The sequence below is a fragment of the Pelophylax lessonae genome (assembly GCF_965119305.1).
Source record: "Pelophylax lessonae genome assembly, chromosome: 1".
Lineage (NCBI taxonomy): Eukaryota > Metazoa > Chordata > Amphibia > Anura > Ranidae > Pelophylax > Pelophylax lessonae.
In genome coordinates this window covers 445,702,628-445,990,985 of record NC_138768.1, presented here as the reverse complement: position 1 = coordinate 445,990,985, position 288,358 = coordinate 445,702,628, and the positions used below count along the sequence as shown (strand labels likewise).

General features: G+C 43.5%; 1 protein-coding gene across 1 annotated transcript; it reads left to right on the top strand.

The window, feature by feature from the left end:
• The first annotated feature begins 47,650 nt into the window (after positions 1-47,650).
• On the top strand, positions 47,651-250,344 carry PCGF3 (polycomb group ring finger 3). The gene is made up of 9 exons (XM_082243124.1): positions 47,651-47,764; positions 167,036-167,153; positions 220,295-220,391; positions 221,639-221,694; positions 231,054-231,164; positions 231,541-231,629; positions 232,637-232,774; positions 236,529-236,609; positions 249,529-250,344. The coding sequence occupies exons 2-9, from the start codon at positions 167,045-167,047 to the stop codon at positions 249,574-249,576; spliced, it is 729 nt and encodes a 242-aa protein (XP_082099250.1). The 5' UTR covers positions 47,651-47,764; positions 167,036-167,044; the 3' UTR covers positions 249,577-250,344.
• The last annotated feature ends 38,014 nt before the right edge of the window (positions 250,345-288,358 follow it).

The following is a 288,358-nucleotide window of genomic DNA, read 5'->3' as shown; positions in this document are numbered from 1 at the left end:
GTTCCTAACTCCTCCTACTCCGCTTCCTCATCCTCTACCGCCTCCTCATCCGGACAGCGTAACACCTTCACCACCAACTTCAGCACGGCCAGGGGTAAACGACAGCAGGCAGTTTTACAACTTGCCTGTTTGGGGGACAAACCACACACCGCGCAGGAGTTGTGGAGGAGCATGGAACAGCAGACAAATGAGTGGTTGCTGCCAGCGAGCCTCAAGCCCGGCCTGGTGGTGTGCGATAACGGGCGAAATCTCATAACAGCTCTGGGCCTAGCCGGTTTGACGCACATCCCTTGCCTGGCGCATGTGCTGAATTTGGTGATGCAGAGGTTCCTTAAAAACTACCCCGATATGTCAGAGCTGCTGCAGAAAGTGCGGGCCGTTTGTGCGCACTTTCGGCGTTCTCACCCTGCTGCTGCTCGCCTGGCAGCGCTGCAGCGTAACTTCGGCCTTCCCGCTCACCGCCTCATATGTGACGTGCCCACAAGGTGGAACTCCACCTTGTACATGCTGGAAAGACTGTGCGAGCAGCAGCAGGCCATAGTGGAGTTTCAGCTGCAGCACGCACGCGTGAGTCGCTCTGCGGAACAGCACCACTTCACCACCAATAACTGGGCCTCCATGCGAGACCTGTGTGCCTTGTTGCGCTGTTTTGAGTACTCCACCAACATGGCCAGTGGCAATGACGCCGTTCTCAGCTTAACTATCCCACTTCTATGCCTCCTTGAAAAAACAATTCGGGCGATGATGGAAGAGGATGTGGCACAGGATGAGGAGGAGGAGGAGGATGAAGAGGTAACATTTCCAAGGCTTTCAGGGCAGTCATTCGCAAGGGGCTCCGAGGGTGGGTTCCTGCACACACAAACGCCAGGGACACAATTGTCCAGCAGGGGCACAGTTCTGGAGGATGAGGAGGATGAGGAGGAGGAGGAGCTGGAGGAGGAGATGGAACCATGTTCACAGCAGGGTGGCACCCAGGCCAGCTCATGGCCATCACTGGTGCGTGGCTGGGGGGATACAGAGGACAGACGGACGATACACCTCCCACAGAGGACAGCCTTTCGTTGCCTCTGGGCAGCCTGGCACACATGAGCGATTACATGCTGCAGTGTCTCCACGACCGCCGAGTTGCCCACATTCTAACTTGTGCTGATTACTGGGTGGCCACGCTGCTGGATCCCCGTTACAAGGACAACGTACCGTCCTCAATTCACTCACTGGAGCGCGATCGCAAGATGCGCGAGTACAAGCGCACGCTGGTAGATGCCATGCTGCTGGCATTCCCATCTGACAGCGGGGCCGCAGTGGAAGCACAAGGCAGAGGAGGAGGAGGAGGAGGAGGTGGTCGCCAATGCAACCAGGGCACAGCCAGCACCTCAGAAGGCAGGGTTAGCATGGCCGAAATGTGGAAAAGCTTTGTCAGCACGCCACAACAAACAGCAGCACCAGCAGCTCAGATGGAACGTCTTAGCAGGAGGCAGCATTTTACCAACATGGTGGAGCAGTATGTGTGCACACGCCTACATGTAGTGAATGAGGGGTCTGCCCCCTTCAACTTCTGGGTCTCCAAATTGGGCACATGGCCTGAGCTTGCCCTTTACGCCTTGGAGGTGCTGGCGTGCCCTGCAGCCAGTGTATTATCTGAACGGGTATTTAGCACGGCTGGGGGCATTATAACAGACAAGCGCAGCCGCCTGTCCAGAGACAATGTGGACAAGCTCACGTTCATTAAAATGAACCAGGCATGGATCCCACGGGACTTTTCCGTACCTTGTGCAGAATAGCAATGGATACCGACCTTACCCACCCATTGTTCCATTTTTGCTCTTTCTCACTCTTTTGGGGTGTACCCTCATTTAAAATTTGTGAAAAGAAGCAGTGTTGGCTACCTCGTCCTCCTCCTCAGGGCCAGATTAACGTAGGGGCTATTGGAGCTGCAGCTCCAGGCCCCTACCTTTTATATAGGCCCCGGGTTGGCCATATTCACTGTTACCGCTCTTCTGTCACTTGTAAACACAGAAGTCTGGCTTCTATGCTCGCTTCCCCAGGCAGCACCCTCAGAACCTCCCCACACAGCGCGAAGGCCGGACAAGGAGGGACAGTTGCCGATGCATGGATGTGTTTATGGGCTTCAGAGACAGCATCCCATGTTGAATTAGGCATGCATGGCTGCACCCTTCCTCCTCTGGGTGCATGGCAAGGCACGGCCCTTAAGGCCCTTCAAAATCCTCAGCACCAAGCCCATGATGCTCTTAATCCGGCCCTGGTCCTCCTCCACCGCCGCTTCCACCTACACCGCCCATAGGTGTGCGCAGCCTATTGCATTAAGGTGTGCACCCCAAAGTTGAAATACACATGCATGTGTTTGCCAGCAGGGAGAGTAATGTATCGGGGCCATGTACCTGTAGGCAAAGAGAAATAGAGCAGAGCAGGTCCGAGGGAGATCTTTCCCATCTCCTCACTGGCAATGCTATGTGCCCTAGGTGATTAGGGTGTGCCCAGGCACACCCGGCACACCCTGTGCGCATGCCTATGTCACCGCCACATCCACCACCACCTCAACCTCCCTCCTACTCCATATGGGCCTCGTCCTTCAGAGATGAAGAAGAACATTGTTTTATTTTTCTGTTTTTTTTTGTTGTTTTAAGTTATTTACCTATCCACATTTGTTTGCAGAGCACTTGCCATGCTCTTAATTACGTTTTGCTGCCATTTGCAGCACTCTAGCCCTTTCCTTTGGTGTTTTAGAGCCCTTTTAGTGCCTTAAAGTTCGGGTCCCCATTGACTTCAATGGGGTTCCGTGTCCGGGAAAAGTTCGGTAAAAGTCCGGGACACGGACCCGGACTTTTTTTTTAAAGTTCGGCCGAACCCGTCGAACACGGACATCTAGGTGTCCGCTCAACCCTAATTGTAACACATAAATACATGGTAAAACACAGTTTTGGAATTGTATGCCATTGATCTACACAAGAATGTCCATAAGTTCAAAGTGAAAAAATATACAAAGTTTTCCAAATAACTTACAAAAAAGTATTGGCTACATAAGTGTTTACCCATATTGCTGTGAAACCCCAAAGTAAGCTCTGGTGCAATCAGCTGCTTTAAGAAGCCCCATGATTAGTTAAGCTGAGTCCACCCCTTTAATTAAAGTGTCACATCATTTCAGAATAAATAGACCAGCTTCTGGAAGGCCCAGGTACAGATATACAGAGCATTGGGGGGGTTGGAGAGAGTGATAAATATGTTGTGTAAATTTAAAGTTAAAGATATAAATTTAATTCTAGGTTGTAACACCGCCAAATGTGGAAAAGTCCAATTGGGTTGAACACAATTGGGGTGTTCATTGTGAAATCAGTGTACATATTATCTAAGTATCCATGCATTTGTTGGTATCCCATTGGAAAAGCTACCTTAATGCAAAATGTCAATGCAGTAAATAAGAACCATTTGTAGTTTGCACAGGCCTGAATGGACCTTTATGGTTTTTCTGTTTTCTCTTTTTCACTTTGTATACAAACCATTTAAGGCCCTTCCTGGGCATTTCACTACTATTCCTTCTGAATTATTGCATTGGATTTAATTTTCTTTAGACCAAAAGTAAAACTAAGTGAAAAAAACATGATTTTTGATTTACTATAAATCTTTGTCTTGGAGTTCATTAAGAGGCACATGGTCAGAAGCTTTTTTGAGGCAACTGGGATGTCCCAAAGCAGTCAGGCTAAAGGGTGGGCAAAACAGCAAACAAAATGCTAATAAGCCCACAAATAGGAGGTGATACCTGAGGACAATAAGCAGCTCAAAGAGCTGTCTAGGGAACTTTACATCCAAAGCTGGTATGGTATCGTAGGCCTAAATATTCACCCTCCAAAACATGGAAATGCGTGAACAGAAGACCAGGGGGCCAGAAGCTCAAAAGACACTCACTGATCTAGTGGAGTGTGCCATGACAGGAAATGGTGGAACTCTTCTTAGGGTGTCTTAAGGTGTCTACAGCCTGGATGGAGGAGCAAAGGAGACATCTTTTTTTTCAAATATTTGGAATCTGGAGAGAAGGTAGTGTTAGACACACTAGCAGATATAGATGAACTTGATTAACTGATTTTGGATGATCTCCAGGTAACACTTTTTAAGCAATTACAACTACAGTTTTTTCTTTTTTCTTTTGGGATAAAGGTTTTGGATAAATAAATAAAAGCTGACTATTGTGAGTGCCCCTATCAGTGTTAAATGGTTTGTTTCAACCCTCTAACAGCCACTTTGGCTGGACAGTTTGGTCTAGTAAATAAGGATAAAAAATAGTACACTTATTTGCTAGGTCATGAGGCGAAAATAAAGGGAAAAAAATGCTAAAAAATGAATGCAGCAAACACATCTGAGATTTGGTAAGATGCATTAAAATACATTTTATTTTTGCAATTATTACTGCTTTAACAAGGAAATGAGAAGCCATAGGTTTTTGAAACAAGAAAGCGAGAGCCAATATTTGGCCTTTGATGGTACTAGTCCAGTCCTGATTGCAGAAACCTAAGGATATGTCTCAATGTACACATACATGTCTTAACACAAAATCTGGAACAGCCCACAGGGTTTCTACCAGAAAACTGTTGATGTTACAGTACATCATCCACCTGGGCCAATTCAGTGCGATAAGAATCACTGGGATGCCCACCATTTTAATCCTGCGGCACAGGCAAGGAAGGAGCTTCAGGGGAAGAAAGTCATAGATCAGGTTGAACAGATCCCATGGAGTCACCACACCATCTACCACGTTAGCCTGACGATCTCTGCATCTGGAGAAAATTGTGTTGCTGAATAAGAAAGCCAGATGGTCCACATCCAGTGTTCTCTGATCCTGGCCTGTTTATTGACTATGTTTCTGCCTGCTTCCTGGACTGATTCTTTGCCTGTTTGCTGACCTTGTCTCTGTTTGCCCCCTGAACTGACCCATCTGCACATCCTACTGACTATGTTAATGCAAGACCTCATTCCCAGCCATCTCTTGTGGACCACTACATTCTTGGAAGCATATGAACTTTTTTGTTTTTCCTTTATTACTCCTCCTGTAATTCCTGTCCATTGAACGTGGCAATCCTGCGGCAGCCACGTACCACTAGGCAAGGTTTGCTTGGCTTATAGGAACAGGGACTGTTATAGCTGATGCTTCACTAAGCTATATTCTCTAACTCTCGTACAGAGGTGACCATTACAGTACATTGTTTTCTCTAAAGTGTTGATTGATTTTTGTGATATACAAAATACAATGTTTAGTACATATTCAGTCCAAAAATTTAAGAAGTCCCAAACATGTGGTATTGCAATACTTGGGAGGAGTAGCAAAATGTGTTTTGGGGGTGCATTTCTAAGTATGTCCATGCTGTGTGTGAGACATTACCCTTATTAATTTTACAACTTTGTATAAAAAAATAAATAATTTTCTTTTTCATTAAATGTTTTCCAAAAATGTGATTTCAAAAGACTCAGCATACCATTTAAAAAAAATACCATAAGATGTTTACCTTCCAAAATGTGGTCATTTGTGGGTGTTTAGATGCCTAATTTATGCCCACAGACAGCCTAAAGGTGTTCCTTCGAGTTTGGGTCACTCTATATGGTTAGGCTGTAAAAAAAAGTCTCCCACATGTGGTATCACCATACTCAGGAGGAGAGAAGCAGAATGTGTTATGAGGTGTAAGTAATCTAAGTTTTGAGGTGTAAGGTGTAATCTGGTGTAATCTGTTTTGAGGTGTAAGGTGTAATCTAAGCATGTCTTTTATGATGTGTGTTAAAAATATCTTCTTAATTGACAACTGTGTGTATATAAATACATTCTCATTTTCCTTCCTACATTTTCCAAAAACTTGTGGCAAAAAAAGACACTTTCAAAAGGCTCACTATTCCTTTCAGAAAACAACTTGGGGTGTCTGATTTTCAAAATGTGGTCATTATTTTCATTTTGTGAATGTTTCTCCTGTCCTGACACTTTAGGGACTCAAAAAAATATGATAGTTTGTCAGGAAATTAGCTACATAGTTAATGCTTCTTGAAAACTCAAAAACTCATTTTGAGCCTATCTGTGCATCTAGGCTGAGAAAAAGTCTCACACATGTGGTATCCCCATACTCAGGAAGCATAGCAGAATGTGTCTTGGGTTGAAATAGTAAGCATGTCTATGCTGTGTTGAGAAATAATTTGTTAAAGTTACAACTTTGTGGGAAAAAAAATTTATCTATTTTTTTTTCATTTCCCAAAAAACTTACCATGCCTCTTACGAAAATACCCTGGACTAACTATTTTCTAAAAATGGGTAATTTGGGGTTATTTGTACTTTCCTGACATTTTTGGGCCTCAAGAAATGTACAGAACACTTTTTGGCCTACATTTATGAAGAAAGATTATTTATTTGTAATATTTTAAAACAAAAAAAGTTTTTTTTTTTTTCTTTTAAATCTTCTGTGTTTTTTCCTCCCTACAGCAAAAAAAAAAAAAAAAAAAAAAACACAGTAGTGATTAAATACCACCAAACGAAAGCCCAATCTGTCTAAAAAAAAAAAAAAATGATACAAAATTTATTTGGGTACTGTGTTATATAACTGAGTACAAAACAACAAGCTCCCCCACCGATTAATCAGTTTACATGGCTGAGACAAACTTAACATTAGCAAAGGTGATTACAATGATTAGGTTTTATTTATTCACATAAAACCTTTATCCTACAAGGAAAACCACTGCTGTAACTGATTATAAAGTGTGAGCTAAAGTTTGATCTCAATTTGTTAGTGTATTTAAATCTGCTAGTCCATCTAATACCCCCCCCCCCCCCCGCAGACTGACAATGCTGCTGTCTGCTGTGCCCCTTGTGCTCATTCATTCAGTGTGTAGGCACTCTGTAGGGTTTGTGTTACTGGCCAAATGACCAGGTGAAAACAGAGGCTAAAAAGCCTAAAAAAGAAAGAAAGCTAATGCAGCCACCATATCTAATGATTGGTAAGCTGCAATATATTACATTTTTCATTTTAGGTTTAATACCGCTTTAGACTAACAGTCAGATGTAGCAGTGCCTTAAACACATCCTGCAGATATACAGCTATAAGACTGTAGACACAGGGGTGCTTAGGCACACTAACATAACGGGAGGCTCTCCACTATTTTTTGTGAGGAATTCCAGTCAAACATTTCATGACAAATGTATTTTCTCTATGGAACCTAGATGAAGCTGACATCAAGATACTTTTGGCGAGATCCCAGGGAACGCCGAGTAGCTCAGATTCTGCTCCTGACCAGGGTTTAAGCATCATTTCGCAACATTTGGGCTACTCACCATCTCCTGGAATCTCATTGGGCAGAATATGGCATCATACCCTGCAGTACACTCTGTGGAAAGGTAGTTATATTTATTTACTTTATTTATGCTACAGGGATTCTTTTTTTGTAGCTTTTTGGTATGAGGGAGGGGGAGCCCAGTTAACCAGTTGCTGACCGCCATATAGCACTTATACATACAGTATATATACGTTATTATGCATTTCTGCCTGTAGGGGGCGCGCCGCTGGCAGGCTGCTTCTGCTGTGATAATTCACAGTAGAAGCTGATCTACAGGTCCCAGGGACGCAATGTCCTCTGGGAACCTGGCAATCATTAGTAAAACACACAGAACTGAGATATGTCAACAAGGGCTATCTCAGTTCTGACTGGGGGAAGGGACTATCCTGTGTCTCTGCAAAGCATGGGCTAGAATCGAGATCTTCCCTTAGTAAAAGCATCACACTGTGTACATGAAAACACTGGCTAGGCTCATAGTTAACCCTTTGATCGCCCAAGATGTTTAACCCCTTCCCAGCCATTGTCATTTGTACAGTGACAGTACATATTTTTAGCACTGATCAATGTATTAGCATCACTGATTCCCGCAAAGTGTAAAAAGTGTCAGTTAGTGTCAGAATATCCACCGCAATATCGTAGTCCCACGTAGTCCTTCTGATCACCACCATTACTAGTATGAAAAAAATAAATAAATACAAATTCCATAAATATTCCCCATGGGGAAAAAAAGGATATCAATTTTATTTGGGTACAGCATCACACGACCGCGCAATTGTCTGTTAAAGTAATGCAGTGCCGAATCACAAAAAATGGCCTGGTCATTAAGGGGAAATATCTTACGGTCCAGAAGTGGTTAATGAAGAAATTAGATTTATTTAAAACATTTTATTGGATATGTTTTATAGCAGAAAGAAAAAAGTATTGTTTTTTTTTTCCAAATTGTCACTCTTTTTTTTTGTTTATAGTGCAAAAAAAAAAAATGCAAAGGTGATCAAATACCACCAAAAGAAAGCTCTATTTGTGCGGTAAAAAATTACCTAAATTTTATTTGGGTGCTGTGCAAATGTCAGTTAAAGCAACGCAGTGCCGTATCACAAAAAATGACCTGGTCATTAATGGGGGTAAACCTTCCAGGGGTCAAGTGGTTAAGCTCACACTTTTAAGACGGTGCAAATCTGACACCATTACTATGGAAATTAAATTAGCATAATCAGGACTGGAATAGATATTATTTAATTAATGGGAAGATTACATTTTGTTAAAATAAATACTATTCCTCAAATAATTTATATCTATTTTGATCATTTCAAATAACTGTCCCTGCCAGTGATCTATCAAAATTTCAAGTTTATATGTAAATACAAAGTTCTGAGAACACAGAGGACAATACTGGATGGATCATAGGCTACAGTAACAATACTGTTTGCCCCCTTTTAAACCCTACTACAAAGCAGCAAAATATGTCCACATGATACATTGGAATTCATCAAAATATTGATACGCTGAGATAAAATCAAACCTAGTACACTCTTTACTGTCTAAATACTTCCCCTTATATGCCCCAAATTCTAAGAACTACAACATAGGTTAGTATTAGGTATTCACATATTTAAGACATTTTGCTGTTCATTCAAAAGCCTCTTCTGTAGTGTTGAGCGAACACGGACTGTATTATTCGTGTTCGTACCGAATAATTGGATTTTTGTTACCCGAACACGAACACGGACACTTTACTGTATATTCGGGTAAAAATCCGTGTTCGGTCGTTTTATTTCTGGGTTTTGCCTGATTTGGCGCTCTTTTCATGGCGGGCTTTCAACAGCCAATCAACAATCGTTTAACTGGTGTGCCTTAAGCCATCCCAGCCATGCCTGCAAATGTCTCAGTAGCTGTGATTGGCCGTCTGAAGCATGTGACCAAGTCTTTATAAGTTCGAGGCAGCCGCAGCGGCGTCATTATGCTGCTTAGATCAGAGACAGAGCACACATCAACGTGCTGGCTGCTGATTAGGGAAAGATAGGCAGGAAAAAACCATTTGTGTCCGGATAGAATTGAGGGACAGGTCGGAGTGTTTAGGCAGGGCGAGTTGTAGGCATTTTAGGGATAGAGTCTGCTGAATTATAGGGTCAGTGTGTTCTACAAACTACAATCGATATTGCTGTGTGGGGTGGGGTCTGCACTTAGTTCTCCTGATCTACGATCTCTTCTCAATCCTGTTAGGGACAGAGTCTGCTGAATTTTAGGGAAAGTGTGTTCTACAAACTACAATCGATATTGCTGTGTGGTGTGGGATAGGAGATAGGCAGGTGTCAGTGATCCACATCCATTTTTCTGTGTGTGGGCTGCAGTGAACACAATCTTTTTGGGGTGCAGTGAACACAATCCTTTTGGAGTGCAGTGAACAAAATCTTTGTGGGGTGCAGTGAACAAAACCTTTGTGGGGGTACAGTGAACACAATCTTTGTGGGGTGCAGTGAAGACAATCCTTGTGGGGTGCAGTGAAGACAATCCTTGAGGGGTGCAGTGAACAAAATCTTTGGGGGTACAGTGAACACAATCTTTGTGGGGTGCAGAGAAGACAATCCTTGTGGGGTGCAGTGAACAAAATCTTTGGGGGGGTACAGTGAACACAATCTTTGTGGGGTGCAGTGAACAAAAACTTTGTGGGGTGCAGTGAACACAATCTTTGTGGGGTGCAGTGAAGACAATCCTTGTGGGGTGCAGTGAACACAATCCTTGTGGGGTGCAGTGAAGACAATCCTTGTGGGGTGCAGTGAAGAAAATCTTTGGGGGGTACAGTGAACACAATCTTTGTGGGGTGCAGTGAACAAAACCTTTGTGGGGTACAGTGAACACAATCTTTGTGGGGTGCAGTGAACAAAACCTTTGTGGGGTACAGTGAACACAATCTTTGTGTGGTGCAGTGAACAAAACCTTTGTGGGGTACAGTGAACACAATCTTTGTGGGGTGCAGTGAAGACAATCCTTTTGGAGTGCAGTGAACACAATCTTTGTGGGGTACAGTGAACACAATCTTTGTGGGGTGCAGTGAACAAAACCTTTGTGGGGTACAGTGAACACAATCTTTGTGGGGTGCAGTGAACACAATCTTTGTGGGGTGCAGTGAACAAAACCTTTGTGGGGTGCAGTGAACACAACCTTTGTGGGGTACAGTGAACACAATCTTTGTAGGGTGCAGTGAACAAAACCTTTGTGGGGTACAGTGAACACAATCTTTGTGGGGTACAGTGAACACAATCTTTGTGGGGTGCAGTGAACAAAACCTTTGTGGGGTACAGTGAACACAATCTTTGTGGGGTGCAGTGAACACAATCTTTGTGGGGTGCAGTGAACAAAACCTTTGTGGGGTGCAGTGAACACAACCTTTGTGGGGTACAGTGAACACAATCTTTGTGGGGTGCAGTGAACAAAACCTTTGTGGGGTACAGTGAACACAATCTTTGTGGGGTACAGTGAACACAATCTTTGTGGGGTGCAGTGAACAAAACCTTTGTGGGGTACAGTGAACACAATCTTTGTGTGGTGCAGTGAACAAAACCTTTGTGGGGTACAGTGAACACAATCTTTGTGGGGTGCAGTGAAGACAATCCTTTTGGAGTGCAGTGAACAAAATCTTTGTGGGGTACAGTGAACACAATCTTTGTGGGGTGCAGTGAACAAAATCTTTGTGGGGTGCAGTGAACACAATCTTTGTGGGGTGCAGTGAAGACAATCCTTTTGGAGTGCAGTGAAGACAATCCTTGTGGGGTGCAGTGAACAAAATCTTTGGGGGGTACAGTGAACACAATCTTTGTGGGGTGCAGTGAACAAAACCTTTGTGGGGTACAGTGAACACAATCTTTGTGGGGTGCAGTGAAGACAATCCTTTTGGAGTGCAGTGAACACAATCTTTGTGGGGTACAGTGAACACAATCTTTGTGGGGTGCAGTGAACAAAACCTTTGTGGGGTGCAGTGAACAAAACCTTTGTGGGGTACAGTGAACACAATCTTTGTGGGGTGCAGTGAACACAATCTTTGTGGGGTGCAGTGAACACAACCTTTGTGGGGTACAGTGAACACAATCTTTGTGGGGTGCAGTGAACAAAACCTTTGTGGGGTACAGTGAACACAATCTTTGTGGGGTACAGTGAACACAATCTTTGGGGGTGCAGTGAACAAAACCTTTGTGGGGTACAGTGAACACAATCTTTGTGGGGTGCAGTGAACAAAACCTTTGTGGGGTACAGTGAACACAATCTTTGTGGGGTGCAGTGAACAAAACCTTTGTGGGGTACAGTGAACACAATCTTTGTGGGGTACAGTGAACACAATCTTTGTGGGGTGCAGTGAACAAAACCTTTGTGGGGTACAGTGAACACAATCTTTGTGGGGTGCAGTGAACAAAACCTTTGTGGGGTACAGTGAACACAATCTTTGTGGGGTGCAGTGAACAAAACCTTTGTGGGGTACAGTGAACACAATCTTTGTGGGGTACAGTGAACACAATCTTTGTGGGGTACAGTGAACACAATCTTTGTGGGGTACAGTGAACACAATCTCATACTTCTAAAGCTTTGAGGGTGCTGCCTGTTCTATACTCCTCCTCCTCCTCTTCCTCATCCATCCTTTTAGGTGTACAAACAATAGTAATTGGGGCCTAGTGTGCTTCTGTATGTGTGAAAAACATACACTTTTTTTTGATCATATTTCCTATTCCGCTATTCAATAAAAACCTTTGGGGCTCAATTAAATTGCGGAATAGTCTGTGTCGGTACGTGTGAGATCCACCTTTCCAAGTTTTTGGGGTTCATCTCATACTTCTGAAGCTTTGAGGGTGCTGCCTGTTCTATACTCCTCCTCCTCCTCTTCCTCATCCATCCTTTTAGGTGTACAAACAATAGTAATTGGGGCCTAGTGTGCTTCTGTACGTGTGAAAAACATACACTTTTTTTTTATCATATTTCCTATTCTGCTATTCAATAAAAACCTTTGGGGCTCAATTAAATTGCGGAATAGTCTGTGTCGGTACGTGTGAGATCCACCTTTCCAAGTTTTTGGGGTTCATCTCATACTTCTGAAGCTTTGAGGGTGCTGCCTGTTCTATACTCCTCCTCCTCCTCATCCATCCTTTTAGGTGTACAAACAATAGTAATTGGGGCCTAGTGTGCTTCTGTACGTGTGAAAAACATACACTTTTTTTGATCATATTTCCTATTCCGTTATTCAATAAAAACCTTTGGGGCTCAATTAAATTGCGGAATAGTCTGCGTCGGTACGTGTGAGATCCACCTTTCCAAGTTTTTGGGGTTCATCTCATACTTCTGAAGCTTTGAGGGTGCTGCCTGTTCTATACTCCTCCTCCTCCTCTTCCTCATCCATCCTTTTAGGTGTACAAACAATAGTAATTGGGGCCTAGTGTGCTTCTGTACGTGTGAAAAACATACACTTTTTTTTGATCATATTTCCTATTCCGCTATTCAATAAAAACCTTTGGGGCTCAATTAAATTGCGGAATAGTCTGTGTCGGTACGTGTGAGATCCACCTTTCCAAGTTTTTGGGGTTCATCTCATACTTCTGAAGCTTTGAGGGTGCTGCCTGTTCTATACTCCTCCTCTTCCTCATCCATCCTTTTAGGTGTACAAACAATAGTAATTGGGGCCTAGTGTGCTTCTGTACGTGTGAAAAACATACACTTTTTTTTGATCATATTTCCTATTCCGCTATTCAATAAAAACCTTTGGGGCTCAATTAAATTGCGGAATAGTCTGTGTCGGTACGTGTGAGATCCACCTTTCCAAGTTTTTGGGGTTCATCTCATACTTCTGAAGCTTTGAGGGTGCTGCCTGTTCTATACTCCTCCTCCTCCTCATCCATCCTTTTAGGTGTACAAACAATAGTAATTGGGGCCTAGTGTGCTTCTGTACGTGTGAAAAACATACACTTTTTTTTGATCATATTTCCTATTCCGCTATTCAATAAAAACCTTTGGGGCTCAATTAAATTGCGGAATAGTCTGTGTCGGTACGTGTGAGATCCACCTTTCCAAGTTTTTGGGGTTCATCTCATACTTCTGAAGCTTTGAGGGTGCTGCCTGTTCTATACTCCTCCTCCTCCTCATCCATCCTTTTAGGTGTACAAACAATAGTAATTGGGGCCTAGTGTGCTTCTGTACGTGTGAAAAACATACACTTTTTTTTGATCATATTTCCTATTCCGTTATTCAATAAAAACCTTTGGGGCTCAATTAAATTGCGGAATAGTCTGTGTCGGTACGTGTGAAATCCACCTTTCCAAGTTTTTGGGGTTCATCTCATACTTCTGAAGCTTTGAGGGTGCTGCCTGTTCTATACTCCTCCTCCTCCTCTTCCTCATCCATCCTTTTAGGTGTACAAACAATAGTAATTGGGGCCTAGTGTGCTTCTGTACGTGTGAAAAACATACACTTTTTTTTGATCATATTTCCTATTCCGCTATTCAATAAAAACCTTTGGGGCTCAATTAAATTGCGGAATAGTCTGTGTCGGTACGTGTGAGATCCACCTTTCCAAGTTTTTGGGGTTCATCTCATACTTCTGAAGCTTTGAGGGTGCTGCCTGTTCTATACTCCTCCTCCTCCTCTTCCTCATCCATCCTTTTAGGTGTACAAACAATAGTAATTGGGGCCTAGTGTGCTTCTGTACGTGTGAAAAACATACACTTTTTTTTGATCATATTTCCTATTCCGCTATTCAATAAAAACCTTTGGGGCTCAATTAAATTGCGGAATAGTCTGTGTCGGTACGTGTGAGATCCACCTTTCCAAGTTTTTGGGGTTCATCTCATACTTCTGAAGCTTTGAGGGTGCTGCCTGTTCTATACTCCTCCTCCTCCTCCTCATCCATCCTTTTAGGTGTACAAACAATAGTAATTGGGGCCTAGTGTGCTTCTGTACGTGTGAAAAACATACACTTTTTTTTTGATCATATTTCCTATTCCGCTATTCAATAAAAACCTTTGTGGCTCAATTAAATTGCGGAATAGTCTGTGTCGGTACGTGTGAGATCCACCTTTCCAAGTTTTTGGGGTTCATCTCATACTTCTGAAGATTTGAGGGTGCTGCCTGTTCCATACTCCTCTTCCTCATCCTCCCTTTAGGGTAGGAAAAAATTTAATCGGGCCTAGTCTGTGTTTGTACGTGTGAGATACACAGTTTTTTATCCTATTCCGCTATTCAATACACACCCTTTTGGTGTAAAAAACATTAAATTGCCGCATAGTTTGCATATTTGACTGTGAGATACACCCGTGCGATACTGTTGTTCTTTTGTTCCGCTATTCAATAAAGACCTTTCTAGGGCAAGATCTTAAATTTCAGAAATATGAGGAGAGCGTCAAATAGGGGCCGTGGCCTGGGTCGTGGTGGTGCTGCTGCTAGAGCTCCTGTTGCAAGGAGAGGACGTGGTCGATCTGTGCCAGCTACACGCACAAGTGAAACACCTTCCTCAAGTGTGAGTAGGCGACAGAACCTGCATCAGTATTTGGTAGGGCATCATACGCCCCTAGAAGTGATGAGGCCAGAACAAGTGGAGGCGATAGTAGATTGGTTTGCTGCTGACAGTGCCTCCAGTTCCTTCACATTGTCTCCCACCCAGTCTACTGCAGAAAGGTCACAGTTGGCACCTGCAGCCGATGTCCAACCGTCTTTCACCTCACCCCCTTGCAAATCAGGCAAGCAGTCTGAGCCCCAAGCCATACAGCAGTCTCTTCTTCTTTTTGATGACTCTGTCAGCAGGGTTTCCCAGGGCCATCCACCTAGCCCTGCCCCAGAAGTGGAAGAGATTGAGTGCAGCGATGCCCAACCACTTATTTCTCAAGATGAGTACATGCAAGGATCATCGCAGCACGTCTCCGATGATGACGAAACGCAGGTGCCAACTGCTGCGGCGTTCAGCATTGTGGAGACCGACAAGGAGGGCAGGGGTGAAGACTGGGTGGAAGATGATGTGGAGGACGATGAGGTCCTCGACCCCACATGGAATGAACGTCATGCAGGTGACCTGAGTAGTTTGGAGGAAGAGGCGGTGGTCGCACAGAGCCACCAGCACAGCAGAAGAGGGAGCAGGGTGCAGAAGCGGAGCGGCCGTGCCCTAGACACTACGCCCGCTACTGCCCAACGCAGCAAGGGAACGAGCGCACCAAAGTCAGCTCAAAGGAGTTCTCTAGCGTGGAAGTTCTTTAGAAAATGTGCTGATGACAGGACACGAGTGGTTTGCACCCTGTGCAATCAGAGCTTGAAGCGAGGCATAAACCTTCTCAACCTGAGCACAACCTGCATGATCAGGCATCTAAGTGCAAAGCACGAGCTGCAGTGGAGTACACACCTTCAAAACCAAGAAACGTCTCTGGCTCATCCTGCTTCCTCTTCTGCTGCAGTCTCGGCCGCTCCAGCCACATCTGTAGTGATACCGGCACCTGCCACCCCGCAAACAGACGATCTGTCAGCAACACCACCACCTGGGTCACCAACAACCATCTCCACAATGTCCCGTGGAAGCGTTCAGCTTTCCATCTCCCAAACACTTGAGAGGAAGAGGAAGTACCCCCCTACCCACCCGCGATCCCTGGCCCTGAATGCCAGCATTTCAAAATTATTGGCCTTTGAAATGCTGTCATTCCGTCTGGTGGAGACGCACAGTTTTAAAAACCTTATGTCGGTGGCTGTCCCACAGTACGTCATGCCCAGCCGCCACTACTTTTCCAGGCAAGCCATCCCTTCCCTGCACAACCAAGTGGGGGAAAAAATCAGGTGTGCACTGCGCAACGCCATCTGTGCCAAGGTCCACCTAACTACCGATACGTGGACCAGTAAGCACGGTCAGGGGCGTTATATCTCCCTAACGGCACACTGGGTAAATGCAGTGGCGGATGGGCCTGAGGCGGATAGCAATTTGGCGCATGTCCTTCCACCACCGAGGATTGCAGGGCGCTTCAGTTTGCCTCCTGTTCCTAACTCCTCCTACTCCGCTTCCTCATCCTCTACCGCCTCCTCATCCGGACAGCGTAACACCTTCACCACCAACTTCAGCACGGCCAGGGGTAAACGACAGCAGGCAGTTTTACAACTTGCCTGTTTGGGGGACAAACCACACACCGCGCAGGAGTTGTGGAGGAGCATGGAACAGCAGACAAATGAGTGGTTGCTGCCAGCGAGCCTCAAGCCCGGCCTGGTGGTGTGCGATAACGGGAGAAATCTCATAGCAGCTCTGGGCCTAGCCGGTTTGACGCACATCCCTTGCCTGGCGCATGTGCTGAATTTGGTGGTGCAGAGGTTCCTTAAAAACTACCCCGATATGTCAGAGCTGCTGCAGAAAGTGCGGGCCGTTTGTGCGCACTTTCGGCGTTCTCACCCTGCTGCTGCTCGCCTGGCAGCGCTGCAGCGTAACTTCGGCCTTCCCGCTCACCGCCTCATATGTGACGTGCCCACAAGGTGGAACTCCACCTTGCACATGCTGGAAAGACTGTGCGAGCAGCAGCAGGCCATAGTGGAGTTTCAGCTGCAGCACGCACGCGTGAGTCGCTCTGCGGAACAGCACCACTTCACCACCAATAACTGGGCCTCCATGCGAGACCTGTGTGCCTTGTTGCGCTGTTTTGAGTACTCCACCAACATGGCCAGTGGCAATGACGCCGTTCTCAGCTTAACTATCCCACTTCTATGCCTCCTTGAAAAAACAATTCGGGCGCTGATGGAAGAGGATGTGGCACAGGATGAGGAGGAGGAGGAGGATGAAGAGGTAACATTTCCAAGGCTTTCAGGGCAGTCATTCGCAAGGGGCTCCGAGGGTGGGTTCCTGCACACACAAACGCCAGGGACACAATTGTCCAGCAGGGGCACAGTTCTGGAGGATGAGGAGGATGAGGAGGAGGAGGAGCTGGAGGAGGAGATGGAACCATGTTCACAGCAGGGTGGCACCCAGGCCAGCTCATGGCCATCACTGGTGCGTGGCTGGGGGGATACAGAGGACACGGACGATACACCTCCCACAGAGGACAGCCTTTCGTCGCCTCTGGGCAGCCTGGCACACATGAGCGATTACATGCTGCAGTGTCTCCACAACGACCGCCGAGTTGCCCACATTCTAACTTGTGCTGATTACTGGGTGGCCACGCTGCTGGATCCCCGTTACAAGGACAACGTACCGTCCTTAATTCACTCACTGGAGCGCGATCGCAAGATGCGCGAGTACAAGCGCACGCTGGTAGACGCGATGCTGCTGGCATTCCCATCTGACAGCGGGGCCACAGTGGAAGCACAAGGCAGAGGAGGAGGAGGAGGTCGCCAACTCAACCAGGGCACCGCCAGCACCTCAGAAGGCAGGGTTAGCATGGCCGAAATGTGGAAAAGCTTTGTCAGCACGCCACAACAAACAGCAGCACCAGCAGCTCAGATGGAACGTCTTAGCAGGAGGCAGCATTTTACCAACATGGTGGAGCAGTATGTGTGCACACGCCTACATGTAGTGAGGGGTCTGCCCCCTTCAACTTCTGGGTCTCCAAATTGGGCACATGGCCTGAGCTTGCCCTTTATGCCTTGGAGGTGCTGGCGTGCCCTGCAGCCAGTGTATTATCTGAACGGGTATTTAGCACGGCTGGGGGTGTTATAACAGACAAGCGCAGCCGCCTGTCCAGAGACAATGTGGACAAGCTCACGTTCATTAAAATGAACCAGGCATGGATCACACGGGACTTTTCCGTACCTTGTGAAGAATAGCAATGGATACCGACCTTACCCAGCCATTGTTCCATTTTTGCTCTTTCTCACTCTTTTGGGGTGTACCCTCATTTAAAATTTGTGAAAAGAAGCAGTGTTGGCTACCTCGTCCTCCTCCTCAGGGCCAGATTAACGTAGGGGCTATTGGAGCTGCAGCTCCATGCAGGCCCCTACCTTTTATATAGGCCCCGGGTTGGCCATATTCACTGTGACCGCTCTTCTGTCACTTGTAAACACAGAAGTCTGGCTTCTATGCTCGCTTCCCCAGGCAGCACCCTCAGAACCTCCCCACACAGCGCGAAGGCCGGACAAGGAGGGACAGTTGCCGATGCATGGATGTGTTTATGGGCTTCAGAGACAGCATCCCATGTTGAATTAGGCATGCATGGCTGCACCCTTCCTCCTCTGGGTGCATGCCAAGGCACGGCCCTTAAGGCCCTTCAAAATCCTCAGCACCAAGACCATGATGCTCTTAATCCGGCCCTGGTCCTCCTCCACCGCCACTTCCACCTACACCGCCCATAGGTGTGCGCAGCCTATTGCATTAGGGTGTGCACCCCAAAGTTGAAATACACATGCATGTGTTTGCCTACATGTACATGGCCCCGATACATTACTCTCCCTGCTGGCAAAGAGAAATAGAGCAGAGCAGGTGCGAGGGAGATCTTTCCCATCTCCTCACTGGCAAACAGAGCGATAATGCTATGTGCCCTAGGTGATTAGGGTGTGCCCAGGTACACCAGGCACACCCTGTGCGCACGCCTATGACACCGCCACATCCACCACCACCTCAACCTCCCTCCTACTCCATATGGGCCTCGTCCTTCAGAGATGAAGAACATTGTTTTATTTTTCTGTTTTTTTTTTGTTGTTTTAAGTTATTTCCCTATCCACATTTGTTTGCAGAGCACTTGCCATGCTCTTAACTACGTTTTGCTGCCATTTGCAGCACTCTAGCCCTTTCCATTGGTGTTTTAGAGCCATTTTAGTGCCTTAAAGTTCGGGTCCCCATTGACTTCAATGGGGTTCGGTGTCCGGGAAAAGTTCGGTAAAAGTCCGGGACACGGACCCGGACTTTTTTTTAAAGTTCGGCCGAACCCGTCGAACACGGACATCTAGGTATCCGCTCAACCCTACTCTTCTGCTCTAATGAGAGTCAGAACATACCCATCATTTTTCCACTGGTAACTTAGTGACCTTAACCACTTAAAGACCAGAAGGTTTTACCCCAGGCCATTTTTGCGATACGGCACTGTGTTACTTTAACTGACAATTGGGCGGTCATGCGACGCTGTATCCAAATAGTATCCAAGTTTTTATTTTTTGCGCTATAAACAAAAAAAAAGAGAAGGGTTGCCCTGTGGGACTTTGATTGAGGTGCACACATAAGTCATTTGAAATGTAAGGTATATGTTTATTAAAAATAGCACAAATGTAATTGTCACTATAACAAATGTATAAAAAATAACACAATTTCCAGAGATCAAACAATACATAGTATTCATGTTAGAAAGTAGTAAGTATATGTTGCATAATGAGTAAAGGCATCATCAGAACTCAAAGGAAGTAAATGTCATGGTAAAAATAATTGATACAATTGGCAAAAGCATTGTTGGAACTCAACGCGTTTCATGGGTCGTAGTATGCCCATTCATCAGGAGTTGATGCGTATATCTGAAAAACATTATTGTATGTAAAAGAATGGTAAAGTGGCAATATGCAAGGTAGTAGCAAGTGATGCATGGCAACTCCAGAGAGCCCACATGGAGAAAGGCCATACTTACATTGTCACTGGGGCATCTGTGCAGGGACGGCGCTGTCACATGGCGGCAATAAATGTGTCCGGTTCGGAAACCGAAGGGACGGAGCCAGAAAACTGTCCCATCGAGGAGCAGGTGAGGGGTAGGTGTGGGTCATGAGAAAAAGAGCGGCAATTCTGAAAAAAAAAAAAAAAAAACAATGTTTTTCTACTTTCTGCTATATAACATTCCCAATAGAAAAAAAAATTTAAAATAAATTGAATTTTTTCATCAATTTAGGCCAATATGTATTCTGCCACATATTTTTAGTAAAAAAAAAAATCCTAATAAGTGTATACTGATTGATTTGTGCAAATGTTATCGCGTCTACAAACTAGGGGATAGATTCATTTATATTTATTTATTTTTTTTACTAGTAATGAAGGCGATTAGCGATTTTTATCAGGACTGCGTCATTGTGGCAGGCAGATCGGACTCCTAACTGACACTTTTAAGGGGACCAGTGACACTAAAAATTGAGTTTACAAAACCGCTGCGCAAATACGGTGTGACATAATATTTCAACACCCACCAATTGAATCTATAGGGTCTCTGCTAATATATATATATACAGTATCTCACAAAAGTAAGTACACCCCTCAAATTTTTGTAAATATTTTATTATATCTTTTCATGTGACAACACTGAAGAAATTACACTTTGCTACAATGTGTAGTGAGTATACAGTTTGTATAACAGTGTAAATTTGCTGTCATCTCAAAATAACTCAACACATAGCTAATAATGTCTAAACTGCTGGCAACAAAAGTTAGTACACCCCTAAGTTAAAATGTCAAATTGGGCCCAAAGTGTCAATATTTTGTGTGGCCACCATTATTTTCCAGCACTGCCTTAACCTTCTTGGGCATGGAGTTCACCAGAGCTTAACAGGTTGCCACTGGAGTCCTCTTCCACTCCTCTATGACGACATCACGGAGCTGGTGGATGTTAGAGATCTTGCGTTCCTCCACCTTCCATTTGAGGATGCCCCACACATGCTCAATAGGGTTTAGGTCTGTAGACATTCTTTGCCAGTCCATCACCTTTACCCTCAGCTTCTTTAGCAAGGCAGTGGTCATCTTGGAGGTGTGTTTGGGGCCGTTATTATGTTGGAATACTGCCCTGCGGCCCATTCTCTGAAGGGAGGGGGATCATGCTGTGCTTCAGTATGTCACAGTACATGTTGGCATTTATGGTTCCCTCAATGAACTATAACTCCCCAGTGAGGGCAGCACTCATGCAGCCCCAGACTATGACACTCCCACCACCATGCTTGACTGTAGGCAAGACACACTTGTCTTTGTACTCCTCACCTGGTTGTTACCACACACGCTTGACACCATCTGAACCAAATAAATGTATCTTGGTCTCATCAGACCACAGGACATGGTTCCAGTAATCCATGTCCTTAGTCTGCTTGTCTACAGCAAACAGTTTGCAGGCTTTCTTGAGCATCATCTTTAGACGAGGCTTCCTTCTGGTGATGGCAGCCATGCAGACCAATTTGATGCAGTGTGCGGCGTATGGTCTGAGCACTGACAGACTGACCCCCCCACCCCTTCAACCTCTGCAGCAATGCTGGCAGCACTCATATGTCTATTTCCCAAATACAACCTCTGGATATGACCCTGAGCATGTGCACTCAACTACTTTGGTTGACCATGGCGAAGCCTGTTCTGAGTGGATCCTGTCCTGTTAAACCACTGTATGGTCCTTGCCACCATGCTGCAGCTCAGTTTCAAGGTCTTGGCAATATTATTATAACCTAGGCCATCTTTATGTAGAGCAACAATTCTTTTTTTCAGATCCTCAGAGAGTTCTTTGCCAAGAGGTGCCATGTTGAACTTCCAGTGACTAGTATGAGAGAGTGAAAAAAAACAAATTTAACACACCTGCTCCCCATTCACACCTGAGATCTTGTAACACTAATGAATCACATGGATAAAATGGGCAAATGGGAAAATGGCTAATTTGGCTCAATTTGGACATTTTCACTTAGGGGTGTACTCACTTTTGTTGCCAGTGGTTTACACATTAATTAATGGCTGTGTTATTTTAAGGGGACAGCATACTTACACCCTTATATAAGCTGTACACTCACTACTTTACATTGTAGCAAAGTGTAATTTCTTCAGTGTTGTCACATGAAAAGATATAATTAAATGTTTACAAAAATGTGAGGGGTGTACACACTTTTGTGAGATACTGTGTGTAGATATATAATGTTTGGGGGTTCTAAGAGTAATTTTCTAGCAAAAAGAAAAAAAGTAGATTTTTACATGTAGGAGAGAAGTGTCAGAATTGGCCCTAATGCGAATTGGTTAAATAGAGTCTGTATACATCTGCCTGTCTATAGGGATGCATGGACCTTCCCATCAGGGAAGAATGAAAAGCTGACAGGCAGACCTGATTGGACCCACTGTGATCAGATCCCCCCTTTACCATCAGAGCCCACATTTACCATCAGTGCAGTCTCATCACTGCAGTCTCATCAGTGCCCATCAGTGCAGCCTATCAGTGCCCATCAGTGCAGCTTTTCAGTGCCTATCAGTGCAGTCTCATTAGTGCCCATCGAGGCAGTCTCGCCAGTGCCCATTGGTGTAGCCTCATCAGTGTCCATCAGTGCAGCCTCATCAGTGCCCATTAGAGCAATTTCATCAGAGCAGTCTCGTAAGTGCAGTCTGATCCTTGCAATCTCATCAGAGCAGTCTTGGCAGTGAAATCTCATCAGAGTAGCCTGCACAGTGAGGTTTCATCAGTGCAATCTCATCAGAGCAGTCTCATCAGAGCAATCTCATCAGTGCAATCTCATCAGAGCAGTCTCGTCAGTGCAGCCTCATCAGAGCAATCTCATCTGAGCAGTCTCATCTGAGCAGTCCCATCAGTGCAGTCTCATCAGTGTAATCTCATCAGAGCAGTCTCGTCAGTGCAGTTTCATCAGTGCAATCTCATAAGAGCAATCTAAGATCATCAGAGCAGTCTCGTCAATGCAATTTTGTCAGAGCAATCTCATCAGAGCAGTCTCGTCAGTGCAGCCATATCAGAGCAGTCTCGTCAGTGTAGCCTCATCAGAACAGTATTATCAGTGCAATCTCCCTCAGTGCAGTATCTTCAGAGCAGCCCCATCAGAGCAGTCTCATCAGTGCAGCTTTATCAGAGCAGTCTAATTAGTGCAGTCTCATCAGAGCAGTCTCATCAGTGCAGTCTCATCAGAGCAGTCTTATCAGTGCAGTCTCATTAGTGCCATCTCATCAGAGCAGTCTTGTCAGTGCAGTCCCATCAGTGCCCATCAGTGCAGCCTCATTAGAGCAGTCTTATCAGTAAAATCTCATTAGAACAGTCCTGTCAGGGCAATCTCATCAGAGCAATCTCATCAATGCAGTCTCATCAGGGCAGTCTCATCAGAGCAGTCTTGTCAGTGCAGTCTCATCAGTGCAGTCTCATCAGAGCAGTCCCGTCAGTATGCAGTCTCATCAGTGCAATCTAATCAGAACAGTCTCTTCAGTGCAGTCTCATCAGTGCAATCTAATCAAAGTATTCTCGTCAGTGCAGTCTCATCTGTAAAATCTTATAAGAACAGTCACTGGCCTAGTAGTGAGAAGGACATACCTGGTCCTAGCCATGCCAGCCGAGCTCTGCTCATCATCCCCAGGCTCAGCAAGCAGTGCTGCCAGCTCCCACTCTATCGGCCGGGCTGCATCTCCATCTGCCCCTGCATCCGCCATGGCCCCACTACGCAGGCATGTGCCAATGTCCATGACACAGGCAAAATTTTGGGATTTTGTCCAGGACATGCTCAGACTGGGATGTTGGTCTGATTTTCAGGAATGTCCTGGGCAAATGGGTACTTCTGGCAACTATGCCAGTGAAGAAATGGAAAACAGGCATTATATGTGGGTGACATATGTTGCTGATGACCCCCACCCTTATCTAGGGATGGTTGTTGCAGCCTGACATAAATATCATCTTTATGCTGGGAAATGTTTTTAAACTGTGGTTTAAATGGGCTACCAAATTACAGTAAAACCTTGGATTGCGAGCATAATTCGTTCCGGAAACATGCTTGTAATCCAAAGCACTCTTATATCAAAGCGAATTTCCCCATAAGAAATAATGGAAACTCAGATGATTCGTTCCACAACCATTTATTCATAAATTCTTCAATTTATAGTCCATATAAAAAGATTATAGCATTGCGATAGGTTGTGTAACCATAAAATGTCCATCCAAAAATAGCCCCAAATAGCTTGGATTAGAAGCAAAATCCAGCAGGAGCTACAGGGTATCAAAGAGAAGAGAGGCACCTCTAAGTGTAGCAATATGGTTCCATTTAATGAAGGTTCAACATTTAGCAACTCACATGGTTGATGAATAAAACAGGCACATCTAAGTATGCAGGCATCCGGAGTAAAGCTGTCCACATAGACCATCTTCTGCACCGCCGGCTGCAAGTCTGTAATCCTGACCGGGAAGACCACCCTGCAGTAAAGCGATCTGAAAACGAGGGGCAGCATGGAAAGGATGAAGTAGATGACGGTGCGGAGGATGGTCCTATGTGGACAGCTTTACCCCGGATGCCTGCATCCTTAGATGTGCCTGTTCCAATCATCAACCATGTGAGTTGCTAAATGTTGAACCTTCATTAAATTTAGCCATATTGCTACACTTAGAGGCGCCTCTCTTCTCTTTTATACTCAGCTGTGACTTGAGGCTACTTGTATATCAAGACATCGCTTGTATATCAAGTCAAAATTTATTTGAAAATTTTGCTTGTCTTGCAAAGCGCTCTTAAACCAAGTTACTCTCAAACCAAGGTTTTACTGTATCATTAAAACACAGACACTCACCACTTGAATATATTTATATAACCTTGGTTTCCTAACCAGTCTTTTCAATGACATAGGGCAAACGAAGGTGATCTACACAAATAGAGACATTCTAATGCACAGTAAGATGACGTCTTGGCCATAAATTAAAAATGTATATATTCTCCCAAGAAGAGAAATCTTTAGATACATCCAAATAAGGAACTACACGTTTTAGGAAGTCCATCACTTTAACACCATAAGAAAAATAATTCCTACGTAATTCTTAAGGTAAGGAAACCACTTTCTTTGTATAAACTTTAATATGACATGATCACCAACCTAGCCACACTTCAAGAAATGAGCACATAGCAAGAAGAAAAAATATAGAAAATGATGAACAAGAAGTGGGCTCCTAATCATTTGGGGAAATGGCTCAAGTATCTGGTATTCTAATTATTAAAATGTTTTAAATTGTACACAACTGACCCCCAAGAAAATGAAACAAATATTTGGCTTGTTCAATGACTTACACTATATTACCAAACGTATTAGGACGCCTGAGTTTACACGCACATGAACTTTAATGACATCCCAGTCTTAGTCCGTAGGGTTCAGTATTGCATTAGCCCACCTTTTGCAGCTATAACAGCTTCACCTCTGCTGGGAAGGCTGTCCACAAGGTTTAAGAGTGTGTCTATGGGAATGTTTGACCATTCTTCCAGAAGTGCATTTGTGAGGTCAGGCACTGATGTTGGACGAGAAGGCCTGGCTCGCAGTTTCTGCTCTAATTCACCCCAAAGGTGTTCTATCGGGACTTTATGCAGGCCAGTCAAGTTTCTCCACCCCAAACTCGCTCATCCATGTCTTTATGGACCTTGCTTATGGACATTGTAGACAGCCTTCCCAGAGGAGTTGAAGCTGTTATAGCTGCAAAGGGTGGGCAAACTCAAGATTGAAACCTACAAACTAAGACTGGGATGTCATTAAAGTTAATGTGCCTGTAAAGGCAGGTTATCTCAATACTTTTGGTAATATAGTGTAGGTTTATAAAGATGTGGACTCTCTACCGATAATTTATATTGCTGGTGGTAGAACTGTGAAATATTGTGCTTTTAACCACATCAGCTCCGGAAGATTTTACCCCCTTCATAACCAGGTCATTTGTTTGCTATTTGGCACTGCGCTACTTTAACTGGCAATTCGTGGTCATGCAACACTGTACCCATATTGAATTTATATAATTATTTCACAAAAATAGAAATTTCTTTTGGTGGTATTCTTAAGCAGTTGCTGGAGAATCAGGTGAAAGCATCTTGGTTGCAGGGGTCTCTGGTGTTCACTGCATCATGGAGTCCTGCTGTCTCATTAGCCTGACAGACTTTTATATATAAGGTTTATTTACCTTAACTACCGAACAATAGAAAAACCAGCTTACCTAACGACAAGCTAACACCTATTAGCGAGGTGTTCTCAAATTCTACCTCAAGGTGGCACTCTGGTCTTTTTGACCAGGTTACTTGTTTACTGTAGCTATAGAGACAGTAGGCTGTTTAATCTGTCAACTGAATACAACAATGGTATCTAAGTTCTTATTGTATTCAACAGCATTTGTTTGACAAGTATCAAACACAAACTGATTTTGTGTGTCACATAACTTGTAATGTTATGTCTGATTAATATAAAAAAAAATCATATTGTTTATTAAACGCAACACACTCAGTCTATTCAGGAGTTTAGTGATGCCCTGGTCCAGATGTGGGAGGAAACACGCCAGGGCACCATGCGTTGTCTCATAAGGAGCATGCCCCTAACGTTGTCAGACATGCATACAAGCATGTGGGGACAATACAAACTAAAAAGTACAATTTTGAGTTGCTGCATTGAAATTTCAGCAAAATAGACTAGCCTGCTGCATAATTTTTTCACTTTGATTTTATTAAGTGGCTTACAGCTAATGAAAACCCAAAAATTCAGTGTCTCAGAATATTTGAATATTAAATAAGACCAATAAAAAAAATAAAATAAAAAAAATTAGTACAGAAATATTGGCTTACTGAAAAGTATTGGTAAACAGGCACAGGCTATATGCTGACACGTTTCGGCTATGGAGCCTTCATCAAGAATCTTAGCTATGGGACATGATTCAAGAATGAAAAGCATGTCTATGTACAGTATGGTATGCACTCAATAAAATGCTCAGAGCTCCTTTTGCATGAATTACTGCATCGATGCGGCGTGGCATGGAGGGCGATCAGTCTGTGGCACTGCTGAGGTGTTATGGAAGCCCAGTTTGCTTTGATAGTGGCCTTCAGCTCTTCTGCATTGTTGGGTCTGGTCTCTCATCTTCCTCTTGACAATACCCCACAGATTCTCTATTTAGGTCAGGCGAGTTTGCTGGCCAATCAAGCACAATGATACCATGGTCATAAACCAGGTATTAGTACTTTTGGCAGTGTGGGCAGGTGCCAAGGCCTGCTGGAAAATTAAATCAGCATCTCCATAAAGCTGGTCAGCAGAGGGAAGCATGAAGTAGAGGGCTGTGCTAGATTTGGACTTGATAAAACCCAGTGGACCAACACCAGCAGATTATATGTGTCACGTACCTGGTGGGCAGAGCCTGATTATGCAGAGGAAGGCCTCTCTTACACCTCTGACTCAGAGCCCCTGATAGAGTAAACAGGTGGCGCAAGAGTGCAGAGTTGCACGAGTGCCATTGGACGTGCGGGCTGCAGAACTGTTGGCTGAGTAGAGCACCAGAAGGAGGTAGATGTCCCAGTAGCAGATGGACCGATGCAGCAACTTGGTAGCTCCAAGGGGGACTGGAAGATAAGCAGAGTCAGACAAGCCGGGTCAAACACAGCGATCAGATCAGGTACAGATGGGGAGACAGGAGAATGGTCAAGGAACAGGCCGGAGTCTAGAGCAGGAATAGTCAGAGGCAAGCCGGGTCAGTATTTCAGGAGCAGATGCAGGTAACAGGAAACAGGACAATCACAGAATGCTGTAGACAAGAGAGCACTGATCCTAGGTACAGATCCAGCTTAAATAGCCCGTTTGGTGCCTTCATCTGTCACAAGATGCGCCGCGCACAATTGTGCGCGCATGCGCACATCCATTAGCATTCCGAAAGAGTATTTAAACTAGGAAGGGGGGGCAAAAGAGTGAAAATACAAGAGTCCAATTGCCCCCCGAAACAATGCCAGAACAGGTCAGAAGCACAGAGGTTAAGAAATGATAAGCTCAGAGTCCTGTCTACAAATGCTCGCAGTTTAGGTAAAAAAATCAAAGAACTTGGGTCAATAATGGCATCTGAGAATGTAGATTTAGTGGCTGTTACGGAGACATGGTTTAATGAAAGAAATGACTGGGACATAACCATACCAGGGTACTCTTTATACAGAAGAGACAGAGAAGGCAAGAAAGGAGGAGGAGTGGCCCTGTATGTGAAAGATAGCATTAAATCTAACCTAATACAAGTTGGTGAGGCCAACATAGAGTCAGTTTGGGTTACGTTGCAGTTTGCTAATCATGCAGTAACTCGTGTAGGTGTGATATATAGACCACCTGATCAAGTTAAAGAACTAGATGATCTACTAGTTGAAGAAATAGCTAAAATGACAATGAAAGGAGAAGTTATCATTATGGGAGATTTCAATCTTCCAGATATAAACTGGAAAACCAAAATAGCAAGTTCTACCAGGAGTACAGATATTCTAAATTCCCTACTGGGGTTGTCTCTGCAACAAGTGGTTGAGGAGCCTGTAGTGTATTAACACAGACCAGGCTGTACAGGTTGCTTCTTTATTCACTGCACATCAGCATGCAACTAAACTTCAGCCACACCCAGCTCCCAGACATATACATAATTGTAACATTTTGCAGACAGCAACTTAACCCGTTGCTTACCATACTACATTCCCTCCTCTCTTTGAATAAAACATAACATGCACAACGTATTAATAAGATTAACAAAATGCATGGATGAACAACTAAAAATTTAAACTATAAACTCCTGACTATACACATAGTCCTTAAGGTAGGCCGGTGGATTTGTTGCTCGTTTTTCTCTTGGCCATTCCGATGTGGATGGTTGTGGATTGAAGTCTGGATCACTGGCAGTATCATCACTACTCTTTGCCTGTTCGCCATCTTCCGATACTTGACCTTCTGACTCAATAAATTTCTTCACAAATGAGGAATTACGCACTTTTGTGTGTCCATCTAAATCCTCTAAAACCACTTGAGTACCTCTTTTCTCCTTTACAACATAAGGCTCAGGTTCAAAGGACGGAGCCAGTTTGTTAAACCGATCATTTTGAAGCAACACCTTATCACCCTGTTGAAGGCCACTAGGTTGACAATGGCGGCGGTGGTTTGCATACTGTTCAGCCCGGATCTTCCTTTCCTCATCAATATGCCGAAAAGGTTTCTGACTCGTAGGAGGACCCCCAATGTCTGGCAATTTTGTCCTGAATTTGCGACCACAAAGAAGTTCAGCAGGACTAACGCCAGTGACAGTATGCGGAGTTGTGCGATAAGCCAAAAGAAAACACCACAGTTCCTTTTTCCAGTCTCTTCTCTCTAAATGAGCAATCCGCAAAGCTTTCAGCAAGGTTCGATTCTGGCGTTCCACTTCCCCGTTAGCCTGTGGCCAGTATGGAGTTGTACGATGATGTTCAATAGCATTTGATTTCAGATAATCCTGAAATTCCTGAGAAGTAAATTGGGCACCATTATCACTCACAATCCGTTTAGGCAACCCATGAGATGCAAAAATGCTCTCCAACCCTTTAATTACAGTTGATGATGTAGCTTTAGTGAGAACTACCAGCTCTTGCCACCTTGAATAATAGTCCACAACAACTAAAAGATGGTGTCCAGATGGAATGTCGCACAGATCAATGGCTAAATCTTCCCATGGTCCCTCAGGTAGAACAGTGTGAGTTACTGGTTCTGGTTTAGGTTTGCTGCCCACCAACTGACATGCTCGACATGAAGAAACCAAACGTTCCACATCCTTGTCAATTCCTGGCCACCAGACTTTCTCACGTAATCTTTGTTTGGTGCATACAATGCCTTGATGGCCCTCATGGGCTAAATGTAATGTACGTTTCCGTAAGTCTTTAGGCATCACAATACGATTGCCACGTAGAACTATTTGTCCTGCAATACTCAGCTCTTGTTTGATTCTGTGATAGCTTGGGTCACAATCCACCCAAACCCCTTGTCTTACACATTTTCTCAACCGAGCAATTTCCGGATCCACAGATGACAATTTTTCAACCTCCCGCGGTGTCAATGCCCGAGGCATGGCATTAGTAGCCACAAAACGAATGTACTCTTCTGCCAGGTTATGAACAGGTGCAGAAGACTGAGGCAATCTGGAAAGTGCATCTGCCGCATTAGTCGGTCCAGGTCTGTACCGCACTGTAAAGCGATATGGTAACAATCTGAGAACCCATCTCTCAATTCTGGCGGATGGTTTTGAGCGTGGCGAATATATAATTTCCAGAGGCTTGTGGTCTGTGATGATTTCAAAATCAAGGCCATAGAGATAGGTGTGAAACCTTTCACATCCCCAAACAACAGCCAAAGCTTCTTTCTCGGTCTAAAAATAACGTCTCTCTACATCAGTGAGGGATCTGCTTGCATACTGAATAGGCCTGTAATCGCCTGTGCATTGTCTCTGAACCAAGATGGCGCCTAACCTCACAGGGCTAGCATCGACAATAACTTGGGTGTGTGCAGTAGGATTGAAATAAGCCAAAGTTGTGGCGCAAGTCAGCCGTCTCTTAAGTTCATCAAATGCACCTTGTTCCAAAAAGCCCCACTTCCAAGGGACTGCTTTGCGAGTCAACACTCTCAAGGGTTCACTGACAGTCGCCATATCTGGAATAAACTTGGCACAGTAATTCACTAGCCCAAGAAAACTGCCTACTTCTGCAGGGTTTTCAGGATTTCTGGCCTCAGACACAGCTTTAATTTTACAGTCCTCCGGACCAATACCCCTGTCAGACAGCACATGGCCCATAAAAGTCATTTTATTCATTTGAAATGTGCACTTCTTCTCATTTAATGTTAACCCTTTCTCCTTCAAGCGATTTAGCACTGCACGGAGACGTTCATCGTGCTCCTGTGTGTTTGTTCCCCACACAATTATATCATCAGAAATGTTATGCGTGCCTTCACAACCATGTAGCACTTGCTGAATCACATGTTGATAGGCCTCCGGTGCGGACGATACACCAAACATCAACCTCTTGTATCTAAAAAGACCTTTATGGCTTGCAAATGTAGTGATGACTCTAGATGCTGGGGTCAATTCAATCTGATGATAACCCCATTTCAAATCCAGTTTACTGAAGACACTTGCCCCATTCATTGCATGTAGAACATCTTCAATAGTGGGAATTGGATGTCTCTCTCTCTGCACAGCTTGGTTAGCACATCTCATGTCCACACAAATCCGAATATCTGTGCCCTTCGGTACAACAACTAACGGCGATACCCACGGAGTGGGCCCTTCCACAGGTTCAATAATGTCAAGGTCTAGCAGCTCTGCCAGTTTGTGCTCAACAGGTGATCTCAGGCTATAAGGAAGTCTGCGTACTGGCTGTGCAATAGGCTTTACATGTGGATCAATGTGAAGCTCCAACTGAAAATCCTTTAATTTTCCAAACCCAGAGAAGCAATCTTTAAATTCCTCTTTCAATGCAGAAATAGCAGGAGACACCATATTCACTCTTGCGCTGCCTACATCACGGCCAATCTGTAACACCCCTAGTGCCATTGCGGTTTGACGACCAAGCAGAGGCGACCCTGTGCCATCTACAACATAGAATTCGGTCTGCAATGGAGGACCAGTCTCATGTGTTTGAACAGAGGTATAAAATTTGCCTTTAAGTTGCAGTGGTGTACTGGAGCCATAAGTATAAATCTGTTTAGTGGTGTTACACAAGTTAAGGTGATTTTCTCTGCCATTAAGACTGTGCCAAGACGCCAAGTCCATAACATTGCATGTAGCTCCAGAGTCAATCAACACTGACACATCTGTATTTCCAATCTTAATGGTTAATGTCCCGGCTTGCAGAGAACACAGGGAGAATATAAATTCACAGTCAGGAGTACTCTCTTTATCCTCAGCTATAACATTTACTTGTGCAGATGGTCCTTTGGTTTTGTTATCTCTGGTTGTACTTCTACACACAGCTGCAAAATGACCTGTCTTTCCACAAGCATAGCACATTTTATTCTGTACCACAGTGCAGTCCTGACTTGTGTGTCCCTCCCTGCCACATTTACTGCAGGTGATATGTAAAGTCCTCTTTGGAAAACTCTCTTTCCTACTCCAGATATTCCTATTATTATAGGTAGGTTTGGAGACTGTATTGACAGATGCAGTGTTCTTGGTTTCAATATGCAGAGCCTGGAGCTCAGACAGTTCAATGGCTCTTGCAATCTCCTGCAGACTAGTAAGTGTGAGACTAGGTTCTCTCAATAATCTCCTCCTGAGGTGCACAGATGTGCATTTCTCTATGACCTGATCTCTGATTATCTCCCCAGTTACAGTCCCAAAATCACAAGACTTTGCCAGATATTTCAGCCTAGTCACATAACTGTCTGTGGTTTCTCCCAGTTCTTGCACAGCCTGTCTAAACTTATATCTTTCATAGGGAATATTTTTCTTTGGCTCAAAGTACTCACTCAGTCTATTCATGCCTGTCTCATAGTCTGAATCTTCCCCTGTTGCTCCCAGGGTTTCAAAAATGTCCTGAACTTGAGGTCCAGCTAGATGCAGCAGCATGGCTCTCTTCTGAGCAGGTGCAGTCACTCCTGTGGCTATAACATAGAGCTGAAATCCCTTCTTCCACTTGTCCCAGCGCTGTGAGAGACTAGTGTGGTCTCCAGACACATCAAACGGTCCGATAGCCGGTAAATCCAGGAAACTAGCCATCCTCAACGCCAAAATGTAGTGTATTAACACAGACCAGGCTGTACAGGTTGCTTCTTTATTCACTGCACATCAGCATGCAACTAAACTTCAGCCACACCCAGCTCCCAGACATATACATAATTGTAACATTTTGCAGACAGCAACTTAACCCGTTGCTTACCATACTACAGAGCCAACCCGGAGGGAGGCCATTTTGGATTTGGTATTCACAAATGGGGATTCGGTATATGATGTCATTGTAGGCGAAACCTTGGGATCTAGTGATCACCAGTCAGTGTGGTTTAATATAAGAACTGTGAAAGAGTCACACCACACAAAAACAAAAGTTTTAGATTTAAGAAAAACAGACTTTTCAAAAATGAAATTAGTCATAAATGAGTCCTTATCAGACTGGAACGGATTACATGGAGTCCAGGAGAAATGGGACAACTTAAAAGGTGCATTATTGAAGGCAACAGAAAACTGCATTAGACTTGTCAGTAAAAGCAAAAAAAGGAAGAGACCACTGTGGTACTCAGCAGAAGTGGCCCAAATCATTAAAAATAAAAAGCTAGCATTTTGTAATTATAAAAAAACCCAGAGCAATGAAGATAAGGAAATCTACAAGATTAGGCAGAAAGAGGCCAAGCAAGTTATAAGAACTTCTAAAGCGCAGGCAAAGGAAAAACTAGCTCAGTCTATGAAAAAGGGGGATAAGACATTCTTCAGATATATAAATGAAAAAAGGAAATTAAAACAAGGAATAACTAAATTAAAAACAAAGGACGGAAGGTATGTAGATGTAAGATCCTGGCACTCTCAGTGCCTTTCTATCACCTCACTTCCGGGTTGCGTTCCACCATTCAGGTAGGTGGAACGCATATAGGTGTGTATTCCTTTAACAGTGCTGAAGTCATCATCAGGCGCCGCACTGAGCGGCTATTTCAACTGACGGTCTGCACTCACACATGGTTCGTGCAACCGCTCCTGATACCTGCCTAACCTGATGCTGCCGAATCTTCCAGCTACATACCCTATACCTGGATTGACCGGAGCCTCGCTACCTTGTCCTACACTCCCTCACTACTGGCTATTGATAAGTACCCCACAGGGGACCCCCTCTTATCAACAACGCTTGCTACCTATACCTGCATTATAAGAACTATTGCTAGCTCTAGGATACATGCTCTCCAGTATCTACCATCTGCATTTCTAAACCTAGATTGCTAGCTCTTGTGCCTATTATATGTTACAACCTGCATTACTGAACTAAGCTTAGCAACTCCTGTACATCTTGCTTGCTACTATCTATCACCTGTCGATTGTACTAGATTGCTAGCTCTTGTGTCTACTGCTATCTGATACCCTGCAACTCTGTTTGTGCATACCTCTGAACACCGCATCGGTTACCAGCCTATCCGATTCCCACATCGGTTACCAGCCTATCCGATTCTCACATCGGTTACCAGCATATCCAATTCTCACATTGGTTACCAGCCTATCCGATTCTCACATCGGTTACCAGCCTATCCGATTCCCACATCGGTTACCAGCCTATCCGATTCTCACATCGGTTACCAGCCCTATCCGATTCTCACATCGGTTACCAGCCTAGCTGATTTTCACATCAGTTACCAGCCCTATCCAATTCTCACATCGGTTACCAGCTATATCCGATTCTCGCATCAGTTACCAATCTACCTCCACACACCTACAAAGAGACTAACATACCTGTGTAATTATTACTTCTACCTATCATCATCTACTATCACTCCTGTAACATCACTATCTGAGTGCTTATCATCATCTACTATCACTCCTCAGAGCCTATACCTTCAGTGTATCATTTCACTGCTACTTGCATAATTACTATCACTCCTGCAACATCATTATCTGAGTGTTTGTATATGTGCATACTGAATCAGGCTGAACCACTATGATGAGTCAAGAGAGTTGGATCAGGTGATTTAACAAGATCTCTACAAGACTACTGAGTGGAAATCTGCAGCTGCAAATCCAGTATCCTTGAGCTAAAACCCAGAGTGTTACAGTAGAAGAGAATAAAGGGCTAACTGACTGCCTTAATGAATACTTCTGTTCAGTTTTTACAAAAGAAAAAGAAGGAGAAGGACCTCCACTTGAAAGGATGACTAATGAATCGTTTGATGCATGTGTCTTTACAGAGGAAGACGTTCTAAGATTGCTGTCTAAAGTGAAGACAAATAAGTCACAGGGTCCTGATGAGATACACCCAAAATTATTAAAAGAGCTTAGTGGTGAGCTGGCAAAACCATTAACAGATTTATTTAACCAATCATTAGTAACAGGAGTCGTCCCGGAAGATTGGAAATTGGCAAATGACGTGCCCATTCACAAGAAAGGTAGTAGGGAGGAATCGAGCAACTATAGACCAGTGAGTCTGACATCAGTAGTAGGCAAATTAATGGAAACCCTATTAAAGGATAGGATTGTGGAACATCTTAAATCCCATGGATTGCAAGATGAAAAACAACATGGGTTTACTTCAGGGAGATCATGTCAAACAAATCTTATAGATTTTTTTGACTGGGTGACTAAAATAATAGACGGTGGAGGTGCAGTAGACATTGCATATCTAGATTTTAGTAAGGCTTTTGACACTGTCCCACATAGAAGACTTATCAATAAACTGCAGTCATTGAGCATGGACTCCCATATTGTTGAGTGGATTAGGCAGTGGCTGAGTGACAGACAACAGAGGGTTGTAGTCAATGGAGAACATTCAGAACAAGGTCATGTTACCAGTGGGGTACCTCAGGGATCTGTACTGGGACCAATTTTGTTTAATATCTTCATAAGTGATATTGCAAAAGGCCTCGATGGTAAGGTTTGTCTTTTTGCTGATGACACAAAGATATGTAACAGGGTTGATGTTCCTGGAGGGAAACGCCAAATGGAAAAGGATTTAGGAAAACTAGAAGAATGGTCAGAACTCTGGCAACTGAAATTTAATGTGGATAAGTGCAAGATAATGCAATTGGGGCGTAAAAACCCAAGGGCAGAATATAGAATATTTGACACAGTCCTGACCTCAGTATCTGAGGAAAGGGATTTAGGAGTAATTATTTCAGAAGACTTAAAGGTGGGAAGACAATGTAATAGAGCAGCACGAAATGCCAGCAGAATGCTTGGATGTATAGGGAGAGGTATAAGCAGTAGAAAGAGAGAAGTGCTTATGCCGCTGTACAGAACACTGGTGAGACTTCACTTGGAGTATTGTGCGCAGTACTGGAGGCCATATCTCCTGAAGGATATACTGTAGTATGGGGTTATTATTAGCCCATAAGAGGCTGACATTTTTTTAGTAAACATCTAGTATCCAACTATACATCCTGTGCAAACATAAGAAATCCGCAAATAATTATATATATATTTATTATAAATTGATAAACGCAGACTGTGAACTCTGTGAATTGCTTCCGTTCTCCATGCTAAAGATGTAAATAAGGGCGGGTGCAATAGGCGGATATGAATGAACTTTCCTGCATATAACCAAGCTGAAATGCAACGTACGTACCACTTCCGAAGACGTCACATCTCTGACGAAACGTGTCAATTTGGTACGCACGTTGCCTCGCTTTGAGCTACCAGCTGGACCGCACGCTGAATTCCCGCTTCCGGGTACGGCGCACACAGCGGAGGGAGCCAGCGTCCTGTCACACAAGCCGCGAGGCGAGACAGGAGCTCATTAGAGGTGGCACTTACCGGTTGACCATATCCTTGGTCTTGTTTTTGCTGTGTTACCCACGGTTTTTTTTACCATTTGGAGTGTTTGAAGTTTTTATGCTGCAGTGTTTTTTATGGGTTTTACGGACATTTTAATGGATGGTTTCTTATGAAGATTGCTGTGTTTTTTTGAGCATTAATAAAGGTCAAAAACCTTTTCACACTATGAGGAGCCTCTCTTTTCTTCTTCCATCCTGAGCGCATATCTACATCCATACGGAGCCCGTCCACCCATACAAAGGAGCAGCAGTACAAGCGCATTAGATTCTTATTGGCGTACGCCATAGGAATCCACACCTTCTGGTAAGTGTGATACCTTACCTTTGGCACAGAGCGGAGTAACGAAGGGTTACCGGAGCTCATCACGCACGATTCTAACTCCACCTAAGAGACTTTTCCTGCACATCTTGCACTTTTTGTCTTCACTTCACGGACTGTCACTATTATATACTGTATGCATTTAATATGTATTTATTTGAATAATTGATACGGTATTCAAGCACTTTATATTGTCACCATTGTTTACACGTTTGCACGTGCACTTTTGTTGCTATCTATTGGTTTTATTGAATTCATTGCATTGGCATAATATTCATTTTATACATCAGCGCATACGTTAGTTAAGCACTTTATATCAATATTGTTTACACGTTTGCACGTGCACTTTATTGAAATTTACAAGGTTTTTTTAATTTTTTTCACTTCAGGGTAGCGCAGTACTTTATTGTTTTTTTCACACTTGTAGATCACTATTTAATATAGTGTATTTGATACTTGCTGCTTCCCACCCTATAATACATTACCTAGGCGCGAGTATTTATCTGTTCATATACTGTAGATACTCTAGAGAGAGTTCAGAGAAGAGCTACTAAACTAGTACATGGATTGCAGGAAAAAACTTACCAGGAAAGGTTAAAGGACCTTAACATGTATAGCTTGGAAGAAAGAAGAGACAGAGGGGATATGATAGAAACTTTTAAATACATAAAGGGAATCAACTCGGTAAAGGAGGAGAGCATATTTAAAAGAAGAAAAACTACCACAAGAGGACACAGTTTTAAATTAGAGGGGCAAAGGTTTAAAAGTAATATGAGGAAGTATTACTTTACTGAGAGAGTAGTGGATGCATGGAATAACCTTCCTGCAGAAGTGGTAGCTGCAAATACAGTGAAGGAGTTTAAGCATGCATGGGATAGGCATAAGGCTATCCTTCATATAAGATAGGGCCAGGGACTATTCATAGGATTCAGATATATTGAGCAGACTAGATGGGCCAATGGTTCTTAACTGCCGACACATTCTATGTTTCTATGTTTCTATGTTTATTCCGGCGCATATTGGTTCGCCTGTGTGCATACAGATGTGCGCATACAGATGCATGCGCCAATGCACCTTTTTCTTGGGAGGTTCGAGGAACAGGGACTTGCCTGCGGGTATAAACTTGTCTTCTGGCAGAGCCTTTCTGACAACATGACTCCCCAAATCAGGGGTCTTCAAACTATGACCCTCCAGTTGTTTAGTAACTACAATTTCTATCATGCCTAGTCATGTCTGTGAATGTCAGAGTTTTGCAATGCCTCATGGGATGTGTAGTTCTGCAACAGCTGGAGGGCCGTAGTTTGAGGATCCCTGCCCTAAATCATCACTGATTGTGGAAACTTCACACTGGACCTCATGCAACTTGGATTCTGTGCCTCTCCACTCTTCCTCCAGACTCTGGGACCTTGATTTCCAAATGAAATGCATAATATTCCACAGTCCGTGATTTGGGGAGCCATGTCATCTGCTGGTGTTGGTCCACTGTATTTTATCAAGTCCAAATTCAGCGCAGCCCTCTAACAGGAAATTCTAGAGCACTTTATTCTTCCCTCTGCTGACCAGCTTTATTGAGATGCAGATTTCATTTTCTAGCTGGACTTGACACCTACCCAAACTGAAAAAATTTCCAAAACCTGGTTTAATGACCATGGCAATCATTTTGCTTGATTGGCCAGCAAACTCGCCTCACCTAAACCCCATAGAGAATCTGTGGGGTATTGTCAAGAGGAAGATGAGAGACCAGACCCAACAATGCAGACGAGCTGAAGGCCACTATCAAAGCAAACTGAGCTTCCATAACACCTCAGCAGTGCCACAGGCTGATCGCCTCAACGCCGCATTGATGCAGTAATTCATGCAAAAGGAGCCCCGCCGATTTTGAGTGCATACCATAATGTACATAGACATGCTTTTCAGTAAGAGAAAACAAACTGTTACCCCAGCTCTACTGCTAATGTGGAAGTCCATGAACTGTAATCTGGTGCTCTAGCCAGGGCATTCAGGTCCCATAGGTAAGATTCTTAAATCAGGTCCCATAGCTAAGATTCTTGATGAAGGCTCCATAGCCAAAATGCGTCAGCATATAGCCTGTGTACCAATGTAACAAATAAAGTACTTTTATTCAAGAGCATTTAAGTTGCCAGCCTTCCTGATTCAAGAATCATACTTTTCAGTAAGCCAATATTTCTGTACTAAAAATTATTTATTTTTTATTGGTCTTATGTAATATTCAGATTTTCTGAGATACTGAATTTATAATGGGACTGCGGCGGAAATCTGACACTAACTGACACTGGAGGGGAACTGGCTAACTGCCACTGACATCACTAGTGACATTAATACAGTGATCAGTGCTAATAATATACACTGTCACTGTACTAATGACACTGGCTGGGAAGGGGTTAAAATCTAGGGCAATCAATGGGTTAACTATGTGTAATATATGTGTGCTGCTTTTTCTAAGAGATCTCACACTTGCAGGGATGACAAACTGACAGTTTGTCCACTCTGTACAGAGCTCTGTGTTGTTTACCAACACAAGATCCCTGGTCTGTGATTGCACTTAGCCGAGTGAATCATTGGCCTGGACTTGCTGTTAGGCTCCCGCTGTGTGAAAGCATGCACATCTTTTATATTTTATTTAAAAAATGGGTTATGTATTGTGTTTTTTTGCATTTAAATTAAAAAAATGCAGTACATTTAATTTGTCCCCAATTACACTTGAGCATTTTTCAGCTCGTTTCCTTACACCTCATTATGCTCAACTTGCAGAATCCCATCCTTTTTATTTGTCCCTGTTCACACATGTATGCTCAGTCACCCTAAGCTCAAAAACATGGGCTATTTTTTAGCTTTTTTATGCAATTATGCCCATAGGCTTCAATGGGTGCTCTTCAAATAGAAACACGTGATTTTTTGCCTAAAAAAAACTCCTATCCTCCTCAATGACTGCTCTTCTCCTCTTGCCCAGCCCAGAAAACAAATATTTGAAGCTTGATATGCATGCAAAAACACTTGCACAAATCTCGAAAATGCTTAAAAAAAACAAAACACTGCACACCGCATTAGATTTGCACAGGAATCGCACCACATTCCTTGACAAATCATGTGCGGCGCAATATGAGCCCATTTGCTTTAAATGGCTCAAATAGCATTGTATCCGCATGAAAAAAGTGCTTACAGCTTTTTTTTGTTTGCACTGGAACCAGATCGCATGGTTCAGGCAAACGCACTGTGTTTTACAATCTGCTTTTGGGTTGTTGTTAACTTTTAATTGACACCCACAGCAGATCGCACAAACAAAGTGTGATTGCTATGCGGTGTGGGAAACGCACAGAAATTGCTGCGTTTCTCGCACCGCACCAGTGTGAATCAGAGCTAAAAATTCTACACTCTGTTTATGATTGATTGATGTGCGATTTGTTCAAGACAATGAACGAGAAATGAATCAAATAGCCATAATTTCCTTCTGATTGATTTTGACTGCATATAGATCATATTCTGTCAAAATGAGTTGATTGGCCAGGGTAGAAAATTGGGGATAGTTTTGCATCAGCAGCAATAACATAATTTGAGAATGCATTTTATTGCATTTCAATTAGTCGGATTATGAGGCTGCGTGGTGATAGCAGAGATATTATTGATAACTTATAATTGTATCTTCCAACAAACAATCAATATTCACTTCTCTGTGTGTGGCATATCTATCAAATGGGTTGTCGACTATATTTTTCCTATCAGGAGAGATTTATTGGAAAATAAATTGATAATTTATAGAAGAGTGTATGGCCACCATTATGATAAATTATCGATTGCATTTCTGGTTCTACAATGTAGTATCATAATCTGATGGCTCAAAATAAAATCACATTCATATAAAAAACATCTCTGTGCTGCCGATTGATGCTCAGTGATTGATTATCGTCTGCCTTGGCCAACTGACTTGATTTGATCAAATCTTATCCTAATGTAGTCAAAATCGGTGGGAAGGGAAGTCATGGCTCTTCACTTGTTTGAAGACTTGATCGATCATCGATCAGATAATCTTCAAACTATTAGGAAATTTCACTCTCTCTTTTTGTTTTGTTTACCGTTATCGCTGAAAGTGAAAGAAAATCCCAAATTTTGAGTTGTCAGGAATAGAGGGGAAATCTTCCAATTGGGAAACTAGTGCCAGTGACCCTGGTGACAACCAGGGATTCCCTCACTTTGCAGGGATTTCCTCTCACTTCCTGTTGGGCTATGGGACAGGAAGTGAAGAGAAATTAGAAACAGGTGGCAAAATAACCTGACAGGGGTTATAGCTCTCGCTCACTCTTTCTAAAAGGAAAAAGAAAGTTTTCCCTTTAGTTCTACTTTCAGCCGTTTGTTTCTTGTACTAGGTAAAGGGAGGAGAGCAGTTCTAGATGAGGAGAGGACCCCAATTGCTAAAACATGTATAGCGTTACTGCCAAAGGAACTGCTGGAAATATGATCAGGTTCTTTTTCCTAGTAATTGCACTGCAGCCAGGCACAGGGACACATTCAATTTTTGGCTCAATAAAAAGTTTTGCCACTTGCCGACCGCCTAACTGGGAAAATATGTCATTAATTTGCAGTTTCATACTGGGATTATGACTGCACCCCTCTTTCTAATAAAGGTGATTAGAGCAGCTGATTAGCAGCTGGGTCACTTTTATAAGTGGCGGGAGGCGTCAGAGCAGGGGAAAAAATTCCTTCCTGATCCCTGAGAGGCAATCAGATATTCCCTTGATCAACTTTACCTATAAAAGTTAGTACTCAGTTATATTATGTACACCCAGGAAAGAATCCAGGCCTTTTTTAAAGCAATCTACTTAGCTGGCCAGCCTACCTCTGGAGGGAGTCTATTCTACATTTTCACAGCTCTTACTGTGAAGAAACCTTTTCGTATTACAGATTAAATTTCCTCCAGACGTAAAGAGTGCTCCCTTGTCCTCTGTGATGACATTAAAGTGAATAACTCAACACCAAGTTCACTATATTGACCCCTTATGTATTTATACATGTTGATTATATCTCCCTTAATCTCCTCATCTCAAGAGAGAATAAATTGAGTTCCTCTAATCTTTCCTCATAGCTGAGCTCCTCTATGCCTCTTATATGTTTGGTTGCCCTTCTCTGAACTTTCTCCAGTTCCCGATATCCTTTTTGAGAACTGTTGCCCAAAACTGAACTGCATATTGCAGATGAGGTCTTACTAATGATTTGTACAGGGGCAAAATGATAGCTCTTTCTCTGGAGTCCATACCTCTCCTAATACAAAAAAGAACTTAGCATGCAATGCCAAGCTGCAGTTTCCAAAGCAAGTATTTAATATGCCTTGGATCCACCAAAACCCCGAGATCCTTCTCCGCCATTGACTCCCTCAGTTGCAGACCCCTAGTATGTATGATGCATGCATATTCTTAGCCCCCAAGTGCATAACTTTACATTTATGAACATTAAACCTAATTTGCCACATAGTCGCCCAATTAATCAGTGCATTGAGGTTGGCTTGTAAGTTGGAGACATCCTGTAAGGATGTTGTTCCACTGAATATCTTGGTTTCATCTCCAAAGATTGAAATGTTACTTTTAATCCCAGACCCTATATCATTTATAAAGATATTAAAAAGTAAGGGTCCCAACACTGAACCTTGGCGTTCTTTTTGGTGTTTTTATTTTTGGGGGGAATTGAGTGAGATTCTGCAAAAAAACAACTATGCACAAGATGAGAACAGTAAACCTTCTTTTGCAGAACTGAAGAAAAAGTCCTTGCAAAAGCAAACTGTGGACTTGGCTTTGTTGTAGAAGCAGTAAAAAGCACAAAAGCTTCTTCTTTAGAACAATTAGAGCAAAGTCCCTTCACAGAGAATTAGATAGATTGAGCTCTTCAGGACACCAGCTGATGCCCCCTTTACACACACAGCTGACTCAAGCACCAGATGGGTGGCAGCAGTCCAAAGTCTTTAAGATCTCTCTTACTGTCTGTACCTCTTAGCCACATCCATGTGACACCTTTTTCCCCCAATACCAGACTAGATCTTCAGATTAAAGCCCCTCAGTCAGCTCTCTGTAACTTCAGCATCCAAGTCCCTTTACTAGCCCAACTGAGGCCTCACAAACATGGTAGCAAGCCCTCCAGGCTGGACTTCCCTCCAAGACAAGACCTGTAAGCGCTGTATCTCAAAGTATTTATACAGCCTCCCAGCAGCCTTTAGGGCCACCCACCCTGGGATTGGTCAGGGCTGTGTAAACATTCATGCTGTTCATTTGCTTTGCTCCACACCTATGTTCTAGAGCAGGGTCAGCAAGCCGTCGATTGCAATTTACAGCGGTGAGCCGATAGGTGGCTTGTGACCACGGCTTTGCCTTCCCCCAGCCTCTGCCGCTCTCGTTCACTGCAAAGCGGAGAGCGGGAGGCAGTATGGTGCTGGATGGAGGGTGAGGGTGGGAGCTGTCTCAGTGATTGGTTTCTAGGTGATCCTAGCAACCAATCACCAGCTTGTTAGGAAATGTTAACTCTTGCAGCTTCTGCTCCTGCCTTCCACCCAGCACTACGCCGTCTCCTGATCTACGCTCTGCTATACACATGCTGGCAGGTAGGAACTGCTACCTACACAGTGCTGTGTGTATATAGGGGGGGAGTATAATATAAAAGGGGCAGAGGAAAAACTGTTGGAGGGGGGCAGAGGGCACTACAGGGGGGGAGGGCGACTGAGATGAGAAATGAACAGAGGACAATGCTTTGGGGAACAGAGAGGCAAAGGACACTGCTTTCAGGGGGAGGAGGGGCACAGGACACTTTGTGGGGGACAGAGAACACTGCTATGGGGGGAGGGGGTAGAGGACTTTACAGCGTTGGGGAGGGGGGAGGTGATGTGAAGTGGGGCAGTGGACACTGATTTTAGGGGGAACACACTACTGGGTGGGACAGATGTCACTAATGAGGGAGGGGGTGACGTAAAGAGGGCAAAGGACACTAAATTGGGGATTACAGGACAGTACTGTGGGCAGTGGGCAGGGGGGGGACAGGAGCATAGAACACTACAGTGGGGAGGGTAAGGGAAAAGGGGCAGAGGACATTGCATTGGGGGAGGGGGCACTATGTCTAGATCTTTTTATTGATGTAGACATCTACATCACCATGTTTCCTCCATGTTGTCTGAAAGGTGGCCTACCCCTTTTCTAGAGAGATCCGCAGTTGTCCAGAAAGCAGAGGAAACAATTAAACCTGCAGCAGCTGAAACACTAAACAGGCCAGAATAATTAACAAAGCTCTACTGATTACAGTGAGCAACACTAAACTTGCCTAAAAAACAAAACAGCAGCTCCACTGGATACAGTAAGACAAAACCAAATCTACCCAATCCTAGCAACAATCTAGGAGTGAATCACACGCTTAGCCTTGCATTTATGCCTGAGCGCATTCCTGGTGATTTCAAAGTGTTTTTTTCAGGCATTTTTGCAATGTCTCAAGCTTCTGGAGTTTATTTCCTGGGCTAGGCAAGGGTAGCAGAACAGTTCTATAGGAGGCCGTAGTAGACTGTAGGGCAAAAGAGCGTACAAGTGTGCCCAGGGACAATTCGAATAAATGGGATTCTGTGTAGTCGTATGTCGTAGTTGTATGTTGTCGTGAAATTAGCAGAAAAATTAGCAAATGTGAATGGGGGCTTACATTCTAAAATTGCTAAAAATAAAACAAACAAAAAAAACCTCATGTTTTTGTAGAGTAGGCTGTAGACTGTGGGGCAACTGAGCATACAAGTGTGACCAGGGACAATTAGAATGAATGGGATTCTGTGTATTCAGGCATCATTGTAAGGTGTATGGAGATTAGCAGAAAAATCTGCAAATGTGAATGGGGGCTTACATGCACTCCGATTGATGTCTATAAGACCAAAAACACTTAAACATGCTAAAAAAACAATAAATAAAAAAAAACTCATGTACTTTTTGTAGAGTAGGCCGTAAACTGTAGGGTGACTGAGCATACAAGTGTGACCAGGGACAACTAAAATGAATGGGATTCTGTGTATTCAGGCATCATTTTAAGGTGTAGGGAGATTAGCAGAAATATTTGCAAGTGTGAATGGGGGGTTACATGCACTTCCATTGACGTCTATGTTACCAAAAACACCTAATTACGCTAAAAAAAACCAAAAAAAAAAACATGTATTTTGGTAGCATAGGCTGTAGACTGTAGGGCGACTGAGCGCACAAGTGTGACCAGGGACAATTAGAATGAATGGGATTCTGTGTAGTCAGGCAATGTAAGGTGTAGGGAAAGTAAGCAGAACATTTTGCAAGTGTGAATAGGAGCTTACAAGCACTGCCATTTACGTCCATGGGATCAAAAACACTTAAATATGCTAAAAAAATAAACAAACAGAGATCATGTACTTTTTGTACTGTAGGCCGTAGACTGTAGAGCTTTTGAGCATAGAAGTGTAACCAGGGACAATTAGAATGAAAGTGATTCTTTGTAGTCAAGCATCATTGTAAGGTGTAATGTGGGCTTACATGCACTCCCATTGACGTCTATGTGACCAAAAACACCTAAATATGCTAAAAAAATAAATAAATAAAAAAAATAAAAAAAAAACAAAACCCATGTACTTTTTGTAGAGAAGGCTGCAGACTGTAGAACTACTGAGCATACAGGTGTGACCAGGGACAATTAGAATGAATGGGATTTTGTGTAGTCAGGCAACATAAGGTGTATGGAAATAAGCAGAAGCATTTGCCAAAAACACCTGAATAAGCTAAAAAAAATCAATAAATAAAAAAACCTCATGTACTTTTTGTAGAGTAGGCCGTAGATTGTAGGGCGACTGATCGTACAAATGTGACCAGGGATAATTAGAATGAATGGGATTTTGTGTAGTCAGGTAATGTAAGGTGTAGGGAAATAAGCAGAAAAATTTGCCAAAAACACCTGAATATGCTAAAACAAACAATAAATAATAAAAAACTTGTGTACTTTTTGTAGAGTAGGCCATAGACTGTAGGGCGACTGAGTGTACAAAAGTGACCAAGGACAATGAATGAATGGGATTTTGTGTAGTCAGGTAATGTAAGGTTTAGGGAAATAAGCAGAAAAATATGCCAAAAACACCTGAATATGCTAAAAAAAAAACAATAAATAAAAAAAACTCAGGTACTTTTTGTAGAGTAAGCCGTAAATTGTAGAGCGACTGAGCGTACAAGTGTGACCAGGGACAATTAGAATGAATGGGATTCTATGTAGTCAGGTAATGTAAGGTGTAGGGAAATAAGCAAAAACATTTGCCAAAAACACTGAATATGCAAAAAAAAAATAAATAAATAAAAAACCCCAAAAACTCATGTGCTCATTTGTAGAGTAGGCCGTAGACTGTAGGGTGACTGTGCGTCCAAGTGTGACCAGGGACAATTAGAATGAATGGAATTTTGTGTAGTCAGGCAACGTAAGGTGTAGGGAAATAAGCAGAAAAAATTGCCAAAAACACCTGAATATGCTAAAAAAAAAAAACAATAAATAAAGAAAACGTATGTACTTTTTGTAGAATAGGCCGTAAACTGTAGGACGACTGAGCGTACAAGTGTGACCAGGGACAATTACAATGAATTGGATTCTGTGTAGTCAGGTAATGTAAGGTGTAGGGAAATAGGCCAAAAAAATTGCCAAAAACACTTGAATATGCTAAAAAAAATAAAAATAAAAAACCCCCAAAAACTCATGTGCTTTTTGTAGAGTAGGCCGTAGACTGTAGGTGTAGGGCGACTGAGCGTACAAGTGTGACCAGGGACAATTAGAATGAATGGGATTCTGTGTAGTCAGGTAACGTAAGGTGTAGGGAAATAAGCAGAAAAATGTGCCAAAAACACTGAATATGCGAAAAAAAACAATAAAAAAAACCCCAAAAACTCATGTGCTTTTTGTAGAGTAGGCCGTAAATTGTAGGGCGCCTGAGCGTACAAGTGTGACCAGGGACAATTAGAATGAATGGGATTTTGTGTAGTCAGGCAACGTAAGCTGTAGAGAAAAAAGCAGAACAATTTACCAAAAACACCTGAATATGCTAAAAAAAATAAAAAATTGCCCATGTACCGTACTTTTTTTGAATGTAGCGCATTGAGTGACTGAGTGCACTTGTGTGACCAGGTACAATTAGAAAGGACGGGATTCTGTATGTTTGTCATAGCCAGGTGTGGGGTATAAAACTTGGGCATCTTCCGAACTCCTCCCCTGTGCCCCAAAAACTGTAGACTGGGTCATTGCTTGCCCGCGACTCGTTGAAGTACAAAAGAGCGCGAGTTGGAGTACAAAAGAGCGCGAGTTGGGGGTTGGAAATGAGTTCAGAAGACGCCCAAGCTCGTCTCTATTAGGGAAAAAAAAGGAAAAACACGCAAGTGTGAATTTTGGGTTGGGGGGGCTCAGTGTTGGCGATGAAGAAGTGAACTACAATACAGTGAACCTGCATTCACTTCAAACCTCCAATCACAGGCAAGAGTCATTTCTTTTTTTAAATCCCCCAGCACATGGTTGGCTGTTTGTGGTGACTTGTGAGCACTTCCCCCCTGTGTTCACCCAGCTGACAGTAGATAGGAGTTTTTATTCCCTATGTCCCATGTGTGTAGTCCCTCAGGGTCACTTGTAGCCTTTACCTCAGGAGGCTGCCTGCATTAGAGGAGAACAAGCCCAGCTTTTCCCCCCTCCCCGCTGTCCTCCCCCCTCCTGCGGGGCGCAGGCGCAGCTCTCACATTCGGCTCTGCTCGGCACGGCTCGGCTATTTCCGCCTCTTTGTTTTAAACTCCTGCCGGAATTTTTTTTTCCTCTTCATTTCCAATCTTGTTTTTTTAACTAAGGGGGGACCGTTCGGGAGCAGGAGTGAGCCCCGTGTGGCCCCCACACACATCCGTCCTTTTGCTAGGATTTGGCAGCTGCACAGCTCTGCACACAGCGAGGCTTCTCCCCTTGCCCTGTGTGTCTGTGCTCTGCCCGGTGGAGAAACCCCCCTCCAGCAAGCAAGCAAGCAGCGGCTTCATCTCCACAGACACCCGGCAACTACAGCGGCACCATTGCAGCAGGTCAGTGTGTGATTACATCTCCCCCCCCCCCCCCTGCAAAGTGAGGGGACCTGGGCTCCCATAGAGAGCAATAGTCAGGATTGTGACTCCCCTCCCCACCTTATCAGCCCTCCCTTTTTTTCTCATCTAGCACATCTCTTGTGTTTAAAGCCCCACACCATATATACATATATATACATGTGTGTGTGTGCAGCCATGCTACAACCCCCCCAGTCATGTCTCCATCCTGTATTCCAGCACTCCACTTTCTGTACCCCCCCCTGGCTTATGGCCTGAAGGGGGATTTACTAATGCATCTGCCTTCAATACCCCCCCCCCCCCATTCAGAGCTTCTCTGTTTATTTCCCCCACCCCCTGCTATGGTGGTGATGACTGATAAATGAATTGCCCTTTTACCCTTCAGCTAACATCAGCTTTCATGGTCTACCTTGGCTTGGCAAGCCTTCACCAGTCACCCCATGGCCCTCAGACTGTGGGGTTCTGGTGGGGACTGTGGAGTTCTGGTGGGGTCTGCGGAGTTCTGGTGGGGTCTGCGGAGTTCTGGTGGGGTCTGCGGAGTTCTGGTGGGGTCTGCGGAGTTCTGGTGGGGTCTGCGGAGTTCTGGTGGGGTCTGCGGAGTTCTGGTGGGGTCTGCGGAGTTCTGGTGGGGTCTGCGGAGTTCTGGTGGGGTCTGCGGAGTTCTGGTGGGGTCTGCGGAGTTCTGGTGGGGTCTGCGGAGTTCTGGTGGGGTCTGCGGAGTTCTGGTGGGGTCTGCGGAGTTCTGGTGGGGTCTGCGGAGTTCTGGTGGGGTCTGCGGAGTTCTGGTGGGGTCTGCGGAGTTCTGGTGGGGTCTGCGGAGTTCTGGTGGGGTCTGCGGAGTTCTGGTGGTGGCTGCGGAGTTCTGGTGGTGGCTGCGGAGTTCTGGTGGGGTCTGCGGAGTTCTGGTGGGGTCTGCGGAGTTCTGGTGGGGTCTGCGGAGTTCTGGTGGGGTCTGCGGAGTTCTGGTGGGGTCTGCGGAGTTCTGGTGGTGGCTGCGGAGTTCTGGTGGTGGCTGCGGAGTTCTGGTGGTGGCTGCGGAGTTCTGGTGGTGGCTGCGGAGTTCTGTGAGTTCTGGTGGGGTCTGTGGAGCACTTAGTGCCACCTAGGGACTTTTCTAGTGGCTCTGCAATCACAAAGGCTGTAGAGTTCTAGTAAAGGGTTGTAGAGCACTTAGTCCCACCTAGGGACTTTTCTGGCAGCTCTGCAATCACAAAGTTTTTTTTCTTCCTGTTTTCTTTAACGCCAGATGCTTTTCAGAGTGTTTTTTAAACTGCATCAAAAATTGCATGCACAGTGTTTTCCATATATTTCAGAGGTCCTAGTTCAGTGCAGTCAAAGTAGAACTCCCAGCATTATTTTTATCTGAAAGGCAGTAAAGCGCATGTAAACCTGCCCGAGTGCACATTGTCCTGAATTGGGATAAAGATTTTTCAGGTGTCAAAATAAAAAGCATTGGAACGCATTAAAAAAACTTTTTTTATTTTGATCGGGGGTTTGAAAAGAGTCACACATTTATCCTTCTGACCACTGGAGAAATCCAAAACATTCAGTTGTCACCACAACCAGAGAAGAAGTCTTCCAAAGGGGACATTCGTTTCTATGTCAGCTATCTAAGCCTCCATTCACACCTGAGTGATTTCCAGAAGTGTTTCAGTGTTGGACATCAGATTTCCATGTTATTTTGTTGGGCCTGTTCCCATCTGAGGGATGTCCTGTGCTGTTGCTCACTGCTCAGAAAAAATGACAGAAGCTTCTTTGGGGCACGATTACATGTTATGGCCTCAATTGACTTCAGTTGGAGAGGTTGTAAAAGTGTGCCATGGATGTTTTTTTGAACATTATTGCGTTTACCAACTGTCTTCTACTCCTAGTAACTAGCTTTCCATTGACTAAAACAAAAATGATCAAGCCTAAAAAATATGAAAAAAGAGTCCAATCTTATAACACTCAAGGGTGAAGCGAGGCTAAAAAGGCAATTTGAAGAGATTTCATCTTGCTTCCTGTTATGCCTTCAGGGCAGAAAGTGAAGGGAACCCTTCCCAATGGGACGGCTGGGTTTTTAACCATTCCTTTTTGTATCCAAAAAAAATTGGCTTTAGACTACTTTAGTTTTGAATTTCCCACTTCTTTGTCAGTATTTGCACTCATTGCGAGAATCCCACCACATTTTCCCAGGTTGCTGTAGCACATGTTAAACACTTCTATTGAGTATCATGTTGACATCTTTATTGAGCAGCTTATCTACATCTTATTTCTATTCACTTGATTGTGATTCTGAGGGTTATCTGAGTTCCTAGCTCCCTATATAAACTTTTATTCGGAGCTTAAAGTCTTGCAGCAAGCTGGCCATAGACGGAGCGATTTTGTTTCCTGTAATCACAGGTTGCAGGAAAGCAAATCGCTTGATTTCCCCCCTTCAACACAGTGTTGACAGCGTAATCCCTCCCACTGAGTGTTCCGCTAGCAATAATTGCATATAAAATCTGTCTGGCTGGTTGTACCCAAGTTGATCGATCAGCTTGAGTATATCAAGCTTGTCCTTAAATGGTTTGAATCTCAGTTGGTGTCTGCTGAACTGGCCAATATTGTAACCGTCTATGGCCAGCTTAAGTTCCACCATGCTATGTCCTGCCACTTTCTCTTACCAGTGTCCTTCCGGTTTTATATATGACATTTTTACACCAGGTAGTGTTTTCATGTATGATCCCAAAGGTTCAGATAACTTTTCCTTTAGACAATTATGTGAAGTATCATTATTCCTAAATAGAAGAGGTAGGAAATGGGATTTTTATTCTTATTGACTCCTGGACAATGCTGCTATCACACACACTCCAACTTTTTTCTCCATCTGAGGGTTTCTATCAAAGCACTTTTACACCCTGCTGCTAAGTCACTTTTACAGATGCCCGTCTTATCACTTTTCTGTTCTTTGGGGGCTATGGTCCTAGCATTTAAGGCAGCCCATATATTATACATTTTTCTTTTTTAACCAGCAGGTTGAATGTAAAAATGTGTCAATTCCCCAATCCACACATTTTAAGGGGGGTAGGGGAATCACTCCCACTATACTATTATGTTCTCGTTCCTCCTCCCCATCAGAACACTATGATCAGTGTTGCCTGCTATATCCGGCGGCACTGATCATTTGGGAAAAATCTGACAAGATGGTTGAACAGGCCTCGAATCATTGACTTCTGTACAACCAGGGTGCCCCATACATGGATCAAAATTCAGCTGGTCCCTGATGAACTAGCTGAATTTCAATCCATGTATGACTGGCTTAAAATGAATATTCAACCATAAATGACTGGCCTAAAGTGAAAGTTCAGCCAAAACCTATCTACACTAATCCTACCCTTAGCCACATTCTAAACCTATCTAGCCCTGTAAAGAAGAAATCGCTATACAGTACTTACATGGAGTGCAGCCGCTCTGGTCTGATCCCAGGCAGAGCTGTCAGCAGCGGTTTTAGTGTGTGGGAATGTGCAGGAGAGGCAGCTGACAACGGAAGCCCCATAGTAAGTCTATGGGTGACCACATTTCCAGCCGTTGTCTGTTCTCTCCTGCACACAGCATCCGCCGCTGGAGACCGGACCGGATCGGCTTCAGAAATGGTATGTATAGCGTTTTTTTTTTTTTTTTTTTTCGATTTCTTTACAGGGTTAGACAGATTAGCTATATAATGTGGCTGAGAGTAGATTAAGGCTTCATCTATACGGGACATTTGAAAACCTCTCCTGAACGCTGGAACTTGACAGCTAGTAACCGACGGTTAAAAACATCCGTTTTGCTGCCTTTACATGCCGCAATTATGCATGTTTAGTGCCGTTTGCATTTAAAAGCGTTTTAACATTGCAAAATGGTCAGAAATGTATCCCCATTGAAAACACCTATAAAAGAAATGCTTATAAATGTGATTTACCGCGTTTACACAGTGTTACAAGCATTTGGCGTTTCAAATGCCAATAAACCTCCGTCTGAATGCATTTTTTTGCTTTAAAAAAAATGCCAATAAACTCCACTGCCTCTAAACGACTTTAAAGTCAGATAAGATAACATAGAGGAGAGAGTTCAGGGGCTGCTAAAAAAAAAAAAAAATGCCCAACTGCTCTTAAAGGTCCATTTATCAGCAGCAGTGTACACGAGGCCTTAGGCCCCTTTCACATGGCTCTGTTCCATCGACGGAGCCGTGCTGCTCAGCGAGGGATCGATCCCCCGATGAGCAGGCGGATGACAGCTCCGTCTCTGCTCTGTGTGCGGAAACAGGGCTGTCAGATCCCCGCTCTCCTCTATGGGGGAATCGGATGAGAACAGACCACCTGTCTGTTCTCATCCAATCCGATCCGCTGGACGGATGGAAAATAGGGTTTCCATCCGTCCGGATTTCATGGACAGGATCGGATGTCTCCACTGACATCGTTGCCCCATAGAGATGCATGGGGCATCCCTTCAGATCCGCCTAAAAAACTGACAGGCAGATCTGAACAGTCCGCATGTATGAAAAGGGTATTGGGGTTAGATTTTGGCTGAACTTCCACTTTCCTCCCTGTTAAAGTTTTCCTTGTCCTTGACAACCAGATGCTCCTTTTTTCATTCTTACCTGTACTTAAAAAGTTGACAGCTGGAATTTGGAAGTTTTTGGCAACATGGAAACTTTTTGGTCACTGCATACACAAGACGCTTGTTGTCAGCAATTGTTTCCTTCTTTTTTTTCTTTTTCAGTGATGTTGGTTCTTGTTCATTTCAGTTGTTTTGTAATTCAGTTATTTTTTTCTTTGATTTCTCTCTGAAATCCCGCACCTTTTTTTCTTCAATATACCCACCTGTTACTTCCCTTCCTAGTCTAGTTTAGCCTATTTTCCATCTATTATTTATACATTTTGTGATTTATGAAAGTATCACTGGAAATCATGATATATGAAAAGTAATTCTGATGAGCAGTTTAGTGGTCAATTGTCATTATTATCTATTAAGTGATTCTTTTATTTTTCTTTGGATTGGATGAGAGTTGCTGTATAACGAATGATCTGCACCCACCACCCATCTGTTTATGAATTATGTATGTCTCTCTAGCCTGGTATTCTATTAAGGCTGTGATATGCTGTTCGGGTTTAAGGCTAGTTTTTATGATCTCTGTGTGTCTTTTACATTGTTAGTGTCATTTGAAATGTTGTTTAATGCTTTCCATTGTTTCCATGGTACCTGGCAGCTTGTAACCGGTAAATGAAACATCAACACCTGCTAGTGACTTGACAATGCAGGTTTCAAAATACATTTGACTGCTTGTTATCTTGATGCAAAAATAATGAATGTCCTATGAATTAAAAAGTAAATATGGTTGGTCTTTGATAATAATACAGCTTTCCTTTTAGTAGCTACCTATGGAAAGTTGTGTAATTGCACTAGTTTGGAATTGTATAGAAATAGTCTATAGATCAGTTATATGTTTGTCGATAACACAAATGTGAAAGCAACAATCGATTGTGCATACCTTGCCTAACCTTCCTCATCTTAGCTACACTCTTTAAGATGGCCATACACTGATTGAAATTTGGCTGGTTCAGCAGGGGCTGAGCAAATTCCAAATATTGTGTGGCTATCCCCGCTCGACAGAAGTCTATCTATTGATTGAGAAACTTTTCCAGATCAGTGGCTGCAGCCATTGGTTAGTGTATTTGGGCAGGTGCAGCTGTCAGAATACAATGCCTTGGCCACAGGGGATTTCTCCATTAATCTTGTTGGGTCTGGCTGAACGAAAAACAAACCAACAGCCAATGGCCAGCTTCAGTTGCCCAGTTCTGTCAACCATAGACTGCTGAAATGTTTACTTCCTCTGGCCCAAACTTCTTGCATTTGTTAACTTAAATTGGAAAGAAACCCTCCGGTTCTTCACAGCTAATGCTATTCATGGCATGCAATGAATGTAATAGTTTTGGGGAAAAGTTACATTGATGGGTTTAGTTCTGCTTTAAATAGTTACAAGTTTTTAAGTGTGAAACGGTAAACAATTTCGTTTATTGCTCTGTCTTCAAGTTATAAGCTTCAAGTGACTTGTCCTGTGTCTATGGTAATGTTGCTTTGTAAATGAAAGAAAAACAAAACTTTCCTGCACTGTTTTTCTCCATTTTTATTTTTTTTTTTTTTAATGTTTCTGGGAAGTTTTAAAAGTTAACTTGCTAGTAGACCTATCCCCTTTCACACGGAGTGGACCGTATTGCGATCCGCTCCGGGACTTTTTTTTTCACGTTCACGGATGACATTTGTCGTCCGGTCCGTATGTCCGCGTATCATCCCATCCGTTTGCGGATGATATGCGGACATAATGCATGTCTATGGGATTGTGGATGTCAGCGGATGACACCTCTGACATCCGATTTTGCGTCCTTTCCGTTTTTTAAACGGAAGAAAAATAGGGTTCTGTTCCGTTTCAAAAAACGGAACAGAACTGAAAGGATGCAAATCGGATGTCAGCGGATGAGCGTTATGTCCGTATATCACCCGCAAACGGATGGGGTGATATACGGACATACGGAACGCCCGTGTGAAAGGGGCCTACATTTGTTCCCAGCTCTCACCTTGCCATGCTGTTCTTCACACTCCCTTCCGCCACTCCATTTACCCATCAGGAGTGAAGAAATTAAAGTAGGATTCTGGTATATCCCTAACCTTAAAACTGCCCCCCCCCCTCCCTTCTAAGAGCCGGTTCACACTACCATGACCAGAAAGTCGCCCCGTGACTTGTTTAGAGACTTGTTTAGAGACTTGTTTAGAGACTTGTTTAGAGACTTGTTTAGAGACTTGTTTAGAGACTTGTTTAGAGACTTGTTTAGAGACTTGTTTAGAGACTTGTTTAGAGACTTGTTTAGAGACTTGTTTAGAGACTTGTTTAGAGACTTGTTTAGAGACTTGTTTAGAGACTTGTTTAGAGACTTGTTTAGAGACTTGTTTAGAGACTTGTTTAGAGACTTGTTTAGAGACTTGTTTAGAGACTTGTTTAGAGACTTGTTTAGAGACTTGTTTAGAGACTTGTTTAGAGACTTGTTTAGAGACTTGTTTAGAGACTTGTTTAGAGACTTGTTTAGAGACTTGTTTAGAGACTTGTTTAGAGACTTGTTTAGAGACTTGTTTAGAGACTTGTTTAGAGACTTGTGAAGAGACTTGTTTAGAGACTTGTTTAGAGACTTGTTTAGAGACTTGTTTAGAGACTTGTGAAGAGACTTGTGAAGAGACTTGTGAAGAGACTTGGGAAGAGACTTGGGAAGAGACTTGGGAAGAGACTTGGGAAGAGACTTGGGAAGAGACTTGGGAAGAGACTTGGGAAGAGACTTGGGAAGAGACTTGGGAAGAGACTTGGGAAGAGACTTGGGAAGAGACTTGGGAAGAGACTTGGGAAGAGACTTGGGAAGAGACTTGGGAAGAGACTTGGAAGAGACTTGGAAGAGACTTGTGCACTACTTTGAAGAGACAGGCGACTTTGTCTGTGGGGAATGCCTGGCTAATCTCTTTCTTTTTCCTGGAAAGTCTGATCACAAGTCGTGTCAATTAAGATAAGGAGGCGACTCCCATTGAAGTATATGGGACAGTCGGACCACAGGTCACCTCAAAGTAGTACAGGACCCTTTTCTGAAGTCGGAGCGACTTCAGTAGTGCCAATTAAGACGGCACTGATTGATTAACATTGCTTTTGTTATGTCAAGCGACCTGGGGCTACACAAGTCACCTCACAAGTCATGCTAGTTTGAATGGGCTCTAACACTTATACTAACTTGCTGCTAGCTGGGACCAGGGAGCCTGTTGTACATTGTGTACTTTTGACAAAAAGTATCATGTTTTATTTTTTTGTATTTCCTCCTTTTGTGCGAAAAAATCTGGTGATCCTGCCAGTCCCCCTGCTTTCCTATTTCAAACGGATTACACTAGACATGGAAGCGCATCCATCCCAGCTTGGCCAGTTTTCTGGCTGCTGGGAACACAACGTTGTCTTTGATTATTGATCAATAATTTGAAAGTGCTTTCCTTTTATCTGCTATTGCAGGTCTATAAATGAACCCATAGAGCCTATTCACATGGGTGCTGGATGCAAAGTAGTATACTACTAAGTGGGAGAGGCACTTTCAGCTGGCATATTGACATACTACCTTCGGATTGACAGACAAAAATGTGAAATGAGCCATAAATAGTTTGGCCCCTGATGTTTGGGGGAGGGGTTTACTGATAATCATGTATGCTGCACATTCCTTGTACTGCTCATTTGTGCTTACTACCTTGAGTTGTGTAAATACAGTTGGAAAAAAGTAAACAAAACAAATGACCTGTAATAATAAAGCTGCTGGCTATAGCTGGTGGTGCTGATCAATGTATTCCGACTGTGTGGAAGTCCCCACACTGTCAGAATACAATAGCTTAGTGGGAGGAATTACCCCATCCTTGTCTTGGATGGGAGAATCGTCATTTAAACATAACGTTTGTATGGCCAGCCTTAAGTTAGGTCTCAGGTTTTAATTAGAGATTGGTGACTGATCGTCAGCGGCTTTTTCACAGTATCGAAAACAATTCGTACACCACATTTTTTCATCAATGAATGAAAATGTGAGGCAGGGACGTTTACCTTTGTGAACTTCCGGTTTCCATGGAACTCTGCCTGCTTCCACTCCCAGCAAGCAAGCGACTGTGCAGCCAGCATTACAGGCCTCCAAGTCCTCAGATGACCATACAGAGCAGCACTGTGCATTACAGGCCTCCCGACGACCCTGTGTACATTACAGGTTACATGCCTGAGGCCTACCCTCAGACCAGAGTAGAGATGTGCCGGTTTTCGGTAATGCGATAAATCGCGGTAATGCATAAGCATGATGTTATCGTGGGCAGTTTAAAATACCGTATTATTTGCTCCATACACTGCTTCCGAGTCTCCCTGCGATGTCCCGACTCCCGGCTCAGCTGTCCTTTACTAGAAAGGAGCCGCTACTTCCTGTATAGGTCTGTCTCACAGGCGGAGTGATATCACGGGAAGCAGCCGCTTTGCTCTATACTGCAGCCGCATGCTTCCTCCCAGGCTCAGCCACAGAGTGCCTACAAGCAAATCTCTGCAATTACCCACTACTATTACTGTATACCGTGTGTGTGTGTGTGTGTGTATGTATGTATATATATATATATATATATATATATATATATAATGTGTGCGTGGCACTACTCACTGCTGGTTACAGGTTGCTGTGGGTTACCCATAGCAACAACTTGACAATGTAGCGTATTCAAAGTGCTTGGCTCGGTCAGAAAACAGTCCTAGGGGGTTTTGGTTTTTGATGATTTATTTGAGAACTTGGATAGGAGAAGGGATGAGTGGGATACTCCCAACTGAACAACTAAGGACAATATCTGGGACTTCTATATAATGCTGAGTGCGGCAAGGCCGCTGCTTCGCCTCGATACTGCAATGAAGGAGAATTAGATGAACTGTACTGTACTGTACTGTGTATCACTCTTCAGGGTCCTACTTGGCACCCACTTTGTCCCTACTCTTCAGGGTTCTAAACTGCCCCTCCATTTAAAAAACAAAAACAAAGTGGGGCTTTGTGGGCCTGAATGAGATGGTCAGAATATGAACAACACAGCAGGTTTATTTAAAACCACATGTTTATTAATTGTTCCTTATAAAAAAAAGGCTTGTGCAAACATGCTCTAGGGACATACATACATATAACATATATCATTTTTAAAACAAGAACACAGTTAAGGATAACCAAGTGGTGGGTCTCAACAAGAGAGGTGGAAAATGGTCCCTGCGCAGGAACAATTAATAAACATGTGGTTTTAAATAAACCTGCTGTGTTGTTCATATTCTGACCATCTCATTCAGGCCCACAAAGCCCCACTTTGTTCTTTTCTTTACCTTTTTTCTTTTTTTGCATCATATAGGGGTGTGGCCTATCTATTACGGCAACATTTTTTGCCCCTCTGACACTGTGTGTGCTGGCCCCTTGATCCTCTGACTTCACTGGAGTTGTCCCCCTTTGGCAAGTCCCCTGGTACTCATGGACACTGTTTTTCCTAGAAGATTCTTCCAGCAGCTCCACCGTCAGCCTCACTGGATCCTCTACAGCTCAGCTCCACACCTGGTGTCACTGACTGGGTTTCCTCCACTGTCCAACAAGCTCCCTGTCCAACAAGCTCCCTTATTGATACAGTGGGGACCCAGTGAATCACACCTGGAAACATGTAACAGGCAACCTAGTAGATCAGGCTCCCCTGATAAGCAGAAGGAACAATAGATGCTTATGCTTTTACTTAGCACCTACCTAGGAGGGTGCTATATATTATATATGCACAGGCATAGCAGCCCATTGATTCAAATCGGCTGCCATGCCTGTGTTTTTGGCTGAAAAAGGTAAGTCGCATGGTGCAAAAGCAGGATGGATTTCAAGGCCCCTGCATTTTTTTAAATGCTGCATGCACCTTTTTTTCTGCGGAAAACGAGGGCATAGCAGCCCATTCAAATCAATCGGCTGCTATGCCTATGCAAATGGGGGCTGCCAACCTGCATACGTGGGAACCAGGCCTAAAGCAATAGTAAAGTAATTTTATAAATAAAAACACCGGTCCTCCTGCAGGTTTAACCACTTCTGGACTGCAAGGATTTACCCCCTTAATGACCAAGCCATCGGATCGGAGCTGAGCACCAGGACCAGTCGTCAGGTAGCCCAGACACTGCTTGATGGCTTATTTTAGGCCTGGTTCACATGTACAGGTCCCTCTCAAAAAATTTGCATATTGTGATAAAGTTCATCATTTTCTGTAATGTACTGATAAACATTAGACTTTCATATATTTTAGATTCATTACACACAACTGAAGTAGTGCAAGCCTTTTATTGTTTTAATATTGATGATTTTGGCATACAGCTTATGAAAAACCAAAATTCCTATCTCAAAAAATTAGCATATCATGAAAAGGTTCTCTAAACAAGCTATTAACCTAATCATCTGAATCAACTTATTAACTCTAAACACCTGCAAAAGATTCCTGAGGCTTTTAAAAACTCCCAGCCTGGTTCATTACTCAAAACCGCAATCATGGGTAAGACTGCCGACCTGACTGCTGTCCAGAAGGCCATCATTGACACCCTCAAGCAAGAGGATAAGACACAGAAAGAAATTTCTGAATGAATAGGCTGTTCCCAGAGTGCTGTATCAAGGCACCTCAGTGGGAAGGAAAAAGTGTGGCAGAAAACGCTGCACAACGAGAAGAGGTGACCGGACCCTGAGGAAGATTGTGGAGAAGGACCGATTCCAGACCTTGGGGGACCTGCGGAAGCAGTGGACTGAGTCTGGAGTAGAAACATCTAGAGCCACCGTGTGCAGGAAATGGGCTACAGGTGCCGCATTCCCCAGGTCAAGCCACTTTTGAACCAGAAACAGTGGCAGAAGTGCCTGACCTGGGCTACAGAGAAGCAGCACTGGACTGTTGCTCAGTGGTCCAAAGTACTTTTTTCGGATGAAAGCTAATTTTGCATGTCATTCGGAAATCAAGGTGCCAGAGTCTGGAGGAAGACTGGGGAGAGGGAAATGCCAAAATGCCTGAAGTCCAGTGTCAAGTACCCACAGTCAGTGATGGTCTGGGGTGCCATGTCAGCTGCTTGTGTTGGTCCACTGTTTTATCAAGGGCAGGGTCAATGCAGCTAGCTATCAGGAGATTTTGGAGCACTTCATGCTTCCATCTGCTGAAAAGCTTTATGGAGATGAAGATTTCATTTTTCAGCACGACCTGGCACCTGCTCACAGTGCCAAAACCACTGGTAAATGGTTTATTGACCATGGTATTACTGTGCTCAATTGGCCTGCCAACTCTCCTGACCTGAACCCCATAGAGAATCTGTGTGATGTTGTGAAGAGAAAGTTGAGAGACTCAAGACCCAACACTCTGGATGAGCTCAAGGCCGCTATCGAAGCATCCTGGGCCTCCATAACACCTCAGCAGTGCCACAGGCTGATTGCCTCCATGCCACGCCGCATTGAAGCAGTCATTTCTGCAAAAGGATTCCCGACCAAGTATTGAGTGCATATAAGAACATCATTTTTTGAAGGTTGACTTTTTTTGTATTAAAAACACTTTTTTTTTTTTTTTATTGGTCGGATGAAATATGCTAATTTTTTGAGATAGGAATTTTGAGTTTTCATGAGCTGTATGCCAAAATCATCAATATTAAAACAATAAAAGGCTTGCACTACTTCAGTTGTGTGTAATGAATCTAAAATATATGAAAGTCTAATGTTTATCAGTACATTACAGAAAATAATGAACTTTATCACAATATGCAAATTTTTTGAGAGGGACCTGTATGCGGGTTGGCGACCCACATTTGCACAGGCATAATAGCCCATTGATACGAATGGGCTGCTACGCCTGCATTTGCGGCTGAAAAAAGTTGCATGGAGAATTTAAAAAAAAAAATGCAGTGGCCGTAAAAATCCATACTGCTTTTGCACCATGTGACTTACCTGCAGTTCCTGCACACGCAGACCGTTTTTAAATGCTGGGCCCACGTATATAAAAATGCGGAAAGCTTGCCAGTGCAGGAACTGCAGGTAAGTCGCATGGTGCAAAAGCATGATGGATTTCAAGGCCACTGCATTTTTTTAATACCGTGATAATACTGTATACCGTGGCAAAACCTTAATCAATTAATTGCACCATGGAAATCTGATACTGTCACGTGCCTAGTCCAGAGCACTGTCTGTGCGCATTACAGGCCTCTGACTACTGGCATCCAGAGTGTATCGTTACAGGCCTCTCAGAGTCAGACCACTATTCCGGAGCACTGTATTACAGGCCTCCCCTCAGACCACCATCCAGAGCACTGTGCAGTATTACAGCCATCTCAGACCACCATCCAGAGCACTGCGTGCATTACAGACCACCACAGAGCACTGTGCATTACAGACCTCCCTTCTGACCACAGTTCAGAGCACTGTGCAGCATTACAGGTCTCTCAGACTACCGTCCCAGAGCACTGTGCAGCATTACAGGCCTCCTCAGACCACTATCTAGAGCACTGTGTGCTTTACAAGCCTCCTGGGACCACTGTCCGGAAGCACTGTGTGCAATGCATTACAGGCCTCCTTTTCAGACTGTCTATGTCCAGAGCACTGTGTGCATTACAAGCCTCCTCGTACCACTGTCCAGAGCACAGCACTGTGCAGCATTAGATGCCTCCTCAGACCGTCGGGAGTGGCTAAGTCTATCTGTGAGTTTGTTCAAACCTTACTACCCTAAATAACACATTAGATCTTCTTTTTTTTTTTTTTTTTTTTAACCCCCATGAGTATAGGAGTTTGGAAATTTTATAGAAATGCTTGAATAATGTATTACAATTTAAATAAACACAATAGATTTTAGTTGACTAAAATTATTTTATTTGAATAAAATGTACTGGAGATTTCAGTTGACTAAAATATGACTAAAACTAAAAGAAACAATTGCAGAGGACTAAAACTAAAATGGCATTTTAGTCAAAAGACCCAAACCAAATTAAAATTTGATGCCAAAATTAACACGGTTAATAAATACCTGGGCTACAAATGTGTTTCACTTTCCTAAAGTTTTTCTATCTGTCTGATAATGGCTAAGAGGAAATCTTAAGTACACTGAAATTCATTCATTTACATGTGCATTTCTGAGTTTCATGCACATAATAGGATGCTGAAATTATAAGCCAGTAAATTGACTATAAAAGGCAGCTTAGTTATTTTATTAGGCCAGTGCTTAGGTTAACTCGATGAATGGACCTCATCAATATGTCCGTATAATACTATAGGTAGTGCCCCACAGCCAACAAATGGATTAGGGCTCATGCACAGGAACCTCAAAAAGAAACCTCTATGTTCACATCTGTAAATCATGTATATAGTTTTTTAGTTTTTTTTTCTTACAGTTAAAAGGTCTGAGCGCAACTATATTGTATGGACCCATGCATGATGTGAACTGCGTTCACATCAGCAAAATGGCACTAAGGATCCATGTAATCCGAACGGAAAACAAATCTGCATCCTTAGTCAATAACTTTACATGTGTACACATCTAAATACATTTGAGCTTGGGGGTGGAAGGGGAATGTTACAGTTCTGTACATTTACTAAAAAAGGCAGTTTAAGAAAAGCACTTTGCTGTCCATAAGTCTTCTTTTTTTTTTTCTTCTAATGCAGGATATTTCTGCCATCCTCTGCCAGCAACATCCTGAATAGATCTCCATAAATGGTTTATGCTCATTTATATAAACCCTATATAAAGTGTGAGCACTTTTTTAGTCAAATTTGGGAAAACGTCACGATCTATTCACACATAATAATACTTTTTAGGTGTTTCTTGGAGTGACGAGACTGCAAACTATCCCTCATTAACGTACAGTGAAGAAGCTAAGCCTTTAAATCTTTAATCGTTTGTTAGGATAGACCATATTCAAATCTAGTTTACAACTGATAATGAGATCTGTACGCAGTAAAAACAGGAATAGTTATGGTAAGCATGAACTCTCCAGTACTCCTTTAAAGTGCTACTAAACCCACAACAGTAATAATAGTCTGTATATGCAGTAAATCATCCCTTGGTAAACTCACTGTGGAACCTAAGGGGTTAATCCTTGTGTAAAAAGGCTGTTTGATCCTGTCTTCTCTGATTTCCCCCCCCCCCCTCCCCTTTTTCCACAGTCCCCAAGCCATCTGCTATTTGCACAGAGCCTTGAAGGGAATCTGCACATGCTCAGTCTGGTGTGTATTGCTAGAGAGTTTTTTTTTTTTTTTTTGGGGAGGGTGCATGTGATCAGCACAGGGTCAATCAGAACTATCCAGACACAGGGTCGGGGATCATGCAGCCTCATAGGAGAGTCCAAGGAGAATGCAAACTCCTCCTACAAGCTTTAAACAAATACTGATAGAAGTCATCACGAGACTGATCTAACTGCTGATGGGAAAAGGTTTTTAGCAGTTTATATTTACTAAAATAATTGCATTTCCATGTTCTGTGGGAGACCAGATACAGTATCTCCCAAAAGTGAGTACACCCCTCACATTTTTGTAAATAGTTTATTATATCTTTTCATGTGATAACACTGAAGAAATTTCACTTTGCTACAGAGTAAAATAGTGAGTGTACAGCTTGTATAACAGTGTATATTTGCTGTCCCCTCAAAATAACAACACACAGGTATTAATGTCTAAACCACTGGCAACAAAAATGAGTACACCCCTAAGTTAAAGTGTCCAAGTTGGGCCCAAAGTGTCAATATTTTGTGGGGCCATCCTTATTTTCCATCACTGCCCTAACCCTCTTGGGCATGGAGTTCACCAGAGCGTCACAGGTTGCCACTGCAGTCCTCTTCCACTTCTCCGTGACAAAATCGCGGAGCTGGTCGATGTTAGAGACCTTGCGCTTCTCCACCCTCTGTTTGAGGATACCCTACAGATGCTCAATAGGGTTTAGGTCTGGAGACATGCTTGGCCAGTCCATCACCTTTACCCTCAGCTTCTTTAGCAAGGCAGTGGTCATCTTGGAGGTGTATTTGGGGTCGTTATTATGTTGGAATACTGCCCTGCAGCCCAGTCCCTGAACGGAGGGGATCATGCTCTGCTTCAATATGTCACAGTACATGTTGGCATTCATAGTTTCCTCAATGAACTGTAGCTTCCCAGTGACGGCAGCATTGATGCAGCCCCAGGCCATGACACTCCCACCACCCTGCTTGTGTGTAGGCAAGACACACTTGTCTTTGTACTCCTCACCTGGTTGCTGCCATACACGTGTGACACCATCTGAACCAAATAAGTTAATATTGGTATTATCAGACCACAGGACATGCTTCCAGTAATCCATGTCCTTAGTCTGCTTGTCTTCAGCAAACTGTTTGCAGGCTTTCTTGTGCTTCATCTTTAGAGGAGGCTTCCTTCTGGGATGACAGCCATGCAGACCAATTTGATGCAGTGTGCGGCGTATAGTCTGAGCACTGACAGGCTGACCCCCACCCCTTCAACCTCTGCAGCAATGCTGGCAGCACTCATACGTCTATTTCCCAAAGACAACTTCTGGATAGGACGCTGAGCACGTGCACTCAACTACTTTTGATGGACCATGGCGTGGCCTATTCTGAGTGGAACTTGTCCGGTTAAACCACAGTATGGTCTTGGCCACCATGCTGCATCTCAGCTTAAGTAAAAACAAGGATACACCCCAATGGGACTTTGTAGGCAGTCGAGGAAAGAGTATAATGAAGTAAAAATTGTATTTTATTTAGCAAAAAGATAAAAACATAATCATCATCATATAAAAGCAATATGACAGTTCATGTGCATAGGTACAAAATATAACTGGTTTAAAAAGTGAACAATGAGAAATTCAATCCCCATATAATCACTAATACCAACCTTTTTTCTGAAAATCCTTCTTTGGGGAATAAATCTGAACACCGTATAAATCTATAAGATAAAATCGAAATATCAGTACAGTATTTCTGTAAACATAGGTATTCTATCCATATCAATAACATCACAATGGCAGAGAAAGTGTGTGTGTATGTGTGTGTGTGTATATAGATATAGATTCACAATTGATCAGTGCTTATACACAGTATTATCCAAAGATAGTGGATTCCAAATGCCTGTTTCACTTGGGGTGCAGCGCAAATGGGCCCTTAATATAGGGCTAGCTAGGAATCGGCTGGATATAGATAAATTATAGAGAGGATGGGTATCCTTTGTACAGAGCAGACTCTTTCCACCCTGTGTTCAATGGGAAAGGAATATCTCCCAGATCTTGGCCATATTAGCTGCCCTCAAGGATCGCCACAAACGCCAATCAATCACATGGATCTGCAATGGATATAGGGTGTATCGAGTAATAATGTCTGAAAATTGCAAAAAAAATATTTTACTGAATCTCATACTGATTGTAGTGCATGCAGGGGAAACTTCCAAATAAAGCAACACTGATAAGAAAATGATTTTTTGCAATTTTTGGGACATTCTTATTTGCAATTTTTGGGACATTCTTATTGATACACCCTATATCCATTGCATTGATTGATGTATTAATGTCACTGGTCCCCAAAAAGTGTAAAAAAAGTCAGGTAAGAGTCCGATCTGTCCACCACAATGTCGCAGTCCCACTAAAAATTGCTGATCGCCGTCATTACTAATAAAAACGAAAAGAATAATAAAAAGCCCAAAAATCTATCCCGTAGTTTGTAGACACTATAACCTTTGCGCAAACAAATTAATATACGCTTTTTGGGATTTTTTTTTTTTTTTTTTTTTTTTTTTTACCAAAAATATGTAGCGGAATACAAATTGGCCTAAACTGATAAAAAAAGTTTAGATTTTTACTTTTTTTTTATTTTTTATTGGGAATGTTTTATAGCAGAATGTCAAAAATATATATTTTTTTTTTTTTCAAAATTGTGGCATTTTTTTGTTTATAGCGCAAAATCTAAAAACCGCAGAGGTGAACAAATACCACCAAAAGAAAGCTCTATTTGTGGGGGAAAAAAGGCATTTAATTGTATTTGGGTACAGCGTCCCACGACCGCGCAATTCCTTAGTTAAAAGTAACGCAGTGCTGAATTGCAAAAAAAAAATGGCCTGGTCATTAAGGGGGTAAAATCTTACGGAGCTGAAGTGGTTAATGGCTGTGTGTTGAGCTAGTTTGAGGGGACACTGTAATGCCCCTTTCACACGGACGTTGCTTTTTCTCAGCGAGATCGATCCTCCGAGATTTCTCCGCTGACATCCGCTGCTCCATAGGACAGCATGGAGCATCCGATTAGGTCCGCCTGAAAAACTTACAGATCGGAAAGCCCGTGTGAAAGGTGCCTTATACAAGCTGTACACTCAACTTTACATTGTAGTAAAGTGTCATTTCTTCAGTTTTCTTCAGTTTTCTTCATTTCTTCTTCTTCTTCACATGAAAAGATTTAATAAAATATTTACAAAAATGTAAGGGGTGTACTCACTTTTGTGTGATACTGTATATTGAATGCAGGGTCCTGGGCTTAGTAAAACTTTAAGGCTAGGTCCACATCTGTGTAGAAGTGTGTGGAAATAAGCCCCCGTTCACACTAAGGTGACCTGTGAGGCGACCTGGTCGCCTCGCAGGTCGCCGTAGGTCGCCTTCGATAGGGAAGCTGCGGACCCGTTCTAATAGGAGCGACACAAGTCGCTCCGACTTAGAAAAAGGGTCCGGAGCTTCTTTGGGGCGACCCGGAGCGACCGTCATAGACTTCAATGTTATGAAGTCCGTGCCGTCCGCTCCGAGGTCGCCCCCACAAGTCGGATCGCCCCAGTGTGAACAGGGCCTTACGTGCGTATCCACATGCATCTGCATACAAAACATGCTGCTTTTAAGAAAATTGCAGGGGTGCAATTAACTCTTAATGACGCATGGTGAAAGCGCATGGTGCCAAACGTGTGGCCGAGTTTAAAAAATATATATATATATATATATATATATATATATATATATATATATATATATATATATATATATATATATATATATATATATATATTACAAAAAAAAAACGAAAAAAAGAAATAAAATAATAATTTATACTTTAAAAACATAAATTCTGGCCAAGATGGATTCTGCTACATGTCTTTAATTTAAAAAAAAAAATCCCAATATATTGATTGGTTTGTGTGAAAGTTTATGGTGTGTGTGTGTGTGTGTGTATGTATATGTATATGTGTGTATATATATATATATATATATATATATATATACTGGAATTTTTATTCAAAATATTTTTATTTTCTTGTATTACTACTCCTAATTGGACTGTAATAGTGCAGTCAGCAATCTGGCACTGATTGGGGGGGGGGGGGGGGGGGGTACTGACTAACTTCCACTGACCTCTCCAGTGACCTTAATACAGTGATCAGTGATATTATTCACTCACTGTACTAATGACACTGGCTGGGAAGGGGTTAACATCTAGGGCAATCAAGGGGTAAATATGTCTCTACGTGTGTGAAACGAGTATACAGAGTGCGGCTTTTACTACTAGATCCCTTTGCAGGGATGAAAAACAGATTGTTCTCTCTGTACAGAACTCTGTGTTTATCAACACAGAGCTCTGAGCTGCGACTGGACACAGCCGATCAGCAGGTCCTAGTGAATCATTGGCCAGGACTTGCTGACAGGCTCTTGCTGTGTGCAATCACAGTGCGCACCCTAAACCCGGACGTAGGCAGTGACATACAGGCTTGCCTTCCGCAGTATATTGTGGGTGGCCAGTCTGGAACTGGTTAACTGTGGATGATAAACTGAGGAGGGTGGAATGTGATCGCAACCAGTCACAGGGCTGGAAGGAGCCTACTGAAGTGAGGAGTAAGGTAAGTATTCTTCTTCTTTAATCTTCTGCCCCTAGACCAAATAAACCATTAACTCTTGCAGTTACCGAAAGGGTATATATACTTTTTTAATTTTCTGGAGTTGGGCTATAGTATTGCATAGAAGAAGAATTGCAGTACTGTCCTCTTCAAAGAGAGGGCAAATAAAATGTAAGCAGCAAGTTATATTTACAGAATATCCCTGGAGTTTAGCTTTAATTTAACCACTTCAGCTCCAAAAAATATACCTTCCCTTTATGACCAGGCCAATTTTTGCGATATGGCACCACATTTTAACGGACAATTGCGCAGTCCTGTGACACTGTACCCAAATAATATGGATGTCATTTTGTTCCCCACAAATAGAGCTTTCTTTTGGTGGTTGATCACCTCTGCTTTTTGTTTTGCGCTAAAAAGACCGACAATTTAAAAAAAAAAAATAAATAACATTCTAATATAAAACCTATCCAGTTAAAAAAAAAATGTTTAAACCTATTTAATGTCTTCATAAATTCAAGCCAATATGTATTTGGCTGCATATTTTTGCTAAAAGAAATCCCAATAAGCATATATTGATTTGCGCAAAAGTTATAGTGTCTGCAAACTATGGTATATATTTATGGAGTTTTTATGTATATATTTTCTTTTTTTTTTGCTAGTAATGGTGGCAATCGGCGACTTTTATAGCGGGACTGCGATATTGTGGTTGACAATCGGACACTACCTGGTGCTTTTTTGAGGACCAGTGACACCAATACATTGATCAGTGCTAAAAATTTGCAATGACACTGGCTGGGAAAGGGTTAACATCTACGATGATCAAGGGGTTAAATGTGTGCCCATCATGTGTTAAAGCGGTGTTCCAGCTAGGGAAAAAAAAAAATTAAGTCCGCAGCTACAAATACTGTAGCTGCTCACTTTTAATAGATAGAAACGTACCTGTCCAGAGAGCCTGCAATGTCTACACCCCATCTGATTTTCGGCTTCACAGCTGGTTCCCTACTGCGCATGCAGGACGGGCGCTGCGCTTTCTAATTGGCCTGGTGGCGGGGGGAAGGAGGAGGGGGCTGAACTTCTGAGGGACAGTGCCGGCTCCCAGAAGTGGGGAAGGGTACCTGTGTTTCCCCCCCCCCCTTCCCCCTGAAAGGATGTGCCAGATGTGTCCCCGGAGAGGGGGAGGAAGCAGATCAGTGAAAGTTCCACTGTTTTTACTAAACAATGTGCGGTTTTTTTTTTTTCTCCTTGATTTGCAGGGAGTTAAAGAGGTTGTAAACTCCCCATTTCAACTTTAGCTCAATCCAATCTACATTACTGTAGCTATAGATCGCTGCCTGTGGAATTTTACTTACTTGTATCATCTTACAATCTGTACAGAAAAGTTTGATTACGTCACTGCCGCATGCGCAGTTGGTCCTTCAATTCACGGCATGCTATGTGTGCCGTTTCCTTAACAGCATGCCAGGTCTTACAGTTCCTCTGCAAAACGGCATGGCTATGAAGACTCGCGATACTGTGCTGTACTTCCTCCTCCTTCCTGGTTCTCCCCTTGTGACTGTGAGACGTCACACAGGGGGAGTGAACCAGGAGATCACACACACATTGTAGTCATATGAGCTAAGAACGCTGGAGCTCGGTTGCCGTAGTAGCAGCTATCGAGAGAGGCTTGATTAGCAGGCGATCGCGCATGCGTGAGATTTAGACAGAAAACAAGTAAGGGCGGAAATGACATCACAGGGGAAACCAAAATCATTAGCAAAGATGGTGCAGCTGATTCCCGGAAGAAGATATATTTTATAATTCAACAAAAAGGTATTTGCAAATGGATTTATAATAAGGTTACAATGTGCAATTACTTAAAATACTTTGAACACAAATATTCGAAAAATAAGAATAATAAAGCTGAGTTTACTTCCACACTGCTGCTGTCAGAAGCTGTCAGAAGAGAGCATTGTGTTTGTTTACATACACAGGGCTCTCTTCAGTAATTACCGGAGCCAATCGTTAGGTGTTAGCACCAATCAGCAGCCTGCACCAACTGATTAGTTTGTGCTGCAGTGCATCACCAGTACCCTGGCGCACGGATCACAAACTAGGTATGTAAGTCTAAGTAAAGTAAGTATCTAAAATATCAAATTTGAGATAAATGCCACAAAACAATGAGAGAAATTGACTATTGAGTCAATTGACCATGAAGACAGACGTTTGTTATTTATCTCATGGTACGAGCAGTCAATATTTTTGGAATGTACAAAATAACAATGAGGGGAACTCTGCACTGGCCAGCAAGTTCAAAGAATACAATGTATCAATATAGACATGCTATGACCTTAGCTCAGGAATGTAAAAAGAAGTGGTAACATTGTACCAGAGGGAGATCATTCTGTGAATGAAGGCACGTTTTCAAAGTTTACAATGTTTCTGTGTGCCTTTTATTCATTGAACAATCGTCATCTGGTGCCGTGTTAGCCTGGGAACAAAATTGCAATATCACAAACACTAGATTTAAAGTTCTAAATATTACAAACCTAAATATATATGCATGTTTTAAATAATGCATGTTTTTAGTGAATAGACTAACTTCAAGATTAATACTGCATTAATGATTGTAAGGCAAAAATGTAATTCAGGATTTATCTCTTAGGTTGGCCATACATAATGCAATTGTCTTTCCTTTCCTGACTGTGTTGATCAGGGATTCTCAAACTACGGCCCTCCAGCTGTTGCGGAACTACACATCCCAGGAGGCATTGTAAAACTTTGACATTCACAGACATGACTAGGTATGATGGGAATTGTAGTTCCTGAACAACTGGAGGGCCATAGTTTGAAGACCCCTGGTGTTGATGGTTGAATCCCTCCCAGTGCACTATTGTATTCTGACAGCAAGAAGTGTCCCCGCCATCAGCATACAATGGTCACTGCTGTCTGCTATACCTGGGGGGCAGTGATTGTATGAAAAAAAACGGACAGGCTAGTTGTACTGAAGTCAGTTGACTGATTTTTGTACAACCAGCCTGGTCATATACAGTATCTCACAAAAATGTGTACACCCCTCACATTTTTGTAAATATTTTGTTATATCTTAATGTGACAACACTGTAGAAATGACACTTTGCTACAATGTAAAGTAGTTAGTGTACAGCTTGTATAACAGTGTAAATTTGCTGTACCCTCAAAATAACTCAACACACATCCATTAATGTCTAAACCGCTGGCAACAACAGGGAGTACACCCCTAAGTGAAAATGTCCACATTGGGCCCAAAGTGTCAATATTTTGTGTGGCCACCATTATTTTCCAGCACTGCCTTAATCTTCTTGGGCATGGAGTTCACCAGAGCTTCAGGTTGCCACTGGAGTCCTCTTCCGCTCCTCTATGGTGATATCACGGAGCGGGTGGAGGTTAGAGACCTTGTACTCCTCCACCTTCTATTTTAGGATGCCCCACAGATGCTCAATAGGGTTTAGGTCTGGAGACATGCTTGGCCAGTCCATCACCTTTACCCTCAGCTTCTTTAGCAAGGCGGTGGTCGTCTTGGAGGTGTGTTTGGGGTCGTTATCATGTTGGAATACTGCCCTGCGGCAGGGGATCATGCTCTACTTCAGTATGTCACAGTACATGTTAGCATTAATGGGTCCCTCAATGAACTATAGCTCCCCAGTGCCAGCAGCACTTTTGCAGCCCAAGACCATTACTCTCCCACCACCATGCTTGACTGCAGGCAAAACACACTTTTCTTTGTACTCCTCACCTGGTTGCCTCCACACACACACTTGGCTCCATCTGAACCAAATAAGTTTATCTTGGTCTCATCAGACCACAGGACATGGTTCCAGTAATCCATATCCTTAAGCCCCGTACACACGTACCGATCGTCGGCCGAACGATCGGCCGTCTTTTGTCCGAGGGCTGTCTTGTCTGTTGAAAAGTGCAAAAGACTGCACACGAATTTTGTCGGCCAACAACAGCCGTGTGTCATGTGATGTGATGTTTAACTTTCCTGGTCTTTTTTCTTTTCTGAGCATGCCCAGTCTTGCAAATCTGCTGTCTGTCGGCCGAATTCTGTACTGACTGGCGAACAATCGGCCGTTCTGGTGTCTGCATACAAAAATTTTAATGCTTGCATGACAGATTCTGTTCGGTCGAAAGTGCGCTGTCGGAAGCATCATACTAACAAGCTGAAAAATCGGCCGATCGGTCGTCTGCCGAATCTTTTCGGCCGACAATCTGCACGTGTGTACGGCCCTTAAGTCTGCTTGTCTTCAACAAACTGTTTGCGGGCTTTCTTGAATATATTCTTTAGAAGAGGCTTCCTTCTGGGAGGACAGCCATGCAGATCAATTTGATGCAGTGTGCGGCGTATGGTCTGAGCACTGACAGGCTGACTTCCCCCCCCCCCCCACCCCTTTAACCTTTGCAGCAATGCTGGCAGCACTGCTACATCTATTTCCCAAAGACAACCTCTGGATATGACGCTGAGCACGTGGACTCCACTTCTTTGACCATGGCTAGGTCTGTTCTGAGTATTACCTGTCCTGTTAAACCGCTGTATGGTCTTGTCCACCGTGCTGCAGCTCAGTTTCAGGGACTTGCCAATCTTCTTATAGCCTAGGCCATCTTTATATGGAGCAACAATTCTTTTTGACAGATCCTCAGAGTTCTTTGCTATGAGGTGCCATGTTGAACTTACCAGTGACCAGTATGAGAGAGTGAACCCCAAATTTAACACAGCTGCTTCCCATTCACACCTGAGACCTTGTAACACTAACGAGTCACATGACACCGGGGAGAGAAAATGGCAAATTGAGCCCAATTTAGACATTTTCCTTTAGGGTTTACTCACTTTTGTTGCTAGTGGTTTAGACATTAATGGCTGTGTGTTGAGTTATTTTGAGGGGACAGCAAATTTACACTGTTATACAAGCTGTACACTCACTACTTTACATTGTAGCAAAGCATCATTTCTTCAGTGTTGTCACATGAAAAGATATAAAATAGTTACAAAAATGTGAGGGGTGTACTCACTTTTGTGAGATACTGTATGTATTGCAACTCCGCTAGTTGCTATTAAATCAACTGAATTTCGATCCGTCTATGATCAGCTTTAGTGAATTTTACCCCTGGACGAGAAGGAGGAGATTGAGGAACATCCATTACTCAGTCTTGTCTGTGCATAATGAAACCAGAAGTGATGAGCATTTCTTCATGTCTGGGCTCACAGCTGTCATTCCCCAGCTACTGTATGGACCTCAACTCCGGTCCTCAGGGCCCACTAACAGGCCAGATTTTAAATATTACCTTGGGGAGATGCAGACTAGAGTACTGCAATCACTGAGCAGCAAATGATATCACCTGGGATGGATTTCAGTTATCTTGCAAACCTGGCCTGTTAGTGGGCCCTGAGGACCAGGGTTGAGGACCACTGACATAGAGGACTTGTTAGCCCCCTTGTGATAGTAATAAAGTTTAACAACAACAAAAAAAAGTTGTAATAAATAATATACTTTAAAAAAATGTAAGTACAGAATGTTCTCCCATAGTTTCTCTTCACCCCCTTTCTGACCTGACAGTGCACGTGTGCTGCATTAGGGAGCTTTTTTAAATAAAGGTACAGTTATGTATAAAGTCCTAATTATGTGCTCAATACTATATACGAAAAATACCCTTCGTTTAAACATAAAACCACACGATTATGTATGAAACCTCAAACCAATATAAAAAGTCCAAAAAATGTGTAAAAGTCCCAAAAAAGGTCCCTTATGCAAGAAAAATGGCCTTCGTGTCCCATATGCTTTACAGCCACTCTTGTACTTTCCACTTTAAGCCTTCTTTCACCATGTGCGACCTCCACTTTCACAAACCACCCACCAGATATATAGACCCACTGCTGTTTAGGATCTCGGAATGGTTCTCCCACTCCTCCACCTTGCTTATGCAACAGCACTGCCTCAATCCTCCTTGTTCTCCAGGGTCTGCACCACTTATCTCTCCTAAGGGGTTCCAACACTATTCTTCTTTACTCATCAGCCAGAACAGTCTGCCAGTCACCATAACTCCCCTTCTTTTATTTTCACATCATTGCCAGCATAGGGATAAAATTCACCAGAACTTTCATAGTTTAGCCCGACTTTGCCTGTGGGGTGACGTTGCGTATAGCTCCGCTCCAACGTATGTTTTTTGTGCTGCATTTATTTAACTTGGATCTCATTCTGATCTAGTACAGCAGCTGTATAAAAAGAAAGTAGGAGTGGCTTTATCAGTGTTTACTATTAGGGAGGGTGGGCCTTAAAGCAGCAGAAACTGCCAGAAAATAAAAAAAGCAATTGGGCCCCCCTACAGGTTCAAGTCATAATGTACTAGTATGCACCACATGCTTGTACATATGACGTTTCTGTACACGGAGCCCTCCAGGGCAGCGCTGTCATGGCTCCCCGAGAATCTCCCAAACATTACAAGTTTACGAGATATTCACTGTACCTACAGGTAAGTCTTAATATAGGCTTACCTGTAGGTACAAGTTCAAAAGTGGAGTTTAATTTCACTTTAATGCCCACATGCTACACATTTGCTTCCATTGGGCTGTGGGCACTTGAGGGGGGTACTGTGATGTTTCTAGGAAGCTATGCACAGAACCTTGCTAGTTCCTTCCACTACCCATGATCTGCAAGGTATGTAATGAAAACCAGTTTAATTGGCCTGTTTATGGGGGGATGAGGAGGTATAAGCAGATTGCACTTCAGCTTTAGGCCCCTTTCACACTTGTGCGACTTGGTACTGCAAAGTCGCATGACAAGTAGTCATCCATGATTTCCAAAGAATGCCATTCATATCTGTGCGACTTCGAAGTAGTCCCTGCACTACTTTGGTCTGACTTTGATGCATTTTTAAGGTCCATAGACATAGGCATTGCTTCAAGTCCAGTCAAAATTGCAGCAAAATCGTGCAACTTTTAGGTCGCCAAAGTGTGAAAGTGGTCTTAGGCATTTTATGTCAGCGGGCATAATCTATTAGAGTGAAGAATTGGGCCAGGCTCTTCAGGTTTAAGTTACTAAAGATTGGTAAGAAATGCAGATACTTGTGAAAAATGTATAAATCGTCACTTCATTATCAATGATTTAACCAACAAAATAAGAATATTATTGGTTGCTTTTAAGGCCACACTCCGGGCAAAATATTACCCCCACTTTACCTCTCTCTTCCACCTCCCTCTAACCCATCCTACAGATTTTTGTGACGTAATTTATACTTGCCTTAGTCCTAGGGCTGCCACCTTTTCTTCAAGGCAAACCCGAACACTTTACTGGCAGACGGCAATTTTCTTTATTTTGTAGTATACACTGTAAAAGACCTTTGACCCATATGGTGCAGCAGGATGGACTGGGGGGTGGGTGGTGGGGGCAGTGGAGTGGATGAGGGGCAGTAGTCAGGTGGACAGTGGGGTGTACAGTGAGGAGACAGTGGTGCTCAGTGGTGGACAGCATACCTGTCTCCTGCTGTCCCATTCTGTAGGCTGTGGCTCATCTCCCATGGGTTACAAGTGATTGGCTGCACTTGCTGCTCCTTCTGCTGGCTTCCTGGGAAGCTAGACAATCCTGTCGGAGACACACAGAGGAGGGGTTGTCTGTCCTGAGAGGTGCCTGCCATTTTTGGACACTTAAAGCCTTGATTTGTAAACTCTGAACATCAGTGATGGGACAGAAGCCAGCAGTAGTAAACAGAGAAGAGTGTGTGGTCACTGGACTGGGGACAGATAGAGATGAGGGGAAGACACATTAGTGGCAGGTACTGGAGACCTCTTTCTGGCAAGTATGCTGTAGGAATAATGTGTCCGGGCATCTGACAGTTGGAAACCCGGACACATGATGCAAAAACCAGACTGAGTGAATCCCGGACTAGTGGCAAACCTACTTAGTCCCTAAATGGGCATTTTGTATTTTTAGATTTTTTATTTATTTTTATTTTTTAAATATACTGTCAGCAGAAAGTGGAGTGGGCAACAGTTTTTTTTTTTTTTTTTTTTTTTTTCTTGGAGACAACCTTTAAAATATTTCTAAACCCAGGAAAAAAAATAGTTTTTGTAGGCTTAAATATTACAGCAATGAAAGCAATTTCCAAAGAGTTGTACTAAGAAAAGAAGCTCCTTGCTTGTCAGAAGAAGCTCTTAGTGATACCTGAGGAAAGAGTGTTCTAAATCATCCACACACAAAATAGGTTAGGCAGGAGAATCCAGTTATTCCAGTTTAGGAGTCAGCTAAAATAAATGAGAGTACTAAAAAGGCCAGGAAATACCTAGTTCAGTTGACAAAGTCAGAAATGGCCCAAATTATTTGACAGTGATATTGACTTCCTGACTGCCTTTTGATTACTCCAGAAATGGAACAGTGTCTATATTTCCTTTTTCACTTAATATATGCAAAGTTGTTGGAAGGCCAGCCAGACATTTTTCATTTATTTTAGATATAGTAGGGAAGGGCTAGAGCCTCTTTAATTATTCTTTTTTTTTTTTTTTTTTTTTTTTTTTTTTTTAATTCTCTTTTTCCTTTTAAATAGAAGCTTTCCTCTCAATTCCAGGTTACTGTGCCATCTAAGGCAGGAAGTTGAAAGACAAAATGACAGAGTAGCAAAACATTTTTTCACTTTTTTTTTGTCCTGGTTAGAGCAGGACATTTTTAGACTTTTGTCAAGTTTGTATGGCTGCCCATCTGGGGACATTTTCCTTAGCTTCCTGTTCTAATACCTATTAGGCAACCAGATAGCAAAGACCTGGCCACAGTTTTAACCTATTCTGATTAAGTGAAGACATTTTATCAAGATTTCTAGGGCCCATCTGCACCTTACTCTTTGTTGTGTTATTAAATTTTAAATCTATAGAAATACATTAAAATGTGTCTGGTTAAGTGTTGTGATGCACTTTACATTGTCCATCAATCCCTGACATTGGATCTTTGGGCCTGCAATGCAGAATCTACTGTACAGTCATATTCAGCTGCTCTGCTTACCCTTCCTCTCCACTTGCCCAGTCATGAAGCACTTTATTTTATGTGAATCAATACAATGTATTCTTTTGAATGGACAGCGAAGGAGAGTGGTGGGGAGAGCGGCTGCTGGATAACAAAGCAGCCTTGCTTTTGTCGGAGTTTCGGGAGTATATCTGTTAGCTGTTCTCCCAGTGCTCAGTTAAATATCAGTTGGAAATAGGAGATGCATCTATGAGGTGGCATACACTTTGGACTTCAGCTACTTTTTTAAATTGTTTATTTTTTTGGCTTACAGTGGTTTAATTCCTGGAGTTCTGCTTTAAGCTGGCTATATGTGGCTAGATTTTTTTTGAATGTTGGTACAAAATCCTGAAAAATTGTTCACCATTCATGCTATCATTGAGACAACTATTTTTCGTTTAAAGACCCTTATACATTTTGTTCAGACGTTGTACTTGAATGGAATCCCAGATGTACTAAACGGGTTACTTTTTATTGAATATGAAAGAATGATGCAAAGTTTATTTAATATGTTAGTATATTGCATTATTAGAAGTGTGTGTATATATACATAATAACTTCATCAAATTATGGGGTTGTAGTGGAAATACTTTGTTTTATGAAGATTACATCAATCACTTGCCAATTCTTCTGTTTAGGGTTTTCCTTACCCACTTTTAAAAGGGGTTTCATGAATCCACAAACCACATACTCGGTCTCATGGCTTGCTCTTGCAGTGCCACTGCTCTGGCAAATGGATCTAGGCCACCATAGATGGAGAAAATTTCTTCAACCCATGGTTACAGGAAAGATATTCGCTTGATTCCCACATCAACACAGACCATGTTGACAGGGGAATCTGTCCCCTCTGGGAGAACACAGTGGTTATTGCTAATGGCTAGCAATAATCATATGTCAAATCTGGTAGGCTGGTGACTGATCGATTAACTTGGGTACATTCAACCTGCCCGTACATGGTTTGAATTAGAATGGTCTATGGCCGGCTTTAGGCCAATCTCAAGAGAGTGCTCAAACTTGATTCTGCACACATGCACCTCTTGCTACTCCCTTGCAGCCACACAAACTCTCGGGGAGGGAGAGACCCTGAACTATTGCAGACACCCAGCTCAACAGGTTTGGAGAGGCACCCGCTCCCACTTGCGACTCAGGTCCCGAGGTGAACTTAGCCGGAAGTTTTGCACCCCTCCCTTCCTTGCAGTCTTCTAGGACAGTGGTCCTCAACCCTGGTCCTCAGGGCCCACTAACAGGCCAGGTTTGCAAGATAACTGAAATACATCCCAGGTGATATAATTTGCTGCTCGGTGATTGCAGTACTCTAGTCTGCATCTCCCCAAGGTAATACTTAAAATCTGGCCTGTTAGTGGGTCATAAGGACCGGAGTTGAGGACCACTGTTCTAGGACACATCACGGGACCATTCACAGGTGCATCGCGATGCGCGCATGCACAGTAGGAACAGACTGTAAATCTGCAAGGCTTCACTTCCTGTTTCCTTTACTAGAGATGTCGGCGCCTGCACCTGAAGCCAATCAAAGAATCGGCTCAGGGGAGGACTTCCTGCGATCCCTGGACAGGTAAGTATCCTTATATTAAAAGTCAGCAGTTACAGTATTCAAAATTTTTCTGAAGGAGGCTGGAGCTTCTCTTTTAACCACTTCTTGCCTGTAGGACGTCATATGACATCCTTGATTTAAAGTGGTGATATCTGGATGATGCCTGTAGCTACAAGCATCATTCAGATATCCTTTCTTTTCAGGTGAAGATTCCCTCTAATGTAAAAGCCATCCTAGACACCCCCCCTCACGCCACCCTCCAGTGCCTCTCTGGGCTTTTTAAAGGTCTTTAAGTACTGAAGTTTGGCGCCATTCCACAAGTGTGCATAATTTTAAACAGTAACATGTTTGGCATCTATTTACTCGGCGTAACATCTTTTATATTTTACCAAAAATTTGGGTTATGTATTATTTTTTTGCATTAAAATTCATTAAAATGTATTTTTTCCCAAGAAATTGCTTTTATAAAATTGCTGCGCAAATACCATGTGACATAACAAATGGCATTGGCCACCAATTTATTCTCTCGGGTCTCGGCTAGGAAAATTATATATGTTTAGGGGTCCTGAGTAATTTTCTAGCAAAAGATGATTTTTACATAGGGGAGAATTGTCAGAAATGGCCTTGGTGGAAAGTGGTTATTAATCACTTATGTGGTTATTATTATTATACATAATTGTTTAAAAGAATGAAAGCTGTAATTCTGGATAAAGCTTTTCTTCTCACATGCTCTTTACTACAAGTTTGATTTTTTTGTTCCATAACATTAATGGTAAGAATTTTGTTTGTACAGATAAGAAACAGAACACTTTTTAATTCTTCACCTTTTTGGTCAAAAATGATCGTCAATGTATCTCCATTAACCATTCTAAAATCAAACCTTTTGAGAACAAACCTTTTCAAACAAATTCTAACAAAGTTATGGCCAAATTTACTTTTACTGCAAACCTGTATTGTTTGTGTATGCAATTGGATGCTTCCTGACATTTTAATTCTAAAACCAAATTGAAAAGCTGAGCTATTTAATTCTGACAGCAGGGAGATTGTATATCCATGCGAAATGTAAACTTTTTCTATGTAATGGTGCCAAAAGCTTTGCAATTTTGTTAGGCCTTTTGCACATGATACTCCTGTTTGAGCATCTACTTTTTCAGATTTTTTTTTTTGCATGTATTTGTGCGTATTTTTGTGCAAATGTGTTTGGAGTTTTGCATGCATGCGCGCATTTTTTACGCAAATGTGTGAAAACATGTATTCTTGCGTTCTTGTTCCCCACAATATGTAAATGGGCATTTGTGCATGTTTGTGTGTGCATTTGCATGCATAGGCGTAAATTACTGACCAAAAATGCAGACTTTTTTTTTTTTTTTCCTATAGTTTTTTTTTTTTTTCACGGAAGAATGCATGGCGCTCGTTTTTTACGCGCCTATGTTCATAGGCACATTACAAATAATGGACTGTATTTTATCTCAGTAACAAAAAAAGCTGTACTGAGCTTTTTTTAAGCTGCAGTGTGCAAGAGGCCTATTGGTGCTTGCTGAATTATCAGAGCATATTACCCCTTCCTCTCAGCCAAAGCCACAAAGCAACATGTATACATGTTGTTACATCCTCTTTTCTCAACAACTTAGTGTTATCTTGGAGGAAGAGACTGGTATCACGGCAAGCCCCATCCTTTCTGATGGACCTCAGTAGCCTATTCTGCATGTGTACCTGACCATCCTACACCTCATCAGTCCTCTGGAACTGTAGTTTCAGGACCTGATTGCAACATCATAGGAAGCATTGATCCAGAAAACTCTTTCTGGGTACCCATAGTTTCCTTAAAAAAAAAAAAAAAGAGATGGTCACGGGACCACTGGAAAAGGTAATTTATGATAAAATAACTTACAATTTACCAGCACATTGGCATTGTGATATGCCTGCTGCACAGTTTTTCATAGTTACATGGTTTGTCTGATTGAAAAAAAGACACAAGTCCATCCAGTTCAACCAGTAGATGGGGGGGGGGGGGGGGGGAGATAAATGTATACAATCCAATACTCCGTTGATCCAGAGGAAGGCAGCACAGCAAAGCCTTCATAACATCTCCCAAAAATAGGAGGATTATTCCTCCTTCCATGGCAGTGAACAGAGCCATGTAAATGATTGCTGTATGTCCTAACAGCCAGTTGCACATGCAGAACTGCTGGTGTATGGTTGAAATCTAATCAGAACACATTTACTTCTCTACGCTGCACTTGTGATGGCTGAAAAACCTAAAATAGTTCTCTAATATTTGTGTACATTTGCACTATAAGCCAGGAGTTTTGGATGTGCATCTGGCTTTTGGGGCTATGTGGTATGTGATGTAACCTGTATGGTTATATTGTCTAATTTTTTCCCTGAGAAATTGAAGAGCTGTAAGCTGTATCTGCAAGCTTCTAATTAGCTAATACAATTATTCACTCTGCAGTACGGGTTGGTCATACTTTGCCTTATCTTCACTCCATCAGCTGCTTGGCAAAAACTTTTTACACTGGCTGCTGCCCAGCCACCTGTCAACCAGTTGACGGGTGCCTTGAAAGCAATATGTGGTCTCCTCACCGGCTGTTTTAAATCTGAAAAACCCGCACCACCACACCTCCACAATGTACATTGCGTTTGTTTGCAGTGTGGGCAATATTGCCCACTAAATGCAACTGAGGGTATCATTTTTGACATGTACATCCCCCTCTAACCGCTGTTAGATTAGGGGGATGGTTGGGTGTCAGTAAAACCATAGTTAAACTGTCTATTTTTACCACCCCCTGGCTGCATGCATTAAACAAACCCTAAGGCATCCAGCATATATGAATTGCAGAATCTTGTGATAGTGGCATTGGTCTGGGAAATTTGTGTTGTACTCCATCCACAATTAAATAGTTTCAAAATTGTTCAGCAAACGTTTGTATAACGTGACAATGTCTGTTAGTTGGCTTTGTCTTGCTCTGCTTTTTATATTCGCCCATAAAGATTTGTGATGGATTAGTAATTGGAAAGACACCTGAAAGTACCGTATTTTCCGGTGTATAAGACGACCCCCCTAATTTTCAAGTTAAAACATAGGTTTTGGGCTATACTCACCGTATAAGACTACCTCCCTTCCGAAGCAAGGCAACACCATTGAAAAACATCAGATTTCTCATAGATCTCCAAGGTACCCCAAGTACTATAATACATGTAATCTCTCATATCTCCAAGGTACCCTAAGTATAAGTATTACCGGTAGATGTAATCTCAAGACGCTGGCTATTCGGGAATCCGGTATCGGTATACCATATGTACCGTAGCTTCGGCTACATACAGTATACTGCGCTGAGTCAATCACGGAGAGCGATGTATTCTATTATTTATTGCAAAGCCTGCTCGGATTGGTGAGAGAGGCGGCTGGTGTTACTCCACCAATCCGAGCAGGCTTTGCAGTCAATAATGGAATACATCGCTCTCCGTGATTGGCTCAGTACGATATACTGTATGTAGCCGAAGCTACGGTACATATGGTATTCCGGTACAGGATTCCCACACAGCCAGCGTCTTGAGAGATTACATCTACCGGTAATACTTACACCTAGTACCTTGGAGATATTATACTCGGCGTATAAGACGACTCCCCATTTTTGGAGGATTTTTTTTGAGGTTCAAAAGTAGCCTTATACGCCAGAAAATACAGTAATATTAAACCCTCAGCGTTTTTTTTTTTTTTTTTTTTTTAATATATCTTTTGAGCACAATAAAATAAACATCCCTTTTGTAAGATATTTAAAATTCTTACCCAGCACTTGTCGTTTACAACTTCCAATGTTGCTTGCTCCTGCTCTCTCAATGCTGCTTCCCTGAACTTCTGGTCTTCACAGGAAAATCAGACAGTGCAGTCTCAAGTCAATCAGCTTTGAGACAGGAGGAGCAGGGGAGTGCCTTGCCATTCTATGCTAGAGGACTGTATGTTTCTATTCATGCACACAGTGTAGGTTGACGCAACTCTAATCCTTGCATGCAAGAGAAAGGAGCTGCCCTAAAATGGAAAACCTGGGGTGCGGTTGTGGCACCAGCCTAAACTGGAACATTGGCAAGATGTCAAAGATGCTTACATAGCCAGTGATTAAATCCTCTGCTGAAAGTGCTTTAAAAAAAAAAAAGCTGAGGGTTAAATATCGCTTTAATTGCAGAACAATGAGTTGATCAGTGCTCAGCGTTATTTTGATAAAATTATTATCATTATGGGTTGCAATGTCCTACTGTATGTGTATAATAGCTTTTTTTGTCTATAGAAATCTCCTGTATGCTAGTACAGGTGCATCTAATCTAAAAAAAAAATAGAATATCATCAAAAAGTTATTTTATATCAGTAATTCAATTAAAGTGAAACTTGTGTAATATATTAGATTCAATACACACCGAGTGATGTATTTCAAGCATTTCTTTATTTTAATTTTGACGGTTTTAGCTTACAGCTAGTGAAAACCCAAATTTCAGTATCTCAGAAAATTTTAATTTTGTGACAACATTAAATATTGTAGGTTCCCATTCTTATCCGCTAATTAACTCAAAACACACATGTAAAGGTTTCCTGAGCCTTTAAAAAATCTCTGTCTGGTTCAGTAGTAGAGATGGGCTCTGGTGTGTTCAAGTTCTCACATGCCCGATCCCTCCAGGAAGCCGACACTGTACACCAATCATCACAGGCAGTGGGACATTTCCTGATCTGCAGCTATACAGATCGGAAATGTCTCCGTGCCTGTGATTAGCGGATTGCAGTATTGGTTTCCTGGTGGGATCGGGTATGTGGAAACTCAAACACACCCGAGCCCATCTCTATTCAGTAGGTTACACAATCAGGGGGAAGACTGATAACTTTACAGTTGTCCAGAAGACAGTCATTGACACCCTCCACAAGGGTAAGTCACAAAAGGTCATTGCTAAAGAAGCTGGCTGTTCAGAGTGCTGTATCCAAGCATATTAATAGAAAGTTGAGTGGAAGGAAAAAGTGTGGAAGAAAAAGGTGCGCATGCAAGAGGGATAACCGCAGCCTTGAGAGGATTGTGAAGCAAAGGCCATTCAAGAATTTGGGGGAGATTCACAAGGAGTGGACTATGGATGGTGCAGTGCTTGAAGAGCCACCACACACAGATGTATCCAGGACATGTGCTGCAAGTGTCACATTCCTTGTGTCAGGCCACTGTTGAACCAGAGATAACGTCAGAAGCGTCTTGCCTGGGCTAAGAAGAAAAAGGACTGGACTGTTACTCATTTGGAAATCAAGGTCCCAGAGTCTTCATGTTTCCCTCTGCTGACCAGCTTTATGGAGATGCTGATTTCATTTTCCAGCAGGACTTGGCACCTGCCCACACTGCTAAAAGTACCAATACCTGGTTTAATGATCATGGTATCACTGTGCTTGATTGGCCAGCAAACTCACCTGACCTAAACTCCATAGAGAATCTGTGGGGTATTAAGAGGAAGATGAGACACCAGACCTAACAGAGCAGACGAGCTGAAGCAACCTGGGCTTTCATAACACCTTAGTAGTGCCACAGGTTGATCGCCTCCATGCCATACCAGCATTGATGCAGTAATTCATGCAAAAGGAGCCCTGACCAAATATTTGGGGGGCATACTATACTGTACATGGACATACTTTTCTGTAAATATCAATGAAAAGCTATCAGCGCAACAATGGTTCAAAGTGGATATAATCAAGAAAATATATATATCTATTGAAAAAGTATTACGTCAGCGCGTTTACCAAGGAAGTTTAGCTTAAACGCGCTGACGTAATGCATATAGGGGGCGAAACCTGCATGCCGGACGTCGCATACCCTTCCTTACTGTGAACAGAACTGCGCTTTGTTATGCACTATTGAGTTCTACTGTAAGTGTATCTCTGAATAAAATTGTCTTTCTTTGAGTAAACGGAGAACATTAGATTTTGTTCCTTATCTCTTCAAAATGTGCCCCTGACTGAGTTTAACTGGAGTCTGGAATCTTCATCGTACTCCCTCTTGTGATCATAATCTCTCTACCCCCAGCAAGGGGACAGCTGCTTTAGACCCTGGGTGACTCTTGGGTCGGCGAGTGAGGTGAGAGGCCACTGCAATTGGTGGTGGATTTGATAACACAATTACTGAGGTGGAAGGTCACTGGGGATTATTTTTATTGGACTTTATTTGATGGACTAATTTTTTTCACCTTTATATGTACATTATATATTTCACTGCTTGAAACTTTTATTCACGGGGATTGATGTACTATTAGATTTGTTTCTGGCGCAACACTGTTTGATTATATTCAGTACTTTTCAGTAAGCCAACATTTCTGTATTTAAAACCTTTTATTTATTTTTTTTATTGGTTTTATGTAGTAATCATCAAAATTAAAGAAACAAATGCTTGAAATATACAGTTGGTCCATATATATTTGGACACGGGCATAACTTTAAGACCGCATTCACATTGATCCGACTTGTCAGGCGACTTGTCAGCCTGACAAGTCGCGGTCCGTCACGCTCCCATTGTGTAGTACAGGAGCCGTTCTAATAGGAGCGACACAAGTCGCTCCGACTTAGAAAAAGGGTCCTGTACTACTTTGGGGCGACTTGCATAGACATTCATTTTATGAAGTCCGTGCAAGTCGCACTGAAGTCGCACTGCACGCGACTTCACAGGTCGCCCCCTAAGTCGGAGCGACCTAGTGTGAACCGAGCCTAATACTTTTGGATCTGTATGCCAAAACAAAATAGCATTAAAACAAAACAATCCAAATAAATTTGAAGTGCAGACTTTCAGCTTTAATTCAAGGGGTTGAACATAAATATCAAGTACACATTTTAGGAACTGCAACAATTTGTTTACACAGCCCACCCATTTTTAGGGGCTCAAATGTAATTGGACAAATGAATATAATCATAAATAAAATGTTCATTTTTAATATCTTGTTGAGAATCCTTTCCTGGCAATGACTGCCTGAAGTCTAAAACCCATGGACATTCCTCCTTTTCTAATGCTTTGCCAGGCACTAACTGCAGCTGTCTTCAGTTGTTCTTTGTTTGTGGATCTTTCTGCCTTTAGTTTTGCCTTCAGCAAGTGAAATGCATGCTCAATTGGGTTGAGATCAGGTGATTGACACGACCATTGCAGAATATTCAACTTTTCCATCAAAAGCTCCTGGGTTGCTTTTGCAGTGTGTTTTGGATCATTGTCTATTAGCACCGTCCAATCAATTTGCTGCATTTGGGCTGGGCTGACAGTATATCTCTAAATACTGCAAAATTCATCTGGCTACTTCTATCACAAAATCAATAGACACCAATAATCCACTGCCTCTGGAAGCCATGCATGCCCATGCCATCACACTGCCTCCACCATGTTCTACAGATGACGTTGTGTGCTTTGGATCATGAGCTGTTCCAAGCCTTCTGCACACTTTTTTTTTTTTCTTCCCATCATTCTGGTACAGATTAATCTTAGTTTCATCCGTCCAAAGAATGCTTTTCCTGAACTGGTCTGGCTTGTTTAGATGTTTTTTGGCAAAGTATAATCAGGCTTTTCTATTCTTCAGGCTTATGAATGGTTTTCACCTTTGTGATGAGCCCTCCTGTATTTGCTCTTGTGAAGTCTTCTGTTGATTGTAGACTTTGACAATGATATGCCCACCTCCTAGAGAGTGTCCTTCACTTGTCTGGATGTTGTGAATGGGTTTTTCTTTACCAAAGAGAGGATCCTGCGATCATCCAACACTGTTGTCTTCCATGGACGTCCTGGCCTTTTTTATGTTGCTGAGCTTACCCGTACTTTCTTCTTTTCTCAAAATGTACCCAACTGTTGATTTGGCCACTCCTAATCTTGCTATCTCTCTGATGAATTTGTTTAGCTTTTGAAGCCTTACAATGACCTGTTTCACTTGCATGGACAGCTCCTTTAAATGCATGATGTAGGTTCACAGCAACAGCAATAGACTCCAAATGCCACACTTTACCAGACCTTTTACCTGCTTAATTGAAGAAATAACGAAGGAGTAGCCCACACCTGACCATGAAACCGCTTTTTATTCAATTGTCCAATTACGTTTGGTCCCTTGAAAAAGGGGAATGGCTGTTCTTAGGAGCTGTAATTCCTAAACCCTTCCTCCAATTTGGATGTACATACCATCAAATGAAACCTGCGAGTGTGCACTTTTAGCCCATATCCATTATATAACAATAGCTTGAAAATGTTTTTTATAAATACCTGAAAAAAAAATATATGGACCTAACTGTATCACAAATGAGTTTTACTTTTTGACTGAAATTAACTTTTTAATGATATTCTAATTTTTTTGAGATGCACCTGTATTTTGATAGTGATTGGGCTGGGTCAAGCATTTTACTTTTGTTTTATATTCTTGCGAACATTGAATTAATATGGTTTCCTAGGCTGTCCTTATTTATTGCTAAAAAATGGGGTGCGCTAAAACAATGTGAATAATCCAAACTGGTTGACAAATCAACAAACAAATGGATAACGAGTTGCGAGGTGTGTGACCACCCAAAATGGTCCCTTACCGCATAGTATATGTTCAAAGCACATGTAGATGGACTTTAATTCCCTTCCACTTCCTCCATATGTAAACTACACAGGGATGCCTTATAAATCAGCAGGATGGAAAGCGCTATGGTCTCTCTGTTGTCCGCTAATGGCTCCTTCACTCTCAACCTGTAGCTGGGTAGGATCAGCAGGTCCCGTTCCTGCACCCACGACAGAGGTTATTGAAGCTTGCCAGGATCTACCCGCGGCCACTGGGAGGAGAAGAAAGCCTGTGCAGAAAAAATGGGCCTTGCTTGTTGATAGTGCCTGAACACCGTAACCCCTCGCATTTACTCTTGGTGGGTGCAGGAACGGGACCTGCTGATCCTACCCAGCTATAGGTTGAGAGTGAAGGAGCCATTAGCGGACAACAGAGAGACCATAGCGCTTTCCATCCTGCTGATTTATAAGGCATCCCTGTGTAGTTTACATATGGAGGAAGTGGAAGGGAATTAAAGTCCATCTACATGTGCCTTGAACATATACTATCCGGTAAGGGACCATTTTGGGTGGTTCACGTGGAAGTTTTCAGCACTACGTTTGCAGTGATCAACATTTTTGCACACACTTTACTTTTCCGTCTGGTAAGGAGGAATTTCAAGTGGTGGTGGGGTGTTAATCACACTGAAGTTGAAGACATTTCTCAGCTGTTGAGCACTAATTTGATTTCATTATAAATGGACATTCAAAGATTTATGTTTTGGACTTTATGAACACACCTCGCAACTCGTTATCCATTTGTTTGTTGATTTGTCAACCAGTTTGGATTATTCACATTGTTTTAGCGCACCCCATTTTTTTATCACTTTATTACTTTATTCAGGCATTGAATATGGGTAGCAGCTTTAACGCATCACTATCAGCGCACCCTGTACACATACTACATGTCCTTTTTTATTCCCGAAATAAATAAATAAATTTCCTGACAATATTCCCAGGCAATGCTTTACATTTTTGAGGCCTCAGCAGTCAATTAATCTAGTTATCCAGCCGGCCTGTGTTTATGAGCCTTTTGTTTTTTTTTATGCCAATTAAAAGATACATTTCTACTTGAAAGTGCAGCAAACTGGACCATATTGTTTTGTGCATTTTTACACTGAGTGGCTCCTTTCTGGGTTATGCAAGTTAAAGCAGGTACAATTGGCAAATTAAAGTTTGTGGATATGATTGATACATTTGCACGCATTGTAAATATTCTTCACACACACCTGTTTTGCTTAGAAATATACAGTAGAATTCCATTGGAGAAGCTTTGCCTGTGCAAGGTGTTTGACTAGTGCTTGGTCATTAATACAGAGCTTCCTGTGTATGCTCCTATTTACTTCAGATATCTGGGATTAGGACTGTGCCAAAACTTTATGGGTATTATGACGACCAAATGTTTGATTATAATATGAGCAGATGGTGCAGTTCTTTTTAGTATGTGATGTTGGTCCTCTCATGCTCAGTATTGCAATTGTTTGTACCCCATATTGTGTATACAGATTCAGAATGACTTGTGGGTGATGGTAACCCTTTGAGCATGGTTATTTTTTTAGTCCTTTGGTAATCCCTGAAGTCTTTATCAATACCACTAGTATGCAAGTGTTTGAGTATATTGCATATTGTAAAATTGCAGTAACCTTTTATATACTGTCTTTAATCTTGGGGCAAACAACTGGTAGAACAGATGCTAAATCAACAAATCTTGGGGCAAACAACTGGTAGAACAGATGCTAAATCAACAAAACCTATGTTGGGGGTCCTCTAATAAAATCTCTGTGAAAGAAGAGAAACAATTTACATGCATTATTTAGAATACTAGAATAAAAAATGTAATGTGTTTTACTTTATAATCGTAGCTGCCTTTTATATTAACGGGAATTAAGGTTGGATTCTGATTGGTAGTTATGAGAGACTTGTTTACACCACCGTCCCCATGTTCAGTGTGCAATTATACATACAACTCGCATGGAAACCCTGCAATGGTGTAAACTAGGCTCCTTGAAATACATGTTTTTTTTTTTGCATACATGTTTGTAATGTGCTTAAAGCAGAACTTCACAGCAGCGATCTGAGATGGAAATTTGCTCCCCCCCCCCTCCTTCCTTTGCAGTCTTCTATGACACATCACAAGTCCCAAAAGACCACGAGACCATTGATAAAGCGCAGCGTGGATCGCGCATGGTTTCCCTTATTTGAGATGCCAGCGCATGCACCCGAAGCCGTTTGACGATTCGGTTCCTGTGAGGACATCGCTGGATCCCTGGACAAGTAAATGTTCTTATAATAAAAGTGAGCAGGTATAGTATTGTAGCTGCTGACTTCTAATTTTTTGGGGGGAGCCTGGAGCTCCTCTTTTTAAAAAAAAGTTTGACTGCATCTCGTAAAAATGAGCCCTAAGGGCTCGTTTACACTTGCGTTGGCACTCTGAAGAGCTATCAGTGGTGTACCACTTTTCAGAGGGTGTTTAACAGGCAGTGAGAGAAGCCTGTATCACTACATTGCAAACGCGTGGCCCCATACCCTTGAATAGGTTGCATTTGGTGGGCTGGACTCTTGGCCGAATGCAACAGCAGGGATTAGGTTTCCCACGACGCAATACAAAAGAATGTTGTTGCACCATGTGTATATCATCCTAGAGCTGACTTTGTTGTATAGGTGGAGTGGTTGAGGGTTGGTAAAAACACTACTCAACCACCTGTTTCTGCTTATGCAGAGCAGACACAAACACAGCCTGCTTTCCTCTATGGGCAGTCGGATGTAAACGCTGCCATCAGATCAAATCGAATTGGATTGTAAGGAGGTGTAAATTGACACATGCCCGTTTTACACCTGCCACTCCATAGAGGAGAATGGAAGGTCCGATCAGGCCCACCTGAAAAAATGAAAGGTAGACACGATCAGACTGCTAGTGTGAAAGAGGCCTAAGAAAATGTAGATCGCTAACTGGAATTTTTGAAAGACCATTTTATAATCTAGAAATCAAAACAAAAGCATGGTAACAAAAAGGAAGATAAAGATTTCGGCACTTACAGCTCTCCTTTAGCAAGATCTAAAGGAGAGCTGCTATTTTCTGAATTTTGTCTTGCTTTTTGTTGCCATTTTCTTTTTAAAAGAGGTGTGAGGGTGTGTGTGTGTATATATGTGTACATATGTATGTATGTGTGTGTATACAGTACAGACCAAAAGTTTTGACACACCTTCTCATTCAAAGAGTTTTCTTTATTTTCATGACTATGAGTCACACTTCAAGAGGTAGTCACCTGAAATGTTCTTCCAACAGTCTTGAAGGAGTTCCCAGAGATGCTTAGCACTTGTTGGCCCTTTTGCCTTCACTCTGCGGTGCAGGTCACCCCAAACCATCTCGATTGGGTTGAGGTCCGGTCACTGTGGAGGCCAGGTTATCTGGCGCAGCACCCCATCACTCTCCTTCTTGGTCAAATAGCCCTTACACAGCCTGGAGGTGTGTTTGGGGTCATTGTCCTGTTGAAAAATAAATTATGGTCCAACTAAACGCAAACCGGATGGAATAGCATGCCGCTGCAAGATGCTGTGGTAGCCATGCTGGTTCAGTATGCCTTCAATTTTGAATAAATCCCCAACAGTGTCACCAGCAAAGCACCCCCACACAATCACACCTCCTCCTCCATGCTTCAGGGTAGGAACCAGGTATGTAGAGTCCATCCATTCACCTTTTCTGCGTCACACAAAGACACGGTGGTTGGAACCAAAGTTTTCAAATTTGGACTCATCAGACCAAAGCACAGATTTCCACTGGTCAAATGTCCATTCCTTGTGTTCTTTAGCCCAAACAAGTCTCTTCTGCTTGTTGCCTTTCTTTAGCAGTGGTTTCCTAGCAGATATTCTACCATGAAGGCCTGATTCCCACAGTCTCCTCTTAACAGTTCTAGAGATGTGTCTGCTGCTAGAACTCCGTGTGCCATTGACCTGGTCTCTACTCTGAGCTGCTGTTAACCTGCGATTTCTGAGGCTGGTGACTCGGATGAACTTAGGTGACTCTTGGTCTTCCTTTTCCTGGGGCAGTCCGCATGTGAGCCAGTTTCTTTGTAGCGCTTGATGGTTTTTGTGACTGCACTTGGGGACACTTTCAAAGTCTTCCCAATTTTTAGGACTGACTGACTTTAATTTCTTAAAGTAATGATGGCCACTCGTTTTCCTATACTTAGCTGCTTTTTTTCTTGCCATAATACTAATTAATAAATAACTATAAATAAATAATAACTAATAAAAACTAAACAGTCTATTCAGTAGGACTATCAGCTGTGTATCAACCTGACTTCTGCACAACACAACTGATGGTCCCAACCCCATTTATAAGGCAAGACATCACACTTCTTAAACCTGACAGGTCACACCTGTGAAGTGAAAACCATTTCAGGTGACTACCTCTTGAAGTGTGACTCTACAATTTTCATAGTCATGAAAATAAAGATTTCTCTTTGAATGAGGTGTGTCCAAACTTTTGGTCTGTACTGTATGTGTGTGTGTGTATATGTATGTATGTATGTATGTATGTATGTATGTATGTATGTATATAGATAGATAGAGAGATAGAGAGATATATAGAGAGATATATAGAGAGATAGATAGAGAGATAGATAGAGAGATAGATAGAGAGATAGATAGAGAGATAGATAGAGAGATAGATAGAGAGATAGATAGAGAGATAGATAGAGAGATAGATAGAGAGAGAGAGATAGAGAGAGAGAGATAGAGAGAGAGAGATAGAGAGAGAGAGATAGAGAGAGAGAGAGAGATATGATATATAGAGAGAGAGAGATAGAGAGAGATATGATATATAGAGAGAGAGAGATAGAGAGAGATATGATATATAGAGAGAGAGAGATAGAGAGAGATATGATATATAGAGAGATAGAGAGAGATATGATATATAGAGAGATAGAGATAGAGAGAGATATGATATATAGAGAGATAGAGATAGAGAGAGATATGATATATAGAGAGATAGAGATAGAGAGAGATATGATATATAGAGAGATAGAGATAGAGAGAGATATGATATATAGAGAGATAGAGATAGAGAGAGATATGATATATAGAGAGATAGAGATAGAGAGAGATATGATATATAGAGAGATAGAGATAGAGAGAGAGATATGATATATAGAGAGATAGAGATAGAGAGAGAGATATGATATATAGAGAGATAGAGAGATAGAGATGGATAGAAAATCAGTTGTGTTCATAAGTTTACGTACCCTGACAGAATTTGATTTCTTGGCCATTTTTCAGAGAATATGATTGAGAACACAAAAACTTTTCTTTCACTCATGGCTAATGTTTGGCTGATGCCATTTATCATCAGTCAACTGTGTTTACTCTTTTTTTAAATCATAATGACAACAGATACTATCCAAATGACCCTGATCAAAAGTTTACACACCCCAGTTCTTAATACCGTTTATTTCCTCTTTTAACATCAATGACAGCTTGAAGTCTTGTGGTATTTGTGGATGATGCTCTTTATCTTCTCAGATGGTAAAGCTGCCCATTCTTCCTGGCAAAAAGCCTCCAGTTCCTGTAAATTCTTGGGCTGTCTTGCATGAACTGCACGTTTTGAGATCTCCCCAGAGTGGCTCAACGATATCGAGGTCAGGAGACTGAGATGGTCACTCCAGAACCTTCAGTTTATTCTGCTGTAGCCAATGACCGCTCGACTAGGCCTTGTGTTTAGCATCATTGTCATGTTGAAATGTCCAAGTACGTCCCATGCGCAGCTTCCGGGCTGACAAATGCAAATTTTCCTCCAGTATTTTTTTATAGCACACTGCATTTATCTTGCCATCAATTCTGACCAAATATTCTGTGCCTTTTGTAGCTCACACATCCCTAAAACATCAGCAATCCACCTCCGTGTTTCACAGTAGGAATGGTATAACTTTCATCATAGGCCTTGTTGACTCCTCTCCAAATGTAGCCTTTATGGATGTGGCCAAAAAGCTCAACTTTGGTCTCATCACTCCAAATGATTTTGTTCCAGAAGGTTTGAGGCTTTTCTCTGTGCTGTTTGGCGTATTGTAAGCGGGATACTTTGTGGCATTTGCGTAGTAATGGCTTTCTTCTGGCGACGCGACCATGCAGCCCATCTTTGTTCAAATGCCTCCTTATTGTGCATCTTGAAACGGCCACGCCACATGTTTTCAGAGAGTCCTGTATTTTACTTTGTGCCAGATGGTTTGAGGCTTGTCTCTGTGCTGTTTGGCATATTGTAAGCGGGATACTTTGTGGCATTTGGTAGCAATGGCTTTCTTCTGGCGACGCAACCATGCAGCCCATCTTTCTTCAAGTGCCTCCTTATTGTGCGTCTTGAAACAGCCACGCCACATGATTTCAGAGAGTCCTGTATTTTACTTGACGGTTTTTTGGGTTTTTGCATCATGATTAATTTTCCTGGCAGTTGTGGCTGTAATTTAAGTGCGTCTACCTGACCGTAGTTTGGTTTAAACAGAACCCCTCATTTTCCACTTCTTGATTAGAGTTTGAACACTACTGATTGGCATTATCAATTCCTTGGATATCTTTTTATATCCCTTTCCTGTTTTATACAGTTCATCTACTTTTTTCCTGCAGATACTTTGACAACTCTTTTTTGCTTTCCCCATGATTCAGAATCCAGAAACGTCAGTGCAGCACTGGATGAAAGATGCAAGGGTCTGTCAGGAGTCCAGAAACTCATTGATTTTTTTTTTTATACACACACTAATTACAAGCAAACCGATCACAGGTGAGGATAGTTACCTTTTAATAGCCATTCAAACCTCTTTGTGTCAACTTGTGTGCATGTTATCAGGCCACAATTACCAGGGTATGTAAACTTTTGATCAGGGTCATTTGGATAGTTTCTGTTGTCCTTAGGATTTAAAAAGAGTAAACACAGTCGATTGATAATAAATGGCTTCAGCCAAACACTAACCATGAGTGAAAAAAACGTTTTTGTGTTCTCATTCATATTCTCGGAAAAATGGCCAAGAAATCATAAATTCTGCCAGGGTATGTAAACTTATGAGCACAACTGTGTGTGTGTTTTGTGTATGTATACATTTATAGACAATTTGTCTTACTGTGGACTGATGAACAGCAAGGCTTTTGGAGATACTTTTATAACCCTTTCCAGCTTTATGCAAGTCAACAATTCTCAATCGTAGGTCTTCTGAGAGCTCTTTTGTGCAATGCATCATTCACATCAGGCAATGCTTCTTGTGAAAAGCAAACCCAGAACTGGTGTGTTTTTTATAGGGCAGGGCAGCTGTAACCAACACCTCCAATCTCATCTCATTGATTGGACTCCAGTTGGCTGACATCCAATTAGATCTTGGAGATGTCATTAGTCTAGGGGTTCACATACTTTTTCCACCTGCACTGTGAATGTTTACATGGTGTGTTCAATAAAAACATGGCAACATTTCATTCTTTGTGTGTTTTAGTTTAAGCAGACTGTGATTGTCTATTGTTGTGACTTAGATAATGACCAGATCACATTTTATGACCAATTTGTGCAGAAATCCATATCATTCCAAAGGGTTCACATACTTTTTCTTGCAGCTGTATATGCACAGTATTTGTAGCTGCTGATATGTGTGTGTGTGTGTGTATGTGTGTGTGTATATATATATATATATATATATATATATATATATATATATATATATATATATATATATATATATATATATATATATATATATATATAATTTGTAAAAATTGTGAGTGCATGATATCTGTATTTTCCTTCCGGTTGTCCAATCTGACCGATCACTGGTTCACCTGTTCCTGGCTGGATAAGGGACCCACCTGAGACATGAAATCATTGTTTTGATTTGGAATGTGTATTTTAATTCTCTAAATGCCCTTAGCGGTTTCTCCTAATCCTCAATCAGGTTCAAACCTTCCTTGGAAGTTTGAATCTTCCCTATGATCTATCAAAGGGAGCAAGAGGGAGATTATAAAGCACAGACTCCAGTAAATAGACCCATGCTCACTACTTGTGAAGCTCTTTGAAATCTGGCTGCAGTGGATTTATGCAGAGGAGGATTAAGGTAAACTGAGTTGACTTCGGCACTGCAGTCATTAGCAATTTTACTGATTGTGCTTTCACTTTTTCACTGGAATTGCTCTTTGTTTGTATTGCCTAGTTACATTGGATCAGATTGGACCAATGAAAGTATGCATAGTCCATCACTGTAGTAGCAATCTTCATTTGTGTCCCATGCCTAGCAACTGCATGCTGGATAGTAACCACAGTGGGTCACTCACTTGGCATAGCTACCATTCAGAGAGCACCTTGCAGTTTTCTCAATTAATAAGTTCTCTAATTTGGGGAGATGGACTGGTGATGGCACATTCTCCAATTTGTCCAGTCAGAGACCGGTTTGTAAATTGTAAGAACATGAAGTGGTAACTGCTACAGTGATTCTGCACTTGAGTGGGCCCCACAGGTATGTAATATTTCTACCGTCCATGGTTCATGCTGAACGAATACAAACTATGCAGTAGAAACCATGCCATGCTTCCCCCCCCCCCCCTCCGGTGCCACATTTGGCACCTTTCAGGGGGGAGGGGGGAACTGGTTTTTGACAGGTACCCTTCCCCAGTTCCGGGAACGGCGCCACGGCGAAGTGAGGACCCCTCCTCCTGCCCTGCGCCGCCCAGCCAATCCGAATACGCTTCGCGCATGCGCAGTAGGGGCCCACCCGTGAAGCCGCAAGGATCCACTGCCGGGTTCCCTGACTGGCAATGGCGGCGGGAGCACCCGACAGCCAATGGAAACATCGGCTGCGGTGCTGACTTCTCTGGACTCCAGGACAGGCAAGTGTCCTATTATTAAAAGTCAGAAGCTACAGTGTGTGTAGCTGCTGACTTTTAATTTTTGGGGCGTAACTTCGCTTTAACATCGATCTTTACTAACCATTAGGTTTATTAACTGTTTCCAGGATGTTATTGAAAGAACTCAGAGGTGTTAATGTAACCAACTGTATTCAATACTTTGGGTCACTGCCTGGAAGAAGTATGCTGTTCAGGAAAGTCACAATTAAAATAGTTGTGAACCCAAAATCAAATATAATTTTAGCATGTCGTTTTAATGTGTGTCTTTTAGCTTTTAATAAAATAATACTTGCAAATGTGCCCCTAGTGGGGGCTACAAACCTCATTGCCATTACATATTGCACAGGAATGATTAACCATTGTAACTGTCAGGAAGCTGGACCTGAGAGATGGTGTGCAGTGGCGTCTGGTGCTCCATGGACATCTCCTGTGCACAGCCCTCTTCAGATCACCCCACAGATTTTCAGCTCTATTCAGGTCTGGGCTCTGGCTGGGCCATTCCAAAACTTGAATCATCTTCTGGTGAAGCCGTTCCTTTGTTCATTTGGATGTACGCTTTGGGTCAGTGTCATGCTGAAAGATGAAGTTCCTCTAAATGTTCAACTTTCTAGCAGAAGCCTGAAAGTTTTGTGCCAATATTGACTGGTATTTGGAACTGTTCATAATTCCCTCTACCTTGACTAAGGCCTCTGTTCCAGCTGAAGAAAAACAGCCCCAATGCATGATGCTGCCACCACCATGCTTCACTGTGGGTATGGTGTTCTTTTGGTGATGTGCAGTGTTGTTTTTGTGCCAAATGTATAACTTTTGGAATTATGGCCAAAAAGTTCAGCCTTGTTTCATCAGACCATAACACATTTTCCCACATGCTTTTACGAGACTTCAGATGTGTTTTTGCAAAATTTTCTCGCCCTGCCACTCTACCCCACAGCCCAGACATATGAAGAATACGGGAGATTTTTGTCACATGTACCACTCAGCCAGTACTTGCCAGATATTCCTGCACCACCTTTAATGTTGCTATAGGCCTCTTGGCAGCCTCCCTGACCAGTTTTCTAATCATTTTCATCAATTTTGGAGGGACATCCAGTTCTTGGTAATGTCACTGTTGTGCCATATTTTCTCCACTTGATGATGACTGTCTTCACTGTGTTCCATGGTATATCTAATGCCTTGGAAATTCTTTTGTATCCTTGCCCTGACTGATACCTTTTTTTTTTTTGTTTTTTTTTTTCAAATTCTTTATTTAAATAATAGGGCACATACAACACATTACTGGGCCATCAATACAGTCTGGAGAACAGTAATATAGTAAATAACAAAAGTTAAAACGTGAAACATGATGTACAACTCGGATATAAGAAATATGCATTACCAACCGCAGTCTGCAGTCCAACAGACTGAGTTAAGAGCAAAATAAAAATAAAGATCACTGTGCATTCTTGTGTTGCGATATAAAATGGGCTCAAATCGGAGCCAGAAAATGGTTTTCATATATTATGGCAAGGGAGAGGGAGAGAGGGTCGGGGAGAAGGGAGAAGAGGAGAGGGAAGGAGCTGACTGATATCTTAACAATTAGATCACTCTGATGCTTTGGATGCTCTCTGTGGACCATGGTTTTTGCTGTAGGCTACGACTATGAAAATGTCAGGAAAGACCTACTAGAACAGCTGAACTTTATTTGGGGTTAATCAGAGGCACTTTAAATGATGGCAGGTGTGTACTGACTCTAACTGACTTTAACATGAGTTTGAATGTGATTGCTAAATTTTGAACACAGCTACATCCCCAGGTATAAGAGGGTGTGCACACTTATGCAACCACATACTTTTTTGTTTTTTAATTTTACCCCCCTCCAAAAAAAAAAAGATTTCAGTTCGTTTCTCAATTGAGTTGTACAGTTTATAGGTCACATTAAAGGTGCAAAAAGTTCTGAAATTTATTTTGTCATTTCTTTTTTTTGCATCACATAAACCTGTCATTTTAACAGGGGTGTGTAGACTATTTAGATCCATTGTATATACTGGAATTTATGCAGATTTTACTTTTTGACTGCCTACCCAATTTCTTGAAGTGTTAAAATGGCAGGGCAGTACACCCCCCCCCCACATTACCTCTTTTTGGAAAGTAGACACAGTCATTTAACCACTTCAATACAGGGCACTTTGACCCCATTCCTGCCCAGGCCAATTTTCAGCTTCTAGCTCTGTTGCAATTTTAATGACAATTGTGCGGTCATGCAACACTGTACCTTAACCAAATTTGTCATCTTTTTCCCACAAATAGAGTTTTCTTTTGGTGGTATTTGACCACCGCAAGGTTTTTTTTTTTTTGCTGAACAAAAAAAAGACCAAAAAGTTTGAAAAAAAAAAAAAAAGTTTTTATGTTATAAAATTTTGTAAATATGTTTTTTTCTGCACTGATGGGGCAGCACTGATATGCAGCATTGATGGGCACTGATAGGCGGCACTAGTTAAACACTAATCCGTATCCTGTATTGACCCAGCAGTGTTCCCAGCTTTAGTTGTTCTTGGCTGAGAATAGTAGGCGCCATTTGCTCCTGCTGCTGTCAGTCAAATCCTGTGAGGAGGGGGCGGGGTTGAACTGTGATGTGTGTGTCTATAGACCTACACAGCCTGGCTCAGGTTTGAGCCTGCACAAGTGCCCCCAAAAAATGTCTTGCTATGGGGGTACTCGGAGTAGTGGACAAGCCAACAGCCCCAGCAGGGGACCCCAGAAAAGGAGTTTTAGGGCCGTAAGTATAAGTGCCGTTTCACACTAATCTGACTTGTCAGGCGATTTGGTCGCCTGACAAGTAGCTTCCAATGCTTTGCAATGGAACCGTTCTAATCAGAGAGACTCAGGTCGCTCCGACTTAGAAAAAGGTTCCTGCACTATTTTTTGGCAAAGTCGGAGCGACCTGCATTGGCTTATATTATGAGAAGTCGTTGCAAGCCGCGCTGAAGTCGCGCTGCACGGGCGACTTTATTAGTCGCCTGAAGTCGGGGCGACTTGGAGTTGGATCAGTTTGAACCGACTCTAACCGGTTTGTTATTTTAAAATAACAAAACGAAAAAGCTTTTAGGCTGCATTCACACCTGAGCGTAGTGTCTTTGATCTTTTTTCAGGCGTTTTTTTTTTGTGTGTTTTCATGTGCAAATTTGGCGTAGTTTTAGGAGTGTCTTTGCACGTTTTTATACAGTGTTTTTGAGCTTTGCCGTTTTTTTATGAGCCAATAGAAAAAACTATCATCTGTTGCATCATAGGTTTTTCAGTTGTTTGGGTTTTTTTTTTTTTTAGCTTTTCCATCAACTTTTATTTTTTTTTTTTTTTATTTTTTTATTTTTTTTGGTATGGTAAGGGGTTAGGGTTTGAGTTAGGGGTTACAGCAAATAAATATATGTACACTTCAATAAATATTGTGCAAACAGGCAAATAAGAGCCCATTCACACTAGCGCGACTTGTGAGGCAACTTGTGTTGCCCCAGGTCGCTTGACATAACAAAAGCAATGTTAATCAGTGGCATCTTAATTGGCACTACTGAAGTTGCTCCGACTTCAGAAAAGGGTCCTGTACTACTTTGAGGCGACCTGTGATCCGACTGTCCCATATACTTCAATGGGAGTCGCCTCCTTATCTTAATTGACACGACTTGTTATCAGACTTTCCAGGAAGAAGAAAGAGATTAGCCAGGCATTCCCCACAGACAAAGTCGCCTGTCTCTTCAAAGTAGTGCACAAGTCTCTTCCAAGTCTCTTCCAAGTCTCTTCCAAGTCTCTTCCAAGTCTCTTCCAAGTCTCTTCCAAGTCTCTTCCAAGTCTCTTCCAAGTCTCTTCCAAGTCTCTTCCAAGTCTCTTCCAAGTCTCTTCCAAGTCTCTTCCAAGTCTCTTCCAAGTCTCTTCCAAGTCTCTAAACAAGTCTCTTCCAAGTCTCTTCAAGTCACGGGGCGACTTTCTGGTAGTGGTAGTGTGAACCAGCTCTCAATGCAGATGAAACCGGAAAATGTGCAATATGAAATAAGAGTGTGTGTGTGTGTGTGTGTGTATATGTATGTGTGTGTATGTATGTATGTATGTATGTGTGTGTGTGTATATATATATATATATATATATATATAGTGCATAAGTGGTTAAAAAACTGATGCTGTTCGAAAAAATGTTAATCATATGAATAGTTCATAAGTTCCACCATAGATGTGCAAGGTGCTGATAAGTCTTCTATTGTGATCTCGGGTGTTCTATTGGTGTCATATGTTCTATTGGTGTCTGTATTTTTTAACATATTTTGCATATGTTTTTGTGAATGCCTTTTCAGTGGACAATCTCACAATGGATTTTTGTATATTCATGACATGCTAATCGTAATCTAATTCATATGAATATTTGTAGCCTCTACTATACTTGTCCTCCCTGTTGGAGTTAAATGGAAACTCTATCAGGGTTAACAAAATCTTTCTAGATGTGTTATCCAATAAACTGTGACACAGGCTGACCCGTTATGACTACAAATGATGTTTTGTTCATTTTATAGTAGTGTGTCCAATGCGAGGTTTGCCCTGCACTTCCTGCGGGTGGTTTATAGCAGTGAAGCTTGTGACACTGGTTGGTCCGTTGTGGCTGTAAGAGAGGCTTGGTCCGTTTACTGTTGTGTATCTAATGCGATGCTCGACCTGCACTTTCTGTGGGTGGCTCAAGGCAAAGACTCAACGAGGCTTGGCTAACTTGACTGAACTATCGCTTCTAGTAAATGTAACCAGAACGAGGCTTGGAACGCACGCCTCGGGGCCATATTTACTATACAGGAAGTGTGGCTGTCCGGAATCGTTAACCAGGCATGCTTATCTAATTGGGGTTTTGTCCTCTGAAGGGTATATATTGATTGTAGCATTTGCGGTGGGACACCCCAGATGATGTCTTTGTAGACGAAACGCGTCGGTTCTACTGCAAATGCTGTGTCCACTCCTTTTGTACAAGTGCTGTACCATCTAATTTCTTGTAAGTGTGTTTCTTTGCTTTATCATTAAAATGGTTTTAAAGGTACACACTATGTGAGCTTTATATCTTTTTGAGTGTCCGGTGGAAGGATCCTTGCTGCTATTCTCGCTAGTGGTTATTGTACCTCCATATATGTGGATGTTGATGAAGGATTAAGCTACTGATTCCCGAGTGATCTGTGACTTCTGCCATACAGCCCAATGACCCAAAATGTATATACTTTATTGGGTCCACTATATCTGGTAAGTCTTCAATCCACTTGTCCTATCGGTGATGGTTATACACCCGAGATCACAATAGAAGACTTCTTAGCACCTTGCACATCTATGGTGGAATTTTTATAAATATTACTATGATGAACATTTTTTTTCTAACCGCATCAGTTCTTGAACCACTTGTGCACTATATATATATATATATATATATATATATATATAGTGTGTGTGTATATATATATATATATATATATATATATATATATATATATATAGATACTCTGTTATTTCATATTGCACATTTTCCTGTTTAATCTGCATTTATTTGCACAATATTTATTGACGTGTACATATATTTGCTGTACACATTGGCAACTTTTGCGTGATTTTGCACATAATTTCCCTGCTAAGCATAAATTTATATGCATATAATACGTATAGCACAAGTATCTTGTTTATCAGCACTGAATTATACCTATATATAAATTATTATTAGTAGTAGTAATAATAATTTATATTATTAATTAATTTTTTTGTTAGGTTTTTTTTTTTTTTATTAATATATTTTTTAAAGGTTTATTATTACATATTTATTTTATGTGTTTCTTTATGATAGTTTTTAAATGGTTTTTAGTTATTTGTGTATGTATTTTACATTTATTTATTCCTATATTATTACTATTTGTTTACATTTCTGCATTTCAGCATAAAATCACACAAAAGCCCACAAAAACCTGCCCAATTTGAGCTACAAAAAAGGCTCCAGAACTTTTTTGAGCATTAGGCGTTTGGCTTCAGGCGACTTGGAGCGGAGATGTGAACCAGCTCTATAAATCATAATAGATTTCTTTCTCCTCCAGCGTTTTGAAGCTACAGGCTACAAAACACTGACCTGTGAATGGGGCCTTCCACCTTTTACAACCACTTTGAAATGAGGCTGGTAGAGATCAGCAGCTCTGAAAAGCAATAAATAATAAACACCGTAATTTATGAGGAAAACATGTAGTAAGGCAAATATTTGATATATGGTATTTTCAACAAATGAATATCATTCATTTAGGACTTTTTTAATATTTTCTTTTAAAAATGTTATATGCTTTGTTTTGGTCAGTGACTTTGGAGCAGGTTTTCGCAACTAGCGTTCTTCCAGAGGTTATTTGGGGTTCCTTGAGTGATGAACAATGACAGATTGATCTCCAACTTGCAATGCCCTCGATTTTCACAGACATCCAATGTAAGAGGTTACCTCTCCACTGCACTTCTTCACTAATTGCTCTCATAAGGGGGATTGTATATTTAACTAACCACCAATTTAAAACAACCTTTTTTCTTTTAACCCGCGATATAAGGGCACATTTCTACACTGACAACCAACGAATAGGTCATTTCTCCACTGAGCACCAAATGCAAGGGGGCAATTAGGATATCACAGTGCTTTGTTTCTATATATGATTTATTTTTGGGCTATGAAGCTAGGAAGTGTTGTAAAATAAACATTCCGGAAGTCAGATATTCTAGGTATGCCATATAATACTTTCAACAGTTTACTGAGCAGCATGCTATTTTACGGTAAAATCTAGATGTGAGCAAGAGTTTCTAGTGACCTCAAAATTATTTCAATGGTTTTGTCAGGGTACAAAAAGGCTTAGAAGGGTTGCTTTAGATCAGGGGTAGGCAATCTTGGAGGTGGAGATCTACCTGAACAACATGGGGAGAAGTCAAAGATCACCGGGCACAGTGTCCTCTCCTCACAGCTGATTTAAACCTCTACCGCGTTGCTATCTCGTGCATTGCACGGCAATCATGGGTTTAAATCAGATGTAAGGAGGCAGCATATTGCCTCCTCACCACCTGTCAAACATATTCAGATCGCTTTTCAGAGGAGCAGCAGTACCTGCAGCACTTATGAAGGAGCCCTTAGTTGCATTTGGCAGCGGCACCCTTGGGTCTTGTTCACAAAGTTAGCGGGGGGGGGGTTAGTAATACCTGCAGTGGAGTCGTGGTTTTACTGCCCCCTATCCTAACCCCTTTTAACTGCTGGGGACGCAACCAAAGGTGTACACATGCTGCTGCTGGAATTGAACCCCCTATTGGTTTTGTTGGGTGCTACCGCCTGCCAAGCACCCTGCAACTGCATGCTTCTGCGTCGTCCAAGAGGTTAAAGCAGGTAGTAAGAAAGCAACACAACACTGCCTGCTGTAACCCCTTGCTTGCTGTACTGCACAAGGTTGCAGGGCATTTAAAAAACAAAAGTGCAGTTGCTAATTAATAGCTGACATATTGACCCTGTTAAAGTCCATATAATGACAGTCCCATTAAAGTGCTTTAACCGCTTGCCGACCGCTGCACGACTATTTACTGCGGCGGTCGGCCCCTCACAGGCAAATCGATGTAGGACTACGTCGCTAGCCTGCAAGGCTCTAGGGAGCGAGCGCGCGCCTCTGGAGGCGCACTCCCACGCGGTCACGGACTCTACCCGCGCGTGTGCCCGGCGGACCCGATGTCTGCCGGGCACTCTCGATCGTCCGTTACACCGGAAGAAAGGCAGGCGGCTAATGTAAACAAAGCCGCCTGTCATTCTTCCCTGTGTAAGAATGGAGATCACACGGTTCTACTATGTAGGACCGTTGATCTCTGTTCTTACACTAGTAGCCACAGCCAATCACAGTTAGAAACACGCCCCTAGGGACACACTTAACCCCTCCCTCTCCAATAGAGTTAACTCCTTCACTGCCAGTGTCAATTCTACAGTAACAGTGCATACGTATAGCACTGATTACTGCAGTAATGTCACTGGTAACCCCAAAAGTGTCAAAAATGTCAGTCAAGGGTCCGATCTGTCCGCCGCAATGTCGCAGTCCCGCAAAAAAATCGCAGATCGCCGCCATTACTCGTTAAAGAAAAAAAAAAACAACAAAAATGACAAAAATCTTTCCCTTAGTAAACGCAATAACTTTTGCGCAAACCAATCAAAATACGTTTCTTGCGATTTTTTTTTTTTTTTTTTTTTTTTCTTTTTCTATTTTTATTTTACCAAACATAGGTAGCATAAAACAAATTGGCCTAAAATGTTAAATTTTGATTTTTACATTTTTTTTTGGGGGGAATTTCATATAGAAAAATATTGTTATTTTTGCAAAATTGTTGCTCTTTTTTTGTTTATAGCGCATGATCTAAAAATCGCACAGGTGATCAAATACCACCAAAAGAAAGCTCTGTGGGGAAAAAAAGGACATCAAATTAGTTTAGGTACAGTGTCGCACGACCGCGCAATTGTCCGTTAAAATCACGCAGTGCCGAATCGCAAAATAGGCCCTGGTCAGGCAGGGGTAAAATCTTCCGGGGCTTAAGTGGTTAAAGAGATGAAGATGGCAAATCCCCGCATTCCGAGGATAGTGATGAGAAAATAGCCTGGTGACACCTCGGTTATGATCTCACACTGCGCTTACCAGGGGAGGACTGGGCCAGGGGGTAGGGGGGCAATTGCCCCCTGGGCCACTCTGATGCCCCCTAAAAAGGCTGCACTGCTTCTGCCACAGACATTCCCAAAGGATTCCTGGTGTAGAGAAGTAAAAAGTCTCCGCCACTGACCTACTGAGTCCGGGATGAAGACAAGGACATAGCGCAGACCTCCCCCCAGCATGGATGGTGTAAGCTGTGCCTGAGCAGAGGCCGGTTCCATGACCCACTGGAGACTCTTCTCCCCTGGCCAGCCCCAACCAAGTTGTCCCAGCTCCCCCTAACCGCCCCCTGCTGGCCAGGTCGGGAACCCGGATTTAACCGGTAAGTAGAGAGTATCTGGAGCAGGGCTTCAGCTTGGGATGGGGATCAGGAGGAGGATGGGAAGAGGTAAAGTGGGAGGGGGGCGGGGTTGCTGCACAATGGGCCTCTGGTTTGTACTTGCCCCCTGGGCCAAAAGTTGCCAGTCTGCCCCTGGCGCTTACCATGTATAAAGTGACCCCCCTGATAAGGGCGGTCTAATTCTCTTTATAATGGGTAAAGCTGAGACCCAAATCACTGGACTATCCTTCCCTCCAGCCAGATGATTGGCACCATAAAATGTATAGATGGACAGTGTCCTTCCTTCATGATGGATACACTGGGGAGAGCTCAGATGACCAAAGTTTCATGTAAACAAAAAAACGGCCAACATAGCATAATAAAGTTTCAAATATTCAATGAGTAAAAAGAGTATCACTCGCACACGGAGGGTTAAAACAAGCATGTAATGGCGACAATCGTTTGTCCAGGAATCAAGATGGCCAACATCGACCGCACATGCATAATAGCGTGTGTGCGTAACTTTGCCCAATGCGTTTCATCGTATGTGATGAAAACTTTTGCACTTTTGTTTTACATTTGTATTAATCTGGTGTCTAGATTGCACAACTAATGTCGGTATTTACTTGTGTTCATTGTTTGAGCGGATTTACTTTTGTTTATTGCAGGTAACCTTTCATTTCACAAACTGCTTTTCATTTACCATATCTATTTCAAAGAGGAACTTGAATATGTAGCTTCCTTTTTTCCCATGTGCCTATTTTTGTTTCAAACCTTGGTTGTGTAATGCTAAATTAGATAAAAATATATGCAGCTATGGAGCTTGTACTACCTATAGAAAAAAGGCAAAGCTGGTATATGGCTCTTTTTTGTTGTTTTGAAATTTTTTGTAATTTTACACAAAATTTGACAGGCTAAAGACACTGGAGGAAAAATTTACAGCAAAACATTTCTAAATATACAGTAAAAGCCTATTTAATTAACCCACTTCCCACAAGGGGTTGTACCAGGATGATGCCTGCAGCTAAAGGCATCACCCCAGTACAGTTTTTAAGATCCGGCGGTAAACTTTCTAGTGATAACAACCAATGCGGCTCTGCTGCCACTCGGCCATTATCACAAGCACCAGGAGGGGACGTTCACCCCCCCGCCGCCTTCTGCCGCTTTGGCGGGGTCTCCTGTCCTAGTGGGAGACCTGAGCGACCAGCCGACATGTTCACTGTATGTCTGGAGTCCCAAACGAGTCCAGATTCGGATTTGATCGGGTCTCTGATGTAGTAACCAAAAGCGACGCCACTTTCAGTTTACTTGGCTGCCTGTGGAGATTTTTGGGGGTTCTAAGCAATTTTCTAGAAAAAAATACTGATTTAAACTTCTAAGCAACAAGTGTCAGAAATAGGCTTGGTCCTTTAAGTGGTTAAAGGTACAAAAAAAGTTGCCACTTCTGTAGAAGCATAGGCCTAGGACCGGTTAAGAAATAAAAGATCTCTTACCCCAAGAACAAAAATGTAACATATTACGGCTCACCAGTTCTTCTATGTGGTGACTGCATTTGCTTTCTGTTTTTAGGCTAAGAATGTATTCTGTGCAGAAAAAGATCTGTTGATCTTGCCAGAATTTCACTGTCCTTTTTTCACTTCACCTTTGCACTAAATTTTAATGTTCTCTTTGGTGCACTACAGAAAACCTTTCCCAACTATGTTATGGAAATGAGGAGTGTAGGAGAGGTTTATAGTTCAAATAAGGAAAGCAGCGTAGGGCTACACTGATCCTCCATAGATGCAATGCAGTGAGTGAGTGTTGTCACCCTAGGACACGGCAGGATCAACAAATTAAAATAAATGAAAATGCTCATAAGAGAGGTGTGTGTGTGTGTGTGTGTGTGTGTGTGTGTGTGTGCGCTTTTTATTTTTATTTTTTTATTAATACGAGGGCATAACATGTATGCTTAGAGCCTCCTGTTTTTTTTTTTTTCATCAAGGCATAAGTAAAATGTGCTATTCTACCAATGAAATATTTTCTTGCCCTTACTATGAATTTCTTAGAACACTAGTTGCTAAGATGAGTAGTCACTACCTGCATATTGCATGTTTTCTTGTGGTTTCTCAGTGAGGAAGAGAGAAGCTGAAGAGCACAGAAGTTTTTACAGGGGGATGACAACCGCACATGATTAATGTTTGATGAGTATTTGATTAGGCCTTGTTCCCACCTATGCGTTTTTTGGTGTTTTTTTAAAAAACGCACTACAGTCCATTTATAAATGGTTTCCTATAGGACAGCCGCTGCATTTCTTGGAAAGGGTTGGGGACTTTTTTTTTAATACACAAAACAGTGCATGTTTGGTTCAGTAGTCGATGCTGCATCATATGTAGTGCGTTTTACACAAGTTTTGCATATTTTAACCGCTTGCCGACCGCCGCACGACTATTTACTGCGGCGGTCAGCCCCTCACAGGCAAAGCGACGTAGGGCTACATCGCTAGCCTGTGAGGCTCTAGGGAACGAGCGCGCGCCACTGGAGGCACGCTCCCGCTTGGTCACGGACCCCCCCCCCCCCCCCCGCGCGTGTGCCCGGCGGACCCGATGTCAGCCGGGCACTCGCGATCATCCGTTACACCGGAAGAAAGGCAGGCGGCTGATGTAAACAAAGCCGCCTGTCATTTTTCCCTGTGTAAGAATTGAGATCAGACGGTTCTACTATGTAGGACCGTTGATCTCTGTTCTTACACTAGTAGCCACAGCCAATCATAGTTAAAAACATGCCCCTAGGACACACTTAACCCCTCCCTCTCCAATACAGTTAACTCCTTCACTGCCAGTGTCATTTTTAATGTCACTGGTAACCCCAAAAGTGTCAAATGTCAGTCAAGGGTCCGATCTGTCCGCCGCAATGTCGCAGTCCCGCAAAAAAAATCGCAGATCGTCGTCATTCCTCGTAAAAAAACAAAAAACAAAAAAAAAACAACAAAAATGACAAAAACCTTTCCCTTTGTTAGTAAACGCGATAACTTTTGCGCAAACCAATAAAAATACACTTTTTGCAATTTTCTTTACCAAACATATGTAGCATAAATCAAATTGGCCGAAAATGTTAAAACATTTTGATTTTTACATTTCTTTTTTGGGAATTTCATATACAAAAAATGTGAAAAATATTGTTATTTTTGCAAAATTGATGCTCTTTTTTTGTTTATAGCGCATGACCAAAAAATCGCACAGGTGATCAAATACCACCAAAAGAAAGCTCTGTTTGTGGGAAAAAAAGGACATCAAATTAGTTTAGGTACAGTGTTGCACGACCGCGCAATTGTCAGTTAAATTCACGCAGTGCCCAATCGCAAAATAGGCCTTGGTCAGGAAGGGGGTAAAATCTTCCGGGGCTTAAGTGGTTAATCTACCCACTATCTATACAAATTGACCAAAATAAAAAAAAAAAAAATGCAAAATGCATAAAAGAAAGTGTGAAAAACGTGTGTGCAAAAAGCACTGCAGAAATGGATCAAAAACAAGCTGCATAAGTGTGAACCAGGCCTAAAGGTGCGGTAGGTGAGGTAGTAGTAGGTGGAATAGTAGGAGGAGTAGTAGTAAGTGTAGGTCAAATTCAGCTTGACATGTTCTGTAATGCTGAATACATTTTGTAGTTTACCAAGCTACAAAACGTCTTCAACTCTACAGAACAAGTCCAGTTGAATGTAACTACCACTAGACCAAGATAGATAAGACCCCTCACTGCTTTACAGTATATTTTAGAAAACCCCTCCTGACATGTAAAGACAACAAAGTTTCATAATGCTTCATTCGCTCATTTCATTTGTTGCTTGCTGTGGCTTTTTAGGCTTCAACTGGCCTCAACATCCCTCTTCTGAACGGGAAGGAATTAAGTTTACAATAGGAACTTATTCACCACTGGCCACAGGAAAATGCAAAATCGCGCCCTGATTTTGCCACGTTTTCCTGCGGCTGGCAGTCAGAGTAGGCTATGTGTGCATGAAGCCTTAAAATGAAAATGTATAGTTTTTGTATAATGAAACATCAGACTATTCCCAACAAATTTTATAAATTTTTTTTTTTTTTTTTTTTCTTCACACATAGGTAGATGAAGAGTAACTCCATTTATATTTTGAAGTGCGTATAAATGTTCTGTTAAGGTTTACATATGTGCTTAGTAATTGCTGTGTAGAATATATACAGTTATCAGAAAGTGTTAATTTGATCTTTTGGATGATCTTTACCTCAGTTCAGGGGGTGGCAGACATTGGTCATGATTCATCGAGCTGCAATAGCACTTAAAGCGGAGTTCCGGGCACAAAATCGGTATTTTTTTTTTGTGCCCCTCCGCTAGCTACACATAACCTGAAAAGGAATTGGATAGTTATTTTTTTTTTTTTTTTGTACACTCACCTTGTAATCGAAGATCGTAAATACTCACCTCAGGGTACTTCCTCCTCCAGCGCCGCGGCTCACCCCGTCACTTCCTGCCTCGCGATGATTCCTGGGAGCTGAACGTCATCGCTCCCAGGAATCAATGCGACGGCACCGGCCCCGCACGTCACTTCCGGGCGACGCCGCATTCCCCTGCTAAACAGCTTCTGGGCATGCCCAGAAGCTGTTTAGGAATGCGGCGCCGCACCGGAAGTGACGAGAGGGGCCGGTGCGGCGCATTCTGGGAGAAGAAGATGCGGAAGAAGACACCGAAGAGGACCGCGCCGGCTTCAGCTGCCCACAAGAGAGATGGAAACGCTGTGGAAGAAATTTTCAAAGTAAGTATTTCTTCTTGCAGGTAAGTGCGAACCGGGACAGATCAGAGGCTAGCCATTGTGGAATGTGCTAGCCCTGACTGTCCCGGGGGTATGTTCAGCAAAAAATGAGATCTGTGCCCGGAACTCCGCTTTAAGTGGGGTACACACTAGCAGAAAAACTGCCGAAAATTCCCATCCGAGGTAAAATCGTCAGATTTTCGGCTAGTGTGTACACAACTTTCAGCAGCCGATGCCGACATTTTCAACAAAAAAAAAAAAAAAAACGGAGGGACAAACACCAAAATTTTTATCGTCCGTCCCCAGCACGACCAATTTTCGTTTAATGTGTATGCAGTACATCCTGGAAAAATCGGATTCGAAAGACAGCGCATGATCTTAATTTGCTTTTGACCCGGAAGTCTAAGAACAAATGTCCCAAAAAAAAAAAAAAAAAAAAAATTGGACGAGAAATTTTGTGAATATTATGCACTGTCAACTAAAAACGGTAATGAACGCTGAGCATGAGAGCGAAAAATGGGAGGATATTTCGTCCGATTTTCGTCAAGTGTGTACGAGCCTTTAAGGAGGAGCTCTAAGTTCCTTCAGAAAAAAATTAGGTCTGCTGCCACAAATACTGTAGCTGACTTCTAATTTAAGAGCTTTGCCTGTCCAGGAATCCAGTGGTGTCTTAACTCGAGACCATATTTCAGTCAGTTATTGGGTACTGGCGCTGTCATTTTGACTAAGGGAATCCTTGCGGCGTCACATCCGGCTTCCTAATGTGTATGCGCGAAGTGCGCTGCGCTTTGGGAATGGGCTGACTGCCGGGGAAGGTGGAGGGGGCCGACCACCTAGCACAGTTCGCTGCAGCGAATCAAGTTAAAAAATGGGGGCGGGTACCTGTCAAAACCAGGTACCTGCTGCCCCTCGAAAAGGTGCCCAATGTGGCAGCAGAGGGGGGGGGGGGAGGTAGACCAGTGGAGCTTACTCTTTTGGGTGGAGCTCCTCATTAAAGAAGATTTCCAGGCATGGCTATATTATATATAGTTACATTGGTTCAGCTTAGATTAATGAAACTAAGCCTATACTAAACCTGTGGGATCCCTCAAGACGCAGTAACTCACTGAAGCAGACAATGCTTTTCCTGAGTGGCTGGCCTGATGCATTCTGAACACAGGAGGTCCGCCACTCAGCATGGGCCACATTCAAAGAATGCTTTATATTTTCTGAATGAATGCAAAACATTCTCCGTTTGGAAAGGGGGCAAACTTGATGTCAACACCCCCACCTGTCTGCCTCATCCAATCAGAGAAAGCTTTGCATTCATTGACAATGTGGGCTATGTGGGACTTTAAGTGAGACACCGGCAGGTATGCCCATCGTCTCCATCCCTATATTGGAAAAAACAAATTGAAAAGGATTAAAAGGGGTGCATGGAAGCCAGCCAGCCCCCAGTCTGATGTACTCACCCTCCAGTCTGCCACCCACCAAGTAGACCTGTCTCTATTCCCAAAATGCAAAGAATTCTCTGACTGAAGCTTGTGCTGAGTGGCTGACCTCCTGTGTTCAGTGAACAGGAGTAGAGCTACTGGGCACAGGACCTGGAAGCAAGTGGAGATGACTGACGTAGCGGTGTGTGTACTTCAGTGATTTCCAGCTTTTAAAGCCATCAGCCAGGTATGATATACAGTAGGTGGTCCAAGCTGCATGGAACTGTGTGCTGTATAATATAGCCATTATTCTTTAAGGCCTCATGGGCAGTTGAAAACCATTTTCTGAATGCTGGAAACTTGACAGCTGAAAACCGCCAGTAAAAAAACGTCTGTTTTACAGCTTTTACATACCAAGTTTGTGAGTTTAGCTGCAGTTATGAGCATTTGAAGTTAGAAGTGTTTTTTTCGAAGATAACCTCAGGGGACCCTCCCAAATGGCCATAATGCATGAAAAACCAATAAATTATTAACTATTTCAGCCATTCTATGAGAAAAGACAGAGCAGCAGCAGAGAGAGCAGTGTGCTTGTAGATAGCTGTCTTATTTTTTTGTGTTTTCATTATCGATCCCATCATGAGCATGTGTGAATAAATGCTCCTGGTTTTGCTGAGGCTCCGAAGACCTAGAAAATTGAATGTGAGGACCAGAGTTCCTTGCTACTAGACACATCCATTGATGCAGGCAACAGCATGTGGTGAAATTTTTGAGTGTTTTTTTTTTTTTTTTTCAATATTTCTAAATGTTCAAAAATGATCAGAAATATTTTCCCCTTTAACCACTTTAGCCCCGGAGGATTTGGCTGCTCAAAGGCCAGGCCCTTTTTTGCGATTCGGCACTGTGTGATTTTAACTGACAATTTCACGGTCGTGCGACACTGTACCCAAATGAAATTGACGTCTTTTGGTGCTATTTGATCACCTGTGCGATTTTTTTTTTTTTTTTTTTTTGCGCTATAAACAACAAAATAAAGCGACAATTTTGAAAAAATAACTATTTTTCACATTTTTTTTTATATGAAATTCTCCAAAAAGAAAATGTAAAAATCAAAATGTTTTAACATTTTAGGCCAATTTTGTTTTCTGCTACATATTTTTGGTAAAAAAAAATCGCAATAAGGGTATTTTGATTGGTTTGCGCAAAAGTTATTGCGCCGACTAACTACGGGAAAGATTTGTCATTTTTACTGTTTTACTGGTTTAAAACAATTTTTTTTTTTTTTAAACTAGTAATAGTGGCGATCTGCGATTTTTTTTTTTTTTTTTTTTTTTTTCTGGGACTGCGACATTGCGGTTGAGAGATCTGATAAATATGCACTGTTAATGTAAAAATTACACTGGCAGGGAAGGAGTTAACTATATTGGTGATCAAGGGGTTAAGTGTGTCCCTAGGGGCGTGATTCTAACTGTTGGGGGGCGTGGCTAGTGAAGTAACCGCAGAGACATGCAATCCTATATAGCAGGATCACATAGCCTCTGTGCCTACTTCAGTGAGAATGACAGACGGCTGATGTAAACACAGCCGTCTGTCTTTCTCCCTCTCCTGTGGGAGATCTTGAGTGGCCGGCGGACATGGGTCCCCAGGGAACGAGTGGGGGCGGGAGCGCGCTGCCGGCGGCGCGCTCTCGCCCCCTACAGGCTCGTGGGCGAGCGACGTAGGTCTAAGTCACTTTGCCCAGCAGCGGCAGACTGCCGCAGTGAATCCTCGTTAAGCGGTCGGCAATTGGTTAAAACCGTGTATAAACGCAAAGGCAAATAAACTTGGTTTACTGCAGTTATAAGCATTTGGCGTTTGAAATGCCAGTAAACTACAGTCCTGAACACAATTTTTCTGCTTTAAAAAAAAAAATGCCTGTAACCTCAACTGCTTCTAAACGACTATAAACAACTGAGTGTACATGTACACATAAGATAACATTGAGGAGAGTTCAGGCACTGCTGAAAAATTGCCCAACTGCTACTAAACTTTAGTTTAGCAGCTGTAGTGTACATGAGGCCTAAGGCAGGCATGCTCAACTCATGGTTGCCCGCAGAGCTGTCTGTTGTGGCTCATGAGCCTAAACCGATGGCAACCCACACAGCCTTTTTCGGGTGCACGCCGCTCTACAAATTATTTCTAGGTCTCTATAATCCTGGTGACTGTCATACACAAGCTGCTGTTGCAGCCGGCTCACCGTTCTTCCCTTTCCTTCCTAACACACAGACAAGGGGAGAGGAGCCTTCAGCTGATTGAATTACATCTAGCGGCATCCATACTGGGGTTCTTAAGGTGGATTCTCAGTTGTGTGATGAGCTTGGTGGTGTTCTGGGAGCATGTGAGTGCATTATGTGTCATTTTATCTTTGTTTAAAGTGGGACTTCAGTCTCTCAGTCAACATTGACTATTTTTATTCCTTAGTCCCCGTTCACACTGGGGCGACCTGTGAGGCGGCCTGGTCGCCTCACAGGTCGCCGTAGGTCACCTTCCATAGGGAAGCTGCGGACCCGTTCTAATAGGAGCGACACAAGTCGCTCCGACTTAGAAAAAGGGTCCGGAGCTTCTTTGGGGTGACCGTCATAGACTAAAATGTTATGAAGTCCATGCCGGCCGCTCTGAGGTCGCGGCGCGCTGCTCGCACCGCGACCTCGGAGGTCGCCCTCGGAAGTCGGATCGCCCCAGTGTGAACAGGGCCTTATGCTGCTAGCATTGGAAAATACCGTAGATAGGAAATTATGTCATACATTTTACTTGTTTTAAACTTTTTTAAACTTTTTTTTTTCCTCTTTTGTTCATTGACGGGCACAGCTTTCCAGTATTCTTTTTTTTTTTTTTTTTTTTTTTTAATTTTCCAAATCTAAAACCGAAAGGATGTTACAATTCACATCATAATAATAAAAAAAATTACATGTTTAGATCAGAAATTGTACTTCCTATCCCCTCTTCCTGTCTACTCTCTATTCCCCCCCCCCCCCCCCCTCCTAATTGCACTGGCCATTCTACTTCTCCTCAGTCCCTTGTCTCTCCTCTTTCTATTATTATTTCAGCGTATTCCTTGGTTTTCTTAAGTTGTATCCATCTACCCCATATACAGTACTTGCAAATCTTTCTGCCTGAGCCTCATCCCTACTGCTTAAGAATTCCATTTTGTGTGTGTGTATATGTATATGTGTGGTTTAAAATGGATTGAGTGAGTGTGTGTGTGTAATTATATATATATATATATATATATATATATATATATATATATATATATATATATATATATATATATATATATATATATATATATATATATAAATAAAATATATACATTCCATACACACACATTCTTTGACTGTAGGCTTCTCTGGGTCCTGCCATTTTTTGGTAGCACTCCCTTTGCTGCATTTAATAAATATGGCACTACTGTGCTTTTAGATAGTTTGCTTTTTTTTTTGGTCTTCTCTACATTGTGAAATAAGCAGTACCATGGGTCGTCTAAAATTTCTATTCCTGTTAATATCCTTATATGCAGCTGTACCTCTTGCCAGTATTCCCGAATCTTCTTACAGTCCCACCAGAGATGTGCCATGGTGCCTTTTGACTACATCCCCTCCAACACAGGGGGTACTTGTCTAGTTAGTATTTTTGCACTTTATCTGGTGTAATATACCATCTTGCTAGGCATTTATAATTAGTTTCTATCGTATTTTTATCCACAGCTAACTTGTGTACAGCTTTTATCATTCTGTTTACTTGAAGTTCTGTCAAACATGTCCCTAACTCCTTTTCCCATTTTTTTGATCAGCTTTCTAGTATTCTGAGCCATAGGGTTATATTGCCCTATACAGGAATAGGACACTAGGCAGAAAAAAAGACTTGGCTACACCTATGGGTATTAGTAGGTGGTATACCTCCCCTCTCTGCTACAGGCCTCCAGTTTTTTCCTGCCTAGTCAGGAGTAAGGACCTAGTTCCCTGCTGGGCTCTCTGGTCCTGGAAACTTTTCTCCTAGGCTGGATAATCTAGATCCTGTTGTCACTCCAGTCTGGCCAGCAAGCGCACGGAGGCCGCAGGTCGCCCACGGCATAGCCCCACAGGACTGGGCTAGCCTGCGAGTTGCACCTCGCGAGGTCACATACAACCAGATCTCGCAGTGTTCCTCTTGGCTGACTGCCCCCATATTTAGATGGCAAGGCAGTTCTGTCTGGAGTGGTGCCCGCCTAATTCCTGGTATGGTGAGTAGCTGTCCACCCTTTTCCCCTGGAGGGTTTTAAGTAGGGATAGACCGATTTATCGGCAAGGCCGATATCTATCTCGGGGGGCCAATATGCACTTTCACTGATATATCAGTATCGGCCCCAGAACTGGCCGATATTGCCAATATTTTTGTGACGTTATTCTGGCTTCTTAGGCCGTCTCCCTCGCCTTGGACAGCCTCATCTGGAGTCGGGATTAGTCTCACGGGAGTGTATCACAGCCATACACCCACCCACAGCAGCCCGGTTCCAGCCACCCACATCCGCAGGCCCTGTACCAGCGAGCCGCCCACAGGCCCTGTACCAGCGAGCCGCCCACAGGCCCTGTACCAGCGAGCCGCCCACAGGCCCTGTACCAGCCAGCCGCCCACAGGCCCTGTACCAGCCAGCCGCCCACAGGCCCTGTACCAGCCAGCCGCCCACAGGGTGCCAGACATCCACCAGAGTGCCAGCAAGCCAGCCATTAAGCATGAAACAAAAATTAACATGTTCAGTACCAGATTTGTGTCAAAAATTGTCTTTATTTTTCAAAGCTTTAAATGTTGGTGGTCCCTAACCCCCCCCCCCCCCCCCCGGTCCCATGAGGTGGCTATCGCTTCTGCCTGCAGGCACTTCTGTCTTCAGGGTGTCGCAGCTGGCAGCATTATCTTGTCGTACCCCCTATTTGGTGGTCCACAAAGATAATGTTGTTCTTCCTGCATGTCCATCATCCTTCCTAAGGTAGTCTCTGATCTCCATTTGAATGAAAACATCGTGTTGCCTTCCCTGTGTCCCAGGCCCAAGCATTCTAAGGAATTTGCTTAGCATGCCTTGGATGTGGTTCAGGCGATTCGGGTGTATTTGGCAGCCACTGAGTCTTTTCAGAGGTCAGGGGGCTTATCGGAATCTAGAGGCCCCCTTTAACAAGGAGGCCCCCAGATCCTGCCCCCCCCAAAGTGAATGAGTATGGAGTACATTGTACCCCTACCCATTTACCCCAAAAAAGAAGTCTAGTGTTACAAAAAACAAAGAGTAATTTTTTGACAAGTCCTTTTATTATAGAACGACCCCGTTAGAGCTGCAGGATTCTGGATAAAATGAGAATTACAATTTTTTTGCTTAGAATAAAGATCACGATTCTTGACGTAACCTCATCTTTCACATTATACAAAAAAATTTGGCTAACTTTTTTAATTAAAATTTAATTCATTATATATATATATATATATATATATATATATATATATATATATATATATATATATATATATATATATATATATATATATATAATAATGTTTGGGGGTTCGAAGTCATTTTCTAGTAAAAAATACTGATTTTAACTGGTAAGCAGCAAGTGTCAGAAAAAAGTGTCAGAAAAAGGCTTAGTCTTTAAAGAGGTTAAACTGCCCTCACGTAGGCCCTGTTCACACCTGAGCGTATTTCAGCTTGTAAAACCCTCATCTCTGAAGTCTCAAAACGCCCAACAAGCAAAATCCCATTCATTTCAATGGCCCCTGTTCACATCTGAGCATTTTGTCTCCAGAAGCAAAACGCCTGAATCGAGAGCACGATTTTTTAAGGATTAATCGTGCAGCTCTAGTGCCCGTCATAGCTTCAAGGTGACTTCTTCCTCTGGTCTTATCCCTCCTCACTGTCTTGGTCTTCTTCCTCTGCCCTGTTGAGGGCATGTGACCTGGTATGGTCCAGGTGGGGAAGCGCCCCCCCCCCTTTTCCTAACCTGCTTATTTGCATGCTTGGATAAGGGTCTGGTATGGATTTTGGGGGGAGTACCCCGTGCTGTTTTTTTCTCTGGAAGTTGGAGCACATGTTGGGCCAGTGTGAACTGGCCCTAAGAGTATGCAGTGTTGCTTGGTGTTACTGTCTTCAGCCAAAAGAAAAAATCTACAGACATAATTGTTCCTGATGTTATTATTCAAACCACAAGTATCATTAATTGACTGAATACCAGTATTGACTGAATAAAGCTTTCTTACAAAGCGTGTTATTTTGTATTTTTACAATCTTGTAAGTCCCGGTTCACATTTGTGCGATGCGGGAACACTACGAATATACAACGCTTTCCCGCATCGCATCCGCACCCCTGGCAGTTCACACTGCCATATGTGATACGCAGGGGTTGTCAATTAAAAGTTAACGACACCCCCAGTTGAGATTGCATATGGCAGTGCGATCTGCAAGTTCCCACAGAATCGGGTCGCACAAGTGTGAACCACCATGCAAACCGATTCTGCTGCCGATCAAAAAAAGGGTCCTGTGCGTGTTTAGTGCGATTGCAGTGCAAATTCAGCCATACAAACTGTATGGCTGAAATTCGCACTGCACATGAGATCGCATGTAATTTAGGAGCAGTGCGCTCCGAATTAAATGCGATCTCTGTGATCGCACGAATGTGAACCGGCACTAATGCTTAAAGGGAAATCCTATTGCCCCAACAAGGAGCCACTTTTTCTTGTAACGTTCAAGAGTTGACCTGGGAACTTAAACGAAGAGCTAATATTGTAATCTGCCACAGAGAATACCACCAAGTTTTTACTTCACAATGCAACTGCATTTTGAGTAATTTTATAAAATGCAGAGAACACTCCATTGTAGGAGGAACATCTGGTCCTTCTCCTGATATTCCAGCCCCCTCCCCCCACTTCCTTAAAATAATTGAGGCTTTGCATGCTTTATAGAAGCAAAGTAAATTCTGCGCTAAACTTATTTTATGACGCATGCCACTTTCTGAACCCACCTGCACTTTTGCATCCTTTAACCACTGCCCTTCCAAGCCTATTCTGACACTTCGCTCCTACATGTAAAAATCTTTTTTTTTTTTGCTAGGAAATCGCTTAGAACCCCCAAACATGTTTTATATATATATATTAGCATTATAGATTAAAATGGCATTGCAATTTTTTTATGTCACACGGTATTTGCGCAGCGGTTTTTCAAACGCAATTTATTTATTTTTTTAAAGAAAACCCATTTTCATGAACTAAGAAAAACCAAAACCCTAAAGTTAGCCCAATTTTTTTGTATAATGTGAAAGATGTTATGCCGAGTAAACTGATATCGAACATTTAATGCGTTAAAATTGTGTCTGCCTGTGGAATGGTGGCAAACTACAATGCTTACAATTCCTAAAATGGTGGCCAGGTAAACAAAGAGGCAGAACCGGAAGTGACTAACTACTCGTCTCTCCTGGCTTCCAGGATTACAGAGAGAGGGGAGCGGCGTCCGTTCCTCTCTCTGTACAGGGCAGCCAAATTGCTCCTGGGCACCGCAATTGTACGGTAGAGCCCCGGAGAGGCAGCAGCAGGAGGGCAGTGGGACCCCCTTCCACCACCCACAGAAGTGATCAAGTGGCTAGTAAGCCACTCAAATCCCTTCTAACTGAAAGAGAATCACCTGCAAAGAATGATACCAGAATGATGCCTGAAAGGTGTAGGCATCATCCCGGTATAACCACGGAAAATAGGATATACAGGAACGTCCATTTGGGGGAAGTGGTTAAAGCACATTCACATATAGGACTTGTGCCTTTTTGTTTACACTAAAGTGGTTCTTTCCCATAGGGGTCAATGAGAATGTAAAGCATGTTTTTACAGCTTAGTAGGTGGTAAAATTCAAGTGCAAGAGTTCAAATGCAAATATCCATGAGCTACCTAATGGTCTCAGAAGCATTTAAATTGCTGTAAAATGTAAGCAGAATGCACCTGTTACGTTGCACAGAAAGCCACCGGTTGGCAGAAGGCCAAAGTCTGACAACACAGACCTTGTGCATTTAGAGCCGGTTCACATTAGCGCGACACGACTCCTTACTACTTCGGGGGCGACTTGTGCATTACATTGCACCACGACTTCGGAGCGAATTGCAGGGACTTCACATAATGGAAGTCTATGCAAGTCGCTCCGAAGTCGCCCCGAAATAGTACTGGACCCTTTTTCTAAGTCGGAGCGACTTGTGTCGCTCTTATTAGAACGGGTCCTGTAGCGGTCAATGGACCGTGAGGGAGCGCGACTTGTCAGGCTCACAAGTTGCGCTAATGTGAACCGGCTCTATGCGTGTGTGTGTGTTTTTTTTTTTTTTTCTTGGAAATAAATGGAAACTCCTCCAAAATGCATGTATTGGATAAACTGGATAGTGAGCCCTCTATGCTAGCAATGTTTGGAAAAATTGTGTGCTCTAAAAAGGGCCAAGGTGAAAGGTATGTGCCATTTCACCAGAGCACCCCATAAGGAGTGATGGGCTTTACTGATGTGTGTTCCAGATTGTGTTCCTTTTTGTGCACCTGTGCATTTGAGAGATGAACAGGGATAGATCGAGTGTGTGACAGAAAGTCAATGGGCAATTTCAAAATCGGGGTTTGGCTAAAGGTCAAAATGTAAGCCTAAATTGGCAACTAGAAAAACCAAAAAGCAGGAGCTACTGCATCAGAGCCTTGGCCTAGGAAATTAATCTATTGCTCATGCAATGGGTGTAGGCCTGGGCACAGCTAAATATTTAGGTTGCTTGGCAACCTGGGTGAGTACTGGCTTTGTAGGTGCTATAACAACCAGCAGGTGAAATCCTGTAATGCCTATACTTTTCATTCCTAAAACAAAGCAGGCTGTATGTAGCAAGGAAGGATTGATTACATGGAGAAAGAACCACAAGTAGTAGATCAGCTTTGCTGCTCATCTGTGACACATTGTAATGTTCTTTATGATGTGCATTCCAATGCATGGTAAAATCTGCACTAACATTAATGTCGGTTTCAAATAGGCTTCAGGTGATTGTAAATGCAATTTTTCTAAACACTTGGCATCCAGGCCATTTCTGCCATTTTGCTCTTGTAAAAATCTATTTTTTTTTTTTGCTAGAAAATTGCTTAGAACACCCAAACATTATATATTTTGTTTTAGCAGAGACCTTCTAGAATAAAATGTTGGGTGTTGCAATTCTTTGTTACACAGTATTTGCACAGTGGTTTTTCAAATGCAACTTTTGGAACAAAAACCCTTTCATGAATTAAAAAAAAAAAACACTAAAATTAGCCCAATTTTTTTGTATAATTTAAAAAATGATCTTACACCAAGTAAATAGATACTCAACATATCGTGCTTTAAAATTTCGCACGTCCGTAGAATGGCAGCAAACTATGGTGCTTAAAATTCTCCATAGCCAACGCTTTTAACGCCTTTACAGGTTACTATAGAGTTGCACAGGAGGTCTGGAGCTAGAATTATTGCTCCTGTTCTGACGTTCACGGCAATACCTCACATGTGTGGTGCAACCATATGCGTTCGCATTTGCTCGTAAGCACGGTGGGACAGGGGTGCTTTAAACTTTTTTCTTTATTTACTTTGTACCTTTTTTTTTTTTTTTTATACTTTTAAGAAAGCACAACATCCCTTGTGACAGCATGGATTGTGACAGGTCCCCTTTATGGAGAGATTTGGGGGTCTATTAGACCCCAAATCTCTCCTCTGGCCTCCCATGCAGCCGATCAGACACAGATCATTCTGATTGGCTGCTCTCCTGATCGTTGGTGGCCAGGTAAACAAAGGGGCGGGACCGAACGTGGCAAAGTACTCGTCACACCTGGTTTCCAGGGTTACAGAGAGAGGGGAACTACATCAGTTCCCCTCTCTCTGTACAGGGCAGCCATTACTGCCATCCGCATCGCTCCTAATCTCCGTGATGGGACAGGAGAGGCGTCGGGAGGGGGGTGGGACCCCCTTGAGGCACTCGCAGAAGTGATTCGAGTGGCTAATTAGCCACTCGGATCACTTCCATCTGAAAGAGAATCGCTGACTGCAAAGAATGATGCCTGTAGGTGCAGGCATCCTCCCGGTATAACCACTGAAACCCAAGGACGTCCATTTACATGCCTTGGGTGGCAAGTGGGTAAAGAAATAATAACAGGTATATACTTACCTGCTGTGTGCAACGAAATTGCACAGAACAGCCCCGAACCTCCCTGCTGGTGCTCTGGCTGTCTGGTGAGTGCCCCCATAAAAAGCTTCTTATGGGGGCACTCCTGTGGGCTCCATCCCGAGCACTGCTACCGGTGTCTATAGACACAGACAGCAGGGCTCGGCTCTGCCCTCTGCTCCCTCATTACTGGCTTTGATTGATAGTAGTGGGGTTGCCTCAGCAAAGCCTTTGAATTCCGGAAGTAAGGGGAGAGAGCCAATGCAGACGTGCACAGCGCTGTATCACTGAGGACTTATGCAAGTATGAGGGGGAAGCGCTGTGGGAGGATACTACTACCTAAATATTTATTTTTTACCTTAATGCATTCCTTGCATTAAGGTAAAAAAATGTATTTAGGCTTTTAATAAACTTAGGCAAAAATGCAAAAGTGTAAATGGGCCTAAAAGGCACGCTGTCACAAGGGGTGGGGAGGGGGTCATTTACACCATGTTGCATGCTACACCCTAAATATGGATGTAATATGCACTGGGGTTTTTCTGCGTGCAACTGCCCTAAGGTTGGCCATAGGTTTGTTTTTTTTTTTTTTTTTTGTTTTCTCTTGTCATTCATATGAAAAGGAAGAAAAAAAAAAAATATTCCTGTATTCTTCATCTACTGTCAGATTATGCTGGCTATTAGCTGCAGCCAATTGACAGATGTTTTCCAACAGTCTCTGTTGAGCGGGAACTGCCATAGATGGAACAAAATTCTGATAGTTACTGCTAAACTTACTGACTTTTTAGCTTTATTTATTTGCTGCTTTAGAGAAGCAGCTGCTGTCCTAATATATTAGTCAGTAGGGGAAATCCCTCCATCCATGTATAGTGTGAAGTCAGGAAGGTTTTTAGTCTTAATGCAATCTATGCATTAAGATGAAGAGTCTTCTGAGTGCAGCAGCCTCCCCAAGACCCCTGAATACTTACCTGAGCCCCATCTATGTCCAGCGATGTCCTCGAGTCCCTTGGCCGTTTGGGACTCTCCCTCCTAATTTGCTGAGACACAGCAGTGGCGCCATTGGCTTATGCGACTGTCAGTCAAAGTCAGTAAGCCAGTCAGGTGTGGGGGGGTGGGGCCGAATCACTGCTCCATGTCTGAATGGTCAAATGGAGCTGCAGCTCGGCTCGGGTGCCCCCTTAGCAAGCTGCTTGCTGTGGGGGCACCCTACAGGAGGGAGGGGCTAGGAGCAGTAAAGAGGGACCCGAGAAGAGAAGAATCCGGGCTGCTCTGTGCAAAACCACTGCACAGAGGAGGTAAGTATAACATGTTTGTTATTTAAAAGAAAAAAAAAATAGACTTTACAATCCTTTTAAAGAATCTATTAAATGCTTGTATGGCATGCCTTAGAAATGGTATAGTGTTGGGGAGGGGACTGTATATGAGGGGGAAGTGTTGAACAATAGCCATGTTTGCAGTAACCAATTTATAGGACGACAGCCAATCATCCATACAGAAATATTGGATGTGAACATCCAAAATCTGCACAATGGAGTAGTGTGAATTTTTCACCAGATGCAGCTGGTTGCATTTTTGACTACGTTCCCACTGTAGACAGTCCAATATATCTAGGTTATCCCATGGGCACAATTAGGAGCAAATTTTGGTGCCTCAGGTCAAAGAAGATGGGACTTTAAGGGCTCAGTAAAATAGTGTATTTTATTAAAGATATATTATTATGTACTGATAGCAAAATAATAATACAAACAATGTAACACAATAAGTGCCAATGGGTTATAGACCCATGTGAGGAAGTGAAATAGAGCGAAAGGTGACAATGTGAAATGGTGACTTTAAGAACTCTGTCTATTTAGGCTCATGTATGTGAGCTTGTTGAGAGAGTGTCTTGTCAAACTTCCGACGCGTTTCGGCATTAGTATATTGCCTTTATCAAGGAAGCGGGGAGAGTTCACCATATCTGGAAAATATATAGTGAATATATATTAAGAAATATAGTATAGCACTATTTATAAAAATAGTGAATGAGGTATGCACGTACATGTGATTAAGCGGTCAGGTCCCAGGCTTTGGTATTCCCATTGCTTTCCCAAAACTATTCACACAGGAATTGTAGAGGAATAGCTGTCTGTAAAGATATATGATTGAGGCAGTGATGATATTGCCAACTTGGTGTGAATGAAAAAAGAAATATGTATTGAGCAGACTTACATGGCGTAAAGATTGCTTGATATGTGTGAGGAGGGAGGAGATCCTTCTCATTGGCCTAAAAATATGACATATTGGGTCAAGTAATTGATTTGATAATTATTTGAGAGCACTATAGTAAATAGTGCTGGTCACTTACAGTTGGTGATTGAAGTCTTAGTTATAATGATCCAATTATTAATTTGGAGGCCGGTGGAGAGTATGTTCTTGCTTTACTTTACTTTAGCCTGCATGGTGGAACAGATTGTGGTTTGTGTTGACACAAATATAATTACTTTAATTTGTACTGATGTATAAACATGTTGGAGACTTACATTGAAGGGAGTTCCGGATTCAAAACAGCAGGGGGAGCCCTGGTCATGGATCCTGGTAATTCCCTGGTGAGAGAATTTGTGCTGGTAAGCCTTAGAAAGAAGGCATTTTGGGCACTTGCAGAAGAAGTACATCCAACAATGCAAAATAAAGCATTGTTGGATGATGAACTTACGGTTAGTAGGGCTGGGTTGGCAAAATGAAAGTCCAGAGAAGCGTATCCTAGGGCGTCCGTACCGTCCCTCAGCTGGAGGGAAGTGGCGCCCTGTTAGAAATCCCCGGCTATATATACCCCTCGGCGCATGCGCACTTGCGCAGCCGTGCGTCATGACGCCGATCAGGGGCCCTCACGCTGACCCGGGCCCCTGATTGGCGTCATGACGCACGGCTGCGCTAGTGCGCATGCGCCGAGGGGTATATATAGCCGGGGATTTCTAACAGGGCGCCACTTCCCTCCAGCTGAGGGACGGTATGGACGCCCTAGGATACGCTTCTTTGGACTTTCATTTTGCCAACCCAGCCCTACTAACCGTAAGTTCATCATCCAACAATGCTTTATTTTGCATTGTTGGATGTACTTCTTCTGCAAGTGCCCAAAATGCCTTCTTTCTAAGGCTTACCAGCACAAATTCTCTCACCAGGGAATTACCAGGATCCATGACCAGGGCTCCCCCTGCTGTTTTGAATCCGGAACTCCCTTCAATGTAAGTCTCCAACATGTTTATACATCAGTACAAATTAAAGTAATTATATTTGTGTCAACACAAACCACAATCTGTTCCACCATGCAGGCTAAAGTAAAGCAAGAACATAATCTCCACCGGCCTCCTAATTAATAATTGGATCATTATAACTAAGACTTCAATCACCAACTGTAAGTGACCAGCACTATTTACTATAGTGCTATCAAATAATTATCTAATCAATTACTTGACCCAATATGTCATATTTTTAGGCCAATGAGAAGGATCTCCTCCCTCCTCACACATATCAAGCAATCTTTACGCCATGTAAGTCTGCTCAATACATATTTCTTTTTTCATTCACACCAAGTTGGCAATATCATCACTGCCTCAATCATATATCTTTACAGACAGCTATTCCTCTACAAATCCTGTGTGAATAGTTTTGGGAAAGCAATGGGAATACCAAAGCCTGGGACCTGACCGCTTAATCACATGTACGTGCATACCTCATTATTCACTATTTTTATAAATAGTGCTATACTATATTTCTTAATATATATTCACTATATATTTTCCAGATATGGTGAACTCTCCCCACTTCCTTGATAAAGGCAATATACTAATGCCGAAACGCGTCGGAAGTTTGACAAGACACTCTTTCTCAACAAGCTCACATACATGAGCCTAAATAGACAGAGTGCTTAAAGTCACCATTTCACATTGTCACCTTTCGCTCTATTTCACTTCCTCACATGGGTCTATAACCCATTGGCACTTATTGTGTTACATTGTTTGTATTATTATTTTGCTATCAGTACATAATAATACATCTTTAACCACTTAAGCCCCGGAGGATTTGGCTGCTAAACGACCAGGGGGTATTTTGCGATTCGGCACTGCGTGACTTTAACGGACAATTGCGCGGTCGTGCAACGCTGTACCTAAACGAATTTGGCGTCCTTTTTTTCCCACAAACAGAGCTTTCTTTTGGTGGTATTTGATCACCTGTGCGATTTTTTGATCATGCGCTATAAACAAAAAAGAGCGTCAATTTTGCAAAAATAGCAATATTTTTCACATTTTTTTATATGAAATTCCCCCCCAAAAAAATGTAAAAATCAAAATTTTTTAACATTTTCGGCCAATTTGTTTTATGCTACCTATGTTTGGTAAAAAAAATCGCAAAAAGCATATTTTGATTGGTTTGCGCAAAAGTTATCGCGTTTACTAACAAAGGGAAAGATTTTTGTCATTTTTGTTGTTTTTTTTTTCAACGCGTAATGGCGGCGATCTGCGATTTTTTTTTTTTTTTTTGCGGTACTGCGACATTGGGGCGGACAGATTGGACCCTTGACTGACATTTTTGACACTTTTGGGGTTACCAGTGACATTTCTACAGTAATCAGTGCTATACATATGCACTATTACTGTAAAAATACACTGGTAGTGAAGGGGTTAACTTTTTTTGGGAGGGAGGGGCTGCGTGTGTCCCTAGGGGCGTGCTTTCTACTGTGATTGGCTGTGGCTTGAGCTGTAAGGACACTGATCAACGGATCTACATAGTAGATCCATGTGATCAGTGTCTTTACACCGAGGAGAATAACAGGCAGCTTGTTTACACAAGCTGCCTGACTTTCTCCCTCTCCCCCGCCGATCGCAGAGTGGCCGACGGACATCGGGTCCGCCGGTCACACGCGCGGGGGGGGGGGGTCCGTGACCGCGCGGGAGCGCCCCGCCGGCGGCGCGCGCTCGCTCCCCAGACCCTCCCAGGCTAGTGACGTACCGATACGTCACTCTGCCTGTGAGGGGCTGACCGCCACAGTATATAGTCGTGCGGCGGTCGGCAAGCGGTTAATAAAATACACTATTTTACTGAGCCCTTAAAGTCCCATCTTCTTTGACCTGAGGCACCAAAATTTGCTCCTAAATGTTCTCTTGGGACGTTGGCTACACCCACTAATTTAGGTATCGGGGATTGAACCCTTTTCTCATCCCATGGGCACAATGCATTACAGTGCAATAAAAAATGCAGCAATTTGAATTTTTCTGCACCGCAAAAAGTGCGGAGGCACACATCAACGCATCTCTGTGCACATAAAAGCCAGAAAGAAGTGGCCTCAAAGGACAAATGTGGATGGAAAAACATGCGCCAACTGCATTAGGGCTGCAACTAACGATAATTTTCATAATAGATTAGTTGGCCAATTATTATTTCAATTAATCGGATAATAACCTTAAAAAGAAAAAAAACGGTATATACAGTATATCACTTCTATTAGAAGTTGAAGTTGAGATTACATTTTTTATTTAAAGAAAAAAATTACTTTTTTTTTTTTCGGATTTTCAGACCGAACTGTAATATATTATGTATGACAAACTCCCTTGTCATAGGCAGGTGGATTGATAAATGCTCCCTTATGCTGGCCATACAAAAACAATGTCAATTGAAAAGCAAAATGGGATAAATGAAGGTGTGTGAAAAACAGCCGGTCCCTAGTTTGAAATACTTACCCACCAGTCTTCTAACAAACCAAAATAAACCTGTCTAACAATAGAAGTTAAAAGCAGGAGTTTAGTTAACACATATTTGCAAATGCATGCGGAAGCTGCAAGGCCAACGACAAGGCATCCTGCGTTTCTTGCAGAACCTAACACTAAATAACACTACTCAACCTGAGTGCCCAAGTGTCTTCACAAGGGGAAGTACATGCTTGCTAATAGATGGATGGGAAACAGATGGGATTGGAGACCGCCCAATCCTCCCCCACCTGCTCCAATCCATGACTGGCAATGAAAAATGCATGGCTGTATAAAAAAACATGGGGTGCAAACTAAATGTGATCAGCTGGGAGACACACACCCCCATCCCTTTTGGTAAAGATGTTAAAGGCAAATGGGGACTTTGAGTGAGACACTGTAACGCTCTGGCGTTTTGTTTTAGTGAACTGGATTTGCAGCTGCAGAATTTCCACTCAGTAGTCCTGTAGAGATGTGTTGAATCACCATATCCAACTCTCCAGACTCATCATTGTGGCCCAGCCTGCTTCAGCATGCACATATACAGACACTCAGATAAGATGTTCCTGGAGTGATAGTTTGTATGCGATAGTATAGAGGTGATGTGCTGAAAGGACAGGCGTGAGTAGTGATAGCAATGATAGGCACTCAAGTAGTAATGTTCAGGAGTGTTAGCAGATGGTGATAGATAGTATGCAGGTAGGTTAGCAATCATGTACAAGTAACAGGTGGTAGGGGACAGCAGATGAATGTACAGGAGATGCTAACTTAGTGCAAGGGTATAAATGGTAGTAGACTCAAGAGCTAGCAATCTATGTAACAGTGCAGATGATAGAAATAGTAATGCATAGATAGCAACAGTCTTTAGTATGCAAGAGTAGATAGTGTAAGTTGATAGGAAGGAATCCCCTGCGGGGTACTTATCACTAGTTGGTTTAGAGAGGTGAGGGGTCCAGTAATGAGATAAGGATCCGGTAGCGAGATACAGGATCAGTAGCGAGATATAGGATCAAGTAGCGAGATACAGGATCAAGTAGCGAGATACGGGATCAAGTAGCGAGACTAGGATATAGTTGGTAGTAGACCCAAGAGCTAGCAATCTATGTAACAGTGCAGATGATAGAAATAGTAATGCATAGATAGCAACAGTCTTTAGTATGCAAGAGTAGATAGTGTAAGTTGATAGGAAGGAATCCCCTGCGGGGTACTTATCACTAGTTGGTTTAGAGAGGTGAGGGGTCCGGTAGTGAGCTAAGGATCAGGTAGCGAGATACAGGATCAAGTAGCGAGATACAGGATCAAGTAGCGAGACTCCGGTCTATCCAGATATTGGGGAAATAGCTGGAGGCTTCGGCAGCGTCAGACAAGGCTGTATAACAGGCGGTTTGCACGAACACCTTGTGAGTGAAAGCCGGCGATTGAAATAGCTGCTCAGAGCGGCGCCTAGTGATGACGTCATGAGAGTTAAAGGGACAGGTAGCTATATGCGTTCCACCTACCTGAATGGTGGAACGCAATGCGGAAATAAGAGGCTGGAAGGGTACCGAAGGTACCAGGATCTTACAGTACCCCCCCCCCCCCCCCCGTAAGGCCGGCTCCGGAAGGCCTATAGCACTGGTCTCTCCGGGTATTTGGAGTGGAACCTTCGTATAAGCCTGGGAGCGTGAACGTCAGAAGTAGGCATAGCTTTCAATGCTTCTTCAAATAACCTCAGATCCTCCCTACGTACCACCGTGCCATTAGAAGCGCGTGTGCAGTCAGGTGCAAGAACCTCAATATTTTGATTGGAAGCTATAAGGGTGCTTGCCAAAACAGGAATTTCTTTAGGTAGTGGTACAGGAGGTTTTTTAGAACGTGGTACAGGGTTCACTGGAGTTGAAGGAAGGGCTTCTACAGGAGTATCTATTCCAACATTTGCCAAATTCTGGGTGTCCTTTTCTGATATAGAACGGGGACAGGGCTGGCAACAGCCTTGGCAATTTCCAGGCTGTTTTTCAGGGAAGACAGCACGGATTTGCTTGGCCTCCACTGGGAGAGCCTTAGGCCTAGATGGTGGGGTTGGGCAAGATGTAATGAAATGTCCCCCCTCTCCACAATAAAAACAAAGGCCACAGATTCTCCTGTGATCTTTTTTTTGTAAAGACAGCCTAGTATGCACGGTACCAATCTCCATAGGCTCCTCATCGACTTCTGGAGGACCAGGGTCTAAAGAAGGTGTGTCAGAGTGACAAGGCTGACTGTTTAAGGCAGGCTTGTACCATGACCAGGCAGAATCACCATACTCATTTGGTTTTCTTTTTTCCCTAGGTACCCGGGGTCTGCGGGAACCTGGAGCAGGTTTAGGAGTAGGCTTTTGGGAGGGGAGACACTGAGAGTGCATGGCAATTGTAAATGACTCCCAATTGTCTAGGATAGGACTTTTCTCTTGCAGTTTCTGGTATGCCCATGTTTTCATCTTTCCGGAAAGCAAATTAATGGCAGCATGAACTTTAATAAAGTCATTATGATAGGTCCTGGGCTTAAGGACAAATAGGAGCTCACAATCCATCCGGAAAAAAAAAAATGAGGAACGGGAAACATCAAACCTGTCTAGTAACAGGACAAGGGGTTCTGGGGGTTGAGCAGCAGTAGGCTGTGACACAGAAGCTAATTGCTTTTTTAAGGTATGGTTTTCGTTTAGTATTTCAGTAAGAGTCTGAACTAAACCATCTACCTTTTGTGTTAGGTGCATCACATGAGTGGCTAATTCTGCTGAATCCATTTTTTTTCAGGGTCGTGCAATCTGTAACGCTCTGGCGTTTGTTTTAGTGAACTGGATTTGCAGCTGCAGAATTTCCACTCAGTAGTCCTGTAGAGATGTGTTGAATCACCATATCCAACTCTCCAGACTCATCATTGTGGCCCAGCCTGCTTCAGCATGCACATATACAGACACTCAGATAAGATGTTCCTGGAGTGATAGTTTGTATGCGATAGTATAGAGGTGATGTGCTGAAAGGACAGGCGTGAGTAGTGATAGCAATGATAGGCACTCAAGTAGTAATGTTCAGGAGTGTTAGCAGATGGTGATAGATAGTATGCAGGTAGGTTAGCAATCATGTACAAGTAACAGGTGGTAGGGGACAGCAGATGAATGTACAGGAGATGCTAACTTAGTGCAGGGGTATAGATGGTAGTAGACTCAAGAGCTAGCAATCTATGTAACAGTGCAGATGATAGAAATAGTAATGCATAGATAGCAACAGTCTTTAGTATGCAAGAGTAGATAGTGTAAGTTGATAGGAAGAAATCCCCTGCGGGGTACTTATCACTAGTTGGTTTAGAGAGGTGAGGGGTCCGGTAGTGAGCTAAGGATCAGGTAGCGAGATACAGGATCAAGTAGCGAAATACAGGATCAAGTAGCGAGACTCCGGTCTATCCAGATATTGGGGAAATAGCTGGAGGCTTCGGCAGCGTCAGACAAGGCTGTATAACAGGCGGTTTGCACGAACACCTTGTGAGTGAAAGCCGGTGATTGAAATAGCCGCTCAGAGCGGCGCCTAGTGATGACGTCATGAGAGTTAAAGGGACAGGTAGCTATATGCGTTCCACCTACCTAAATGGTGGAACTCAATGCGGAAATAAGAGGCTGGAAGGGTACCGAAGGTACCAGGATCTTACAGACACCCGCCTGTAAAGCAAGCGTCTCCATCCCTAGTAAGATACAAGAAATGGGCAATTTGGGACTTTATGTGAGAACTGGCGGGCACTGCTCAGTGTCTCCATCAAACTAGGGACCGGCTGTTTTTCACACACCTTCATTTATCCCATTTTGCTTTTCAATTGACTATTCACAGGGATGGAGACACTGAGCAGTGCTCGCCAGTTCTCACATAAAGTCCCAAATTGCCCATTTCTTGTACAAAAACAATGTCTTCCTTCAAAAAATATTTTTTCGATTTTCAAATCGTTAGTGGGATCAAATCAGTTTCGTGATGGGAATATTCAAAAGAGAAGAATAGAAAACTTCTTGGTCAAAGGAATTGTCACAGTGTATGTGGTTTTTGTTTAGAAATTACATTTATTTTAAAACTAAATGTTAAAAGCAAGTGAAATTTTCAAACGACATTCTTTCATTCAGCGAATGTACTAAGATTTTTCATATGAATATTTTGCTGCGATTTTGTGTTTTACATTTTTTTTTATGCTTTTTTTTTTGGCTAATTTGTTGTTGGGCGGATTATAAAAAACACAACAAACATGTTATACTTTCCTGCTCTGTGTAATGGTTTTGCACAGAGCAGCCCTGATTTTCCTCTTCTTGGGTCCCCCTGACGCTTTTGGCTCCTCCCACATCCAGCGTGCCCCAATAGCAAGCTGCAAAGTATAGTATAGAGTGCCCCTATAGCAAGGTAAAAACAGCTTCTGCCTTTAGAACTTCCTGCCCAGGGCTACATGTCCCATGAGGCATTGCTCCTCACACATTCAAATGTTCTAAGGCACTTACTGACCTCTATGGATGGTGTACTGCGCTGTATGTGTACTTCACTGTGTCTTCTGATATGTAAACAAATAATGCATTGTGTATGCAGGCCAACTAATCGACTGACCAACTAATTGATTATGAAAATAGTTGTCGATTAGTTGTTTGGGCCCTAAACTCCATGTAAATACATAAAAAAAGTGCATCAAATGCACAGTAAGGGTTCATGTACACGGGACGTTGTTAAAAGTCCCTTTGAATGCTGGAATTTTTAGGACGTTTGAAACGTCCGTTTGGTCGCGTTTGTACCCGTGTTTAGCGGGCGTTTGCGTTTAGAACCGTTCCTAGAGGTCAAAAAAATGATTCCCCTTTAAAATGGAAAAACGCGAACGCCATACGCGGGTCATCGCGTTCAGTCGCGCTCGGTCGCGTTTTTGCGTTTGAAACGCCGAGAAACACACGTTCGAACGCAAATAATTGCGTTCTAAAAAAAGTCCCTGAACGCAACTGCCCGCAAACGACCGCAAACGACCTGGTGTATATGGACAGATAAGATAAAATGTAGATGGGTTCAGGGGCTTCTAAAAAAAAACGCCCAACTGCTCCTAAACGGCCATTTCCAGCGTCCCGTGTACATGGAGCCTTAACATACAGTTTCTGATTTGACTGGGCCCTAAAACATTCCTCTCAGGAGCAATTTTTTTGTATTTATAGTTGTGCCTTTAAACAAAATGTGTATTTTAAAGCGGTAGTATACTCAGCACTTCAATATCTCTAAATCCAATGTAAGCCAGTAACATGTCATTTGCAATAAAATAGCCTGTAAATAAGGTATTACAAATGTTCCTTACATAAGTAATTTTTTTCCGTTCGGGTCTGTATTTTCTCCTGTTCGGCGCCGCCATCCTTGCTTTGGTTTCCGTCTCCTGAGCACTGCAGTATTTCTGCCCACATTAGGTGTAGTGATCGGAAATCCTGTGCATGCGCAGTGGCCGTCTTCTCTCTCTCCACTAGAACTCCCCTGTGACGTAGTAAGTCACATGGGGTAGTGGAGAATTTTCTGCATAGGGACGGTTGGAGTCTCGCGTGAGCACGGGGCTGACATCCAGCACAGGAAATGACGCAGCCCCCCGCATAGACCCTGCATTATTCCGGGAGCATCATTAGCTTGCCGGAAAATCAGGGTAAACTGAGCATGCGCGGGTGACTTCATTGACAAGAACGAACAAAATATAAAGAGAACGGCAGAAGTGACAGGCAAAAGAAAAGGTTAGAGATGTCATACGGGCAGATATGATTTATATTGTGAAAAGTACCTAAAATTAGTATAATACCGCTTTAAACATGATGGAGTTTTTATTGCAGCGTTTACTAAGTAATTTACTTGACTTCCACTTTTCTATTTGTAATTAGTAAATGCTCCCTCTGGTGGATGTCAGGGGAGATTATTGCCATCCCTATATCAGGAGTGTGGAGATGAGCAGTTACTTCTAGGGAGTCCTTTGATTTAAGGTAGACTTGAACTGAGTAGGACTGCAACTAATGAATATTTTCATAATCGATTAGTTGGTCGATTATTGTCTCGATTAATCGGAAAAAAACTAAAAAGTGCGGTGTATAATTTAGTCAATATCTCTATGCAGTGGTAAATCTAAATAACCAACTATATGGTTAGGGAGCAAAATCTCTAATCCACTCTGAGAATAACAGACAGAAGAGATATACTGAATATACTATTGGAGTTTACATTTTGTAAATATCAGACTCAAAGATTACATTTTTTATTTAAAGAAAAAAAAAAAATTAAAGGCGGTTTTACAAATTTTTGACAGAACTGTAATATATTATGTATGACAGACTCCCTTGGCAGGTGGGTTGATAAAAGCTCCCTGCGCCTGCTGTCACTTATGCTGGCCATACAAAAACCGTGTCTTCCTTCAAAAAAAATATTATTTTAAGAATGTTCGTTTGTTTTTCTAATCGTTAATGGGGTCAAATTGACGTTCGTTTTCGACCACTGTGAAGGGAAAATTCGAAGGAGCAGAATAGAAAACTTCTTCATCAATGGAGTTTTCAGGCTGTCTATGTGGCTTTCATTCAGAAATTACATTCCTTTTAAAAACTGTTAAAGGCAAGTGAAATTGTCAAACCACATTCTTTCATTCAGCAAATGTATAAAGTTTTTTCTCATCCAAAAATCAAAACGTGTATGACCAGCATAAGGCTCGGTTCACACCTATGCAGTTTGCGTTTGATCCGTTTCTGCAGTGCTTTTTGCTGTGCCTTTTTTTGTATTTAGGCACATGCGATTTTTCTGTGATTTGCATTTTTTTTTTTTTTTGAGCTAATTTGTTGATTTAAAAAAACGTAAATCGTGACAAAACTGCACTACGTGCTTTTCTGCAGCGTCTCCGTTGAAGTCTATTAAACCAAAAAAACACAGTTTTGCGTTAAAAAAAAAAAAAAAAAAAAAAGTCCTAGACCCTTTCCAAATACGCAGCCGCTGAAAAAAGCATGGATGTGAACGTGTCCCATATTGCATAAGATTGATCATTTTTTTTTCCTACAAATAGAGCTTTCTTTTGGTGGCATTTAATCACCTCTGTTTTTTTTTTTTGCTAAACCAATAAAAAAAAGCCAGAAAAAAAAAATGTCTTTGTTTAAAATTTTGTAAATAAGTCAGTTTTTTCCTGCACTGATGAGCACTTATGAGGCTGCACTGAGGAGGTGGCACTGATGAGGTGGCACTGATGATGAGGCACTAATATGTAGCACTGTAGGTGGCACTGATAGGCGGCACTCATAGACAGCACTAAAGGGCACTGATGGGCGGCACTGATGGGCAGCACTGATGAGGCACTGACAGGCATTACTAATAGGCATTCCTGGTGGGCTTTAGTGGGCATCCCTGATGGGTCTGGACGGATAATCAATGCGCAGCCCCCCCCCCTATCAGGAGAGCCCCGATCGGCTCTCCTCTACTCACGCCTGGTCAGCGCAAATGGAGGAAAGCTGATAAAGGGCACTTCTTGGTTACAATGGGACCAGCTGTGATTGGTCACAGCTGATCACATTGATCACATGGTAAAGAGCCTACATCATAGGCTCTTTACCGGGATCGGAGATGCGGTGTGTCAGGGTGAGACACCGCACCACCGATTACCGATCTGCGTGCCCTCGTGGGTGCGCGCAAGCGGCTTATCCTGCTGGACGTCATATGGCGCCCAGTCAGGATAACCTAACCACTTTGCGGCTGTCATTCTGCTATATGGCGGGCGGGAAGTGGGTAAAGTAGTGCTAAAATCTGAGACTTTTTTTTTTTTTTTTTCATGGATATGATCATTTTAAATCTTTGGCACAATACTGGTAAAAGTTTACTTTAATTGTAATCGTAATGCCTTATATTACCTGCAGTCTATAATAGCAGCCTTTACCTTCTCCGGGTTCAGATGCTGATTTTCCCTGCACAGAGTCTTTAACCACTTAAGCCCCAGAGGATTTGGCTGCTCAAAGACCAGAGCCTATTTTGCAATTCGGCACTGCGTGACTTTAACGGACAATTGCACAGTCGTGCAGCTCTGTACCCAAATGAAATTGACGTCCTTTTTTTTTTACCACAAATAGAGCTTTCTTTTGGTGGTATTTGATCACCTGTGCGATTTTTATTTTTGCGCTATAAAACAAAAAAAGAGCGACAATTTTGAAAAAATAACAATATTTTTTTATATGAAATTCCCCCCCCAAAAAATGTAAAAATCGAAATTTTTTTAACATTTTAGGCCAATTTGTTTTCTGCTACATATTTTTGATAAAAAAATCGCAATAAGCATATTTTGATTGGTTTGCGCAAAAGTTATTGCGTTTACTAACTATGGGAAAGATTTATGTCATTTTTTTTTTTTTTTTTTTTTTTAACTAGTAATGGCGGCGATCTGCGATTTTTTTTTTTTTTTTTTTTTTTTTTTTTTTTTTTTTTTTTTTTTTTTTGCGGGATTGCGGCGGACAGATCGGACCCTTGACTGACATTTTTTTTACACTTTTGGGAGTACCAGTGACATTACTACAGTAATCAGTGCTATACATATGCACTGTTACTGTAAAAATGACACTGGCAGGGAAGGGGTTATTTTTATTAATGATCAGTGGGTTAAATGTATCCCTAGGGGCGTGATTCTAACTGTGGGGGGGCGTGGCTTGTGATGTAACCACAGAGACATACGATCATGCATAGCAGGATCGTGTAGTCTCTGCAGTTAGATCAGGGAGAATGACAGGTGGCTGTGTTTACATCAGCCGTCTGCCTTTCTCCCTCTTCAGCGGGAGATCGCGAGTGACCGGCGGACATCGGAGCCGCCGGTCACTCGCGCGGGGATGTCCCCCTAGAGGCTGCTGGGCGAGCAACGTAGCCCTACGTCGGTTTGCCCAGGAGAGCAGTAAATAGTCGTGCGGCGGTCGGCAAGTGGTTAGAGATTTTTTTTTTTTTTTTAAAACAACAAACATATTATTCATACCTGCTCTGTGTAATGGTTTTGCACAGAGCAGCTCTGATCCCCCTCTTCTTGGGTCCCCCACCGATGCTTCTGGCTCCTCACACATTCACAGGTTCTCAGGCACTTACTCACATGTATGGGTGGTGTTCTCAGCTGTATGTGTGCTTTACTGTATTTCGTGATATGTAAACAAATAATGGATTTTGTAAGCAGGCCAACTAATCAGCTGACAAACTGATTGATTATGAAAAAAAATTGACAACTATTTTCATAATTAATTTGTTGTCGATTAATCAGTTTGTTGTTTTGGCCCTCAAACTGAGAGATAGGCGCTGTGAAGTGCAGTCATTGTGTTGTACTGCTCAGAAAGAAGCAGATTCTGAATGTCTAATGAGTAAGTATGGCTGTACAATGTACATAAATGGAAACAGGACCAAATAATTGACCTCTTTACATTTGACCAGACCAGATTGACTCCCACATTTTAAATAATTATAAATCCATGCATTTGTTTAGATCAGGATATCATGGACACCTCTGCTAGGGGCACGCTGGCCTGGCTGCACAGTATTCTTGAAGTGGAGAACACACATTGTGTTAATGCTGCGCTGTTCAGGAGGAATGACCACCCTCAGGCACTACCGCCAGAGAACAGGAAATATAAAAGACTAAACAGTGCGGCACTAAATGAAACTATGCACCAAAAAACGAACTCCATAAAAATAAATTGTAGATTCATAAATTGATATACACAAACTACATAAAAGTGCTACTGTGAAAATCATAGAGCAAATTATTATAAAAATATAAACCATGCCAGTACGTAAAGTAAATTAAAAAAACGTCCATAAAAGAGCAGTATGCTTGTTAAAGGAGAAGTATGGCCAAAGCTCCTTTGGCAATATTTTCACTGTGGGTCACAAGACTACACTTCGTTCAGCACTCCTGTGACCTAGATTCAGTCGGCAACGGGCTAAAGTCTGCTGTTGGTTGAAATTCCAAATCTGGTCCAGGCTCTACAGGCATCCCGACAATAATGTCGGGATCCGCCTACATGCCTAACTTGCAGCTGCCTCAGGCTCCCAGCATGCTGCTAAGAGCCTGAGCCAGCTGCTGCTGTCCTCTCCAAAGCCCACTTCTTTAGGAGTGCTGGAGGGGCAGGGCATAGGGCAGTGACTGACAGTCACCGGCCCTCTGCTCACTGAAGGCTGAGAACTGAACAATCAGCAGTCTTTGATCGCTCAGTTCTCGATGCAGAGCTGGCGGGTACCGCTGCATTATCAGGTCAATGCTGCAGCTATCTAGGCTCTAGGCAAGTGTCTGTTTCTTCAAAACTCATCCTTTGAAGTAGAATAACACTAAAACATCAACAAAGTCTATAAATTATCCAAAAAGTGTTTGGAAGGTGCATCCACTCCTAGACATGAGTGCCTGTTTCTTATCTATCACACTACTGTGATTGCAAAGCCTCTTACCTAAACTAATCCTAAACCGTGTTATATCAAGTATTTCCACAATATGTTATGAGACACCTACAGAAGAAATTCAACCAGAAAGAACCTGCTGTTCTCTGGAGAGCCCTGTTCTTCCAAGCCCAGTGCAAACACAGATAGGGCCGGAAAGATGTACTTGACAGATCTGCTTCCAAAGTTCCTCTCCCAGGCTAGGCAAAATGACATGTAGGCAAAGAATGCAGAAAGGGAAGTGGTCCCAATAGTGTAAAAAAACGTTTAAAACACATTTTCTCTTACGTCCTCCGACAGTCGCCGCCTCTTCATATTCGTCACATATGGGGTATTAGACTTTGCTCCGAAGGAGTAGCTAGGCAACAGAATATGTTAACATTAAAGCTTTTAACATATCCCACCCTCAAGGGGTGGTCCCCTCAGTCAATACCCTCCTACTTCCTGCAACCATATCTCAGTTTTAATGTCTAGCTTGTCAGGAGTGGCTGGCTCTCTCTGTGCTGGGGCTTTCTGCCCCAGACTCTTTCTTCTTTTTGAAATTTTGTTTGAGTTTTCTCTCTACCTTTACTTAGCTGTTATTTTTGTCAGCGTTAGTTAGTTCTTCTGATGAAGAGGATCATGCGGGCTGGGTCTCGGGCTGATCCCCCTGGTCGCAGGTCGTGGGTCAGTGGCTTCCCAGCCTGCCATCGAGCGTTCAGCCAGGTAACACTCCTGGCACAGTGAACGACCCATCCCTGTTCGGTGCAGGGATGATTGGTGAGGTGGCTACCTCACTGGACGCTGTGCGGTTTCTTAACCCCCATTTTGTGCGTCTTGAATGCGACTCTCCCTGCCTCATGTGCAGCGGCTTGTTCGCCTGTGCGGGTCCCCCACGCCATGTGAGGTAAGTGTATTTATGTGGGGACCTGTCTGTCTGGGGGGGTGTCAGTCTGGGACTGTGTAACCTGCCTCTATTCACACTGCTTGTCTCCCTATCTCTCGGCTGCATGCTGTGGGCTGCAAGGGGGGGGGGGGGGGGAGCTGTGTGACACTGTGTGTGTCAGCCTGGTCAGTGTGTGAAGCTGTGTGCTGTGGGGCATGTTTTTTTGGCATGTTTGGGCATATACAGCGATCGCTGCGGCGATCTGACATGTATTCTGATACTGGGATGTCATGTGTGCTTTACTGCACTGTGGAGCGGCGGTTTCGGCGCCAAACGGCGCCATTTTGCCTACACTCGCTCCGGCCGCATGTTTTACATGCATGGCGGCCATTTTCTTGTAGCCTCCATAGGCTTTCATAGAGCGCCCTGGCAGCATCACTTCCTCTTTCCAGGAACACCGATCGAGGCAGCAGCAGCGGCGAGGGTCTCCTCAGGTTTTATCCTTCTGTTCTTGCTGTCCATTGCCTGTGTTCAGTTTGCATATTCCCTGTGGGGGTCTCATTGTGCTTGTGTGGTGCGGTGGGCTGCGCTTGCCGCGCTTGCTTAAAAGGGGCAGTTAACCCTTTATTGTCCGGCATTACAGGGGCAATGGATTCTCAGGAGGGCAAATTTCCTACCGCCTTGGTGGAAAGCCAGGGGACCGCTGTTTCCCCCCCCCCAGGGGGGGATTTAGCCACTATTGTGGCTGGCCTTGCTGCTCAGGTACAGATGCTGGTGGCTGCTCAATCTACTAAAAGGCCCAGAGTTGCTCTTTCCTCTGATTCTGAGGGTGAAGGTGATGGGGCTGTTATGGCGGGGGCCTCCTTATCGGGGTCCCGCTCCTCTCTAGATCTAGTGGGGTCCGAGGTGGAGGCTGAAGTTGAGGGGGTTGATAATTCTCCCCCTGGCTCGCCTGAAGAGCTTGCAATCATGGATGAGCTGATTGCTTCCATAAAGCAAACGCTGCGTTTGCAGGATGAAGTGTGTCCCCCCGCCGCCTTGGCGGCTTATGGGACGCAGAGAAAACGCAGGACGCCGCAGGTTTTTCCCTGCAATGATGATTTTCAGCGCGCTGTTAAGGAACAATGGCGCAATCTGCGCAAACCTTTTGCTGTACCAAGTAGATTCAAGCTGCGTTATTCTTTCTCGCCTTCCACTGATGAAAGGTGGTGTGTGCCTCCCCCAGTGGATCACGCAATTGCGGTTTTAAACAAATCCACTGCGATTCCTGCAGAGGATTCACCTGTGTTCCGTGATGCCACGGATAGGAGATTGGAGTCTCTTGCCCGTCATACTTATTCTGTTACGGGTTCTATGCTTAAGGCTCTGTTTGCTTCTCTCATGGCGGCTCAGGCGATCGCAAGTTGGACGCAGATGCTTAGGCGCGTCCTAGTGGCCGATTCGGCCTCGCCGGCGACCCTGGATATGGTGGATCAAATCCACCAGGGTGTCATGTATCTGTGTGATGCGGACCTGGACCTGGTTCCGTTGGCTGCACGTGTGCACAGCGTGGCGGTGTTGTCTCGACCGCCTGGTTTGGTTAAAATGTTGGTCGGTGGACCAGTCCTCACGTAAGACCTTAGCCAATCTACCTTATGATGGGTCTCGCCTTTTTGGGGAGTCCTTGGATGTGTTGATTAAGGGGATCACCGGGGGTAAGGGCACTCTCTTGCCCCATTTCCCCAAGGCTAAGGGGGCTTCTGGGAAGAAGCATGCTAATTTTCGGCCCCCTCAGGGGTCCTTTCGTGCCTTTCGGCCGCACTACAAGGGCAAGCCGTTCAAAGGTCAAGGCTCTCAGAAGAAGCCCTGGTCTGGGAAACAGAAGTCCGGCCATTCCGGATCTGCAGCCCATAACAGTTCGGCCTGAAGGGGCGCCCTCACCCAGTTTTGGGGTGGGGGGACGCTTGCTCGGTTTTCTTCAGCCCTGGTTGGCCCGTGTGCGGGACAGATGGGTTCAGGAAATCGTTCGATCTGGTTACAAGATCGTGTTTCTCTCTCGGCCGGAGAGCAGATTTTTTCCCTCAAATCTTCAACTGTCTCCAGAGCGTTTGCGGGACCTGCACCTGGCGGTGCGGGACCTGAGGGCTCAGGGAGTGGTGGTTCCGGTGCCTCATCGGGACAGATTTCGGGGGTTTTATTCCAATCTGTTCACCGTGCCTAGAAAGGAGGGCAAGGTTCGTCCAATTCTGGACTTGAAGGCTCTGAACCGCTCTGTGCAGGTTCGCAAGTTCCGCATGGAATCCCTGCGGTCGGTGGTGGCTGCCCTGGTTCCGGGGGAATTCATGGCCTCCATCGATTTGAAGGATGCGTATCTTCACATCCCCATTTTCGAGGGTCACCAGAGGTTCCTTCGATTTGCCATTGCGGAGGATCACTACCAGTTTGTGGCGTTGCCTTTTGGTCTCGCCTCGGCTCCGCGGGTCTTCACCAAGGTGCTTGCACCGGTTCTGGCGTTATTGAGGGCCCAGGGCATTTCTGTCCTGGGGTATCTGGACGACATTCTGGTTCGGTCTGCGACCAGCCAGGGTCTGGAGAAGGACCTGTCTGTCCCGATGCAAACTCTGCAGGAGTTTGGTTGGACGATAAATTTTCCAAAGTCGACACTGAGTCCGTCGGTTCGTCTTCCCTACCTGGGAATGATTCTGGACTCGGTGCAGGCGAAGGTCTTCCTGCCGGAAGACAAACTCCGAACTCTCCAGGAGGAAGTCAGGTCCCTCAGGGACGTTCCGCACTCGTCTCTGCGGACGTGCATGAGATGTCTGGGATTGATGGTCTCGGCCTTCGAGGCGATTCCCTTCGCCCAGTTTCACACGCGGGGTCTCCAAGCGGAGATCCTGTCCAGGTGGGACGGGCGACCTCAATCTCTGGATCTTCAAATCTCGTTGAGTCATCGCACCAGAAGAAACCTTCTGTGGTGGCTCCAGTCCCCGTTGGTGTCCGGGGGCAAGTCGTTTCGTCCTGTCTCGTGGACGGTGATCACCACGGATGCCAGCCTGTCGGGCTGGGGTGGTGTTCTGGGCGTTCTGTCCGCCCAGGGAACTTGGTCGGAGGGGGAGTCTTCCCTTCCGATCAACATTCTGGAATTGCATGCGATAAGTCTCTGTCTTCATCGCTGGACGGACCGGCTGCAGGGCTGCCCGGTTCGGGTGCAGACGGACAATGCCACGGCGGTGGCCTACATCAACCACCAAGGGGGCACCAGGAGTGCCCGAGCGGCTCGAGAAGTGGCCGACATTCTGTCTTGGGCCGAGACTCATGTCCCGGCGATAACGGCGGTTCACATTCCGGGGGTGGAGAACTGGCAGGCGGACTATCTGAGTCGCCAGACCCTGGATCAGGGGGAATGGTCTCTCCACCCGGCTGTCTTCCAGATGTTGTGCGCGAAGTGGGGTCTTCCAGATGTGGACCTGTTCGCGTCTCGTCTCAACAACAAGGTGAGAAGGTTCGTGGCAAGGACGCGCGACCCTCGGGCAGACGCGTCGGACGCGTTAGTGGCCCCGTGGCATCAGTACAGGCTGATGTACGCGTTTCTACCGATTCAGTTGCTGTCCAGGTTCCTTCGCAGGTTACACTCGGAACGCAGCACGGTGATTCTTGTGGCACCGGACTGGCCTCGCCGGTCCTGGTACGCAGACCTCGTGAATCTGGCGGTCGACGCCCCGTGGCGTCTGCCTCTTCGAGACGATCTACTGTCTCAAGGACCGATATACCATCCTGCTTTACAGTCGCTGGCTTTGACGGCCTGGCTGTTGAGACCGAGGTCCTGAAGGAGAAGGGTCTCTCTCCAGAGGTCGTTCATACTTTGATCAACGCGAGGAAGTCTTCCTCGGGGAAGGTTTATTACCGTACTTGGAAGGCCTATTTTGCCTGGTGTGAGTCCAGGGGGTTTTCACCCCGCACGTACTCGGTTTCCCGTGTGCTGTCTTTCCTTCAAACGGGTGTTGATCAGCGTTTGGCGCTGGCTACGATAAAGGGTCAGGTGTCTGCGCTGGCCGTTCTGTTTCAACGTCCCGTGGCTTCCAACTCCTTGGTTGGCACTTTTGTTCAGGGTGTGCGGCATCTGGTTCCTCCTAGGAGGGATCCTTTGCCCCCTTGGGACTTGAATCTCGTTCTGTCTGTGTTGCAACGTGCTCCTTTTGAACAGATCAGGGAGATCTCGTTGTCTATGTTGTCCAAAAAGGTCGCCTTTTTGGTGGCGATCACTTCGGCTCGCAGAGTGTCGGAGCTGGCAGCTTTGTCCTGCAAGTCTCCGTACCTGGTTATTCATTTGGATAAGGTGGTCTTGCGACCTAATCCTTCTTTTCTTCCGAAACGAGTTTCGGAATTCCATCTTAATGAGGATATTGTCTTACCTTCGCTGAGCGCGAAGCCTAAACATCCAAAGGAGGTGAGATTGCATTCTCTGCATGTTGTTCGGGCGATAAGGGTTTACCTTAAAGCGACTGAGTCTTTTCGAAAGACGGACTCCTTGTTTGTTCTTCCAGAGGGTCCTCGGAAGGGCATGGCGGCTTCGGCCTCTACCATCGCCAAATGGATCAGGCAGACCATTGAACAGGCCTATGCCTTGCAGGGGAAGGTTCCTCCTGTACCTGTGAAGGCGCACTTTACTAGATCTTTGAGTACGTCTTGGGCCTGTCGTCATGGGGCTTCTGTAGCCCAGGTGTGTAAGGCGGCGACCTGGTCGACCGTACACACGTTCACAAGATTCTACAAAGTAGATGTTCAGGCATCGGCGGATGCTTCCTTTGGCCGCAAGGTTCTTAGTGCGGCAATTCCCTAGGGTCCCTTGTTGGGGACCTCTGGCTGTTGGGATAAGTTTTGTATCCCCTGGTTTTTTGTCTTTTCCTGGGTTGTTGCTCCTGTTGAGCACTTGTTTTTCCTGTTGCCCAGCTGGTTTCCTTCCTTTGGCAAGGTTCCTTTCTTTGATGCGGAGACTGCGTTGCCTTTTCGGCGCGGATGCGTTTCCCACCCCTCATGTTTGCACTGCTTTGGGACGTCCCCATATGTGACGAATATGAAGAGGCGGCGACTGTCGGAGGACGTAAGAGAAAACTGAATTTTTGTAAAATCTTACCTGTAAAATTCCTTTCTCTAAGTCCTCCGACAGTCGCCGCCCCCGCCCCTCTTTTGGGGTTTGGTTGTATACTCTACTGCTATTCCACTAAAACTGAGATATGGTTGCAGGAAGTAGGAGGGTATTGACTGAGGGGACCACCCCTTGAGGGTGGGATATGTTAAAAGCTTTAATGTTAACATATTCTGTTGCCTAGCTACTCCTTCGGAGCAAAGTCTAATACCCCATATGTGACGAATTTGAAGAGGCGGCGACTGTCGGAGGACTCAGAGAAAGGAATTTTACAGGTAAGATTTTACAAAAATTCCGTTATTAGTGATGTTTAAGGTCATAGGACTCATTTTAAAACCCGACCCTGCCCTTGCCATTTTGAGTTTAGGTGTTTCCGACATACATCCCTCCCTCAGACCTACTTGTATGTTTATATTACATGCTTCAAGGCTTATTCTAATGAAAAAATGGAGAGCTCCTGAAGAGAGGGAAGTTGTTAGGCTGGTTAGAGAGATTTATGTGTATGAACGCCTACTTGCAGTTAGGGACGGTCGTATATATAAATTCTCTCGTGACTGGCTACCCTGGCGCTCATACTTTAACAACGACACACTTTTACATTGATCCCCCCCCCCCCCCTCGGTTTATTAATACACTCTGGTGCACTCTTGTTTCTTCTGCTTTTTTGCAAGACTTTTGTATTGTATTAGTGACATATTATATTCTGCATGTTGTCATTTGTAATATGCTCCCTCGACTGACTTTGTACTATTTCACAATTGATAGTTTTCTGTTGCTTGATATTGTTTTATATCGGCTTCTTTATCCCCTTTTGTTGTCCTGTTATTGACTCGTTGTATTTCTCTCTTGTTATAAAATTCAATAAAATTATTTGGAAAAGAATAAAACCCATTATTAGAAGAAGTAGAATACTAACGTAATAACAGTGCTGTGTATACAAATTCCACTATCTAAGATGGCAGCCAGCTTACCTGCGTCCTAGCTTCCCCCCTATGCATTTTACCATAGATGTCATCAGGGGCACGGACGCACACATCTCGACTGCTTATATAGAGAAAATTAAGCGGACTCCCATCTGAATATGCTAATCGGAGCGAAAGTGACCTATTTCAAAAAGAGCTCAATCTAGTGATACAGAGATCAATAACAGATCGCTGAACCCGATTGAAACCAATGATATGCCCACTAAACTGCAGAAGACACAAAATTGCAAACTCTTGGGGGGGGGGGGGGGGACTGGGGGGAAAACCCCATTGAAAAGTGATAATGCCTGTTTAGTACTGTATACAAAAGGAAACCGACTCTTGCCATTTGATTTCGGTTATATTCAATTTAAGTAATGCCGAATTGGCCAGGGAGGGACTGATAACCTTACCCTGTTAATGGTAAATGGTTTGTCTCAACACTCTTAACTGATACATTTGCAAGAGAGCTTGTTCTGTTAAATAACAACAGACTTGCTGGCCAGATCACCTGGCGACAATAAAAGAAAAACCCTAAAAAACTAAAGGAATGCAGTCATCACATCTAAGAATTGGTAAGTGACAGTACAATGTACACTTTGCGGTTTAATACCACTGTAACTAGTTTCTTCCTTTAGTCACCAGACTGGACCTTTTGCTTATTTACATAGAGGCTGCTACCTGCTTGACTCAGACACATTGGCCTATTCAGACAGGTCCCTGTAATCTCCAGTTCTGACGTCAGTTTGTCTCATGGCCTGTCTATGTAGGCCAGACGTGCCTGGACAAGTGCACCCCATGTGTCGCTTCAAGCTGCAATTGCAGCACATGGGAGCAAAGACTTTGTAACCAACATCAACCTGACTCCATTCAGTTTGCACACCTGTCCAAGGACCCTTTCTTTGCTGAAACTGGCACTATCTGCATGTTTACACACCTTACTTCACCCTGTCACAATACACTATATTGCCAAAAGAATTGGGACACCTGCCTTAACATGTGCATAAACTTTAATGGTGTCCCAGTCTTAGTCCATAGGGTTCATTATTGAGTTGGCCCACCCTAGCTATAAACGCTTCACCTCTTCTGGGAAGGCTGTCTGCAAGGTTTAGGAGTGTCTATGGGAATGCTTGACCATTCTTCCAGAAGCGCATATGTAAGTTCTCACACTGATGTGGACGATACGTCTGTCTTGCATTTTTCCCAAAGGTACTCTTATCGGGTTGAGGTCAGGCAGGCAAGTCAAGCTCCTGCACCCCCAACTTGCTCATCCATGTCCTTATGGACCTTGCTTTGTGCTTTGCAAATCATTTGGTGGAGGAGGGATTATGGTGTGGGGTTGTTTTTCAGAGGTTGGGCTTCGCCCCTATAGTTCCAGTGAAGGGAACTCTTTTGCAGGGGTCTTTAAACAATGGACCTCCAGTTGTTCAGGAACTACAATTCCCATCATGCCTAGTTATGTCTGTGAATGTCAGAGTTTTACAGTGCCTCATGAAATGTGTAGTTTCGCAACAGCGGGGGGGCCGTGGTTTGAGGATCCCTGTCTTAAAGCAGAGTTCCACCCAAAAGTGGAACTTCCGCTCATTAGCTCCCCCCCCCCTCCGGTGCCACATTTGGCACCTTTCAGGGGGGAGGGGGAAGGGGGGGAACGGTTACCTGTTTTTGACCGGTACCCTTCCCCACTTCTGGAAGACGGCGCCGTCCCTCGGAAGTTTGGATCCCTCCTCCTTCCCCTGCCACCGAGCCAATCCAAATGCGCAGCACGCTTTGCGCATGCGCAGTTGGGCCCCGCCCGTGAAGCTGCAAGGCTTCACTGCCGGGTTCCCTTACCGGCAATGGCGGTGGCAGCACCCGACAGCCGATGGAAACATCGGCTGCGGTGCCGACATCGCTGGACTCCAGGATAGGCAAGTTTCCCAATAGTAAAAGTCAGCTGCTACAGTATGTGTAGCTGCTGACTTTTAATTTTTGGAGGAGGGGGGGAACTCCGCTTTAAGGCATCAGCATACCAGACATTTTGGACAATTTCGTGTTCCCAACTTTGTGCAATGCCTTCTCTCCACCATCAGTGCCTGACCTCACAAATGTGCTACTGGAAGAATGGTCAAACATTCCCATAGACACACTCCTAAACCTTGTGGACAGCCTACCCAGAAGAGTTGAAGCTGTTATAGCTGCAAAGGGTGGGCCAACTCAATAATAAACCCTACAGACTAAGACTGGGATGCCATTAAAGTTCATGTGTCACAATACTTTTGGTAATCTAGTGTGTTTTAACATAAAGTTAGACTAGCTTCTAAGTTTTCATGCCCCACTAGTGCGAAGGCAACTTTTTTCTCAGCCATTTATCTTTCTGATTTTGTGAACTTTTTAATCTACAAAAAAAATGGAACAAAACAAATTAAAACGAAAATAGTTTAAATAATAACCCCTTGCTGACAAATGTACTGATCTATATGGCCTCACGGAAGTGGGTCTTTATCTGTGGGGCTGCATATACTGTATGCACCCCTGTATTTGTGTGTGCCCCACAAGCTCCCAGTACCTGATCCTGCCCCTGTGTGTTTTTCTTCTCTTCACTGGAGAAAAAGCTACATTGCACCTTAAAATTCTCCTTACTAGAGGAGAAGAGCCGGTCCACATTGCCGCGACTTGTCAGGCGACTTGTCAGCCTGACAAGTTGCGCTCCCTTACGGTCCATTGACCGCTACAGGACCCGTTCTAATAAGTCGCTCCGACTTAGAAAAAGGGTCCTGTACTACTTCGGGGCGACCTCGGAGCGACTTGCATAGACTTCCATTATGTGAAGTCCCTGCAAGTCGCTCCGAAGTCATGGTGCATGGTAATGCACAAGTCGCCCCCGAAGTCGTGCAGAGTCATGTCGCCTTAGTGTGAACCGACTAGAAAAGGGTCAACAAACAAATGTGTGTAAAAAGGGGAAAAAAAAAAAAGAAAAATATCTAGATTAGGGTTTGATCAAGGTCAGGGTAAGTGTATTTTAGGTAGAATTCTAAATTTAAATGTAGTATTTGTGCCAGTTTTTGTCAGTGTGTTTTAGGTAGTAAAAATGCGTATGGTCATTTTTTGGCTTTAATATGTGTGCAAACAACAAATGACATACACATATGTGGTATCGCTGTGATCTTTAGGAACAGTTGTTCTTTGATGGTAGGTTATGGTAATAGCAAGAAATATACAGCATTTTACAAAATTTTTCTGGTTTGTGCCAGTTTTCCTTTAATATAAATAATACTAATAAAAAAAATAAAAAGTCAGGGGATGTCTTTTACCATTTACCACCAAATGAAAGCCCAATTTTTCCTGAAAAAAAAGCCCCCATATTTACCTGGGTACATTAGGTAGTTGCAATGAAATGTACAGTTTTATTAACCTGTAATAAAAACATCTGTTTGAACTAGATGAACTTGTCTTTTTTTCAGCCAGACTGTTACACATGCCAAAGTTCCAAACCTGTATTCAGGCATTAAAGTGATTTTAAAGTCTTGTTTTTTTAAAGAAAAAAGCAAAAAAAAAACAAACCTGTTATACTTGCCTCCTCTGTGCAGTTGGTTTTGGACAGGGCAGCCCGTATCCTCTTCTCGATTTTCCTCTTCGCTGCTTCTGGCCCCTCCCTCCTGTTGGATGCCCCCACAGCAAGCCGCTTTCTATGGGGGCACCCAAGCCGAGCTGCAGCTCCACGTGTCCATTCTGACACTGGAGCTGCTGTTAAGCCCTTCTCTCCTGATTGGCTAACTGACTTTGACAGCCTCTGGAGCCAGTGGCGCCGCTACTGTGTCTTAGCCAATCAGTAGGGATGTGCCGGACGGCTGAGGGACTCGTGTACATCGCTGGACAGAGATGGGGCTCATGTAATTATTAGGGGTGCTGGGGAGGCTGCTACACACAGAAGGCTTTTTATCTTAAGCCCCGTACACACGTACTGATCGTCGGCCGAACGATCGGCCGTCTTTTGTCCAGGGCTGTCGTGTCTGTTGAAAACTGCAAAAGACTGCACACGAATTTTGTCGGCCAACAACAGCCGACTGCAGAAGTGATGTCATGTGATGGTTAACTTTCCGTGTGTTTTTTCTTTTCTGAGCATGCCCAGTCTTGCAAATCTGCTGTCTGTCGGCCGAATTCTGTACTGACTGGCGAACAATCGGCCGTTCTGGTGTTGGCCAACAAAAATTTTAATGCTTGCACGACAGATTCTGTTCGGCCGAAAATGCGCTGTCGGATGTCGTAAGCATCATACTAACAAGCCTACAATCGGCCGATCGGTCGTCGGCCGAATATTTACGGCTGACAATCGGTACGTATGTACGGGGCATTACTGTATAATATGCAGTAGGATAAAAAAACCTTCTGACTTTACAACTCCTTTAGGATTTTTTTTTTACCCTCTGTCATGAAGGGGTCAAAAGAAAAAAACTAAACAAAAATTAATAAAAATATCAGCAGAAAAATAGTGATGGGGAAGGAGTTAATTAGGGCTGGTTGCAGTTAATGTTGTAATATTATCTCTAACAATGAACTTCTCTTTTATATGCCCCTTTTTGGTGCACTTAAAGAGGAGCAACAGTCTCCTACTCCAAAAAGGCAATAATAACATCCCCCTGATCCCCAAACGCGTTCTTTTATTGTGAATAAATTGCTTATTTGCCAAATGTCCAGTTAGTTGCCTCTGATGAAATGCTGGCAAGGGTCATCTTGGGTGTGGGCATCCGGTACCAGGGAGTTCCAGGATGTAGTGCAGCTGGTTTATCCTACATGAACCCCCTAATCTTGGGCATGCACACTAGTGACAGTGCCCAGCACACAGGTTATAGCAGTGGCAGCGAAATACTGCGAGATTACACTATTCTGGCTTTCTGAAGACTCCTGGGATAGAAGATGCTGATATCCCAGGAGTCCAAGGGAACCGCCTAATGATGTAATCGCCTAGGCAGCTAAGAAAGGAAGTGCACCAAATTACATTAAAAAAAGGTATTTATAAATAATAGTAAAAAATGAAGAATATCCATTAAGCACTATATTACAGATGGGCATTGTAATCTGAGGAAGATGTAAGAATGGATAAAGCTCTGCTTTAATATACCATTGTGACTGTTTTGTTATATCTGTTCGATATGGGCTGGGTGGAGGGGGTTATTTTTATTTTAGAAAACTTATGAGCTGATAACTTTCTTTGCTGTCGTCCTGTGCACAAAGAGGGCATATAGAGCTAGAGGGACTGCTATGTTCTTTGTAATCCATCAGAAATAAAGTAGGCAGAGCTGACGCCACGTGCTCCAGAATTAAGATTTGTGTTGTCCTGTTAGAGGAAGGAGGGCGCATACAAAAATTCCACAATCAACAGGGTTTTTCTGTACTTTCAACATGTTTTAAATGGATAAAAATAGGGAACTGTGCATGTATGCTAGAGGTACATATAACTTGCAATTTTTTTTTTTTGCATTGACATGCACTTTAGGGTTAAAAAAAAAAAGCTTGATTAGAAATAAAATGTTTATTCATTTGGTTTACTGGTAGGGTTGCTTTAAAGTGATTGTAAGGTCTATTTTTTTTTTGTTTTTTTTATTCCGTATAAAAATAACAAACTTGTTATACTTACCTGCTCTCTTGCAGTGGATTTGCACAGAGAGCCCCGATCCTCCTTTTCTCGGGTCCCTCTTCTGTGACCCTGGCCCCTCCCTCCTGTTGAGTGTCCCCCACAGCAAGCAGCTTGCTATGAGGGCATCCTAGCCAAGTCACAGCTCCCTGTGTCCATTCAGACATGGAGCCCGCCCGACCCCACTCCCTCTCTATCTTGATTGGATAGCTGACTTTGACGGCAGCGCTGCTTTGTCTCAGGCAATTATGAGGGAGAATCTCGGACAGCTGAGACACTCGTGGAAATTGCTGGACAGAGAGGGACCTCAGGTAAGTATTGGTGGATGAAGGTAAGAAAGATCTGCTGCTCAATCTAATAATTGGTAAGCTGCAATATAATACATTTACCAGTTTAACTAACACCATATGCAAATGAATGGAAGAATAAATAAAATGTGACAATGTTACATTGCATTTGAGTGATATATCTAAACAGTGTTTATAAACACTGTTCAGAAGCTCAGTTTAAGCCTCAGTCATACTTCATGTAGTGGGAAATAGCGTTCCTGTTTGGGATTGCTCCTTTTTAGAAGGACAAGCCTCATGCAATTTTTAAAGGTGTAATTACCACTTGATTCTATTGTGCTACATTATAGAATTAAAGGCACACAAATGTGCATTACACGTTTTGCAGTGTCAACTGTATAGTTAGCAAGTTCTGGCTCTAATTTTGACTTGCTTGTGTGAACTTGCCCTAGGGCTGTATTTACACCTATATATTTTAAAATACATGTGTTTTCCATTGAAATCAAAGTGCATTGCAATGTGCATTACAAATTATTTCATGTGTGCACTTTGATTTTTGATGAAAAACGTGTGTGACTTAAAATTGACAGGATTGAATCCAGCCTAACGGGAGCACTGTACCATGCCAAGCGGGACTTTCACTTACCCTCATACAGCATCAATTTGTAAGTACCAGTAATTAAATATTGTTAGCCCAAACATTGGCCCTGTTCGCTATTTACTTCCATAAATATTATATATACATCTCCCCTTCCCCACCTCTTCTTGACCAGCTGCTCACAGCTTCATTCAGTCTCAATGGTAGAAACTCCTGGGATTCAGAACATTTACATTTGTCACAGAGCTGGGAAACCTTTGATGGCCAAATGCTGCTAAAGTCTGACAAAGTGTGAACATAGCTCTGCTGGCATTTGTAGTTCATGTTACACAAAAATAACTTGCTGCAGTTATGCTGAAAAAGTACTAATGTGTACATCACAGTAGTCTGGTCTTTGTGTTCTGCAGAAGGGAAGCTGCTTGGCACTGGACTTGAAAGGCTTCTGCTATTACCGTGTAAGTGGCAACTTTTACAGTGATTTTCAGCTTACACAGGGATTGCTCAGATAGGAGATATGCATATTTAGAGCACTTTCACACTGATGCAGTGCAGTTCTACTGTAGTTATCAAACTGCGAGGGCTCTGGTGGGTGCTCTCCTAGTCCATTGATCTTCCTGCTTTCAAGTAACTGCCTGCTTGTATGAGGTACAAGCAGACCGCTATCCTGGGAGTCTACTGGAGTCTGACTTGCACCCATGATCTGCTGATCGCGGGTGCAATAATCTGCAGGCTCCTTAGAAAAGAATGTTTATTTCTCTTTTGTTCATTGACAGACACAGCTTCTGATCACATCTTAAGCATTGGGTTATACTGCCCCCCTATAGGAGTAGGACACTAGGCAGAAAAATAATCTGGCTATGCCTATGGGTAGTCCCAGGGGGTATACTCCCTCTCCCTGCTATAGGTACTCAGTTTTTTTGGTCTAGTCAGGAGGATCTAGTTCCTTGCTGGGATCTTTGGTCCTGGCAATTTTTTTTCTTTTTTAGATAGAAGTTTTTTCCTGTGAGATCTAGAATCAACTGCTGGACTGGTTGGATAATGTAGATTCAGTGGTCACCCCAGTCTGGCCAGCGAGCGCACGCAGATCTCAGCTCCATGCTAGGTCAGCCGCAACATAACCCCACTGGACGGGGGCTCGCTTTCGAGTTAAATGCCTCACAAGGTCGCATACGGATTTTGCACTGTATTGTTTAAGGTACCATATTTTATCGTATTAATTACTTTGGCTATGCAATATATATTTTTCATGTGGCTTTGCACTTTATTTATGAAGGTGCCATATTTTATGTAGCACTTGTAAGGGTAGTGCAACACTACACCCATTGTTTGCATACCTTAACGGCTGAGGATAAGCATTTCAAGTGTTAGCATCAGTCCCTACTGGTTGTTTATTCTATGGTTGATTTATTCACATATATTCTTGATTTATACACTGATAGCACGAGAGTTATACATTTACCATGTAGATTACACAATTTATCCTACAAACTCTTGCAGAAATCATGTATATTTTCACTTTTGTAGAACCATGAAATATCAATTTAGATGAGGTATTCAAGTTGGAAACCCCGAAAAAAAAAAATTGGGCTGTAGACTCGTGAGGAAATTGGGATACAATATGGAGATAAAAGTTTTGTTTATGGTGTGATATCCCCACCTTTGATATATATTCTTTATAGATGGGAGGTCCCCCTAAATGATGGCCTTCTAGACGAGGAATCCATAGATGAATGGTTCTGTTTTTTTTTTTAAAAGGAAAATTAGAAAAATAGAACAAATTGGGGAACTCAAAGAACAATTGGATACACATAAAGAAACGGCAGGATTTGCAGCCCTCACAAAACAAATAAATGAAGATTTAATGAAGAAAGTTCAAGAAGTACAACAAGGAAAATGAAAAAAATATGCAAGGGATATAAATGATTAAAAGACTGACCAGGTATTCAAGTCAAAAAGGAGATATGGATCCCATCTCCATTTTTTCCACCCCTGAAAAAAATGGTGCGAATAGAGACCTAGAAGGAGAATAGAACTCCAGCATACATCCCCTATCCTGGGAATCAACAGGAATAACATAGACCAAAACCTCCTAGAGAACAAAGAGAGCATAGACCACAGTGGGGGAAACCCCTAGACCTTTGAGGAATAAAGAAGAGTTTAGACACCATCAAGGATATATACCACTAAATGAAGGCAGATAATCTCTATACTTTGAATGTACACCTCAAACGCATGGCGAAAACCACAATATTGGAAGAATAACAATAGACCATATAATAATTGGAATAAACATAACAACTGGCCAAGAGAAAGAAGAGGTCCACCACAAGATCAAGGATATTATAGGCCCCAAGTTAGGAGCCCTATACCCACCTACAATTATTATGCTCCCCTCAGGAATGAATATGAGGAAGAAAAAAATGATCGACAACAGCATCAGAGATATGAACAAGGACATAATAGATCTTTTTTTAGGCAGAGAATCATTCCCCAAGGAGAAGAGAAGAACCAAGAGGGCCGCAAAGAAGTACAGAAAGAAAAAAGGATATGGAGCAGGGAAGAGAAAAAGAGAATAATGGGGGAAAAGAAGAAATAAAAGTACTAGACAAAGGTCTTAAATATGCGCCTAAGAAAATTTCAGACATGCATAAGAGTACAAAAAAATATATAAGGAAACTAAATATCAAAAAATATATACTGGGTAATTCTATGAAATATACAAAAAACATGCAAGAAACAGAGGAAATAGTACACAGCAATTTATGAAATCAATCTATTTTTACCCCGCAATAATTAACAAATATATTGAGGCATTCAAGAAACTAGTATTGAAAGATGTGAGTGATTTGAAAGTGAAGAAAAGATAAGTACCTAGACACATTCAAACAGGCATCAAAAAATTGATGAAAAGAAATTATGTAGTAATAAGACCAGCGGATAAAGGAGGAGGAATCATGGTACTGTCCAAAGAAAAGTATTATGAAAATATGGAACAATTATCGATAAAGAAACTTATCTAAAATTGTAAGGCAATCCTATAAATAAATTTAAGAAAGAACTAGAAAAAGTAGTACATCTTGGACAGAAAAGAGGAATATTGGAGAAAAAAAGAAGCAAAATATTTCATCCCAAAAGCCCGCCGTACACCAATTATTTATTTGATACTAAAGATGCATAAAGACAAAGAAAATCCTCCACCAAGCCAATAGTAAATGGAATTGACTCTTAACAGCGAGAATGGGCAAATATGTAGATACATATCTACAGCCGGTAGTACAGAGCGCAAAGACTTATTTAAAGTACATGAAACATGTACTCCAACTACTACAAAGCATTGAACCAAAAGAAGACGCCTGGATAATGGGAACGGCAGATGTTTCTTCATTATATACAATTATACAACACCATCAGGCATGGGAAGCGGTAAAATGGACACTCAATAAATTTACGGCATTCGCTTGTAAACAATGGAAATATCTTAATGTTTAGGTCTCTTTCTGAAGAACAGCTGTTTTTGGTATTGACAGACCTATTGCCAACAAAAAACAGGAGTAGCGATGAGAGCTAAATTTGCACCCAGTGTCGCAAATCTTTTTATGGCACAATGGGAGGAAGAATCAGTCTATACGCATACACCAACAGAATTGCAGTTCTACAAAAGGTACATTGACGATGTGATCTTTTTATGGAAATGAAATAAAGCCAAACTCATTGACTTCCTAGATAGGCAAAACCAAAACGATCAGAATATCCAACTCACATGGAACATCAGTAACAAAAGAATCTCGTATTTGGATCTAGAAATCATACAGGAGAACAACAAATTGATCACCAAAACACATTTTAAGAGCGTAGATCGAAATAGTTATCTACCCTTAGAGAGCTCCCATCATGGAAACTGGCTCTTTATTATTTAAGGGACAGATGATGAGATTAGGAAGGAACTGCACCAAAAAAAAAAGCGATTTTTATGGAACAGCAACAAATGGGACAGGGATTTATTAATAAAGGCTATGATCGAAGATTTGTTGACAAGATAAAAGGTAGAAAAAAAATAAAGACCAATGTTCATGAAGGATAAAGAGATAAAAAAAATCCACAAATTTAATCATATCCCCATTATCTTAGATTATAACCTACAATACAGACAAGTGGAAAAGATAATACAACGACATTGGCATATTCTACAATCAGACAGGCCTCTCCAATGTGTACTACCTAGCCATCCAAACTTTGTGTATAGAAAGGCCCCCACTAACAGGGATAAAGTGGTAAAAAAGTGTAATAGTTCCCCAAAAAAAGACATTTTCCTTTTTTACAGGAAAAGGCTTTTTTCCCTGTAGAAAATGCTACGCATGCACACGCACAAAAGGACCTAATGAGAGAAAGTTTAAATTTTCCTCAAACAGTATGGGAACCGCATATAGAATTAAAGATTTCATAGGATGCAACACGGAGGGGGCAGTATATGCCCTCGAATGCAGTTGTGGACTTCAATATATAGGACGTACAAAAAGATTAAGAATTTGAATTGAAGAACACGTACAGAATATACAAAAGGGGTATGACAAACATAGTGTATCAAAACATTTTGATAAAGTACACCAAAGAGACCCCACGCACCTGAAATTTTAGAACCCTACAAAAGACGCTGGAGGGGTTACCATAAAATTAGAACCCACATTTGAAATAGATATTTTTGATGAATACTTTCACCCCGTTAGGGTTAAACATAGTTTCTCTGTCGCTCATTGACAGACGCAGTCCTCTTTGATTAATATCAGTAGGGTTATACTGCCCCCTACAGGAGTAGGACACTAGGCAGGAAAAACGTTCTGGCCACACCTTAGGGGCAGTCCCAGAGGGTATATCCTCTCTCTCCCTGCTACAGGATGTCAGTTTTTTTTCTGCCTAGTCAGGAGTTCTGGGACTGATGGTGGCCTCCTTCGAGGCAGTACCGTTTGCCCAGTCTCATACCCGGATTCTTCAAAAGGAGATTCTAATCAAATGGAACCGGAATCCCGATTCCCTGGACAATCGGATCCGGCTGAGCGAACGGACCAGGGAATCTCTGGTTTGGTGGCTTCGGTCACCAATGCTCAGTCAGGGGAAGTCATTTCTTCCAATCTATTGGATGATTGTCACCACGGATGCCAGTCTATCCGGGTGGGGTGGGGTTCTCGGCAGACGATCTGCCCAGGACTCTGGTCCCTGGAAGAATCCAGGTTACCGATAAATGTATTGGAACTGAGAGCGATCAGACTTTGTCTGATTCACTGGACCGAGCAGCTCCGGGGCATCCCGGTGCGGATTCAGTCGGACAATGCCACGGCAGTGGCTTACGTCAATCACCAGGGGGGCACCAAGAGTGTCCTGGCGGCCGTAGAAGTGGCCGGCATCCTTCGTTGGGCGGAACGATTTGTTCCAGCTCTCTCCGCGGTATTCATTCCGGGGGTGGGAAATTGGCAGGCAGATTTTCTCAGCTGTCAGATTCTGGATCAAGGGGAATGGTCTCTTCATCCAGAGGTATTTCACCAATTGTGCCTTCGTTGGGGCACCCCGGATGTGGATCTGTTGGCATCTCGGTTCAACAAGAATGTGCGGAGGTTTGTAGCCCGCTCCCGAGATCCTCTAGCGGATGCCGCAGACGCACTGGTCGCCCCGTGGGGGCAGTATCAGCTACTGTATGCCTTCCCTCCTCTCAAGTTGCTGCCGAAACTTCTTCGCAGGATAGAGGTGGAGGGAATTCCAGTTATCCTGGTAGCTCCGGACTGGCCCTGTCGCGCCTGGTACGCCGACTTGGTCAGGCTGGTCGCGGACGTTCCTTGGCGACTTCCTCTCAGGGAGGATCTGCTGTCTCAGGGACCGATCTTCCATCCTGCTTTGCGATCGCTGGCTTTAACGGCCTGGCTATTGAGACCCAGGTGCTGAAGGACAAGGGGTTGTCAGCTTCAGTTATTCCTACTCTAATTAAAGCGAGGAAAGCGACTTCCAGAAAAGTCTATCATCGCACATGGAAGTCTTATATCGCGTGGTGTGAATCCTTTGGGTTTCCTCCACGTTCTTACTCGGTGGCCCGGGGTTGAGCAGAAACTGTCCTTGAGCACTATCAAGGGTCAGGTTTCAGCGTTAGCAATCTTCTTTCAGAAGCCTCTGGCTACTCATTCCTTGGTGCGGAATTTCATCCAGGGGCTGCGGCACCTGGCTCCGCCGGTGCGCGCGCCCTTGCCACCCTGGGATCTTAATTTGGTGTTGTCGATTCTTCAGAAACCTCCCTTTGAAAATATTAGGGAGATTCCCTTGCTTACTTTATCCCAGAAGGTGGCCTTTTTGGTGGCTATCACTTCTGCACGCAGGGTGTCAAAACTGGCCGCATTGTCCTGTCGTTCCCCATATCTGGTGGTTCATAGCGATAAGGTGGTTCTTCGTCTGAATCCATCCTTCCTTCCTAAGGTGGTTTCAGATTTTCATCTAAATGAGGATATTGTGCTACCTTCCCTGTATCCTAAGCCCAGTCATCCTCGGGAGTTTGCGTTACACTCCTTGGATGTGGTTCGGGCGATCAGGGTGTACTTGACTACTACGGAATCTTTCCGTAAGACGGATTCACTTTTTGTGATCACGGATGGCCCTAGAAAGGAGTTGCCTGCGTCTGCCGCGACCATCCCTAGATGGATCAGACAGACGGTGGTACAGGCTTATTCTATTAAGGGTCGGGTTCCTCCGTTCCCTGTTAAGGCGCACTCCACTCGGGCGCTTAGTGCTTCCTGGGCCTTCCGCCATCAGGCGTCAGTGGTTCAGGTTTGCAAGGCGGCTACCTGGTCGTCGGTTCATACCTTTACAAAATTTTATAAAGTTGATGTGCTGGCATCGGCGGATGCCTCTTTTGGCCGCAAGGTTCTGCAGGCCGCTGTTTGAGGAGACCGGTGGTCTACCTCGAGGGTTTTTTTCTGTTGGGTTTTCAGTTGAGTCTCATCCTTTGTCCGATGAGCCTTTAAGACTTCTGGTTGGCACCGGTTGGGCATTCTGGATTGGATTTTGATTTCCGTTATCCCACCCCTCATTTGTGGCACTGCTTTGGGACGTCCCTACTGATATTAATCAAAGAGGACTGCGTCTGTCAATGAGCGACAGAGAAAATTGGATTTTTGACTTACCGTAAAATCCTTTTCTCTTAAGCTCATTGACAGACGCAGTACCCGCCCCTCTATTTTGGAGTTGGGTTGGGTTAAATTCTCTGACACTGCTTTGTTACATAACTGACATCCTGTAGCAGGGAGAGAGAGGATATACCCTCTGGGACTGCCCCTAAGGTGTGGCCAGAACGTTTTTCCTGCCTAGTGTCCTACTCCTGTAGGGGGCAGTATAACCCTACTGATATTAATCAAAGAGGACTGCGTCTGTCAATGAGCTTAAGAGAAAAGGATTTTACGGTAAGTCAAAAATCCAATTTTTTGATGTTCATTGCTTTTAATAGTGATTTTTAATACAATGGGTTATTATGATTATTCCTCATACTTATGTCCATTATACTCAGTATGTATGGATCCCTTCTCTTTTTTGGGTTTTCGTTTCCCTATTAGATCTGATTGATTCATCTCTATTCTATATTGTCACCTTTTTTAGGTTTATCTGGAAGTTTTTCTTCTTTGCATATTAACCTGTTATATGTTTTAATGCGTGTGATTTATTTTTATTTTATTTTTTTGACTTGTTTGTGTTTTTAGCATAAAGTATTTTTTTTTTTTTTATATTCTGTGTGTGTATATACCTGCATACATACTATTTAACGCCAAAGTACTGACGTGAATACACGGTGGACTGTCTGGAAGTGGTTAAGGTGAGAGGCTAGAGAGCACAGTGGTGGCATGCAGAGGAAGAAGCACGCCGTATAAGAATAAGAATAACCAACACCAGTGAAGGGATACACATGCTTTTCGAGGACTTATTTGCACATACCTGAGTTTTATAGCTCCATTTGCACATACCCTATTTTTTTGCTTTTATTTTTGCATATAGACCTTTATATTTGGAGTTTGCACTATTGCACGATGCACTTTGCAGATGTGTTTTAAAATATTTTTGCACTTTGTCATTATGATGGTTATCTTGTATATTTTCATGGGATTTTGCACTGTATTGTTTAAGGTACCATATTTTATTGTATTTATTACATGGCTATGCAATATATATTTTTCATGTGACTTTCTTTGCTTCATTTATGAAGGTACCATATTTTATGCAGCAGTTTAAGGGTAGCACAACACTACACCCAACACCCATTAAAAACATTTCTGTATAGATATATAAAAACATAAAACACTCCCCCCCCCCCCCCCCCTCTTTTTTTTTTTTTTTTTATAAGAGGGCACAAAGTCTGTGCAGGAGGGTGTGTATTAAGACAATGTGGTCAGTTTTTAATAGGAAAGCAGAGGGACTGGCAGAAACACCAGGGATTTCACTCAGTAGAAGCAATACAAAAAGAACAGGATATTTTTTATTTCAAGTACATGGTACAGCAGGCACATATCGGGAATATGAAATGTTGGGTTTACAACCTCTTTTAAAGGAAACATGCTAAACCAAGACAATTCAAACCTTATATGGTGAAAAGCTATAAAAGCAGAGAATATATTTTACTGTATGTCAGATCAATCAGAATCTGAGATTAAAAAGGCCACTAATATATATGCAGATGTCAACAAACCCTGTGTATTTAAGCCCCTGTTCACACCGGTGCAACTTATAATGCAATTTGATAGTTCAAAATCGCATGACAAATCACACCCTATTTGTGCCCATGGAACTGTTCAAATGGCTCCGACTTGCAAGGATTTGAAAGGTTCCTGCACTATTTTTAACAATTTAATCTGCGACTTGCATTGACATCTGTGCATGAAATCACACAGATGTCTTCAAGCCTCACATAAAATTGCACTGACTTGCGTTTTTTTTCTTTATTAGCGCATTCAGTGTGAACGGGGGGGGGGGGGGGGTTGGCTAAGTTGAGCTTTGTCCTTCACTCCCACCGCTCTTTTATGTTTATTATTTAGTTTAGTAGTGGTATTTAGTGAAGCGTGACTGTATATAAATATGCAAATAAAGTAGATCTAAAATAATAACTTTTTTTTTCATTTTGGATAGAGTAAGGGAGTTATAACCGATGTGCGTTTTTTTTTTTTTTTTCTCCCTCCACTTTCTTTCCCATAGCCATAGATCAGAAGCGAGGAAGTCCTCCCAAAGTGAGAGAATCCACGGTTGTCACCAGAATTAGTTTTTCCAAGAATGGGGCATAGACAGAAATAAAAAAAAAAACTGACAGGTGTTCTAATGCCTCTCTACTCTCTTAAAAAAAAAAAAAAAAAGTTGCATTACATCTTGCGCTTCGTATTGCACAAGCATTACAATAGTTTGCTGAGGTGCCAACGTCCTCAGTTGCCCGGCGCAGGGACCATGGAAGAAGATGCCTTCTGCGGACTCAAACTAGTGGCACAGTGGCTCAAGCAGGCAAGGGGCATTATGATAAATGCCAATATTTAACCACTTGCCGACCGCCCCATGCAGATTTACTGCAGCAGGGCGGCTCGGCTGCACATAATCCTATAGATCTACGTGATTATGTGTGCGCGGTCTAGACACAGCGGGAGCCAGACTGCGGGAGGAGCGGGCTTGATTGCCCCCTGCCCTCCCGCAAAAAAGACATTAATTGTATTTGGGTACAGCGTCGCACGACCGCGCAATTGTTAAAGTAACGCAGTGCTGAATTGCAAAAAATGGCTGGGTCATTAAGGGGATAAAACCTTCTGGAGCTGAAGTGGTTAATAAAAAGCTGCACTGGCTTATGCAAGTACTTTTTTAGCTATATAATTTTACGAAGGCAGTTTTGGGACTTGGTCTACTTTAATTGCTTAATATGCGTTTTCCAGTTTAAATGATGCATGGCCATTTGATGTATTTGACAGTAGGTGGTTGAGTGACATAGTAGTTTTGTCTTTAAGAACCAAGGAAGTATAAAATGTAATATATATTTTTAATGTAAGATTTCAGTATGATGCTTGTAAAGCAATTATGCTCTCTCTATAATTAAACCTCTATGTATATGTTTTTTATTGTCTCTTATGCTAGGTACAAGTCCCCTCTTGAAAAACTGTTTTAGGCAGCCTTGTCGGACCTTCCCATATTAATGACCGACTATGTAAACCTAGGGTGGCCAAGCATAGCTTGATTTATCGTGTATGTAAATTCTGTACTTATTAGCTCCCATTTAGGCTGTGAAGTTACCATTTGAAAGAGATGTGTTCTATCAGTTATATAAGTGTAAAAAATAAACTGCTGATCATGTCACAATTTCAGATCTGCCCAGTGCACTTTTCCTGTGTTTTCTTAAGGGTTGTAATTGTCTACAGAATAATTAGATCCTATACTGTGGAGATGAGGAAAGTGGGAGGGATTCTATAGTTTAGCAAAAGGCAACTGGGCAGGGCTTGACACCTTGCAGTCCAAAAAATGCTGTGTGTTGTCCACTTACAACAAGAAATGTATTGTGGCAGATCATAACATGTTTTTATGGTCTTGCATTGTCTTTAACACTTGAACACAGCACTATAGACAATATACTGCTACAGAGTGGCTACCCAGTTCTCGAATGGCGTCCCCAGATGTCCTCCAAAGAAGGTGATTCCCTCACGCCCCCTGGGGCGCGCATCGGGAAGTGTCTCAGATCAGGGTAAAGGGACAATCAGATCTGCCCCTTACCATGTGATCAGCTGTGTCCAGTCACAGCTGGTCACATGTAAACAGACTTGCCAGTTATTGGCTCTCCTTTCTTCACACAGAGACAGCGTGTGAAGAAAGGTAAGCAGATCTATCAGGGTACAGTGAGTACAGCATTTACACTGATAATCAGGGCAGGCCCATCAGTGCAGCCTCATCAGTGCAGCTTATCAGTGCACATCATTGAAGAAGAAAAATTACTTATTTGCTACGTTTTATAACAGAAACCAAATACTTTTTTTTCGTTTAGCAAAAAAAAAAAAAAAAAAAAGCACAAAAAAAAGCCCCAGTGGTGAATAAATACCACCAAAAAAATTTAGGTACAGTGTTGCATGACCGCGCAGGTGTCATTTAAAGTGTGTGAGCACTTAAAGTTGAAAATATGGCTGGGTCAGGAAGGGGGTAAAAGTGCCTGGTATTATCTGGATTATGGTCTTAGCTTCACCTCCTACCTCCCTGTAAGACTTTCTATGTTTTTGTTAGCTAACTTTGATGAGTTATGGCTTTACACCAGTTGTGTGTTTTTATACCTTACAAATTGTACTGCTGTACTGAAATATGCGTTGTGACTTTATTAGACAAAAGAAACGTATAATAAAGAATTTGAAAAAATAAAGTGCCCGGTATTGAGATGGTTAAGGGATAAGACATGAGAAAGTGTGCATCTATTTAAAAGAAAATGTACTGTAAGTGCTGCTGTGTTTTTTTTTGTTTTGTCCTGATATACAATTTAATCGACTAATGCAGTAATCACCGGTCTTTCTTTGAGGTAGATGAGCACTGTTGTCTATTAAAAATGCTCATTATCATACACAGGATAAATGTTAAAATGGAGGATATAAAATATATTCACAAAATGACCTTGAGCGAGTAAACACTATTTAAGTTTTTTTTTTCTTTCAACAAAAAAGTTAAATTGAGCTTATTATACATGTGGGAAGGAATCTATGGGTCCAACCACTATATGAAAAGACATACCGTTGGGAAAATAATTATTTGATCCCCTGCAGATTTTGTAAGTTTGCCCACAAGGAAATGAAGGGTCTATAATTTTTATCATATGTGTATTTTAAATGATAGAGACAGAATATCAACCAAAAACACATTAAACAAATGTTATAAAGTGAGTTGCAGTTCAGGGAGTAAAATAAGCATTTAATCCCCAAGCAAAATATGACTTGGTACTTGGTGGAGAAACCCTTGTTGGCAAGCACAGAGGCAAGATATTTCTTGCAGTTACCAGGTTTGCACACATCTCAGGAGGGATTTTGGTTCACACTTCTTTACAGATCTTCTTTAAATCCTTAAGGTTTCTTGGCTGTCGCTTGGCAGCTCAAAGTTTCAGCTCCCTCTATACATAGGATTAAAGTCTAGAGATAACCTTAATGTTCTTGTTCTTGAGCCACTCCTTTGTTGCCTTGATAGTATGTTTTGGATCATTGTCATCCTCGAAGACCCATCCACGACCCATTTTTAGTGTTCTGACTGAGGGAAGAAGGTTCTCATCCAAGATTTTGCATTACATGGCCCTGTCTATTGGCCCCTCAGTGCGGCAAAGTCAGCCTGTACCTTTAGCAGAGAAACAACCCCAAATCATCATGTTTCCACCTCCGTGCTTGACTGGTAGGGATGGTGTTCTTAGGGTCATAGTCAGCATTTTTCTTCCTCCAAACACTGCGAGTCGAGTTAATGCCCAAGAACTTAATTTTATTCTCCTCTGACCACAGTACTTATCCTTCTCTGAATCATTTAGATGTTCATTGGCGAACTTCAGATGGGCCTGTACATGTGCCTTCTTAAGGAGAGGGACCTTGCGGACGCTGCATGATGACAATGGTTTGTTTGGCGACTGTGGTTCCAACTGCCTTGAGATCATTCACAAGCTCCTCTGTAGTTCTGGGCTGATCCCTCAATTTTCTCCTTACCTCATGAGGCGAAATATCGCATAGAGCTCCAGACAGAGGGCGATTGATGTTTTTTTCGTATTTCTTCAATTTGCGAATAATCTCTCTAACTCTTGTCTCCTTTTCACCAAGCTTCTTGCTAATGCCCAAGATGGAGACAATTGAATAGAAGAAAGATTCTGTGGACAGTTGTCTTTTATACACATAATGAGTTGTCGTTAGGAGCACCTTTTTTAAATTGACAGGACTAATCTGTGTACCACATGAGCACATACTGTATCCAGTCTGTGGGTGCCAGAATTATTATTGGTTGGTAGGGGGTAAAATACTTATTTTACTCGCTGAACTGCAACTCAATATACAACATTTGCATCATGTGTTTTTTCTGGATTTTTGGTTGATATTCTGTCTCTATCATTTAAAATACACCTATGATAAAAATGATAGACCCTTCATTTTTGTGGGCAAACCTACAAAATCTGCAGGGGATCAAATAATAATTTTCCCCACTGTATAGACAAAAATGCAATACAGATTTAGCCGACTTGAAAACATTAATTTTAAATATTGTTGAATTTTTAACAAAGCTTTTCTACCATGACCATCAGTCATGGTGATTACATGAGGAGGTTTGCTTTGAAAAGTGCCTGTCACTATCTTTAAACCCTTGGACTGAGCAGCAGTCCACCTCCGCAGCATTGGGGAGTGCCATCACTTATGCTGGCCATACAAAAACAAGGTCTTCCTTCAAAGAAATTTTCATTTTAAGAAGGTTAATTCGATTTTCTAATAGTGGGGTCAAACCGATGTTCGTTTTCGACCACAGTGACGGGAAAATTCAAAGGAGCAGAATAGAAAACTTATTGGTCAAAGGAATTTTCAGACCGTGTATGTGGTTTTCCTTCAGAAATTTCATTCATTTTAAAACAATGTTAAAAGCAAGTGAAATTTTCAAACATTCTTTCATTCAGCGAATGTACAAAGATTTTTCGTATGAATATTGTCCGAAAATCTATGTGTGTGTGGCCAGCATAAGGCTCAGTTCACACCTATGCAGTTTGCTTTTGATCCGTTTCTGCAGTTTTGTGTTTTTTGCACACGCAATTTTGCCGCCGCAAGTCTTTTGGAATATGATGCTACAAGCTTGGCACACCTATTTTTGGGCAGTTTCTCCCATTCTTCTTTGCAGGACCACTCAAACTCTTTCAGGTTGGATGGGGAGCGTCGGTGCACAGCCATTTTCTGATCTCTCCAGAGATGTTCAATCAAGGTAAAGTCTGGGCTCTGGCTGGGCCACTCAATGACATTCACAGAGTTGTGCAGTAGCCACTCCTTTGTTATCTTGGCTGTGTCCTTAGGTTGATTGTTCTGTTGGAAGAAGAACCTTTGTCCCAGTCTGAGATCAGAACGCTCTGAAGCAGGTTTTTGTCAAGGATTGCTGCATTTATTTTTCCCTCAATCCTGACTAGTCTCCCAGTACCTGCCACTGAAAAATATCCCCATAGCATGATGCTGCCACCAACATGCTTCACTGTAAGGATGGTATTTGCCAGGTGATGAGCAGTGACTGGTTTCCTCCAGACATCACACTTGCCATTCAGGCCAAAGAGTTCAATCTTTGTTTCATCAGACCAGAGAATTTTGTTTCTCATGGTCTGAGAGTCCTTCAGGTGCCTTTTGGTATACTCCAGGCGGGCTGTAATGTGCTTTTTACTGAGTAGTGGCTTCCATCTGGCCACTCTACCATACAGGCCTGATTGGTGGAGTGCTGCCAGGATGGTTGTTATTTTGGAAGTTTCTCCTCTTTCCACAGAGAAATGTTGGAGCTCTGTCAGAGTGGCCATCCGGTTCTTGGTCACCTCCCTGACTAAGGTTATTTTCCTCCGATCCTAAAGTGGGCCACCCGGCCAAATTGAGCGAAGAGTCCTAGTGGTCCAAACTTCTTATATTTAAGGATGATGGAGGCCACTGTGCTCTTAGGGACCTTCAATGCTGCAGAAATTTTTCTGTACCCTTCCCCAGATCTGTGCCTTGATACAATCCAGTCTCCAGACAATTGGACTTCGTGTCCTGGTTTTTGCTCTGACATGCACTGTCACAGTGGGGCCATTATTTAGAGAGGTGTGTGCCTTTCCAAATTCTGTGCAATTAACTAAATTTACCACATGTGAACTAACAATTTTTAAAAACCTCTCAAGGATGACCAGTGTAAACAGGATGCACCTGAGCTCAATTTTGAGTGTCCTGTCAAAGGCTGGGAATACTTATGTACATGTGATTTTTTTATTTTTTTATTTTTAATAAATTTGCAAAGATTTCAAACAAACTTCTTTTACCTTGTCATTATGGGGAAATATTGTTTGTAGAATTTTGAGGGAAAATAATGAATTTAATCCATTTTGAAATAAGACTGTAACATAAAATGTGGAAAAGGTGTAGTGTTCTCAATACTTTCTGGATGCACTGCAAGTTTCATGCAAAGGACCCCCATAGTGATGTGGAATATTGGTTCACGCATTGACTGTCCTTTGGAAAAAGAGTTTCTAACTTTTGATTTTGCTACCCTCTAGTGGTTAGAAATGCGTAGAACAGCCATTTGCAATAAGGCTGAGAAGAACAGGTTATTTCCTGTAGTTGGAAATTAATTATGGCTATTCTTCATTTATCTACTGATTAAACTCCTCATATCTTTGTGCTTAAATATTTTTGAAGATTACTTCATGCATATTTTTGATTGTAAATAAATGAAAGTGAATTGTACTTGAGAGTGATATTAAGGTTGCCATTGCTGATCTAATTTTGAAAATGCTACTTAACTGTCAGCAGCGTAGATGCATTTGCCCTTAACACCTTGAGTTGGCATGCTTTAAAGCAACCCTGTAACTAGAATTTTTTTTTTTTTAATTCAGGTTCCTAAAAACCTGAAAGTGTGAAGTCTTCAGAGAAACTGACACTTTAGCTAGTCTCGGATTTCCTGCCCCCCCCCCCCCCCCGAGCTCAATAGTTTGTGCTGCTGACCTTCAGACAATACCAAATAGAGTAGCAAAGAGCAGGTTTTTAGGGGAAATCAGCTGTGGGGGACCCAAGGAGTTCATCACTCCCAGAAGTGTCAGTTTCCATCCAAATTTCACTTCCAAGATTTCTCAGCAAGGAAGTTTAGTGCAAGGGTTTGCTTTAAGTTTGTAAAGGAGACCTTTCTTGGCTTGAAGTGTCCAGCGAAAACATTGTTTTCTAGTTTTGTGTAGAGTGAAGAAAGTTCAGAACCCCTGCCAGTTTTTGTTACTGCCATCAGGGGATCTGTTGGAGTGATTTCCCCCTCAATTTCTGCCTTAACAATGTTTTGGCAAACATTAGGTGAGAAGGACTCTAAGCCCCCGTTCACGCCGAAGCAGCTTGTCATGCGATTTGACAGGTCAAATCGCATGACAAGTCGCACCTGATTGTTGGCAGTGACTCTTTTTTTCTTTTTTGACCGCAGATCTCTAAATAAAGAGGACATGTCATGCTTATTTCTATTAGAAGAGATGTTTACATTCCTGTAATAGGAATAAAAGTGATCAAATAAATAGACAGTGTAAAAATAAAGTAAAATCAGAAAAAGAAAAATATAAAGTGCCCTATCCCTCCATGTTTGCGCGCAAAGGCGAACACATATGTAAATTGCGCTTGCATATGTAAGCGGTGTTCAAACCACACATGTGAGGTATCTCCTCGATTGTTAAGAGTGAGAGCAATAATTCTACTGTAGGACTTCCTCTGTAACTCTAAATGGATAACCTGTAAAAGTATAAAACATTTTTAAAGCGCCGCCAATTGAGACTTTTAAGTACCATAGTTTGTCGCCATTCCACAAGCGTGCGCAATCTTGATGCATGACGTGTTGGGTATCTATTTACTCAACGTAACATTATCTTTTACATTATACAAAAAAATTGGGCTAACTTTACTGTTTTGTGTTTTTTTTTTTTTTTTTTTTTAATTCACTTAAAGTGTATTTTCCCAAAAAATTGCATTTGGAAGACTGCTGCGCAAATACAGTGCAACATAAAAATATTGCAACCACTGCTATTTTATTCTTTAGGGTCTTTGCTTAAAAAGAAAAAAAAATGTTTAGGGGTTCTAAGTAATTTTCTAGCAAAAAATACGGATTTTTACTATATTCAACAAATGTAAGAAAAAGGCTGGGTCTTTAAGTGGATAATCTGAATTGCTTGGTGTTGTAATACTAATGGCTCAGTGTTACTTTATAATGACATTTTCTTCTTTATTTTTTATCCATTCACTTCCTTTTTTCTCTTTTATTCCAGACACCAAAGATGTTGACCAGAAAGATAAAACTCTGGGATATCAATGCTCACATCACGTGTCGCTTGTGCAATGGTTATCTTATCGATGCCACTACTGTGACAGAGTGCTTACATACCTGTAAGTATTGTTTTACAAATCTATTATAGTTGGTATTGCTGTGCTTTGAAATTTTAGTGGAAAGAACTCCACAGAAAGTGAACAGCAATTTACTAAGGAAATGGTTTGATAGTAAAATTTTTTTTCTTTTTTCCTGACCTTTATGCAGAATTTATGCACCTATTTAATACAAGTGTGCATACAATGTGAGGAGGGCTGCAGAGCACAGCAACAGTGTTTAATTTGGAGAACAATTGGGACTATAGTGAAAACCATCAACTTGGCTAACTAGGCTTTTAAGGAGACTGTTTGTTGCCCACATTGTCATTCCAATATAGGGATTTGTGTGGAATCCTGATTTTAAAGGTCTAAGTAGATGACAGTCAATTTGATATAATCTTTTGTGGTAAGGCAATTAATTTTTAATGGAAGAATTAAATAGAAAAAAATAAAACCAAAGTTAAACAACAAATTTTCTCTATCGTTCATTGACGGATGCAGTTCTCTCCTGTAGGGGGCAGTATTACCCTACTGATATGAATCGGAGAGAACTGTGTCCATCAATGAACTTAAAGAGGTTGTAAACTCATAATTTTCACTTCAGCTTATTCTAATCTGCAGAAACAAAGCAGTTGATAGATGCCTGTAAAAGATTTCTTACTTGTTTATTCTTCCTGTAATCCTTCCTGCAATTTTTGCTGACGTCATCGGCGCATGCCCAGTGTGTTATCCAATCCACGGCATGATCTGCATGCCGTTTCTGAGCTCTCCCTGTATCTGTCAGGGCACAGCGAAGTCTCGCGATTAGCTGTGCCGTTCTTCCCAGCTTCCTGTCATCTCACAGGGGAGTGAACATGACAGGTTACACAAGGGGAGGGGGGGAGGAGGGAGCGAGGTGAGTGAAAATTCCAAGCATTCCAAGACAGTGAGAGACTGCATTACAACTACAGTAAGGGCGAAAATGACGGCAGCAGGGGGAGCATAAAACAGGAGTTGACATGGTGCGGCTGAGACCAAGAAAGAGGAAAAAGATAAACTTTAAAATAAAGGTATTTCTAGAGGGTTATGATGCGAATATTTAATGTGTAATGTAATTATATTGCATGTACGTTTAATACATTGTAAAAGTTTGATTTTCATAGCTGAGTTTACTTCCTCTTTAAGAGAAAATTATTTGACGGTAATTCAAAAATCCGGTTTTCTCATCGTTCATTGACAGACGCAGTTCTCTCTGATTCATATCAGTAGGGTAATACTGCCCCTAGAGGAGAGAACTGCTTCCGTCAATGAACTTGAGGGAAAAGGATTTTACGGTAAGTCAAAAATCCAGTTTTCTCTATCGCTCATTGACAGACGTAGTCCTCGGTGATACAGCACCTTCGGGTTATGTTGCCTCCACAGGAGCAGGACTAGACAGGAAATTAAAATGCTCTGGCCACACCCTAGGGGCAGTCCCAGAGGGTATATCCTCTCTCTCTCTGCCTCAGCAAATCAGTTATTTTCTGTCTAGTTAGGAGTAAGGACCTAGATACCTTGCTGGGATCTTCGGTCCTGGCAAGATTTTTTTCTTAAAAAGATTTTTTGGACCGCTTTTTTCTCCAGTGTTCCTGTGAGATCTTCAAGCAAGAAAGCTGAACTGGGCGACGGGCTGGATGTTGAGATCCGGTGGTCACCCCAGTTCAGCCTACGAGCGCGTGCAGGCCATAGCTCCGCGCTGGGTCGGCCGCGACAAAGTCCTATTAAGGGACTAACCCCGCGAGTTAAACGTCTCGCTGAAACGCCAAAGACCATGAGTCACGGCGTCCGTATTGGTCGACAGCCCTCCCGCCCCGGTGGAGAGGGGTACTGTCAGGAGTTGGTGCCCGCCTGGTTCCGGTATGGTGAGTAGTATGTTCCCCCTTTTCCCCCTGACGGGTCTTGTGGTGAACGCGGGCTCCTCTCTGTATGGTAAGATAGAGTCCCCCTCTATCCTATAACATGGCACAGATCCCCCTACTTTGAGTGTGATTTTATGTGCAAAAAGCCAGGAGGCTTGGTTTGGGAGCTAACAATCTAATTGTATACATGTTTAAAAGATTGTAATCAGTGGCAGTCTGGGAATCTTACTGTGATAAGAATAAGGTACCTACCAGTCAGAAGCCACGGACATGTAGACTGCCTTCCTAGTCAAATCTCCAGCTATAGCAGGCCTTCCGAACGGCCATGAGGTCCGCCAGGGCCGGTACCGCCAACCACGCCAAAAATCCCCATGCAGAGATAGTGTTGTGTGCCCTGCAGCACACCGCTATTCGGTACAGGCCGCCGCCATTTTTTTTGCTGGATTGCACGAGCCGCCATTTTGGCGTAGCCTCGTGTCTCCAGCATGGGGGCGGCCATGTTTGAGGTGATCCAAACACCTCGTGGAGCTAGGGGAGGCGCCGGAAGGCGTGCAGAGGGGCGGAGCCGCCTCCTTTCTTCCTGGGCAGCCAGCCAAAAGACTTCCTGTTTGTCAAGACAGTGCTGTAACCTGTTGCATTTAAACTCTGAGCATCAAGTGGTGAGCCTGGGGGTCTATCTCTCTCTCTCTCGCTCGATCGATAGGGATCCCTAGCAGGTAACACTAAGGGGCTTTTGTGGCGCTGGGGGTCTGTGAAAAAAAAAAAAAAAGTTTTTTATTTTTGAATTATATTATCCGGGAAGTTACTGGAATAATCATGGACCCTGCCACACAAATTCCCCCACCTGTTTCCCTCGAGGGGGCCACGGGACCCGCCGGTGCACAGAGTGTAGAGGCATTTACAGCAATTTTGGAGTCTATGGTGGCTCGGGTGGAGGCGGCCTGTCAGGGACGAGGGTCAAGGAAGCGACCCCCGCCTACCCCTATATTATCTGACACCTCTGACTCAGATTCAGAGATGGTCACTGCAGTTGCAGGTCCCTCTACAAGGGCTGTTACCTCAGGTAAAGCTCCCTCAGACAGTGAGGAGGACGTTTCTTCTCCCGCTATAATTCAGGAAGAAGCATTGGTGGACGCACTAGTTGTGGCAGTGCAGGAAACCTTAAAACTTGAGGTTTTACCGGCAGAAGCAACTGATACAGAGATTCCTTTTGGTACTAACAAGCCCATCAAAACTGTGAAGGTTTTTCCTGTACCCAAGTGTTTTGGTAATAAGATTAAAGGAGAATGGGAGCATTCTAAACGTACCTTTACTATTTCCAAGCGTATTGCTAGACGCTATCCGTTTGAGGAATCCATCATTAAGAAATGGACGGTACCACCAGTGGTGGATCCACCTATTTCCAGGCTGAATAAAGCCACGGTTATCCCAGTGGAGGACACTTCGTCCTTTAAGGATCCGGTGGATCGAAAGATGGAAGCAGAGTCCCGCACCATCTTCTCTCTGATAGGGTCAGCATTTAGACCAGTAATTGTTATTGGTCTAGTTTCCCAGACACTTACGGAATGGGCGAGATTGGTACGCCAAGACCTTAGGGGAAAAGATATTCCCCAGGAAACATCTGATTTGATGGAACAGATTATACAAGGGCTACAGTTTATCTGTGACGCAGCCTTGGACACTACTCCCCTATTAGGGCATGCATCTATGTCAGCGGTAATCCTCAGACGTGTGCTGTGGTTAAAATGCTGGTCAGCTGACCTAGGTTCCAAAAAGACCTTGACGAATCTCCCCTTTCAGGGGAATCGTCTATTTGGGGCCACCCTAGATGAAATCATTAAGGATGCCACTGGGGGCAAGAGCACTTTTTTGCCACAGGCTGCTAAAGCTAAGGGACCTCGCAACAAGCGAGGACCTTTCTTTACCGCCCATAAAGGGTTCGCACGCCCGGCTGGAACAAGCGGGAAAGGCAAGACTCCTCCAGGAGGGTTCAAGAAAGGCTGGTCGGACAAACAGAGGACCAACTCAGCCAAACCCGAAGCAAAGGAGTACACAGCCTGAAGGTGCGCCCCCACCCGGTTTGAGGGTGGGGGGACGTTTTCACCGGTATTCAGGACATTAGATCGAGCATCAACTACTACTACCGGTGCGATTCTTCCCTTCCAACATTTAAGTACTACAGGGAGCGGTAGTCACCGTTCCCTGAATAGATCTTTTCCTTTACCTTTTCCTAAGATTAGTCTCAATTCCCCACAGGAATCGGATCTGGTTGACCAGACAGGCCAAGAAGCCTCTAGCCGGGTGACTTCGGTCCCTGAGGTTCAACCAGAAAAGATCACCCTTCCTGATAGCAATCAGGTATCTGATAAATGTGTGGGAACAGAAAACGACCAGACTTTCTCAGATGGTCGGGGCCAGATAGCTCTAGGGACGCCTGGTTCAGATCCAGTCAGCACCAGTGGTCCTAGAAATTCTAGGCTGGCCTCGTCAAGCCAGCCTGGCCGACTTGGACAGGCTAGTCGCAGACGTTCCGTGGGAACTTCGTCTCAGGGAGTGTCTGTGGTCTCAAGGACCAATTTACCATCGTGCTTTACAGTCGCTGGTTTTAATGGCCTGGCCATTGAGACCCAAGTACTGAAGGACAGAGGTTTGTCAGCTTCAGTCATTCCTACCCTTATTAAAGCAAGGAAAGCGACTTCCAGCAAGGTCTATTATCACACTTGGAAGACTTATATTACGTGGTGCGAATCTTTAGGATTTCCTCCACGTACCTATTCGGTGACTCGAATATTGGCTTTTTTGCAACAAGGGGTTGAGCAGAAGCTAGCCTTGAGCACCATCAAGGGTCAAGTTTCAGCATTAGCAATCTTCTTTCAGAAACCTTTAGCTACCAAGTCCTTGGTGCGGAATTTCATCCAGGGGGTGCGGCACCTGGCTCCACCAGTCCGCGCGCCCTTACCGCCCTGGGATCTTAATTTAGTTTTGTCGGTTCTACAGAAACCTCCCTTTGAAAACATCAGGGAGATTCCCTTGTTTACTTTATCCCAGAAGGTGGCCTTCTTGGTGGCTATCACTTCTGCTCGCAGGGTGTCAGAACTGGCTGCATTATCATGCCAGTCCCCATACCTAGTGATTCATAGGGATAAGGTAGTACTTCATCCTAAGCCATCCTTTCTTCCTAAGGTGGTTTCAGATTTTCATCTGAATGAAGATATTGTACTACCTTCCTTGTGTCCTCAGCCCAAGCATCATCGGGAACATGCGTTGCATTCCTTGGATGTGGTTCGGGCAATCAGAGTATACCTGAAAGCTACGGAATCATTCCGTAAGACGGATTCACTTTTTGTGATCACGGATGGCCCCAGAAAGGGTTTGCCTGCATCTGCCGCGACCATTGCCAAATGGATTAGACAGACGGTGGTACAGGCTTATTCTATTAAGGGTCAGAGTCCTCCGTTCCCTGTTAGGGCGCACTCCACTCGAGCGCTCAGTACTTCCTGGGCCTTTCGCCATCAGGCGTCAGTGGTCCAGGTATGTAAGGCGGCCACCTGGTCGTCGGTACATACCTTTACAAAATTCTATAAAATTGATGTGACGGCATCGGCGGATGCCTCATTTGGCCGCAAGGTTTTGCAGGCCGCAATTTGAGGAGACCGGTGGTCTACCTCGAGAGTTTTTTTTTCTGTTTGAAAAATTTCTTTTTTGTTGAGTCTCATCATTAAGGATGAGCATTGTAAACTTCTAGTTGGCACCGGTTGGGCCTTCTAGATTGGGATTTGATTTCCATTTTCCCACCCCTCATTTGTGATACTGCTCTGGGACGTTCCGAAGGTGCTGTATCACCGAGGACTACGTCTGTCAATGAGCGATAGAGAAAAATGGATTTTTGTAAAATCTTACCGTAAAATCCTTTTCTCTTAGCTCATTGACAGACGTAGTCCCCGCCCCTCTGTTTTGGAGTTGGGTTGGGTTAAAATCTCTAAAGACTGCTTTTTGACATAACTGATTTGCTGAGGCAGAGAGAGAGAGGATATACCCTCTGGGACTGCCCCTAGGGTGTGGCCAGAGCATTTTAATTTCCTGTCTAGTCCTGCTCCTGTGGAGGCAACATAACCCGAAGGTGCTGTATCACCGAGGACTACGTCTGTCAATGAGCTAAGAGAAAAGGATTTTACGGTAAGATTTTACAAAAATCCATTTATTGTGGTAACCACAAAATTAATATTGCATTAGGATAACAACATATAATTTAGCATACTGATGAGGCTATCCATTTACTCTGTTCTCAATTCCTGTCAGCATATTGTATGCATCATATCTGATTAGCCCCCAGTTCTGCTCCTCCCATTCCCAGTCTGAGGGCTGCTGTTTAGGGGAATGCAATTAGCCGATTCTTAAACAAATGCACACAAATTACACTAGAAAAAAAAAAAAAAAAATAGACGTAGCGATTATTAAATTAATACCTAGCGGCATTAGGGTCTGAATAAATGGTAAAACAAAAACTCATCTTGCAGTTGGACTTCCTCCTGCAATCAACTGGTGAAAGGTCTGGACTGCAGGCAGGCCAGTTAGGCACTGGGACTCTTTTACTACGAAGCCATGCTGTTGTCATAGATGCACAATGCATTTTAACATTGTCCTGCTGAAATATGCAAGGCCTTCCCTGAAAAAGAGGTAATTTGGATGGGACCATATACTGCCCTAAAACCTGGATATATCTTTCAGCATTGATGATGCCTCTCCAGATGTGCAAGATGCCCATTCTATACACACCTATGCACCCCCACACCATCAGAGATGCAGGCTTTTCAACTGGACGCTGATAACAAGCCGGATTTTCCCTCTCCTCCTCTTTAGTCTGGAGGATGCGGTTCCTATGGTTGCTGAAATGAATGTCAAATTTCAATGAGCTTTTGGCCCAGAGCAGACGGTGGCATTTCTGGATCATACTTAGACATGGCTTCTTTGCTACAGCTTTACTTTGCATTCTTGGATGGCACGGCGAACTGTGTTTACAGGCCAGTGATTTTTTGGAAGTATTCCTGAGACCAAAAAAAAGGATGTCGATCACAGAATCATGCCTGCTTTTAAACACTTTACCACCGGAGGATTTTCCTGCTTTACGTCCAGGCCACTTTTTGCAACTTGGCACTGTGCGAATTTAACTGACAATTGCGCGGTCATGCAACTCCGTACCCAAGCAAAATGTACGTACTTTTTTTTCCTACAAACAGAGCTTTCTTTTGGTGGTATTTGATCACCTCTGCGCTTTTCATTTTTTGCGATATTGATAAAAAAAAGAGCGACAATTTTGAAAAAATTAACAATATTTTTCTACTTTGACAGTTAAAAAATATCCAATATATTAAATTTCTGTCATATATTTAGGCCAAAATGTATGTAGCTACATGTCTTTGACAAAAAAAATTCTCAATGAGCGTATTTTTAACCGCTTTAAGCCTGGAAGATTTTACCCCATTCCCGACCAGGCCATATTTTACGATTCGGCACTGCGTTATTTTAACGGACAATTGCGCGGTCGTGCGATGCTGTACCCAAATTAAATTTGTCCTTTTTTTCCCCACAAATAGAGCTTTCTTTTGGTGATATTTGATCACCTGTGCGATTTTTACTTTTTGCGCTATAAACAAAACAATAGCAACAATTTTGAAAATATAACAATATTTTTGACATTTTTTTTTATATGAAATCCCCCCCCCCCCCCCCCAAAAAAATGTAAAAATCTAAATTTTTTAACATTTTAGGCTAATTTGTTTTCTGCTACATATTTTTGGTAAAAAAAATCACAATTAGCGTATTTTGATTGGTTTGCGCAAAAGTTATCGCAGCTACTAACTACGGGAAAGATTTATGTCATTCTTATTGTATTTTTTTTTTTAACTAGTAATGGCGGCGATCTGCGATTTTTTTTTTTTTTTTTTTTTTTTTTTTTTGCGGGACTGCGACATTGCGGTGGACAGATCGGACCCTTGACTGACATTTTTGACACTTTCGGGGGGGACCAGTGACATTACTACAGTAATCAGTGCTATAAATATGCACTGTTACTGTAATAATGACACTGGCAGGGAAGGGGTTAACTTTATTGGTGATCAAGGGGTTAAATGTATGCCTGGTGCTTACTGACGTGTGTGGGGGGAGGAGATTGTGTGACACAGGCACAGATCGCAGGTTCAGCTATGCTGAATCCTGTAATCTGTCCCTGCCTGTCACATAGGAGATCCTCCCGCTTGTGTAAATTTGTGTATTTCCTCACTCGATCGGGGATGAGCGGCGGTGATTACCGTCTCTCCTCCCCTGGCCCGACTCCCGCTGTGTTTGAATACAGCGGGAGCGAGACCCCGGCGGCGCGCGCGCGCGCCACCCAGAAGGGGAATTGAGCCACTTTGCCGCAGTACGCTCAATGTGAGCGGTCGGCAAGTGGTTAATGCAGTGCCACCTGAGGGCATTAAAATAACAGGCATCCAATATTGCGTTTCTGCATTGTCCAATAAGCAATGAGATTTTTCCATATTTTCTGAACTTTTTGATATTATGTACTGTAGATGATATATTTAACCACGTAAGGACCAGGCCATTTTTTGCAATTTGGCACTGCGTAACTTTAACTGGTAATTGCGCAGTCATGCAATGCTGTACTCAGAATAAATGTGACCTTTTTTCCCACAAATGGAGCTTTCTTTTGGTGGTATTTGATCACCTCTGCGTTTTTTTTTTTTTTTTGCGATAGAAATGAAAAAAGATCGAAAATTTGGAGAAAAAATTAAATTTTCTACTTTTTCTTATAAAAAAATATCCAATAAACCAAATTTTTGTCATACATTTAGGCCAAAATGTATTTAGCTACATGTCTTTGACAAAAAAAAAATCTCAAGTGTATATTTATTGGTTTGCGCAAAAGTTATAGCGTCTACAAACTTTGGTGTATATACTGGAATTTACGCAGCTTTTACTTCCTGACTGCCTATCTCATTTCTTGGAAGTGCTAAAATGGCAGGGCATTACAACCTCCCCCCCCCCCCCCCCCAATTACCCCTTTTTGGAAAGTAGACACCCCAAGGAATTTGTTGAGAGGCATGTTGAGCCTATTGAATATTTCATTTTTTTTGTCACAGGTGTTTGGAGTATATAAAAAAAAAAATGTTGTCATTTTTCAAAGTTGTCATTGAAATGATTTATTGCGCTAAATCCAAATTAATTATATAAACATATAGGTGATATTCAAATAAAGTGAATCTGGTGCATAAATCATAAAGTCCAACAGTCCAAAGTGAAAAATCTTTAATTCTGTGATAATATGATGCAAAATCAAGGTGCAGCAAAACCAAATAATATCAAATTGATAGCTGTGAGATCCCTCTACCTGGTGGATTTCCTCCTTACCCAGCAGACGAGAGGTAAGTGCAATAAATAATATCCAAGGTAAACTCTTCATGTGATAACAACCAACAACTGTGCTCTTCACCACCGATGCAAAAAACACATTAGCCTCTTACCAGAAATATATAATAAGTGGGCTCTGGAACCACCTTTGTAAAAGGTATTCTGCTACCTTCCCCTTCAGACCGGGCGTAGCAGGCTTTCAAAGATATATCATCACAGGAAGCACTTAAATATCCTGCTTACGGTGAAGGGACCTCGCTGCGCCCCTTGCCTGACCCTGCAGGAAACACCGGCCTTATGAACACAACTTTGGGATGACTGGATCGTGTCTATTGCGCGGAATATTAGGCATGTTGAGTATTTTGAAGATCTCACTTTTTGTCACAATTTTCAAAACAAATGAGAGCTGCAAAATACTCACAATGCCTCTTAGCAAATCTCTTGGGGTGTCTACTGTCCAAAAAGGGGTTATTTGGGGGGCGTTTGAGCTGCTCTAGCATTTTATGCCCAATATTATAAGCCTATGCCACACCTCACCTACTCTTCTAACCTCTTAAAGACAAGCCTTTTTCTTTTTTTTTTACTAGAAAATGATTTTGAACCCCCAAACATTATATATTTTTTTAAAGCCGAGACCCTACTGAATAAAATGGCGGCTGTTGCAATTTTTTTTGTCACACAGTATTTGCACAGAGATTTTCCAGACGCAATTTTTTGGGAAAATCCCCCCCCCCCCCCCAAAAAAAAAAACACTATTTTTTGAAAATGAATGCACAAATGCACTATATATTGCCCAATTGTTGGTAAAATATAAAAGATGATCTTATGCCGAGTACATAGATATCAAACATGGTATGCTTTAAATTTGCGCTTGGTGTGAATTCGATTGATGTGGATGAAGAAATCTCTGCCAGAAAGTGTGTGGTATGCCCACCTTTAGACCTCCCAGCCGCCATTCACTTCTAATGCTGGGCAGCCCATGGGCTGAACAAAAAAAAAAATACATAAGATTCCTCCGTTCACATCGATCAATGTGGGTCAAGAAATCTCTGCCAAGAAAAGTGTATAAATATATGGCGAAGCATAGGGGGGATCCGCCCTCTGTGTCCACCCCATCCTCTATGCTTTGCCATGAACGATCTTCTTCTTTTTTTTTATTTTTAACTGCGGTGGTGAAGTCACCTCCTACAGTGTTGCAATCATTGATTTAATAAAGCATATAAGTAAGTAGAGGGATTGCTGCGCTTATTGATAATAAATATGTGTATGCTCACAAATTGATATAACAAGCTGCCAACACAATCATTGATTTACATATATGCTGAGAGCAACCGCTGTTGCTGTCAGGATAAACAAATCAGTGCTGCAGCTGATGGGCGTACCTGCAAAGCAGACAATGGTTAACAATAAAATACAGTAACAATAAGACAGTACAATATGATATACAGTGCAGTAAACCAGAATGGCGGTATCTGCAAAGAAAAGTATGGTTAACAATGAAAAACACAGCAGCAATTAAACATTACAGTAGAGCAGTATATTATAAAGTACAGTAAAATAGTAAGAACAGAAAATTAACTCCAACTATTTTTCCTTTATTTTTTAATTTTTTTACAATTTTTTTGTAACTGTAAAAAAACTTTTTAAACGTTCCAGGCTAGGGTCTCTCAAAATTCGATAGTCATCTAACATCTTTCGAGACCCTGTGTGAAAATGTGCCCTAGACTGTGCCGTGCTGTACCCTATACTAATACTCCACTAGTGTGTGGCAGTGACGGAAATTGTCCCTGATGCGGAGACCAGGTTGGCCAGGACAGGAGGGACAAAAAAAGCGGATGTCACGCCTATATCTGCGTTTTCTACAGACACAACATCTTCTTTGGGGTGCTGTTTGGGTAGAGGTACCAGGGAGGACATCCAGAAAATGCCTGTCATGCAGCTGGCTCACTGCATTTGGATTGTGAATTTGGGCCACAACATCTTCTGGATACAGACAGGCTGTGGTTTCTTCCTGGAATTTTAGGAAGGATCCACTTCTTCTTGACGCTTGGTATAGCACATAAGCATTTAGCAGAGCAAATTGGAATAAGAATTCAGACACATTTTTTGTACCAGCATCTTGGCCGTATGGGCAATTAAGTATGATGCCATCATCTGGTCGTTGAAGTCCACCCCTCCCATGTTAAGGTTGTATTCGCGGACACAGAGGGGCTTCTGGACAGTAGTATCTGCTTGAATGGAAGACAGAACGAAAACATTCTGTGTGTCCCTCCACTTCACTGCAAGCAATTTATTACACTTCAAGCAGACTCTCTCCCCCTGTCTAAGCTGGGAATCTACAAGCCATTTGGGGGAGCCCTGGCGATTTAGGTCGCACAGTGCCACATGCGCCAATTCCAGAATCCAAAAAAGGTGACTAAAAAGTGTCACGCTTGTGTAATAATTGTCCACGTATAAATAGTGTGACTCCTATCCTGAAAGGGGTACCAAGTCCCAAACAATCTTGCTGCTCCACCCTATGTAGTCTGGGCTGTTGGGGGGCCACCACACTGCTATCTTTTCACTCATAAATCTGGAAACTACATGTATAGCCTGTTGCCCTGTCACAGAGCTTATACATTTTGACATATCCAGCACGCTTGCTAGGGAGATACTGTTTAAAAACAAGGCGGCAAGAAAATTTAATCAGGGACTCCTCAATGCAGACAGCTTGTTGGGGCGTATACAGGGCTACAAATCTTTGGTTGAAGTAACTTACTAGGAGCTGAATTCTGTGGAGCCGCTCATATCCAGGGTCCTTCCGAAGACCACAGAGTTCATTGTCATTAAAATGCATAAACAGCAAGATTTGCTCTTATCTAGTCCTGGCCATGGCAGCAGAGAACACGGGCATATGATGAATCGGGTCAGTGGATCAATATGACCGCAACTCATTTTTTCTAGTAATGCCCAGGAGGAGGGATAGGCCCAGAAAGGTTCTATATTCAGAAACAGTGATACGTTTCCGTGCACATTCTCTGGCAAGGGTCAGGTTTGGATTTCCGGCGATAAATGATCGGTATCTAATTTACTACGGTCCACAATAGATCTATACAGATCTTCCGTGAAAAAAACGCTCTTAAAAAACAAGGGGAGTAAAATTGCCTGTTTCCACCTGAATTCCGGGTTGGCCAGTAAATGGGGGAGGAAGTATGGATGCTGCAGAAGTGGTGGGCTCCCAATCAGGATTTGCAAGCGCATCAGGAAGGACACTATGGGCTCTACGGGACTGTCTTCAAATTCTTGGTGACTGCAGGACACTACTTGTGCTAGCCACTGCCCCAGCTTGAACTGCACTTAAGGGACTCGCCACATCACCAAGTGTTTCTGCAGTGCTGGTTTGTCTACGACCAGGATGTACTAGGCCGCTGGTGCTTGCCAGTTCACCAGAAGGTTGAGCGGCACTAGTCCCGGCACTCTGCTGCAAATGAGAACACTGTGATTGTTGCACCTCAGCAACAGAAGAACTGGATTGGGTACGCCTGACCTTAGAAGTGGCCACTACTCCGACATCAGAGCTATCTGTCAGTGTCCCGCTGCTCTCTACAGGTTTGAATACTGAGCCTGATTCTGACAGTGAGGCTTCCCCATCGCTCTCCTCTGTCATGCTCAGCATCGTGTAGGCCTCTTCACTAGTGTACTTCTGTTTGGACGTCTTGGCCAATAAATTTAGAGGTACTTAGTGGGACTCACAGGTTAAAAAAAAAACACCTGATTGTCCAGGACTGCTTGAATCGCTAGCAAAAAACTGGTAGCGGTCAGGCCTGATTCTGCTACAGCTGTGGCTTAGTGTGCTGTGTATTGAAAGTGACAGTAATCTGCTGATACTGCACTTCTTGGGGGCTGGGCAAAGGGGCTAAATGCAGGTGCTGGCAGGTGTCGGTGCTGATCCTTCTAACGCTGCGTTTTGTGAATACTATACTATATTATACTGTAATAGTATAATATACTATTGGGGACACTAGTATAGTTCTGATCTGATCAAAGATATGTATCCATTCAGAAACTGTACTAGTAATGGAGGTGTTTAGTGTGTATATCACTTACAATCAAAGGGTTAAAATGTATTACTAAATATGTGGCGGGCAATCTGACGCTATCCCGGATTGACGCTAACTGACTTCACCTGGGACACTAATACAGTGATCAGAAAAAGATCTGTACACTAGAATAGTGACACTGTGACAGGGAAGTGAAGGGGTCAACTAGGGGTGATCAGGGGGTTAAATCTTAGGTTTATGGTACCTGCCATATATCCCCTATCTGGGACAGACACTACCATTAACTGGCGTCACCAGTGACACTAATACAGTGATAAGTAAAATATCTGTATACTGTATATTGTGACACTGTGACAGGGAGTAAAGGAGATAACTGGGGGGTGATCAGAGGGTTAAATATGTGCCTATGTGTACTGGTGTCAGTGTAGTGCTTGTGTACTCATGGTAGATGCTCTCTCCTCTCACACTGGAACCGAAAAGGGCTCCAGGAGAGGAGATTGCATCATTTCCTGTGCCTGTTTTTTCATGGCACAGGATGTTCTGTTATTCGCCAGAACTGATCAGCAGGTCCAGGCCATAACTCATTGGCCTGGAACTGATGATTGATCGGTTCTGTAACTAAACCGATCACCGATGGGTCGGCGGGCGTGCGCCCACTACCCCGCCCAGCCCAGCCACCTTACCGCAGTAAAACTGTGGCGGGTGTTCGGCAACAGGTTAAAGTCTTTGCAATTTTTCATTTTTCAGAAATTGTTTGAAAATTTTTACATGCTGCTTTTCACAGATTGGTGAACCTCTGCCCAGCTTTACTTCTGAGACACTCTGACTCCAAGCTTCTTGAACAAAATCATGTTACTGACCTGTTGCCAATGAACTTAATTAGCTGTTAAATGTTCTTCCAGCTCTTCCTGGTTAGTACCACCTACTAGCTTCTTGTTATACTGTGGTAACTTTTTTGAGATGTGTTGCGGCCATCAATTTCATAATTACCCTATTTTTTTTTTTTCTTAACCACTTCAATACCAGGCATATGCTCCCATCTAGACAATGTCTTTTTCAGGGAAGGGCAGGCCTTGCATATAGCAGCAGGACAATTCTAAAACGCATATTGCATCGTTTTTCTTAGCCCAGGCCAATTTTCAGATTTCAGTGCTTTCACACTTTGAATGATAATAGTGAGGTCATGCAACACTGTACCAAAATTACATTTTATTATTCTTTTTGAGACAGATAGGGTTTTCTTTTGGTGCTATTTAAAGTGATTGTAAACGATCCCCTAGTAAAATAACCTATTCAGTTTGGAATGGAAATAAATGGAAATGGAAATGGAAATGAAATGCAAAACATTTGTGTATAATTATAAAACAATCCCCCGCCCCCCCCTTTTTTTTTTTTAAATAAGGGATCGCATATTCTCTGTTCTCAGTTGGTTGAAGAGCTGGGGGGAGGAGAACCAGCAACACACTGATATCCCCAGTAAAAAACTGTGTGTGCGTGGGGGGGGGGGGGGGGGGGTTTATGTCAGGACTGATCAAAGTCTGATCATTGGAGGAGAGCAGGCTGAGTTCCCAGCATAGCTAGAGGACTGACCACGGTCTGTTCTCCAGCTTTATGTGGTCTATTTTTTATTAGGAAAGCAGAGCGATCTCCTCTAAGCAAGTAGAGCCCATCAAATCAGATCTGGCCCGTTTGAAAGGGGCCTTAGTGATGATGCCTATACCCCAAGCTGATTTAAGAATCAGCTTGGGGTGCCGACATCGCTGGATCCCTGGACAGGTAAGGCCCCTGTCACACCTGTGTGACCTAAAGGTTGCGCAATTTTACAGTGATTTTGACTAGTCTTGAAACAATGCCTATATCTTTAGACCTCCAAAAAGCATTAAAATTGGACCAAAGTAGTGCAGGGACTACTTTGAAGTCGTACAGATATGAACGGTACTCATTGGAAATCCATAGAGTACGACTTGTCATGCGACTTTGCAGTCCCAAATCGCAGGACAAGTCGCACAAGTGTGAAAGGGGCCTAAGTGTCCTATTAAAAGTCCGCAGCTACAGTACTTGCTGCTGCTGCTGAATTTAAATTTTCAGTTTAGAGCTTCTCTTTAACACCAAGAATAGATGCTGATATCCACAGGATATCACAGTTTTACCTCAAACTGCACTTGTATTTTACAAGTCATTTTTTTTAAATTAAACAATGAAAAAAGCTGTGCTTGATAAAATAGTGGCATTGAAACAAAATAAAAATAAATAGCAGCTAGCACAGGTCAATAGATAAAACTTAAACATAAATATATAAAATAAGTGCAGCGCTAATAAATTATGTGAATTGATAAACCATGATTATGAAGTGCAAAGTTCATATGAAAATAATCTTGAAATGTCCATAAAAGACCACTTGATAAACCGTAATCCTAAAGTGTAAAATTCATATATAAAATTTTTTGAAATGTCCATAAAAAAAATGAGAAAAATAATATAAAATTTCGTGATTAAACGAACAAACGCTGTGAAGAGAAGCGCCACATATCCCAGCAAGCGTGAGAAAAGACGATCTTCCTCAATCCTCAGTGAGTGCAACCACCGACACTAAACTGAGGAAGAATGGCCGCTTACCAGAGTCAGGTGGCCTCCAAATTAATGGAAGAGCCTACAATGCTTTATCAGGTAAGTGTCCACGGTGTATGGAAACATCAGTTGTATTCATTCAGGTGGATTTCTGGGTAAATAATTTTCGGTGTGCATGAATAAAACAAGGGATCATAGCGTAATCAAATTAAACCAATTGTACATTTATTATTATAAACGATGCACTCACAAACCTAAAATGCATGATAGCGTGTAAAACTATCCAAAAATGCAAAAGCCGGCCGAAGAGAGTGCTGACGTCCTATCTGGTCCCACCCACCCACGCTCTTCGGCTGGCTTTTGCATTGGGAACGCTGCAGCCCGTTTTTATATTTGTATTTTTTTTTTTATACTAGTAATGGTGGCGATCAGAGACTTATAGCAGGGCTGCAATATTGCAGTGGACAAACAGACAAGAACTGACACTTTTGACACTTTGCGGGAACCAGTGACACGAATACAGTGATCGGTGCTAAAAATATGCACTGTCACTGTACTAATGACACTGGCAGGGAAGGGGTTATACATCTAGGGAGAGCAAAGGGTTAACTGTGTGCCTAGCCAGTGTTTTTGTTTACGGTGTGCTCTAAGGGAACACATGGATTTTAGTTCCTGCTTTGCAGGAACTCAAAATCTATCCCTACCCCCTGTCAGAAATCGAGTCCCCGGCACCCGCAGTTTGACTTCACAGCAAAAGGCAGCCTGCCCGTGACTCGCACGCACCCCCTGCTGGAAGAAGTGCAGGATTACATATATATATATATATATATATATATATATATATATATATATACGTGCCGCCCTGTAGAAGTTAGACTACTAAAGGCAGTCAGCAAGTGGCTAAAGAGGAGAAATGACCTGCCTAAAGTGATAATAAAACCCACAACTTTAAAGACAGTCTGTATATGGAATAAAGCATGCTTGTTATACTCATTGTGAAACCTCTAAGGGGGTTAATTCTCTGTGTTGTGAAAAAAGGATGTTTAACCTGTCTTCTCTGATCTCCTTCCACTGTCCTCAATCCATCTCCTAATAAGACTGAACCTTTGGAGTCACTCTGCACATGCTCAGTTTGGTGTGTATTGGTAGAGCAATTTTTTTTTTTTTTCTTGGAAGAGTGCACGTGATCGGCACAGGGCCAATCAGCACTGTCTAGTGAAAGGGTCGGGGGTCCTGCAGCCTCCATAGGACTGTGGAGAATGGAATCTCCTCCTCCTACAAGCTTTAACCAAACACTGTTCGAAGTCACAAGACTGCTATATACTGCTGATGAGAAAAGGTATTTAGCAGTTTATATTTGCTAAAATAATTGCATTTCTCTTTCCTGTGTACAGTGAATGCAGGGTCCTGGGTTTAGTAACACTTTTGAAGAAGTACAGCGAAAGCTCGTTTGGCTGTACTTCTGGTAATTACAGGAGCGCAGTTCGTTCTGCACTCCTGTGTCCCAATTCAGCGTCCCAATTCAGCAGACAGCGGCTAAAGTCTGCTGACGTCACAGAGCTTGTCCAGGCTCGGGCAAGACTGCAAAAATAGAGTCGGGATCCACCCACATGCCTGCATCACACCCACTCCAGCCCCTCCACAGCCCAGCGCTCCAGTGAGTGGGAGGGGCAGAGCAGAGAGCTGATGACTGAAAAAAAATCCCCATACGTTTCTTTTAATTTGTAGTAAGAATCAGCATCTAAATATTTTAGCGAATTATGCTTTTCTATTTCAGAAATATTTTCATTTTAGGTTTTTCATTTTATATCTTGCAATTGGATAGGGTAGCCATATTTGTTCTTTATCTATTCAATGCTTTTAGCCATACAAAGGCGCTTGGCAGCAGTGTGTTTTGTTTTAAATAAGGATGGCTCCACGTTAATCCTTGTATGCTTTTCCTCTTTTTTTTTTTTAATTGAAACCTTTACCATGCCTTTTTCTTTTGACACCTTCTTCACCATCTCTGGTATGTGGACACTTGCATAAAACACAAATCACATGGCATCAATTAGGAGATATACTACATACATGAGACAATGATATATGGATACAAAGAAGAGGAGAAATGGTATATAAAACCTCTTGATTTGAATTAAAATGTTCAAATATACTGTCCAAAGTATGAATTGACAGGCACGTCACTTATTCCAACGTAAATTGTCCCATGTCATGTGCTGTCAAACGTCTATCTATCTATCTATCTATCTATCTATCTATCTATCTATCTATCTATCTATCTATCTATCTATCTATCTATCTATCTATCTATCTATCTATCTATCTATCTATCTATCTATCTATCTATCTATCTATCTATCTATCTATCTATCTATCTATCTATCTATCTATCTATCTATCTATCTATCTATCTATCTATCATTAAAGTGGGGATTTTTTTTATTTACTTTCAATGATTATGGTACACCCAAACAAATGGACAACTGGAGAGGGACAAATGGAGAGGGTGAATCTCACAGACCGCAGTAACAACTGACAGGTGTTTTAATCCCTCTCCACTGTATCCAAAACCAAAAAAAAAGTTTTGCCTTTAGTAACACTTTAATGCATTCCTTGCATTAGGGGAAAACGATGTTAGTTTTGAAGGACCTCCCCTATCTGAAGAGGGCAGCAATGCTTGTTCGTCACTGGACTTTTGATGGCCTATTTGAGTGCAGGAGTATATAGAATATTTCCTTTTTTGTATCTTTGTGATTGACTTTCACAGCAAACCGGTTACTTTTTTTTTTTTTAGCACTTAAATTTGTCTTTGTGTATACAAAAAACTTTACTATGCAAAAGTCATTGTTCCTTAACAAAAACCCATACAGTTAGCATTGAAATAGGACAAAATTGTGTATAGCATGGCAACCCCCCCAAACCTAGTTTTCTCTTTCGTTCATCGATGGATATACATTATCCATAAATCTAACTACTGTACTGGGTTATATTGCCTCCTCCAGGAGTAGGACTAGGCAGAACAAAAAACACCTGGCAACGCCAATGGGTCACCCTCAGCCGGTATATAACCTCCCCTCTTTGCTATAGATATTAATCTGTCTAGTCAGGAGTAAGGACCTAGGCTGCCGGCTGGGATTTCTGGTCCTAGCTATTTTTTTTTCTCCTGCCTTACATCTTTTTTGTTTTTTTTTTTCTCTAGAGAGATCTACAATCAACTTCCAGGCTGGGTGACGGGCTGGATAATCTAGATCCAGTGGCCTTCCCAGCCAGCGAGCGCATGCAGACCGTAGCTAAGCGCTAGGTCAGCCGCAACATAGCTTCAAAGACAGAGGCTGGACCGTGAGCTAAACATCTGGCAGGGCCGCATACGACCGGGCGTGAGTCTGAGTCACAGTGGTCCCTTGGCCGACAGCTCCCCTACCTAGGTGGTGAGGCTACAGTCCCACTCCCCCTCTCCCCTTTTGCCGTTTTTTTTGGGGGCAAATGCAGGTAACCTTTAGGCATGGTCTGACCTGCCTACAGGCTCCCTCCTCCCATCCTTAAATCCCTCAGTGAGCTGGGCTTCCCCCACTCTCTCCCCCCCTCCCGTCTGGACCTGGAGTCTGGTGGGGGTCCCAGGGCAGAGGATGCAGCGGAGACCCCTGGGGTTTCCCCCACTATACCCACTCTGCAAGGGTCCTGGGATAGTGTACGTCCTGCCCTGGTAGTCTGGAGGGGTCCCAGTGTAGGAGACCCCTAGGTGCATGACCTAATGTTTGCAGTGTGGGTATAGTGCAGGGGGGGTCCAAGTGCAGAGACTGGTGCAGAGTACACAGCAGAGTCTCCCCGAAAGTGTGTCCTACCTTCAGTGAGGGTGCATCATTGCAGAGGGCGCAGGAAAGATCCTGGCAGCATGCTTCAGCATCTGTAGCTGGTGGCGGCCATTTTTCCTTGGTCTGGCTGGTCTCCAGCTGGCAGCCAGGTTTGTGTAGCCCAATGTCACGAGGGCCATTTTCCCTAAGTCCGGGAGAGGCTGGAGACGACTGAAGCCTCGTGGGGATGCTGAAGCTCCTCCTCCTCCTCTTCCTTTTCAGTTTTCTCTTCCTGTGCCTGGGACATATGAACAGGGATTGCATCCATGGTAATGCTGGGTCCGAATTCTCGGCGCTCCTCCGATCAGTAGGATGAGTCCTTGGGGGTCCCTGTTATCTCTCTCTCTCTCTGCTGATTGGGGGGAATTCTTTAGTAGTGCCAAAAGATCGTTTTTATACTGCAAGGTCTTCCTTTCCTTATGGAGCCTCAGTGTCACATCGCCCCCACTGACCCCCTCATGGAGGTGGCAGGTCCCTCTGAACCCCAGCTTCCCATGGTTCTACTGACGGCGGTCCTGCAGTCCTTAGTGTCCCGGGTGGAAGTGACGTGTGAGCAAAGGCCCAGGATGAAGCGTTCCCTGCCTTCCCCTGCTCAGGCTGTCTCATATGATTCTGAGCCTGATATCACATCCCCTGAGCCATCCGATAGTGAGGATTATTCCTCCATGTTCGCAGCAGCAAATTAAAATGTGCTGGTAGAAGCACTTATCGCATGAGACTTTAAAAATGGAGGATGTGGCTGATGTAGCCTAGGATGTGGCTGTGTCGTTTGGTACGCATAATTTACCTCGCACTCCAAAAAAAAGTGGACTAGTCCACTAGTGGTGGACCCTCCTGTTTCCAGGTTGAACAAAGCTACCATGATCCCAGTAGAGGAATCCTTTAAGGACCCGGCTGACAGGAAAGCGGAGGCTGTGGCCAGTCTTTGCTTCAGCCCTGGTGTCTCCGACCCTAACTGAATGGGCCAAGCTTTTGCGCCATGGCCTGGGGGATTGAGCAGATCCCTGCTGCTTATGTTAATTTAGCGGACCAGTTGGTCCATGGACAGACCATGCCTTTAAGAAAGCTCTCAGTGATCTTGGACTATCGCCTATTTGGGGCTACCCTTGATGACATCATTAAGGGGATCACAGGGGGGACCTTCCTGCCATAGTCTAGGAAAGGGAAGGAACCTCTTCGCAGACGGGGGCTCTCCTTCTCAGCACATAGAAAATGTATTTCTCTGTCGCTCATTGACAGACGTAGTCCTCGTTGATTAATAACAACTCGGGTTATACTGCCCTCTACAGGAGTAGGACTAGACAGGAAAGAAAACGTTCTGGCCACACCTTAGGGGCAGTCCCAGAGGGTATATCCTCTCTCTCTCTGCTACAGCAAATCAGTTTTTTTCTGTCTAGTTAGGAGTAAGGACCTAGATGCCTTGCTGGGATCTTCGGTCCTGGCAGGATTTTTTTCTTAGATTTTTTTAGACCGCTTTTTTCTCCAGTGTTCCTGTGAGATCTTCAAGCAAGAAAGCTGGAATGGAACTGGGCGACGGGCTGGATGTTGAGATCCAGTGGTCACCCCAGTTCAGCCTACGAGCGCGTGCAGGCCATAGCCCCACTGGACGGGGACTGACCCTGCGAGTTAAACGTCTCGCCTGGACGCCAATGACCAACAGAGTCACGGCGTCCGTATTGGTCGACAGCCCCCCCCCCACCCCGGTGGAGAGGGGTTCTGTCAGGAGTTGGCACCCGCCTGGTTCCGGTATGGTGAGTAGAATGTTCCCCCTCTCCCCGTCGGGTTTGTTGGTGGACGCGGGCCCTCTCTGGGATGGTAGGTGGGTCTCCCCTCTATCCTATTACATGTCACAGATCCCCCTATTTGAGTGTGATTGTTTGTGAATAGAAACCAGGAGGCTTGGTTTGGGAGCTGACAATCTAGAGTCATTGTAAGACTGTAAAGGTGACTGAAGTCAGTGGCAGTACAAAAGGGCATTACTATTGAAGTAAAAGGTATCTCACCTGTCAGAGTGTGTAAACAGCCTGAGTTACTGCAGTCCAGATCGTCATTCCTCCAGCAGCCCAGGGACTGCATGCGGCCCACCAGGGTCCTATACCGCCAGCCAGGCTTTTTCATCATTCAGGGTGAAGTTTGTGGGGCCAAGCTCCCGCAGGCCGCCAGGCCGAATACATACTTCCCACAGGCCGCTGCTAGCCGCCGCTATCCCACACAGGCCGCCGCCATTGTTTGGTAGATCACACGAGGCCGCCATATTGGCGTAGCCTCGTGTCTCCAGCATGGGGGCGGCCATGTTTGAGATGACCAAACACCTCGAGGAGCTATGGGGAGGCGCCAGAAGGCGTGTAAAGGGGCGGAGCCGCCTCCTTTTACCCGGGAAAGCAAGCCAAAGACTTCCTGTCTGTAATAGACAGTGCTGGAACAGGTTGTATTGAAACTTCTGAGCATCAAGTGGTGAGCCTTGGGGTCTCTCTCTCTCTCTCTCTCTCTCTCTCTCTCTCTCTGTAGGGGTCCTAAAGCAGGTAACACTAAGGGGCGCTGTGGCGCTGGGGGTCTAAAGGAAAAAAAAAAAAGTTTTTTATTTTTGCAAATAATTTTTTTTTTTTCCCGGCAAGTGCTGGAATAATCATGGACCCTGCCACACAGGTGCCCCCACCTGATCCCCTGCAGGGGGACCCTCCGGTTCACAGAATATTGATGCATTTACAGCAGTTTTGGAGTCTTTGGTATCCCGGGTGTAGATGGCCTGTCAGGGACGGGGGAGAAAGCGACCCCCGCCTACCCCTATTTCATCTGATACTTCAGATTCAGATTCTGAGATGGTCATTGCAGCTGCAGGTCCCTCTGCAGGGGCTGTTGTCTCAGGTAAAGTTCCCTCAGACAGTGAGGAGGACGTTCCTGCCTCCGCCATAGCACAAGAAGCAGCATTGGTGGACGCACTAGTTGTGGCGGTCCGGGAAACCTTAAGACTTGAGGTTTTACCGGCAGAGATAACCGAGATAGAAATTCCCTTTGGTACTAGTAAGCCTACCAAGACGGCGAAGGTTTTTCCCTTACCCAAATGTTTTGGTAATAAAATCAAAGGGGAATGGGATCATCCTAAACGTACCCTTACTGTTTCCAAGCGCATTGCTAGACGCTATCCGTTTTGAGGAATCCCTCATTAAGAAATGGACGGTACCACCAGTGGTGGATCCACCTATTTCCAGACTGAATAAAGCCACGGTTATACCGTTGGAGGACGCTCCGTCCTTTAAGGATACGGTGGATCGGAAAATGGAGTCCCGCACCATTTTTTCCCTGATAGGGTCAGCCTTTAGACCAGTGATTGTCATTGGTTTAGTTTCACAAACATTAACGGAATGGGCAAGATTGTTACGCCATGACCTAAAGGGGGAAGGTATCCCCCAGGCAGCGTCTGATTTGATGGAGCAAATCATACAAGGACTGCAGTTCGTCTGTGACGCAGCCCTGGATGCCACCCCCTTGTTAGGGCATGCATCGATGTCGGCGGTAGCCCTCAGACGTGTGCTGTGGTTAAAGTGCTGGTCGGCGGATCTAGGTTCCAAAAAAACCTTGGCGAATCTCCCTTTTCAGGGGAATCGCCTATTTGGGGCCACCCTAGATGAGATCATTAAGGATGTCACTGGGGGCAAGAGCACTTTTTTGCCGCAGGCTGCTAAAGCTAAAGGACCTCGTAACAAGCGTGGACCTTTCTTTGCCGCTCATAAAGGGTTCGTTCGCTCCGCTGGGGCGAGCGGGAAAGGCAAAGCCCCTCTAGGAGGGTTCAAGAGGCGCTGGTTGGGCAAACAAAAGGCCGACTCAGCCAAACCTGAAGTCAAGGCTAACACAGCTTGAAGGTGCGCCCCCACCCGGCTTAGGGGTGGGGGGATGTCTTCACTGGTGTTCAGATCTAGGACTTTGCTGAATCCCGGACTAAGGGGTTCAGGAGATCATACGATCAGGATACAAGATCGAGTGTCGATCACTGCTACCGGTGCGATTCTTCCCTTCCAACATTTAGGTGCTACAGGGAGCGATAGTTCCCGTTCCCTGAACAGATCATTTTCCTTACCTTTTCCAAGGATCATTCTCAGTTCCCTCCAGGAATCGGATCCGGTTGAGCAAGCGGACCAAGGAGCCTCTAGTCGGGTGACTTCGGTCTCTTATGCTCAACCAGGAGAAATCACCACTCCTGATAGGAATCAAGTTTCTGATAAATGTGTGGCAACAGAGAGCGATCAGACTTTGTCGGATTACCTGGACCAAGCAGCTCTAGGGCAGCCTGGTTCGGATCCAGTCAGACAATATCTGGGTGATGACTTAGGTCGATCACCAAGGATTTCACCATCTGGGTCTTCATCAGAGCATCCCGGAGGGGGATCTGTTGGCATATCGGCTCAACAGGAAAGCGCGGAGGTGGGCAACGCGCGCCCGCGATCCTCTAGCGGACGCAGCAGGCGCGCTGAACGGCCTGTAAAGGCAGTGTCAGCTACTATATGTCTTCCCTCCTCTCAGATTGCTGCTGAGATTTCTCCGCAGGATAGAGATGGAGGGAGCTCCAGTTATCCTGGAAATTCTAGGCTAGCCTCGTCAAGCCGGTCAGGCCGACTTGGACATACTAGTCGTGAACGCTCCTTGGAGACCTCCTCTCAGGGAGGATCTGCGGTCTCAAGGACCGATCTTCCATCGTGCTTTACAGTCGCTGGTTTTAATGGCCTGGCCATTGAGACCCAGGTACTGAAGGACAGAGGGCTGTCCGCTTCAGTTATTCCTACTCTAATTAAAGCAAGGAAAGCGACTTCCAGCAAAGTCTATCATCGCACATGGAAGACTTATATTGCGTGGTGTGAATCTTTGGGATTTCCCCCACGTACCTATTCGGTGACCCGAATCTTGGCTTTTCTGCAAAAGGGGGTTGAGCAGAAACTATCCTTGAGCACCATCAAGGGTCAGGTTTCAGCATTAGCAATCTTCTTTCAGAAGCCTTTGGCTACTCATTCCTTGGTGCGGAATTTCATCCAGGGGGTGCGGCACTTGGCTCCGCCAGTCCACGTGCCCTTACCACCCTGGGATCTTAATTTGGTTTTGTCGGTTCTGCAGAAACCTCCCTTTGAAAATATCAGGGAGATTCCCTTGCTTACATTATCCCAGAAGGTGGCCTTCTTGGTGGCTATCACTTCTGCACGCAGGGTGTCAGAACTGGCTGCATTATCATGCCATTCCCCATATCTAGTGATTCATAGGGATAAGGTAGTTCTTCATCCGAAGCCATCCTTTCTTCCTAAGGTGGTTTCAGAATTTCATCTGAATGAAGATATTGTGCTACCTTCCTTGTGTCCTCAGCCCAATCATCCTCGGGAATATGCGTTGCATTCCTTGGATGTGGTTCGGGCAATCAGGGTATACCTGAAGGCTACGGAAACGTTCCGTAAGACGGATTCACTTTTTGTGATCACGGATGGCCCCAGAAAGGGGTTGCCTGCATCTGCCGCAACTATCTTCAAATGGATCAGACAGACGGTGGTACAGGCTTATTCTATTAGGGTCAGAATCCTCCGTTCCCTGTTAAGGCGCACTCCACTCGAGCGCTCAGTACTTCCTGGGCCTACCGCCATCAGGCGTCAGTGGTCCAGGTGTGCAAGGCGGCCACCTGGTTGTCGGTACATACCTTTACGAAATTTTATAAAGTTGATGTGATGGCATCGGCGGATGCCTCATTTGGCCGCGAGGTTTTGCAGGCCGCAATTTGAGGAGACCGGTGGTCTACCTCGAGGGTTTTTTTCCGTTTTTTTTTTTTGTGATTGATGAGCCTTTAAAACTTCTAGTTGGCACCGGTTGGGCCTTCTAGATTGGATTTTGATTTCCATTTTCCCACCCCTCATTTGTGGTACTGCTTTGGGACGTCCCGAGTTATTAATCAACGAGGACTACGTCTGTCAATGAGCGACAGAGAAAAATTGATTTTTGTAAAATCTTACCGTAAAATCCTTTTCTCTTAAGCTCATTGACAGACGTAGTACCCGCCCCTCTGTTTTGGAGTTGGGTTGGGTTAAATTCTCTAAACACTGCTTTGTGACATAACTGATTTGCTGTAGCAGAGAGAGAGAGGATATACCCTCTGGGACTGCCCCTAAGGTGTGGCCAGAGCGTTTTCTTTCCTGTCTAGTCCTACTCCTGTAGAGGGCAGTATAACCCAAGTTGTTAATCAACGAGGACTACGTCTGTCAATGAGCTTAAGAGAAAAGGATTTTACGGTAAGATTTTACAAAAATCCATTTTTTGTGCTTCTGGGACGGAAAATAAGGGAAATAGATCATTCAAGTCTTCCCTGGGAGGTTTCAAGCATCCTTGGTCTGGTAAGCCTAGAGTTAGCTTCTCCGGACCTGCAGACAAGACACCTTCAGCATGAAGGTCTGCCCTCACCCGTTATTGGGGTGGGGGACATCTTTGCTGATTTCCGGCCTTGTGGACCTCCTTCATGAGCATCAACGAAATCCATGAAATTTTATTATTTTTGGGGTATCCGGAAAGGGGGACAAAGCTTGCCCTTTTCAGATTTTTTTTTAGGTCCTGCGTCTCCATGTGCGGATTCATTTCTGCAAAGGTTCAGGTGATGTCTGAACTACCTAAGGTCCCCCCTATCCCTGTCCAGGGAATTGATTTACCTAGGTCTGATTCTAATTCTCACCAGGGTGGTCCTTCCTCTGGATAAACTTCAGGAACCACAGGCCGTGATTCCACCTTCAAGACAGTTCTGTTTGCACAGTCCTACATGCAGCTCCTTTAGCAGGTTCGGCTCCACAGGAGAATACCGAGGTTCGTGGAGAGATTACGGGTTCCTCTAGCAGACGCCCCAGCCGTCCAAGGGCCATGGTAAGGCCAGCATCATCCTTGGTTCAGGCTCCTTCCCGCAGGTAATCAAGGGCGAGGATTTTCCAATCAGTCTGGTGGCCATAAACGTCCCTTGGGGGCTTCCTCTTAGAGAAGACCAGTTGTCCCAAGGGCTGCTTTGCAGTCGCTGGTTTTGATGGCTTAGCTATTGAAAGCCAGGTACTGCGGGATAGAGGTCTGTCTGTGTCAGTGATCCCTACTACAGTGAAGACAAGGAAGTAGTTTTCGAGCAAGATATACCATCGTACGTGGAAAGTGTTTATTTCTTGGTGCTCATTCTCGATCCTTTTTTGTGCCTCGGATCTTAAAGCGGAGTTCCACCCAAAAGTGGAACTTCCGCTTTAGGGAGTCCTGACCCCCTGACATGCCACATTTGGCATGTCATTTTTTTTGGGGGGGGGAGCGGGTACCTAGTTTTGACAGGTACCCGCTCCCACTTCCGCTCGGAGCGCCGCAGCGCCCTGAACGGAAGTTCTCCTCTCCCCCTCCCTCCCTGCAATCTTCTGGGACACGTCAGAGGTCCCAGAAGATTGCCGGCCAATCACGGCGCGACTCGCGCATGCACAGTGGGTACCCGGCTGTGAAGCCGTAAACTGTAACAGCCGGGTGCCCACAGCAGTGATGCCGGCGCCGAGGGAGAGGATCGAGGCTTCGGGCGGCCGCATCGCTGGACCGTTGGACAGGTAAGTGAATGGCTGGAACTCCGCTTTAACCTTTTTTCAGCAGAGCCTTGAGTACCATCAAGGGCCAGGTGTCTCCCCTAGCAAACTTCTTTCAGCGACCCCTAGCCACGCGCTCCTTAGTTCGTACCTTCATTTAGGGGGTTTGACATGTGGCTCCACCTGTACCGTCTTTTTTTTTTTTTTTTCCGCCATTGGATTAAAATGTAGTACTTTTGGTTCTCAAGAAACCTCCATTTGAGAATATTTGGGAGATTTTCTTGCCTATGTTATTCCAGAAGGTGACACTCTTTGTGGCTATTAAACCAGGACACATATTAATTACACAGATTCTGAGGCTAATATAATGCAGATAAGGCACCAAGTGAGTTTAATTACTACCTTTAATCAGCCACAGAACATGTGTAATTAGTGTGTGTCCTGGTTTAAAGGGATGAGGTGGCAACCCTAGGTCCCAACCCCCTCCCGCCGCTGCCTCTCTGGGCTCTCCAGTCCCATCACGGAGGCTGGGAGCGATGCAGCGATGGCTGCCTGGGACAGAGAGAGAGAGGTACTGACATTGATCCCCTCTCTCTGTATCTCTGGAAACTGGGAGCGACACGTATTCGTCACTTCCGATTCTGCCCCTTTGTTTACCTGGCCACCAGCGGCCAGAAAAATGGGAGATCAGACCGATCTCAGTCTAATCGGCTGCATGGGGGGCCAGATTAGAGATTTGGAGTCCATTAGACCCCAAATCTCTCTATAAAGAGGACCTGTCGCAGCCCATGCTATCACAAGGGATGTTGTATAGATGCCCTGTCACAGCGTTGTGTTTTCTTTGACACTTTCTGATAATTGAAGGAACCCTAGTTCAGTTCTCTCCACAATAAACAATTGTGACAGCTTTGTATCTTTTTAGTATTTAGCCAAGTAGGGAACCTGAGCTCTTCAGTCCTGCTCAAATCCCATGAGACATTGCAAGTCTCTGACAGGCACAGGCATGGCTCCCAGAGGCAGAGGCATGTTGGGATTTGTAGTTTCTCCACAGCTGGAGTGCCAAGGTGGTCTTCTCCTGATTTAGCCAGTTGATGCATAATGAGTAGACATTTAGCCAGTTGATGCATAATGAGTAGACAGATGCTGTGTTCAACAACCAAGATCGGATACATATGATCAGTATTCTGTTTGAAATTAATTCTATCCACAATGCTCTCATAGCTATATCCTTTATACCTAATAGCCAATAGCTAGTTTTAAAAATGTAGCGATCCAGTAGTAATGCTATTTAGCTACAAAAAAATGGCAGTTTTTTCTGCTTGTGTATTTGTTTAACGCAATGTATATAATTCAGAATTGCTGTGCATATTACCCCATCACACCTGTGCTCTGCTGTGTGTTACTGGGTACTATGCACTGCATAAAGATCAGTTTCTATAAGTAGCTTGTAAATAATTATACTGAGTGATTTGATGCAGGACTGCAAAATGCCAGGTGACTGCCATTCAATAGCTGCAACTTGAACCCAGACTATAATTAGCACTGTGGACACTCAATCACAGGTATAAGAAACCACGCTAGTAACTGCTCACAATGGCAAAGTCCTGACCTGCTAAGGGAGTCATATAAGTCTGTTAGTGAAATACCTTCAAAAGAGCTTGTTGCTGTTTACTACCTCGCAGGGTTCTGATCTATAAAACCAGCTGTATATACGAGCAAATGTGTTCACAATCCAGTGCCTGTCTTCACTGTTGGTACATCTGATAAAAAAAGCTTCAGCTCTGCGCTAGGTCAGCCACAAGATAGCCCCACCGGACGGGGGCTGGCCTTCGAGTTAAACGCCTTGCAAGGTCGCATACGACCGGGTCTCGGCCCAAGTCGCAGCGTTCCTCCTGGCCGATAGCCCCCCACTGCTTTGATAGCGAGGGGTTCTGTCTGGAGCCGTGCCCGTCTGGTATGGTGAGTAGCTGTCCCCCCTCTCCCCCTGGAGGGTTTTGGGGTGGACGTGGGCCCCTCCTTGGGACGGTCGGACCTCCGGGTTCCCCACCTTCCCGTTAGGCACCACCCCTTCATCTGTCCCCCCATCTTAACCCCCCTCCATTTATGCTGGGGCTGTGTGGGTGGTCTGGCCAAGCTCCTGGGGAGGGGGCAGGCCGATATGGCGGGGGGGGGGTGCTTTGCCGGCAACCGGACGATCAGCTGTGCGGGGGTTGTACCTGGTGGGAGCTCCTGCTAGGGCCCCCTGTCCTGCCTGGGCTTGTCCTTGAGGCCTATGGATCCCTCCTGTTGCTGCCATTTTCTTGTAGCCTGTGTGCTCCATGCCCAGTGGCCATGTTTGTGTAGCCTGGCGGCCATTTTGCGATGGTTTGCCATTGAAAATAGCGGCACCATGACAGTGGAGCCCTCTGGGTGGAAATTTTGGCGTTGGGAGCCCCTCCTCATCCCCTGGTGCTGGCTCCTTTTATTTCCTGATCGCCACTCATGAAGTGCAGATTCTCCTGGTTTCTGCGGGTTGGTGAATCTGATGGGGTCCTCTCCCTCTCTGATGGGGATCAGCAACTGACTGGTGCTGCCAGAGAGGTGAGGGTTGTCCCTTAAAAGTGTGTTACACTTTTTTGTGGGGCCCCCCTGGTGACTCATGGAGTCCCATCCATCCATCGATGCACTGACAGCGGTCCTGGAGTCCCTTGTGTCCTGGGTGGAGGTGGCTTTTGGGCGATGGACTGGCATAACGCGCCCCCGCCTTCCCCTGCCTCATCTGTCTCCTCAGATCCTGAATCAAATTTGGCTGCCACGGACGGACGTGGGTCACTGTGCTGGGTCTGGGACCACGCACCCTGAATCCTCTGATAGTGAGGATGATTCCTTCGCTTCTGCAACTGTGCAGTAAAAGGCGCTGGTGGATGCACTGATTATCTGTGCTTTAGACTTAAAGTTGGAGGAGGCGACTGCAACAGAGGCGCAGGCTTCCTTTGGCACTCATAAGCCATCCAGAGCGGCAATTCCTTTCCCCTCCTTATTTGACATAACTGTCACTAAAGAGTGGGGACGACCAAAGCATCTCCTTGGGGTCCCTAAGCGAGTTGCTAGGTGATACCCCTATGAGGAGTCCCTTCTTAAAAAAGTGGACTGTTCCACCGGTGGTGGACCCTCTGGTTTCCAGATTAAATAAGGCAAGAGTCCCTGGCCTTTAAGGACCCGGCTGACAGGAAAGTAGAGGCTCTGGCCTGCAGTTTGTACAGCTGGCTTCACCATTGCCCTGGTGTCGCAGACTCTGACCGAGTGAGCTAAGCTTTTACGCCGTGACCTGGAGGGGAGTAGCTCCCCCCTGCCTTTGCTGAGCTGGCGGACAAGCTGGTCCGGGGGCTACAGTTTATCTGTGATTCCTCTTTGGATGCGGCTCCCCTAGTGGCTCAGCTCTGTGTTTTGGCAGTGGTCCTTCGGCGTGTCTTTTGGCTCAAATGCTGGTCTGCGGACCAGACTTCTAAAAAGGCATTGGCTGATATTCCCTTTCAAGAGATTGCCCGTTTTGGAGCTACCCTGAATGACATCATTAAAGGTCTCACAGGGCGGAAGATTACCTTTCTTCCGCAGGCTACTAAAGGCAAGGACCCTCATCGTAGACGTGGGCCCTCTTCCTCTGCTCATAAGAAGTTGTTTCGTCCCTCAGAGTCGACTGACAAGGGATCAGAGCCCTTTGGGGCTTCTTCAGCAAGAAGCTGGGGTGGGGGCACGTCTTTGCTTGTTCCCGGACCCGTGGTACAAGAACAAGTGGGTCCACAAGGTCATTCTGTCCGGCTAAAAGATCGAGTTTTCTTCTTACCCTCCGGTAAGGTTGTCCTTTCCGACGTGCGACTGTCCCCGGTCTGCTTACAGGCACTTTTTGGGGCGGTGCAAGACCTTCTACTTAACGAGTTCTGGACCTTAAGGCGCTGAACTGCTTTGTGCGGGTGCAGAAGTTTAGAATGGCGTCTGTTCACACGGTGGTGGCTTCCCTGCATAAGGGGGATTTTCTTGCCTCCATCGAGGACGCTTACCTTAACATTGCAATATGTTTCGGTCTCCAGTGCTTCTTCCGCGTTGCATTGGAAAGAGGAGAATTATCAGTTTGTGGCGTTACCTTTTGGTCTCGCCTCTGCTCCTCGGGTCTTCACGAAAGTGTTGGACCCCGTGCCAGCATTGTTATGCCAATGGGGGATCGTGGTACTTGGCTACTTGGACATCCTCCTTTTGCAAGCGGAGTCTCCTACTGCTCTGGTGGAAAACCTGGAAATCGCCATATGAGCTTGAGGGAGTTTGGCTGAATTTTGAATTTGCAGAAGTCTGCTCTGGTTCCGTCCAGAAAGCTGGACTATCTAGGTCTGACTCTGGACTCTGCCTTAGCCAGAGTGCTCCTTCCTCTCCAGAAACTACAGGCTGCAATTCATCTCCTGCTGTCATCCCTCTGGACTTGCATGCGGGTGCTGGGCCTTATGGTGTCTACCTTTTTGAGGCGGTTCCATTTTCAGAGTCTAATACAAGGTTCCTGCAGGGGAGATTCTGGCCAAATGTGACAATCTGCAGTCTCTGGACAATCTGACCCAGCTGAGCCAAGGAACGAAAGAGTCCCTGGGGCCACTAAGATTAAAGACTTATTTTAGTGGCCCCGGACTGGCCTCCTTGGGCTTGGTACCCCGATCTGGTGCGGCTAGTTGCTGACGTTCCTTGGCAGCTTTCTCTCGGGGGATCTACTGTCCCAAGGACCAATCTCCCCATCCTGCTTTACAGTCACTGGCATTGATGGCTTGGCTGTTGAACACCAGGTGCTGATGGGTAGAGGTTTGTCTGAGCCGATGTTACCAACACTGTTAAAAGCTAGGAAACCTACTTCGTGGAAGACGTACATTGCGTGGTGAGTCTCTTGGGGTTCATCCTCACTCTTGTTCGGTGGCTCGTATCTTGACCTTGACCTTCAACGGGGAGTTAGGCACTTGACACCTCCAGTTGGTCTCTGTTGCCGCCTTGGGACTTCGATTTGGTGCTCAGTTCTCCAGAAGCCCCTTTTTGAGAATCTTCGGGAGATTCCTTGCTTACGCTGTCTGTCACAAAAGGTGGCCTTTTTAGTGGCTTGCATCTCTGCGCGCAGGGTGTTAGAATTGGCAGCGTTATCCTGTCGTTCACCTTACTGGTGGTTCACAGTGATTAGGTGGTTCTTCGCCCCTGTCAATCGTTCCTTTTTCAGGTTGTCTCTGATTTTCATTTGAATGAAGACATTGTTGCCTTCCCTCTGTCCCAGACCAACATATCCAAAAAAAATCGCTTTGTATGCTTTGGATGTGGACCGGGCAATTAGGGTGGCAGCTATGGAGTCTTTGACTTTCTAAAAAAAAAAAAAAAAAAAAAAGACTCCCCATTTGTGCTCACGGATGGGCCTCAGAAAGGGTTGTCGGTTTCCTCTGCGACCATTTCCAGATAGATCAGACATACGATGGTTCAGGTCTATTCTATCCACAGTCAGATTCCTCCTTTCCCTGTCAAGACGCATTCTACTCGGGTGCTCAGTGCCTCCTGGGCTTTCCGCCATCAGGTGTCAGTGACACAGGTTTGCAAGACGGCCTCCTGGTCGTCGGTGAACACTTTCACAAAGTTCTATAAAGTGGATGTGTTGGCATCTGCGGATGCTTCCTTTTGGCTGCAAGGTTTTTGCAGGCCGCTGTTTAGAGGATCTGGTCCTCTTTGGGGGTGTATTGTTTTTTCAGGTGAGCATCCGGTTTTGGTTGAGCTCCTGTTTATCTGGTTGGCTAAGATTTGCCTTGGGAATTTTATTTTTCGCTTTTTCCACCCCTCATGTTTTAACACTGCTTTGGGACGTCCCAATGGTTAAGAAGATCAGGAGCTCTGTCCCATCAATTAATGGAAGAGAAAATTGGATTTTTGACTTACATGGCACTATGTTGATTGGGAGACATCAGGAGAACCGTGGCTGTCCATGTTAAAGTGGTCTGTGGTTTGCTGCTGCCAAAGGGATTGTTTCTTGGGAGACATGTAGTACATTAAACTACAAACCCGATTCCAAAAAAGTTGGGACACTGTACAAATTGTGAATAAAAACAGAATGCAATGATGTGGAAGTTTCAAATTTCAATATTTTATTCAGAATATAACATAGATGACATATCATCAAATGTTTAAACTGAAAAAATGTAGAATTTTAAGAGAAAAATAAGTTGATTTTAAATTTCATGGCATCAACACATCTCAAAAAAGTTGGGACAAGGCCATGTTTACCACTGTGTGGCATCCCCTCTTCTTTTTATAACAGTCTGCAAACATCTGGGGACTGAGGAGACGAGTTGCTCAAGTTTAGTAATGTTGTCCCATTCTTGTCTAATTCTGGCTTTTAGTTGCTCAACGGTCTTAGGTCTTCTTTGTCACATCTTCCTCTTTATGATGTGCCAAATGTTTTCTATGGGCGAAAGATCTGGACAGCAGGCTGGCCATTTCAGTACCCGGATCCTTTTTCTACGCAGCCATGATGTTGTAATTGATGCAGTATGTGGTCTGGCATTGTCATGTTGGAAAATGCAAGGTCTTCCCTGAAAGAGACGTCTGGATGGGAGAATATGTTCTAGAACTTGGATATACCTTTCAGCATTGATGGTGCCTTTCCAGATGTGTAAGCTGCCCATGCCACACGCACCCATGCAAACCCATACCATCAGAGATGCAGGCTTCTGAACTGAGCGCTGATAACAACTTGGGTTGTCCTTGTCTTTAGACTGGATTAATTGGCGTCCCAGTTTTCCAAAAAGAACTTAAAATTTTGATTGGTCTGACAACAGAACAGTTTCCCACTTTGCCACACTCCATTTTAAATGAGCATTGGCCCAGAGAAAAAGCCTGCACTTCTGGATCATGTTAAGGTATGGCTTCTTTTTTAGCCTGTAGAGTTTTAGCCGGCAACGGGGAATGGCACGGTGGATTGTGTTCACCAACAATGTTTTCTGGAAGTATTCCTGAACCCATGTTGTGATTTCCATTACAGTAGCATTCCTGTATGTGATGCAGTGCCGTCTAAGGGCCCAAAGATCACGGGCATCCAGTATGGTTTTCCGGCATTGACCCTTACGCACAGAGATTGTTCCAGATTCTCTGAATCTTTGGATGATATTATGTACTGTAGATGATGATAACTTAAAACTCTTTGTAATTTTTCTCTGAGAAACTCCTTTCTGATATTGCTCCACTATTTTTCGCCGCAGCATTGGGGGAATTGGTGATCCTCTGCCCATCTTGACTTCTGAGAGACTCTGCCACTCTGAGAGGCTCTTTTTATACCCAATCATGTTGCCAGTTGACCTAAAAACTTGCGAATTGGTCCTCCAGCTGTTCCTTGTATGTACATTTACCTTTTCCGGCCTCTTATTGCTACCTGTCCCAACTTTTTTGGAATTGGGTTTGTACAAGGCGCAGTGTATACTTCCTATAGGTACATGGGTACTACCAAGGGGAACCACAGAGGTGCGGTGAAGGTGCATGTATTCCTGCATATTGAACACTGAGGATTGGTTCACTTTTGCTGTTTACAAGATTGCACTATTGATACTTTTAAAAATCTTCTGCTCATCAATTCTATTATTGGGACTTAAGAGACTGAGTCTTTCAGCGTTGCTAGTGTTTATTCATTCTGTCAGGGGACACCTGTTATCTGAATAATATACACATCATTATTTTGCTATACATGCCATCAATAGCAGCTGCTATATACTGTTGAATGGACACAGCACCCACCCCTCTGTGGAGTTGTAATTCTTCTGACGCTGCTTGTAACAAAACTGAGTACCTATAGCAGAGAGAGGCAGTATACCCCCTGGGACTGCCCATAGACGTAGCCAGACATTTTTCTGCCTAGTGTCCTACTCCTGTAGGGGGCAGTATAATCAATGGTTAAGATGATCAGGAGCTGTGTCCGTCAATGAACATCAGAGAAATAGATTTTACGGTAACTCAAAAATCCCATCATCTCATAGATAAGCCAATGAAATGTTCGCTGGCTTTGGTACAAGGAAGTCCTGAAACCATAATTCGGTGTTGGGGTCCTTCATGAAGCCAGGGGATAGCATGCAAGGTGCTACCACAGTGTTGGTTTGGTGTGGACGTCATTTATTTTGATTCACTATTATTAGGCACGCAAGTAAAATATTTACTGGCAGGTGTAGGCTGTGTATTGTGAAATGTCTAAATGGCTTATCTTTTCTTAAATGCTGGACATGCTAACACATAACATATCATTTAATAAATAACTGTAGCTATTGAAATTAGAAGTTACTTGGACATTGCTACTCAGCAGCACTTTTTTTTGTTGGGTTTTGATGTACTTTTAATATATTTGAGTTGATCAGTGTGGTGGTGTACAGTCCTGGCCCCTGCATTTCTGTCAGATCATACACCACTTCGCCCAGAAAATTGTTGCAATTACAAATGCATAGGCATTCTCATGTTTATTGCTTTTGCTTGTATTGGTATTACACAAAGTGGAGAAACAAAAAAATAAATCTGACACATTGCACGCAAAACTCCAAAAATGGACTGGACAAAATGATTTGCACCTTCTCAAAAATGTAAGAAACATTCGTGTTCCAAGTTTGTGATGCTCTTGTAATTTACCCTCACCTGTATCAATTAACAGGTGCTGACAATACAGAAATTACACAGGCAACCAGTTAAAATGATAAAGTTTACTAAACCTTTCTGTTGTGTGTCTATGTGCCACACGGAGCATGGAGAAGAAAAAGAGCAGCAATGAATTGTCTGAGGAATTAAGAGCAAAAATTGTAGAAAAGCAGGGACAATCTCAAGCGAAGTCCATCTCCAGAGATCCTAATGTTCTGTGTCCAATGTGCGCAACATTGTCAAGAAGTTGATCAAAGATTGCATCAAAGGATTGTTCGAATGGTGGATAAAGAACCTCAATCAACTTACAGACAAATTCAAGCTGACCTTCAAGCACAGGGTACAACTGTCAGCTCGCACTATACAATTCCATCTGTTTGAAAAGGGGCACTATGGTAGGAGACCCAGTAGGACCCAACAGCGGACACAGAAACCCAAAAAGCTAGATTGTAGTTTGCCAAAACTTTCCAGAGAAAGCCAAATTCCTTTTGGAAGAACGTGTTGTGGTCAGACGAAACAAAATTACAGCTTTTTGGTAAAGCCCATCATTCTACTGTTTTCAGAAAAAGAAATGAGGCCTTTAAAGAAAAGAATACAGTCCCTACAGTCAAACATGGTGGAGGAAAGAAAAGAATACAGTCAAACATGGTGGAGGTTCACTGAAGTTATGGGGTTGCGCTTTGCTGCCTCAGGCACTGGATGCCTTGACCGTGTGCATGGCATTATGAAATCTGAAGACTACAAAAGAGTTCTGGGGTACAATGTAGGGCCCAGTGTCAGAAAATTGGGTCTTCATCAGAGGTCATGGGTCTTGCAGCCGGACAGTGACCCATTGCACGCATTTAAAAAGCACCCAGAAATGGTTTAAGACAAAGTGCTGGAGAGTCCAAAACTGGCCAGCTATGACTCCTGATCTAAATCCCAAAGAACACCTGTGGAGAGATCTCAAAACAGCAGTTGGGAAAACGAACCCTTCCAATTTGAGAGACCTGGAGTGGTTGGCGAAAGAAGAATGGTTCAAAATTCCAGTAGAGAGAGGTGTAAAACTCATTGATGGGTATAGGAAGCAATTGATTTCAGTTATTTATTTTTTTCAAGGGATGTGCTACCAATTAATAAATTGAGGTTGCCAATAATTTTGTACAGTATATTTTTATAGTTTTGCGTGGCATGTGTCAGATTTGGCTTTTTGTTTCCTTTTTTTTTTTTTTGTGTCCTACCAATGCAAACAAAATAAATAAACATTTGTAATTGCAACAATTTTCTGGGTGACGTGGTTCATTATTTGACAGAAATGCAGGGGTGCCAATATTTTTGGCCATGACTGTAGCGTTATCACCCTAGGACAGAAAGTGTGTTAGGACTGTATAACACCCTCCCCTCTCCTCATCTCCATACCAATGGAGGAGGGAGGGGGGTTGTTTCCAGGGGTAATCTGTGCATTGCTGATGATGCTTAAGATAATAGTGCAGATTGCACAGAACACTGGATTTCTGCCAAAATTATAAGGTGTTTTTGCACATATCGAATAGGTATAATGCTATAACCTAATGCTTTCAACTGTATATTTAACAGACCAATTGTTATGGTTTGCATACACTTTAAAGAGTAACTCCACTTTTGTTGAGAAAAAAACATTCCCCTTTGGCTGATCAATGTACAATTGCAAGGATTTTAACAAACTTTTTTGCAGATTCCTACCTTTTGTTACTCTGAAAGAATAGTGGTGTGTCAATGTGCAGAGTGAATCTGTGTGGGAGTGGTTTTATAATTTTCAATCGGCTGCTGCACCTGCAGGACTCTAATAAGGAAACTTGCAGAATCTGCATCCCTTTTGACGTGATTGCCCTTTGAGAGTATCACACCAAAAATGAAATTTTTGTTGCAGGGGATGCTCAAAATCTGATTTTTATCTTGGTGCAGAATTATGGGAAAATCAGTATGCCAATCAAAAAAGCGGGAAATTACATATCTGGGGGGTGTTCTGTACACAGCCTGCAGGTAGCTATATTGCACTTTTCAGAAATTTACAGCTCAACTGATTGAAAAGGAAAGGTAATTTTTAATAACATTCAATTACACTAGGACTTGTGGTGCATTTGCAGGCAGTGTGGAGGCTTTCCTTAGGTATACATTTAAAAGGGTTTTCTCTTTTGTTCATTGACAGACACAGCTCCTGATATTCTTAACCATTGGGTTATACTGCCCCCTTCAGGAGTAGGACACTAGGCAGAAAAAAGCTTGACTACGTCTAAGGGCAGTCCCAGGTGGTATACACCCACTCTCAGCTATAGGCACTCGTTTTTTTTTTTTGCCTAGTCAGGCGTAAGGACGTAGTTCCTTACTGGGATCTCTGGTCCTGGCAATTATTTTTTTTTCTCTTATTTTTTTGTCCTGTGAGAGCTACAATCAAGTGCTGGACTGGGCGATGAACTGGATAATATAGATCCTTAGGGTCCCCCCCCCCCCAGTCCAGCCAGCGAGCGCGTGCAGACCGCAGCTCCACGCTAGGTCGGCTGCGACATAGCGCCACTGGACGGGGGCTGGCCTGCGAGATAAACATGGCTTCGGCCTGAGTCCCAGCATTTCCTTCTGGCCGACAGCACCCACATTACAATGGAGCGGTGTCCTGTCTGGAGCGGTGCCCACCCTGTTCCTGGTGTGGTAAGTAGCTGTCCCCCCCCACTACCTCTGGAGGGTTTTGTGGTGGACGTAGGCCCTTCCCTGAGATGGTCGGCCCCCTAGGTTCCCCTCGGCCCTTCTTGGAGATGGGCGGCCCCCCAGGTTCCCCTCCCTTCACCCCCCCTTTACCCAGCCTCTCTCAAATTTTAGTCACTGTGGTTCTTTCAGCCCCGCGGGTTAGGCGATGAGCTGGCTTTGTCACATTCTCTTAAGGGGGGGTTGTTGGAGTTGCTGCTGCCTGGTTTTCCTGGTGCGCAACGGGGGGTTGAACAGGGTTCCATGCCACCGTGGGGATTGTTGACTAGGGCAGGGATGTCCTCTGGGCTCCCTGTGATGGTTGTTGGGCTGGGGGAGTGGATGCTTTTACCATCCCCGCGTACGAACCTCACGCGGCTGAATCCAGGCAAAAATTTAGGCCGCGACTCCGCGGCCTACTCATCGGAACCTGTGTGAGGTGGCCCCTGTGAGGAAGGCTGAAGCCACTACCTTCCGTTTGGGCATCTGCCTTACCCTCAGCTGCCCCTGGGTGGTCAGCTCCGCTGGGGCTCCCGTCCTGGCGGCCAGGCGCCCTCAAATTTAGGCTGCGGCTAGCGGTCTACTAGGCCATGTGGCCGAGTCGGACGCCACTGTTGGGGGCGGCCCCAGTGCGTTTAGCTGAAGCTCCCACTCTTCTTTTGGGCATCTGCTGGGCTGAGGACCCATGCAAATGCAGCTGGGCCCCCCACAAAAATTTAGGTTGCGGCCTGTTGGGCTAATGGTCAGCTTGGCACCTCCCATGGACCAGGTGGCGCTGTGGGGGGTGCTTCATTTTAGTCTTGCTGCTGTTATTGTGTGGACACCTGCCTGATCATCCACGTCATGATGGGTGGCCCCCTTTTAGGGGGGCTATGTCCTATCATATCCTCTATGGAGGACTCGGAGGGCGACCTCCTTGTTTTTTGCGGGGTCCAATAGGTGGTCCATTTGTGGAACCTTGGCCGCTGTCCCCTTTGCAGGGTCGCAGTTGGCGGTCTCCCCTGATTGTTATGTTTTCGGGGTGAGCTACTCTTCTTCTGCAGGCTACCAAGGCAAGGAGCCCCGTTGTACATGTGAGCTATTCTCCTTGGCTCCTAAGCAGCCTATTCGTCTCTCAGGATTAGGGATCAAAAGTCAGGGCCTCCTCCAGAGGTTCCAAGAGGACCTGATCTGGCAAGCCATGAGCGGGCTCTTCAAGACCTGCGGACAAGGCTGCCTCTGCATGAAGGGGCGCCCTCACCCATATCTGGGGGTGAGGGGACGTCTTTGCTGGTTTCCGGATCCATGGACCTCCCTGGTACAGGTCAAGTGGGTCCATGAAGTTATTCGGTCAGGCTACGAGATTGAGTTTGGTCTTCTACTAGGGTGCTTAGTGTCTCCTGGGCTTTCCGTCTCAAAGCTTTCTTTTGGTAGTTTTTGATCACCTCTGCAATTTTTTATTTTTTTGTGCTATAAACAAAAAAAGAGCGACATTTCTAAAAAAAAAAAAAAAAAAATTTCACATTCTGCTATATAACATTCCCAAAAAAATTAAAAATCAAAATTTTTCATCCTTTCAGGCCAATTTTGTATTCTGCTACATTATTTTAGTAAAACAAAAAAAATCGCAATAATCGTATTTTGATTGGTTTGCGCAAAAGTTATCGCGTCTACAAACTAGGGGAAAGATTTGTAATTTTTATTTATTTTTTTTACTAGGCGGCGATCTGCGATTTTCTGCCTAGTGGGGGCGAGAGCATGTCCCCAGGAGCGCTCCTGCGAACCTACGTACCCCTTCGTCGATTTGCGCAGCCGAGCCAGCTTGCCGCAGTAAAACTTGAAGGTTAACAAACAAAAGCCTTTACACATAACACACCTCTAGGGTGCTGTTCTTCAGCTATTACCCATCAGGCACTAGGAGCTGCTCTTCAGTTTTTATGCTGCCTAGCGTTAGAAGTAGGCTAGGTCTTCTATTTCTTTTTTTTTTGAGGTGGCGGGTTTGGGATGTTGATTTTATTCCAGTTGTTCTTCTTTATGTTGTAAATAATACAGCTCATTATACAAAGAGAAAGAGCTCGTCCTTGTCAGGGTGGGAGGTGAGTGAGGCATTCAGCCTTGGGCTGGGTGGAGCACACGCCGTTTCCAACACCTGAGTCTTCCTGGCATCAAGAGACTGGAACTCGGCGATCAGAGCCTCCAAATCCTCCTCCTCCTTTTTGGACCTCTTAGAGACTTTCTTCTCCATTTTGGCTGCCGTCTTCTCCGCCCCCTTTACCTTCTTCTCCTTTTTCCCTTTCTTCCCCATGGCTGCGCTTCTCCAAACCGGGTACAGGGGCTAGGTCTTCTAAATGGATCAGACAGGCGATTGTTCAGACCTATTCAATCAAGGGTCAGGTGCCTCCTTTCCCTGTCAGGGCTCATTCTACTAGAGCTGTCAGTGCCTCTTGGGCGTTTTCGCCATCAGGCTTCTGTGGCTCAGGTGTGCAAAGTGGCGACCTGGTGGTCTGTGCACACTTTCACAAGATTTTACAAACTTGATGTGATGGCATCATCGGATGCTTCCTTTTGTTGATGCTTAGTTTTGTGCGCGGCGGTTGTTTTGCAGAGACATGTGTTTCTGTCTCTTCTTGGGGTGTATTTGTCCAGGGTTGGCCTTTGTTGGCCTGTTGGCTCAGTTTTTTTTTTTTTTTAGACTCTGGCCTGGTTGCACGTTGCCTTTTCTTTGGTTGCGTCTTCCCACCCATCACACCTGCACTGCTTTGGGACATCCCACCCATGAAGGCTAACTGAACGGGCGGCGACTGTCAGAGGACGTAAGAGAAAAATAGAATTTTTGTAAGAACTTTTTTGTAAAAATTCTTTTCTCTGAGTCCTCTGACAGTCGCCACCCTCGCCCCTCTTCTTTTTGGGGTGGATGGTCTTCATGTACTGCTTGCTACAAAACTGAAGAGCAGCTCCTAGTGGCTGATGGGTAATAGCTGAGGAACAGCCCCCTAAAGGTGTGTTATGTGTAAAGGCTTTTGTTTGTCACACTGTATTTGTGCAGTGATCTTTCAAATGCAATTTTTTGGGAAAAAATTCACCTTATTTAAAAATTAGCAACAAGTGTTTAATGTGAATAAAGAAAAAAAGAAGGTAAAGCTAGCCCAATTTTTGTGTATAATGTGAAAGCTGATGTTACGCTAAGAAAATACATACCTAACTTGTCATGCTTTAAAATGGCGCACACTCGTGGAATGACGACAAACTACAGTACTTAAAAAATCTCCGTAGGCGTCACTTTAAAAAATGTTAACAGTTACCAGTTTAGCGTTACAGAGGAGGTCTTGTGCTAGACTTATTGCTCTTGCTCTAATGATCACGGCAATACCTCCCCTGTGGTAGAGCTGCACAATTCTGGATAAAATAAGAATCCCAATTTTTTTGCTTAGAATAAAGATCATGATTCTCTGACGATTCTCGGCGTAACATCATCTTTCACATTATACAAAAAATTGGGCTAACTTCACGATTTCGTGTTTTTTTTTTTTTTTTAATTCCTTATAGTGTATTTTAAAAAAATAAATAAATTGCGTTTGAAAGACCGCTGTGTAAATACAGTGTGATATAAAATATTGCAACAACTGCCATTCTATTCTCTAGGGTCTTTGATAAAAAAAAAAAAAAAAAAAAATTATATATATATATATATATATATACAGTACAGAGTACAGACCAAAAGTTTGGACACACCTTCTCATTCAAAGAGTTTTCTTTATTTTCATGACTATGACAATTGTAGAGTCACACTTCAAGAGGTAGTCACCTGAAATGGTTTTCACTTCATAGGTGTGCCCTGTCAGGTTTAATAAGTGTGATTTCTTGCCTTATAAATGGGGTTGGGACCATCAGTTGTGTTGTGCAGAAGTCAGGTGGATACACAGCTGATAGTCCTACTGAATAGAATGTTAGAATTTGTATTATGGCAAGAAAAAAGCAGCTAAGTACAGGAAAACGAGTGGCCATCATTACTTTAAGACAGGGCTTGACAAATTTTCCTGAAATCTAGGAGCCAGCTAAAAAAGTTAGGAGCCAGTTTTTTTCTTTTTTAAACTAACAACCAAGCTTTATTTAATAAAACGGATACTAAATTTAAACATAAATACGACTAGAACCCCACTCTCCTCTAGCGCAATTGGATGAAAACAGACTGTCTGTCTCTTTCCATCCGATGCCATCTGATCCGATCCACGGGATGGATAGAAAATAGAACCACCATCCGTCTGCTTTTGGCGGACAGGATCAGATGGCGGCAGATTACTGCTCCATAGAGGAGAATGAAGGGTCCGATCAGGTCTGCCTGAAAAACTGACAGGCGGACCTGATCAGACAGCCCGTGTGAAAGGGGCCTTCGGCTGTGGCATGGCGATGAGGGGAAAAAAAAAAAGATTATTTATATATATATATATATATTATTATTATTATTATTATTATTATTATTATTGTATATTTTTTTTTTAATAATAATTGTAAAAAATATATATATTTCTCTGTCGCTCATTGACAGACGTAGTCCTCCTTGATTAATATCAACTCGGGTTATACTGCCCTCTACAGGAGTAGGACTAGACAGGAAAGAAAACGTTCTGGCCACACCCTAGGGGCAGTCCCAGAGGGTATATCCTCTCACTTCCTGCTACAGCAAATCAGTTTTTTTCTGTCTAGTTAGGAGTAAGGACCTAGATTCCTTGCTAGGATCTTCGGTCCTGGCAGGATTTTTTTAGAAATACTTTTTTTAGACAGCTTTTTTTTCTCCAGTGTTCCTGTGAGATCTTCAAGCAAGTGCGCTGAAACTGGGCGACGGGCTGGATATTGAGATCCAGTGGTCACCCCAGTTCAGCCTACGAGCGCGTGCAGGCCATAGCTCCGCGCTGGGTCGGCCGCGACATAGTCCCACTGGACGGGGACTGACCCTGCGAGTTAAACGTCTCGCCTGGACGCCAATGACCAACAGAGTCACGGCGTCTGTATTGGTCGACAGCCCCCCCACCCCGGTGGAGAGGGGTTCTGTCAGGAGTTGGCGCCCGCCTGGTTCCGGTATGGTGAGTAGAATGTTCCCCCTCTCCCCCTGTCGGGTTTGTTGGTGGACGCGGGCCCCTCTCTGGGATGGTCGGACACTCAGTTTCTGGGTCTCCCCTCTATCCTATAACAGGTCACAGATCCCCCAATTTGAGTGTGATTTTTGTGAATAGAAACCAGGAGGCTTGGTTTGGGAGCTGACTATCTAAAGTCACTATATGACTGTAAGGGTGACTGAAGTCAGTGGCAGACTACTAAAAGGCATTACTATTGAGGTATAGAGGTATCCTACCTGTCTAGTGTGTACACAGGCCGATGCCTATGCCTGAGTTACTGCAGCCACAGATCGCCATCCCTCCAGAAAGCCGGTCACTTCCACAGGCCGCACAGCCTCCCGCAGGCCGAGGCACTTCCGCAGGCCGAATGCACACATCCCGCAGGCCGCTGCTAACTTGCAAGCCGCCGCTATCCTACACAGGCCGCCGCCATTTTCCTGCAGATCGCACGAGGCCGCCATATTGGCGTAGCCTCGTGTCTCCAGCATGGGGGCGGCCATGTTTGAGGTGACCAAACACCTCGTGGAGTAATTGGGAGACACCGGAAGGCGTGTAAAGGGGCGGAGCCGCCTCCTTGGCCCAGGGAAAGCAAGCCAAAGACTTCCTGTCTATAACAGACAGTGCTGGAAGCAAGTTGATAAGAAACTTCTGTGCATCAGGTGAGCCTTGGGGTCTCTCGCTCTCTCTCTTTCTGAGGGGTCCAAGCAGGTAGACTGAGGGGCGCTACTGCGCTGGGGGACTAAGTTAAAAAAAAAAAAAAAAAAAGATGTTTTTTTCTTGCAATTAATTTTTTTGTGTTTGCTGGCAAGTGTCTAGTTACATGAACCCTGCCACACATGTATCCCCACCTGATCCCCTCAGGGTGGCCGCAGGACCCTCCAGTACCCCACTTGTGATGATGCATTATCAGCAGTTTTGGAGTCTTTGGTATCCTGGGTGGAGGTAGCCTGTCAGGGACGGGGGTCAAGAAGAGCGACCCCCACCTACCCCTATGTCATCTGATACCTCAGATACGGATTCTGAGCTGGTCATTGCAGTCCCTTTTCTGGGGTTGTTGTCTCAGGTACGGTCTCCTCAGACAGTAAGGAGGACGCTTCTGCCTCCGCCATAGCACAAGAAACGTTGGTGGAAGCACTAGTTGTGTCTGTCCGGGAAACCTTAAATCTTGAGGTTACACCGGCAGAGGTAGCTGAGACTCATATTCCTTTTTTGGTACTAGCAAGCCTACCAAAATGGCGAAGGGTTTCCCTTGCCCAAATGGGGTCGTCCGTAAACGAGCCCCTGCTATTTCCAAACGCATGGCTAGGCGCTATCATTTTGAGGAATCCCTCATTACAATGATGGACGGTACCACCAATAGTGGACTCACCGATTTCCAGACTAAATAAAGCCACTGTTATCCCGTTGGATTGACAGAATGGGCCCCACCCATCTCTAGGGTGGGGGGACGTCTTCACCGGTTTCCGGATCCAGGGCTTCCCAGAATCCCGGATAAAGAGGTTCGCAAGGTCATATGGTCGGGATACAAGATCGAGTTTCGATCACTTCCACCGGTGCGATTCTTCCCTTCCAATAGTCGACATCCCCGGGTTGCTTAAAAGCTTTGCGGGGGACAGCTTGATAAAACAAGCAGTGGTAGTTCCCATTCCTTGGAGGAGTTCTAGTCGAACTTGTTCACAATGCCCAGGGAAAAGGGCTAGGTACGTCCAATTCTGGTCTTGGAAGAGATGGAGTCCATCCATACAGTGGTGGCCTCCCTGCATCAGGGGGATTTCCTGGCGTCCATAGACATTTAGGATGCCTATCCTTATATCCCCATCTTCGCAGGACATCAGCGTTTTCGTTGCTTTTCCCAAAGATCATCCCTGGTTCCCACCAGGAGACTGAACTATCTGGGCCTAATTTTGGATACATCCTTGGCAAGAGTGTTTCTCCATGCAGAGAAACTCCAGAAGATTCAGTCAATGATTCGGATGTTGCTGTCCGTCAACTGGCTGGGATTGATGGTCGCCTCCTTAGAGGCAGTACCGTTTGCCCAGTCTCATTCCCGAATTCTCCAAAGAGGAGATTCTTCTCATATGGAATCGGAATCCCGATTCCCTGGACAATCGGATCCGATTGAGTGAGCGTACCAGGGAGGCTCTGGTCTAGTGGCTTCGGTCTCCGATGCTCAGCCAGGGGAAGTCATTTCTTCTGATAAATTCCAGGTTACCGATAAATGTGTTGGAACTGAGAGCGATCAGACTTTGTCTGATTTACTGGACCGAGCAGCTCCAGGGCAGCCCGGTTCGGATCCAATCGGACTATGCCACGGTCATGACTTAGGTCGATCACCAAGGGGCACCAAGAGTTTCCTGGCGGCCATAGAAGTGGCCAACATTCTTATTGGGGGAACAGTTGTTCCAGTTCTCTCCGTGATATTTATCACAGGGGTGGACAGGCAGATTATTTCAGCCGTCAGATTCTGGATCAAGAGGAATAGTCTCTTCATCCAGAGGTATTTCACCAGCTGTCCCTTCATTGGGGCACCCCGGATATGGATCTGTTGGTAGGTTGGGTCAACAGGGATCGCACCCGCAGCAGACGTGCTGAACGGCCTGTAAAGGCAGTATCAGCTACTATATGTCTTCCCCCCTCTCAAATTGCTGCTGAGATTTCTCCGCAGGATAGAGGTGGAGGGAACTCCAGTTATCCTGGAAATTCCGAGCTGTCCTCGTCAAGCCGGGTACGCCGACTTGGACAGGCTAGTCGCGGACGCTCCTTGGAGACTTCCTCTCAGGGAGGATCTGCGGTCTCAAGGACCGATCTTTCATCGTGCTTTTACAGTCGCTGGTTTTAATGGCCTGACTATTGAGACCCAGGTACTGAAGGACAGAGGGTTGTCAGCTTCAGTTATTCCTACTCTAATTAAAGCAAGGAAAGCGACTTCCAGCAAAGTCTATTATCGCACATGGAAGACTTATATCGCGTGGTGTGAATCTTTGGAATTTCCCCCACGTACCTATTCGGTGACCCGAATCTTGGCTTTTCTGCAAAAGGGGGTTGAGCAGAAACTATCCTTGAGCACTATCAAGGGTCAGGTTTCAGCATTAGCAATCTTCTTTCAGAAGCCTTGGGCTACTCATTCCTTGGTGTCCAGGGGGTGCGGCACTTGGCTCCGCCAGTGCGCGCGCCCTTACCGCCCTGGGATCTTAATTTGGTGTTTGTCGGTTCTTCAGAAACCTCCCTTTGAAAATATCAGGGAGATTCCCTTGCTTACATTATCCCAGAAGGTGGCCTTCTTGGTGGCTATCACTTCTGCACGCAGGGTGTCAGAACTGGCTGCATTATCATGCCATTCCCCATATCTAGTGGTTCATAGGGATAAGGTAGTTCTTCATCCGAAGCCATCCTTTCTTCCTAAGGTGGTTTCAGATTTTCATCTGAATGAAGATATTGTGCTACCTTCCTTGTGTCCTAAGCCCAATCATCCTCAGGAATATGCGTTGCATTCCTTGGATGTGGTTCGGGCAATCAGGGTATACCTGAAGGCTTGTGATCACGGATGGCCCCAGAAAGGGGTTGCCTGCATCTGCCGCGACTATCTCCAAATGGATTAGACAGACGGTGGTACAGGCTTATTCTATTAAGGGTTGGAATCCTCTGTTCCGTGTTAAGGCGCACTCCACTCGAGCGCTCAGTACTTCCTGGGCCTACCGCCATCAGGCGTCAGTGGTCCAGGTGTGCAAGGCGGCTACCTGGTCGTCGGTTCATACCTTTACAAAATTTTATAAAGTTGATGTGATGGCATCGGCGGATGCCTCATTTGGCCGCAAGGTTTTGCAGGCCGCAATTTGAGGAGACCGGTGGTCTACCTCGAGGGTTTTTTTCAGTTGGAATTTCAGTTGAGTCTTACCGTTAAATCCTTTTCTCTTAAGCTCATTGACAGACGTAGTACCCGCCCCTCTGTTTTTGAGTTGGGTTGGGTTAAATTCTCTAAACACTGCTTTGTGACATAACTGATTTGCTGTAGCAGGAAGTGAGAGGATATACCCTCTGGGACTGCCCCTAGGGTGTGGCCAGAACATTTTCTTTCCTGTCTAGTCCTACTCCTGTAGAGGGCAGTATAACCTGAGTTGATATTAATCAAGGAGGACTACGTCTGTCAATGAGCTTAAGAGAAAAGGATTTTACGGTAAGATTTTACAAAAATCAATTTTTTTTTTATTTTTTTTAATAATTAAAAAAAAAAAAATATTATTTAGTTTTTACATTTAAAAAATAAATTAAATTAATAATAAATAACCCCACTCCCTGTCAAAGGTAACTAACTGGACAGGGAGATGGTAATGCATTGTGAACAAACAGTGGAAACAGTAATTACAACAGTCATTACTCCCGGCCACCACAAGAGGGCGCCAGTTCCCCATTGGAAGCCTCTCATCTCAAGTAGGCCGAAAAGCCGGGGCCTCAATTTTCAGACGGCCTGGAAGTCCGTGCACTCCGTGCGCGGAAGTCCGTACAAAAATGACAGGACACCTTCTGCAGGGCACCCCAGGTCGCCAGGTCGCTAATTCTAGTCGCAAATGCGCCCAGGTTTTGTCTAGGCCTGCTTTAAGAAATGAAGGTCAGTCAGTCCGAAAAATTGGGAAAACTTTGAAAGTGTCCCCAGGTGCAGTCACAAAAACCATCAAGCGCTACAAAGAAACTGGCTGACATGCGGACTGCCCCAGGAAAGGAAGACCAAGAGTCACCTCTGCTGCGGAGGATAAGTTCATCCGAGTCACCAGCCTCAGAAATCGCAGGTTAACAGCAGCTCAGTTTAGAGACCAGGTCAATGACACACGGAGTTCTAGCAGCAGACACATCTCTAGAACAACTGTTAAGAGGAGACTGTGTGAATCAGGCCTTCATGGTAGAATATCTGCTAGGAAACCACTGCTAAAGAAAGGCAACAAGCAGAAGAGACTTGTTTGGGCTAAAGAACACAAGGAATGGACATTAGACCAGTGGAAATCTGTGCTTTGGTCTGATGAGTCCAAATTTGAGATCTTTGGTTCCAACCACCGTGTCTTTGTGCGACGCAGAAAAGGTGAACGGATGGACTCTACATGCCTGGTTCCCACCGTGAAGCATGCAGGAGGAGGAGGTGTGATGGTGTGGGGGTGCTTTGCTGGTGACACTGTTGGGGATTTATTCAAAATTTAAGGCATACTGAACCAGCATGGCTACCACAGCATCTTGCAGCGGCATGCTATTCCATCCGGTTTGCGTTTAGTTGGACCATGATTTATTGTTCAACAGGACAATGACCCCAAACACACCTCCAGGCTGTGTAAGGGCTATTTGACCAAGAAGGATAGTGATGGGGTGCTGCGCCAGATGACCTGGCCTCCACAGTTCCCGGACCTGAACCCAATCGAGATGGTTTGGGGTGAGCTGGACCGCAGAGTGAAGGCAAAAGGGCCAACAAGTGCTAAGCATCTCTGGGAACTCCTTCAAGACTGTTGGAAGACCATTTCGGTGACTACCTCTTGAAGTGTGACGCTACAATTTTCATAGTCATGAAAATAAAGAAAACGCTTTGAATGAGAAGGTGTGTCCAAACTTTTGGTCTGTACTGTATGTATATGTATATGTATGTGTGTATATATATATATATATATATATATATATATAATGTTTGGGGGTTCTAATTTTTTTACCAAAAAATACTGATTTATCTTGTAAGCAACAAGTGTCATAAAAAGGCTTAGTCTTTAAGGCTTTTCACACAATTGGATTGATCAGGTCCGCCTGTCCATTTTCGGCCCTGATCGGGCCACCCATTCTCCTCTATGGAAAGGCGGATGTCAGCAGAGATGTGTCCGATGACACCGTCTGTTTTCAGCGGATCTTGTCGGATCGGATGACAGACAGATGCGCTCCCCATAGAGGAGAGCAGGACTCTGACAGGTTAGTCTCTGCACAGTAAGCAGAGACGGACCTGACGCCCGCCTGCTTAGCGGGGATCAACAGAGCGACGATTACCGCTGAGCTAGCGGAGTCCGCCGAGCAGATCTGCACCGTGAGGAAAGGACGGAAGTGGTTAAACTGCCTTTTTATGTACAGCCTTCTAAAAGAACAAAATAATACATTGTAAAACGTGTATTCTCTCCCAGTGCTTAACAATATTGATAAACATTTGCTGGTGTCTGTGTTTGGTATTTTTGACAGCAGTGAGTGAGCAGAGAACAGCTGTGCCCTGTATGAATCGTGCAAATGCCAAATTAAGATCTGGGGGTGGGGGGTGAATCTAATTTTTTTTCAACAATTAACTGTACAGCTTTAATGTATGGTTTGAACACCTGTTTACATTTGCGGGCGCAACTTACATATGTGTTCACTTCTGTGAGCGAGCACGGAGGGAAGGAACGCTTTAAATTTTTTATTTTTCTTATTTTATTTATATATATATATATATATATATTTTTTTTTTACACTCTTTTACATTTTTTCATCACTTTTATTGCTATTGCTATGTAAACATTCCTTGTAATAGGCAGTGACAGGTTTTCTTTATGGAGGGATCTGGGGTCTATAGGAAAGTATTCAAAATGCCAAGATCAACTTTTTGGAGTGCTTTAGATTTTTGAAAACTGGCGCCGGGTAAAGTTATATCATGACGTTGCTTCCCGGTTACTACTTCCGAGGCCCAATCAAAGCGGATTCCGGCTTTGTTTGGGTCCCTGGCCAGCCAGCAGACGTGCTGGCTGGTCGCTCGGTTCTCCCAGTGGGATGGGAGAGCCCAGGCGAGCAGTGGAATGTGGGGGGGGGGGGGCGTCGCCTCCCGCTGCTTGTAATAACAGCCGAGCGGCTGCTTGGCTGCATTGGTTATCACAAGAGAGCTGATTATTCGCTTTTTAAAAACAGTACTAGGGTGATCTAGTACAACCACTTGAAGCCAAATGAAATACAGGTGCTTGATTTGGCGGCAGACCCTTTGCACATTGGAACCATCCAACAGTAGTGTGTCCCTCCTGGCATTCTAACATGCCCAGGAAGGAACAGGTACAGTGTGCAGCCCTGCTGCAGGCAGTCTGTGACAGGGACCTTTGTGCCTGAAAACACAAAGCCCTAAAAGCCAAATCCACTTGGTATAGCATTCTTCCCCCTCCAGCCACAACCTGCCATAGATTTTGACAGGCTGCCTACAGGGCTGGACACTGCATCTGTTTTTCCAGGGCGTTGCTGGAAGGCAAGTACTGCATCTGTATGGCCTCCTTGTGCAAAGGGCCTAAAAAGTGCTCCTGGGTACTATTAAGTTCTGCAACCCTTCTGATGTTAAATTTTGATCACAGAGTCACACTTGTGGTTTAAAAAGGAGCTCCAGGCACCTATCAAAAAAATGAAAGTCAGCAACTACAAAAAGTGTAAAAAAAAAAAAAAAAAGCCACTCACCTGTCCCAGGGTCCAGCGATGAGCTCACCCCAGCCGACTTCATCCTCTGTCCTCCCTCGGTGGTGCCGGCCTCTTCACTTTGGTTACCCGGCTGTGACAGCTTGCAGCTTCACAAACGGGTGCTCACTGCGCATGCGCGAGTCGCGCTGCGCATCCTGAATGGTGAATGCAGTCTTCTGGGGCCTGTCTGTGTACCAGAAGACTGCAGGGGGGAGAGAGGAGAACTTCCGTTGTGGCTCTAGGAACTGAAGTGGGAGCAGGTGCCTGTCAAAATCGGGTACCTGCTCTTCCCCCCCCCCCCTCCTCCGCTCCTCAAAAGTGCCAATTGTGCAAGAGGAGCGGGGGACGAGTCCTTAAAGCAGAACTTCCCATTTTGGGTGAAGTTTTGCTTTAGCTGAGAATTTCTGAACATTTTGCTATTTGGCCACACTATTGTAAAAAACTTGTTGGTTTTATCACAAAACATAACCACAGCTTAACACACTACTTAAAGTGGAGTTCCACCCTAATTTTATACTAACCTCCATCTTCTCGCTCCGGGTCACCTGAAAAACAAATGGATAATCGCAATTTTTTTTTTTTTACTTGCCATGTAGAGAAAATATACTCACCTTACTTCCTTCTTCCTCCCCTCGGCGGCCACGGCGATTCGTCACTTCCTGGCTTTTGCAATGATTCCTGGGAGCTGAACGTCATCGCTCCCAGGAATCATTGCGCCTGCACCGACCCCGACGTCCGTCCTGGCGCGCGTGCGCCATTCCCTTCTAAACAGCTTCTGGGCATGCCCAGAAGCTGTGAAGGGATGACGCGCGCGCACCGGAAGTGACGGCGGGGCCGGTGAAGGCGCATTCTGGGACCGAAGAAGAAGGAAGAGGACTCCGAAGAGGATCGCGCTGGCTTCAAGCTTGCCCACACCTGAGATGGCAGCGCTGGAGAATACTATTTCAAGGTAAGTATTTCTCCTAAAAGGTAAGTGCAACCCGGGACAGATCAGAGGCTATCCATTGTGGAATGCACTAGCCCTGACTGTCCCGGGGGTATTTTTTAAAAAAAAGTATCCCCTGGGTGGAACTCCGCTTTAACTTAGCTTAAAATGTTTGCATGTAAAATGCACATTTTGACACACTGCATTAATAAATGTCGCCCACTCTGTTTTCAACATTGTGACAAAGGTGCTGTAGAGGCTTACAGTTTTCAGAAGCAGTCAAGAAGCAGTGGGCTTGTGCTGGAATGCTTATTAGACTGACCAGTGTGTATGGCACAACTGTTTTAAATATTTATATGTGAACAACAAGGAACTTCTAAAATTGTGAAAAAGAAAGGAAATATAGTTTACTTAAAAACCTGTAAATTTTTTCTTCAGTGCTGGTTTTTTAAGTACAGTAATTCAGCAAGCTATTAGAGGACATTATGTACTGGATTTGTCTCTATGGGTTACTGCTGCTAATGATTCCCTCTTAAGAATAAGAATTCTATATTGAAAAAAGGCTGAAAACAAGCAGAGTTGCTTTTGACAGATCATTTGAGAGAATTCTTTGATGGTTTGTTTGCAAAGGCACTTTGCATACGCTTTTTAATTTACTTACATTTACCAATCTTTTATTTGTATTACACGTTTTATTGTTATGTTATTGAAAGTAAAAACATACACCCCGCTGTTTCTAATGCATCTAGAGCACTCAGTAAATAGTTCTTTCTATTACCTACTTCTCACATATAATGAAGAATTCTTACAAATGACCAGTAGATGGCACTGTTTGCCAGCTGAATCAAAATCTAAGCAGAGCTGTTATTGGTAAAGAAAATTCACATAATCGCCAAGAAAGAACATTTTAATTAGAGAAGTTTTTTTTTTTTTCCCAATAAGCCTTTTATAGTTAAGCAAACTACATTTTGATTTATTTATATTAATAATGATTTAAAAGTGAAGAAAGTATCTTTTTGTTTTTTTTTCTTTTTTTAAATGCTTTTTTCTTTATACTAATTTATCTTTTTCTTTCTGCAGTTTGCAGAAGTTGTTTGGTGAAGTATTTGGAAGAGAATAACACATGTCCAACATGCAGAATTGTAATCCATCAAAGCCATCCTCTACAGTATATAGGGTAAGTGGAATAGGTAAATGTAAGCAATGTCCCAGGTAATGCAGTTGTTATAATTTGCTGGTAATAATAATGTTTGTGTTCAACATATTGGATAATAAAATTGTTCTAGTGTACCATCTGAGTAAACAGTTGTAAGTAATGGTATGCAGCTACAAAGATTACTGGACTCGAACACTGACATTTTTTAAAGCACCAGAAAAGTAAAAAAGTAAAAATATAAATTATCTTAAAGTAGAACTATAGGAAAAACTTTTTTTTTTTTTTCATTTTGGATGGAGCAAGGGGTGGATTCTAACCGGTCAGATTTTTTTTTTTTTGCTTCACTTCTGTCCCATAGTCAAACTGGAAGTGAGACTAAATCCCTGCAAATTAAAGGAATTCTTGGGGACCCCCGGGTCACCAAAACTAGTGTCCCCATTGGAAGATTTCCTCTCTATTACTTTTCTGGGGACAAAATGTGGGATTTTCTTTTACTTTCAAGTGATAATGGTAAATAGGATAAATAGATGGGTCTCTTTAACGAGGGAACAGACAACAATAAAAACTGACTAGAATTCTAATCCCTCTGCACTCTATCCAAAACTTAAAAAAAAGGTTTTGCTTTTAGTTATACTTTAATTCTCACAACTGTATGGAAACATTAGAGCTTGCATTGTATTAAGGGTTTCTGTGCAATCTGTTACTTGTCTAGTTTGTCTATATTTATGGTGTACTTTGTGTTGGTGGCTCCTTTTGTAAAAGTTAAAACTACCAACTGAATATGGGAGTGGTGTGATATAATGAGGAAAGCTGCTGGGCCCCTTAGACGCGATTTCCTATTGGAAGTATCTCACCAAAAATTACATTTTGGTTGCAGAGGATGCCTGAAATCTGACTTGTGTTTTAGTGCAGACTTCTGAGAAAATTGGTGAGCCAATTACACAAGCAGAAAAGTATGTTTCTAGGGGGCTTTCTGTATACCTACTGTGTACAGAACACCACCAGGTAGCCATATTGTATTGCATTTACAGAAAATTACAGAGCTGCAGATTGAAAAGGATAGGTAATTTTTAATAACATTCAATTACAATAAGACTTGTGTCACAATTGTATATGCTATGTTATTTTTTCTTTATTTGCTATTTTGTTCCCCCCACTAAAGTGGAGTTACCCTTTAATTAAAGACAGTCTTTAGAATTATTTATGGTATTATATACTATTCCATTATTTATAACGTATTTCTTTTCTTTTTTTAATGTCTTTTCTAGCCACGACCGAACAATGCAAGATATTGTTTACAAACTGGTGCCAGGTCTTCAAGAAGGTAGGTTTATGCTGCAATATAAGTAGTGGGACACTATTTAACTGTGATGTTCTAGCTTGTAATATACAGTTTCACCATTCTCTTGAGCATGTAGCAAAACTGCTCTTTTCTATGTCTGGGCATGGCCTTTCTTTCTGTTACCATTTATATGTGTGTATATATTTACATGGACTTTGTAGCGTTTAGGTGCTTACACTTAAAGTGTATGTGTAACCAATTTTTTTTTTAGCTAGTTTTTTTAGCTAGTTTAGAAATCGAGCCCCTGTCAAGTTTTCTCATTCAAAATGTTTTATTAAAATTTATGAACATACAATAAATTCAAGAAGGATAATGCAAGTCAGTGTCTAAACATATAAATACGCATGACAAGGGTCCATACATGGACAAAACCTATCTTACAGATGCAAGATATGAAAATGCACTGCAAAGTCAAAACTCAAGCGGTGTTAAGGGTCAGAGAGGATAAGGCCATGATCTCCTCCCGGTCACCCCTAATGGATTCAAACTGTGACCTGAAGGTAGAGAAGGCATGGAGGAAATTCCATCCTATAGACATAACTACCATAAAAATTATGGAGCAGAAGGATGAATTGTTACCCACTTGACACATTAAAAAGAAGAACGTTAAAACATAAATTAGCTATGAAGAGTCTTCAGAAGATATCATGTATAGGGACCTGAGTTCTTTTAGAGAACACCTTGTTGTAGCCATTAACTGAAAGGCATAAATTAATCCAATAAATAAAATAAATAAAACATCAAAATAAGGGAGGGGAGATGAAAGGTAAGAAGAAAGACGTACGAGCAGAGAAAACACAGGAAAGAAGACATTGGGGTAAAGTAAAGAAAGAAGAGAAGAGGCAGGAGAAAGTGTGGAGAAAGACTCAGGAATAGAGTGGACATTCACATGACTATTGAAGCGATGTAGGCAAGGGCCTTACCAAAAATGTAGCGCAGATTCGTTGAAATCTGGGGGGGAGAACCTTAGCTATCCAAGGCCTCCAAATGGAATCAAATTTACTCAAGTCTGCATTATCCAAGGCTGCCATTTTACCATGAAGCATGGATTAATTCATACAGTGCTTTGTTTCCAGAAAGTTTAGGGCAGGAGATTTCCATGCCTTGTCTATCGTCTGCTTTGCCGCTGTGAGGAGTTTGATAAAAAGTTTAAATTGTCTGCGCGTGACAGAGTCCGGTTTAGTATTCAACAGAGCCGTCACCAGGTCAGGTAGAATTTGAGTATCAAACATTGCAGAGGCAAATCCATAACCCTTAACCCAAAATGAGGTGACAATCGGACAGTGCCAGCAAGTATGTAGGTAAGTACTAGTCTCCGAACAGCCGCAGAAGCAGAGTGCCGATTGATTAGTAGAAAATTTAGCGATCCTGGAGGGAACCAAATACCAGCGCATCAGTACTTTATAGGCGACTTCAATCGCAACAGTATTGACTAAAGAGGATTTGGTATTGGCCCATATGTCCAGCAATGCTGCGTCATCTAAAGTGCAACCCAAAACGGATTCCCACTTTGCCACATTTGCTGGGGGGGGGGGGCATCATCAGATTTGGTAAGTAAGTGCAGATATAATTTTAAGATTAAGCCTCTAGAGTGAGGTTCGAAAATATGTTCAAAGGACGACAACTGATTCAAAAGGACATCTTTAGAAATAAGTGGAGAGAAAACCTTTTTAATTTGCAGGTATCTAAATATTTAATTGTTGGGCAGATGAAAGGAGTCCCATAAACGAGTAAGTCCCATTGTGACCCAGTTGCGGAAAGACTTAGGAGAAAGACCAGCAGGATAGAATGAATGAATTTTTAAGAAGGAGAGAAGGGGGTTGTGTGTTGACTGAAATCCATTTAATGTTTTTACATTGTCCAAAACTGAAAGAGTGTGTTTAATAACTGGGTTAAGAATAGGTGGGCGTGATTTGGGGTTCAACCAAAGGAGGGGTTGGATACTGAAAGTGGATCTATTTTAAGTAGATTTTATTGCTACCCATATTGGAATTTCATCAGAAGCATGATATTTGGTAACTGGAGCTATCTGGGCTGCCTTGTAGTAAGAAATAAAATTTGGGAGACCCAGTCCGCCGCGGACTTTGGGAAGAAATTTTGTGGACCTAGGAATTCTTGGTCGGGTGCGACCCCATGTAAATGAGAAAGTTCTGCGTTGTGAATGTGAAAGAAGTGGGATGGAACCAAGATTGGAAGAACTCTAAACAGATAAAAGAATTTGGGGAGAATTGTAATTTTGATGGCACTGATCTTTCCTAACCAGGAGAGTGGAAGGGGTGCCCAGTGTTTTAATAGTTTAGTGGTTGTTTTCAACAAAGGGGTGTAATTGGCCGAGACTAGGTTAGAGATATTAGCTGTAAATTTAACGGCAAATAAGAAAGGTGGTGTGGGGACCAGGAAAAGGGTAGAGCGGATTGAGCCAGACAAAGTTCTTAGTCAGATAAGGAAATGTTAAAAGCTACAATTTAAAAAAAAAAAAACAATATTTCTCTTACATCCTCTAACAAGCACAGCTCTGGAGGTTTCTTCACTAATGGGTTATATGCGCCCTCTTTAGGAGTAGCTAGGCAGTGAAAGCTTTCACTAGGCACACCTTTTAGGGGTTGTCCTATCCACATGACCCCAGACACATCTGCTCATAGAATCAGTTTCTTGCTGCCTAGCTTAGGAGTAGGACCTAGGTTTCCTGCTGGGACTCCGGTCCCAGTTTTTTCTTTTAAGACATGTTTATGTTTATTTTTCTTTACTCACTATCGCTAGCTAGTGTCAGGGGGATCCTCCTGGTGAACTACAAGCGACAGCCGAGCTGAGGTTTTGCACTGGATAATCCAGATCCTTACGGTCTCCTAGCCTGGCCAACGAGCATGAGCAGGTTGTGGCCCGCCCAGGCCTAGCCCCATTGGATGGGGACGAGCCTGCCAACAGATGCTTTCGCTGGGAATCCTCAACCTGGAATGCCTGGAGTTGGAGCATACCCCTCTTGGCTGGCAGCGCCCCCACTCAGAGTGGGAGGCGAGCTGTATCGGAGCAGAGCCCCACGGTATGGTGAGTGATACAAGCCCCCCGTGTCCCTGGGACAGATGCCTGTGGGGGAGCTGTGAGCCCACTCCTGGGGATAAAAGCAATGTGTTTTCTAAAATATCCCCCTGGCCTGTCAGGACAGGTCCTGCCCTCCCTGCTCCCACTGGGGGCGCTATAGCAGTGACTAACCCCTGGGAGAAGGGGTTTGACAATCTTACCTTGTCCTGGGGGGGGTGGTCCCTGTAGTGAGTCCCCGTGAAGGCCACATTTCCTGGGCTCCTGACCGCTGGCGCCGTTTTCGGCCACCATTTCAAATGTGGGCATCAAGCTGCATCTATGCAAGGGCAGCAGCCATTTTCTTTGTTTCCCTGAGTGTTTGGTGCCGTTTTCGTGTGCCATCTTAAGTGTGGGCAAACGCGCTGTATGGGCGGCAGCCATTTTCCCTGTGTTTCCTATTCTTTTGTATTGGAGTTTCACTTGCTACTGACAGAGCGGTTTACTTATCCAGGTTGGCTAGTAGTAAGGGTTTTTTTTACTGCTTTTAACATTCCTCGGACACATTTGGCTCCTGTCAGGATACCTGCTAGCCTTAAAGAGGGACTCTGGCTATAACGCGGTATAGCGGTGCGGACCGTGAGCGCAACATTTAAAGGGCCAGTGTACTCAATTTTGGCATTGCTTAAAATGGAGTGCCAAAGTGGATATTTCCCCTCTGACCTTATTTGTGCAGCCGGGCCATCCGGTTTACCTTCTCTGGGGTCTCTGTCTGCAGCCTTAGAAACTCTGGCGTCCAAAGTGGACCTTACCAAACCAGTTGCTACTCAAAAAAGGCCGATGCCCTCTCAGTCCTCTGATTCAGAGCCTGATATGGTGGCCACAGACAACGCTCCCCCTGAGGGATCCCTGTCCTCAGTCAGATAATGAGGAGGATGAATCTTCCTCAGCTGCAGCGCGAGAACGCGCTCTGGTGGAAGCACTGATTCGTTCAGTGAGGAAAACATTACAACTGGATGATGAGCCCACACAAACAGGTAAGCAGGTTGTCTTCAGCTCCCGCAAAGCCCAGAAGTCGGGTCAGGTTTTTCCTTGTCCCAAGGACTTTCACGAAATCGTGAATGAGCAATGGCGGCGCATTAAGCACATGCTGGTGGTGCCCAAGTGCTTTCTGCGCCGTTATCCTTTTGCCGACTCGGTTTTCACTCGCTGAACAGTATCACCTAAGGTGGATCACACTGTTTCCCGTTTGAACAAATCAACTGTGGTACCCGTGGAAGATTCCTCTGTGTTTAAAGACCCAGTGGACAGGTGTACGGAGGCACTTTCCCGCCACTTACACTTGGTGGAAGATCCGCTGCTTAAACCCGTGTTCGCCTCCGTCTTCGTTTCTCAGACGGTTACGGAATGGATCAAGGTGCTTAAGAGCAACCTGCAGGCTGAGTCAGTTTCTCCGACTCTAATTGAACTCACGGATCAGATGGCCCAGGCCATGGTATTACCTGTGTGATGCGGCACTGGCGAGGCCCCTCTGGTTGCCAGAGTGTGTGCGGTAGGGGTCACATTACGCCGCATGGTGTGGCTGAAGAGCTGGTCGGCAGACCAGACTTCTAAGAAGGCCGTGGCTGACCTTCCCTTTTTGGGTGAACGCCTCTTTGGCGACTCCTTGGATGAGTTAATCAAGGGAATAACAGGAGGCTAGAGTACTCTTCTCCCCCCGATCCGCAAAAGGTAAGGCACCTCGCAGTAAGCGGGGGCCTTCCTTCAAAGCTTAATTGGGGCTTTTTCGTGCCTCAGGGGTGCAGGAAAAAGGCAAACCGTTCAGAGCCTCCGGAGGAAACAAGAAGTTTTGTTGGGTAAGCCAAGGACGGTCAGTCCGGTTCGATGGACAAGTCCTCCTCTGCATGAAATGACACCCTCAGGTTCAGGTGTGGGAGGGACGTCTACGCCATTTTCAGGAACCCTGGACGTCTCTAATTCCAGACAAATCTGTTAATCGAATTCCGGTCTCCCCCAGCAGACACGTTCTTCCTATCAAATCCCTGTCTGTCTCCGGATCATTATGTTGATCTCAGGGAGGCAGTGCAGGTTCTCCTTACACAGGGCGTTATTGTCCCGGTTGCTCAGCCGGACAGGTTTCAGGGTTTTTACTCGAACCTGTTCACGGTGCCCAGGAAGGAGGGCAATGTGCGTCCAATTCTGGACCTCAAATCGCTGAACCACTTTGCGGGTACAGAAGTTTCGGATGGAATCCATCCGGTCGGTGGTGGCATCTTTGCAACAAGAAGATTTTCTGGTCTCCATCGATTAAAAACATGCGTATCTGCACATCCCTATTTACGAGGGCCACGAACGGTATCTCAGTTTTGCGGTGGCAGAGAAGCACTATCATATTATAATAATCACAACATAACACTATAATAATCACATTCCTGGTACACTGTAGTCATGTGACATGACGGTGTGATCCACTAACGTTTGTGCAGTGTGTTATTTAATCACCCAGTAGCGACAGCAGCCTTTACTGATCACAGGGATGTAAATTAAATCAAGTTTTCCCTATTTATAGCCCTAAATATACTCCCTCTTACCTGCAGTCACAAAGCATGACCTTCAGTCTGCTGGACAGGACAGCAACTGCTATTCTGTTCCCACCAGAAACAAAGGTCTGTCTTTTTTGTTCCCCATGCTTTACTCGCAGTTGAACTTTGTTCTTTGTGCTGCCATCTACTGGTGATTTAATAGAAATGCCATGAGTTTTTTTTATGGGGTACCTGATTTTGACATCCCTTACACATTCGCTGGATGTGTGTCGGCCACGGAATCCTTTTGGACGTCTGATTCTCCGTTTGTCCTTTCTTAGGGATCTCGTAAGGGTTCGGCTGCGTCTGCTGCAACCTTATCAAAATGGATCAGATAGACTTTTGTTCAAACCAATTCATTGAAGGGTCAGGTTCCTCCTTTCCCTGTGAGGGCACATTCTACTAGAGCGCCGAGTGCCTCTTGGGCTTTTTGCTTCTGTGGCTCAGGTGTGTAAAGCGGCGACCTGGTCGTCTGTGCATACTTTTACAAAATTCTACAAGATTGATGTGATGGCATCCTCGGATGCTTCCTTTGGCCGCAGAGTTTTGCAGAGCACTGTTTGCTGAAGAGACTGAGTGTTCTCTTTCAGGGGTGAATTTTTTGTTTTGGGGTAAGCTCCTGTTGATGTTGGTTGCGCTTCTGTTGCCCTGTTGGCTGTTTTTTTTAGCCTTGTTGAAACGTTAACAGTTGTTGGTTGCGTTCTTCCCACCCCTCATGCCTACGCTGCTATGAGACGTCCCATTAGTGAAGAAACTTTCAGAGCTGCGTCTGTCAAAGGACGTAAGAGAAAATTTAATTTTTGTAAGAACTTGCCATAAAATTATTTTCTGAGTCCTCTGACAGACGCAGCTCCTGCCCCTCTGTTGGGGTTGAAGTGTTCTCCTTCACTGCTTTGCTACGAAACTGATTCTATGAGCAGGTGTGTCTGGGGTCATGTGGATAGGACGGCCCCTAAAGGCGTGTCTAGTGAAAGCTTTCACTGCCTAGCTACTCCTAAAGAGGGCGAACATAACCCATTAGTGAAGAAACGTGTCAGAGCAAAGAATTTTACGGTAAGTTCTTACAAAAATTAAATTATTTCACATTCTGCTATATGACATTCTCAAAAAAAAAAAATTTAAAAATCAAACTTTTTTTAACATTTTAGGCCAATTTGTTTTCTGCTACATATTTTTGGTAAAAAAAATCGCAATAAGCATATTTTGATTGGTTTGCACAAAAGTTATTGCATCTACTAACTACTGGAAAGATTTATGTAATTTTTGTTCGTTTACAAGTAATGGCAGCGATCTGCAATTTTTTTTTTTTTTTTTTAATTTTTTTTTTGCTGGACTGCGACAGTGCAGCGGACAGATCGGACCCCTAACTGACATTTTTGACACTTTTGGGGGATGTTAGTGACATAACTACAGTAATCAGTGTTAAAAATATGCACTGTTACTGTAATAATGACACTGGCAGGGAAGAGGTTAACAGTATAGGTGATTAGGGGTTAAATGTGACCCTATGGGGAGTGATTCTAACTGGGGGGGGGGGGGGCGCGTAGCTTCTGAGATGACCATAGAGACATGTGATCCTATATAGAAGGATCACATGGGCTCTATGATCATTGCAGGGAGAAGAATGGTCAGCTGTGTTTACAACAGCTGACCGTTCATCTCTCTCAGTGGGGAACGATCGCAGGTGTCAGGCCGCAATCGGAGCCGCCTAGCCTCCTGAGAGCGAGCGACATAGACCTATTTCGCTTTGCCCAGGAGCGACTGCCTGCTGCAGTAAATCTGAGGGAGGCGGTCGGTAACTGGTTAATATCCAAATTCAAAAGGGAAATGGGCCGATAATTAGACCATGTGGTGTCATCTCTGTGGGGTTTAGGGATCCTACAGATAGAGGCTGTCAGGGATTCCTGACCTAGAGAGGTTCCATGAAGAATAGAGTTATACGCATTGGATAGAAGAGGGGTTAATGCTGGTGAAAATGTTTACAAAAGTGCCGAGAACCCATCAGGGCCTGATCTCTTATTATTTTTTAAGGTTTTAATAACATTAAAAATTTCACCATGTGTGACAGGGGCTTCCAGCAATTCTAGATGTGTAGCAGAGATGGGGGGAAGGTTGACATTAGAAAAGTCAGAATCTAGGTCCCCTTCAGAAGCATATAATGCTGCAAGATGGGATCTGAATTTTGTGATAATCTTGACCGGATTACCAAAATAAGTACCATGTCAAGTTTTAATTGAGGTCAGTAGGAAATTTGTCTTCTATCATGGTCATGGTCTTGATCAGCCTTTTTCCCAACCTTTTTAACACAGAGGAACCCTTCTAATACCTTTTTATGGTCTCAGGAACCCCTGCTAAAAATTGCTGTATCTTCAACTTATGATACGTTTGTGTGATGGTCAGTGGGAAGAATGTTCCTTACACTTGTGCTAATTGGGAAGAATTACCCCCTTACAGATAGCTAAAAAGACCAACAGTGTCAGTGGGAACTTATCTAAGAGGCAGGAATTGCTCATTGCTCAAGGAACCCCTAGCAACCTGTAAAGGAACCCTGGTTGAGAAACCTTGGTCTTGATCAGTGTCACTAAAAAAGAAATTCATAGGAAATCAAAAATGTGTCACCAGGAACAAGAGGTGAGGGTATATCTTCTAATGGGGATAGCTGTTTTGGTGACAAGTGTCTGAGAGAAATTCCCTTTACCTTTTTTTGGCTATAGGTACTCTTTAAAGAAGAACTCCAGCATTCCTCCCCAAAACAAATGCATTGTGCACATAAATGGATCACAACCCCACTGTCAGTTTGTGTGTAACATCCCTCCTTTAGCTGTATATAGCAGGTGTCTGTGATGTCACTCCTCCTCCTGGCTGAATTTCAAAGTTCTTTGACTTCCTTCTTTTTCCAGTCCTGATAATTCATGTCCCATGATCCTTCGAGCTTCCGTAGTGTCAGGGTGGGCTATGAGAGTCACTTGTACCAGTTCTGGGAATTTATGTAGAGTTACTGTGGGTGTTTCTGGACCTTCATAGGGACCGTGTCTGGAATACCTCCTGAAACATAACTGTATTTTTCCTGGTATGTGACTCTGCCTAGGCATCCCTACCTGTAACTATATGCAGTGTGAAATCCAAGGCAGTGCTGCCTCCAACACTGCTATTCTCATGAGATTAAGGATGAGATTTGCTTATGTCCCTATTGTGCTGCTTAATATTGTTCTTGCAGAGGAGGCAAAAGCTCTCCTTCAAATAATATGACATGAACATTGTGCAGAACAAGGCATGGCAAATCCATAATTGAGAAAGACCAGCTGCATAGAGAACAAATGTGGTATTGGTGACTAGTTCTTTGCGCTCCTTTTTTTTTTTTGGAACTTCAGCTAGGGTTTGCTTCCTCTTTGACACTTCTCCTCTCAATATCTGGCTCTGCTAAAGCAACCAGTTAGGCGTATTCTAAAAAGGAAGGACTGTATAACTGACCAAAATTGCAGTATAGGGTAGCCCAGAAAGAAATGTCTGGTAGTGTAACAGATATTAATATAGACATCTTTTTTCCAGACTCTTCAGGGAGACTCGGCTATGTTTGAAATGTGTTTTTAAATGTTTAGCATATTTTGTCAAATGTTTTACATCCTGGCCACTATGTGTTTGTTTCTTACTTATGAATGTATTTAGCATTATATTCAACTTTTTTTGGCCTCATACCTTTTTAAACATTTAGGTTCTTGCTTTTTCTTTTTTTTTTTATATTAGCGGAAATCCGAAAACAAAGAGAATTTTATCACAAGCTTGGAATGGAAGTGCCTGGTGACATCAAAGGGGAAATTTGTATGGCTAAACAGAATGTAGAAGCCGTTAGGAATGGTGAGATTCGAAACTGTACTTTGTCATTCTGTATCCTTATATCTAGCATGGATTATTATGAGTATGGTATACAAATGGTTACCTAATGTAAATCATCTGTTGTTTTGCGTGTCTTTGCCCTAAGATTGTTGCATTGCAAAACTCTACATGTGAGACACCACCACATACTTAATTAAAATGTTTGGTTTTCCAGACCGACAAAGCCCAAATTTCTTGTTGGCTAATCAAACAACCAAGTTGACCTACTATGAGCTTGCGTGTCAAGTTTCTGCTATGTTTGGCTACCCTTGTAGTTAGCTTGTTTTTAAATTGCACAGTTTTTAGCCCTAGTATTGTCTTTGTAAAACTTACAAAAATGTACAAAATTAAATTGTAGGTGAAACAAAGGCAGAAGAAAATTCAAATAAAGAATCAACAGAAGAAAAGCAAGAAGATGACCATGACTACCACAGGAGTGATGAGCAGGTAATCCTATCTCTTGAGAGGCCAGATTGCACCGTCTGGTCTAGTGAGGGGTGAAGAATTATAAAGGGAAATACATAGTAGAGTTACCTTTAGTCATTCCCTTTTTTATATCTGGGTGGGTGAGTGTATTTATTAGGCTTGAAACCTTGATTTCTCATTAAAGAGATGTATGCAATATTTGGTAGAGGGTTCTCTCCCTTGGGCCATGGTGACTTTGGGAATTGTGAAGGGTAATGAGTAGAAGCAATTTTTGCCTAGAAGCAGCGCAGATTAAAAATGGCAAAGAGAAAGCTATGCAGTGTAATAATCTTGCATAAATTGCATTCTTTATTTTTGTTATGCAGGAAAACATTGTGAAACACTTAAATCTTGAGGGTAAAATGGTATTGTTAGTAGATCTTAGAATCTCTAGGCTTACTGTGCCTTATCTCTGTGCCAATGTATTCAGTTTATACTGACAAAAGTGATCTAATAATGGCTATTAGGATCGAAAGCAGGTCTTGTGTATAATGAGCTTGGAGGGGATCACAATGCAGGTTGACATTTGTGTGACCTATGTATTTGTTCATGCTGTGCATTTCATTCAGCAGCTTTCTATATATAGCTGCTACTTGGAGGCATGTAAAGATGTAATTTATTAGAGACATTGATTATGGCACAAAGGACAAGTCTGTATCTTTTGGACGTTATTGCATTGGTACCATGCCACCAAGTGTTCCTTTCCATATATTTAATTTGTTTCATTGTTTGAAAGAAGCTTGGTTTGGTTGCAGTAGCATCAGAGACGTGGACAGACATTTTCTCTCTAAATAATTCTAAGCTTAGAGTTAACTTACTAAGTGACTACAGCTTGTGAGCACAAATCTGCTTTTGAGATACAGTATCTCTTTCTAAAGCCCAACAGTACATGAACTTCTGTTTGTCTCTAAGTAGCACAACATTAAATCTTGTCTAGAAAGGTATTGTATTAAGTAGAATGTATTCTGTGTTTTATTTCCTCTCTAAAGGTCAGTATATGCTTAGAATGCAATAGCAGTAAGTTACGTGGACTCAAGCGAAAATGGATACGCTGTTCAGCTCAAGCAACAGTCTTGCATCTAAAAAAGTTCATAGCCAAAAAGCTCAATCTGTCGTCATTCAATGAGGTAAGGCATGCAAAAGTGGAAATTGGGAGTATGTGTGTATTGTGTTGTTTTTTATATTTACAGTTCACATCATTGATTTGTTTAATAAAATATTAGAATCACAGTGCAAAAACAAAGCTTCCTGAAAAACATCAAAGCACCCTACCTATTCTTCAGCAGGTGATACATTGTTTCTTTGTTTTTGTTCAACCAGCAGGGTACAAAAAAATGACCTGATTCCACAACCCACACATTTACAGGGAGTGCAGAATTATTAGGCAAATGAGTATTTTTGAGGATTAATTTTATTATTGAACAACAACCATGTTCTTAATGAACCCAAAAAACTCATTAATATCAAAGCTGACTATTTTTGGAAGTAGTTTTTAGTTTTGTTTTTAGTTTTAGCTATTTTAGGGGGATATCTGTGTGTGCAGGTGTCTATTACTGTGCATAATTATTAGGCAACTTAACAAAAATCAAATATACAGTACTGTATACCCATTTCAATTATTTTTTTTTTACCAGTGAAACCAATATAACATCTCAACATTCACAAATATACATTTCTGACATTCAAAAACAAAAACAAATCAGTGACCAATATAGCCACCTTTCTTTGCAAGGACACTCAAAAGCCTGCCATCCATGGATTCTGTCAGTGTTTTGATCTGTTCACCATCAACATTGCGTGCAGCAGCAACCACAGCCTCCCAGACACTGTTCAGAGAGGTGTACTGTTTTCCCTCCTTGTAAATCTCACATTTGATGATGGACCACAGGTTCTCAATGGGGTTCAGATCAGGTGAACAAGGAGGCCATGTCATTAGCTTTTCTTCCTTTATACCCTTTCTTGCCAGCCACGCTGTGGAGTACTTGGACGCGTGTGATGGAGCATTGTCCTGCATGAAAATCATGTTTTTCTTGAAGGATGCAGACTTCTTCCTGTACCACTGCTTGAAGAAGGTGTCTTCCAGAAACTGGCAGGAGGACTGGGAGTTGAGCTTGACTCCATCCTCAACCCGAAAAGGCCCCACAAGCTCATCTTTGATGATACCAGCCCAAACCAGTACTCCACCTCCACCTTGCTGGCGTCTGAGTCGGACTGGAGCTCTCTGCCCTTTACTAATCCAGCCACGGGCCCATCCATCTGGCCCATCAAGACTCACTCTCATTTCATCAGTCCATAAAACCTTTGAAAAATCAGTCTTGAGATATTTCTTGGCCCAGTCTTGACGTTTCAGCTTGTGTGTCTTGTTCAGTGGTGGTCGTCTTTCAGCCTTTCTTACCTTGGCCATGTCTCTGAGTATTGCACACCTTGTGCTTTTGGGCACTCCAGTGATGTTGCAGCTCTGAAATATGGCCAAACTGGTGGCAAGTGGCATCTTGGCAGCTGCACGCTTGACTTTTCTCAGTTCATGGGCTGTTATTTTGCGCCTTGGTTTTTCCACGCGCTTCTTGCGACCCTGTTGACTATTTTGAATGAAATGCTTGATTGTTCGATGATCACGCTTCAGAAGCTTTGCAATTTTAAGAGTGCTGCATCCCTCTGCAAGATATCTCACTATTTTTGACTTTTCTGAGCCTGTCAAGTCCTTCTTTTGACCCATTTTGCCCAAGGAAAGGAAGTTGCCTAATTATTATGCACACCTGATATAGGGTGTTGATGTCATTAGACCACACCCCTTCTCATTACAGAGATGCACATCACCTAATATGCTTAATTGGTAGTAGGCTTTCGAGCCTATACAGCTTGGAGTAAGACAACATGCATAAAGAGGATGATGTGGTCAAAATACTCATTTGCCTAATAATTCTGCACTCCCTGTAATGTGGTTGGAGTATCACTCCTGCTTTACTGTTTTAGTTGCAGGAAGCCTCCTCCCCCTCATCAGAACACATTGATCAGTGTTGCTGGCTATAGGCTGGTTGTTCGGTAGACCGACTTGTGTACAACTAGCCAACTCATACATGGATCGAAATTCAGCCGGTGTCTTGTGAACTGGCTGAATTTCGATCCATGTAAGGCTGCCTTTAGTTATGCAAATCTCAAGCTACCTTGGTTTAAGATGGGGAATGTACTTGCATACCAACTGCCCTAGGTAATATCCACGTGTTACTGATCCTCCACGATTGAATGAACTGAAATCCAATTCATGAAAGGGGTGGGCCTAGGAACACCAAGGCTAGAGAAGAAAGAGCTACATTTTGCTGGACATTCTCCATCCAGGAAATAGGTCAGGCTCTGTTTGACTTGCTACAGTTTATAATGCACAATGTGTGAAGCTCAGTGTGCAGTTAAATCAGAGTAAGCAATTTCTGTACAGGAGAGGAGCCAGTACAACTATGCAAGACTAAAGGCCTGAGGTCTGCGTTAACACTTTCGTAGGCATTGACCTTGTATACAGCCAATGATTAAGAGAATATTAAATGTACTGGATCGGGCACACGCTAGCTTTTTCTGAAGAAAAATCCGTAATTACTGCCAACGTACAATCATAAACACAAGTCCATTGAGGTTTTTTTTTTTAAAGAAAACCTATTAACCTATTTAAAAAACCTAGAGGAGGCTCAGTTATGTTTTGGGGCTGTGACTGGCATGGGGTGCCTGGACTTTGTGAAGGGTACAATGAAATCAATTTATCAAGCAATTCTGGAGCAAAGTATACTGCCCATTAATGGGAAAACTGTCCCAGTCACAGGTCTTCCACCAGGGTATTGACCCAAAATACACAGCTAAAAGCATTTAAGAATGGCTAAGAACAAAATATCTGTATATTCTAAAGTGGCCTTATTTGAGTTCTTACCTGAATCCTATCGAACATCTGTGGAAAGAACTTAAATATGGAGTCTGTTGAAGGCCCCCTTTAAAACTGAGACAGCTGCAGCAGTTTGCTTAAGAGTGCCCCAAACCTGTTATCATGCGTAGAAGTCTCATAAAAAAAAAAAACGTTTGTTATGATTGTCTCTAAAGGTCGTGCAACAAAATGTTAAATTAAGGGTCCCAACGTTTTCTACGTGCCATTTTCCAGAGATGCCCTGAAATTTTGGCGGGTGAAAATGGTGTTTTCAGCAATTTGCTGATAGAGAAAAAGGTGCCAAACACCCGCGATTTTACTGTGCCTATGGTGTGTTTTTCATAGGTAATGGGACTCAAAATTTGCATAAAAAAACGTAACACGGGAGCGTTATTGATGCGCTCTTGCTGCATTTTCAATACATTTCAGCGGGGAAGTGCGTTTTTATGCAGTTTAACTGATTAAAAATGCAACAACAAGGTTTTTAACACCACAACAGAAGCGCAGCCGACCAGTGTGAAGACGTACATAGAATTTAAAAGGGATGCATTTTTCTTGTGCTAAAGGTGCCGATAATGGCCAAAAATAAATTCATATTAATTTAAATTCATAATATTAATTAAAAAGTTGATTTATAATACAATTACATATAAATATATATATATATATATATTTTTAAAAAACTGTCCTTTTCGGTTTCAAGTGCATTCTGAAGTTTCGGCACCACAATTTCTATTTGCTGCACTCCTACCATTTTCATTTGTTTTTATTATTTAATACTATCTTTTTAGTTTATATACATTTTTTTTTAATAAATATGTAAATTAACAATGATGCATGCCATTTACTTTTGTCAGGGTATTTTAGAGAAAATGTAACTTTTTTGTGGGATACCAACAAATTTATCGATGTCGGTCTGTATTTTGTTAGTGACTGGTTTTCATATGGAGTTTAATCCTTGTATTTATATTTTTTAGTTGGACATTTTATGCAATGAAGAAATTCTGGGCAAGGATCACACGCTTAAATTTGTTGTTGTTACAAGATGGAGATTTAAGGTATATCTGATGTTTGTGTTCTGTACTTCATGTTGATATTTACTTTATAATTATGTACTTTTTATAGCAACACATAGTATTACTATATGGGTTACATAATCAGGTTGAAAAAGGCACAAGTCCATCTAGTTTAACCAATAAAAAAAGAAAAAAACAAACAAATAAACCATACAATCCCATATACACACTCCTATACCCACAGTTGATCCAGAACCCCAGAAAATGTGAAAATTTGATTGTATTACTCTTATAGCCAATAAAGTGACCATGTCGAGAGTTACAAAACTTACAATTCCAGTGCCCTATGAAAAACAACTTTATACTTTGAAACATAGAACAGTGAGTCGTCCATCGAGTCTACATGATTTTTTTTTTTTTTTTGTTACTTTTTTGTGTGAGTATAGATCGATGCTCTTCTCAGACGTGTTTGAAGCCATTTCATGTGGACTGGCTCACTATATCTGCTGGAAGTTTATTCTAAGCATCGACTACCCTTTCAGTAAAATGGTACTTTCTAAGATGAACACAACAAAATTCCTCACACTATTAGGTTGTATAACAAAAATATTTCTATCTATGTAAAAGGGTAAAAGAAAAAATAATTTTGTAAATACAAAATGTGTGTGTATACAGGTCCCTCTCAAAAAATGAGCATATTGTGATAAAGTTCCTTATTTTCTGTAATGTACTGATAAACATTAGACTTTCATATATTTTAGATTCATTACACACAGCTGAAGTAGTGCAAGCCTTTTATTGTTTTAATATTGATGATTTTGGCATACAGCTCATGAAAACCCCAAATTCCTATCTCAAAAAATTTGCATATTTCATCCGACCAATAAAAGAAAAGTGTTTTTAATACAAAAAAAGTCAACCTTCAAAAAATTATGTTCAGTTATGCACTCAATACTTGGTCGGGAATCCTTTTGCAGAAATGACGGCTTCAATGCGGCGTGGCATGGAGGCAATCAGCCTGTGGCACTGCTGAGGTGTTATGGAGGCCCAGGATGCTTCGATAGCGGCCTTGAGCTCATCCAGAGTGTTGGGTCTTGCGTCTCTCAACTTTCTCTTCACAACATCCCACAGATTCTCTATGGGGTTCAGGTCAGGAGAGTTGGCAGGCCAGTTGAGCACAGTAATACCATGGTCAGTAAACCATTTACCAGTGGTTTTGGCACTGTGAGCAGGTGCCAGGTCGTGCTGAAAAATGAAATCTTCATCTCCATAAAGCTTTTCAGCAGATGGAAGCATGGAGTGCTCCAAAATCTGATAGCTAGCTGCATTGACCCTGCCCTTGATAAAACACAGTGGACCAACACCAGCAGCTGACATGGCACCCCAGACCATCACTGACTGTGGGTACTTGACACTGGACTTAGGCATTTTGGCATTTCCCTCTCCCCAGTCTTCCTCAGGGTCCGGTCACCTCTTCTCGTTGTGCAGCGTTTTCTGCCACACTTTTTCCTTCCCACTGAGGTGCCTTGATACAGCACTCTGGGAACAGCCTATTCGTTCAGAAATGTCTTTGTGTCTTACCCTCTTGCTTGAGGGTGTCAATGATGGCCTTCTGGACAACAGTCAGGTCGGCAGTCTTACCCATGATTGCGGTTTTGAGTAATGAACCAGGCTGGGAGTTTTTAAAAGCCTCAGGAATCTTTTGCAGGTGTTTAGCGTTAATTAGTTGATTCAGATGATTAGGTTAATAGCTCGTTTAGAGAACCTTTTCATGATATGCTCATTTTTTGAGATAGGAATTTTGGGTTTTCATGAGCTGTATGCCAAAATCATCAATATTAAAACAATAAAAGGCTTGCACTACTTCAGTTGTGTGTAATGAATCTAAAATATATGAAAGTCTAATGTTTATCAGTACATTACAGAAAATGATGAACTTTATCACAATATGCTAATTTTTTGAGAGGGACCTGTATATACAGTGTTCAGCATAAATGAGTACACCCCAACAGATTTGTCAGAAAACCTTACTTGCCATTCAGAATCAACATTTTATATGGGATGCTATACTACAAAATAATCCCAGAAACGCGGACCATTAATTGCAACCAAGATTTGCATGCGCAAAAAAAGTATTTCTCTGTCGTTCATTGACATATGCAGCTCTATATTCTTCTTAAACATTGGGTTATGCTACCCCCTACAGGAGTAAGACACTAGGCAGGAAACAACTTTACCATGCATATGGGGCAGTCCCTGAAGACATACACCCACTCACTCTGCTATGGGATTCAGTTTGTTTCTGACTAGTTTAGAAGTAGGACCTAGTTCCCGGCTGGGACTTCGGTCTTAGCTTGTTTTTCTTATTTTAAAGGGAACCTTTGTTAAAATGTATTTTTTTTTTAGCTAGTTATGTTCCTGAGAGAACTACAATCAACAACCAGACTTGGTTTCGGACTGGATATCCTAGATACTTAAGGTCTTCCAGCTTGGCCAGCGAGCGTGTGCAGGTTATAGCCCCACGCTAGGCCTCGCCACGACAGAGCCCCAATGGACGGGTGCTGTCCCGCGAGTAAAACACCTTGCCGGGACGCACACGACCTGGCTCAGCCTGAGTTGCAGCATGCCCCTTGGCCATCCGCACCCCCACACCGAGTGGAGAGGTAATCTGTCCGGAATGGCGCCCACCCGATTGTCGGTATGGTGAGTAGTGTCCCCCCATAGCTCTTGCGGTCTCAGGGTGGACGTGGGCCCCTCCTTGGGATGGTTGGACTCCCAGGTTCCCTTCCATTTTCCCCAGCCCCTCTACCAGTCATGGTGGTCTTTTGGCGCCAGCCTACCCTCATGCCTCCCCCCCTCCCGGGGTTAGGTAGGAGCTGGCTTTGCCACTTGCTCCGGTAAGGGGGGTTTATGTGGTTGTTGCTGGATCGCACACAGGGGTCTTTGAGCAAGTTTTCGGCCCCCTAGGGGTTTGTGACTGGGGAAGGGATGTCCTTTGGGTTCCCTGTGGTGGTTATAGGCTTGGTGGGGAGCTGATGTTTCGTCATCTACGGGTCTGCACCTCTGGTGTCTGGGTCGGGTCGAAAAGTTAGTCCACGACTTTGCGGCCTACTCGCGGCTGTCTGGATACCCGATCAAGCCGACCAAGTGCCTGACCAAGCTGACGGAGAATGAGGTGCCTGACCAAGCTGACTGAGAATGAGGTGCCTAACCAAGCTGACTGAGAATGAGGTGCCTGACCAAGCTGACTGAGAATGAGGTGCCTGACCTAGCTGGCCGGCGGATAACTCACGCGGCTGGATCTGGTCAAAAATTGGGGTCGCGGCTTGCGGCCGACGGAGCTGGCTGTCTGAGTGACTGACCAAGCTGTCCGGGTGACTGACCAGGCTGTCCGAGCTAACCGAGTTGCTGATTAAGCTGACAGAGCTGACGGCAGACTCGCGACTGGATCGCGCCCCAAATTTAGGCTGCGGCTTTGTGGCCTACTCACGGCTGGCTGTCTGAGATGCTGACTGAGCTGTTGATCAGGCTGTTTGAGCTGCTCACCAGGGTGATAGAGCAGCAGATGAGCGTGGGGGGGGTGGACATATGGACTGCCTGGCGCCCCCCTTGAACCGGGGGGCACCGTGGGGGCATTGTTGTGTGGGGGTACTCTGCCTGCGTGTCTGTGTCACGGCGGCCCCGTCTTCCCCTTTATAGGGGGCTATGTCCTTTTTATGTAATTTATAGTGAGCGACCTTTAAGTCTAATAGGGGTCTTTTTGTGGAACTTAAGCCGGCGTCTCCTTGCGAGACTATGGTTGGCGACCTTCCCTGCTTGTTATGTTTTCAGGGTGAGCTTAGCATATAGCGACCTAACTGGGTCTGTGTCCATGCACTTTGGGTGCCCTGCAGTGAGGATGAATCCTTTTTTTTTATTGCACTTGTGCATGCAATGGCGCTGGTGGATGCACCGATTGTATCGGTACTGAAAATTGGTCCCCTCGGGGGCCCTCAGATCCCCTAAAAGCGCCAAAGGTACTCCCTTTTCCCACCTACTGTGACAAAATTGACGTGAATCAGTGGAGTTGGTCTAAATGCAATAATGGTAACCACGTAGGGTGTGGCTAAAAAGCTGGTCTGCAGACCAGGCTTCTAAAAAGGCTCTAACAGATCTCCCCTTTACAGGGGACCGCTGTTCGAAATAGACTTCTCAGCTTTCACGATTCTTCAGAAAAGTTGTTTATTCTTTTAAAGCAATGCAAGGCATACGATACAAAACGACATAGAATCGTTTTCTAGCATCAGAAGGAGAGAAGTAGAGATGTTACGTGTCATCAGAGTGTAGGATGTTCTTTTTCTTCTCTAATCATTCTTTAGATTCAGCTGTCTTTTATGCTGTATGTAAATTCAATGTCAGCAAAAAGTTTATACCCAAGAAGGTAGTTCTTCTAAATCTAGGAACCACCCACTCTTACAAATATGGTTTTTACTCTATATTTAACACATAACTTCTCTCAAAATAGAAATACATACATAGAAAAATGGCTTCTTTGTCCTTGACAAAGGCAAAATGGAGAAACCTTCATAAGAACATCATTACATTTTATATTTCAGAGACTTTTATCATTTAAACTCTAAATCTCTAACAACCACCTATTTAAGTCTGTTGGATGAACTGATTAAAGGGCTCACAGGTGGGAAGAGTACTCTTCTTCCTATATCCGCTAAGGGCAAATCACCACGTAATAGACAGGGCCCTTATTTTTCTTCACACAGGCGGCCCCTTCGTGCCTTCGGCACGCAGGAGAAAGGACCTAAGCCATTTAGGTCATCTGGGGGTTCCAAGAAGACGTGGTCGGGTAAGCCGAGAACAGGCCCCTCTAGATCTGTGGACAAATCTCCGTCTGCATGAAGGGACAACCTCATCCGTATCTTGGGGGGGGGGGGGGGGGGGCGACTTGGTTTTCTGTCAAGAACCAGGGACCTCCTTGATTCAGGACAAATGGGCCCACGAACTGCTCCGATTGGGTTACAAGATCTAATTCAGGTCCCTACTGTCGGACAGATTCTTCCCTTCCAATCTATGCCCACCTTCAGCTTGGTTAAGGGATCTACGAGAGGCGGTACAAGATCTGCTGTCGCAAACAGTGATTGTGCCGGTTCCCTCTTGGGGACGTTTTCTATGGTTTTATTCAAACCGGTTTACTGTTCCCAGAAAAGAAGGAAAAGTGTGTCCCAATTCTGGACCTCAAGGCTCTGAATCACTTTGTGCGGATACAGAGGTTTCGAATGGAGTCCATTCGCACGATATCGAGGAAGCATATCTGCTAATCCCTATTTATGCTGGACACGAGCGTTCTCTTTGCTTCACTGTAGGAGAGGAACATTATCAATTTGTGGCATTGCCCTTTGGTCTCACCCTCGCCCCCAGGGTCTTCACCAACCTATTGGCTCTGGTATTGGTATTACTATGACAGCGGGGGGTTGCGGTACTAGGGTACCTACCGATCTCCTCTTAATAGCAGAATCCCACCACAGTTCTGGTGTGAGATCTGTCAGTCACTGTACAGACTCTGCAAGAGTTCAGTTGGACCATCAATTTCAGAAAATCTGCTCTGGTCCCAGCCTCCAAAATTGTTTATCTGGGACTGACTCTGGACTCTGCGAGGGTGTTTCTTCGCCCGGTAAAGCTGCAAAAGTTGCAGAGGGCGATTCGGTTGCTGTTATCCAGCACTCTGTCCTCATTGAGGACTTGCATGCAAGCTCTAGGCCTGATGGTGTCTACCAAACTGGTTCACTTTGCTCAGTTCCACACAAGACTTCTGCAAAGGGCTATTCATGTTAAGTGGAACAAGGGTACAAAATCTTTGGACAATCTGATTCGGTTGAGTCAAAACGCAAGAAGAGCTCTTCTGTGATGGCTTTTTCTTGGCCCTGTGTCAGGGCAAGCCCTTCCTTCCATTGTATTGGATCGTGGTAGTACTTGGACTTCCGATCAATATTCCGATCGGGAGTACTTGGACTTCCGATCAATATTCTGGAACTCAGAGTGATAAAGCTTTGCTTGAGTCACTGGACAAATCGTCTGCAGAGTTGTCCAGTTCGGATTCAGTCAGACAATGCGATGGCCGTGGTTTTCGTCACTCACCAATGGGGCACCAAGAGTGTCCTGGCGGCCCAGGAGGTGGCCTGAGATCCTAATATGGGCAGAAAGTTTTTGTTCCAGCCTTCTCCGCCGCGCACATAATCGGAGTGTAGAATTGGCAGGCGGATTACTTGAGTCGTTCGGTGTTGGATCAGGGGGAATGGCCCCTGAACCCAGGGGGTTTCACCTGTTGTGTGTCCAGTGGGAGACACCCAATGTAGACCTGTTAGTTTCCTGGCTCAACAAGAAGGTACAGAGTTTTGTAGCCAGGTCTCGGGATCCTCTGTCTGACGCCACAGACAGTGCGGTGGCTCCTTGGGGTCAGTATCGGCTGATCAATGCATTTCCTCCGCTGAAACTTCTGCCGAGGCTTCTGCGCAGAGTTGAGGTGGAAGGGATTCCAGTCATTCTGATGGCCCCAGACTGGCCTTGCAGATCTGCTAATGTTGGTCGCAGATGCTCCTTGGAGACTTCCTCTTAGGGAACTGTTGAAAACTAGAAAATCTACCTCCAGGAAGATTTATCATTGTACAAGGAAATCCTACATCTCATGGTGTGAATCGATTTAAGGTGCATCCACGCTCCTTTTCAGTGGTTAGGGTTTTGGCTTTCCTCCAAAGAGGGGTTGAGCAGCGGTTGGCTTTAGGTGCTATTAAAGGCCATATGTCGGCTTTGTCGTTATTTGTCATTAACTCCCTTTAGCTATGCATTCTTTGATTCGCACTTTTATCTGGGGAGATCGTCATGTGGCTCCTCCGATACGGTCCCCATTACCTCAGTGGGATCTTAACTTGGTACTGTCTGTTCTTCAAAAACCTCCCTTTGAAAACTTCCTCTGCTTACGCTGTCACAGAAGGTAGCCTTTTTGATAGCCTTTTTGGTGGCTATTACCTCTGTCCGCGGAGTGTCTGATGTGGTACAAGCGTATTCACTTAAGTGTCCGGTTCCACCTTTCCCTGTGAAGGCGCATTCTGCTAGGGCGCTGAGTGCCTCTTGACACAGTGCTCCATAAATCATAACAACTGGGTTATATTGCCTCCTCCAGGAGTAGGACTAGACAGAACAAAAAACACCTGGCTACGCCCATGGGCCGTCCTCAGCTTGGTATATAACCCCCCTCTCTGCTTTAGGTAATACGTTTTAATTTGTCTAGTCAGGAGTAAGGACCTAGGCTCCTAGCTGGGATCTCTGGTCCTAGCAATTCTTTCCTTCCTTACATCTTTTTTGGTTTTTCTTTCGGGAGATCTACAATCAACTGCCGGGCTAAGCGAGCTTGTGCAGACCGCAACTACGCGCTAGGTCGACCACGACATAGCCTCACAGACAGATGCTGGCCCGCGAGTTTACATACAACTGGGCATGGGTCTGAGTTGCAGCAGTCGCTTGGCCGACAGAACCCCTACTTTGGTGGTGAGGATTCACCCGCACCATCAAAGGGTAAGTACAGTCCCCCCTCCTCCCCTTTCAGTGTTTTTTTTTTTTGGGGTGAACGCGGGTTATCTCCAGGGATGGTCTGACCTGCCTGCAGGTTCCCTCCTTCCATCCTTTAAAATCCCTCAGTGAGCTGGGTTTTCCCCCCATGTCTGGACCTGGAGTCTGGTGGGGGTATTAGGGCAGAGGATGTAGCGGAGACCTCTGGGGTCTCCCCCACTATCCTCACTCTGTAAGGGTCCTGAGATTGGGTGTCCTGTCCTGGTAGACTGGAGGAGGTCCCAGTGTAGGAGACCCCCAGGTGCATGCCCTACTGTTTGCAGTGTGGGTATAGTACAGGGTTCCCAGTGCAGGATGCAATACTTTCAGGAGGGGGAGCCCTTGCAGAGGGTGCAGCGTTGCAGAGGGCACAGGAAAGATCCTGGCAACATGCTGTAGCTGATGGCCATTTTCCCTTACTCCGGGAGACACTGGAGACGACTGAAGCTTCGCGGGGATACCGAAGCTCCTCCTCTTTTCCTCTTTCTTCTCAGTTTACGCTTCTTGTGCCTGGGATATATGAACAGGGATGGCATCCATGGTGATGCTGGGTCCGAATTCTTGGCGCTCCTCCAATCGGCAGGGTGAGTTCTTGGGGGCCCCTGTTATCTCTCTCTCTGCTGATAGGTACCCTGAGCCTTAGTGATGCCAAAAGATAATTTTTGTACTGCAAGGTCTTCTTTCCCTTATGGGGCCTCAGGGTAACATCTCCCCCTCTGACCCCCTCATGGAGGTGGCAGGTCCCTCAGAACCCCAGCTTCCCATGGTTGCACTGTCGGTGGTCCTGCAGTTCTTAGGGTCCAGGGTGGAAGTGGAGTGTGGGCAGAGGCCCAGGAGGAAGCATCCCCTGCCTTTCCCTGCTCAGTCTGTCTCATCTGATTCTGAGCCTGATGCCACCGTGGACGCGGCCTGTCCATGCTTAATATCCCCCAGATCCATCTAATAGTGAGGATGATTCCTCCATTGTCGCAGCAGCAAATAAAAAATTGCTAGTAGATGCACTTATCACTGAAATGCTTGAGACTTTAAAAATGGAGGATGCGGCTGATGTAGCCACAGACGTGGCTTTATTGTTTGGTACACATGAGTCACCTCGCACTCCAAAGGTTTTTCTTATGTGCCTTAATTTGACAGGTTTTCCTGTAAGCAATGGAAACAACCAAAATTACCCTTTGAGTTCCCAAAAACATTTTGCTGTATGTTACCCTTTTGAGGAATCCCTAGTCCACCAGTGGTGGACCCTCCTGCTTCCAGGTTGAACAAAGCTACCATGATCCCAGTAGAGGAATCCCCGTCCTTTAAGGACCTGGCTGACTGGAAAGCGGAGGCTGTGGCATGCAGCATGTTTAATATGGCTGGTTCAACTTTGCGGCCAGTCTTTGCCTCAACCTTGGTGTCTCAGACCCTAACTGAATAGGCCAAGCTTTTACGCCAGGGCCTGGGGGGTGAGCAGGTCCCCGCTGCTTATGTTGATTTAGCAGACCAGTTGGTCTATGGGCTGCAGTTTATTTGTGATGCAGCTTTGGACACAGCTCCTGTGCTGTCCAAACTTTGTTTCAGCGGTGGTGATTAGGCGCATGCTGTGGTTTAGGAATTGGTCCGCAGACCAAGCCTCTAAGAAAGCTCTCATTTATCTGCCCTTTTCAAGGTGATCGCCTGTTTGGGGCTACCCTGGATGACATAATGAAGGGTATCATGGGGGGATGAGTACCTTCCTACCTGCCATAGTCTAGGAAAGGGAAAAAACCTTGTCACAGATGGGGGGCCCCCCTCCTCTGCACATAGAAAATTATTTTGTGCTTCTGGGATGCGGAATAAGGGAAATAGATCTATCAAATCTTCCCTTGGAGGTTCCAAGCATCCTTGATCTGGTAAGCATAGAGCTAGCTTCTCCAGACCTGCAGACAAGACCCCTTCAGCAGGAAGGTCTGCCCTCACCCATTATTGAGGTGGGGGGACGTCTTCGCTGGTTTACGGCCTCGTGGACCTTCTTCATGACCACCAAGGGGATCCATGAAATTATTCTTTTGGAGGTACCCAGAAAAGGGGACAAAGCTTGTCCTATTCAGGTTTTTTAGGTCCTGCGTCTCCTTGTGCGGATTTAATTCCTGCAAAGGTTCAGGTGATGTCCAAACTACCGAAGGTCCCCCCTATCCCTGTCCGAGGAATTGATTTACCTAGGTCTGATTCGAATTCTGACCAGGGTGGTCCTTACTCTGGATAAACTTCAGGAACCACAGGCTGTGATTCACCGGCTGCTGTCACACAGAACCTGTATGCAAAATGGGAGAGAGAACTGAGTCTGGTGGTATCCACCTTCAAGACAGTTCTGTTTGCACAGTCCTACATGCAGCTCCTTTAGCAGGTTTGGCTGCACAGGAGGATACCGAGGTTTGTTGCGAGGTCAATGGTTCCTCTGGTAGACGCCGCAGGCAGGCCAGTATCATCCTTTGCTCAGGCCTCTTTTGCAATTCCTGCAAGGATCTTCCAATCAGTCTGGTTGGCCATAAACGTCCCTTGGGGGCTTCCTCTCAGAGAAGACCAGTTGTCTCAAGGGCTGATCTACCATCCTGCTTTACAGTCACTGGTTTTAATGGCTTACTTATTAAAAGCCGGGTACTGAGGGATAGAGGTCTGTCTGGATCAGGGATCTCTATTATGGTAAAGGCGAGATACAGTGCTTTGCGAAAGTATTCGGCCCCCTTGAACTTTTCGACCTTTTGCCACATTTCAGGCTTCAAACATAAAGATATAAAACTGTAATTTTTTGTGAAGAATCCACAAGTGGGACACAATCATGAAGTGGAATGAAATGTATTGGATATTTCAAACTGTTTTAACAAATAAAAAACTGAAAAATTGGCGTGCAAAATTATTCAGCCCCCTTAAGTTAATACTTTGTAGCCCCACCTTTTGCTTCGATTACAGCTGTAAGTTGCTTGGGGTATGTCTCTATCAGTTTTGCACATCGAGAGACTGAAATTTTTGCCCATTCCTCCTTGCAAAACAGCTCGAGCTCAGTGAGGTTGGATGGAGAGCGTTTGTGAACAGCAGTTTTCAGTTCTTTCCACAGATTCTCGATTGGATTCTGGTCTGGACTTTGACTTGGCCATTCTAACACCTGGATATGTTTATTTGTGAACCATTCCATTGTAGATTTTGCTTTATGTTTTGGATCATTGTCTTGTTGGAAGACAAATCTCCGTCCCAGTCTCAGGTCTTTTGCAGACTCCATCAGGTTTCTTCCAGAATGGTCCTGTATTTGGCTCCATCCATCTTCCCATCAATTTTAACCATCTTCCCTGTCCCTGCTGAAGAAAAGCAGGCCCAAACCATGATGCTGCCACCCCCATGTTTGACAGTGGGGATGGTGTGTTCAGGGTGATGAGCTGTGTTGCTTTTACGCCAAAGATAACGTTTTGCATTGTTGCCAAAAAGTTTGATTTTGGTTTCATCTGACCACAGCACCTTCTTCCACATGTTTGGTGTGTCTCCCAGGTGGCTTGTGGCAAGCTTTAAACTACACTTTTTATGGATATCTTTAAGAAATGTCTTTCTTCTTGCCACTCTTCCATAAAGGCCAGATTTATGCAGTATACGACTGATTGTTGTCCTATGGACAGAGTCTCCCACCTCAGCTGTAGATCTCTGCAGTTCATCCAGAGTGATCATGGGCTTCTTGGCTGCATCTCTGATCAGTCTTCTCCTTGTATGAGCTGAAGGTTTAGAGGGACAGCCAGGTCTTCGTAGATTTGCAGTGGTCTGATACTCCTTCCATTTCAATATTATCGCTTGCACAGTGCTCCTTGGGATGTTTAATGCTTGGGAAATCTTTTTGTATCCAAATCCGGCTTTAAACTTCTCCACAACAGTATCTCGGACCTGCCTGGTGTGTTCCTTGTTCTTCATGATGCTCTCTGCGCTTTAAACGGACCTCTCAGACTATCACAGTGCAGGTGCATTTATACGGAGACTTGATTACACACAGGTGGATTCTATTTATCATCATTAGTCATTTAGGTCAACATTGGATCATTCAGAGATCCTCACTGAACTTCTGGAGAGAGTTTGCTGCACTGAAAGTAAAGGGGCTGAATAATTTTGCACGCCTCATTTTTCAGTTTTTTATTTGTTAACAAAGTTTGAATTATCCAATAAATTTCGTTCCACTTGATGATTGTGTCTCACTTGTTGATTCTTCACAAAAAATTACAGTTTTATATCTTTATGTTTGAAGCCTGAAATGTGGCAAAAGATCGAAAAGTTCAAGGGGGCCGAATACTTTTGCAAGGCACTGTATACCATCATACGTGAAAAGTGTACATTTCTTGGTGTGAGTCGATTGGCATCGGTGCATACCTTCACAAAATTCTGTAAGGTGGATACTTGGGCATCTGCGGATGCTTCTTTTGGCCATAAAGTTTTGCAGGCTGCAGGGCTTAAGAGGGGCTGTTCATTCTTGAGTGGTGTTTTTCTTTAAACTTTTATTTTTCAGACGGGGCTCCTGTGTCCTGGTTAAGGGCTCTTATGATTAGCCTTGGGTTCTTTTCCCCACTCCTCATTTTCCTTTTGGCATTTTCCTTTTGGCACTGCTTTTGGACGTCCCAGTAGTTATTATTTATGAAGCGCTGTGTCCATTGATAAACGAAAGAGAAATTAGTATTTTTGTACTTACTGTAAAATCCATTTCTCTGAGTTCGACGGACACAGCACCAACCCCTGTATGGAGTTCTGATACTGCTTGCCACTGAACTGATTACCTAGAGCAGAGAGGGGGGTTATATAGTAAGCTGAGGACGGCCCATCATAGCCAGGTGTTTTTTGTTCTGCATAGTCCTACTCCTCGAGGAGGTAATATAACCCAGTAGTTATGATTTATGGAGTGCTGTGTCCATAGAACTCAGAGAAATTGATTTTAGTACAAAAATCCCAAAAGTGATTAAATCGCCTATCACTACCGCCACCTGCTTGAATTATAAAGTCAAAACATCCAAGTGCACACAATGTTCACTTTACAGTAGCGTTGCTTTGAAACAAAATAATCTGATTTCTTACAAAGAAAAAACAAAACAATCCTTTGTTATATATAAAGTGCTCCCAGTTCTTCCCAAAGAAAGAAAAACCTCTTAATCCACAAAACACCACCTGTGCTCAAGTGATTGTCTTGTTTTCATTCTGTAGCTGAAAAGTTTCTCAACACTGTCTTCGCTTGTGCAGTTAGCCTTCACTAATTTCGCTGAGTAGTGTGAGTTAGTGTACTTTTACTAAAAGTATACTTTTACTTTACCAAAAAATGTTTTATAAATGTTTATAATGTCTGCTGGTCATCAATCTACATTTAAATATTTATTTACTTTAATTCCAGAAATCACCACTCCTCCTGCATTACAGACCGAAAATGGACTTGCTGTAACAGAACTTAAGTGTCCTCTGTGGACAGAGTTTTTGCAGAGACTATCACGGGAGGCACCCCATAGTGCACCACATTGCTCGCAACGTGACCTGAACCAGTGGACTCAAGCCAGAAGATTGTAGCGCTCTCACTGGAGAACCTCTTCACTTACACAACAGTTATCGGAGTCCCTGACAGGAGAATATTTCTACTTTTTCTACAAAAGATAATTTTTCACAACTCAAGGCAGTACCAGCATGACTTTTACAAATCTCCAACACTTTTCATGGATGTTTATGTATTTGCTGCAAACTACATCCCAGTTGGTTTTTTGAGATGTGTTAATCTTCATATATATAAATAAATATATATCTATATATCTAATAGATAAGAAAAAAGATTGACACCAAATTACCTTAGGTTGCTTTTTAATTGTGAAAAGGTTTTATAAATCATTTACAATTAAAGCCCACTTTCAAGTTTATTTTGTAGGTTAAAAATAAACAGTCTGTTTAGGCTTATAGCCCAGGACCGTACTCTGAGCCAAAATATCAACACGTTATAAGGAAGGATAGATGGGATTGTGATTGTGCTGTTCTCAGAGTTTATCGATAGGGAAGACTTAAGGAGATGAAATTCTGTTTGGCAAATGATCAGAGATGCCTATTATGCAGTGTCCAGGGGTTATAATTTCTTATGGTTATGTGCCATGGTGCTCTTTAGGCCTTTTGCTGCAATGGCAACACAACCCATTTACATTTATAAAGGGTGCAGACAAGGTTACTGCTAATCTTTTTGTTGTGAAATAGATCAGTTTGGTCACAGAAATATTTATTCCAGGCGATTATTGCTACATTCTCTTTTTGCTGTATGATCACTGTTGGAAGTTTTGCCATCTTTATTATTCTTGGTGCTAAGCTCTTCTTTTTCAATTTGTTTTTGCTCGTTATGGCTGGACATATGAGCATAGTGAAGTGGTGAGATTTGTTCACATCTGCTTGAAGATTTTCTTTGGTTGCATCCTAGATGGAATGTATTCTTGTAAATTGATACTCTTCCTGGGATCCCAGAGCAAAAAAGGGTTGATCTGGAGTCTTGAAAAATGGCAAACCGCTCCTAAGGGCTCACGGTACAGCACAAACATTTTGAGAAAATTTGGCACAAAAATCAATACTGCTGTATTCCCCCTGTGGCTTTCTCACATTATTTTTTGTGGCTGAAACAGATCTTTATTTTGGGTCAATGAAAAATCCTTAATTTGACCATTCCTAAAATGACTACAAACCATTACTTCTGTTATGATGCAGATTTTAATTTTTTTTTAAAATTGTATTACTGTAAAAATGGTCATTAATGCAGTTTGGTTCTTTCAGGAACATTTTCTAGCAGCTTTGGGACATTGGCCAAAAGAAGCTTTCCATTCTTCTAGAAGACTTTTTTTTCTTCTATATTGTTGGTTGATCTTTATTCGTGAAGGTCATCACACACAGCCCTTGACTTTGAGTGGACGAAAAACCAGTCCACATATGGCCAAAAATTTAATTCGTATAGGGTAAAACGGTTGTGTGCACATGCCTTAAATTGGTCACTTTGTCCTGAATAGTGAAAACCCAAGATGCATTAACTGTGCACACTAAAACTCCAGGTCTCTATTGCAGTAAAAAAGGTTAGATGGGACCATGAAAGGAAGAAGGATGAACTGAGAATACTACCCTTGATCAACTATCTAATCGATCACTTGAAAATGTTATGGTGCTACACTAATTTGTTTGTTGCTGACAGTAAACACTCTCTATTCTGTTCAGCTTTAAACTAGCTTGTGGTGTCTATCCCTATTTATCTATGTAACTACATAAGAGTATTCTGTTAACAAATAAGCATGATCTATATATACACTGTACAACTCTGCCTTTGACAGTGTGTTAACAACCTCGGCATAAAAGCCTTTTTTTTTTTTTCATGAGAGTTTCCATGCAATTCAGTCTGTTCCCTTGTAATATGTGGGGAGCAAGAACAATAATTGTGTTGCACTGCTAAGGCTAGCGTTCTACAGATAGAATACATGAAGGAGGTATAAAGGAGTTAAGGAAACCTCTGTGAGGTATAATGTAGAGTTGCGCCTGGAGCCTAAAATTTAAATGTTACTTTTGAGAATGGGCAAGGAAGCACTTTTTTTTTTTTTTTTATTTTGTCAGATTTGATGTGACACATCTGTGTTGTTCTCATGAGCCACATTTGGCCTATTGTATCTGGAGCATATTTTGAAGGTGGAGACTTTTGTGTTTTCAGTGAACAGGGTTGTAAGAACTTCTTTCACTGTGTAATGTCTGCGAAAAGAATAATTATATGTCTTTGTTGTATCCTGCAACAGCAAGACCAGAGATAGCCAGGTTTTGTTTAATATAGTTCTTATTGAGATAGAAAAACTCTGACAGAATATATGATAAATTTAACATGGATCAGTGGGGTTTAAAAGAAAATAACTTTATAAAATTATTTATTCTATTTTAAGCTTTCTATATTATTTTACCATTGAAAATGTTTAAGTGACCAGCTTTATTTACGGGCATATAAATTTTGTAAAGTATTTAACAAGCTTCATTTTTTTTTTTTTTTTCACTTAATGGAGAGCTCCACCCAAAACTGTTCAGTTTGTTTTAAGATGGAGGATGATTAAGGTACTAATTTTAGAAATTTTGCTTGCGTACACTGCGCTCTGATGAAATCGTACATGAAAATAATCTGAAGGCTGCCACTACTCTCCTGAAAATGCTTATGGCCTTACTTTTAAAGTGACCCACTTTCGTCAGTATGTGTAACAGAACTTAAAGTGATTGTAAAGTCTTCTTTTTTTTTTTTAAATAACCGGTTTATACTTCCCCTGCTCTATGTAATGGAATTGCACAGAGCGGCCCCAAACCTCCTCTTCTCGGGTCCCCCGCTGGTGTGCCTGGCTCCTTCTCTTCTGCAATTGCTCCCATAGCAACCCACTTGCTGTGGCAGCACTTGTTGGCTCGATCCCGAGCCGTGCTACCAGCATCCATAGATCACAATGGTTCCCATTGCTGTCAGCAAAGCCTGTGAGAGCAGAGAGAGGGAGAACAGAGCCGGTACAGACTGGTACATAGCTGGATCGAGTGAGAACTCAGGTAAGCATTAGGGGGGTGACAGGGCGATACTGCTACCTAAACATTTTTTGTCTTAATGCAGGGAATGCAAAGGTAAAAAATGTTTAGTCTTTAGAATCACTTTAACAACGGTTTTATGATCTGTGTGATTGTCCTTGGTCAATGACTTAAAAGATATTGATGTCAGTGGGTCAGCATAACAACCAGGTAGAAGTTTATAGGATGTTGGTATTTGCAGCCCTGGATTTATCTTGTGACAGGTTTCCTTTAATGAATCAAATCACTAATGTTTCCCCTTGTTTTTTGCTACCTATGCATGTTAAAATGTACCTAATACTGGTTTTAAATCTTCTAAGTGAACAACAGAAGTGAAATGTAGATGCTTAGAGCTGCCCAGGAGCCTTCAAGCTCAGGGTGCTTATTATGCAAATCTTGAGCCCACAGAGCAGTGTTGAAAGAGGTATTAGTTGGTGGGTCAGAGTTCAGATTTTGGACCTAAAAACTAATATTTGCAGATGGAACCTTTTGGGTTTTGGTGCCCATCGGGATCTTCTGGAGAACAATTAAAAGTAGGTTCACATACCTCTATATTCGCCACCAGTATAGAAATTCAGATTTTTTTCTGCAGGTCAACTTGAGTATTAGGAACCATTAAGGAATCTTCTTAAACACTAATGGGCACAGCAGCAAGTTTGTTAGATCAATGGAGGAATTGTCAGTATTCAGACTCTACACTGTGACCTATAAGTAAGTTAAACTCTACATAGCAGGTGATCATCTTTCATGCAAAGCTAAATTAAACGTTTTTGGTGGACTTCTCATTTAGGTGAAAGGAAAGCATCAGGAACACAGTTGTGCAATAGATTTACACTATGCTTTGTTTAAGTAAATGTACATCTTCAGTGCTCTGAAAACTCTAATTACAGAATATCGACAAACTTTTTTGTTATTTTTTATTACAGACCAGCATTTTTGCTTTCTGGTATGTGTTTACTCCAGTGCTATAAATTAAAATACATTTCAACTCTATGCATCAAGTGTAAGCTATACAATCACATAGTTTTGCATTGTTTGTCAGGTTCATTTGATATTTGGATCAATTTGATATTCTGATGTACACATAAAATGGTGCTATTCAAACTTGATATCCCATGTTGTTTTCAAAGCTGTCATTTTGTTATGGGAAGAAATAGGTGTGGCGCTGCTTGTTGAATGTGTGCCTTAATGGTGACTGTGTGTAACCCAAATGAATTGCCAAATACATACATGAATATATGCTAAAATATATATAAATTTAAAAAAAAATATATATATATATATAAATTTGAATATATATAATAAAGTGACTTTGCTATATTAGCAAATATTTTCGTGACTAAAGTGACGTGCTAGAAACTTATCAAAATGAGTCCATAAAAAAATCATCCAAAATTAATAGGGAGTCCAAAAGTGACATGTGCCTTTTAGAGTTCCATATCCAGTGACAATAAAACTTTATAGAGGTGATTGGTGGTGTCCACTCGTGCTCCCCCTTTTCCACCTCACTCACTAGAGATTCTCCCATTAGGGGGAAAGCCAGCATTCACAGCACTGTGTGACTGTACATAATCTCCAGATGTATTCCTCTCCTCCAGTCAGTTTGTATGCTTCCAGATCCCTCACATGCAGAGACCAAAAACAAGCAAGTCCCATAGTGTAAATCCGTATGTGAACTTTAAATAAAATATGCCAAATTTGCACTTACATTTACAGCAGAAACCGTAAGCATTTAAAATCAGGAAGTTTCGGGAAGCGATGTGTTCCACGGGCACAAAACCGGAAGTGACGCACTGACACTGCAAGCTCCTTCCTACGCGTTTCGTCACACGTTTAAATGTCTGGATATGGAACTCTTAAAGGCACATGTCCCTTTTTGGACTCTTTATTAATTTTGGATGATTTTTTATGGACTGATTTTGATTTTGTTCAGTTTCTAGCACGTCACTTTATTCAGGAAAATATTTGCTAATATAGCAAAGTCACTTTATTATATATATTCAAATTATTAATATTTTAACTTATATTCATGTATGTATTTGGAAATTAATTTGGGTTACACACAGTCACCATCAAGGCACACATTAAACAAGCAGCGCCACACCTATTTCTTCCCGTAACAAACCTTACAGACTTCACCAACCGTGGAGCAGCAGCTTGAACACATTTTAAATAATTTTACCCATAGCGCGGGAAATTTCTTCCTATTGCTCTTCATTCAAAGCTGTCATTTTGTTCTTTTTTTTTTTTTTTTTGTTATCTGATGTCCATTGGCATATTGCATCCTTACTAAAATAATTCAACAAAGTTCCTAATAAGAAACCTTTTTTTAACTTTTCTATGGTATAAAGAGCAAATTGTTCACTGTGCTTAAACAGTTTGCTAGTTATTTTTACTCTGCCTTTTTACAATGCTGTGCAAGGTTACAGATATGGACTGTTAAATAGAAAAAGCTTTCAGGTACAGTTTTCAATATACAGCTTTTGCTAACAGTCAACCTTCTACACCTATGAAATATTAAATATTCAGTGGTTGCCTATGTAAATGGAACATCGCATTTCCCATTTTTTTTCTCAGTAATTTCATTGATACAATTTAATTTTTTTTTTTGGTTCCAGTATACAGAGAAGTATGTATTCAAATAATAATTACTGTTTCTAGTATTTTTAAAGCCTGAAGAAATCCATGTACTTAAATAAATCTAAAACTATGGACAGTTAATAATTTTGTCTCTTTAAAGTTTACATTTTTAAATTTGTGTTACTGTCTAAACATTGCATCATTTTTTTCCCCATGATGACTGATGGGTGAGGTTATATTGCTCAATGTTTGATTTATAACCGTGAAGCTTGTATTCTGTGTTTTTGCCAATAAATATTATATGCTTGTAATAAAAGCAACAAAAACAGTAAAAATTATGGTTGTTTATTGTGATAACTGTTTATTAAACAAAACACTTTGTGTGTGTATCAACCACCAAGAACAAAACAAAATCCAAGAATAAAAATGTCAACATTAACCCCCACTTCCCTAAACCCAAGAACAAATGTGGATATTTCGCTTTCGTTCGTTGACTGAAGACTTCTTGACCCTTGGGTTTACGCTCCCCTCTACAAGAGTAGGACACTAGGTGGAAAAAAGTTTGACTACACCTATAGGTCTTCAGCTATTTTTTCTGCCTGGTCAGGAGTTAGTTATTTGCTGTGATCTCGGGTCCTAGCATTTTTTCCTTTTTTAAATGGAATTTTTTTGCTTTTTAATATTTTCTGTTCCTGTGAAAAACTACAATAAACTGCTGGACTGGGCAACAGACTGTATATCCTAGATCCTTATGGTCTCTCCAGTTCAGCCAGCCAGCCTCCCTGGGTTGGTCCCACATACGCTCTCCCTCACTATTGGGGTCCCCCTGCAGACCACCCCACATTCACCCACACCTACCCCCCCCCCCGGGTGGCCAAGCCTGTTATGTATGTGTGGGGGTGTCGAGTTGGGGGCCGGGGGTGGGCGTGTCACTGGGTACTCTTGACGCGCTTTTTTGGGAGGAATGGTCCTGGTAGGGGCTTCTGCCTGGGCTCCTTCTTGCTGCCCATGTGTACCTGGGGGTCCCGGGAGCCGCGTGGGCCCGCCATTTTAGCTGTGGATGGCTGCTGTGTATCTCGGCGGCCATGTTTGTGTAACCGGCAGCCATTTTCTTGTAGTTGCCCATTGATATCAAGCTGCGGCCATGTTTTTGAAGCCTGTGGAGCGGTGAATTGGCGGTGGGCCTCTAGTGTCAGTTCCTGAACTTCCACCTACTCTCGGATCGGTGTCTCTGTACCTTACTAGGTGGTGGGGAGTCCCTGGGGGTGCAAAACGGCCCTCTCTTTCTACTATAGTGGTAGCTTGGTGTGCTGGGACCTGTGGTCCGCTGGTGCAGTGATGGGGGGAACTTTAACAGCAGTTTTCCTATTTCTTGTAGGCGGTCCCCAGGTTAACCCATGGAGTCCCTGGAGCACGTGTCACCACCTGACCCTCTCTGAGGCTGCGGGGCCCTCTGGGTCCCAGTCCGCTTTGTCTGCGATGAAAGGGGTCCTGCAGTCACTAGTGTCCAAGGTAAAAATGGCCCTCGAAAATACAAGCAAAAAGCATTCCCCGCCTTCACCTGCATCCTCTGTCTCCTTAGATTCTGAGGTTGATTTGGCCGCCACGACCGCGTGTCACCCTACTGTGTCTGCGTCCACGCACCCTGTGTGCTCTGATAGCGAGGATGATTCCTCTTCCACTACAGCCGTGCAGGAAAAGGCATTGGTGGATGGTTGTATCAGTGCAGGAAACTTTGAAATTTGAAGACACAGCTACTGCTGCCTCGGCTGTGCCGGTACATTTTGGTACCTGCAGAGCATCAAAGGCGACAAAGGTAATCCCCTCTCCTGCCTATTTCGACAACATTGTCACAAGTCAGTGGAGTACCCAAGCATTTTGCTAGAAAGTATCCTTTTGAAGAGTCCCCTTTTAAAGAAACTGACAGTACCACCTGTGGTGGACTCTCAGGGTTCTAGGTTAAATAAAGCCATCCTTCTCCCAGGGGAGGAAAAGAGAGCCAGGATTTGGAAGGGGGACAGTCTCCTCCTGACCTGGCGGACCAGTTGGTCCAAGGGTTGCAGTATTTCTGTGATGCCTCTCTGGATGCAGCCCCCTTAGCTTGCAGGGTGTACGTGACAGCTATGACCCTTCGCGGCATGATATGGCTGAAATATTGGTCTGCGGACCAGGCTTCCAAGAAGGTACTGACTGATCTCCCCTTTGTAGGGGATCGCCTGTTCAGAGCTTCAGTGGAGTAAATCATTAAGTGTCTTACAAGGAGGTAAGGGTACTCTGCTTCCGCAGGCTACCAAAATCAGAGAGTCTCGTCGCAAACATGGCCCTTTCTTCTCGGTCCATAAGCGGTCCTTTCGTCCGTTGGGATCTCAGAACGAGGGATCGAAATCTGCCTGAAACCCCGCAGGAGGCTTGGTAAGCCAAGAGCAGGTTCCTCCAGACCCACAGACAAGCCCACTTCTGCCTGAAGGGATGCCCTCACCCGTATCTGGGGTAAGGGGATGTCTTCTTTCCGGATCCATGGACCTCCTTGATTCAAGACAAATGGGTCCACGAGTTGATTCAGTCTGGGTACAAGATAGTGTTTCGGTCGTTGCCTAAGGCAAGGTTTTTCCCGTCCAACCTGGGTTTGTCCCCAGATCACCTGCAAGGTCTTCTCGTGGGCGGTACAAGATCTGCTCTCGCAAGGGGTCATTGTACTAGTTCCAGAATCGGAATGCTTTCAGGGGTTTTATTCAAACCTATTTACTGTTCCCAGGAAGGGAAGGCAAGGTTCGTTCAATCCCGGACCTCAAGGCCTTGAATTGCATTGTGCGGTGTCAGAAATTTCAGATGGAGTTCATTCGCACCGTAGTAGTGTCCCTTCATCAAGAAGATTTTCTGGCCTCCATCGATATCAAGGACACTTACCTTCATATCCCAATATGTGTCGGACATCAGCGTTTCCTTCGCTTTGCCGTGGGCGAGGAGCAGTATCAATTTGTGGCGTAACCTCGTGGTCTCGCCCCGATTCCTTGGGGTATTTACTAAAGTTTTGGCCCCGGTGTTAGCATTGCTACGGCAAAAGGGGGTTGCGGCACTGGAGTACCTGGATGACCTCCTTCTGTGAGCAAATTCTCTGCATGACTTACAAGTCAATCTGGACATTTCTTTGTGAACCTTGCAAGAGTTTGGATGGAAACTGAATTTCCAAAAGTCTGCTCTGGTCCTGTCCACCAAACTGGACTACCTGGGCCTGACCCTGGACTCTGCCTCAGACCGGGTGTTTGTTCCGGAGGTGAAACTCCAGAAGTTGCTGGATGTGATTTGGCTCCTGTTGTCCAACCAGCGGTCATCTCTCAGGACTTGCATGCAAGTGCTGGGCCTGATGGTTTCCACCTTCGAGGCGGTTCCGTTTGCTCAGTTTCATACCAGACCTCTGCAAAGGAGAGTCTTGCCAAATGGAACAAGAATCCACAGTCTCTAGACAATCTGATCTTGTTGAGCCGGGGTACAAGGGGGTCCCTGATCTGGTGGCTCCGTTCTCCGGTGCTTCGACAGGGAAAATCCTTTCTCCCCCTGTATTGGACGATGGGCACCATGGATGCCAGCCTGTCCGGGTGGGAAGGTGTCTCGGGCACAGATTGGGCTGGGGTGTTTGGACTTTGGTAGAGTCCAGTCCACCGATCAATATCCTGGAAATTCGGGTGATCAGGCTTTGCCTGTCCCAATGGATGGATCCGTCTGCAGGGGTGCCCGGTAAGGATTCAATCGGACAATGGCACTACCGTGGCATATGTCAATCGTCAATGGGGCACCAAAAGTGTCCTAGCGGCCCGGGAAGTAGCCGACATTCTAAGGTGGGCAGAACCCTTTGTTCCAGCCCTCTCTGCTGTGCATATTCCAGGGGTGGAAAATTGGCAGACGGACTACCTCATTCGGCAGACGTTGGATCAGGGAGAATGGTCCCTTCACCCGGAGGTGTTTTCATCAACTGTGTCTCCAGTGGGAAACTCCCGATGTGGACCTGTTGACCTCTCATCTCTGCAGGAAGGTACAGAGATTTGTAGTAAGGTCTTGGGATCCTCTGGCCGACGCCGCAGATGCTCTGGTGGCCTGATATACGTCTGATATACGCCTTTCCCTTTTGCTAACACTTCTGCTGAGACTCCTCCAAAGAATCGAGGCAGAAGGGATTCCAGTCATCCTAGTGGCCCCGGACTGTCCTCGCCGGTCTTGGTACGCAGATCTAGAACAGCTGGTTGCTGTTGTCCCTTGGAGACTCCCTCTTAGAAAAGATCTTTTGGCTCAAGGGCCGATCTTCCATCCTGCTTTACAGTCACTGGTTTTAACGGTTTGGCTATTGTGATTCCTAAGCTGCTCAAAGCTAGAAAATCTACTTCTAGGAAGATTTATCATTGAGTCTGGAGGGTGTACATTGCTTGGTGTGAGTCTCGGGGGGGGGGGGGGGGGGTGAGTCTCGGGGGGGGGGGTTCCCCCTCCCCCTCCTCTTCGGTGTCTCGTGTTTTGGAGTTTCTCCAAAAAAGGGTATAAGATCAGCGTTTTGGCTTTGGGTACATCAAAGGCTGGATTTCGGCCCTGGCGATTTACTTTCAATGCCTGTTGGCCGTGAATTCCTTGGTTCACACTTTTGTTCAGGGGGTCCGCCACCTGGCTCCCCTGTTGAGGTCTCTGTTGCCTCCGTAGGACCTTAATTTGGTGCGGTCGGTTCTTCAGAAACCACCTTTTGAAATATTCGTAAGCTTCCTCTGCTTACTTTGTCACAGAAGGTGGGCTTCTTGGTGGCTATTACTTTTGCACGCAGGGTGTCTGAGTTGGCTGCGTTGTCTTGTTTACCTTACCTGGTGGTTCACAGAGACAAAGTGGTGCTTCATCCCTATCAGTCATTCCTTCCTAAGGTTGTCTCTGGTTTCTATTTAAATGAAGACATTGTGTTGCCTTCCTCGTGCCCTAAGCCTAAGCACCCTTCATTCTTTGGATGTGGTTCAGGCAATCAGGGTGTACCTGGCGGCTACTGTGTTGTTCCAAAAATCGATTCCCTGTTTGTCCTTATGGCCCCCTTAAGGGGCTGGCCGCATCTGCTGCGACCATTTCCAGATGGACAGGAAGACTGTGGTGCAGGCCTGTTCTATTAAGGGTCCGGATCCTCCTTTCCCTGTTAAGGTGCATTCTACGAGGGCGCTTAGTACTTCCTGGGCCTTCCGTTATCAGGCGTCAGTGGTGCAGGTTTGTAAGGTGGCCACCTGGTTGTCCATGCACATTTTCACAAAATTTTATAAGGTGGTTGTGTTGGCATCTTCAGATGCTGCCTTTGGCCGCAAGGTTTTGCAGGACGCTGTCGGAGAGGGTTGGTCCTCGTTGAGGGTGTATTTTTTTTGTCTGGTGAGCTCCAGGTTGAGCTCCTGTTTTCCTGGTTGGCTTAGTTTACCTTTTGGGAAGTATATTTATTGCGGTGTTCTTTCCACCCCTCATGTTGACGCTGCTTTGAGGCATCCCAAGGGTCAAGATTCTGCAGCTGTATCCGTCAATGAACCGTCAAGAGAAACCTGGATTTTTGTCTTACTGTAAAATCCTTTTCTCTGATGTTCGACGGACACCCCTCTATTGAGTTGGGTTATAGGTTATTCTGACATTGCTTGTTACAAAACTGAAGACCTATAGCAGGAAGTGGGAGTATACCCCCTGGGACTGCCCTATAGGCATAGTCAAACTTTTTTCTGCCTAGCGTCCTACTCCTGTATGGGGCAGCATAAACCCAAGGGTTAAGAAGATTCTAGAGCTGTGTCCATTAATGAACATCAGAGAAAAGGATTTTACTGTAAGATAAAAATCAATTTTTTTTTTTTTGTCATTGTATGTGGTACATGCATTAGTTTTATCTTTATTCTGTCTTTTTTCACCCTTATTTTCCCTTGGTGATCCTGCCAGCAACACACTTCCTGTCCTAAGTTAACAAAGCTTACTGACTGTACTGTATCTATAGAGGAGCAGCATTTTCACCTTAGGACAGCAAGTGTACAATTAAAGACCCCCCCCCCCCCCAATAACTTAAAGTGGAACTTTAACCATAATAGCTTTATCAAAATAATGTTCTTTAGCAGGGAAAATAAAATAAACATTAATATTTATGCTAGCAAAATTTAGTGTGCTGTAAATTGCCTCCAGCGTTGTTCCTATGTCTTCCTGTTGGAGGCTTTGCTTAAGCTTAGAACACCTGAACAGCAGTAAATCTTCAGGCTGTCAGCAGATTGGCCTCTACACATTCAGCACACAAAAAAAAAAAGCAGCTGAGCATGTGCAGAGCAGGGTAAGACCGTGTACAGTATAACTTTTTTTTTTTTTTAAACAGTATAGGCACTTATTTTTAAATTTTTTTACATACATAATAGGGTTGCACAGATACTGTTTATCGGGGAGTACCGATACTTTCAATCAGGTATCCGCCAATACAGAGTACTGATACTTTGCAGTGCAATTTGCGTCAATACAAAAAAAAAAAAAATTGTCGCAAATCGTACTGCAAAGAAATGTATGTATCTAGTGGGCAGTTTGAACTCAATTAGACCAACATTTAGCAGAGAGTTCCAATAAAAGTAGAGACAAGTTCAAATCAGAAATCATTTATTGGAAAAGTGAACAGACTGATGACATTAGGTAAATAGATCACAAGTCCATGCAGGGAGATGGTAGTGTGCCAGTGAGTTACTGTGACTTGGTATTTCTGTTTAGGGAGTCTTCAAACAAGACCTTTTTAAGAGGAGGTACTGAGTCCAAATTGACGATAGAAAGGGTGCATTTATTCACTGCAGTGTAGAGGATACAATTTCACAGAAGCTTTGTTCATGTGAGCTGAACAAAAGAAAGTATTGTATCGTCTATCTAACAAGCATTAACCACTTGCCAACCGCTCACATTGAGCGTACTGCGGCAAAGTGGCTCAATTCCATACAGCGATGTAGACCTACGTCGCTGGACTCCTCCCCATGTGGGTGGCGCGCTCCTGCTGTATTCAGACACAGCGGGAGTCGGGCCAGGGGAGGAGAGGTGGTGATCACCGCCGCTCTTCCCCGATCGTTGGTGATCGAGTGAGGAAATCCAGCCGCTTGTGTAAACAAAGCGGGCGGATCTACTATGTGACAGACAGGGACAGATTACAGGATTCAGCATAGCTAAACCTGCGATCTGTGCCTGTGTCACATAGTCCCCTCCCCCCACACTTGTTAGTAAGCACCAGGCATACATTTAACCCCTTGATTACCAATAAAGTTAACCCCTTCCCTGCCAGTGTCGTTATTACAGTAACAGTGCATATTTATAGCACGGATTACTGTAGTAATGTCACTGGTACCCCCAAAAGTGTAAAAATTGTCAGTCAAGGGTCCGATCTGTCCGCCGTAATGTTGCAGTCCTGCAAAAACATTGCAGATCGCCGCCATTACTTTAATAAAAATAAAAAATGACAAATCTTTTCTGTAGTTAGTAGCTGCGATATCTTTTGCGATTTTTTTTTTACCAAACATATGTAGCAGAAAACCAATTGGCCTAAAATGTTAAAAAAATTTGATTTTTACATTTTTGTTATTTTGGGGAATTTCATATAAAAAAATGTGAAAAATATTGTTATTTTTTCCAAAATTGTCGCTCTTTTTTTGTTTATAGCGCAAAAAGTAAAAATCGCACAGGTGATCAAATACCACCAAAAGAAAGCTCTATTTGTGGGGGGAAAAAAGGGCATAAATTGAATTTAAATTGTCCGTTAAAGTAACGCAGTGCCGAGTCTTAAAGCGGTTAAAAATTCGCTCATTGAGAATTTTTTTGTCAAAGACATGTAGCTAAATACATTTTGGCCTAAATATATGACAACATTTTTATATATTGGATATTTTTTAACTGTCAAAGTAGAAAAATATTGTTATTTTTTCAAAATTGTCGCTCTTTTTTTATTAATATCGCAAAAAATGAAAAGCGCAGAGGTGATCAAATACCACCAAAAGAAAGCTCTGTTTGTGGGTAAAAAAAGGGATGTAAATTACGTTTGGGTACGGCGATGCATGACCGCGCAATTGTCAGTTAAAATCGCACAGTGTCAAGTTGCAAAAAGTGGCCTGGACGTAAAGCAGGAAAATCCTCCGGTGGTAAAGTGGTTAAGCTAACTAATTTATAGTCATGAATATGCATAAGGTATAGGCGTGTTCTAGGCTGTAATCTAGGTGTGATTGTATAATCAGTCGTCTTAATCGCAAGCTAATAGTTAAATGGGTGTGAACATCATGTGACTGACACAAAAAGGGAACTAAGCAGCAGTCCACCATGATAGTTGTTGGTTGAAACTGGTTCTGACCACAAAAGTCTATTCTTGATCAGACGGGAAGGTAGGTGGTTAGTGTCATCAGGTGCTAAATGTCGTCACAGGCTCAAACCTTTTGTTTCCTAAGCAAAAAAAGAAAAGTTCATATTAGCTCTTAACAGAAGTAGCAGTAAAAGCAGAAGTGACAAAAAAAAAAATGTATATATATCTCGAACTCTAACATTATCAGACCCCTATATATTTACTCAGACTCACGGGTTCCATTGTTGACTCTGCTTAGCCTGGTGGAGTGAACGGTGCTTCTAACCCTGGAGTCCCTGGGGATGGGCAGCAAGCCCAATGGATGCCAGATTGATGGATGGAGCTGGCAATGGGCGGCGCACCGGAAATGACAGCTGAGGTCAGGGCTTGTCACTGCCGGCCGGGGGAAAACGCCAGAAGTACACCACTATGGAGACAGTACTGTGTGGGAAACCGAGGGGGACCAAAATGATCTGTGATTTGTCAACTTACCGCCTGCCCCCAGGAACTCCTTGGTTAGAGGCACCCATTAACTCCACCAGCCTCAGCAGCATCAACTATGGAACCCGTGAGTCACAGTGCCTCACATGGGCTTGTGATCTATTTACCTAATTTCATCAGTCTGTTCAGTTTTCAGCACCACAAAGTATCGGGAGAATCTGAGCGAGTCAACCAGCTGTGGAAGATCTGCAATTATCTCAGGCTTTAAATACCGGACACTTCCTATGCTCTGGGCCCGCTGATTGGGTTAGTTCCTGTGTGAGCTGCCTCTGTGTTATATGCTGGATTTTCACAGTGTCTCTGGCCTGTTTCCCATTTGCTTTTCTGCCTGCTGATTTTGTACCTTGCTGCCTGTTCGTGTCTTGACCTCTGCCTGCCTCCCGACTAGTCTCCTGAATCCTCACTTTGTACCTCGTGTCTAGATCTCAGCCGGCCTGCCTGACCACATCTTTGCCTTATCCTCAGCCTAAGATCCACTTCGAACTCAGCCTTTTCAGGTGCATAACAGAGAGTTCATTGTTATGGTTTATAAACTCTTTTAAAAGAGTCTCCCTGGTTCCGTTTGGACAACCTGATCTGAAGCTGCTATTGTTTTCTATGGCCACCTGTCCAGGAATTTATGGACCATATCAGGGCATGCAATGTGCCTTTTTTCTGGTTTATAATCTACAAGTAATGTTTCATGGTCCAGAGGATCTGGATTAATTTTTGCAGGTTATCCTTGCTATTTGCAGAAGAGAACCCCTCTACAGCCGTGGCCAAAGGTTTTGAGAATGACACAAATATTATTTTTCACAAAGTCTGCTGCCTAATATTTTATGATGGCAATTTGCATATACTCCAGAATGTTATGAAGAGTGATCAGAGGAATTACAATTAATTGTAAAGTACCTCTTTGACATGAAAATTAACTTGATCCCATAAAAAAACCTTTCCACTGCATTTGTGAAGAAGGCTTCAGGGCATCCAAGAAAGTCCAGCTAGCGCCAGGACCGCCACCTACATTTGATTCAGCTGTAGGATCAGGGCACCACGAGTGCAGAGCTTGCTCAGGAATGGCAGCAGGCAGGTGTGAGTGCATCTGCACTTAGTCCCGACTCACACTGCCACAAATTGTCAGGCAAATTGGTCACCTGACAAGTCGCGCTCTATTCTGTGCAATGGAACCGTTCTAATCAGAGCGACTCAAGTCGCTCCGACTTAGAAAACGGTTCCTGCACTACTTGGGGGTGACTTTGGAGCGGCTTGCATTGACTTCTATTAGAGAAGTCATTTGCAAGGCGCGATGAAGTCGCGCTGCACGGGGCGACTTTGAGTTGCCCCAGTGTGAACAGGCTCTTACAGTGAGGCAAAGACTTTTGGAGGATGGCCTGGTGTCAAGAAGGGCAGCAAAGAAGCCACTTCTCTTCAGGAAAAACATCAGGGACAGTCTGATATTATGCAAATGGTACAGGGATTGGACTGCTGTGGACTGAGGTAAAGTCATTTTCTCTGATGAACCTCCTTTCCGATTGTTTGGGTATCTGGAAAAAATCTTGTCCCAAGAAGAAAAGGTGAGTGCTACCATCAGTCCTGTGGCATGCCAACAGCAAAGCATCCTGAGACCATTTATGTGTGGGGTTGCTTCTCAGCCAAGGGAGTGGGCTCACTCACAATTTTTCCTAAGAACACAGAATGAATAAAGAATGGTACAAAAACATCCTCCGAGAGAAACTACTCCCAACTAGGGTTGAGCGGACACCTAGATGTCCGTGTTCGACGGGTTCGGCCGAACTTTAAAAAAAAGTCCGGGTCCGTGTCCCGGACTTTTACCAAACTTTTCCCGGACACCGAACCCCATTGAAGTCAATGGGGATCCGAACTTTAAGGCACTAAAATGGCTCTAAAACACCAATGGAAAGGGCTAGAGTGCTGCAAATGGCAGCAAAACGTAGTTAAGAGCATGGCAAGTGCTCTGCAAACAAATGTGGATAGGGAAATAACTTAAAACAACAAAAAAAAACAGAAAAATAAAACAATGTTCTTCATCTCTGAAGGACGAGGCCCATATGGAGTAGGAGGGAGGTTGAGGTGGTGGTGGATGTGGCGGTGTCATAGGCGTGCGCACAGGGTGTGCCTGGTGTACCTGGGCACACCCTAATCACCTAGGGCACATAGCATTATCGCTCTGTTTGCCAGTGAGGAGATGGGAAAGATCTCCCTCGCACCTGCTCTGCTCTATTTCTCTTTGCCAGCAGGGAGAGTAATGTATCGGGGCCATGTACATGTAGGCAAACACATGCATGTGTATTTCAACTTTGGGGTGCACACCCTAATGCAATAGGCTGCGCACACCTATGGGCGGTGTAGGTGGAAGCGGCGGTGGAGGAGGACCAGGGCCGGATTAAGAGCATCATGGTCTTGGTGCTGAGGATTTTGAAGGGCCTTAAGGGCCGTGCCTTGGCATGCACCCAGAGGAGGAAGGGTGCAGCCATGCATGCCTAATTCAACATGGGATGCTGTCTCTGAAGCCCATAAACACATCCATGCATCGGCAACTGTCCCTCCTTGTCCGGCCTTCGCGCTGTGTGGGGAGGTTCTGAGGGTGCTGCCTGGGGAAGCGAGCATAGAAGCCAGACTTCTATGTTTACAAGTGACAGAAGAGCGGTCACAGTGAATATGGCCAACCCGGGGCCTATATAAAAGGTAGGGGCCTGCATGGAGCTGCAGCTCCAATAGCCCCTACGTTAATCTGGCCCTGAGGAGGAGGACGAGGTAGCCAACACTGCTTCTTTTCACAAATTTTAAATGAGGGTACACCCCAAAAGAGTGAGTGCAAAAATGGAACAATGGCTGGGTAAGGTCGGTATCCATTGCTATTCTGCACAAGGTACGGAAAAGTCCCGTGGGATCCATGCCTGGTTCATTTTAATGAACGTGAGCTTGTCCACATTGTCTCTGGACAGGCGGCTGCGCTTGTCTGTTATAACACCCCCAGCCGTGCTAAATACCGGTTCAGATAATACACTGGCTGCAGGGCACGCCAGCACCTCCAAGGCGTAAAGGGCAAGCTCAGGCCATGTGCCCAATTTGGAGACCCAGAAGTTGAAGGGGGCAGACCCCTCATTCACTACATGTAGGCGTGTGCACACATACTGCTCCACCATGTTGGTAAAATGCTGCCTCCTGCTAAGACGTTCCATCTGAGCTGCTGGTGCTGCTGTTTGTTGTGGCGTGCTGACAAAGCTTTTCCACATTTCGGCCATGCTAACCCTGCCTTCTGAGGTGCTGGCGGTGCCCTGGTTGAGTTGGCGACCTCCTCCTCCTCTGCCTTGTGCTTCCACTGTGGCCCCGCTGTCAGATGGGAATGCCAGCAGCATCGCGTCTACCAGCGTGCGCTTGTACTCGCGCATCTTGCGATCGCGCTCCAGTGAGTGAATTAAGGACGGTACGTTGTCCTTGTAACGGGGATCCAGCAGCGTGGCCACCCAGTAATCAGCACAAGTTAGAATGTGGGCAACTCAGCGGTCATTGTGGAGACACTGCAGCATGTAATCGCTCATGTGTGCCAGGCTGCCCAGAGGCGACGAAAGGCTGTCCTCTGTGGGAGGTGTATCGTCCGTGTCCTCTGTATCCCCCCAGCCACGCACCAGTGATGGCCATGAGCTGGCCTGGGTGCCACCCTGCTGTGAACATGGTTCCATCTCCTCCTCCAGCTCCTCCTCCTCCTCATCCTCCTCATCCTCCAGAACTGTGCCTCTGCTGGACAATTGTGTCCCTGGCGTTTGTGTGTGCAGGAACCCACCCTCGGAGCCCCTTGCGAATGACTGCCCTGAAAGCCTTTGAAATGTTACCTCTTCATCCTCCTCCTCCTCCTCCTCCTCCTCCTCATCCTGTGCCACATCCTCTTCCATCATCGCCCGAATTGTTTTTTCAAGGAGGCATAGAAGTGGGATAGTTAAGCTGAGAACGGCGTCATTGCCACTGGCCATGTTGGTGGAGTACTCAAAACAGCGCAACAAGGCACACAGGTCTCGCATGGAGGCCCAGTTATTGGTGGTGAAGTGGTGCTGTTCCGCAGAGCGACTCACGCGTGCGTGCTGCAGCTGAAACTCCACTATGGCCTGCTGCTGCTCGCACAGTCTTTGCAGCATGTGCAAGGTGGAGTTCCACCTTGTGGGCACGTCACATATGAGGCGGTGAGCGGGAAGGCCGAAGTTACTCTGCAGCCCTGCCAGGCGAGCAGCAGCAGGGTGAGAACGCCGAAAGTGCGCACAGACGGCCCGCACTTTCTGCAGCAGCTCTGACATATCGGGGTAGTTTTTAAGGAACCTCTGCACCACCAAATTCAGCACATGCGCCAGGCAAGGGATGTGCGTCAAACCGGCTAGGCCCAGAGCTGCTATGAGATTTCGACCGTTATCGCACACCACCAGGCCGGGCTTGAGGCTCGCTGGCAGCAACCACTCATTTGTCTGCTGTTCCATGCTCCTCCACAACTCCTGCGCGGTGTGTGGTTTGTCCCCCAAACAGGCAAGTTGTAAAACTGCCTGCTGTCGTTTAGCCCTGGCCGTGCTGAAGTTGGTGGTGAAGGTATTACGCTGTCCGGATGAGGAGGCGGTAGAGGATGAGGTAGCGGAGTAGGATGAGATAGGAACAGGAGGCAAACTGAAGCGCCCTGCAATCCTCGGTGGTGGAAGGACATGTGCCAAATTGCTATCCGCCTCAGGCCCATCCGCCACTGCATTTACCCAGTGTGCCGTTAGGGAGATATAACGCCCCTGACCGTGCTTACTGGTCCACGTATCGGTAGTTAGGTGGACCTTGGCACAGATGGCGTTGCGCAGTGCACACCTGATTTTTTCCCCCACTTGGTTGTGCAGGGAAGGGATGGCTTGCCTGGAAAAGTAGTGGCGGCTGGGCACGACGTACTGTGGGACAGCCACCGACATAAGCTTTTTAAAACTGGGCGTCTCCACCAGATGGAATGACAGCATTTCACAGGCCAATAATTGTGAAATGCTGGCATTCAGGGCCAGGGATCGCGGGTGGGTAGGGGGGTACTTCCTCTTCCTCTCAAGTGTTTGGGAGATGGAAAGCTGAACGCTTCCACGGGACATTGTGGAGATGGTTGTTGGTGACCCAGGTGGTGGTGTTGCTGACAGATCGTCTGTTTGCGGGGTGGCAGGTGCCGGTATGACTACAGAGGTGGCTGGAGCGGCCGAGACTGCAGCAGAAGAGGAAGCAGGATGAGCCAGAGACGTTTCTTGGTTTTGAAGGTGTGTACTCCACTGCAGCTCGTGCTTTGCACTTAGATGCCTGATCATGCAGGTTGTGCTCAGGTTGAGAAGGTTTATGCCTCGCTTCAGGCTCTGATTGCACAGGGTGCAAACCACTCGTGTCCTGTCATCAGCACATTTTCTAAAGAACTTCCACGCTAGAGAACTCTTTTGAGCTGACTTTGGTGCGCTCGTTCCCTTGCTGCGTTGGGCAGTAGCAGGCGTAGTGTCTAGGGCACGGCCGCTCCGCTTCTGCACCCTGCTCCCTCTTCTGCTGTGCTGGTGGCTCTGTGCGACCACCGCCTCTTCCTCCAAACTACTCAGGTCACCTGCATGACCTTCATTCCATGTGGGGTCGAGGACCTCATCGTCCTCCACATCATCTTCCACCCAGTCTTCACCCCTGCCCTCCCTGTCGGTCTCCACAATGCTGAACGCCGCAGCAGTTGGCACCTGCGTTTCGTCATCATCGGAGACGTGCTGTGATGGTCCTTCCATGTACTCATCTTGAGAAATAAGTGGTTGGGCATCGCTGCACTCAATCTCTTCCACTTCTGGGGCAGGGCTAGGTGGATGGCCCTGGGAAACCCTGCTGACAGAGTCCTCAAAAAGAATAAGAGACTGCTCTATGGCTTGGGGCTCAGACTGCTTGCCTGATTTGCAAGGGGGTGAGGTGAAAGACGGTTGGACATTGGCTGCAGGTGCCAACTCTGACCTTTCTGCAGTAGACTGGGTGGGAGACAATGTGAAGGAACTGGAGGCACTGTCGGCAGCAAACCAATCTACTATCGCCTCTCTGTGTTCTGGCCTCATCACTTCTAGAGGCGTATGATGCCCTACCAAATACTGATGCAGGTTCTGTCGCCTACTCACACTTGAGGAAGGTGTTTCACTTGTGCGTGTAACTGGCACAGATCGACCACGTCCTCTCCTTGCAACAGGAGCTCTAGCAGCAGCACCACCACGACCCAGGCCACGGCCCCTATTTGACGCTCTCCTCATATTTCTGAAATTTAAGATCTTGCCCTAGAAAGGTCTTTATTGAATAGCGGAACAAAAGAACAACAGTATCGCACGGGTGTATCTCACAGTCAAATATGCAAACTATGCCGCAATTTAATGTTTTTTACACCAAAAGGGTGTGTATTGAATAGCGGAATAGGATAAAAAACTGTGTATCTCACACGTACAAACACAGACTAGGCCCGATTAAATTTTTTCCTACCCTAAAGGGAGGATGAGGAAAAGGAGTATGGAACAGGCAGCACCCTCAAATCTTCAGAAGTATGAGATGAACCCCAAAAACTTGGAAAGGTGGATCTCACACGTACCGACACAGACTATTCCGCAATTTAATTGAGCCCCAAAGGTTTTTATTGAATAGCGGAATAGGAAATATGATAAAAAAAAAGTGTATGTTTTTCACACGTACAGAAGCACACTAGGCCCCAATTACTATTGTTTATACACCTAAAAGGATGGATGAGGAGGAGGAGGAGGAGGAGTATAGAACAGGCAGCACCCTCAAAGCTTCAGAAGTATGAGATGAACCCCAAAAACTTGGAAAGGTGGATCTCACACGTACCGACACAGACTATTCCGCAATTTAATTGAGCCCCAAAGGTTTTTATTGAATAGCGGAATAGGAAATATGATCAAAAAAAAGTGTATGTTTTTCACACGTACAGAAGCACACTAGGCCCCAATTACTATTGTTTGTACACCTAAAAGGATGGATGAGGAAGAGGAGGAGGAGGAGTATAGAACAGGCAGCACCCTCAAAGCTTCAGAAGTATGAGATGAACCCCAAAAACTTGGAAAGGTGGATCTCACACGTACCGACACAGACTATTCCGCAATTTAATTGAGCCCCAAAGGTTTTTATTGAATAGCGGAATAGGAAATATGATCAAAAAAAAGTGTATGTTTTTCACACGTACAGAAGCACACTAGGCCCCAATTACTATTGTTTGTACACCTAAAAGGATGGATGAGGAAGAGGAGGAGGAGGAGTATAGAACAGGCAGCACCCTCAAAGCTTCAGAAGTATGAGATGAACCCCAAAAACTTGGAAAGGTGGATCTCACACGTACCGACACAGACTATTCCGCAATTTAATTGAGCCCCAAAGGTTTTTATTGAATAACGGAATAGGAAATATGATCAAAAAAAGTGTATGTTTTTCACACGTACAGAAGCACACTAGGCCCCAATTACTATTGTTTGTACACCTAAAAGGATGGATGAGGAGGAGGAGGAGGAGTATAGAACAGGCAGCACCCTCAAAGCTTCAGAAGTATGAGATTGTGTTCACTGTACCCCACAAAGATTGTGTTCACTGTACCCCACAAAGATTGTGTTCACTGTACCCCACAAAGGTTTTGTTCACTGCACCCCACAAAGATTGTGTTCACTGTACCCCACAAAGGTTTTGTTCACTGCACCCCACAAAGATTGTGTTCACTGTACCCCACAAAGATTGTGTTCACTGCACCCCAAAAGGATTGTCTTCTCTGCACCCCACAAAGATTGTGTTCACTGTACCCCACAAAGGTTTTGTTCACTGTACCCCACAAAGATTGTGTTCACTGCACTCCAAAAGGATTGTCTTCACTGCACCCCACAAAGATTGTGTTCACTGTACCCCACAAAGGTTTTGTTCACTGCACCCCACAAAGATTGTGTTCACTGTATCCCACAAAGGTTTTGTTCACTGCACCCCACAAAGATTGTGTTCACTGTACCCCCCAAAGATTTTGTTCACTGCACCCCACAAGGATTGTTTGTCTTCACTGCACCCCACAAGGATTGTCTTCACTGCACCCCACAAGGATTGTCTTCACTGCACCCCACAAAGATTGTGTTCACTGCACCCCACAAAGGTTTTGTTCACTGCACCCCACAAAGATTGTGTTCACTGCACCCCACAAAGATTGTGTTCACTGTACCCCCCAAAGATTTTGTTCACTGCACCCCACAAGGATTGTCTTCACTGCACCCCACAAGGATTGTCTTCACTGCACCCCACAAAGATTGTGTTCACTGTACCCCACAAAGATTTTGTTCACTGCACCCCACAAAGATTGTGATCACTGTACCCCACAAAGATTTTGTTCACTGCACTCCAAAAGGATTGTCTTCACTGCACCCCACAAAGATTGTGTTCACTGTACCCCACAAAGGTTTTGTTCACTGTACCCCACAAAGATTGTGTTCACTGCACCCCAAAAGGATTGTCTTCTCTGCACCCCACAAAGATTGTGTTCACTGCACCCCACAAAGATTGTGTTCACTGCACCCCACAAAGGTTTTGTTCACTGCACCCCACAAAGATTGTGTTCACTGTACCCCTCAAAGATTGTGTTCACTGCACTCCAAAAGGATTGTCTTCACTGCACCCCACAAAGATTGTGTTCACTGTACCCCACAAAGGTTTTGTTCACTGCACCCCACAAAGATTGTGTTCACTGTACCCCCCAAAGATTTTGTTCACTGCACCCCACAAGGATTGTCTTCACTGCACCCCACAAGGATTGTCTTCACTGCACCCCACAAAGATTGTGTTCACTGTACCCCACAAAGATTGTGTTCACTGCACTCCAAAAGGATTGTCTTCACTGCACCCCACAAAGATTGTGTTCACTGCACCCCACAAAGATTGTGTTCACTGTACCCCCCAAAGATTTTGTTCACTGCACCCCACAAGGATTGTCTTCACTGCACCCCACAAGGATTGTCTTCACTGCACCCCACAAAGATTGTGTTCACTGTACCCCACAAAGATTTTGTTCACTGCACCCCACAAAGATTGTGTTCACTGTACCCCACAAAGATTTTGTTCACTGCACTCCAAAAGGATTGTCTTCACTGCACCCCACAAAGATTGTGTTCACTGCACCCCACAAAGATTGTGTTCACTGTACCCCACAAAGGTTTTGTTCACTGCACCCCACAAAGATTGTGTTCACTGTACCCCACAAAGATTGTGTTCACTGTACCCCACAAAGGTTTTGTTCACTGCACCCCACAAAGATTGTGTTCACTGTACCCCACAAAGGTTGTGTTCACTGCACCCCGCAAAGGTTTTGTTCACTGCACCCCACAAAGATTGTGTTCACTGTACCCCACAAAGGTTTTGTTCACTGCACCCCACAAAGATTGTGTTCACTGTACCCCACAAAGATTGTGTTCACTGCACTCCAAAAGGATTGTCTTCACTGCACCCCACAAAGATTGTGTTCACTGTACCCCACAAAGGTTTTGTTCACTGCACCCCACAAAGATTGTGTTCACTGTACCCCACAAAGGTTTTGTTCACTGCACCCCACAAAGATTGTGTTCACTGTACCCCCCAAAGATTTTGTTCACTGCACCCCACAAGGATTGTCTTCACTGCACCCCACAAGGATTGTCTTCACTGCACCCCACAAGGATTGTCTTCACTGCACCCCACAAAGATTGTGTTCACTGTACCCCACAAAGATTTTGTTCACTGCACCCCACAAAGATTGTGTTCACTGTACCCCACAAAGATTTTGTTCACTGCACTCCGAAAGGATTGTCTTCACTGCACCCCACAAAGATTGTGTTCACTGTACCCCACAAAGGTTTTGTTCACTGCACCCCACAAAGATTGTGTTCACTGTACCCCACAAAGGTTTTGTTCACTGCACCCCACAAAGATTGTGTTCACTGTACCCCACAAAGATTGTGTTCACTGTACCCCACAAAGGTTTTGTTCACTGCACCCCACAAAGATTGTGTTCACTGTACCCCACAAAGGTTGTGTTCACTGCACCCCACAAAGGTTTTGTTCACTGCACCCCACAAAGATTGTGTTCACTGCACCCCACAAAGATTGTGTTCACTGTACCCCACAAAGGTTTTGTTCACTGCACCCCACAAAGATTGTGTTCACTGTACCCCACAAAGATTGTGTTCACTGCACTCCAAAAGGATTGTCTTCACTGCACCCCACAAAGATTGTGTTCACTGTACCCCACAAAGGTTTTGTTCACTGCACCTCACAAAGATTGTGTTCACTGTACCCCACAAAGGTTTTGTTCACTGCACCCCACAAAGATTGTGTTCACTGTACCCCACAAAGATTTTGTTCACTGCACCCCACAAGGATTGTCTTCACTGCACCCCACAAGGATTGTCTTTACTGCACCCCACAAAGATTGTGTTCACTGCACCCCACAAAGGTTTTGTTCACCGCACCCCACAAAGATTGTGTTCACTGTACCCCCCCAAAGATTTTGTTCACTGCACCCCACAAGGATTGTCTTCTCTGCACCCCACAAAGATTGTGTTCACTGTACCCCCCAAAGATTTTGTTCACTGCACCCCACAAGGATTGTCTTCACTGCACCCCACAAGGATTGTCTTCACTGCACCCCACAAAGATTGTGTTCACTGTACCCCCACAAAGGTTTTGTTCACTGCACCCCACAAAGATTTTGTTCACTGCACTCCAAAAGGATTGTGTTCACTGCACCCCAAAAAGATTGTGTTCACTGCAGCCCACACACAGAAAAATGGATGTAGATCACTGACACCTGCCTATCTCCTATCCCACACCACACAGCAATATCGATTGTAGTTTGTAGAACACACTTTCCCTAAAATTCAGCAGACTCTGTCCCTAACAGGATTGAGAAGAGATCGTAGATCAGGAGAACTAAGTGCAGACCCCACCCCACACAGCAATATCGATTGTAGTTTGTAGAACACACTGACCCTATAATTCAGCAGACTCTATCCCTAAAATGCCTACAACTCGCCCTGCCTAAACACTCCGACCTGTCCCTCAATTCTATCCGGACACAAATGGTTTTTTCCTGCCTATCTTTCCCTAATCAGCAGCCAGCACGTTGATGTGTGCTCTGTCCCTGATCTAAGCAGCATAATGACGCCGCTGCGGCTGCCTCGAACTTATAAAGACTTGGTCACATGCTTCAGACGGCCAATCACAGCTACTGAGACATTTGCAGGCATGGCTGGGATGGCTTAAGGCACACCAGTTAAACGATTGTTGATTGGCTGTTGAAAGCCCGCCATGAAAAGAGCGCCAAAGCATGCAAAACCCGGAAATAAAACGACCGAACACGGATTTTTACCCGAATATACAGTAAAGTGTCCGTGTTCGTGTTCGGGTAACAAAAATCCAATTATTCGGTACGAACACGAATAATACAGTCCGTGTTCGCTCAACACTACTCCCAACCATCCAAGAACAGTTTGGTGAGGAGCAATGCCTTTTCCAGCATGATGGAGCACCTTGCCATAAGGCAAAAGTGATACCTAAGTGTCTTGGGGAACAAAATATCGAAATTTTGGGTCTATGGCCAGTAAACTCTCCAGACCTTAATCCCTTTGAGAACTTGTGGTCAATCCTTAAGAGGCGGGTGAACAAAAACAAAACCAATAAATTATGACAAACTCCAAGCATTGATTATGCAAGAATGGGCTGCCATTACTCAGGATGTGGCCCAGAAGTTGATTGACAGCATGTGGGGAAAATTTCAGAGGTCTGGAAAAAGAAGGGTGAACACTGCAAATATTGAATCTTTTCATAAACTTAATGTAATTTGTCAATAAAAGCCTTTGACGCTTATGAAATGATTGTAATTATACTTCAGTTTACCATAGTAACAAAAGACAAAAAGATCTAAAAACACTGAAGCAGCAGACTTTGTAAAAAATATTTGTGTCATTCTCAAAACTTTTTGACCTCATATTTAATCTAGCCCTAATTCTGTAATTGTTCACACAGTTGTCTTTAGGTGTAGGGAGGCTGTGGCAGAAGTTTCCCCTAATACCATTTTAGTAGAAACCATCATAAAAAGAAAAAAAAAAACTGTTATTTCTGACCAACATCTGAAAGTGCTAGCTGCTTGCCTGTCATGTTATTTCTCTGTGTTCAGTTTATTCACTGACCTGCAGCCAGTAAGAAAGCAAGAAAAGGCTATTTCCATTAGTCTTCACACAAGGTACTTTACTGGCTGGTGCATCTCCTTTAAGGGACACCTTTACTGAGAAAAGATATGCTTTTGCAGAACATGTCTTCTGAAAAAAGTTGCCTGGCAGTTATGCTGATCCAAAGCTGTCCTGCCTTGAATACGTATTCAGGGAAAGTAAGTCATTTTGCCTACATTGACTGCATGCTTGATCCAATTTGGTGACTCAGAAATGAAGCTAGAGACAACTAGCATGCTCAGAATAATGTATTGTCTTAGGCAGTCTCTTTATTAATATGTTTTAATTAAAAGCCTAACGCTTTTGCTTTTTTTTTTTTTTATTTCTATGCACGCAATCAATTGCATTGGATCTATAAAAGCAATTAAACTGAGTTTGATAACCTACACCATTGTTAGTAGGACATTCAATGTATAATATGTCACTGCAAACTAAAACAGTAATTTCAGCATTGCATGAATCAGTTTGTGTAGTTTCCAATACTAAAAATACAAAGTCATTGCCCCCCCCCCTTTTATTGTTGGTCATGTGACTGCTCTGTCCCCTCTTCTTTTTTAAATTTTATTTATTTATGCCAAAGAAACAAAAGGGAACATTTCTTGTTTACATTTTACAAGTAATACAACATATTCCTTATACAATCCAAATTTCATTCATTATTAGTCACATATTATCCATATCTTGTTTACTCTTCAATTGTAACCTTCCGTATTAATAGTCCCCTCTTCTACCCATAGCTCTGAGGGTTGTGGACAGAGAATCAAACACTTTTTGGCTTCCACCAAGATCCAAGAAGCTCTGTGGATAAGCTCTAAAGTGATTTGCTTCAATGCCTATCATTCTCAGTCAGTGCTTAGTATTAAAGCAAAATATAAGACATTGCAGTGGGCTTAATACGGGACCATGCAAAGCAGTCACCAACATAGATTTTTAAGGATCACATACACTTTAAAACATAATAATAAGCTTTATTTCTATTATTTTCTGTAGAGGTCATCATTGTCAGGAATAAATGCTTTTCCATTCCTTATAGAACACAAAAGGATATTCTTGTTTTGAAGAGCTTTCAGTGATGATCACTGTAATTGACTTCAAGATCTATTCTCCATTAGCTGTAGTAGAGGGATGACAGTAGAGAAAACCTGTATGAATAAACGTAAGCGGGAAAAATTTTTAAAAAATGTAACTTTACACCCATGCTCTTGAACCCCTATCCCCCCACCCACACATGAATGAACATAAATTCATTCACAAGGGTTGAACACATCGATTTATCAATTGCATTACAAATTAAATAGCGCTGTGCATGTTAAAGTGAGAGCAGCAGCATTAGGACATTATTTATGGTTAACTGTACACTGATGACCTTTAAAAGTTTTTCAATTGCTTATTAACTATTTTGGGTTTCAAAGTATGTCACTGTTTCTGAGGCATGCACAATGTTAAGGCTTGACATGTTTGGTACTGTAAGAATATTTAATAATATCTTGCGCTCGTACTTCATTATGTCAGAATATTTATACTGCTCTGAATATAAGTGTCTATATATGGTTAATAAGCAAAGATCTGTGAGGAAGGAGAATCTCCACTTATTTCCACAAATCAATATGTAGTGAATTCTTTTTAATTGATTAATTTCTTTTTAAAAGCATATACCAATCTTAGTGAGTACAGTCTACAGTATGGAATATATAAAAATATTTATTCACAAGACATGTAATCACAATATATGATCAAAAATGGAAATGATACAAAGAAACAACTCTACATGAAATACTAACTTCAAACACTTAATGCAATATGATGTTGAGCTCAATAATGAAAGTGAAACTGAAACAAAGTGAAAGCAAAACGAAAGCAAGATTACCATTTCTCCAGGTATAGCATAAACCATAGGTATGTGTTCTATATAAACAGTTCACAATTGTCTGCGAATTGTATAGCCGAAAGTCACCTCACTGCAGATGAAGCGAGAATAAGCCATGCAAAGCAGAAGACTAAATTCGCAATAATGCGCTAAATCTGATATTAATAAAAATGTATAAAAACAAAAATCAGCTTTTTAGAGAAAAATCTACCATGGTTTATACGGCTGGGATTGTAATCTTATTACCCTTAAATATGCAATATAAAACATATAAGGAAAGAAATAAACAACATTGAATAAAATCAAATAACATAGCAAGATTATATTTACCACACTTAAGATGGCTGCTAGCTTCAAATGGTTGTTACCAGAGTCCTAAGATGGCTGCCTTTCTTAAGATGGTGGCTTCCCTCCAAGTTTCAGATGAATGATGGAGCAAGATGGAGTATGTCTGGATGAGTATATCAATGGATGTAGTAGTGTTTGTGATGTATGTGTGATGTCTGTCCTCTCTCATCTGGGTTGTTCTTTTATATGGTATGAACAAAGGGCTATAAAAATTACCATAAGTTAAACCCAGAGGGATGAAACATTATCCCCATTGGTTGGGATATTCTATACCTTAACTGGTGAGGTCAGAGCCACACCTCTCCTGATAATTCAATACTTTGTATAATAAAATTAAATGATGATTTCTCTATATTTAAGAGTAATCATAAAACACAACATAAAAACTCGTCCATACTCTCAGTACATACATAAATGTCCATCTGTATCTCCATCATTCACCTTGGCAAGTAATGCCATTTCAATAATTATATTTTCAATACAATATATATACTTATATTGGAAATATCTCAACTATCCCAAGACTGCACCTGGTATTATCTCCACAGGAGGCAGTATTGTATTGTTCATTAAATTTTGTGTTTAATATACGTCACAACATACAATGGCCAACTATTAAAAATGACCTTTTTGACCTATGGCCAGTGAAAAGCCATTACTTATTTGAATATGCCATAGGCTGTCAGACATTTAGTCTGGATTGGAAGATCTATTCCTTAGTCCATTCTAAAGCAACGCTTATATAAACACTCCTACCACATGCCTTAAAATGAAGTAATTTAAGTGGAATTACTTTCACCTAAGTAAGATTTGTTATTTAGCAAAAATATAAACCCAACATATGGTAGACAAACAATTTCTAAATATATATGTATATGCCTTACATAATATAATGACATAATTATTGCTAATATCTTCTCACACATAATAATGTATCTTTAAAAACTTATATATAGTTCATTTTAAATGTCTGCTAGAGTATACTGGGGTATTGTCCATTGTTAAATAATTACAGACAGACTGGGATTACCATTAGGTCTTATCTGAAGAGACGTCTATGTAAATCTTATTTATGATCTTAAAAGGAATACAAAGACCTCTGTTGAAATTCTACTTTCTCTTGTAAGAGACATTTTACAAATGAACATATATGAACTTTCATTCACCTTGAACAAACTGGACTCTGCACTGTTCAGAATCTTATATGCATAAGATGAAATCTACATGGCTTTTTAAATCCATTTTTTTTTTACCTATTATTATTTTAATCACCCCCAATAATCCCGACAGTACTGAAATGTGCTGCGCTACAATTCAAAATAATAAAACTGACACTATTATTATTTTTGTTATATTAATTTTATCTACAGTATTTACAAAGTGAAAAAGTCCCAAGGAAATTATTCAGGTATAATGGTGAAAAGGAGTATCAATCTTCAAAGGACACCTTGCAAAGCTCTCCACCACCACCACCACACAGACGCAAATGTTGTACCAAAAAGGTAGGATTCTGAATATGAAGAGTCATATCATGCTCACACAGATTCCATATTGGAAAATTCCATCAGTCTGCAGACAATCTCCTCCTTTAAGTAATGATCTTGTTCCCCCAGGAGAGACACCACAGTATACATTTAGCTCCCTGATTGGTGCATGAAGGTGAATAACCAAAAAAGAAACTCACAAGCTCCATATAGTGGGAAATCCACATAAATCACTTTAGTAGAAGATTAGAAAACAATCTGAGCTGTTACAAACATCAAACTCGAGCAAACATCGTGATATCACCTCACTTCTGTTAGAACGTGATGATGTCACAACAGGCTCCACCCTATGCATTTCGTTACAACTGATGTAAATTGGGGCATGGACGAGTCTACTTGCATGCATACTGGGATGTCTATCTTTGGAGAATGAGAGTAGTAATTAAGGAGGTGATTGAATAAAAACAAAAATAAGTGTTCGTGTCCCCTTAAAATGAAATCACAAAGTGAAACAAAACCAAAAAACATAAACCTGAATTATAAGAGCAAAGCATAAATACATATGTTCCAAAAAAATTATATCAAAATTCAACCAGTGACTCAAGGTGCTTTAAGTGACATTCAAACTGATATGCAGTAAGCTCTTCCCAGCCTCTTACCAGAGAAAAGATCACAGAGGGCTTTGAATAATACTGAGGGTTCTGGCAATTCACTCCAGTATGATTACAACAGAGGATATCTGTCTTCTTAGCCCACATTTAAATCCACAGATAATGGGCAAATGAAATAAAGGAGATGTGTGACTTTGCCCTACAAATGTTCCAGGACAAGATATCTGATTTAGAGAATAGGTCCAGACGGAACAATCTCAGGATAGTGGGCCTGCCTGAAACATTCTCTCCTAATACTCTTTCTGACATTTGTTCCACACAGATACCAGCTGCACTCGGCATTCACACGCCATGTATAGTGGAACGCACGCACAGACTCGGGGCCAACGCTGAAAACCGTAAGTCTCCCAGACATATTATTGTTCACTACCTCAACTATGCTGACAAGCAGGCGATACTACAGAAATTCCGCCAACAACATCAGCTTCTTGTGGAGGGTAATAGGCTGCTTGTGTTCGCAGACTATTCTCCAGATGTCGCTAACAATTGCAAGGCCTTTTCATCAATATGCTCCACATTGTTTCACAACCAAGTCAAATTTACTCTTGCCTACCCTGCAATCCTCCACCTTACTACCCCTGAAGGGGAACGTTTGTCATTTCACTCCCCCTCAGAGGCAGAACGCTACCTTCAGTCTTCTCAAATGCAACCTATGGAGGATTCTCCTACTGAGAGGAAAGCCACTTTATCTCGCAAGTCACAGAACAATCCCTACACCAACTCCACTAAAAAAGTTTGATTTGCGCCCTGAATAAGAGGAGCCACTTAACTCTGCTCTGCAGGCCTGGCATGTTTGCTCTATTATAGTTTTTGTTTTTATGCCTACAATGGGCCTGAAGCCCCCCTTTTTCTTATTATAGGGGTAACTCTACGGGATAATTTCCCCATTTGTTTCTCTTGTGGAAAAAAGTGAAGTCCTAATTTGATAGAATATTGATTGTTATTTTGTGTTATTTTCTTTGGTCTTATTTGATTATTGTACTGCTCACGACTGCATTGTAGAAGTACTGAGCTATCTGTTTTTTTTTTTCTGCCTTGCAACACTCTATTACTTACAGACCACCTCACATATACTTATCCTTCTTTCTCGTTAGCACCTCGAACTTTCACACCGTAACTTGTGCTCTTGGGCTCCCCCCAGCTCACCCCCAATTTTGCACATCGCTAGCATGCTGACTATCGTCTCCTGGAACGTCAAGGGCCTATGTTCCCCCTGTAAAAGAATGCAAGTACTACGTCATCTCAAACGCCTTAGGGCAGACGTGGCTCTGTTACAGGAGACACATCTACCGCATGCGAAAGATGTGGGTGGGGGAGGTGGTGGGGTCCCCGGCACAAGGTAGGAAAGCGGGAGTACTAATACTGCTTCGCAAAAATCTCCCTTATGCTATTACCTCGGTTGAGAAAGACGAGTTAGGTCGTAGGATCTCCATTACCTTACAGATGACACCTAAACCTCTGACTAAAGACAAGTTAGGTCGTAGGATCTCCATTACCTTACAGATGACACCTAAACCTCTGACTATCTCTAACATCTATGCTCCTAACTCCCCAGACAAAGACTTTTTTGCAGACATCTGTAAATGGTTACTGGACTCTCCCCATTATCATCATATTCTTGGTGGAGACTTTAACTCAGTGATGCATGACAGCGAAGACAGACGTTCTCGCAAACTTACTAAACTTAACTGTCCCGTTTCTTGAGCATTTGGAACTGATCGACACCTTCCACGGGTAATCAAAACAGCAAATATGGTGGATATATGGCGTGTCATGCACCCTACTGAGGCCGAATACACCTTCTATTCTCATGCCTTAGATTCTCTGGCAAGAATAGATTATCTATTCTGCTCATCGACATTACTCCCCTCCATTAGTGAATCCACAATACATGACATAGCCATTTCCGATCATGCGCCCGTTTCTCTCACAGTAAATTAATCACCAAAAAGTACTAGACCTCAGATATGGCGCTTCCCTGCCTATCTTGCACATAACGCAGACTTCCACTCCATGCAACGTGTAGCCTGGGAGGAATATGAGACCGCAAATAGAGAGCATATGGAAAAGCCTCACCTGTTCTGGGAAGCAGCCAAAGCTTTTATTAGAGGCAGGATTATGTCTTATACAAGCACTTTCAAAAGAGCTTCACTTAAGCACTATTTACAGGCCAGCGAGAAGTTACGTACGGCTCAAGCTGACCTGACTACACAGGCCACTACAGAATCGAGGCGGGCTTGGCAGGAAGCCAAGCGCAGCTTTGATCATTGGGCGGATCAACAGGAAGTAATTAAAAAATCCTACCTTGACCTTCGGTTCCACAAGTTTGGAAACAAACCCGGAAAACTTTTGGCGAAGCTTGCTAAAGGCATGTATAAACAAACACATATCACCACCTTGAGAGATGAATCCGGACAATGCGTTACTGACTCATCCAAAATCTCCTCCATTCTGACTCGCTATTACTCCTTTATATTCTGATACTTCTATCGACATAGCGGCAGCTAATGACTTTCTACGGGACTTACCCCTCCCCAAGATTGACACATCGGACCTGACACGGCTAAATGATCCCATTTCTCCTGAAGAGATCAAGACGACTATCAAGTCCCTTGCCAACCACAAGGCACCGGGCCCTGACGGTTATACACCGGAGTTCCACAAGGCGGCCGCCAAAATCGTTCTCCCCACATTGGTATCAGTATATAGTGTCATGTGGGAGGGGGGCTCTTATCTCCCCACAGGGTCCCAGGCGTTTATTAAACTCTTGGAAAAAAAAGGCAAGGACCCCTCTCTCCCTAGTTCTTTTCGTCCCATTTCTTTGCTAAATTTAGATGCAAAAATACTGTCAAAAATTGTAGCTGATAGACTCGCAATTATCCTGCCCTCCTTAATTCACCCAACGCAGGCTGGCTTTGTCAGGGGCAGATCGGCGACTTCCAACATTCGCAAGGTAATTTTGGCCTTGGAACATGCCAAACAACACACACATGAGGACTTAGCAATTTTATCATTGAACGCCGAAAAAGCTTTTGACAACGTCAGCTTTTCTTGGTTATTTCTTGTACTTCAAAAGCTGGGATTTGGCGGCCGCTTTGTGGACTTCCTTAAAGGGATGTATGCTGCTCCTTCGGCCAGAATACTTACTCCGAACTTTCTCTCAGCACCCATCAATCTTCACAAAGGTACACGACAGGGCTGTCCCCTATCCCCCTTCCTGTTCAACATGGCTATTGAACCCTTCTCTAAATTTATATCTGAAGTATCCCCCATCCACGGTATAAGAATAGGCAAGCAGGTACTCAAGGCGGCAATGTTCGCCGATGACATGTTATTATTCATGTCCAATCTCGAATTGGATCTTCCAGTTTTAAAATCAAACTTAGAACTTTTTTGCAAGTGTTCAGGTCTTAAAATAAATTATGACAAGAGCGAGCTGCTGTCACTTACCCCACATACGCCACAGAACTTTATAACTTCATCTGGTTTCTCTCAGGCTACCCACCATATCACGTATCTTGGAATACAAATAGGCAGAGACCCTTCTTCTCTTTACAACCTCAATTTTCCGAACATTATTGCTAAAATATCTAGGGATCTGGAAGTCTGGATGACACTTCCCCTTTCACTTTTCGGGAGATGCCATTTAATTAAAATGGTGAGCTTTCCTCGCCTGCTTTACTCACTACATACACTTCCCCTGCTTCTACGCCATAAAGACGTGCAGACTTTGAACAGGATTTTTCAAACTTTCACATGGAACCGTAAAAAATCTTGCATTGCTATGAAAAAGCTGCATCTCCCGAGGAGTGAGTGTGTGTGTGGGGGGGGGGGGGGGGGGGGTAGGTTTGCCTAATGTTCGACTGTATAATCTAGCCTGCCTTTTCAGATATTGTCTCGACTGGTTAACAGAATCTTCTAGATATTCCAATTACGAGTTTGAATCCTCTTTTATTCTTCCACACAATCTCTCAGGACTTCTGCATTGTTTATGGAGCAAAATACCTACCACAGTGCAGCAAAATGTTTTTTTCAAGGACACCTTGATTACTTGGAGAGAAGTCAGGAAACTATTGAAGGTTTCGCCCTTAACCTCCAAGTATCTGCCGATACATGGTAACCCCATGTTCCCGCAAAGTTCTACTTATAAGGCATTTGATGTATGGCGGTCAAAAGGTCTTCATTGTATGGCTTCCCTCTTTGATCTGGACAGTTCAAAAGCCAGTCCTTTTCATGTAGTGGCCACAAAATTTAGTTTACCTGACTCTCACTTTCTGTGCTATAGCCAGGCCATTGCCTATGTACAGTCCGCATGCCCTGATAATCAAGCCAGATTTAAGGAAACCTTTATCGACCAACTGATATCTCAAAAACACTATTCTATCTTGGCTATATATGGCAACCTATTGCTTGTTGAGAGTAACAGTGCTGGTTACCAGACTCAATCTAATTGGAGCAAAGACATTCCGTAAGACGACCTTGGTGCAAAGCTTCTAACAGGCCTTCGCACTATAAGGGAACTTCTGATAAATGAAAACTGGAGGGAGACACAATTCAAATTGGTGCATAGAGCATTTTATCCCTTTCTCAGCTCTGATCCCGCACATCCTTTATACCTTAAATGTCCTCATTGTAACCAAGAAAAACCGTCACTATTTCATCGTCTTTGGCTCTGTTCCCCGATTTCGTCTTTTTGGGATAAAATTCTCTCATTTATAACTGCCGTCACCAGGGAGACACTGCAGAAAGTCCCCCTAACCTTGATCTTCAGCTACTTAAAGACAAAACCTGACATCGGATATAAGAGGGGGAGTGCTCTTAATCACTGGACACACTTATGCTTGATGGCTGCACGTAAAACCTCCGACCCTGTCTATGGTCAAAAAGGACCTCACAAACCTGCTTTACATAGAAAAACTGGACACTATTCTCCAAGAAAGTGACACTTCTGAGCGTTTTTTTGCCAGGTGGAGAGCATATATGGAGCACGTATTCACACTTCCAGAAATATCTTCCCTGACGACCCCTTTTCGCTATTCAAAATGGTACTGCAAGGCTGATCTAAGTAATACCCTGGGCAATTTCAAGCTGAACTAAGCAGATATGGACTGTTAGGATTGGTCCCAGTTGGTTTTCTCATGTTAGGTTATATAACTTGATATGCGCAAGGACTTTTACTTTAGTATCTACAGTATGTTAGTATTAAAGTCATCCACATCTCAACCTCTTATGGTACATGTGGTTTTCTCCTCCTAGCCTTTTCCGCGAGGAAATTACAGATATGCCTTTCTTTTGCCTTTATGGTATTATTTTAATTTGGTATTATCTTACTTTGGTATTGTTTACTTTGTTACTAGGGATGATCGAACGGTTCGGGTCGACCATCGGTTCTACCCGAACATTGACTGTTCGAGGTTCAGGCGAATTACGAACTTTTTGCTGAAAAAGTTCGGAATTCGGCAACCAGAACCGACCAAAATGCAATGGGACAGGAAATGGGCTTTAAATGCCCGTGATTGGACCAGAACCATAAGTAAAAGCCAATTGAGGGGACAGGAGAATGCTAGGAATGTGATTGGAGTGACTAGGGGGTCCAGAGGCCAATCATTAGTGAATACGCCCCCCAGTATATAAGATAGCCCCGCCAAATTCCTAGCATTGTAATACAGGGACGTGGAAGAGAGTGGAAGCAGTTCTGTTACTTTTGCTTCAAAGTGTCATTTAGCAATTATTAGTGTGAGGAAAGGGATATCTAGTGTAGTTAGGGTACTATTTTCCACTATAGTTAGATTTAATAATCTAGTTTCTGTAGGGAAAGTGTTAAGTGTAAGGGGACCATAGTGTAGTGTAGGGTTAACTGAGTCTGACTGCTATGGCAGGGTGACAAAACTCTTCCATGTCAGGGTGACCGCTATAGAGAAAAGATCATTTCTCTTAGGTCACTTATAGAACAGCGATATGGCTTCGCCCCTGTCACCCTGCTTTTTGCTGCAGGCGTTTATAGGGCTTTTATGAGGACATGTTTGGAGTCAGGCATGACATCTGAACTTCTGTGTAGGGGTATATATACACACACACATGTATGTATATATACACATACACATACACATACACATATATAGGTGTGAAAGCAGCAGAACACTATGCTTGCGCCAATGAAATAATTAACAGGCATATGTCTCTGCTCCTATCACACCTATATGTGTGTATGTGTATAAATACATATAAGTGTGTGTGTGTATATATACCCCTATACAGAAGTTCAGATGTTTTGCCTGCCTCCAAAGACCCCAAAAAAATGCCCAAAAAAACGCCAGCTACAAAAACGCCCAGGTGTTTTTTTGCAGCAGGCGTTTTTTTTTTGGGCATTTTTTTGGAAAATTTTTTTTGGGGAAATGCGTATTGTGGAGCTGCCTTGTGACATCAACTCGCACACCAGGCGGTCCTACGGTAGCACTGTGTATACTCTTTACTTTTTGATCCTTCTGAACATGTAAGTGCAATACAAACAGTGCTTCAAGTGGGATTTTCATTCCCATAGACTTAAAGGGCAATGCAATACCTACTTGAAGTGAACAAACATTTTTCCTCTGACAATTGTAAAGTATCATGATTAGGACAAGAAACCAGATACTTGCCTAGGATGCAGTCTCCAGTACAACTTTTATTCCTTCCTTCTACCCCTGCTACAACTTTGTTTAGTCTTAACATATTTCCAGTAAAATATCACTTTTAGCATCTTCTACTGCTGCAATCAGAAGACTGGCAGCTTCCGCAGGCATGAAAGGAAGCTCAGCATATTGGTTGCTTGCTGATTGGGATTGGGGATCCCTTTAGAACAAAGATTCACAAAAAGGGAATATGAAAGGAATGCTGGGCTGCAATTTCAAAAGTTAAACAGAACTAAAGGAGGCTAACTCCTTTAGCCTCACTGCTAAATCCAAACCTGAAATGAAAACCTGTGATCTGTTTTACCTGAAAAATATTTGTAATTCTGTTTAGTGTGTCTTATAAATCACATGCCTGCCACCTGCATAACAAAGTAATGACGCCTCCATTATCTTGTTAATATTTGCACCTTCATATATCATCTCTCCAATTCCAGCCTGCTCACTTGCTTTGGTATCACCTCTGGCCAATATGTGTGAAATGCCTCCCTTTACTTCACCACTTTGACAGCTTTTATCTTCTATTTTGTAAAAGGACTGCAAAATGAATCAATACTCTCTTTTTTACTCAAATGCTTTGGATCAGGGGTCTTCAAACCATGGCCCTCTAGTTGTTCAGGAACTACAATTCCCATCATGCCTTTGTCAAGTCTGTGAATGTCAGAGTTTTACAATGCCTCGTGGGATGTGTAGTTCCGCAACAGCTGAAGGGCCGTAGTTTGAGGATCCCTGCTTTGGATAGAGAAAACAAAGCATTACCTTGAAAAAGAAAAGGACAGCTGGACTGACCAGTCTGCACATCTGCCCCTAAGAGCCTGTTTACTTTGAGGATTGACATCCGTCCTCCAGGGGGACATTAGCAGTGATAGAAATGAGTTGCTCTTAGCTATGCAGCATGTTAGCAGTTTTTTTTTTTTTTAGTGCAGCCAGAAACAACATAAGATTGTTAAAAAGC

Excerpts from the sequence above, each read along its gene's own strand:
- PCGF3 (XM_082243124.1), top strand. The coding sequence starts at position 167,045 with ATGTTGACCAGAAAGATAAAACTCTGGGATATCAATGCTCACATCACG. Across the intron at positions 167,154-220,294 it reads GACAGAGTGCTTACATACCT|TTTGCAGAAGTTGTTTGGTG; the intron begins GTAAGTATTGTT and ends TTCTTTCTGCAG. Across the intron at positions 236,610-249,528 it reads TTACAAGATGGAGATTTAAG|AAATCACCACTCCTCCTGCA; the intron begins GTATATCTGATG and ends CTTTAATTCCAG.